The sequence below is a fragment of the Pseudophryne corroboree genome, chromosome 1, assembly GCF_028390025.1.
Source record: "Pseudophryne corroboree isolate aPseCor3 chromosome 1, aPseCor3.hap2, whole genome shotgun sequence".
NCBI classification, from domain to species: Eukaryota; Metazoa; Chordata; class Amphibia; order Anura; family Myobatrachidae; genus Pseudophryne; species Pseudophryne corroboree.
In genome coordinates, this window is record NC_086444.1 from 510,261,673 (window position 1) to 510,468,044 (window position 206,372).

General features: G+C 47.8%; 1 protein-coding gene, 1 non-coding gene and 1 pseudogene across 4 annotated transcripts; all 3 read right to left on the reverse strand.

Annotated features, from left to right (window-relative positions):
• Nucleotides 1-11,221: 11,221 nt before the first annotated feature.
• On the reverse strand, nt 11,222-138,925 carry CFAP95 (cilia and flagella associated protein 95). 3 transcript variants are annotated; one of them, XM_063913898.1, is made up of 6 exons: nt 138,592-138,924; nt 128,817-128,928; nt 66,092-66,213; nt 57,673-57,737; nt 27,541-27,598; nt 11,222-11,599 (listed from the first exon to the last, which is right to left on the reverse strand). In XM_063913898.1, exons 1-6 carry the CDS (start codon nt 138,705-138,707, stop codon nt 11,464-11,466), a joined length of 609 nt encoding a protein of 202 aa, XP_063769968.1. In that variant the 5' UTR covers nt 138,708-138,924; the 3' UTR covers nt 11,222-11,463. The 3 variants fall into 3 exon arrangements, with proteins under 3 accessions (XP_063769968.1, XP_063769967.1, XP_063769969.1); XM_063913897.1 differs by having other exon boundaries at nt 57,673-57,741; nt 138,592-138,922; XM_063913899.1 differs by lacking the exon at nt 27,541-27,598 and having other exon boundaries at nt 57,673-57,741; nt 138,592-138,925.
• A 29,219-nt stretch (nt 138,926-168,144) lies between these two features.
• Nucleotides 168,145-168,216, reverse strand: TRNAQ-UUG (transfer RNA glutamine (anticodon UUG)). Its single transcript has one exon. It is a non-coding gene; the product is annotated as a tRNA-Gln (tRNA).
• Nucleotides 168,217-186,211: 17,995 nt separating this feature from the next.
• On the reverse strand, nt 186,212-186,331 carry LOC134951574 (5S ribosomal RNA; annotated as a pseudogene).
• Nucleotides 186,332-206,372: the final 20,041 nt, after the last annotated feature.

Consider the following 206,372-nt stretch of genomic DNA (forward strand, 5'->3'; position numbering starts at 1 on the left):
GTATGGAGTGTTCTGAAAACAATTTATATACTGTATTTATACATTTAATTATATTTTATTTTAAATCACACATTTCTTAGCAGTCATACACAGGATTAGAACCCATGACCTGTTACAGTACCAGCAGACACTTTACTGATGGAGTTATTTGCTCCTGTACAGGAAGCATGAGAATTCTAACTATATAAAGTTACATGTAATTGTCAGAGAAGTATCTTCATATAGTTAGAATTCTCATATTTCCTATACAGGAGCAAACAGCTTCATCAGTAAGGTGCCGCATCCAGTGTAATAGGTTGTGGTTTCTAATCCTGGGTGTGATACTTGTAAAATGAGTATATTCAGTATAATAAAGAGGGTGTGATTTGTAATGTGCAGGGACCAGTGAGGAAGTCAGCCACTGAAAAAACAGCGACAGCTATCAATTAACTTAATTCAATGATGTCACAGAATGGGAGGAGAGGTGCCCCCCTTCAGAGCAGGAGCCCGGCGGCAGATGACTCTGTTGCCTCCCAGAGTTCTGCCTCTGGTGTATACACAATGCGATGAACGACACACTCTCTGGTACTTGATCTCTCTCCATTTTATCACTCTCCAGTTGATGATGCATCTAGCCCAATGCCTCTGATTTCTGTGTTGTTAACTCTCTGCTAAACAGGAAATGGTGGTAACAGAGCTTTTTGCCAGCATTTTCAATGCATTTTGGCTTTGTACTGCATCTTACTGTAAATAGGCCACTTTATTACATCCACTGCTGTTGTTGCTCTGATTAATGATTGTGCTATTATATGTTACTAAAATGTAATTGCCTGTCATGCAGATCTAAATAATAGCAAATTGTACAACCTGTGTAAGGGTGAAATATGTCTTTCTTAAACCAAAGTATGAGAGAGGGGATAGTGACCTTTATCTGCTCGTGTTACTTACAAGAGGTCAGACATAACATAATCACTGTTTACTCTTATTACATTTTTCAATGTATATCAAATCATGTATTTTTCCACAGGGTCTTATTATCCTCAGCTGCACTTTAACAGAAGCTCTTTATCATGACTTGTACGTCTGGTTTTCCTGTTTTGTCGACAGTCATATTTCTTCTGTCATGCCAGTATGAACATCTGCACTGGCGGAATGGCTTATGGCAAGTTCTGCTCAGCTGTAGAATTCCTGTGGGTATTGTTCAAAGCCGTCTGTACATGTGACTTCTTTGAAAATGCAGTCCTTGGCGCTAGGTGGCGCTAGTTGTGTACATTCTGCTGGTCTCTGCTTATATATAGTTACTGCATGTATTTGTCCCCAGAGCACATCATGATAATAAAATAAGACAGTTCCTCTATATAGTCTAAGCACAAATGGTGTTTCAGTATAGAGCAATCCTATGGATATAAAAGGGGCTAATTAAACCGTAAGTCACCGCTTCTGCATTTGTGCGCAGCATCTCGTAACAGTGCGAAAGTCAGATAAAACAAGATGTGATTTGTGTGTCAGGAGCAAATGAAGTAGTAACCTACAGTAATTCATCACTGTCTAAGAGGACACTGTAATAAATTGCAAGTCATGTCATAGGCTTGCAACTCACTGAGAGTCTATTTGATTGCATGAGCCACAGAGCAATAAATGTTGATGAACATGAATACAGATAACTTCATTAGGTGTGGATCAGCCTTTACGTTTCTATGCATGAGATATTTTCATGGCTCTGTACCCAGAGATGTGAGACAAGAGCTGTTTTCACAGGATTATGGCTAGAAAGGTTATTTAAAAAAAAAAAAAAACTTGAAAATAGGTAGAGCATTTATGAAAGAGAGAGACAGGATAAAACAACTTATGAAGAGGTGCATGTTCTAATTATTAAATATTCAATACAGATAAATAAATATAGTATATATGTATGTGTGTGTATATATATAATATATACTGTATATATATGTTTGTTCTCTGCTGGAGATGCTGGAAGTTGGACTCCTCCGCCGGAAAAAGGGTGTGCGGCTTCGGCAAAAGGGGTGTGACTTTGGGATATTGCCACCATCGTGAGCCACGCCCCCTTTCTCCATCACTGTGGGGGTATGGCCAGTGCTCAGTGAGCTGCTAGCAAGCCCCCTCTGTCTCCTGCGGCCCGCGGGTGGGACAGCGGGACAGTTAAAAAAAAAATAGGACAGTTCGGAGGTATGGTGAGCGTGATGATCTGTGCCTTTTCTGATTATCCTGCGGCTGGCAGGTTGTAAACTTTTGGGTTTTTTTGCACTGACATTGGATGGGAGGTCATGTGCTGGGACACAGGTCATTTCAGGTATTTACACTGCTTCACACTGCCATTTAGGGTACACATTGCAGAAAGATAGATAGATAGATAGATAGATAGATAGATAGATAGATAGATAGATAGATAGATAGATAGATAGATAGATAGATTGATGTGTCCAGTCAGTGACTCAAAATATAAATAAATAATGATATTTAGAAAAATATGAAAGACCAGGGGGTATATTTACTAAGATTCGTATTTTCCCGTTTGAGGTCAAAGTTCAATCACGAATGACATCGAAAGTGTAAATATGCAACTTTTTGAATTGATTACGACTAATTTACTAAGCTGCCGTATTCTGCATTTTCGGGTTTTCCGATGTCGATGTCATTCTTTTTTTTTTGGCAGTGTTTTACGTGAGTGACTTGTAAAACACTGCCGACTTTAATACAATGAATCTCGGCCGGATCTGAGAGATCCGTGCTGGGCTTCATTGTGCACCTTGTAAAAAAATAAAAAATAAATAAATGTTTAAATGTAAAAAAAAAATTGCGTGGGGTCCCCCCTCCTAAGGCAAACCAGCCTTGGGCTCTTTGAGCCGATCCTGGTTGCAGAAATATGGGGGAAAAATGGACAGGGGTTCCCCCATATTTAAACAACCAGCATCGGGCTCTGCGCCTGGTCCTGGTTCCAAAAATACAGGGGACAAAAAGCGTAGGGGTCCCCCGTATTTTTGAAACCAGCACCGGGCTCCACTAGCTGGACAGATAATGCCACAGCCGGGGGTCACTTTTATACAGTGCCTTGCGGCCGTGGCATCAAATATCCAACTAGTCACCCCTGGCCGGGGTACCCTGGGGGAGTGGGGACCCCTTCAATCAAGGGGTCCCCCCCCAGCCACCCAAGGGCCAGGGGTGAAGCCCGAGGCTGTCCCCCCCATCCAATGGGCTGCGGATGGGGGGCTGATAGCCTTTGTTTAAAGTGAATGATATTGTTTTTAGTAGCAGTACTACAAGGCCCAGCAAGCCTCCCCCGCAAGCTGGTACTTGGAGAACCACAAGTACCAGCATGCGGCGGAAAAATGGGCCCGCTGGTACCTGTAGTACTACTACTAAAAAAATACCCCAATAAAGACAACACACACACACCTTGAAATTATAACTTTAATACATCCATCCACACCTCCATATACACATACTTACCTTATGTTCCCACGCAGGTCGGTCCTCTTCTCCAGTAGAATCCATGGGGTACCTGTTGAAAAAATGATACTCACATAATCCAGTGTTTTAGGCTCCTCGGTAAATCCTTTTGTAATCCACGTACTTGTAAAAAAAAAAAAAACGGATACCCGACCTCGCACTGAAAGGGGACCCATGTTTTCACATGGGTCCCCTTTCCCCGAATGCCTTGAACCCCCTCTGACTTAAGTCCAAGAAGGTTCCATCAGCCAATCAGGGAGCGCCACGTTTGGCACCCTCCTGATCGGCTGTGTGCTCCTGTACTGTCTGACAGGCGGCACACGGCAGTGTTACAATGTAGCGCCTATGCGCTCCATTGTAACCAATGGTGGGAACTTTCAGGTCAGCGGTGAGGTCACTTTCGGTCAACCGCTGACCTGAAAGTTCCCACCATTGGTTACAATGGAGCGCATAGGCGCTACATTGTAACACTGCCGTGTGCCGCCTGTCATACAGTACAGGAGCACACAGCCGATCAGGAGGGTGCCACAACGTGGCGCTCCCTGATTGGCTGAAGAAACCCACTTAGACATCAGTCAGAGGGGGTTTCTGGCATTCGGGGAAAGGGGTCCCATGTGAAAACATGGGGCCCCTTTCAGTTCGCGGTCGGATGTCCCGTTTTTTTATTTTTACAAGTACGTGGATTACAAATGTATTATCCGAGGAGCCCTCTACACTGGATTTGGTGAGTAGGATTTTTTCAACAGGTACACCATGGATTCTACTGGAGAAGAGGACCGACCCTCGTGTGAACATAAGGTAAGTATGTGTATATGGTGGTGTGTATGTATGCATTAAAGTTATACTTTCAAGGTGTGTGTGTATTGTCTTTATTGGGGTATTTTTTTAGTAGTAGTACTACAGGAACCAGCGGGCCCATTTTTCCGCCGCATGCTGGTACTTGTGGTTCTCCAAGTACCAGCTTGCGGGGGAGGCTTGCTGGGACTTGTAGTACTGCTACTAAAAACAATATTCATTACTTTGAACAAAGGCTATCAGCCCCCCATCCGCAGCCCATTGGATGGGGGGGACAGCCTCGGGCTTCACCCCTGGCCCTTGGGTGGCTGGGGGGGACCCCTTGATTGAAGGGGTCCCCACTCCCCCAGGGTACCCCGGCCAGGGGTGACTAGTTGGATATTTGATGCCCCGGCCGCAAGGCACTGTATAAAAGTGACCCCCGGCTGTGGCATTATCTGTCCAGCTAGTGGAGCCCGGTGCTGGTTTAAAAAATACGGGGGACCCCTACGCTTTTTGTCCCCCGTATATTTGGAACCAGGACCAGGCGCAGAGCCCGGTGCATGTTGCTTAAATATGGGGGAACCCCTGTCAATTTTTTTCCCATATTTTTGCAACCAGGGCCGGCTCAAAGAGCCCGAGGCTGGTTTGGTTAAGGAGGGGGGACCCCACGCAATTTTTTTTGGAAAAATTATAACATTTCCCACCCCTTCCCACTGATAAACATGCACGGATCTCATGGATCCGTGCATGCCTATACAAACACGGGATAAAAAAGCAGGTGTTTTTTTTTAGCACTTTTTCACGATTTGTATTTTAGCACGCAGTGTTTGGCTATTGTCGGCAGTGTTTGTGTTTTGCACTTTTTAGTAAATGACTGATTTCTACCAAATTGCAGGCGTATTTGACCGATGGTGTATTGATTCGTGATTTTTTCCAAGGACTTCCAAAATATTACGAATGCCCTCATCACTGCCGTGATTTTTGCTTAGTAAATTACCGAGATGACACTTTGAAGAAAAAACGGCATCTCGGTCAAAATCGGGACCTTAGTAAATATACCCCCAGGTGTTTATTGTGTAAACAGCAATTTTTTAATTAGTGTTTATGATTCTAGCTCAACCATTTATGATGCTGAAGGCTGAGTGTGTTCAATTACCCGTGATGTGCATATTTCATAGCGTGACCGCACACCCAGGAGTGGTATATCTATCTTAGAAAATGGTCTTTGTTGTTACAAAATAGTTCTACGTGAGATGATGTAGGGTTACACAGATACAGTATAGAAGAAAATAAAAATCCTGTTCATGTTCTTTGAACAGTTCATCATTGCACCAGTTATCTTTGGTGAGGATTGATGTGCTGCTTTCAGGCTGCGAGTTACGTAGTAATTCTGACATTTCTTTACATTTTTCTTTTGTGCTGCTGTCAGTATGGCAGTGATGTGCTGCTGTCAGTATGGCAGTGATGTGCTGCTGTCAGTATGGCAGTGATGTGCTGCTGTCAGTATGGCAGTGATGTGCTGCTGTCAGTATGGCAGGGATGTGCTGCTGTCAGTAGGGGAGGGATGTGCTGCTGTCAGTAGGGCAGGGATGTGCTGCTGTCAGTAGGGCAGGGATGTGCTGCCGTCAGTAGGGCAGGGATGTGCTGCCGTCAGTAGGGCAGGGATGTGCTGCCGTGAGTAGGGCAGGGATGTGCTGCCGTCAGTAGGGCAGGGATGTGCTGCCGTCAGTAGGGCAGGGATGTGCTGCCGTCAGTAGGGCAGGGATGTGCTGCCGTCAGTAGGGCAGTGATGTGCTGCCGTCAGTAGGGCAGTGATGTGCTGCCGTCAGTAGGGCAGTGATGTGCTACTGTCAGCGAGGTGGCAATGTGCTGTTGGCAGAGAGGCGGTGATGTGCTGCTGTCAGTGAGGCAGTTATATACTGCTGTCAGTGAGGCTGTGATGTGTAGCTGTCAGTGAGGCAGTGATGTGCTGCTTTCAGGATGCACTGTGCTGCTGTCAGTGAGGCGGAGATGCACACTGTCATTGAGGAGGGGATGCGCTGCTGTCATTGAGGCAGGGACGTGTTGCTGTCAGGCTGCGATATGCTGCTGTCATTGAGGTTGGGATGTGCTGCTGTCAGTGAGGCGGAGATGCGCTGCTGTCAGTGAGGTTGGGATGCTCTGCTGTCAGTGAGGCGGGGATGCGCTGCTGTCAGTGAGGGCGTAATGTGCTGCTGTCAGTGAGGGCGTAATGTGCTGCTGTCAGTGAGGCAGGGATGCGCTGCTGTCAGTGAGGGCGTAATGTGCTGCTGTCAGTGAGGCAGGGATGCGCTGCTGTCAGTGAGGCGGGGATGCTCTGCTGTCAGTGAGGCGGTGATGCTCTGCTGTCAGTGAGGCGGGGATGCGTTGCCGTCAGTGATGCAGGGATGTGCTGCCGTCAGTGAGGTAGGGAGCTGCTGTTAGTGAGGCAGGGATGCGCTACTGTCAGTGAGGCGGTGATGCTCTGCTGTCAGTGAGGCGGGGATGCGTTGCCATGAGTGATGCGGGGATGTGCTGCCGTCAGTGAGGCGGGGAGCTGCTGTCAGTGAGGCAGGGATGCTCTGCTGTCAGTGAGGTGGGGATGCGCTGCTGTCATTAAAGCAGGGATGCGCTGTGGGGAGGTTGCCATGTGCTGCTGTCAGTGATGTACTGCTGTCAAGCTGCGATATGCTGCTGTCAGTGAAGCAGGGATGTGCCGCTGTCAGTGATACAGAGATGCATTGCTGTCAGTAAGGTGGGGATGCGCTGCTATCAGTGAGGCGGGATGCTCTGCTGTCAGTGAGGCAGCGATGCTCTGTCAGTGGGGCGGGAATGCGCCGCCATCAGTGAGGCGGGGAAACGCCGCTGTCAGTGAGGCAGGCATGTGCTTTTTCCTGTGAGTAGTGTCTATGTGAATGATGCTAGTGTTTACAGCTGTGGAGTGATACAGCTGTGGCTCTGTGAGGGTTTTTTGTGTCAGTTGGAAGTAGTTCAGTTGAATGATCTTTAGGAAAAAAAGCACTGTCATGTGATCTGGTGTGTCCAATCATGTTAGTGGGATTTCTGTCATTATAACACACCTTTTTTATATAGTCCCTGTCCACAGCCCCCTGACGACCGATCTTGATGATACTTAGCCTAAAACCTGCCTGGGAGAATTACCTACACAATGGAAGAAAAGCACTGCAATTAGGGTTGACAATCCTGGGCCATTTTTTTCAATCCCGGGAATCAAGATTCAAAAATTATCAATCCCAGAATTCCCAGGATTGGTTCCTTTTCATTGTCCTCCCCCTCTCCGCCCTGCCCAGTCCATAATTCTCCCTCATCTAGATGGGAGAAAGGATGGGTCCACCTGCTGCAAGGAGCGAAGAGGAGGTGAGGTGAAGTGTGGTGTGGGCCGGTACAGGCGTTGAGGTCCGGGTGACTGGCCGCGCAGTGTGACCTCTGACTTCATGTCACGATGCGCAGTGCGCACAGTCGGGGGCAGGTGATCAGGTGGACCCAGGCAGTGTCTGACCCTCCCGAGGCCGCTCAACGCTGCCCGGCATTGAAAAAACAAAGGGCCTTCCTAATCCTGAAATCTCCGGGATTGGAAGCCACAATCATGGGATTGAATAAGGGCCAATTTTTGGCAAAAATCCTGGAAACCTGCCGATCCCGATCCCGGGATTGGCCACCATAATCGCAATCAGCTCAGTAACTTCGGAGTTTACCTCCATCAGACAGATTTTTATTTCTAAGATATATGTGTATGTATATGTGTGTGTGTATATATATATATATATATATGAGGTCTAACAATAAAGTTTGCAAACTCATTCCCACCAGAGAATACTGTTGTAATGAAGGGGTGTATTTGTCTGCAACAATGTTTAAGTAGGTAGTACATGTCAATATAAATACTTGTATACTCACTATATGGTCCTGAATTAAAGGTAGAAGCTATTGCATCTGGATTTGCATCTATCGGAGGAGATGCTGGAGCTATAATATGGAAATGTTATACTAAGTGCTCCCTCGTGTACATGCCTGAGCAAGCACTGTCCCTCCTGGAGAGGGTCATGTTGGGAGGTATGCACATGCGTAGTAACAAATAATCACTCAGGTAAGTGAACGTCAGCATTGCGTATTCCTCAGAATCAGGCCTCATTTGTCCTTCTAAGGATATCTCACAATTTCCCAATTGTCACTTCTCCCTTCATGTGATTTGTTTGGAAAGATACAAGTAATCAGCAGTGATGCTGTTTTAGATTACACTGCTAGCATCAGATCTACGGTATATGTGATTGTCATCCTTACAGGCATTTTGATCTGTGTATGTTATAAACGGGTGTGTATTGTGTGACCTGCAGTCATGAGACCGCCGGTTAGCATACCTCCTTTGTGATCCCTGCAGCGGAATTCCGGCACGGGGGGTGAGGGGCACGTGAATGCAACAAGCCCCTTGCGGTCTCGGTGGCGACCGCACTCTATGGATGTCATGGACACCCACGAGTGGGAATAGTCCCTGTTGGTCGACATGCTGTCCTTCGGGATTGTGAGGGTGCGAGATGTAGTGGGAGGTAATGTGGCCGGCGATCTCCTGACCACCAGTCACATAACTACATCCCGTTATAAATAGCTATGTTTTTTTTTCTTTTTATCAACCATGCTTTAAAAAGACCACATAATCCTAGCATAGTTCCCCTTATATGACTTATGAACTGAAGGAAATCATTTCACTAAGCTGATGATACATCCTGAAAATGTTCAACATTAGGAAATCCCACAGTCTGAGAGAGTAAACACTGTCCTGCAACAACCTTATATTTGTTAAAAACAGCATATTTTGTCAGAGGAACAGTGAACGTCAATCAATAGATATACTGCTCTAAGGGCCTTATTCAGGTTGGATTGCAAAATGTGAGATTCTCAATCCGTCCGATTATCGAACCACTGTGCATGCGTAGCAATCGCATTGTGCATGCACAAGGAGAATATCGACAGAAATAGCGTACAGATCATAATCGCAATGCAGCCTCTGTTTGACAGGAAGCCTGCGTTTCTTCGATGTTCCGGTAATTGCTTATGTTTTTGCAATTAGACCGCACATTGCGATGCATTCACAATTTCTGCAATGGACGTTTTTTTCTCTGTTTCTGTGCGGCAACAATTTGATCGCAGGAACTGCTTTTTAGCAACAGCAGCAATCCTTGCTGAATAAAGTCGTAAGGCAATGCATCCTACATGTGCTATAGATATGCATACTGCTACATTTTCTATGTAAAGGGGACACTGTTTGCCCTAGTAATTAAGGAGCACGGCTATACTTATATCACTGCATCACTTCTTCTGTTATCACCATTACAGGATGGAACATAAAGAAAATAATAGTAAACATTTTTTTGCTTCAACTTATCTCTTTGCAGAGTAGGTCAACTGACCCAAATAGGGAAACAGGCTAGTTGCTATTTCAAATATCGAAAATAATAAATCTCATTCTTCCATTTAGGCAACACTGCTTAATTACACTATTCAAATTAAGGTTTGGTTCAAAATCCAGAAGAAACATTTGTCAAAGCATTCAGTGTTTAACCAATCCAAACACATGGTTTTTGGAACATCCCTGGTTTCATTAAGGGGTGAAATGTTTGTGTTTTGTCTATCAATATTATTCCTGCAAGGGTTGGGTAACAGTTGGCACTAATTGTGTGTTATAAGCATTCCACAAGCATACTGGGAATAGATCGTTCCCAGTTAAGTACACTTTGGGCCTAATTCAGACTTGATCGCAGCAGCAAATTTGTTAGCAGTTGGGCAAAACCATGTGCACTGAGGGGGGCATACATCACATGTGCAGAGAGAGTTAATGAACGAGATACCATTCATATCTTTCAGTGTGGAGGCACAAGTGATGAACGATGCGCGGCCCCACGCTCGTTCATCGGTGGTGCCCCGTCGCTTGTGCATGCAGGCCAATATGGACGACCTCGTCCATATTAGCATGCACTGCTATGAAGCCGGGTGACGGGGGAGTGAAGAAACTTCACTCCCCCCGTCACTGCCACCCACCCCCCACCCCCCGCCACCGGGTCGCCCGTATCCCCCGTCGGGCAGCTCGGCGGCGGATTGCGCTGTGTGTAGGGCCTATTAGATTTGGGTGGGGTGTGTTCTAACTGAAATCTAAATTGCAATGTAAAAATAAAGCAGCCAGTATTTACCCTACACAGAAACAAAATAACCCACTCAAATCTAACATGTTATATCAGCCCCCTCTGTAGTGCACATGGGTGGTCATTCCGAGTTGTTTGCTCGCTAGCAGTTTTTAGCAGCCATGCAAACGCTATGCCACCTCCCACTGGGAGTGTATTTTAGCTTAGCAGAAGTGCGAACGAAAGGATTGCAGAGCGGCGGCAAACTTTTTTTGTGCAGCTTTAGAGTAGCTCAATACCTACTCAGCGCTTGCGATCACTTCAGACTGTTCAGCTCCTGTTTTGACGTCACGAACACGCCCTGCATTCACCCAGCCACGCCTGCATTTTTCCTGGCACGCCTGCGTTTTTTCGAACACTCCCTAAAAACGATCAGTTGACACCCAGAAACGCTCTCTTCCTGTCAATCACTCTGCGGCCAGCAGTGCGACTGAAAAGCTTCGCTAGACCTTGTGTGAAACTACATCGTTCATTGTATTAGTACGACGCGCGTGTGCATTGCGCCGCATACGCATGCGCAGAGGTGCCGTTTTTTGCCTGATCGCTGCGCGCGAACGAAAGCAGCTAGCGATCAACTCGGAATGACCACCATGGTTTTGCCCAACTGCTAACAAATTTGCTGCTGCGATCAACTCAGAATTACCCCCACTTATCGTTAAGTATACATTTATTTTTATTCGTTAAGCATACATTTATCGTTACGTATACTTCGTTAAGTATACATTTAATTTTGAGTGTGAACATTTTAATTATGACCTTTTGATTATTCTTTTCTTTCAAATTCTACTGTATTAAGGAACAAAGTATTGTCCTCATTATTTAAATTTATTTGCTTGTGTAATTCATCAAATGTAGGCCTTCCAGTTTTTCCATTCTGTCTCCTCAGAATACTGTACTCCTCTTTAATATAGGCCAAGATTATATGCAATGCTGTTAAAATTTTAGAATGAGATAAAATGACAGATATGCAGATACATGCCAAATTGTATCAGATTTTATCTTCACAGATGTGGTGTAATAGGGCAGGTTGGTTTAAACACCTGATGTTTCATTTTATTATTGCCATATATTCCACTTTCATCTTGCCAGGTATTTCTACCATGTCTCCTGTAGTCTGCTGTGTCTGTAAACTGTGAATGACATTTCTTGTAGGCTGAAGAATAATCTGGAATGTCTGGAATTTTCTGCATTACACAAACAGAAATACACTTATGATTAAACACATAAAATGACATTAAAGTACATTAACAGCTATTGAATAAAATATCAATGAAGTGCTGATTTTACGACAAAGACAATTAAGTTGATAGACAACTTCATATAATTGTACATGGAAATGTATGCTTTTTCCAACACCTCCCCTGATGGCGTAGCGGGAAAGATCTTTTAACGGATTATTTTGTTCAGAAGTAAAATCCAACATCGATGTTACAGCAGAAACATAAATTCAAATTACAGTACAAATTAAGAGTTTGCAAAGAAAGAACAATATTCATATTTTAAAGGCACAATGCTTGCCAATTGGCAAGGTAGTGTGTGAAGCAATGCTTGTTAGTTAAACAGACTTTATGGCTACACAGCTGCTGAGTGGATTGTAGAAAGGACAAGCTTTGTTAACATACCAATGATATCACAAGCATGAGAGGGTAGATGTTTAAACATCTTTATAAAAATAAAAAACTATATAAAATTATTCTCGAAGGTTGGTCTTCTTGGCACATAATCTAGATGGGATACTGTATATGTTATTTAACTTTTTATAGCTGCAAATGGTTGGTACAAGAGCATAACTACTATAGACAGATTCTGAGAAAGACTGTGATGCTCACAGCGTTACCTGAGCCAACCAGTGAGAGGACGAAGAAGCCAACTCATGGAGAACTCTCTGGAGCCACCAATTGAAGACGTATGTTATATGGCAGGGAGTAACATCTGGATGGATCTAATGTCATGTAAAGGGCATTTGGAGGGGAGTGATGGAACAAAATAAGTATGTGGAGGAGTCTGACAGCATATAAGGGGCATGTACAGGAGTCTGATTATATAAGGAGAATGAGGATGTTGGTTAAGGGCACGTGGAGGGGTCTGACAGCATATTATGTACTTGTGGAGATGTCTGAGATGTATGGCAGCACGATTGACATAGTATTTAGCATTACTGGCTCACAGTCCAGAGGATATGAGTTAAATTCCAGACCAAAGCATTATCTGTGTTGTGTTTGTATGTTCTCCCAATGTTTCTGTAGGTTTGCATTGCTGGATTTCTAGTCTTCACAAGGCCCCATGCAACAGCCAGCCTGCTTAAGCTGAGGCTTACTTGGCTGGCTGTTTGCAGGGAACATACCGACCATCAGTCATGATGTTGATCCCAGGCTGCAACGCCGGTCTCAGCGTTGGGATCGCAAATGCAGCAAGGGGGTGTTTATCACCTTCTACTGTATTTGAAGTTTTAGTGGTTCAATGCTGAGTGAGGGACATATATTGTAGGCTCCACTGTGACAGCGACTGATTCGTAGAGACGTGCACCCGGCCATTTTTCAGGTTTTGGTTTTGGTTTTGTTTTTTCCTCATGTTTTATCATAAAAACAGCTACAATCACAAAATGTGGGCCAGTTTTTGTTCCTACAGTATTAACCTCAATAACATTAATTTACACTCATTTCCAGTCTATTTTGAACACCTCACAGCTCACAATATTGTTTTTATCCAGTTTAGGCCAAAATGTTGCACCGAGGAAGCTGGATGACTAAACTAAGTGACAGAAGTGTGTGGCACAAACACCTGGCACATCTAGGAGTGGCACTGCAGTGGCAGACAGGATGGCAGTTTTATAAACTATGCCCAAAAAATGCTCCAAAGAGCACATAATGTAAAGAAATAAGGTGCAAGATGGAATTGTCCTTGGGCCCTTCCACCCACCCTTATGTTGTATTACTTTTTTAGAAGGACTTCCTCCGTTAATAATTACTGTGAGGATGTTGATGATGAGGTGTTAATTGCATCATAATCTTGTACAATAAATTTTATGTCTTCACCGCAAATGAAGAAATTGGAGGAGGTGCCTAGATGACTAACGTTCCTACCTCAACTAAATTTGCCCTCACAAATGGAGCACATGCTTTCATAAACATTGTCAGGATTGGAAAAAAATAATCCCACACCCAAGAGGTGGCTTTTTGGTCTTATGCTCAGGCATCGCAATGGCTTTCTTTTTATCACGGTCAACAACTGCAGCCACTGGTGGCTGACTTACACAAATGACATCATCATCAATATCCTCACTGTCAGATAGTACACACATATCCCCCTCATCCTGTCCCACTTCCACACACGAATCCTCAATTTGTATTATGTCCTCCTCATCAGATTCATCATCACCATCTTTACTTGTACTGCTCCCTATATGTTCAGATGGTTCAGAAATAATGGAAGGAGGTGAAAGAGGCTTCTCTATGAGGACAGTGTGAGAAATGTCAGCTGATGTGGACACCCCTAAATATTCCTCAAGAATGTCTGATGGTTCTGATTCTGAATGTGTAGTTTGTCTTACTGCCTCTGCAGCTAACTTTCCTTTTGATTTTTTTTCTTTACCACTCTGAAATTAAAGGGATTTTACATACCCCGGCCTAAGCCCTCTATTCCCAAAGGGCATCTGCCTTAGCAGATCATGTTGATGGACTTGCATTGGCAATGTCATGACTAGTGGCAGCAGCTTCAGTACTGTTAGTAGCCTCCATTTCTATCAACACAAAGTGGGGTTGACCTTCACCGACTTTGTCGCACAAATTAGTCAGAAATATATAATAAATAATTACACACTGCAGTTGACTTCAATGATAGCATCACACAAATGAGTCAGAAATGTATATAATAATAATTACACACTGCGGTTGAGTTAACCGACAGCGTCGCACAAATGAGTCAGAAATGTATATAATAATAATTACACACTACGGTTGACTTCACTGACAGCGTCGCACAATACGTGTATGAGTAGGAAATACTATACTGCGGTCTGACCGACAGTGTCACAGTACTTATGAAAATAAAATTACAATTTTATAGTACACTGGGGTATAGCACAAGCAAATAAATGTTTTTATTATAATTATCATGTTAGGCTTTTTCTTCTTAGCTTTTATTATTTTATTTTACACTGGGGCAGAGCCCCTGGATGGACGGACAGATCACCCCTTTCAGATACAGCAGACAGGTCACCCCTAGCTGATACAGCACCCCGGAACTGATACAACAGACTGGGCCCCCTGGGACTGATACAGCAGACATGGCACCCCGAGACTGATACAGCAGACAGGGCACCCTTGGACTTATACAGCAGACAGAGTACTCTGGGACTGATACAGCAGACAGAGCACCCCAGGACTGCTACGGCAGACAGGGCACCCCGGGACTGATACAGCAGACAGGGCACCCCGGGACTAATACAGCAGAGCACCCCTTTCAAATACAGCAGAAAGAGCACCCCTTTCAGATACAGCAGACAGAACACCCGCCCCACGCCATGCCAGGCAGACATTGTACTGAGACGGACACGTATGTCCAGTACACTCTCCAATGCCGAAGTGAAGATGGCGCCGATCACCAGCGACTTATATAGAATCCAAAACCCGTGAGAATCTGACAGCGGGATGATGCCGTTTTGCCTCGATGATGTAATCGAGGCAGGCGGGAAAACCCGAGACGGGCTTGGATCCTGACTCAGACTGTAAAGTTCGGGGGGGGTTTCAGTTCTCAAGGAACCAGATCCACTCATCTCTAGGTTTGAGTGTCTGAAATATTTTCTATGAAGTGCCTGGTCCACTCACACCAAAATAGAAACTACTGGCTGCGGTGCCTAAACACACAACACGGTTCCAGGCTGTCAACAACTGAAGAATCTTCCAAGTTCGGGACCCAGCCAAGCCACTGCAAATGCGGGATCATCAGTTTTGCAATATGTAGCCTATAGTCTACAATGTCTGAAGGAGTGGCGGTGCAAGGTTTCTAGGTAACCTACGACAGAGCTACCCAAACTTTGCCATTACAGTCCAGGTTTTAAAGATATCCTTGCTTGAGGAGAGGTGACTTAATTTGTACCTTAGTCAATTGATTTAACCATCTGGACTGTAATGGCCAATTGATATAACCATTTGGACTGATATGCTTAAAACCTGGACTATTATGGCGAAGTTTAAGAAACTCTGCCATAGGCAAAGCTTCATACTGCCACCCCTAATTCCCCAATACACTATTTCAAAGCATTTACATAAAACCACACTTTTGTGTTTACCAAAGTCTTTAACAACAGGGTGAGCTATTTGTTATATGCACATCTGTAAATATAATACACTTTGTTGCAGAATCAGAGCACCCAATCACCTTCACCCCCATCAAACCCAAATACCAATTCCTCCCACACTCAGAATCTGTTAACTTCTCACAACCAACATCCATTAACTCATTCCTCTCTAAGAATCTATCACTTTACCCTCCGAGCACCAGTTAACACATTCATTTATACTATCAGAACCCTTTAATGTCCCCCTCCAGCAAGAACCCATTTATCCATTTACCACATCACCTGTCAACCCAATCCCCTAAAGAATGAATTAATCAATTCACACAATCAGCACCCACTAACAAGTCTGTCCAGCCTGTCAGCACTCATCACCTATTAATCAATTGACACACTCAGCACTAATGAACTTGTTCTTCTCAAATACAATATCCATTTCATCCACACAGTACCTATTAATCTATTTACCCCAGCACCCATTAAATGCCCTCTCACAGCACCCAGATACCTCCATTCACATCACCTAATAATTTATTCACCCCCAGCACTCATTAACACCCCCTCCCCCAGCACCTATTAATACAGAGGGTCTGCTGCACTTGGCTGATAACACTGATGGTCAGAGGAGCAAGTTGCAGCCAGTATAAATAAATCAATTAATAATAGGTGGAGCTGCCATGGCAGGAGCTGTCACAAGCAATAAGCAAAATATGGATGTCAGAGACATTCTTCATTTTTTTCAAAGGCAGACTCAGAGGGCCTACACCTCATGTACTAGAACCTTTAGGCAGTCTGAAGCTGCCTAATGGAAGTGTCTGCCCTGGGATAATCCTGCCTAATGGAAGTGCCAATGCTACTCATTCTGTAGCAAAAACATGGGACTGTATCAGATATCTCCAATAGCATATATTCAGGGGCTCCTGCCTTAGTATTTGTGGGTGTCCCACAAATATATGGTAATGCAGCAGGAGGTGTCTGGTATAAGTAGACGCTTCCTGCTTGCATTAGTGATCCAAGCAGCTTCCGAGGATGCAGCATCAGATCACCTGTGACACCATCAGCCGGCTGCGTGACCCACGGTACTTTACGTTATGCGATTTAGATCCAACAGGATCTGAATTAGGCCCACCATGTTGACTAGAGAAAGCCCACAAAACTGTCCTGACACATCTGCCTCACTCCCCCGCCTCTCCCTCACCTCACCCAAACGCTGACTACTTGTCTACATTTCTTGCCTGGACTGCTGCCTCTGCATTATGGTTACGCTTTATGTCATTCAAATGTTTGAAAAGTCAGTTGGGATATAGACAGGAAAAAACAGACTCCCAACCGACTTTTCAAACATTTGAATTCCACCCTTTGAGTCTGAAACCTGCCACTACCTGCCATGATTACCTGTGTGATTTCTGAATTCTTATTGTTACATTCCGTTCTGTTCTGGACCGTGCTCAAGCGTCATACTCTCATCTGCTATCTGCAATCTAACCTGGTACATCTTGGTAAAATGACATCCAGCTCATTCATCTGTTCATAATATTCGGTTTCTGCAATTCTAGCAAATTATACTCCAGAGCTGCTGCCTTGTCATATTTGCTGCTGTACATACATGCTCCATTATACAATGATTCTATACATGCATGTCTGTTTGTTTTATGTTTATTTTAATTTCAAGTGTTTCTGCAAATCAAGTCACTGTGAATCCCCAAAACGTATTGTCTGTTATCCAGAACACCCAAGTGGCATCCCCTGTGCTGTCCTTAGGATATTTATTGTAGGAATCACACGTTTCCTTGCTCCATTTTGTGAAGTCTGTTCTGGTATACTTCAGGGGTTATTCAAAACAGCCACTCCCCTTAAAATCCCCGCTAACACCTCCAAATGGCCACTTCCTGTCAATCACTCTGCAGCAAAGTTCTCAGTGTGAGCGGGACTGCAGCAGCACTCTTGCAGATGTGCACTGTGATCTCAGCAGATTGGGAGCATATGTATATCTGGCACTGCACTACTGGGGGCATATGTGTATCTGGCACTATTGGGGGCAAATGTGTATCTGGCACTGAACTACTGGGGGCATATGTGTACCTGCACTACTGGGGGCGTATGTGTATCTGGCACTGCACTACTGGGGTCATTATGTGCATCTGGCAGTATTGGGGGCATATGTGTATCTGACACTATTGGGGCAAATGTGTATCTGGCACTGAACTACTGGGGGCATATGTGTATCTGGTACTACAGGGGGCGTATGTGTATCTGGCACTGCACTGCTGGGGTCATTATGTGTATCTGGCAGTATTGGGGGCATAGGTGTATCTGGTACTATTGGGGCAAATGTGTATCTGGCACTGAACTACTGGTAATTGTGTGTGTGTAGAGGGTGGTGACTATATATATATATATATATATATATAGTTTGATATCATAATATAAAGTTGCGAGGCCACAGCTATTTTCCCTGGAGCGTGCACACCTTTGGCACGCGCACTGATTAAAAATTTCTCGCTCGGGGTACTAGTAGGCCTTGAGCCGGCCCTGCACTGGCACATGATGCCTAATCCAAGTTGAATGCAATTTACGTGTATGTCAGTGTACGAATACGTGAGAATTCTTCCATTTTACAACCAACACCTTTCATATATCACTTTAAAAAAAAAAAATGGAAATCCTAATTTTTGATCTATTGTAAGCCACATCTCCATATATGGGCACTAATGCAGCACTGCCTAGTCTGAGACTGATTGTCACAGCAGGAGGGGTACCAGCTTAACAATTATGGAGCTGATAAATGGTGCAAGGCAACACACATTTAGAGAAAGTTGTAAAGCTGACTGGTGTAGTCCCTAATGAAACTATTAAGCTGCATTCACACCGCAAACGCCGGGTCCTACCCGGTAAGACAAACGTGTACTTACCGGGTGGGATCCGGCATTTGCGCTCCGTTGCAGGCTTCCCGACCCGGCAATATACCGGGTCGGTTGCCATGACAACGGAGGCCGCAGCAGCAGCAGGGGTGGAGGCGGCGTCGGGAGATGAGCTCATCTCCAGCGCCGCCTCTCCCTATCTTGTGAATGGGAACCGTGTCGCATCGACACGGCTCCCATTCACACCGCACCTGACCCGGTAATCAACCCGGGTAAAACCCTTCTTTTTTACCGGGTTGATTTACCGGGTCAGGCGACCCGCTAAATCGCCCAGTGTGCTTTCACATCGCACACTGACCCGGTTCGACACGGCAATATGCCGTGTCGGTACCGGGTTATTTGTGCGATGTGAAAGGGGTATTAGTGAGAAAATGCTCAAACCCCATTAGAAATCCTTTGTCAATGGGAGTCACTGATAGCAAAAGTGAAACTATTTAATGATTATCTGAGGACAAGGTGATTGCTTTCTCTATCTGGCAGGAGACATGTACTAACACTTCTCTAGTTGTAAGCTTCCTTATTTATAATGACCATACCCAGCATATATAGTGAGGGACGTATCTGAAAACTGGGTCTGCAATAAAGAAGCTGTAATCCATAGTAACCAATTAGTTTAGTTATTTACAGTGCTTTTTGTGGAGGTACTCAGAGCTGCGCTATACCAGCACTTTTTCCTCCTATTTTTTAATTCTTGTAATTTTATAGTACTTTATATGTAGTTATGTTTTTCCTAAATGTTCTATATATGTTTTCAACTATGCACAGCACCCTGCACATTTACTGCACTCTCACATTATGGCCCAATTGTATTAAACCTTAACAAGAGCTAAAGTGGAGACGGATAAAGAGTGATAAATAACCAGCCAACCAGCTTCTGTCATTTTTCAAAGGCAGCCTGTGACATGACAGTGAGGCAGCTGGTACTTTATCACTCTTTATCACTTTATGGGTCTCCACTTTATGAGTCAGATGCAACATCGCTTGGAAAGTGATAAAATGGAGAGTGAAAAAGTACCAGCCAATCAGTTCCTGACTGACATTTTTTAAGCACAGCCTGTGATATTGCAGTTAGGAGCTGATTGGCTGGTCTTTCTCCTTCGTCCTAGAGGATGCTGGGGACTCCAAAAGGACCATGGGGTATAGACGGGATCCGCAGGAGACATGGGCATTTTAAGACTTTAATAGGCGTGAACTAGCTCCTCCCTCTATGCCCCTCCTCCAGACCTCAGTTAGATTCTGTGCCCAGAGGAGACTGGTCACACACTAGGGGAGCTCTACAGAGTTTCTCTAAAAATACTTTTGTTAGGTTTTTTTATTTTCAGGGAGCACTGCTGGCAACAGGGACTGAGGGGAGAGAAGCAGACCTACTTCTGTAAGTTGAAAGGCTCTGCTTCTTAGGCTACTGGACACCATTAGCTCCAGAGGGTCTGATCACTTGGGTCACCTAGCTGCTCGTTCCCGGAGCCGCGCGCCGTCCCCCTCACAGAGCCAGAAGTAAGAAGACAGGTGAGTAACCGAAGCAAAGAAGACTTCAGTGAAGGCGGCAGAAGCAGTGGCGTAACTACTGCCCCCGCAGTCCTCGCGGTGGCTTGGGGGCGAGGGGCTGCGGGGGCGCCACTGACTTAGAACAGATTGACATGTGGACGAGCGTCCGCATGTCAATCTGCGGTCTCCTTCCCTCCGCTGCTGTGTTGGAGGGACACGGAGGGCACCGCGCGCGCCTCTCCAGTGTCCCTCCTGGCTCTCCGGCCGGTCTAATAAAGGAAGTGCCGTTCGTGAGCTCTGATTGGCTCACGAACCGGCACTTCCTTTATTAGACCCGCAGGAGAGCCAGGAAGGACACGGGAGAGGCGCGCGCTGTGCCCTCCGTGTCCCTCCAACACAAAGGAGCGGCGGGGGGGGGGAATAGGGGAGCAGGCACTGTGGGGGAATATCTGGCACTGAGGGCATGTACCTGGCGGCACTGTGGGGGAATATCTGGCACTGGGGGCATATACCTGGCACTGTGGGGCAATATCTGGCACTGGGGGGAGCAGGCACTGAGGGGGCTTATGTGGCACTGTGGGGGAATATCTGGCACTGGGGGCATATACCTGGCACTGTGGGGGAAGATTTGGCACTGGGGGGAGCAGGCACTGAGGGGGCTTATGTGGCACTGTGGGGGAATATCTGGCACTGGGGGCATATACCTGGCACTGTGGGGGAATATCTGGCACTGGGGGGAGCAGGCACTGTGGGGTAATATCTGGCACTGGGGGGAGCAGGCACTGAGGGGGCTTATGTGGCACTGTGGGGGAATATCTGGCACTGGGGGCATATACCTGGCACTGTGGGGGAATATCTGGCACTGGGGGCATATACCTGGCACTGTGGGGGAATATCTGGCACTGGGGGGAGCAGGCACTGAGGGGGCATATGTGGCACTGTGGGGGAATATCTGGCACTGGGGGCATATACCTGGCACTGTGGGGGAATATCTGGCACTGGGGGGAGCAGGCACTGAGGGGGCATATGTGGCACTGTGGGGGAATATCTGGCACTGGGGGCAAATACCTAACACTGTGGGGGAATATCTGGCATTGGGGGGAGCAGGCACTGAGGGGGCATATGTGGCACTGTGGGGGAATATCTGGCACTGGGGGCATATACCTGGCACTGTGGGGGAATATCTGGCACTGGGGGCATATGTGGCACTGGGGGGGGGGTATATTTGGCACTGGGGGCATGTACCTGGCACTGTGGGGGAATATCTGGCACTGGGGGCATATGTGGCACTGGGGGCACGGCCCTACCAACAAGCACTACCCCCTAGCAACGAGCATGACACCCAGTGCATGAAACCCCTGGCAACGAGCATGACACCCTGAGCATGAAAATCCCTGGCACCGTGCATGGAACCAAGAGCATGAAACCCCTGGCAACGAGCAGGTAATTTAAAAGTAATTAGAAGCCTTACTGTAGAACTTAATGTGTAATGGGCATTACGGTGTGTGGCATAATGTATCACGGACATTGCGGTGTGTGTCATAATGTGTCAGGCATTACGGTGTGTTGTATACTATATCACGATCATTGTGGTATGTGGTATAATGTCTCAGGGTCATTGCGGTGTGTGTCATAATGTGTCACAGACATTGTATGTGCTATAATGTATCAGGGGCATTGCAGTGTGTAGCATAATGTATAACGGGCATTGCGATTCCTGTCATAATGTGTCACAGGCATTACGGTGTGTGGCATAATGTGTCGGGGGCATTACGGTGTGTGCATATTGTGTCATGGGCATTATTGTGTGTGGCATAATGTCTAAGGGCCATTGCAGTATGTGGCATAATGTATACTGGGCATTACTATAAGGAGGAAAAATGACAAATAATGTAAGGGGCATGAATCAGGATTATTTTTCTTTCCTGTGGTGGCTAACGTCTGGGCGTGCAGGTTGCAAAACTGGGGTATAAGGTAGTCTTTTCCTGCAATGACGCGCCCCTTTATGCGAATCCACGCCCATTTCAATGAAGCCACACCCCTTTTTGGCGGCGCGCGCCTATTTGTCCCTTTCCTACTGCCAATTATGGGGGGGGGGGGGGCGCCGAAGAATTTTTTGGCTTGGGGGAGAAAAATTTCTAGTTACGCCACTGGGCAGAAGACCTCAGTCTTCCTGAGGTACCGCGCAGCGGTCGCGCTGCGCGCCATTGCTCCCACACACATAGGCCAGGCATGGGTGCAGGGCGCAGGGGGGGCGCCCTGGGCAGCAATAAAAACCTCATTATGTGTAACTGGCATGTATGTGGAGTACGGAGGCACTATCAGAGGACCCCCGCCAGTGTAAAAAATTGCGGGACGGAAGCGTGCCATGTAGGGGGCGGGGCTTCGTCCTCCAGCTCTAACCAGCGCCATTTTATCTCCACAGCTTGCTGCAGAGACGCTGCTCCTGGCCCTTCACTGCTGGCACAAGTAACAGGGTGATAAAAACGAGGGGGGGGGGGCACTAAAATTGGTGTTGGTTATTATTATTATTAATATATAACAGCGCTTATAGGTCTGGGGCATTGTTTCATTCTTCAGACCGGTGGGGTGCTGGGTGTGAGCTGGCAATCTTCCTCTCTGTCTCTCTGAAAGGCCTTACTGTGGGTCTGTCCCCTTTAGCCCAGTGTGTTTGGGGGTGTCGGTACGCGTGTGTCGGCATGTCTGAGGCTGAATGCTTTTCCCAGGAGGAGGCTCGTGTGGGGGCTGACCAGAATGAGGGAGTGACCCCGTCGGCACCGGGGCCTGGGAAACTCCGGACAAACGGTGGCAGATTCCCAGGAGAATTGCTATGGCATACCCGTTTCCTTCTCAGGATAGGGTTAGGTGGGAGTCAACACCCACGGTGGACAAAGCTCTATCACGCTTGTCCAAGGAGGTGGCGCTACCGTCCCCTGAGATGGCGGCCCTTAAGGATCCGGCTGATCGTAGGCAGGAAGCTACCCTGAGATCTATTTATGTCACGACAGGTACGCTGCTCAGGCCGGCCGTGGCAGCGGCATGGGTGAGTAACGCTATTGAAGAGTGGGCAGATACATTGTCAGCTGAAATGGACACCCTGGATAGAGATAGAGTGCTGTTGACACTGGGTCATATCAGGGATGCTGCAGTCTATCTAAAGGAGACTGCGAGGGATATTGGCCTCTTGGGATCAAGGGCCAATGCCATGGCGGTCTCGGCTAGGAGGGCGTTGTGGACTCATCAATGGAATGGTGATGCTGATTCTAAGAAGGCTATGCAGGCTCTGCCCTATAAGGGTGGAGTTTTGTTTGGTGAAGGCCTCGCGGACCTGGTTTCTACAGCTACCGCGGGTAAGTCCTCTTTTCTGCCTTTTGTCCCTCCACAGCAAAAGAAAACGCCTCAATACCAGATGCAGTCCTTTCGGTCGCAAAAATTCCAGAAAGGATGTGGGTCATCCTTCCTTGCGGCAAGAGGTAAGGGAAAAGGAAAAAGATCGCCGGCTGTGGCAGGCTCCCAGGAGCAGAAGTCCTCCCCGGCTTCTGCCAAATTCACCGCATGACGCTGGGGCTCCCCTACGGGAGTCCGCACCGGTGGGGGCACGTCTTCAGCTCTTCAGTCGGGTCTGGGTTCTCTCGAGCCTGGATCCTTGGGTACTGAAAATTGTGTCCCAAGGATACAAACCGGAGTTTCAAGACGTGCCTCCACACCGATTTTCAAATCGGCCTTGCCAGCTTCTCTTCCGGAAAGAGAGGTAGTGTGTGCGTCAATACAAAAGCTGTGTCAGCAGCAAGTCATTGTCACGGTACCTCCGTTACAACAGGGGACAGGGTTCTATTCAACCCTGTTCGTGGTCCCGAAGCCGGATGGCTCGGTCAGACCGATTCTGAACTTAAAATCCCTCAACCTGTATTTAAAAAGATTCAAATTCAAGATGGAATCTCTCCGAGCTGTGATCTCCAGTCTGGGGTAGGGGGGGGGGGGGGAGATTTTATGGTGTCAGTCGACATAAAGGATGCATACCTACATGTCCCCATATATCCTCATCAAGCGTTCCTGAGGTTCGCTGTTCAGGATTGTCACTACCAATTTCAGACCTTTCCGTTTAGTCTTTCCACGGCCCCGAGGATTTTCACCAAAGTAATGGCGGAAATGATGGTACTCCTGCGCAAGCAAGGGGTCACAATTATCCCATACTTGGACAATCTCCTGATAAAGGCGAGGTCAAGTGAGCAGATACTAAAAAGCGTTGCTCTCTCCCTGAAGGTGCTGCAACAACATAGTTGGCTCCTAAATTTACCAAAGTCGCAGTGGATTCCGACAACACGGCTGTTGTTTTTGGGCATGATTCTGGACACGGAACGGCAGAGGATCTTTCTCCCGTTGGAAAAGGCTCAGGAACTCCAGAACATGGTCAAGGAACTTCTGAAACCGCCAAGAGTGTCGATTCATCACTGCACTCGAGTGCTGGGGAAAATGGTGGCGGCCTACGAGGCCATTCCGTTTGTCAGAGTCCATGCAAGAACTTTTCAGTGGGACCTGCTGGACAAGTGGGCCGGGTCCCATCTGCACATGCACCGGAAGATAAGCCTGTCCCCCGGGGCCAGGGTTTCTCTCCTGTGGTGGCTCCAGAGCTCTCACCTTCTAGAGGGTCGCAGGTTCGGGATCCAGGATTGGGTTCTGGTGACCACGGACGCGAGTCTCCGAGGTTGGGGAGCGGTCACACAGGGACAGAATTTCCAGGGAAAATGGTCAAGCCAGGAAGCCTGTCTGCACATAAACGTGCTGGAGTTAAGGGCCATCTACAACGGCCTTCGGCAAGCGGAACAGCTTCATCGCGGCCTGCCCGTCCTGATTCAGACGGACAACATTACAGCCGTGGCGCACGTAAACCGCCAGGGCGGAACAAGGAGCAGAGCAGCAATGGCGGAGGCCGCCAAGATTCTTCGCTGGGCGGAAAAGCATGCAAGCACTCTGTCAGCGGTCTTCATTCCAGGAGTGGACAACTGGGAAGCAGACTTCCTCAGCAGACACGATCTCCATCCCGGAGAGTGGGGTCTTCATCAAGAGGTCTTTGCAGAAGTGACAAGTCGTTGGGGACTTCCTCAAATAGACATGATGGCGTCTCGCCTCAACAAGAAGCTTCAGACATATTGTTTCAGGTCGAGGGACCCTCAAGCAATAGCAGTGGACGCACTGGTGACACCGTGGGTGTTTCAGTCGGTCTATGTGTTCCCTCCACTTCCACTCATCCCAAAGGTGATAAGGATCATAAGAAGAACAAGGGTTCAGGCGATACTCGTTGTTACAGATTGGCCACGGAGGGCCTGGTATCCAGATCTTCAGGAATTGCTCACAGGAGATCCCTGGCCTCTTCCTCTAAGAGAGGACCTGTTACAGCAGGGGCCGTGCGTGTTCCAGGACTTACCGCGGTTGCGTTTGACGGCATGGCGGTTGAACGCCAAATCCTAGCCAGAAAGGGTATTCCCGGGGAAGTCATCCCAACTCTACTTAAAGCTAGAAAGGAGGTAACGGCGAAGCATTACCACCGTATTTGGAGAAAATGTGTGTCTTGGTGTGAATCCAAGAAGGCTCCTACGGAAGAATTTCAGCTGGGGCGTTTTCTCCACTTTTTGCAAGCAGGTGTGGATGCGGGCCTGAAGTTAGGCTCCATTAAAGTGCAGGTTTCGGCCTTATCAATTTTCTTTCAAAGGGAATTGGCCTCACTTCCAGAAGTTCAGACTTTTGTGAAGGGTGTGCAGCACATCCAACCTCCCTTTGTGCCCCCAGTCGCACCATGGGACCTTAACGTTGTGTTGCGTTTCCTTACGTCACATTGGTTTGAACCTTTACAAAAGGTTGAGTTGAAATTTCTCACTTGGAAAGTGGTCATGCTGTTGGCCTTGGCGTCCGCAAGGCGGGTATCCGAGTTGGCGGCGTTGTCTCACAAAAGCCCCTATCTGATTTTCCATGAGGATAGAGCGGAATTGAGAACTCGTCAACAGTTTCTGCCTAAGGTGGTTTCGTCATTTCACATGAACCAACCTATTGTGGTGCCTGTGGCTACTGAAGCCTTGGCGGATTCCAAGTCTCTGGATGTGGTCAGAGCTTTGAAAATGTATGTAGCCAGAACGGCTCGTGTTAGATAAACAGAGGCGCTGTTTGTCCTGTATGCGGCCAACAAGGTTGGCGCTCCTGCTTCTTAGCAGATTATTGCACGCTGGATCTGTAATATGATTCAGCAGGCTCATTCTACGGCTGGATTGCCGGTACCAAAATCGGTGAAAGCCCATTCCACTAGGAAGGTGGGCTCATCTTGGGCGGCTGCCTGAGGCTTCTCGGCAAAACAGCTTTGCCGAGCGGCTACTTGGTCGGGGTCAAACATTTTTGCTAAATTCTACAAGTTTGATACCCTGGCTAATGAGGACCTCATGTTTGCTCAATCGGTGCTGCAGAGTCATCCACACTCTCCCGCCCAGTCTGGAGCTTTGGTATAAACCCCATGGTCCTTTTGGAGTCCCCAGCATCCTCTAGGACGAAGGAGAAAATAGGATTTTAATACCTACCGGTAAATCCTTTTCTCTTGGTCCGTAGAGGATGCTGGGCGCCCGTCCCAGTGCGTACTGTGTCTGCAGTACTTGTAAATAGTTATTGCTTATGTTACACGAAGGTTGTGTTTTGGTAAGGGTCAGCCTGTTGCTGATCTCTTTGGTTCACGCTGTTAACTGGTTTTAGTCAAATGCCATGTTGTACGGTGTGTTGTGGTGAGCTGGTATGTATCTCACCATTAGTTTAACAAAATCCTTTTCCTCGAAATGTCTCCTCTGGGCACAGTTCCTATAACTGAGGTCTGGAGGAGGGGCATAGAGGGAGGAGCCAGTTCACGCCCATTAAAGTCTAAAAGTGCCCATGTCTCCTGCGGATCCCGTCTATACCCCATGGTCCTTTTGGAGTCCCCAGCATACTCTACGGACTAAAAGAAAAGGATTTACCGGTAGGTATTAAAATCCTATTTTTTCACTCTCTATTTTATCACTTTCCAAGCGATGATGCATCTAGCCCTATCTCTTGAGGTAAATGTATGAAGCAGTGATAAGAGTGGAGAAGTGAGCCAGTGGAGAAGTTGCCCATGGCAACCAATCAGCTGCTCTGTATAATTTTATAGTATGCAGATTATAAATGTCACTTTAATGCTGATTGGTTGCCATGGGCAACTTCTCCACTGGTTCATTTCTCCACTCTTATCACTGCTTCATACATTTACCCAGTTAAGGCTCAATACATTTGGGCCTATATGTCTCTAATAAATTGTTAGTCCCTGTTAGTAACACCACGCAGAAATCTACCTTCCTCATTCTATATTTTACTTGTAGAAAAGAACAGCCTATTGAAAACATAATTACATAAACAAAAGTACAGTACTTACAGAAGGTGTATACTGGTAATGGAGTTTGTAGTCAATAGTATATGTTGTACCATCAAGCCTGAAAGAAAAAATTAGTGTACTGAAGTAGTCTTGTTAACACAAATTCATTCATTCTTACTTTCCTGCCGTTCTGGTGGAAATTGTGCAATGTGACTGGAATTATGTAAAGGCCTATAGAGATTGGTCATCTCATCTATTTGTATGTGCTGCATAAATAAGCATTATCCATTAACACAGACAAATAAACTACTACAGTATTACACAAAAACATTTGCTTAGACAGTGAAGTTACTTGTTCCTTAGAAAGACATATAGTAAACCTTCTAAAGAGAACAGGTGGAAAAACTATTTATTTATACCCCTTTTTTAAGTTCTTCCCACCCCCCCCACCCCCCATTTTCTTGCGAAACAAATAGGATCTGGGATAAGAAAAAAGGCTGATAGGGGTGGTTATTACGCCTGCCTCAGGCAGCATCGGGAATACTTGAATACCTCAGGTGTATGTGTGCGTGTGTCAATTAGCCAAGGAAAATTATCGCTGTTACATGAATATCTCCCTAAGGGTCACAAAAGCTGTGTCACCCCAACTGGTGACCTGAACCTACAGTATGTCCCAGTAACAAACAATAAAACCATGGGCCTAATTCAGATCTGATCGCTGCTGTGCATTTTCGCACAGCGGGTGATCAGATCCGAACTGCACATGCGTATGCACCGCACTGCAGCGGCGCATCGCACGGCTGCAACGGGCATCGGCACCCTGCTATGGGATGGGGTGAAAAATCCATTAGCACGGGCGATTGCAAGGAGATTGACAGGAGGAGGCCGTTTGTGGATGGCAACTGCCCGTTTTCTGGGAGTGTCAGAGAAAATGCAGACGGGATCAAGCGTTTTCAGGGAGGGTGTCTGACATCAAATCTGGTCCTGATCAGCCTGCTGTGATCGCAGCAGCTGAGTAAGTCCTGGGCTGCGCAGAGACTGCACAAAATCAGTTTGTGCAGCTCTGCTACACATGCGAACACACACTTGCACCACACCCCCTGTAGGTGGCGACTATCTGATTGCAGGGCTGCAAAAATCGCTGCCCAGCGATAGATCTGAATTACCCCCCATGTTCTAATAACCCATACTGTTGGACAGGAAACCTACAGGAATGCTGCTCAGTCTGTTAAAGGAGCTCTCACAAAACTAACAGTCCAGTCCTGCTTTTTCCATGAAAAACCAATAAGCCACACACCCTAACTGCAACACAAGTGTGACAATTAACTTAAGACAGCTATGCAAAACGCTATTCTTTATTAAATACTTTTGTAACTTTTTTTAATGTAACATATTCCTTTTTATTTTTTAAACAAGATACCTCATAACATCTTTTTGTTTTGATTTCCCATCTTGTACGCTGTGTTTCTGTCATTTCTGCAACTCTTTCCTGTCCTATTGTGGCTGTCTCCTAGCAACTTGGATGCTGGCTGCTAAGTGCAGCAGCTCACCTGTTTGGAATGCCTTGTTACCTGACTCCAGCCTGATTACTCCTGTGATTGGTCTGTCTCCCTTTTATTAGGGATTTTGGTCAGTTCCTCCTGGCTGGTGATATTGCCTAATTCCTGTACCTAGTGAGCTCGTCACATGTTTGCTGTACCCTGTTCAATTCCCAGTCTGCCTTGTCTGTTCCTGTGTCCTGTTGCCATGCCATTGTGTACCATACTTGCCTACCTGACCCTCTCCATGAGGGAGAAAATGCTCTGTTCCTGGACTTTCCAGGTAATGTATGATTGCCATCACCTGTGGTGAAACACCTTTCTTATCAATTAACTAGCTCACCACAGGTGATAGCAATCATACATTACCAGGAAAGTCCAGGAACAGAGCATTTTCTCCCTCATGGAGAGGGTCAGGTAGGCAAGTATGTTGTGTACCTGTATCCTTGTATCCTGCCTCAGTCCTCAGTGTGCTGTCCTTGCCAGTCCTGCACCTGTGCCCAGCTGGATTCTGCCCTGTACCTGCTATCCTGTGTCCATTCCTGGTGTGTCCTTGTCTGCTGTGGCCCTCCAGTTAATCTCATATCTGATCCTGATCCATGTCCAGGCTCCTGCCAAGTCTCTGTTAATATACTCTGCCAGCTCTGGTTCTGTGTGTCCATGGTTACCAAGTCACAAGACTGCAGCATTTCCAGTACACCTGAACCTGTACTCAAGTTACAGCTAAGTCACTGTGTGTTATTGCAGACTGCGGCCTAGTCATACAGTTCATCCAGCAAGTCTCTTTCTGCAGCTAGGTTCATGCTGTCAGCACTCTGCTTCCAATCACAATATACACCAGCACCTGATTGTTTCCAGCAGTTAACCATCACCTGACTATGGGGGTCATTCTGACCCGATCGCACGCTGCAGTTTATCGCAGCGGTGCGATCGGGTCAGAACTGCGCATGCCCTACGGCCGAAGGCCGTTGCTGCGCTACGATCGCCACTGCCTGATTGACAGGCAGAGGTGGTCGCTGGACAGGGGGGGCGGAACGGCAGTGTTTGGCCGCCGTTTCGTGGGCGCGGTCCGGACAATACAGGCGTGGCCGGACCATGCGGGGGCCGGTCTGCAGCAGCTGCGTGACATCACACGCAGCCGCTGCGGGCCAGGGAGCGACGAGTAGCTCCTGGCCAGCACGCTAAAGCTGCGCTGGCCTGGAGCTACTCCTAAAGTGCAAACGCATCGCCGCTGTGCGATGCTTTTGCACTTCTGCGGGGGTAGGGGGGGGGCGGCACTGACATGCGGGGCGGGATAGCCCTGTGCGGGGCGTACCCCCGCATGTCTATGGACATGATCGTAGCCCTGCAAAATTTTGCAGGGCCACGATCAACTCGGAATGACCCCCTATGTCAACCTACAACTAACCTCATTGCTTCAGTTACCATTGTGCTTTTGTGAATCCTGCACTCCTAGTTCAGCAGTCTGCATGTAGTGCTAAGTCTACCTACAATTAATTCCTGCTTTGCCACATATCCAGTAATTATCAAGTCCTGCTGTCTTCAGTTACACCAACATACTCTGCACAACCTAACCAGAGTCTGTTTTCTGTTAACCCCAGCCTTGCCGAGTCATCCTGCTGCTACACTCCAGATTATTACCTTGTGGTCTCCAGCCTATTGTGTGAGCACCTACTGCTAGGCGCACTTCTAGTTTCTGGAAGTGTCTCCAGAGAGCAAAGTGTAGACATTTTATCTTGAACTGAGCTGGTAGGACAACCTAGGTGCAAAACCAAAGCGCTTCGGGTCTTGCATCCAGTACATTTGATACATTAAGTCCACTGTATCTGTTGGTGACTCTTTAAATTTGGTATTTGGTGAAACCTCCTTTTGCACTAATTCATCTGTTGATCAATCTCATATTAATTCCTCTTTTACAGAACTGCTTCAGCTACAATTATTGCACTGTTGTGTCTAATTCATGTTTGTACGCAAATGCATACGTAGCTGCGTTTCTAGGTTATGGAACTGCTAATCACTGCAATTGAAGCTGCTGGCCAGGAAAGAAGATAAACCTCCTCCGGCGCCATCACAAAGTCCTCATACGCAGCACCGACGTGATAATGAGGAACATCGACTCCTAGGGTTGGCATATGGCTACGCAGACTGGCTGCAGCAATAGCGACACTGTTTATCTACATACATGATTGCAGCTGAAGGCAGATACATACATATATATTGGCAGATGCTCAATTAGCTTAGTGATATCTTTCAGGTGCTTGAAAGGGAGGGGTTTTTCGAAGCAGGAAAAAAATAAGAATTTACTTACCGATAATTCTATTTCTCGTAGTCCGTAGTGGATGCTGGGGACTCCGTCAGGACCATGGGGAATAGCGGCTCCGCAGGAGACAGGGCACAAAAGTAAAAGCTTTAGGATCAGGTGGTGTGCACTGGCTCCTCCCCCTATGACCCTCCTCCAAGCCTCAGTTAGGATACTGTGCCCGGACGAGCGTACACAATAAGGAAGGATTTTGAATCCCGGGTAAGACTCATACCAGCCACACCAATCACACTGTACAACCTGTGATCTGAACCCAGTTAACAGCATGATAACAGCGGAGCCTCTGAAAAGATGGCTCAGAAAAAATAATAACCCGATTTTTGTAACAATAACTATGTACAAGTATTGCAGACAATCCGCACTTGGGATGGGCGCCCAGCATCCACTACGGACTACGAGAAATAGAATTATCGGTAAGTAAATTCTTATTTTCTCTGACGTCCTAAGTGGATGCTGGGGACTCCGTCAGGACCATGGGGATTATACCAAAGCTCCCAAACGGGCGGGAGAGTGCGGATGACTCTGCAGCACCGAGTGAGAGAACTCCAGGTCCTCCTCAGCCAGGGTGTGCCCCTGACCAAGTAGCAGCTCGGCAAAGTTGTAAAGCCGAGACCCCTCGGGCAGCCGCCCAAGATGAGCCCACCTTCCTTGTGGAATGGGCATTTACATATTTTGGCTGTGGCAGGCATGCCACAGAATGTGCAAGCTGAATTGTACTACACATCCAACTAGCAATCGTCTGCTTAGAAGCAAGAGCACCCAGTTTGTTGGGTGCATACAGGATAACAGCAAGTCAGTTTTCCTGACTCCAGCCGTCCTGGAAACCTATATTTTCAGGGCCCTGACAACATCTAGCAACTTGGAGTCCTCCAAGTCCCTAGTAGCCGCAGGTACCACAATAAGCTGGTTCAGGTGAAACGCTGACACCACCTTAGGGAGAAAATGGGGACGAGTCCGCAGCTCTGCCCTGTCCGAATGGACAATCAGATATGGGCTTTTGTGAGACAAAGCCGCCAATTCTGACACTCGCCTGGCCGAGGCCAGGGCCAACATCGTGGTCACTTTCCATGTGAGATATTTCAAATCCACAGATTTGAGCGGTTTAAACCAATGTGATTTGAGGAATCCCAGAACTACGTTGAGATCCCACAGTGCCACTGGAGGCACAAAAGGGGGTTGTATATGCAGTACTCCCTTGACAAACTTCTGGATTTCAGGAACTGAAGCCAATTCTTTCTGGAAGAAAATCGACAGGGCCGAAATTTGAACCTTAATGGACCCCAATTTGAGGCCCATAGACACTCCTGTTTGCAGGAAATGCAGGAATCGACCGAGTTGAAATTTCTTCGTGGGGCCTTCCTGGCCTTACACCACGCAACATATTTTCGCCACATGTGGTGATAATGTTGTGCGGTCACCTCCTTCCTGGCTTTGACCAGGGTAAGAATGACCTCTTCCGGAATGCCTTTTTCCCTTAGGATCCGGCGTTCAACCGCCATGCCGTCAAACGCAGCCGCGGTAAGTCTTGGAACAGACATGGTACTTGCTGAAGCAAGTCCCTTCTTAGCGGCAGAGGCCATGAGTCCTCTGTGAGCATCTCTTGAAGTTCCGGGTACCAAGTCTTTCTTGGCCAATCCGGAGCCACGAGTATAGTTCTTACTCCTCTACGTCTTATAATTCTCAGTACCTTAGGTATGAGAAGCAGAGGAGGGAACACATACACCGACTGGTACACCCACGGTGTTACCAGAACGTCCACAGCTATTGCCTGAGGGTCTCTTGACCTGGCGCAATACCTGTCCAGTTTTTTGTTCAGGCGGGACGCCATCATGTCCACCTTTGGTCTTTCCCAACGGTTCACAATCATGTGGAAGACTTCCCGATGAAGTCCCCACTCTCCCGGGTGGAGGTCGTGCTGAGGAAGTCTGCTTCCCAGTTGTCCACTCCCGGAATGAACACTGCTGACAGTGCTATCACATGATTTTCCGCCCAGCGAAGAATCCTTGCAGTTTCTGCCATTGTCCTCCTGCTTCTTGTGCCGCCCTGTCTGTTTACGTGGGCGACTGCCGTGATGTTGTCCCACTGGATCAATACCGGCTGACCTTGAAGCAGAGGTCTTGCTAAGCTTAGAGCATTGTAAATTGCTCTTAGCTCCAGTATATTTATGTGGAGAGAAGTCTCCAGACTTGATCACACTCCCTGGAAATTTTTTCCTTGTGTGACTGCTCCCCAGCCTTTCAGGCTGGCATCCGTGGTCACCAGGACCCAGTCCTGAATGCCGAATCTGTGGCCCTTTAGTAGATGAGCACTCTGCAGCCACCACAGAAGAGACACCCTTGTCCTTGGAGACAGGGTTATCCGCTGATGCATCTGAAGATGCGATCCGGACCATTTTCCCAGCAGATCCCACTGAAAAGTTCTTGCGTGGAATCTGCCGAATGGAATCGCTTCGTAAGAAGCCACCATTTTTCCCCGGACCCTTGTGCATTGATGCACTGACACTTGGCCTGGTTTTAGGAGGTTCCTGACTAGCTAGGATAACTCCCTGGCTTTCTCCTCCGGGAGAAACACCTTTTTCTGGACTGTGTCCAGAATCATCCCTAGGAACAGCAGACGTGTCGTCGGAGACAGCTGCGATTTTGGAATATTTAGAATCCACCCGTGCTGTCGTAGAACTACTTGAGATAGTGCTACTCCGACCTCCAACTGTTCTCTGGACCTTGCCCTTATCAGGAGATCGTCCAAGTAAGGGATAATTAAGACGCCTTTTCTTTGAAGAAGAATCATCATTTCGGCCATTACCTTGGTAAAGACCCGGGGTGCCGTGGACAATCCAAACGGCAGCGTCTGAAACTGATAGTGACAGTTTTGTACCACGAACCTGAGGTACCCTTGGTGAGAAGGGCAAATTGGGACATGGAGGTAAGCATCCTTGATGTCCAGGGACACCATATAGTCCCCTTCTTCCTGGTTCGCTATCACTGCTCTGAGTGACTCCATCTTGATTTGAACCTTTGTATGTAAGTGTTCAAATATTTCAGATTTAGAATAGGTCTCACCGAGCCGTCTGGCTTCAGTACCACAATATAGTGTGGAAAAATACCCCTTTCCTTGTTGTAGGAGGGGTACTTTGATTATCACCTGCTGGGAATACAGCTTGTGAATTGTTTCCAATACTGCCTCCCTGTCGGAGGGAGACGTTGGTAAAGCAAACTTCAGGAACCTGCGAGGGGGAGACGTCTCGAATTTCCAATCTGTACCCCTGGGATACTACTTGTAGGATCCAGGGGTCCACTTGCGAGTAAGCCCACTGCGTGCTGAAACTCTTGAGACGACCCCCCACCGCACCTGTTTGTACGGCCCCAGCGTCATGCTGAGGACTTGGCAGAAGCGGTGGAAGGCTTCTGTTCCTGGGAATGGGCTGCCTGCTGCAGTCTTCTTCCCTTATGGGGACGAAAGGACTGAGGCTGAAAAGACGATGTCTTTTTCTGCTGAGATGTGACTTGGGGTAAAAAGGTGGATTTTCCAGCTGTTGCCGTGGCCACCAGATCCGATGGACCGACCCCAAATAACTCCTCCCCTTTATACGGCAATACTTCCATGTGCCGTTTGGAATCTGCATCACCTGACCACTGTCGTGTCCATAAACATCTTCTGGCAGATATGGACATCGCACTTACTCTTGATGCCAGAGTGCAAATATCCCTCTGTGCATCTCGCATATATAGAAATGCATCCTTTAAATGCTCTATAGTCAATAAAATACTGTCCCTGTCAAGGGTATCAATATTTCCAGTCAGGGAATCCGACCAAGCCACCCCAGCGCTGCCCATCCAGGCTGAGGCGATCGCTGGTCGCAGTATAACACCAGTATGTGTGTATATACTTTTTAGGATATTTTCCAGCCTCCTATCAGTTGGCTCCTTGAGGGCGGCCGTATCTGGAGACGGTAACGCCACTTGTTTTGATAAGCGTGTGAGCGCCTTATCCACCCTAAGGGGTGTTTCCCAACGTGCCATAACTTCTGGCGGGAAAGGGTATACCGCCAATAATTTTCTATCGGGGGAAACCCACGCATCATCACACACTTCATTTAATTTATCTGATTCAGGAAAAACCACATGTAGTTTTTTCACACTCCACATAATACCCTTTTTTGTGGTACTTGTAGTATCAGAAATATGTAACATCTCCTTCCTTGCCCTTAACAAGTAACGTGTGGCCCTAAAGGAAAATACGTTTGTTTCTTCACCGTCGACACTGGAGTCAGTGTCCGTGTCTGTGTCGACCGACTGAGGTAAAAGGACGTTTTAACGCCCCTGACGGTGTTTGAGACGCCTGGACAGGTACTAATTGGTTTGCCGGCCGTCTCATGTCGTCAACCGACCTTGCAGCGTGTTGACATTATCACGTAATTCCTTAAATAAGCCATCCATTCCGGTGTCGACTCCCTAGAGAGTGACATCACCATTACAGGCAATTGCTCCGCCTCCTCACCAACATCGTCCTCATACATGTCGACACACACGTACCGACACACAGCACACACACAGGGAATGCTCTGATAGAGGACAGGACCCCACTAGCCCTTTGGGGAGACAGAGGGAGAGTTTGCCAGCACACACCAAAAACGCTATAATTATACAGGGACAACCTTTATATAAGTGTTTTTCCCTTATAGCATTTTAATATATATATATACATATCGCCAAATAAGTGCCCCCCCTCTCTGTTTTAACCCTGTTTCTGTAGTGCAGTGCAGGGGAGAGCCTGGGAGCCTTCCCACCAGCATTTCTGTGAGGGAAAATGGCGCTGTGTGCTGAGGAGAATAGGCCACGCCCCCTTTTTGGCGGGCTTCTTCTCCCGTTTTTCTGAGACCTGGCAGGGGTTAAATACATCCATATAGCCCCCAGGGGCTATATGTGATGTATTTTTAGCCAGAATAAGGTACTATCATTGCTGCCCAGGGCGCCCCCCCCAGCGCCCTGCACCCTCAGTGACCGCTGCTATGAAGTGTGCTGACAACAATGGCGCACAGCTGCAGTGCTGTGCGCTACCTTATGAAGACTGAAAAGTCTTCTGCCGCCGGTTTCTGGACCTCTTCACTTTTCGGCATCTGCAAGGGGGTCGGCGGCGCGGCTCCGGGACGAACCCCAGGGTGAGACCTGTGTTCCGACTCCCTCTGGAGCTAATGGTGTCCAGTAGCCTAAGAAGCCAATCCATCCTGCACGCAGGTGAGTTCACTTCTCTCCCCTAAGTCCCTCGATGCAGTGAGCCTGTTGCCAGCAGGACTCACTGAAAATAAAAAAACCTAACAAAACTTTTACTCTAAGCAGCTCTTTAGGAGAGCCACCTAGATTGCACCCTTCTCGGCCGGGCACAAAAATCTAACTGAGGCTTGGAGGAGGGTCATAGGGGGAGGAGCCAGTGCACACCACCTGATCCTAAAGCTTTTACTTTTGTGCCCTGTCTCCTGCGGAGCCGCTATTCCCCATGGTCCTGATGGAGTCCCCAGCATCCACTTAGGACGTCAGAGAAAATAGGATTTTGGTACTTACCGGTAAATCCTTTTCTCCTAGTCCGTAGAGGATGCTGGGGACTCCAAAAGGACCATGGGGTATAGACGGGATCCACAGGAACTTGGGCACACTGAAAAGACTTAAGACTGGGTGTGAACTGGCTCCTCCCCCTATGCCCCTCCTCCAGACCTCAGTTATAGGAACTGTGCCCAGGAGAGACGGACATTTCGAGGAAAGGATTTTTGTATAAACTAAGGGCTACAAACATACCAGCCCACACCACAACCATACCGTACAACCGGAGTAACAGTAAACCAGATAACAGTATGATAAAACAACAGCAACAAGCTGAAACCAGAAATACACAACCCGTGTATAAACTAAGTGAACCGACAAGAGAACACTGCAAGAAACAGTCCGCACTGGGATGGGCGCCCAGCATCCTCTACGGACTAGGAGAAAAGGATTTACCGGTAAGTACCAAAATCCTATTTTCTCTTACGTCCTAGAGGATGCTGGGGACTCCAAAAGGACCATGGGGTTTATACCAAAGCTCCAGACCGGACGGGAGAGTGCGGACGACTCTGCAGCACCGACTGAGCAAACGCAAGGTCCTCATCAGCCAGGGTATCAAACTTATAGAACTTGGCAAAAGTGTTTGACCCTGACCAAGTAGCCACTCGGCAGAGCTGTAAAGCCGAGACGCCTCGGGCAGCCGCCCAAGACGAGCCCACCTTCCTGGTAGAATGGGCTTTCACCGACTTCGGCACCGGTAATCCGGCCGAAGAATGAGCCTGCTGAATCGTACAACAAATCCAGCGTGCAATAGTCTGTTTTGAAGCAGGATGACCAATCTTGTTGGAAGCGTACAGGACAAACAGTGCCTCAGTTTTCCTGGCAACTGCCGTACGGGCGACGTAGATCTTCAACGCCCTCACTACATCCAGAGACCTGGGAACTGTCCCAGCATCCCTGGCCACCGGTACCACAATAGGCTGATTAATGTGAAACGAGGAGACCACCTTTGGTAAAAATTGTTGACGAGTCCTCAATTCTGCTCTATCCGAATGAAAGACCAAGTATGGGCTTTTATGAGATAAGGCCGCCAACTCAGACACCCGCCTGGCAGAAGCCAGTGCCAACAACATGACTACCTTCCAGGTGAGAAACTTCAACTCAACCTTACGCAAAGGCTCAAACCAGGAAGACATGAGAAACTGTAAAACCACGTCCAGATCCCATGGGGCCACAGGAGGCACAAACGGAGGATTGATATGCAAAACTCCTTTCACGAACGTCTGAACCTCTGGGAGGGCAGCCAGTTCTCTTTGAAAGAAAATAGACAATGCCGAAATCTGCACCTTGATGGAGCCCAACTTCAGGCCTGCATCCACACCAGCCTGCAAAAAGTGAAGAAAACGCCCCAAATTAAATTCTTCCGCAGGAGCCTTCTTAAACTCACACCAGGAAACATACTTCTTCCAAATACGGTGATAATGCTTCGCCGTAACCTCCTTCTTAGCCCTGAGGAGAGTAGGTATGACCTCTCCTGGAATACCTTTACGAGCTAAGATCTGGCGCTCAACTTCCATGCCGTCAAACGCAGCCGCGGTAAGTCTGGAAACACGCATGGACCCTGCAACAACAGGTCCTCTCTTAGAGGAAGCGGCCAAGGATCCTCCACTAGTAATTCCTGAAGATCCGGATACCAGGCCCTTCTTGGCCAATCTGGAACTACGAGAATCGCCTGAACCCTTGCTCGCCGAATGATCCCCAGTACCTTTGGAATGAGAGGAAGTGGAGGGAACACATACACCGACTTGAACACCCACGGAGACACCAGGGAATCCACCGCACTGGCTTGGGGGTCCCTTGACCTGGAACAATACCTCGGAAGCTTCTTGTTGAGACGAGACGCCATCATGTCTATCAGAGGGAGTCCCCAACGCTTTGTCACTTCTGCAAACACCTCTTGATGAAGAGCCCACTCTCCCGGATGGAGATCGTGTCTGCTGAGGAAGTCTGTTTTCCAGTTGTCTATTCCCGGAAGGAAAACTGCTGACAGGTTGCTCAGGTGTTGTTCCGCCCAGCGAAGGATTCTTGTGGCCTCCGCCATTGCCGCTCTGCTCCTTGTGCCGCCTTGACGGTTGATATGTGCCACCGCTATGATGTTGTCTGACTGTACCAGGACAGGTCGACCCTGAAGAAGGCTTCTTGCCTGTAGCAGGCCGTTGTAAATGGCTTTTAACTCGAGAACATTTATGTGGAGACCCGCTTCCTCGAACGACCATCTCCCTTGGAAGTTCTTGCCTTGGGTGACTGCACCCCAGCCCCGGAGACTCGCATCCGTCGTCAGAAGTACCCAATCCAGGATACCGAACCGGCGTCCCTCTAGGAGGTGAGACCCTTGTAGCCACCACAGGAGGGAAATTCTGGCTCTGGGAGATAGACTTATCATCCGGTGCATGTGCAGGTGAGACCCGGACCATTTGCTCAGCAAGTCCCACTGAAACACCCGGGCATGAAACCTGCCAAACGGAATGGCTTCGTACGTCGCCACCATCTTCCCCAGAACGCGCGTACATTGATGGATGGACACAGTCTTCGGCTTCAGAAGTTCCCTGACCAACAACTGCAGTTCTAGAGCCTTTTCTTGTGGAAGAAAAACTCTCTGTAACTCCGTGTCGAGAATCATGCCCAGAAAAGACAGCCGGCTGGTTGGAATCAACTGAGATTTTGGTAAATTTAGCACCCAACCGTGCTGACTAAGCACCGACAGCACCAAATCCACACTCCTTAGCAACCTTTCCTTGGACCTTGCCTTTATCAGGAGATCGTCCAAGTACGGGATAATTGAAACCCCCTGCTTGCGAAGGAGAACCATCATTTCTGCCATGACCTTGGTGAACACTCTCGGGGCCGTGGAAAGGCCAAACGGCAATGTTTGAAATTGGTAATGAGAGTCCTGTATCGCAAACCTGAGGAAGGCCTGATGCGAAGGAAATATCGGGACGTGTAAGTAGGCATCCTTTATGTCGACTGACGCCATACAATCCCCCCCTTCTAGGCTGGAAATCACAGCTCGAAGAGATTCCATATTGAACTTGAAAACTTGCGGGCAGTGATCGGAGGTCCGGCCCAGCGTCTCCTTCTGCCGCGTGTAGGAGAGAAAGATGGCGCCGTGAGCCGCACGCTAAGCTCCGCCCCTTCCCGGCGGGCTTTAGCGCGCCCAATTTGAAAATGCCGACGGGGGCCGAGGAATGGTGCCGAGGCACCGACAGTGCTTCTGCCGGCTACCCGGACCCCAGTGACCTGCTGCCCAGGGCGCCCCCCCCCCCAGCGCCCTGCACCCTGTGAGTGCCATCAGTGATGTGTGTGGGAGCATGGAGCGCAGCGTCACCGCTGCGTTGTACCTGGTCACCGAAGTCTTCTGCCGTCCTGAAGTCTTCTGATCTTCTCATACTCACCCGACTTCTTTCTTCTGGCTTCTGTGAGGGGGTGACGGCGTGGCTCCGGGAACAAGCAGCTAGTCGCACCAAGTGATCGAACCCTCTGGAGCTGATGGTGTCCAGTAGCCGAGAAGCAGAACCCTGAAACGAAGAAGAAGTAGGTCCTGCTCCTCTCCCCTCACTCCCATGCTGCAGGGAGCCTGTAGCCAGCAGGTCTCCCTGAAAATAAAAAACTAACAAAAAGTATTTTCCAGAGAAATTCAGTAGAGCTCCCCTGTGAGTGTCCAGTCAGTCCTGGGCACAAAGTCTAACTGAGGTCTGGAGGAGGGGCATAGGGGGAGGAGCCAGTTCACACCCAGTCTTAAGTCTTTTCAGTGTGCCCAAGCTCCTGCGGATCCCGTCTATACCGCATGGTCCTTTTGGAGTCCCCAGCATCCTCTAGGACGTAAGAGAAAACACATTTTGTTTCCCCCAGCACCCTGAGTAATAGCAGTAACCAGATTTAAATCCCATACAATATCCTAGAATTCAGAGATCTTGGTTACATATATCTGTGCAAATGTATGTATAAGCCCCCAAGTGGCGTCAAGGCCATTCCTGTATATATTGGGGGTCCCTAGCGCTATATCTAGGTGCAGGGCGTGGCACCCCAAAAATCAGCACATACATGCCTCGGAAATAGCCATGATACACCTGTATTTTTGCCACCACTCCCACTTTAACTCCCCAAAACAGTCTCTTCCTGTCAATCATTCTGTGCATAACATGTCAGTGCAACCACAAACGTACCTTGACATATGCTCAGTGTGATCGTGGCACATGTGCAGTCTGCTAATAATCGCTCCATTGCAAAAACATTGGAACTGTGCACAAACATGAATTAGGAACTGTGTTCCCTGATAGTCACTTAGAATCAGGACTCCAAACTGCAAAACTTGCACTTCAAGCATTCAGGTGTAGTATTTACATCCAGGATTATCGTGCTGCATTAACCATTCCATTGTTTTTGTTTTGTGGAACTTTCTTTTCCAAATGCAAACTATCATTTTCTGCAAACATACTGTTTCTCCTGTCCAGAGAACATCCGACCAGCAGCTTACTAGATCAGCTTACTATTGTCATGGTGCTTTTTCGGGTGTGGTATGTTAGGTAGATTAGATTTAGGTCGACAGTGTCTAGGTCGACCACTATTGGTCGACAGTAAGTAGGTCGACATTGTTTGTAGGTCGACAGGGACTCTAGGTCGACATGTACTAGGTCGACATGAGAAAAGGTCAACATGAGTTTTTTTACTTTTTTTGGTGTCGTTTCTCCGTACAGTGAACAGGGAACCCTAATTAGTGCACCATGGGGGTCATTCCGAGTTGATCGTTCGCTGCCGATTTTTGCTGCACTGCGATCAGGTCTCTACTGCGCATGCGTATGCACCACAATGCGCACGCGCATCGTACGGGTACAATGCAGATCGTAGCTGAGCTATGGATTTAATGAACAGCCGATCGCAAGAAGATTGACAGAAGAGGGCATTTTTGGGTGTCAACTGACCGTTTTCTGGGAGTGGTAGGGAAAACGCAGGCGTGTCCGGGCGTTTGGAGGGCGGGTGTTTGACGTCAATTCCAGCACCAAAAAGACTGAAGTGATCGCAAGGGCTGAGTAAGTTCAGACCTACTCTGAAACTGCACAAAATGTTTTTGCAGAACTCGGCTGCACAGACGTTCACATACTTGCAAAGCGAAAATATACCCCCCCCTTCCCCCCGTGGGCGGCAACTATGCGTTTGCATGGCTGCTAAAAACAGCTAGCGAGCTATCAACTCGGAATGAGGGCCCATGTACCCTCACATGGCTCTCTTTGCTTGCCATGCTTTGGCAAGGTGCCTCGCTCCGCTACCGATGCACTCGGCACAGGTTACCGTTTCCAACTGTAGTCCATGTGGATCGTAAAGTATGAAAAAGTAAAAAAAATGGAAAAAAAGTGAAAAACTCATGTCGACCTTTTGTCATGTCGACCTAGAGTCCCTGTCGACCTAGAAACCATGTCTACTTACTTACTGTCAACCAATAGTGGTCAACCTAGACAGTGTCAACCTACTTACTGTCGTCCTAAAGACCGGATCACGCTTTTTCTGTGTTTTTATTAACATAGAGCCTTGAAACTTACATTATACAGTGCAGGAGAAGGCTGCAGCGTATCCGCATGATAGATCTACACTGTCTAGTTAGTGAGTCAATAGGTTGACACCATGTAGTCGACAAGCATTAGGTCGACAGGTACAAAAGGTCGACAGGATCAAAGGGTTAGAGGGAGAATATAATAGTGTGCCGAGCGTGGCGAGCGAAGCGAGCCCGCAAGGGGCTGCGTTCCGCTCGCCACCCCTGTCGGGATTGTGTGGTCGGGATTCCGGCGTCGGTATTTCGACCGCCGGGTTTCCGGCCGGCGGCATTTAGTACTGATCCCGACATGGCAATTGTTGACACACAAATGGTTGATCCCATGTTTTGTTTTTTGTTTTCATGTTTTGACATTTGCTTGATTTACTATCCACATGGACTACGGCTGGGAATAGTAACCTTGCCCGAAGCGTGGCGAGCAAAGCGACCCTGCGATGGTCTACGTTTCTACTGACAGTGGTCACAGAACATGAAATATACAAAATGTCTCAACCATTTCTGTGTCGATCTAAAAATATAGATTTTTCGGACATGACAGATCATCCAGGATGTCCGTCCGATGCAATATTTTGAAGTTGCAAGTTGGCTGCGACTGACCGATGGACAGTTCCCCTGATCCTTCACTGGGGAAGGAAGGGGAAATGTCTCCTACTCAGGAGAAAAACCCACATATTGTATGCCCATACACTGCGAGATATCTCATAGTGTATGCCCATGATATCTGATGGGTGTGAGGCTGTCAAATAAAATGTCTGTCAGTCTGACAAGCATTTTTTTCTGAATGTGCATACCCAGATTGAGCATTAACTTAATGGTGCGTAGGCAGGGGCATTTAAAGAGAGGAGGAACCCATGTGCAGACTCCAGGTGGGCCCCCTCTTTTCCACGGTGCAGGTCTCCAGAAACACGGTGCACATTCATGGTCCGAGACAAATTTCCTACTGCGCATGCGCAGTGGCCATTTTTGGAGTGATTTTTGCCGCTGCTGCAATGCCCGTGGCGCGATTTTGAAAAGGTAAGTATTAAAACAACATGGGTGCAGTGTGTGCGGTATGGGCCCAGGGACCCATGTGCACCCATGATTAGAAACACCAATGTGTGCAGGGACTTGTTAAAGATGTGACTAAAGGGCCCTACACATTTAGTGATTCGCCGACGGCGGATACGGCCGACCTGGTGGTGATGGTGGGGGGGGGTGGGGGGGGGAGTGAAGTTTCTTCACTCCCCCCGTCACCCGGCTCCATAGAAGTGCAGGCAAATATGGACAAGATCATCCATATTGGCCTGCATGCACAAGCGACGGGGCACCAGCGTTGAACGTGCACGGGGCTGCGCATCGTTCATAGCTGGTGCCTCCACATTCAAAGATATGAACGGTATCTCGTTCATTAATGAATGAGATCGTTCATATCTTTGAGTATTATCGCCCAGTGTGTAGGGCCTATTACACTATTTCAGTCTATGGAGTATTAGTGTGTTTTAGATGACATTAGAAGACTTGGATTATAGAACACCTATTAGCGAATTACAAATAGTGATGTTAATACAAGAAAAAAATCTGTACATGTCACTTTTAGTATTTTGCTATTGTGTTTGCTAAAAATAAAAAGGCAATCAAACATAACCATTTCCCTTTTATTCTACTCACAATACCCACTTTATTACATTTGTTTAGTCTACCCATCTAATGCTGTTTACTTGTAGCAATTATAATGTCTATATGACAACAGCAATTGTGCATTTAAAAAGTCTTCAATTAATCTGTTTCATCTACTGTTTTCTTTCTCTGTGTGATTCATTTTCTATAATAAGCTGTTTAGTTGAGCAATAAGCACAGACATATAATTTAGTTTCATTGTGATTATTTATGCAGTTACTTGATGGAGTTTAAATATTACCATCATACTTCATAATATATGCAATGATAATTTATTTTACTGTTTTGTATATACAACCAATGAACGGAGAATGAATTATACTGACAAACTAAAAGCATTAGCAGGTTTAGATCATCAGTTTTGACTGGTTCAGGCAACATGAGTCTTTTTGGCTGTTTTGGATCTACAAGTCCCAGCATGACCTGCCAACAATCAACTGCCATGATATGCTGGGATTTGTAGTCCTATGCTGCTTGCTACTCTAAGGGGTATATGCAATTGCGGTCGAATTCCCGAAATTGTCGAATCTCGGGTCATTTTCGCCCAAAAAAAAAATTCGCCTATGCAATTCAGTGCTTTCCGACCAAAAAACGGACTTTCAAAATTCGACTTTTTGAAATTCGAATTTTTGCAAATTCGACTTTTCTGCAATGAAACAAGTGCTGCAATTCGACAAAAGCATATTCAATTCAAGTTTGGAAATTCGACAGCAGTACTTTTAGACAGCAAATTCGTCATTTTCAATCCGCCACACTTTGGAGGGTGAAAACAATAAAAAAAAATTTAAACATGTTTTTTTTGGTGTTTTTTTTTTTAGGAATAGCATATCTATTTATATTAGAAGGGATTAGGTATTTTTTTTAATTTTTTTGGAGGCACAAATATTATTTATATATTTTTTAAAATATTATTTTTTTTTTATTTTTTTTTATTGCTGGAACGGTAAAATCTTTAAAAAAAATGGCGTGGGGTCCCCCCTTCAAAGCATAACCAGCCTCGGGCTCTTCGAGCTGGTCCTGGTTCTAAAAATGCGGGGGGGAAAAATGACAGGGGATCCCCCGTATTTTTAAAACCAGCACCGGGCTCTGCGCCTGGTGCTGGTGCCAAAAATACGGGGGACAAAACGAGCAGGGGTCCCCCGTATTTTTCAAACCAGCATCGGGCTCCACTAGCTGGACAGATAATGCCACAGCCGGGGGTCACTTTTATGCCGTGCCCTGCATTAAATATCCAACTAGTCACCCCTGGCCGGGGTACCCTGGGGGAGTGGGGACCCCTTCAATCAAGGGATCCCCCCCCCCCAGCCACCAAAGGGCCAGGGGTGAAGCCCGAGGCTGTCGTCCCCCCATCCAATGGGCTGCGGATGGGGGGGCTGATAGCCTTTTGTGATAATGAAAAGAATATTGTTTTTTCCAGCAGTACTACAAGTCCCAGCAAGCCTCCCCCGCAAGCTGGTACTTGGAGAACCACAAGTACCAGCATGCGGGAGAAAAACGGGCCCGCTGGTACCTGTAGTACTACTGGGAAAAAAATACCCAAATAAAAACAGGACACACACACCGTGACAGTAAAACTTTATTTCATACGTCGACACACACATACTTACCTATGTTCACACGCCGACATCGGTCCTCTTCTCCATGTAGAATCCACGGATACCTGAAAATAAAAGATCAATATACTCACCTCAGCCATGGTCCAGAGATACATCCACGTACTTGGCAAAAAAAGAAAACGAACACACGGGCCACCGGACTGAAAGGGGTCCCATGCTGACACATGAGACCCCTTTCCACGAATGAGACCTGTCAGTGACAGCTGTCACACAAAGGTCTCTAAAGCCAATCAGGAAGCGCAACTTCGTTGCGCTCACCTGATTGGCTGTGCGCTGTCTGAACTCAGACAGCGCATCGCACAGCCCCGTCCATTATATTCAATGGTGGGAACTTAGCGGCTAGCGGTGAGGTCACCCGCCGGTCAGCGGCTGACCGCGGGTAACCCCACCGCTGACGGCAAAGTTCCCACCATTGAAGCTAATGGAGCGGCTTTGCGATGCGCTGTCACAGCACAGACAGCGCACAGCCAATCAGGTGAGCGCCACAGAAGTAGCGCTTCCTGATTGGCTGAAGGGACTTCAGTGACAGGAGTCACGTGATGTCCCGGCATTCGGGAGAAAGGGGTCTGATGTGAAAGCATGGGACCCCTTTCAGTCCGGCATGGAGCGGGTGTTCGGTTTGTTTTTTTAACAAGTACGTGGATTTATATCTGGACGTGGATGTACCTCTGGACGCTGGAAGGTGAGTATAATTTTTTCACAGGTACCCTCGGATCGTCGGAGACCGTGGCAGTCGGCGTGTCAACATAGGTAAGTATGTGTGTGTCGGTAGTGTGTAATAAAGTTTTACTATCAAGGTGTCTGTGTACTGTTTTTATTTGGGTATTTTTTTCCAGTAGTACTACAGGTACCAGCGGGCCCGTTTTTCTCCCGCATGCTGGTACTTGTGGTTCTCCAAGTACCAGCTTGCGGGGGAGGCTTGCTGGGACTTGTAGTACTACTGGAAAAAACAATATCTTTTTATTATCACAAAAGACTATCAGCCCCCCCATCCGCAGCCCATTGGATGGGGGGGGACAGCCTCGGGCTTCACCCCTGGCCCTTGGGTGGCTGGGGGGGGGACCCCTTGATTGTAGGGGTCCCCACTCCCCCAGGGTACCCCGGCCAGGGGTGACTAGTTGGGTAGTTAATGCCACGGCCGCAGGGCACGGCATAAAAGTGACCCCCGGCTGTGGCATTATCTGTCCAGCTAGTGGAGCCCGATGCTGGTGTTAAAAATACGGGGGACCCCTACTCTTTTTGGCCCCCGTATTTTTGGCACCAGCACCAGGCGCAGAGCCCGGTGCTGGTTTTAAAAATACGGGGGATCCCTGCCCAATTTTTCCCCGCATTTTTAGAACCAAGACCAGCTCGAAGAGCCCGAGGCTGGTTATGCTTTGGAGGGGGGACCCCACGCCATTTTTTTTTCCGGGTTTTTCCCGTTTTTCCCCGTTTTTTTAAATCGCGGCAAAATCCGCCAAATCGGCCGATTTTCGCCCGCGGGTCTGTCGAATCCGTTTTGCATTGAATATGGTGAATTCCAGCAGCCACCTGCCGGAATTCACCTGTCGAATTGTGTCGAATTTAAAAACGGCGATAATTTGCCGCGATTCGCCGTGAATTGCATATACCCCCAAGTCTAATATTACAATATAAGCTATCTTATATCAAAGAGCTACAAATACAAATGTTTGATGAGCCTATCAGAGTTGCAGATAGTTTAGAAAAAAAGTTGTGATGACGCGGAATCCTAAGCACATCAAACTCAGTCATACCGCTTTCAGATCGCAAATGCCGGATCCCACCCGGTAAGAGAAACGTGTCCTTACCGGGTGGGATCCGGCATTTGCTCTCCTTTGCTGGCTTTCCAACCCGGCAATATACTGGGTCGGTTGCCATAGCAGCGGGGGGCGCAGCAGCAGCAGCAGGGGCGGGGGTGGCGCTGGGAGATGAGCTCATCTCCTGCGCCGCCTCTCCCTATGCTGTGAATGGGAACCGTGTCGCATCGACGCGGCTCCCATTCACACTGCACCTGACCCGGTATTCAACCCGGGTATAATCCTTCTTTTATACCGGGTTGAATTACCGGGTCAGACGACCCGCTAATTCTCGGAAAGTGCTTTCACATCGCACACTGACCCGTGTCGACACGGCAATATGCCGTGTCGATACCGGGTTATTTGTGCGATGTGAATGGGGTACTGTCAGTAATAACAGACTCTTCAGCACAAAATAAAGCTTATAACTGGGGACAAGGTTACATAGAAAATATAAACAGAATTCAAATCTGTAAAGTTCTGTCAATGAATAGGTTTATGCAACATATCATGTAGTTATGGATGTTAGTATGTTTTTATAGAATTCACCCTTTATTTCAAGTTAGGTGGTCCAAAAAAGTATCCAAATATTAAATAATCAACTCTGGCAACATGGGTGGAACATTTATATATCATCTGGAACTGACCAGAGATCTGGTAGCAGAAGCAGATCTATCATCTTTACTGTCTATATCACTGAATTCAATGTTCTATAGAACAAAATGAAATCCCCACTTGTGTGTTGAAGGGAGCAGCAGTCACCCATCCAGCACCGAGGGTATAGCTGCAGTCATCAAGCCAACACTTGCACAGTCAAGGTCACTCACCATCCTCAGGACGGATATAAAGGTCCAAAAGAAGGTATCTTCCTCTCTCTTCTCTGACTGTTGTGTGTGATGATGTCACATTGCGAAACGTCATCACGTCTGACATTCGCAAAGAGCGCAGAGAGAGGACTCCAGTGTGTTGCCTTCTTCGGCCTCACTGACTAAGGGTCAGACTTGGATGCCAGAGGGGATATCGTTGTTGTCATGGCTAAAAAGGGTGATTTATCAGAGTTGCAAAAACGGATAATCAGTTTTCGGGCAATGGGTGGCAGTATTTCTGAAACAGTGCAGTTTGTGATGTGCTGCTGTGGTGAACGTGTATCGTGACTGGACAAATGGCACCATTGCAAATAACCGACTTGGAAACTGCGGAACACCACGTGCCGCTGATGTGAGAGTTGAAAATTGGCTACAAAGATGTGTGAGCACTGACCGACGCGCTAGAGTGGAGCAGTTCACCATCAAAATGAACCTGGAGGCTACCTGACATGTGTTTAAAACTACAGTTAAGCCTTTCTAGCTGTATCCTGTGCTGCATTCGTACTCTATTAGCTGGTGATCATAATAATGCGACTGGACCATGTATGAGAATAGACAGGAGTAATAGGGGAGATGTAATAAGCCTCGGAGAGAGATAAAGTAGCAGTCAATCAGCACCTAACTGCTATGTTGCAGTCATGCTCCAAAGCTTAGTACATCTGACCTCTAGGTGAGATTGAGTCCATATACCATATATGTTCATTTTTCGTAAGGAAGGGGGTCACCAAAGGAAATTTTCACTATGGGCTCTGCATGATCTAGAACCGGCCCTGGTGATGTTTCTCACTCATTCAGTGTTTTTAATGTCCCCACTGAGAACAATGGAGAAGGAACAGTCCCAGGAGAAGAGGAAGCTGCCCACATCACCTGCCTGCTCAGCTAAGCAGTGGGAGTACAACGCAAAGGTGGGGGTGCTGCCTATAAAGCAAGGGAATGTGAAGCCTAGGGCACTCTTTTGACCGTAAACTGTAATCTTAAATCTGAAAGCCCATCCCCTCCCAATGTATTCATTCTAGGATCAGAAATGGGAAAGGCAGAGCCGGCCTTAGCTATAGGCAGGCTAGGCATTTGCCTAGGGCATCCAAGCATGTCTAGGGGCATCCAAGCATGTCCCTGCAGTATCTCATGCTGGGAGGGACAGTCTGCAAACTAACTGTGACTTTCCAAATGTATTCAATCAGTACTTGTATACACTGCTGTTTACATTTATAAAAATAAATGCACACTGTGCCTTAAACTTCCTCTGACATGCTTGAATGCCCCTGACTTGTGAGACCTCAGACAGACAGCAGAAGCCTGGTAACTGTAATTCCTGGACCTGTGACATTTTCACTGACTATATAAGGTTATTACTGGATGGCTTCTTATGATACCACATGTGTATTTGGAAGACTGCTTCACATAAACCTGACATCACCTATACTGCTTGTACACATGGGGGAGGGGGACCCTGCTATCCTGTGTCCCTTATCCCTGTGCAAACCCCAGGTGTCTGCAGGGACATAACATGGACAGTGTTCTCCCCACACTTTATTTCTTAGTCAGTCCATGCCGTAAATTCCCCTGCCAGGATGGCACACCCTGTGAGGTCACATCCCTTGTATGGGTGCCCCTTTAACGGGTGTGAGCGCAAGCACGCACCCACTCTGCTACCCCCATCTCACAAAACGCAGTCATGGATCCAGGGAGCTGCATGGGCGCACACACTGTCTGCAAGCACGCCAGCAAGCAAAAGTCAGTTATATAAAAAAAGCTACTAGCATTACTAAAGTGGGGCATATGTGTAAGGTGCATTGCTATGTGGCATTATGTGTATTATGGGCATCACTGTGTGCCATTATGCAGGGTTGATCTGGCCCACAGTGTACCCCCCCCCCCCCGGTGGGCCCCACTGCCTAAGTGCGGCTGGGTCAGATGCAGAACCAGCGGCGATGCTAGGGGGCACCAGACAAAATTTTGCCTAGGGCATCAAATTGGCTAGGGCCGGCTCTGGGGAAAGGGAAAGTATATTATATCTAATGTGGACATAATGGAGAACCAACTTGCAGAGGTAGAAAAACCCTTCCAGTCAAAGGGTTATACAAAAAAACGTGGTGGATAGAGATCTTACAACATTTACCAAGAATATGGTATACACATCTAGAGTGGTCCCTGAAGACGAGGGATTAATTATGAATGTTCAATGCGATACACAAATAAACACCACCACTAAAGCCATTAAAAAGCATTGGCAGCTCATGTAGCTAGATGCAGCATTCAAGAAATTGTTTCAGCAACTACCATTGATAAATATCAAGAGTGGCCAGAACCTGAGAGACCTGCTGATGACAACAAACTGTAAATTTCCTGATATGACTCCTAAACTTGGGGGGTCATTCCGAGTTGTTCGCTCGCAAGCGGATTTTAGCAGATTTGCTCATGCTAAGCCGCCGCCTACTGGGAGTGAATCTTAGCATCTTAAAATTGCGAACGATGTATTCGCAATATTGCGATTACACACCTCGTAGCAGTTTCTGAGTAGCTTCAGACTTACTCGGCATCTGCGATCAGTTCAGTGCTTGTCGTTCCTGGTTTGACGTCACAAACACACCCAGCGTTCGCCCAGACACTCCCCCGTTTCTCCGGCCACTCCTGCGTTTTTTCCGGAAACGGTAGCGTTTTTTCCCACACGCCCATAAAACGGCCTGTTTCCGCCCAGTAACACCCATTTCCTGTCAATCACATTACGATCGCCAGAACGATGAAAAAGCCGTGAGTAAAAATCCTAACTGCATAGCAAATTTACTTGGCGCAGTCGCAGTGCGGACATTGCGCATGCGCATTAAGCGGAAAATCGCTGCGATGCGAAGATTTTTACCGAGCGAACAACTCGGAATGACCCCCTTGGTTGATTGACATGAGAGTGGGCAGTATTTTCTGCAAGAAATACACTACATGATCGGAGACAGTTTCCTTAACCCAAAAAGATTCAGATTCGCGCAGAGTTACCTGTACTATGGACCACGTTGTATATATACTGAAATGTCCAAGCAGACTGACGTATGTGGGCAAAACCATTAGTACATTTTGCAAGAGAATAACCCAAGATAGGACGTCTGCTTGTCTATATGAAGCAGACAACTGATGAACCAGTTTTTAAACACTTTATGGATACCAAACCTCCACTTTACGGTATATGATTTTCAATTGGGTAGGCCCTTGGACAGGTGTGGTGATAGAGGTCTGGTACTTTTAAAGAAAGTAGCAAAGTGGTTTCAGTTTTTGCAAACTGTGATCCCCTGTAGAATGAAAGATGATAATCCTTTTAATATGCTTTGGGAAAAGGGAATGATCTGGACATATTTTAACTTTTTCAATCTACGTAATAATGATCTTTTGTTCATTTTTCTAATATATATACTGTAGACACACAAATGTCCTATAAAAATGTTGTACTTTTTATCATTATTATGTTAACTGTTGTTAATGTTTACGTATTTTTTGTTTCTGTTGTTTAAGCGTATTATGTATTATTATTATTTCTGTATGGGTATTTGACTACCTATGTTTACATACTTGTCCGGTGGTGGTTCAGACATTATTGTGGATATACACTGCTCAAAAAAATAACGGGAACACTAAACTAACACATCCTAGATCTGATTGAATGAAATATTCTTATTAAATACTTTGTTCTTTACATAGTTGAATGTGCTGACAACAAAATTACACAAAAATTATCAATGGAAATCAAATTTATTAACCCATGGAGGTCTGGATTTGGAGTCACCCTCAAAATTAAAGTGGAAAAACACACTACAGGCTGATCCAACTTTGATGTAATGTCATTAAAACAAGTCAAAATGAGGCTCAGTAGTGTCTGTGGCCTCCACGTGCCTGTATGACCTCCCTACAACCCACACAAGTGGCTCAGGTAGTGCAGCTCATCCAGGATGGCACATCAATGCGAGCTGTGGCAAGAAGGTTTGCTGTGTCTGTCAGCGTAGTGTCCAGAGCATGGAGGTGCTACCAGGAGACAGGCCAGTACATCAGGAGACGTGGAGGAGGCCGTAGGAGGGCAACAACCCAGCAGTAGGACCGCTACCTCCGCCTTTGTGCAAGGAGGAACAGGAGGAGCACTTCCAGAGCCCTGCAAAATTACCTCCAGCAAGCTACAAATGTGCATGTGTCTACTCAAACGATCAGAAACAGACTCCATGAGGGTGGTATGAGGGCCCGACGTCCACAGGTGGGGGTTGTGCTTACAGCCCAACACCGTGCAGGACGTTTGGCATTTGCCAGAAAACACTAAGATTGGCAAATTCGCCACTGGCTCTTCACAGATGAAAGCAGGTTCTCACTGAGCACATGTGACAGATGTGACAGAGTCTGGAGACGCCAAGGAGAACGTTCTGCTGCCTGCAACATCCTCCAGCATGACCGGTTTGGCAGTGGGTCAGTAATGGTGTGGGGTGGCATTTCTTTGGGGGGCCGCACAGCCTTCCATGTGCTCGCCAAAGGTAGCCTGACTGCCATTAGGTACCGAGATGAGATCCTCAGACCCCTTGTGAGACCATATGCTGGTGCAGTTGGCCCTGGGTTCCTCCTAATGCAAGACAATGCTAGACCTCATGTGGCTGGAGTGTGTCAGCAGTTCCTGCAAGACGAAGGCATTGATGCTATGGACTGGCCTGCCCGTTCCCCAGACCTGAATCCAATTGAGCACATCTGGGACATCATGTCTCGCTCCATCCACCAATGCCACGTTGCACCACAGACTGTCCAGGAGTTGGCGGATGCTTTAGTCCAGGTCTGGGAGATGATCCCTCAGGAGACCATCCGCCACCTCATCAGGAGCATGCCCAGGCGTTGTAGGGAGGTCATACAGGCACGAGGAGGCCACAGACACTACTGAGCCTCATTTTGACTTGTTTTAAGGACATTACATCAAAGTTGGATCAGCCTGTAGTGTGTTTTTCCACTTTAATTTTGAGGGTGACTCCAAATCCAGACCTCCATGGGTTAATAAATTTGATTTCCATTGATAATTTTTGTGTGATTTTGTTGTCAGCACATTCAACTATGTAAAGAACAAAGTATTTAATAAGAATATTTCATTCATTCAGATCTAGGATGTGTTATTTTAGTGTTCCCTTTATTTTTTTGAGCAGTGTAATTACGCTTCTTTAGTAAACTGATTATTTTGACTCTATGGGATAGATTTATTATCTTGGATCAAAGGTTTTAAAACTGCAATAGAAATAAATGTTAAGCCAGCCATGTTTAGCATTTGCGCCTTATTCCCAGGGACATATCTACGGTGCATGCATGAATCACCGGGAAAATGGCAGTCACACCATTTTCCCAGTGATTTATTTCACCAGTGCCGGCCGCCACAGGACTCTGGAGGGGTAGTATAATGATATGGGTGCAGGGGGTGCAGTGTGGGCCCCCCTGGACCAACTATACATACGCCAATGCCTGAGGGGCATATCAGTGTTGGTTGGTTGGGATGGGAGGACAGTAGGCTGAAGTTTTGCTTAGGGTGCCAAGGAACCTTTCGCACCAGCCCTGGGTGTGCCATATCAGATTTGCACTGCCCGCTGCTCGTGTGTGACATTTCTCTCCTAAAAACATCACTCTAATCAATGATGCTCCGGTCACAGTGGTAGCAGAGGAATGATGCAGCAGATATAGTGGCCTTGGAGAGTGGAGCCTGGAGCATGCTTCATCACCTACAGCAGTGGCAGTATACTGTACTTACCCAAATCTGGAGTGGAGAGCGGTGCCGCAGTGCTAACAGCAAATACCATATATCACTGGGGTGAATAACTACACACAGCCGGACTGCTGATTTGAAGCATCTACATTGGATCCTGTGTAAACTGCATTGAGCTCATGCAAGTATTCACACTATTATAGGACTTGTAGTTCCACAGACTATTTCAACATTTGTGTGAAGTGCTCACATTTTATTATCTTATTGAACTTGAACTGACATTTTATTCACATTCAGTATATATTTTATTACAGTGTAAGATAAATTAATTTACTATAAGGGCTGTTTTTACATACTGTATGCATACTGGAAAAAAATTTTTTAGTGATTAGAAAATATAAATAATTTTAGCATGTATGTGGCTGACCAATCCGTAAATATCGATAGGTCGGGCATGCCGGTTCATCCAGCATGCTCCTCAGATGCGATATGTTGTAAGTGTCCAGTCATCCGCATCGGGCAGTGTATGATTGACATTCCCCTGTTCCTTCACATGGGAAGAAGTGGGGAAATAACTCCTCCTGGGGGACAGAGCACCGATATCACGTGACATGCACTGTTAGAGATCTCACAGTATATGTCCCGGATATTGGCAGTGGCAGATAAAATGCCTGTTGGAGTATGCCTGGCATTAGTATTTATGCAGCCACTAGGTGATAGTCAGCCTCACTCACTGGACTGTTGGACTACCTGGAGGTCATGATCAAGGTCCTATGGGGACCAAACTGTCTGCTATCTTATTCATTGGTATCAATTGAATATCTGCATGTGGTGAATAAAAATGAGTTTTTATTACTTAAAGTGAAGTATGGTGAGTGCCCTCTATTTTCAAATTTACATAATATTTTTAAGTGTGAGATTAATATATTCAATGGTTGCCATTTACTGATTAAACATATACCCAATGAGAAATTACAATAATGTATACATACATGTGTACACAGGGAGCGCTAAATATTCATAATTATCTAATTTATTTAGACAATAAAAAATAGAATGTCAATGCACAATTTAATAATAATAAGATATATCAATTAAAAAATTAAAAACCATATCAAATGGACATCTCTCGTGGAAATAAACAACTCAGTTGCTGGTGTTAAAGGGTCCAGATTCGGCTATTTAGCCAATAATTACTGAGCAAGTCCAGAATCCTAGTGTATCGTTAATGTCACCAGCAAGTAGCTTTTAACTGTTAAAAGATGTACTGTAGCAGTCCAATGCCACTTAAATTTAAGCTCACCGCTGTTGGAAGTGTTTCCAAACTCCCATCTATTGCTGTTCAGCGGTGTCCCCAGCGGTGAGCTTAAATTTAAGTGGCATTGGACTGTTTTAATATTTTCTGATCTGTGATACTGTATGCTACTCAGTTATGGCAAGCATACTACCTTGCAATACTCTCTACTACTGAGTTGTGCCCGGCACACTATTCTCTAATTATACCACATGCACAATATTCCATTATGGGATATCTGGACAGGCCCACTTCAGGGCTATGTTTAAAAGAATCTTTTCTCCCATAGCAATGAGTGCCCAGCTGCCACTCAGCAGTACTAACAAGGACTGAGTGGTGGGGCTATTAATATAACTGGGTCAGAAGAAGGTAGTAATATAACAAGTGGTAATAATATATTGATTATGGGAAGTTAATATGCTTTATGCTCAGTTTTATGATTGAGGCTCCATGTTGGCCAGGTCCCCAATTGATGTAGAATGGCAAAATTAATATAATATTGAAAGGAATATAAACAATGTTTAGGTTGGTTGGACCTGAATGCAATTTATATGTCAAATATCATAAAGGAGAAATCAGGCAACAGATATCCATGATACAGGTTATCATACATAGTTTAAAAAACAAAAACATAAAAAAATAACATGCAGCCTGCAAGCCACCCTGGTGCTGCAAGACTAATAGGCTTTACACATTACACATTAATGAACGAGATATCGTTCATATCTTTCAGTGTGGAGGCACCAGCGATGAATGACGCGCGGCCCCGCGCTGGTTCATCGCTGGTGCCCCGTCGGCTGTGCATGCAGGCCAATATGGACGATCTCGTCCATATTTGTCTGCACTTGTATGGAGCCGTGTGACGGGGGGAGTGAAGAAACTTCACTCCCCCCGTCACTGCCCCCCGCCGCCGGGTCGACCGGCGGCCGTATCCGCCGTCGGGCAGCTCGGCGGCGGATCGGTCAATGTGTAGGGCCCTTAATTCTACAATGTAAAAAGAAAAAGAATCAATGTGCTGTCAATAAGCAGCTCGTAGGGAGTGTCAGCCCCAAATGTGCAAATAGCAAAAAATCTATACAAAGGATAATGTTGGATGGATACTATTATGGTTAAGAAAGGATATTAAATAGGAAAACGTATGAAGATAAAATAAATTATGATAAAATATTATTACAGAATTATGTGTCAATTTCTAAATAAGAGAAATTCTTGGACATGCAAGTATATGAATTGCAAATGGATGTATATAATTCTTGAATGTTCATGATAAAAAGCAACAACTTTTGTGTTGATGCATTCAAAAACATAAAAGATATTGGCCATTAACTGCAATGCTACATTATATTTGCAATTTTAACGAACTGCACACAACGCAATTGCGCATGTGCGAAAATGTTTGAAAACTGCTACATCAAATGTGAAAGCAAAGTGTACACACAAAGTTGCTGTTGCAATCGGGACAGATGGTACCAGTTATGGGGCAGAAAAGTGATGGGCGTTCCTAGGTGGTGACTGGGAGGTGGCTAGGAGTGAACAAAAAAAAAATGTCCATATCACATGCCTGTTATGGAAATGTGGCGGACATGTCGCACAGCCATGGGATGCCATAGGTTGGGTGATGGGTGCGCCAATGGTGGCATGTACAGAATCACAAGCAGTATTGCAGCATGCAGAGATGAAGAAAGTGGGGGCCTCAGTCATAGCACACTCAGAGGCACAATTGTACACCATGGGAAGGGCTGTTACTAGCATTTGCATATAATCAAAGCTGCAACTCCTGCAACAAATGACCGAGGGGATACAGCAGCGTCCATCTCTGAATCAGACACACTGTGTTCTTTAGGATGTGATACGGGATACCGGTGGTCGGGTTGCCGGCGGTCACATAACTGACACCGGCATCACGGCCATGAGAATGCAGACAGGGGATGGGGTGATCATTTTATCCCTCCCCTGCCCCCACCCTAACCCACCTGGGGTGGTGGCTAGGGCTAAGATAGTGGGGGTGGTGGCTTGGGCTAATAATCAGAGGGTGGCAACTAGGGCTAAGACTCTGAGGAGTGGCGGCTACGGCTTACCCCCCCTCTAATGTCTAACCCTAACCTACCCACCCAGGTTCTAACCCAAACAGGGAGCCCAATACTTACCCTCGGGATGTCGGTGTTCCGGCGCTGGGATTCCGAGTGGTGTCAGGATTTCGGCGTCGGTGACATGACCGCCAGAATCTCCAGTGCTAGGATGCTAACCACATCCCGTTCTTTATACTTACATTTTCCTATGATCTTCAGTATGGTGCGGCAACACAGCTCTGAATCCAGTCGCTGGAAGCCCAGTCTGCCTGCAAAGAATGCATTACATAAATTACACAAAGCAAGCGTTACATTAGAAACATGGTGCAACAAATAAGAGCTGTGACAGGTATTGTTCTGCTCAATGGAATCTCTGAGCTTTATACTCTCTTTGCATGTAATAATTTGTATATACTAAATCTAGAGGGACTGTAGTTGGCTCACACACAAAATCACTTGGCACTCAGAGCCTGATTCTGATTTTTAATTAGAGGAAAAAAGGCTAGATGTAACATGTGCAAAGTAATTTAGATTTGAGAGAGGTGTGTCCATACAGAAATCTAAATTGCAGTGTAAAAATAAAGCTGGCTGACATTTGTGGGGTACATGCAAAAGCAGCCAGTATTTACCCTGCACAGAATAAAAATTGCATGTATTTGCTCTGCTTGCATTGCAGCATGGTTTGTTCCAGATATAAAATGACTTGCATTTTTTTTGCTTTACCTCCAAATCAGAATCAGGCCCTGAGTACACCCTCTTTGATATGTCTCCAAGTTGACCGCCATCTAAGCAGCAATCTGCATTTAAAGCAAGATGAGTGTACAGACCGTCTGAGTGTGAACTAACAGATTGCTCAAGCCAAAAGGGTCCTTACCAGATGAGTAGCATAGTATGTAATACCAAAAAGGTCACAGAGCCAAGCAGGCATAAGCTACAACTAATGATCATACATTAAATGCAACTAGAAAGGTAAACAAGAAAACACATGTGTTGGCTAAGATATACAGCAGTCAAACTAAATAATCAAACGGTGAATTCCTACTTTATTTACTTATTTTAATAATCACTGAGACAGATTATGAAAAAACATATTTTCTTGTCTTCTAGTCCATAACTACACAATATTGTGCTGGCCTATGTGCTGATTTCATTGTTGGCTAGGGCAGTTATGTGATTAGGACAAACATGAGATAGCCATATTGATGGAACTCTGGATTTGTGGGGTGCCATAATGCATTTTAACCACACAAGTGGACATAAATTTCAAGAAACCCGGGACCAATGAGAACTTTTTCAATGATCCAGTCAAGTATCTTACACCATCTAGTCAATCAGGTGTGCCGAGATGGACAGGGTGATTATGTACCCTGAAAAGCCTAGGTCTGCCAAAGAGGCTCAGCTCAACATGATGAGGCCACCACAGAGCAGCAGAATAGTGTGCATTGGGGGTAATTCAGAGTTGATCACAGTAGCAAATTTGTTAGAAGTTGGGCAAAACCATGTGCACTGCAGGTGGAGACGATAGAACATGTGTAGAGAGAGTTAGATGTGGGTGGGTTATTTTGTTTCTGTATAGGGTAAATACTGGCTGCTTTTTTTTTACACTGCAATTTAGATTTCAGATTGAACACACCCCACCCAAATCTAACTCTCTCTCTGCACATGTTATATCTGCCCCCCCCTGCAGTGCACATGGTTTTGCCCAACTGCTAACAAATGTGCTGCTGCGATCAACTCTGAATTAGGCTCATTACGCGGGCACACATCTGAGCCATGATTCCCTATGCTGCCCATGCTGAACCAGCGAACAGCGATCAAAAATACAGATCGATGGACAACAATGATCAGTGATCTGTTGGGGAATCTGCAAAATACAGCATGTTCAAAATCCCTGACTTGCCGATCCCGATTGTTCGTAATCGGCGGTGAAAGGAATCACAGGGACAGCTGATCTTCGGATCAGCTGTCTCCACACATGAGCAATGTTTAACTGCTATGGTGATATTTTATACACCACTGCTACTTGCAGCGAGTTGGATACTTTTTTTAAATAAAGTAATTTTTATTCAAAAGTATGGAGATTGAGTTACAGACATTGCACATCAACGGCACATCTCATATATCAAATATATCACATCCTCATTTATGAGATAGGTTTACAACAGTGGAGTATTAGACTGTGTCCATGAGGAAATGAGCAGAAAGCATACAGTTAATCGGCACTTTTGAGCCTGCAACATCCGCAACCAATATATAAATCCCCATATCTTTTTTTTTTTTTGGGGGGGGGGGGGATTTTCGCCCTTAAACTACCCCAAAAAAAAACAGAGGGTACATAAAAAAGAAGAAAAAAAAAAAGAAATAAGAAACATAGAAACATATTGAAGAGTAATCATCTAGATCAGGACCGTATCAGTCGTGTACGTAATTAGGCGAACCCGCAGAGCTCAGCTGGCAACCATCCAGACATACATCCTTAAACAGTAAATCAGTGGCACAATAGCTCTTCGATATCCATTATGATTGAGGGACCAGGTGGGAGTGGGGAGACTCCAGCCAACGAGACCAGACTCTTTCAAATTTGGCTGAAGCGTTTTGTTTCATGTAAATATATCTTTCCTTGAATATTGTATCATTAACTAAGGTCTTGAGCGCAGAAACTAAAGGGCCACTAGGGGCCATCTAGAGCCTCGCAATGCAAACCTTAGCCAAGGCACATACATTGCGAGCATATAGATCCTCCGGACCAGTCTCAGAAGTAGAGCATCCTATCCCCAAAATACAGAATTGTGGGGTAAGCAGTCCGCCAGTCACTCCCGTACTCTCCAGCATTGACCTAACCCCCGACCAGAACACCCGCAGTCTTGGGCAGTCCCACACCAGATGCCAAAATGTTCCCATATCCGCCTCGCACTTAGGGCAGAGGCCAGATCTGCCAGTCCCAAAAGAGGCTAGTCTAGCTGGAGTCATATATGTTCTATGTAGAATGAAGAATTGGATTTGTTGATATCTGAGGGACTTGGTGACTGTAGCAGGGTATTCCAGAGCAAGGGCCCAGTCCTCCTCACCCATCAGACCTATATCCTCCTCCCATTTTCCACGGAGACGTGTCAGAGGGTCCGTATGGAGTTTGGTGAGAAGATATCCATACGCAAGGGAAACCATCTTAGTTCGACCCATTGTAGTAACAAAGGTCTTGATGGGAAATGGGAGGATTCGTGGGGGGGACTCTGCAAACTGGGACCGGAGGGCATGTCGAAGTTGAAGGTATCTGAAAAAATAGGAGTTGGGTAAATCAAACTCATCCTTTAGTTGCTGAAAGGATTTGAATACATTATTTAGATAGAGTTGGGAAATAGAGACCACAGATCTAGGGGCCCACACCTCCCGTCCCTCAAGCGCATGCAATTCAGGAAGCCAGTCAGAGTACCAAAGGGGGGTGTCTGGGTCCAGGTCGTCGTACCCTAAGAGGTCTCTCAGGGCCCGCCATATCTTTAAGGCCTGAAAGACAATAGGGGGGAGAAACCGGGCCATGCTCCCGCTCAGCAGCACCTGCATAGGAGAGAGGTGAGGAAAATAGCAGCGAATGAACTCACACTGCAAAGAATCATCACCAGAATCCCGCACCCATACACTAATATGGGTCAGCTGAGCAGCGTAGTAATACATCTGGAAATTAGGCAAAGCTAGGCCGCCATCAGAGCGCTGCCTTGTGAGGGTATTTAATTGTATCCTAGGTCGTTTGTTAGCCCAAACAAGTGAGGACAGAACACTATTCAATTTCCTATAGAATGTTGGATAGATATATACAGGGGACTGGAGAATAATGTATAAAAGTTTGGGCAGTATGATCATTTTAATGAGATTAACCCTGCCAGACACTGTCAGTGGAAGCTTACACCAGGTTTTAGATTTGCACATGATCTGCTGCATGGTCGGGTCCAGGTTCAGAGGGATGAAATCAGAAGGGTCATTAGTTATTTGGATTCCGAGGTATTTAAATTGTGTTGTCCAACATAATGGTAGGGAGATTTTGGGAACAGTAGGAGGGGGGCCTATGACTGGCATAATGTAAGATTTAGACCAGTTGATCTGAAGACCTGAGTGAGCACCAAAGTCCTCAATCACACGCAGCAGGATGGGCATGGACCTGGCGTAGTCTTGCAAAAATAACAACATGTCGTCGGCATAAAGTGCTATCCTATCCTCGCGTGAGCCCGTGCAAATTCCCACAATATCTGGGTGCGATCGTACCAAACAGGCCAAGGGCTCGACGGCCAAAGCAAACAGTGCGGGGGATAAGGGACAGCCCTGCCTGGTACCTCGGGACAATTGAAAGGAGGGGGATACATAGCCATTCACCAAGATCCTGGCACTCGGATGTTGATACAGTAATTTAGTCCATCTGATAAAGTTGGGCCCAAAGCCCATATAAGACATCACCTCCCATAAATAAGCCCATTCAATACTATCAAAGGCCTTGGCCGCGTCCAGCGAGACCACAGCCGAGTCAGAAGGGAAGTCATGTGGGAGTTGTAAAATGGTATACAGTCTACGTAGATTAATAGACGTGGACTTCCCTGGCATGAAGCCAGTCTGGTCCGGATGAACGAGGGAGGTGATCACTGTGTTAAGTCGTACTGCCAATATCTTTGCCAGGATCTTAGCGTCGGTGGGAATTAGGGATATCGGCCTATAGGAGTCCGGAGACCTGGGGTCCTTACCGGGCTTTGGAATCACTATTATAATTGCCTCTGACATAGAGGGGGGAAGTTCATTACTGGTAAATATATCTAGGTATAAGGCATGGAGCCTGGGCCCGAAAAAATCAATATGAGTTTTGTATACCTCTGAGGGAATTCCGTCGCACCCCGGGGCCTTGCCATTGGGGGACACACCAATAGCCGCAGTCACCTCCGCGAGCGTCAAGGGCGCCTCCAGTCCCTCACGGGCCGCAGAGGAGAGCGCGGGCAGCGGAATACCCCCCAAATAGCAGGAGAGATCTATAGTGGAGCATGTCAACTGTGAGCTATAAACCTTGGTGTAATAGGATCGGAATAACTGCGCAATGTCCGGCGTGGTGTCAACAAAGGACCCATCCCCATCGGACATTTGAGTAATCACAGTCCCAGGACGATCCTGATGTATCAGCCGGGCCAGGAGGCCACCCGTCCTATCAGCCTGCATATAAATATTAGTGGCCCTAAAGAGGAGGGACCGTGAGTTTTTATCAGACAGGTGGGCAAGCCAAGCCGACTGGGCCACCAGCCAACGTGCTTTCGTCGTGGGGGTACCATCTAGCAAATATTGGGACTCCAAATCTCTGGCGTCACTCTCCAGGGCCTTTTCCCTTTCTCTAGAGGACACTTTATGAGCTGCTATGCGTCCTATATAAGAGCCCCTCAAAAAAGCCTTGAATGAATCCCATACCATAGTTCCCGGGGCAGACCCTGTGTTGTCGCTAAAGTAACCCTCCCACTGAGTCTCCAGATCACTGCAGTCACCCAGCTGAGTCAGCCAAGAAGGGTGCAGCTTCCAATAAGAGTGCCCCTTCTGACTCTTTACAGCAAGAGTCATCAGCAAAGGGGAGTGGTCAGAGACCCCACGGGCCTCATAGCGGACGTCAGCGATCACAGGGACAAGGGCGGGGGACACCAGTACTAGGTCTATTCTAGAAAAGGAGCCATATGTGCTGGAGAAACAGGAGAACTGACGGACCGCAGGGTGGCGAAGCCTCCACACATCTACCCACTGTAAATTATTCAAGAAATCAGCAAATTTGGTAGAACCACTACCCACCATCGCATCATTCGGAGAATGCCATCTGTCCAGAGACACATCTAGTATATTATTAAAGTCGCCCAGACATATCACCGGGGTGGTAGGGGAGGAAGCTATAAAAGATGCAGCTTGCTGCAATACAGCGTATATGAAAAAGGAGGGGGGACATACACTGCTAAAATGTAATAGGGCTGGGAACTCAGTTTGCATTCCAGAAATACAAATCTGCCATACGTGTCAGTTTTGACTGATATTAACTCAAATTGCACCGTTTTTTTAATCAGAACAGACACACCCCTGGAGAAGGAGGAATGAGAGGCATGGTAAGCCCATCCCACCCAGGCCCGTCTTAGAGATAACAACCGATTTCCCTCCAAGTGGGTCTCGCTGAGGCATGCAATATCCGGGTCATATTTCCTAATCATATTTAGAACCAAAGAACGTTTGATTTTGTTATTTAGACCCCGGACATTCCATGCCAAAAATTTCAGGTTAATCATGACCCCAGGTATACTCTATGTGCCACACGGATAGACATCTCACAATATATATCCTAGAATCAACACCATTAGCCATAGCAACATATATCTCATAGAAGCTCTGCGTTGTAAGCCATAACACACGGTATGTCAAACATCCTAGATTCAGAAAAAACATAGATATGAAAAATAACAAACTAAAGAAAGAAAAACAAAAACAACAACAACAACAAGAGGAGCCGCAACTAGCAGCTTCCCAATCATCCTTTCCCTCCCCGTATACCACCCCGAACTCTGGCATACTTATATCCCAAACAGCCAACCCCAACTACCAAATGCTAAGAAGGCCCAGATTCTCAACTTAACCTAAACCTCCTTAACCAATAGCACTTGAACGTGAAAAGTCTTGATCCACCAATGCAAAGGGGGGGGCTCCCCGAATTGTGGTCGTCTCCTCCGGTAGTCAAGATCCCAGCATCTTCAGCGCAGGGAATCAGTCCGGAGCCAGCTGGCGAGCACCCGGCGCATATCTGTCCAGCCACTGGGCCGCCTCTCTAGGAGAATTAAAGAACTTGGTCTCCCCATCCGCCACTACCCGGAGCCGAGAGGGAAACAGCATGGAATATGAGAGGTTGAGGTCCCGCAGACGTCGTTTAATAGGCATAAACTGGGCTCTGTCCTTCTGGACGTCCGCGGCAAAGTCCGGGAAGGCCGACACTCTGACTCCGTTATGGACCAACGGGCCCTTCGTACGGCCAAGGCGGAGGACCGAGTCACGATCCTTATAGTGCAGGAATTTGGCGATGAAGGTGCGAGGAGGGGCACCAGGAGGTAGCGGCCGAGATGGTATCCTATGTGCGCGCTCCACCGTAAATTGGGCCGTAAAGGACCCAGCGCCATATATCTCTTTGAGCCAGGATTCGAGGAATTCCTCCGGCTGCGAGCCCTCCTCTCTCTCAGGCAGACCCACAAATCGTACATTGTTTCTGCGCAGTCGACCCTCCATGTCTAGGAGCTTGGTTTGGAGAGATGAGACCTGCTGGGTCACTGCGGACACGGATTGCTTAAGGGGGCCACACACATCCTCCAAGTTGGAGACACGCGTCTCCGCCTCACCCACTCTCTCACGGATACGCTGAACATCTTGTCGGAGTAAGGAGAGGTCGCACTGCACCTTTTCCATCTTATCGGAGAGACGCTGCTCACTGCCGGCTATAGCCTCCAACACCTGCTGAATAGACGGCGCCTCCGCTGCCGTTGGGGAGTTGGCAGTAGACGCAGAAGGGGAGCTTGAGTGTGTTGGAGAGGCACCCTGAGGTGGAGCTGATGATCCCCTGGGGTTGGGTTGCCTAACAAATCTCTCCAGTTTGGCCGCGGCCGCACTCTGGCCGTTCCTAACCATACTGACAGAGAGCGGTCACACACACCTCCGGGTAAGGTTGCAGTATAGAAGTGCAATTAGAGGACAGCAGGCAATTTGCTCTTAAAGCCGGGAAGCAACCGTGGCGGATCTTTGGGTCAAAATATCAATGGATAAGAGCACAGGCTTTGTGTAAAGGTAGAAAATAATATATATGATATTGATGTTGTTGAGGGGAGAATGTCCTGCAGCAAATTCCAGGTAGAGGCAGGGTATTGGTGTGTAATACACTGTGTGCTATTAGTGCACCACTATAGTGCAATGAGTTCCAAGGTGCATGCAGTCCTTGCAGGGTAGACAGGGAGAGCTGTGTGCTGAGGCTGTCTATGGAACTGCACCTAAAATGGCCCCCGGGTTTTCAGGCACTTTTCCCCTTCCCTGGAGTACCTGTGCCTTATTGTCCAGCCAGCCGTCCCAGGTCCCCTTCAGCCAGGTACAGGAGGGCTATCAGTGTCCCCTGCAGTGTGTCCAGCGCCAGACAGTGCCGCCCGCCCGTCCGTCCGTCAATGAGGCCCCGGAAGCCGCGCGGCCGGGAGCGCCAAACTCGAGGCCGGGGATCCGGAGGAGTCACAGGCCGCAATGCCGGGAATCGTCTGCCGCGGTCAGCCAGCACCCAGAGATCCCGGGCAAAGGTGCCCGCCGCTGCCCGGAGGTGAGGAGGGACCAGCACTGGGGGGTAGACAGTCCGGAGGGACTCAGGATGGGTGCAGGAGTTATTAGATCGGGGAGCTCCCGGGATCCGCTGCCTACTCCTTCACCGCCGTGGCCACGCCCCAGCGAGTTGGATACTTAATTATTGGGGGACACCTGGCCTCCGATAATTAACATGATGAATAGGCTTCTAAGATAACTAAATGTAATTCAGAGAAACCACTAAACAACTGTATTAAGATCATTTACTTCAATAGTTTTCTGTAAAAGAATCAAAATAAAATGTACCGTTCAACATTGAGTGTATCAATGTTATCCTCATTGACCATTTTTTTGGGGACATCTCTGAGTTCATAGTCATTTTTTAGATAAATCTGGGACAACTGCTCCTCAGTTGTAGTATTCCAGTCCTAAATAAATAGAACCGTATGAAAAAAGGTTAATTACTGTTAACCCTTAAATTTATATATTATACGTATTATATTTAAGAAAGCTACAAGAAATAATCTAGAAAAACATACATATACTGTACATGTTAATTAGAAGCTCAAAAGAAATCTCAACACCATATTTTCATAGTTACTAAAAAGTAAGACCACCATTTTACATTTATTTGCATAACCAATGTAGTAATCTATGCATTATATTTTTGTGGATTATTAGATCTACACTAAAAAGGTCTACAGTCAATAGGTCTACCACAAATGGTCTACATGCATTAGGTCGACAGGGTCAAAAGGTCGACTTGGAATAGACTGACAGTACAAAAGGTTGACAGGGTCAAAAAGGTCAACAGGGTAAAAATTTCAACATGGAAATGATTGACATAAAAAATGGTAGACACATTTTTTTGTTTGTTTTTCAGGTGTTTTGGCACTTTTCTGCCACAAACAAGCACCATTAGTGTACTGTATCCTGTCGCATGGCACATGAGCTTCGGGCAAAGTGCCTCGCTGCGCTCATCAGGATACTATTCAATGTGGATAATAAAGTATGAATAAGCTGAAAAAAAGGAAAATAATAAAAAAAAACTTGTGTCAACCGTATGTGTGTTGACCACTGTCATGTCGACTTTTTGACCCTGTCGACCTTTTAAACTGAATACCTTTTACATGTTGACCTTTTGACCCTGTTGACCTAATGCATGTTGACCATTAGTGGTCTACCTATTGCCTGTAGACATTTTTAGTGTAGATTTATAGACCGGATACCCAGTAATACAGTGGGTATAAATGCCTCTCTCATTTTGTCTTTTCCCCTCTTTCCCACCTCTTCAATCTCTCCCTCTTATCAGACACTGTCCCCTCTGCATTCAAGCATGCCCTTGTCTCCCCTAGTCTTAAAAAACCCACCCTTGATCCTGGAACTCTCTCTAATTACCGCCCCATCTCTTACCTCCCCTTTGCCTCCAAATTTCTTGAGCAGATTGTCTAAAACCACCTTACCGTTTTACTCTCCTCCCAATCCCTGCCTGACCCATTTTATATTTTAGTCATGCTTTCATACTCACCATTCCATAGAAACTGCCCTCACTGAAATCAGCAATGACCTTCTTGCTGCCAAATTCAATGGCCACTACTCTCTGCTCATTCTTCTTGACCTCTCTGCTGCTTTTGATACTGTGTCCCACCCTCTCCTCCAGCAAAAACTTCACTCCATTGAGCTTTATGATACTACCCTCTCCTGACTGTCCTTCTATCTCTCTGACCATTCTTTCTCCATCTCCTCTCATGACTCCACCCCAACCCCAATGCCCCCCCCCCCCCCGTCCCCCATACACACACACTTCCTCTACAAGTTGGTGTCCCCCATGCTTCGGTTCTTGGACCTCTCCTATTCTCCCTTTATATATACTATTTAGGTGAGCTCATCAGCACCTTTGGTCTCCAATATCATCTCTATGCTGATCATACTCTCTCCTCACTCGTATCTCCAACTGCCTGTCTGCTATTTCCTCCTTGATGTCCCAGCACTTTCTTAAACTTAACATGTCAAAAACTGAACTTATAATCTTCCCACCCTCCCGAATAACATAGCACAATTTCATTATCCATTGACAGCAACCAGCATCTCCTCTAGCCCACAAATGCAAAATCTTGGAGTTATTCTTGACTCCTCCATCTACTTCAAACCACACATTCAGTACCTTTTGCAGTCCTGCCATGTCCATCTCAAAAATATCTCCAGGGTCAGATCCTTTCTCATCCTGGATGCAACTAAGTCCCTTATCCACTCACTGGTCACCTCCAGACTAGACTTCTGTAACCTCCTCTTATCTGGCCTCTCTGTCTCCCACCTCATTCCACTCCAATCTGTTCTCAATGCTGCTGTCCAGCTCATCTTTTTCTCCAGACATACTACAGCTGACTCCCTTCTCCTAAAAGCCCTACACTGGCTCCCCTTCCCCTTTAGAACGCAATTCAAACTTATCACACTTACTACAAAGTCCTCACCCAATCCTCTCCTATTTACATCTCTGACCTTATCTCCCTTCACACTCCTGCCCGCGCACTTTGCACCACAATTGATGTCGTTGTCTCTCCTGCCAACTGATTACTTCCTCCCACTCCTGCCTCCAAGATTTTGACTGTGCTGCTCCCTACCACTGGAACTCTCTCCCGCTCCCTGTCAAACTCTCCAACTCTCTACAAAATTTCAAACTCTTTTTACCCTGTAAGCTCTCAATAGCAGGGCCCTCTTCCCTCATGTGCTTTTCCTTCCCTCACTTATACCATCATTTCATCCCTATGCCTACAAAGGCACCTATCCCTTGGGTTCTGACACCCTGCTGCTTATTTGGGTATTATGACTGCTGATGCAGCAATGCTTGTAAAACATCTCCATAACCTGCAATTTTCTGTACTGTAAAGGGCCCCATACACTTCGTCTGTCATGTCGTATAAGATTTCGTCCAACCTCCCGGCAGCCTCCCCGCTGGTAAGATAGTATTAGATATATCGTATGCAGGTTTTTTTGCATACGGTGAATCTTTTACTATCCTATCTATTTACTGCGGGATCCGACATATCACGAGTGCAGCACTCGTGATGTCGGATCTAGGGGGATCCGATCCGATGCTCACGGGAACGTGCATCGGATTGGATCGGGGGAAAAGCACCCTGAAAATGCCCGATTTCACCCAATATATCGGGCCGAATGCCCGAATTGGGCTGAAATCGGGCATTATTGGCCTAGTGTATGGGGCCCTTAAGTCACATTTTGTTAGTGTTTGTACTTATTTACTTTCTATAGTGCTGTTACCCCTTGTGGCGCCATATAATGGACAATAATGGTGACAATAATAGTTTCTATTTATATTGAGCAACATGAGATTATCATGTACAACATACAGATGTGTCCACTTACATCTTTGCTATTTTGCTCAATTTGGCACAACATGCATAACACGGCTAAGCTGTTTTCAATGAGTAGGGAGTGGATGTATTTTAAATTTTTTGTTTGCCATAATAGAATATGTATAAAGTAACATATTGTAGCTGCACAGACTTTCACTTGCTCTCTTACTATATTGTTACTGGAGCCCGGGAAATTAGCTCAGGTAGTAGCATTGTGGTCAGTGCTTTTTTGTTCTGTTGCAAAGTCAGGGTCTACCAGCAACAAACTCCAAGTTTAAACATAAATTAGGTTTTAATTAGTATCATTTTTCTACAACACTGCATTTAAACAAAATAAAAACCTGAGCTCCGATATGGGGGGTAATTCAGACCTGATCGCTGCTGTGCGTTTTTGCACAGCGGGTGATCAGATATCAACTGCGCATGTGTATGCACTACAATGTGTCGGACGACTGCATTGGGCATTGGTGTCTAGCGACGGGATGGTGCGAAAAAAGCGATCACACGAGCGATCGCAAGGTGATTGACAGGAAGTGGCCGTTTGTGGGTGGCAACTGACCGGTATACAGGAGTGTCCGGAGAAACGCAGGAGGGACCAGGCGTTTTGAGGGAGGGTGTCTGACGTCAGTTCCGGCCCCGATCAGCATGAAACAAACGCAGAGGCTGAGTAAGCCCTGGGCAGTACAGAGACTGCACAAACTGATGTTTGTGCAGGTCTCCTACAAAAGTGAACGCACACCTACACACACCATATACCCTCCCCCTGTAGGCGGCGACTGTCTGATCTCAGGGCAGCTGCGATCAGTTCTGAATTACCGCCACGGAGTGCTGACTCACTTCTGTAACCCCCACTATCAAATGGGCAACTAAGGCACTAAGCGGAATATTTATAAAAGTTTTGAGAGAGATAAGGTACCAACCAATTAGCTGCTGTAATTTTTCAAATATAACCTGTAACATTGCAGATAGGAGCTGGTTGACTGGTACCGTACTTTATCTCACTCCACTTTATCTTCTGGTGTGGGTCGTTGGGTCGAATCAACTTAGGTTGACAATCATTGGGTCGACCATGGAAGGTCGACATGCATTAGGTCGACAGGGGCAATATGTCGACATGGTCATTAGGCCGACAGGTCAAAAGGTCGACATGGGTTTTTGGACTTTTTTTGGTGTTGTTTTCTTCATAAAGTGATGGGGAACCCCAATTAGTGCACCGTATCCCCTCGCATGGCTCGCTTTGCTCGCCATGCTTCGGGCAAGGTGCCTCACTCCGCTACCGCTGCGCTCAGCACAGGTTACCGTTCCCAATTGTAGTCCATGTGTATCGTCAAGTATGAAAAAGTCCAAAAAATGAAGAAGAAAAAAAGTGATAAACTCATGTCGACCCTTTGACCTGTCAATCTAGCACATGTCGACCTAATGACCATGTTGACCTAATGCACGTCGACCTTCAGTGGTCGACCTAATGACTGTCGACCTAAGCTGTGTCGACCTAACGACCGTATCCCTTATCTCCTGCCAAACTTTGATAAATCTCCCCCTTACTATTTTATTACAGTCCTTATTTCTATATAGATTCTCTCATAGGCTCTCATTTAGCGGTTTATGTTCTGTTATCTCAGAAGTTCCTTTTGCTGGTCACACATTGACCTGACACTATATCCTCAACTCAGCTCAAATAGCTTTAGTTCTTGTGTGGGAGGTTTCTGTACTCCAATGTCTAAACAAGCGGCCAACTAATGCCACCTGGCCTGTTATTACCAAAATCTATAAATTATAAATGCATATACAAATTAGGTGACTAGTTATAACTTATTTGGAAGCTGGCTACACCTTCAGGCATCCCCACACTGAAAAGAAGTTAAGCATACAACATGCACTTACTTACATACAGTGCCATGAAACTTGTTGTCTAGGACATCCCTAGTCCATGTGGTTTGCATTAGAACCGTTTTATATCGCAACCACATTGATCAACCTGTGGCCCAGCACTTCAAACAGGGCAATTACTCTTCCTTGAGTCCAGTTGGATTTATAAATAGAATACCATTACTCTATGTGTTTGAAGGACAATGTTTGAAAATAATGGTGCAATATCTTCAATTGTTCTTCACTTCTCTGGCATCTGGTTATGATTATTTAAGTGTGTTATACTAGTATCATAACATGTGGTATATCAGTTCACTGTGCCCTTAATGATAGCTAGTGTACATGTGTATTTTTTGTATATTGATCCCTTTTCCTTTTCTTCCTCTCTTTTGCATCTATACTGTACTTTGGTGTTTTAGTTCTCTTTTCTTTTCACTGTATTTTATGTTTACTTTGTAATTTTTCATATACTTTCCTGCATTTACATTCCACTTGGTGGAGCGGATCGTTGGCAATGCCTAGGTAACATACCTCCCAACTCAGTGGCAAGCGCAGGATTTGCATGGGGGGGTTTCCAGAACTGGGTGGAGCCAATCACGGGGGTGGGGACTGAGGTGACACAGTATATGCTGGGTCCATAAAACTAGTGTGTCTGTGTGTGTATATATATATATATATATATATATATATATGTGATAGCAAAAGAATGCCGCGCCACTTGTGGTACTACAATTCCCAAACAGTTCAATGAACACTCCCAGTTATTTGGGCGTCAGCTGTCCCCTAAAGAAACGGCAATGGTAGGTTGCCGCAAAAGAGAGATCGGGATACCAGATAGGGGTTCTAAGCGACCTAAGGTGTTTCTATATGACCAAATAAATTATGTCAATATATTAAATATATATATATAAAATTTATTTATAAAAAATTAGTTTAAAAAAATTATATATTTTTTATTCTTGTTTCACAACACTATAAAGTATAGTAAATAATACAAAATACAGTATCAATAAGTATAATACAATAAAAATTCAGTTTCTCTAAGAGATGACTGTTTTTAAAAAAAAAAGGGGGAAATGGATATGAGAAAACGATCTCAAATAAAGTGCAAATATATATACACACACACACACACACACACACATATCTACACATATACATATATATATATATATATATATATATATAGCATATTAAACATGCATATATATATATACATACATACAGTACACGTATATATACACATGTATATATATCATATGTGTGTGTGTATTTATATGTATGTATATACATGTGCATATATATATATATATATATATATGTATGCACATCAGTGGCGTGCGGTGAGGTCAGTGGCTGGTGAGGCACTGCAGCCATAATGTCTGCCGAATCCTGCCAATGACCCCTACCGCCACTGCCGCCAATGACCGCTGCCTGCCTGCTCATTATACTTGTGATAAATTGTACATTTTCATCGAAAAAAAAATAATAATTAGTGTTTGGGACTGGGAAGGGAGTGGAAGGAGGACATGAATGCAATTTTGTTGCCCAGGGCTTCCATTAACTTAATAGCACCGTGGATGCGGCGCTATTAAGTTAATGAAAGTCCTGGACAACAAAATAGCCAGCAGTGGGTGACAGGTAGAGGGTGACGCCAGAGAGAGGGTGACGGCAGTGGGTGACAGGGAGTGGGTGACACCAGGGAGAGGATGCCAGGAATAGCGTGACACCAGGGAGAGGGTCGCCAGGGAGAGGGTGACAGCAGTGAGTGATGCCAGGGAGATGGTGACAGCAGTGGGTGATGCCAGGGAGAGGGTGACGGGGAGGGTGATGCCAGGGAGGGGGTGACAGCAGGGAGAGGGTGATGGGGAGGGTGACGCCAGAGAGAGGGTGACAGCAGTGGATGACGCCGGGGGAAAGGGTGGTGGTAGTGGGTGACAGGGAGAGGGTGACAGCAGTGGGTGATGCCAGGGAGGTGATGGGGAGGGTGATGCCAGGGAGAGGGTGATGCCAGAGAGAGGGTGACAGCAGTGGGTGATGCCAGGGAGAGGGTGACGGGGAGGGTGACGCCAAAGAGAGGGTGACAGCAGTGGGTGATGCCAGGGAGAGGGTGACGGTGAGGGTGACGCCAAAGAGAGGGTGACAGCAGTGGGTGATGCCAGGGAGAGGGTGGCAGCAGTGGGTGATGCCAGGGAGAGGGTGACGCCAAAGAGAGGGTGACAGCAGTGGGTGATGCCAGGGAGAGGGTGACGGGGAGGGTGATGCCAAAGAGAGGGTGACAGCAGTGGGTGATGCCACGGAGAGAGTGACGGGGAGGGTGATGCCAGGGAGGGGGTGACAGCAGGGAGAGGGTGATGGGGAGGGTGACACCAAAGAGAGGGTGACAGCAGTGGGTGATGCCAGGGAGTGGGTGATGCCAGGGAGAGGGTGACAGCAGTGGATGACGCCGGGGGAAAGGGTGGCGGTAGTGGGTGACAGGGAGAGGGTGATGCCAGGGAAAGGGTGGGGGGGTGGTAGGGGGAGGAGGGGGTGGGGGCAGAGGAGTGTGTAATGGAGTGTGGTTACCAGGAGTACCGCGTGTCCACACTATCTGACCCCAGGGACTCACTACCACCTCGGCTGTAGTGTCTGTAGCAGCTCCTCCTAGTAAGCATGAATGGAGCACAGGTAGCGGAGTTACAGCGGGATGCAGCCCACCTCATCACCGGAGACCAGCAGGAGCAGTCAGGACGTCTACACTCCCGGGCACCACAGCAGTATGTCATCCACGTCGGAGTCCCGATGCATGAGGCAGCGGGCGGCAGATGCAGGAAGTCACAGCAGCAGGATAGACGCCACCGGCACCGTCCGCGTCCCCTGCAGATTTGAGGTCCCAGCATATTGCAGGGTAGTAGGCCACACCCTCCCCGGCTCCGCAATCTACACTGCCACTAGAGGTAGGGGAGGGGAGGGGTCACCACGTCCTCCTCAGCCAGGTGACAACCACAGATTTAATGAATGATGTCTCCCTTGCCCGATTGGCTCCTCCTTCACTTTTATAGTCCTTTCTGCAGCGGACAAGGGAGACATCATTCATTAAATTTATAGCCAAACCGAGTTCCTGGTCCTCAAGATCGAGGTTACCGAGCCGGGGGACAGAGCATCACAGGAGGGGGAGGCGGAAGTCTGCGCATGGCGGACATGCAGGTGTATCCAGGCGCCGGGGTAATGGATGACGTGGAGGAGAGGGAGGTGAGCACACTTATGCCGCATCTTATGGGTGATTGGACCAGCGGATCCAGCCCTGGATCCGCTGTCCAATCACATCTGCCCCTGTCAAAGCGGCACTTATACTAGTGCCGCTTTGACGAGTTTTTTCAATGGGCTTTTACAGCCCAGTGCTTGGCCCCGCCCCCCGCTTGATTCTCATTCCCATTCCCAACAGGCGGCACTGTTATCAGTGCCTCCTAAACTCTTTTTATGTCTCACAATGATTACAATAATATAACGAAGATACTTATGACACAGAATATGTGTTATAAGTATCCTCCTTGTATTATGTTCTCATTAATGACAGGGGAGGCACTTCCTCCCCTGACTGCACGTCCCTGATGCGCATGGATATATACTGTATGTACTATAATTAAAATAAAGTAAACTTTTATTAAGCACTTACAAGTGGCACCAGAAAGACAGCAGGCTGCAGAGGACGCTAGACAGTCATTAATAATACTCATGCAGCAAAAAAAAAGAAAAAAAATATATATTTTTTTTTTTTGGTGGAGGGGGGTTTCTGGGTGCTCGGAAACCCCCCTGGGTGCTCGGAAACCCCCCTGGGTGCGCCACTGCAACTGTCCCGATTTTGGCGGGACAGTCCCGTTTTTCACGGTCTGTCCCGCTGTCCCACCCATGGGTCGCAGTGTCCAGCGGGTCGGGGGGCAGTTGGGAGATCCCTCCCTGTCACTCGCTGCTCTGTGGAGAGCAGCAGTGAATAGATGCTGGGCGCACGCGCACAGCGTCTATTCACGGCAGAGAGGGACAGGGGGCATGACCAGCAGCTCTCGCAGCGCTGTTCATGACCCCATAATGACGAAAACGGGGGCGTGGCTTGCGATCGCGGCACTGCTTGCGAGGTCACGCCCCTTTCCGTTAGGTCACGCCCTCTAAAATGGGCGCGCCTTCCTGTCCCTCCACCGCTGAGATCAAAGTTGGGAGGTATGAGGTAATGTAGACCCTGGGGAAGGTCCTGCATCATCACCTGTCTTTCTGCATATCCTTCTCTTTCAGTGATGGTAGTATGTAAGGTGGTTTTGTAAAAAAAAAAAATAGAATGCCTTGACGTTCTGAGACATCTGTTATCTTTAAATAGATTTTCTTACACCTGGAGTGCAACTTCTGTTTTCCATCTGTATCCCTAAATATATATTTTCCTTCAGGTATAAATTTTACAGTACATTACTTAGAAAAGGATGAGTTTCAAATGACAATATGCACATTTTAAAAGATTATAAAATTGAGTACTAAAATCAAATTGATTTGGTGTGAAGGTAATTTCCTGCCCAAAGTGATTGCTCAAATTGACAGTTTATTTCATTCTAATAGAGTTATTCATTCAGAACAATATACTAAGAACTCTAATTTAAAGAGGTTTGTTATTTATGCCTAAGGCTAACTGGTAATGGATGAAAGAGAGCATGTGCGATAAAGGGAAGTTAATCATTAAAAACACAATTTTAAGATCTTATTAAAACTGTTTTAATAGATAGCAAAGCAGTAGCATAATCACAAACCATTATTTCCTCCGAGTATCTATCTATCTATTTATTCTAATCAGCACAATATTTCAAACGACTGTAGATTTGTCAGCTGGCAGGTTGCAGCACGTGTACTCTTACTGGCACTGGGGACATACATACTGCTAGTGAAAGGTACTTTCAGACATCTTCCCATACCCCCAATTACATACTTAATGAAAACACTCACACGCAAACACATATACAGCCATCAAAGCAGCCGATGACAGTCACAGTCACACATATTACTTGAAGTAAACGCGTGCAGTGCCACCTTATCCTTACACTAAGATATTTGGAAGTGTGAATAACAGAGAATGTAGGCACCAAACACATTAAAAACAAAATAATAATATTTGAAGCAAATATAGAACAGAGAAAAGAACTTAGCCACATCCAAACACATTAGGGCAGAAAACCACATTCTGATGGAAGTCACATAGATGTGGGACCAACATCAAGGCAAGGTGCAGTATAATGTGGGAGCCCATCTGGAAACTACACTGGTAATAGAATCTGTAATGGGTCATGTAGTTAATGGATGGGGGGGGGAACGACACACCATGCAACTCAAACGTGAAAAGCAACAAACAAACAATGGTAATTAAGCATCAAAAGGAAGGGACAGCAAAAATGCTATAACAATAAAGCTATGCATACTTGAGGAGTGAACATGTGGAATAAGTAAACACTATGGATCAGGACAGATATTAGTACTGCAAGGGGTCCACATCTCAAGTAAGGACAGAAAAGGAAAAAAAAAAAAAAAAGAAAAAGATACAAAGTACAGTGGGAGAGACCTCAGGTGGTTGGGGTGGCTTTCAATATGTTTTTTTCTTACTTTTCTTGACCATTTTCCAGCTCCCATCTGCCTAGCCAGGAAGGTGGGATCATCAATGGTTGATGGAAGGAAGGTGTAGTGCAATCTCACAAAAGGATTCAGGTCTACCAATTCATGTCTACCAATTGAGGAGAAGTAGCCTGTCCTGATAAAGCATGCGTATGATGAAAGGCAATACCAATAAAATTTGATGTTATAGCATCACAGTTCACCACGCACTAGTTTGAGAAGCTAGATTTACACAAAACTTCTTTTGTCACCATGAAGTAGTGAAGTCTAAAAATAATAATGTCCCTTGGTTTCTCAGACTTGAAGTCACGAAGCCAATGAGCTCTATCAAAAAAGATCACTGTGTAGATTTACACAGAACTTCTTCTGTCACCATGAAGTAGTGAAGTCTAGAAAATAAGAATTTACTCGGCGGTAATTCTATTTCTCGTAGTCCGTAGTGGATGCTGGGTACTCCGTAAGGACCATGGGGAATAGACGGGCTCCGCAGGAGACTGGGCACTCTTAAAAGAAAGATTAGGTACTATATCTGGTGTGCACTGGCTCCTCCCTCTATGCCCCTCCTCCAGACCTCAGTTAGGGAAACTGTGCCCGGAAGAGCTGACATTACTAGGAAAGGATTTGGAATCCAGGGTAAGACTCATACCAGCCACACCAATCACACCGTACAACTTGTGATAACTATACCCAGTTAACAGTATGAACAACAACTGAGCCTCATTCAACAGATGGCTCATAACAATAACCCTATAGTTAAGCAATAACTATATACAAGTATTGCAGAAAGTCCGCACTTGGGACGGGCTCCCAGCATCCACTACGGACTACGAGAAATAGAATTACCGGTGAGTAAATTCTTATTTTCTCTGATGTCCTAGTGGATGCTGGGTACTCCGTAAGGACCATGGGGATTATACCAAAGCTCCCAAACGGGCGGGAGAGTGCGGATGACTCTGCAGCACCGAATGAGCAAACTCAAGGTCCTCCTCAGCCAGGGTATCAAACTTGTAGAATTTTGCAAAAGTGTTTGATCCCGACCAAGTAGCAGCTCGGCAAAGTTGTAAAGCCGAGACCCCTCGGGCAGCCGCCCAAGAAGAGCCCACCTTCCTCGTGGAATGGGCTTTTACTGATTTAGGATGCGGCAGTCCAGCCGCAGAATGTGAAAGTTGAATCGTGCTACAGATCCAGCGAGCAATAGTCTGCTTTGAAGCAGGAGCACCCAGCTTGTTGGGTGCATGCAGGATAAACAGCGAGTCAGTTTTTCTGACTCTAGCCGTCCTGGAAACATAGATTTTCAGGGCCCGGATTACGTCCAGCAACTTGGAATCCTCCAAGTCCCGAGTAGCCGCAGGCACCACAATAGGTTGGTTCAAATGAAACGCTGATACCACCTTTGGGAGAAATTGGGGACGAGTCCTCAATTCTGCCCTGTCCATATGGAAAATCAGATATGGGCTTTTACAGAACAAAGCCGCCAATTCTGACACACGCCTAGCTGAGGCCAAGGCCAACAGCATGACTACCTTCCACGTGAGATACTTCAACTCCACGGTCTGAAGTGGCTCAAACCAATGTGATTTTAGGAAATCCAACACTACGTTGAGATCCCAAGGTGCCACTGGAGGCACAAAAGGGGGCTGAATATGCAGCACTCCCTTAACAAACGTCTGAACTTCAGGCAGTGAAGCCAGTTCTTTTTGAAAGAAAATAGACAGGGCCGAAATCTCGACTTTAATGGATCCCAATTTTAGGCCCATAGTCACTCCTGACTGTAGGAAGTGCAGAAATTGACCCAGCTGAAATTCCTCTGTTGGGGCCTTCCTGGCCTCACACCAAGCAACATATTTTCGCCATATGCGGTGATAATGTTTTGCTGTCACATCCTTCCTAGCTTTTATCAGCTTAGGAATGACTTCAACTGGAATGCCCTTTTCCATTAGGATCCGGCGTTCAACCGCCATGCCGTCAAACGCAGCCGCGGTAAGTCTTGGAACAGACAGGGCCCCTGCTGTAGCAGGTCCTGTCGGAGCGGCAGAGGCCAAGGGTCCTCTGAGATCATTTCTTGTAGTTCCGGGTACCAAGTTCTTCTTGGCCAATCCGGAACGATGAGTATAGTTCTTACTCCTCTCTTTCTTATTATCCTCAGTACCTTTGGTATGAGAGGAAGAGGAGGGAACACATAAACCGACTGGTACACCCACGGTGTCACTAGAGCGTCCACAGCTATCGCCTGAGGGTCCCTTGACCTGGCGCAATATCTTTTTAGCTTTTTGTTGAGGCGGGACGCCATCATGTCCACCTGTGGCCTTTTCCAACGATTTACAATCAGCTGGAAGACTTCTGGATGAAGTCCCCACTCTCCCGGGTGGAGGTCATGCCTGCTGAGGAAGTCTGCTTCCCAGTTGTCCACTCCCGGAATGAACACCGCTGACAGTGCTAGCACGTGATTCTCCGCCCATCGGAGAATCCTTGTGGCTTCTGCCATCGCCATCCTGCTTCTTGTGCCGCCCTGTCGGTTTACATGGGCGACCGCCGTGATGTTGTCTGACTGAATCAGCACCGGTTGGTTTTGAAGCAGGGGTTCTGCTTGACTTAGGGCATTGTAAATGGCCCTTAGTTCCAGAATATTTATGTGTAGGGAAGTCTCCTGACTCGACCACTGTCCTTGGAAGTTTCTTCCCTGAGTGACTGCCCCCCAACCTCGGAGGCTTGCATCCGTGGTCACCAGGACCCAGTCCTGAATGCCGAATCTGCGGCCCTCGAGAAGATGAGCACTCTGCAGCCACCACAGCAGAGACACCCTGGCCCTCGGGGACAGGGTGATCAACCGATGCATCTGAAGATGCGATCCGGACCACTTGTCTAACAGATCTCACTGAAAGATCCTTGCATGGAACCTGCCGAAGGGAATTGCTTCGTAAGAAGCTACCATCTTTCCCAGGACTCGCGTGCAGTGATGCACCGACACCTGTTTTGGTTTCAGGAGGTCCCTGACCAGAGTTGACAATTCCTGGGCCTTCTCCTCCGGGAGAAACACCGTCTTCTGTTCTGTGTCCAGAATCATGCCCAAGAACAGCAGACGCGTCGTAGGAATCAGCTGCGACTTTGGGATATTCAGAATCCAGCCGTGCTGTTGTAGCACTTCCCGAGATAGTGCTACTCCGACTAACAACTGCTCCTTGGACCTTGCCTTTATAAGGAGATCGTCCAAGTACGGGATAATTATAACTCCCTTCTTTCGAAGGAGTATCATCATTTCGGCCATTACCTTGGTAAATACCCTCGGTGCCGTGGACAGACCAAACGGCAACGTCTGGAATTGGTAATGACAGTCCTGTATCACAAACCTGAGGTACTCCTGGTGAGGTGGGTAAATGGGGACATGTAGGTAAGCATCCTTGATGTCCAGTGACACCATAAAATCCCCCTCTTCCAGGCTTGCAATAACCGCCCTAAGCGATTCCATTTTGAACTTGAACTTCCTTATATAAGTGTTCAAGGATTTCAAATTTAGAATGGGTCTCACCGAACCGTCTGGTTTCGGTACCACAAACATTGTGGAATAGTAACCCCGTCCCTGTTGAAGGAGGGGAACTTTGATTATCACCTGCTGAAGGTACAGCTTGTGAATTGCCGCCAGTACTACCTCCCTTTCCTTGGGAGCAGCTGGTAAGGCTGATTTGAGGTAACGGCGAGGGGGAGACGCCTCGAACTCCAGCTTGTATCCCTGAGATACCACTTGTAGAACCCAGAGATCCACCTGTGAGCGAACCCACTGGTCGCTGAAGTTCCGGAGACGGGCCCCCACCGCACCTGGCTCCACCTGTGGAGCCCCAGCGTCATACGGTGGACTTAGTGGAAGCAGGGGAGGATTTTTGTTCCTGGGAACTGGCTGTCTGATGCAACTTTTTCCCTCTACCCCTGCCTCTGGGCAGAAAGGACGCGCCTCTGACACGCTTGCCTTTCTGAGGCGGAAAGGACTGTACTTGATAATACGGTGCTTTCTTAGGCTGTGAGGGAACCTGAGGTAAAAAAGTCGACTTCCCAGCTGTTGCTGTGGATACGAGGTCCGAGAGACCGTCCCCAAACAATTCCTCACCCTTATACGGCAAAACCTCCATGTGCCTTTTAGAATCAGCATCACCTGTCCACTGCCGAGTCCATAATACTCTCCTGGCAGAAATGGACATTGCATTAATTCTAGATGCCAGCCGGCAAATGTCCCTCTGTGCATCTCTTATATATAAGACTACGTCTTTAATATGCTCTATGGTTAGCAAAATAGTATCCCTGTCAAGGGAATCAATGTTATCTGACAGGGTATCAGACCAAGCAGCTGCAGCACTACACATCCATGCTGAAGCAATTGCAGGTCTCAGTATAGTACCTCAGTGTGTATACACAGACTTCAGGATAGCCTCCTGCTTTCTATCTGCAGGCTCCTTTAAGGCGGCCGTATCCTGAGACGGCAGTGCCACCTTTTTTGATAAGCGTGTGAGCGCCTTGTCCACCCTAGGGGATGTTTCCCAACGCAACCTGTCCGTTGGCGGGAAAGGGTACGCCATTAGTAACCTCTTAGAAATCACTAATTTCTTATCTGGGGAACACCACGCTTCTTCACACAATTCATTTAACTCATCAGATGGGGGGAAAGTCACTGGCTGCTTTTTCTCCCCAAACATAATACCCTTTTTAGTGGTAACCGGGTTAATGTCAGAAATGTGCAACACATTTGTCATTGCCGTAATCATGCATCGGATGGCCCTTGTGGACTGTACCTTTGTCTCATCCTCGTCTACACTGGAGTCAGACTCCGTGTCGACATCTGTGTCTGCCATCTGAGGTAGCAGGCGTTTTTGAGCCCCTGATGGCCTCTGAGACGCCTGGGCAGGCGCGGGCTTAGATGCCGGCTGTCCCAAAGCTGTTACGTCATCGAACCTTTTATGCAAGGAGTTGACACGGTCGGTTAATACCTTCCACATATCCATCCACTCTGGTGTCGGCCCCGCAGGGGGCGACATCACACTTATCGGCTCCTGCTCCGCCTCCACGTAAGCGTCCTCATCAAACATGTCGACACAGCCGTACCGACACACCGCACACACACACAGGGAATGCTCTGACTGAGGACAGGACCCCACAAAGTCCTTTGGGGAGACAGAGAGAGAGTATGCCAGCAAACACCAGAGCGCTATATAACAGAGGGATTTACACTAACACAAAGTGAATTTTGCCCCAATAGCTGCTTATATCAACTTATTGCGCCTAAATTTATGTGCCCCCCCTCTCTTTTTTACCCTTCTCGTAGTGTATACTGCAGGGGAGAGCCTGGGGAGCGTCCTTCCAGCGGAGCTGTGAAGAGAAAATGGCGCTGGTGTGCTGAGGGAGATAGCCCCGCCCCCTCCGCGGCGGGCTTCTCCCGCTTTTTTAATAATATTAATGGCGGGGGATTAGGCACATATACAGTTTATAACTGTATTATGAGCACTTTTGCCAAAAAGGTATACATATTGCAGCCCAGGGCGCCCCCCCCCCCCCCCCCAGCGCCCTGCACCCACCAGTGACCGGAGCGTGTGGTGTGCTGTGGGAGCAATGGCGCACAGCTGCAGTGCTGTGCGCTACCTTATTGAAGACCGGAGTCTTCAGCTGCCGATTTTCTCCTGGTTCTTCCGTCTTCTGGCTCTGCAAGGGGGACGGCGGCGCGGCTCCGGGAACGGACGATCGAGGTCGGGCCCTGTGTTCGATCCCTCTGGAGCTAATGGTGTCCAGTAGCCTTAGAAGCACAAGCTAGCTGCAAGCAGGTAGGTTTGCTTCTCTCCCCTCAGTCCCTCGTAGCAGTGAGTCTGTTGCCAGCAGATCTCACTGAAAATAAAAAACCTAACAAATACTTTCTTTTCTAGTAAGCTCAGTAGAGCCCACTAGGTGCATCCAGCTCTGGCCGGGCACAGATTCAAACTGAGGTCTGGAGGAGGAGCATAGAGGGAGGAGCCAGTGCACACCAGATATAGTACCTAATCTTTCTTTTAAGAGTGCCCAGTCTCCTGCGGAGCCCGTCTATTCCCCATGGTCCTTACGGAGTACCCAGCATCCACTAGGACGTCAGAGAAATAATGTCCCTTGGTTTCTCATACCTGAAGTTGTGAAGCCGAAGAGTTCTATCAAAAAGGATCACTACGTCCGGAGCATGGTCAAAAAGCTCATTAAAGATCTTTGTCAGTGCATCAATTACGCCTGAGTAAGAATATCCTCCAGAATGCCCCAAACTCTTAGAAAATTGCTACATCCTGTGTGGTACAGATCATCCAGTTGTGTCTAGAGCTCTCTAAAGTCTTTTTTAGTTGTTGAGTTGATGATGCTTGGATTTTAGTATACATATCTAATAACATCTTCTTATTCTCTCCCAGGGAAGTCACTCTGTCTACGATTTAATTGACATCAGCCAACAACGGGTCAACATGAAATTTAACTACCCCCTAGAACTAGAGATGAGCGGGTTCGGTTCCTCGGAATCCGAACCCGCCCGAACTTCAGTTTTTTTTACACGGGTCCGAGCGACTCGGATCTTCCCGCCTTGCTCGGTTAACCCGAGCGCGCCTGAACGTCATCATCACGCTGTCGGATTCTCACGAGGCTCGGATTCTATCGCGAGACTCGGATTCTATATAAGGAGCCGCGCGTCGCCGCCATTTTCACACGTGCATTGAGATTCATAGGGAGAGGACGTGGCTGGCGTCCGCTCCGTTTATAGAGATTCGAGAAGAGAGTGAGACAGAGAGAGACACAGTAGTAATTTTGGGGAGCATTAGGAGGAGTACTACTACTACTAGTACTTGCTGAAGTGATAGAGATAGTGTGACTGTATTATCTGACTTGTGGGGGAGACACTGACAGTGGGGAGCAGTTAGAGTCTGAGAGCAGGACTCAGGAGTACATATAACGTACAGTGCACACTTTTGCTGCCAGAGTGCCAGCCACACTGCCATTGTTTGTGACCACACTGACCACCAGTATAATATATATTGTGATTGTCTGCTTAGGACTCAGGAGTACTACTTGCAAGTTGCTGATAGTGTGACCAGTGACCTGACCACCAGTTTAATAATCACCACCAGTTTATGAGTTTAATATATATATATATATATATATATATATATATATAATTGTATATAATTATAAGGGCACGGTCGTGCCCTTATATTAAGGCTGAATCGAACAAACGGAATTCTCCCATAGGGAACTTCTGAGATGGGGGCATGGTGTTTGAGGGGCTACACCTCAAAACTGATTGGACGTACCGAGCTGAAATTTGGCATGGACGTGTAGAATCGTCACCCGCTGGTGCATGCCAAATTTCAGGGCAAAATAATAAAAAATGAGGAATTGAGAGTAAGCTAAAGTTCCAACTGTCAGTTTTTTTCTGCCACTCCCTCTGTGGCTTTTTGACATGGTTTTCCTATAGAGTGAATGAGGATTTTTTTGGGAAGGCATAACTCAGGATAGAGGACAAATTAAGACTTGGGGTTTGTTTTATTAGATAGAGTATGTCCCAGTGTAGTGCCTTTTGGGGTTGTGGTTTTTCAAAAAGTTATAGTTTTTTTTTAATTAAGTAAAATATGCCCCATTATAAAGATAGGGCTTTTCAATTTGTTGCGCCTGCGCAGTGGCCGCCAGCAGGGGGTGAACATAGATGAGCTTGTCAAGTTGTGCACGAGGAGAGCGCGGGAAGCAGTGTCTCGTGCATGACGAGGACAGCTGCAGGCGGCGGGAGGACGAGAAGGAGGGAGCCTCTACAAGACCCGGAGGAGATCGCGGGACGTGAGCGACGGAGGGAGCCTTACTGGGGGAGGAGAACGACGGAGCAGAAGCCGGGTCCCCTTCAGGAGTGTCAGCGGGAGGAGATAGCCGCAGCTCGGAGGAAGCCGGGCCCACTTAACTCAGCGGGAGCGTCGGCAGGATGTATGCCATCCTTTCTTATTTTTCTTATACTTCTCCCGCCCTGTTGTGTCCGCCCGCCCGGCCGTGTCCGCCCGCCCGGCCGCCCTGCTGTGTCCGTCCCCCGCCTGCCCGCCCGGCCGTGTCCGCCCGGCCTGCTGTGTCCGTCCTCCGATGCTGTGCCCGCCCTGCTGTGCCCGGCCGCCCGCCCGCCCTGCTGTGTCCGCCCGGCCTGCTGTGTCCATCCGGCCTGCCGTGTCCGTCCTCCGCCCTCCCTGCTGTCTACGCCCATCCCCCCCCGCCCTCCCTGCTGTCTACGCCCATCCCCCCCCGCCCTCCCTGCTGTCTACGCCCATCCCCCCCCCGCCCTCCCTGCTGTCTACGCCCATCCCCCCCCCGCCCTCCCTGCTGTCTACGCCCATCCCCCCCCGCCCTCCCTGCTGTCTACGCCCATCCCCCCCCCGCCCTCCCTGCTGTCTACGCCCATCCCCCCCCGCCCTCCCTGCTGTCTACACCCATCCCCCCCCGCCCTCCCTGCTGTCTACGCCCATCCCCCCCCGCCCTCCCTGCTGTCTACGCCCATCCCCCCCCCCGCCCTCCCTGCTGTCTACGCCCATCCCCCCCGCCCTCCCTGCTGTCTACGCCCATCCCCCCCCGCCCTCCCTGCTGTCTACGCCCATCCCCCCCGCCCTCCCTGCTGTCTACGCCCATCCCCCCCCGCCCTCCCTGCTGTCTACGCCCATCCCCCCCCCGCCCTCCCTGCTGTCTACGCCCATCCCCCCCCCCGCCCTCCCTGCTGTCTACGCCCATCCCCCCCCGCCCTCCCTGCTGTCTACGCCCATCCCCCCCGCCCTCCCTGCTGTCTACGCCCATCCCCCCCGCCCTCCCTGCTGTCTACGCCCATCCCCCCCCGCCCTCCCTGCTGTCTACGCCCATCCCCCCCCGCCCTCCCTGCTGTCTACGCCCATCCCCCCCCGCCCTCCCTGCTGTCTACGCCCATCCCCCCCCGCCCTCCCTGCTGTCTACGCCCATCCCCCCCCGCCCTCCTTGCTGTCTACGCCCATCCCCCCCGCCCTCCCTGCTGTCTACGCCCATCCCCCCCCGCCCTCCCTGCTGTCTACGCCCATCCCCCCCCGCCCTCCTTGCTGTCTACGCCCATCCCCCCCGCCCTCCCTGCTGTCTACGCCCATCCCCCCCCGCCCTCCCTGCTGTCTACGCCCATCCCCCCCACCCGCCCTGCTGTCTACGCCCATCCCCCCCCGCCCTCCCTGCTGTCTACGCCCATCCCCCCCCGCCCTCCCTGCTGTCTACGCCCATCCCCCCGCCCTCCCTGCTGTCTACGCCCATCCCCCCCGCCCTCCCTGCTGTCTACGCCCATCCCCCCCGCCCTCCCTGCTGTCTACGCCCATCCCCCCCGCCCTCCCTGCTGTCTACGCCCATCCCCCCCCGCCCTCCCTGCTGTCTACGCCCATCCCCCCCCGCCCTCCCTGCTGTCTACGCCCATCCCCCCCCGCCCTCCCTGCTGTCTACGCCCATCCCCCCCCCGCCCTCCCTGCTGTCTACGCCCATCCCCCCCCCGCCCTCCCTGCTGTGTACGCCCACCCCCCCGCCCCTCCCTGCTGTGTACGCCCACCCCCCCGCCCTCCCTGCTGTGTACGCCCACCCCCCCCGCCCTCCCTGCTGTGTCCGCCCACCCCCCCGCCCTCCCTGCTGTGTACGCCCACCCCCCCGCCCTCCCTGCTGTGTACTCCCACCCCCCGCCCTCCCTGCTGTGTACTCCCACCCCCCCGCCCTCCCTGCTGTGTACGCCCCCCCCCGCCCACCCTGCTGTGTCCGCCCATCCCCCCCGCCCTCCCCTGCTGTGTCCGCCCATCTCCCCCCGCCCTCCCTGCTGTGTCTGCCCATCTCCCCCCCGCCCTCCCTGCTGTGTCCGCCCATCCCCCCGCCCTCCCTGCTGTGTACGCCCACCCCCCCCCGCCCTCCCTGCTGTGTCCGCCCACACCCCCCCGCCTCCCTGCTGTGTCCGCCCCACCCCCCCGCCCTCCCTGCTGTGTCCGCCCATCCCCCCCGCCCTCCCTGCTGTGTCCGCCCATCCCCCCCCGCCCTCCCTGCTGTGTCCGCCCATCCCCCCCGCCCTCCTGCTGTGTACGCCCATCCCCCCCGCCCTCCCTGCTGTGTACGCCCATCCCCCCCCGCCCTCCCTGCTGTGTACGTCACCCCCCCCCGCCCTCCCTGCTGTGTACGTCCACCCCCCCCCCCCCGCCCTCCCTGCTGTGTCCGTCCATCCCCCCCCGCCCTCCCTGCTGTGTCCGTCCATCCCCCCCCCCCGCCCTCCCTGCTGTGTCCGTCCATCCCCCCCCCCGCCCTCCCTGCTGTGTCCGTCCACACCCCCCCGCCTTCCCTGCTGTGTCCGTCCACCCCCCCCCGCCCTCCCTGCTGTGTCGTCCATCCCCCCCGCCCTCCCTGCTGTGTCCGTCCATATCCCTGCTGTGTCTGTCCATCCCCCCCCCCGCCCCTCCCTGCTGTGTCCGTCCATCCCCGCCCTCCCTGCTGTGTCCGTCCGACCCCCCCCCCCGCCCTCCCTGCTGTGTCCGTCCATCCCCCCGCCCTCCCTGCTGTGTCCGTCCATCCCCCCCCGCCCTCCCTGCTGTGTCCGTCCATATCCCTGCTGTGTCCGTCCACCCCCCCGCCCTCCCTGCTGTATCCGTCCATCCCCCCCCGCTTCCCTGCTGTGTCCGTCCATCCCCCCCCGCCCTCCCTGCTGTGTCCGTCCATCCCCCCCCCGCCCTCCCTGCTGTGTCCGTCCATCCCCCCCCCGCCCTCCCTGCTGTGTCCGTCCATCCCCCCCGCCCTCCCTGGCTGTGTCCGTCCATCCCCCCCCCGCCCTCCCTGCTGTTTCCGTCCACCCCCCCCCCGGCCCTGTCACCCTGCTGTGTCCGTCCATCCCCCCCGCCCTCCCTGCTGTGTCCGTCCATCCCCCCCGCCCTCCCTGCTGTGTCCGTCCATCCCCCCCCGCCCTCCCTGCTGTGTCCGTCCATCCCCCCCCGCCCTCCCTGCTGTGTCCGTCCATCCCCCCCCGCCCTCCCTGCTGTGTCCGTCCATCCCCGCCCTCCCTGCTGTGTCCGTCCATCCCCCCCCGCCCTCCCTGCTGTGTCCGTCCATCCCCCCCGCCCTCCCTGCTGTGTCCGTCCACCCCCCCCGCTCTCCCTGCTGTGTCCGTCCATCCTCCCCCGCCCTCCCTGCTGTGTCCGTCCATCCTCCCCCGCCCTCCCTGCTGTGTCCGTCCATCCTCCCCCGCCCTCCCTGCTGTGTCCGTCCATCCCCCCCGCCCTCCCTGCTGTGTCCGTCATCCCCCCCCCCGCCCTCCCTGCTGTGTCCGCCCATCCCCCCGCCCTCCCTGCTGTGTCCGTCCATCCCCCCCCGCCCTCCCTGCCGTGTCCGTCCATCCCCCCCCTGCCCTCCCTGCTGTGTCCGTCCATCCCCCCCGCCCTCCCTGCTGTGTCCGTCCATCCCCCCCTGCCCTCCCATCCCCCCCCGCCCTCCCTGCTGTGTCCGTCCATCCCCCCCGCCGCCCTCCCTGCTGTGTCCGTCCATCCCCCCCGCCGCCCTCCCTGCTGTGTCCGTCCATCCCCCCCGCCGCCCTCCCTGCTGTGTCCGTCCATCCCCCCCGCCCTCCCTGCTGTGTCCGTCCGTCCATCCCTCCCCGCCGTCCCCAGACGCATCACCTGACACTCACACGGACCTGACACACACGCACACATTCACACGCAGCGCCTGACACACACAGACGCGCAGCGCCTGACACACACAGACGCGCAGCGCCTGACACACACAGACGCGCAGCGCCTGACACACACAGACGCGCAGCGCCTGACACACACAGACGCGCAGCGCCTGACACACACAGACGCGCAGCGCCTGACACACACAGACGCGCAGCGCCTGACACACACAGACTCGCAGCGCCTGACACACACAGATGCGCAGCGCCTGACACACACAGACGCAGCACCTGACACACACACACACGCAGCACCTGACACACACACGCAGCACCTGACACACACACGCAGCACCTGACACACACACGCAGCACCTGACACATGCACTCACACGCAGCACCTGACATACTCACACGCAGCACCTTACACACACACACACATGCAGCACCTGACACACACACGCAGCACCTGACACACGCAGACATGCAGCACCTGACACACGCAGACACGCAGCACCTGACACACGCAGACACGCAGCACTTGACATGCAGCACCTGACACACACACACGCAGCACCTGACACACACACACACACACACACAGCACCTGACATTCAGACATGCAGCGCCTGACACATACACACACGCAGACATGCAGCGCCTGACATGCAGCACCTGACAGACACACACACAGACATGCAGCACCTGACACACACACACACAAATATGCAGCACTTGACACACCCACACACATACAGACATGCAGCACCTGACACACACACACACAGGCAGCACCTGACACACACACACAGACGCAGCACATGACACTCACACGGACCTGACACACGCACACACTCACACGCAGCACCTGACACACACACACAGACGTGCAGCGCCTGACACACACAGACGCGCAGCGCCTGACACACACAGGCACGCAGCACCTGACACACACACCACAGACGCGCAGCACCTGACACACACAGACGCGCAGCGCCTGACACACACACACAGACGCGCAGCGCCTGACACACAGACGCGCAGCGCCTGACACACACAGACGCGCAGCGCCTGACAGACACAGACATGCAGCGCCTGACACACGCAGCGCCTGACAGACACGCGCACTCACACGCAGCACCTGACAGACACGCGCACACGCACTCACACGCAGCACCTGACAGACATGCGCACACGCACTCACACGCAGCGCCTGACAGACACGCGCACTCACACGCAGCGCCTGACACACACGCGCACTCACAGGCAGCGCCTGACACGCACACACACTCACACGCAGCGCCTAACACACTCACACGCAGCGCCTGACACGCACATACTAGTGATGAGTGGGTTCGGTTCGTCGGAATCCGGACCCCCCGAACTTCACCCCTTTTACACGAGGCAGGTTCGAACCTTCCCGCCTTGCTCGGCTAACCCAAGCGCGCCCGAACGTCATCATCCCGCTGTCGGATTCTCACGAGATTCGGATGTCTGCATTCGTGGAAAGGGGTCCCATGTGTAAACATGGGACCCCTTTCAGTCCGTCTGGTCCGGTGTGTTCGGTTTGTTGTTTTGCCAAGTACGTGGATTTAATCTGGAACTGGATCAGGTGAGTATAATTATCTTTTATTTTCAGGTACCCGTGGATTCTACTTGGAGAAGAGGACCGACTGCTTCGTGTCAACATAGGTAAGTATGTGTGTGTCGGCAGGTGTGAAATAAAGTTATACTTTCACGGTGTCTGTGTCCTGTTTTTATTTGGGGTATTTTTTTTCCAGTAGAACTACAGGTACCAGCGGGCCCGTTTTTCTCCCGCATGCTGGTACTTGTGGTTCTCAAAGTACCAGCTTGCGGGGGAGGCTTGCTGGGACTTGTAGTACTACTGGAAAAAACAATATTCTTTCAATTTTCTCAAGGCTATCAGCCTCCCATCCGCAGCCCTTGGATGGGGGGGACAGCCTCGGGCTTCACCCTTGGCCCTTGGGTGGCTGGGGGGACGGACCCCTTGATTGAAGGGGTCCCCACTCCCCCAGGGTACCCCGGCCAGGGGTGACTAGTTGGATATTTAATGCCACGGCCGCAGGGCACTGTATAAAAGTGACCCCCGGCTGTGGCATTATCTGTCCAGCTAGTGGAGCCCGATGCTGGTGTAAAAAATACGGGGGTCCCCTACTCTTTTTGTCCCCCGTATCTTTTGCACCAGCACCAGGCGCAGAGCCCGGTGCTGGTTTTAAAAATACGGGGGATCCCCTGTCCGTTTTTCCCCCAGATTTTTAGAACCAGGACCGGCTCGAAGAGCCCGAGGCTGGTTATGCTTTGGAGGGGGGACCCCACGCAATTTTTTTTTCCGGGTTTTTTACATTCCATTTAAAAAAATAATCTTTTAAAAAATATATAAATAATACTTGTGCCTCCAAAAAAGACAAACCAAGTACCTAATCCCTTCTAATATAGATATGCTATTACCAAAAAAAAAACAACTTTTATTTATTAGATTCCGCCTGCAAAGTGTGACGGATTGAAAATGACGAATTTACTGTTTAAAAGCACTGTTGTCGAATTTACAAACTTCAATTGAATATACTTTTGTCGAATTGCTGCATTTGTACCATTGCAGAAAAGTCGAATTTGTCAAATGACGAATTTTAAAAAGTCGAATTCTGAAAGCCTGTAAGAATAGGCCCCGCCCCCTTCTTCACATCAGCCGTCCCCTTCTACCCCTGTACCTTGCTCTCTCCTGTCTGTGTTCTCTCCCGTCTGTAGGACTAGGCCCCGCCCCCTTCTTACCCTCCAGTGACTGCTCTCTCCTGACAAGTGGACCAGGCCTGCCCCCTACACGCTGCTGGTGTCTTCATTGTTACTTGGTCTGGAGCTCCGTTGGGGAGAGAACTCACGTGAGCTCATTAAGAATGAGGAACTGGGATGTGCACCTGACACACACGCACACACGCAGCACCTGACACACACACACGCACACACGCAGCACCTGACACACACGCAGACACGCAGCACCTGACACACACACACACACACACGCAGCACCTGACACACACACACAGCACCTGACACACACACGCAGCACCTGACACACACACACACGCAGCACCTGACACACAGACACGCAGCACCTGACACACACACACGCAGACATGCAGCGCCTGACACACACATGCAGCACCTGACAGACACGCACACACAAAGACACGCAGCACCTGACACACACGCAGCATTTGACACACACACGCAGACACGCAGCACCTGACACACAGACATGCAGCGCCTGACACACGCAGACATGCAGCACCTGGCATACACATGCAGCACCTGAAAGACACACACACACACACACACACACAGACATGCAGCACCTGACACACACAGACATGCAGCACCTGACACACCCACACACATACAGACATGCAGCACCTGACACACACACAGGCAGCACCTGACACATATATACATGTGGCATTTAACGCACGCACGCACAGCACCTGACACACAATCATATACACACGCAGCACCTGCTACTCACACATATATACATATGCAGCACCTGCACTCCCACATACATGAACAGCACCTAACACACACATATATACATGCAGCACCTGACACACACATACACGCGCAGCACCTGACAGTCGCACACATGCAGATGCGACACCTGACACAAACACATACACTCTCAACACCTGACACCCACGTGGCAGCTGACGCATACAAATGAAGCCCCTGAGATACACACACATACACGTGCAGCACCTGAGACACACACACACACACACATGTATGTACACGCGCGGCTCCAGGCACACACATACGTACGTACACGCGCGGCACCTGACACACACACACACACACACGTACATACACGTGTGGCACCTGACACACACACACGTATGCACACGCGTGGCTCCTGACACACATACACACATGTACGTACACGCGCGGCTCCTGACACACACACATACACATATATGTACGTACACGCGCGGTTCCTGACACCCACACACATGGACATGCGCGGCTCCTGGCACACACACACGTACACGTGCGGCACCTGACACATACACGCGTGTACGTACACACATGCACAGCACCTGACATACACATGTAGGTACGCGCCACCTGACACACACACACGTACACGCACGACACCTGACACACGTACGTACACGCACGGCACCTGACACACACGTACGTGCACGCACGGCACCTGACGCACACGTACATACTAGTGATGAGTGGGTTCGGTTCGTCGGAATCCGAACCCCCCGAACTTCACCCATTTTACACGGGTCCGAGGCAGGTTCGAACCTTCCCGCCTCGCTCGGCTAACCCGAGCGCGCCCGAACGTTGTCATCCCGCTGTCGGATTCTCGCGAGATTCGGATGTCTGCATTCGTGGACATGGGACCCCTTTCAGTCCGTCTGGTCCGTGTGTTCGGTTTGTTGTTTTGCCAAGTACGTGGATTTAATCTGGAACCTGGATCAGGTGAGTATAATTTATCTTTTATTTTCAGTTACCCGTGGATTCTACTTGGAGAAGAGGACCGACTGCTTCATGTCAACATAGGTAAGTATGTGTGTGTCGGCAGGTGTGAAATAAAGTTATACTTTCACGGTGTCTGTGTCCTGTTTTTATTTGGGTATTTTTTTCCCAGTAGAACTACAGGTACCAGCGGGCCCGTTTTTCTCCAGCATGCTGGTACTTGTGGTTCTCAAAGTACCCGCTTGCGGGGGAGGCTTGCTGGGACTTGTAGTACTACTGGGAAAAACAATATTCTTTCAATTTTCTCAAGGCTATCAGCCTCCCATCCGCAGCCCTTTTATGGGGGGGACAGCCTCGGGCTTCACCCCTGGCCCTTGGGTGGCTGGGGGGGGGGACCCCTTGATTGAAGGGGTCCCCACTCCCCCAGGGTACCCGGGCCAGGGGTGACTAGTTGGATATTTAATGCCACGGCCGCAGGGCACTGTATAAAAGTGACCCCCGGCTGTGGCATTATCTGTCCAGCTAGTGGAGCCCGATGCTGGTGTAAAAAATAAGGAGGACCCCTACTCTTTTTGTCCCCCGTATTTTTTGCACCAGGCGCAGAGCCTGGTGCTGGTTTTAAAAATACGTGGGATCCCCTGTCCGTTTTCCCCCCGGATTTTTAGAACCAGGACCGGCTCGAAGAGCCCGAGGCTGGTTATGCTTTAAGGGGGGACTCCACGCAATTTTTTTTACGGGTTTTTCACATTCCATTTAAAAAATAATAATAATCTTTTAAAAAATATATAAATAATACTTGTGCCTCCAAAAAAGACAAACTAAGTACCTAATCCCTTCTAATATAAATAGATATGATATTACCAAAAAAGAAAACTGCAAAAAAAACATGTTTTTACATTTTTTTATTAGATTCCGCCAGCAAAGTGTGGCGGATTGAAAATGACGAATTTACTGTTTAAAAGCACTGTTGTCGAATTTACAAACTTCAATTGAATATACTTTTGTCGAATTGCCGCATTTGTACCATTGCAGAAAAGTCGAATTTGTCAAATGTCGAATTTTTAAAAAAATCGAATTTTGAAAGCCTGTAAGAATAGGCCCCGCCCCCTTCTTCACATCAGCCGTCCCCTTGTACCCCTGTACCTTGCTCTCTCCTGTCTGTGCTCTCTCCCGTCTGTAGGACTAGGCCCCGCCCCCTTCTTACCCTCCAGTGACTGCTCTCTCCTGACAAGTGGACCAGGCATGCCCCTACACGCTGCTGGTGTCTTCATTGTTACTTGGTCTGGAGCTCCGTTGGGAAGAGAACTCACGTGAGCTCATTAAGAATGAGGAACTGGGATGCTTTAATTTTATTGTGAGTAGTGTAGTGTGGTGATGTAGTATGTTGTATGGGGGGTATAGTGTAATTATGAAGTGCAGCATATGGGAGGGCTATAGCATAGTGATGTAGTGTGGCATATGGGGGGTGGTAGCGCATAGGCGTGCGTACAGGGGGTGCCTGGTGCGCACAGGCACTCCCTAATGTCCAGCATCGCTGCACGCCACGCTTGCTGTAGCACAGTGATCACTGAGTGTGTGATCGGTGGAGCCTAGCCTGCAGCTCATTTCCGTACCTCCCACCACCGATGCGCCCGCCCCCCCTCTGCCTGCTGCTAATACTATGCTGAGTGCATTAGTTGGCGGCCTCACTGGGGGGACTGGCGTCACCTTGCAATGTGACTTGGTGATGTCCGCCCATGCTCTCCTCCCGCCCACCTGTGCTTTCCTCCCGCTGCGGTCTCTCAGTCCTAGTGTGCCGCGGCCGCCACACCACTGGGGACTGGGAGCCGCCGGCAGACACATTCTGCTGAGACTTACTTGTCAGTGCGGGTTCCGGACGGCAGGCGGCGGGTGGGAGGGCAGACGGGGAGCAGGTGTCACAAGGAGTGTGTGGGTAACTAATTCACAATACTTCCGCTCAACGTGGCACTGCTGGTCCTTCATCTCCCATGTCTCTTCACCAGGTGGCGGGCGGCCCGGAAATTAAGTGATGTGTTGTGCAGCAGTCAGTGTGAAGTGACTGTGAGTAACACTGGTGGTGCTGATGATGCTGCTGCAGAATCGGGAAGCAATTAATTCATAAATATAATGTACTCTATCAATGTATTATACATACATAAACATGGACATACGTGTATTTGTGTATACATGTATATACATGAGTGTGTGTGTGTGTGTGTGTGTGTGTGTGTGTGTGTGTGTGTGTATATATATATATATATATGACTTGGGGTTTGTTTTATTAGATAGAGCATGTCCCAGTGAAGTGCCTTTTGGGGTTGTGGTTTTTCAGAAAGTTACAGGTTTTTTTTAATTAAGAGAAATATGCCCCATTAGAGATCGGGCATTTCAATTTGTTGCGCCTGCACAGTGGCCGCCAGCAGGGGGTGTATTAGAGTGCCTTCACTTGAGAGCCGCAATATGGCCGCCTTCTCCCCGGTTATTCTGTAAATAGGAAAATAACCTCACAGGTTCACATAGGGCAGAGTTGCCACCACTAGTGCAGGGCTGTAACGTACAGTACTAAGGAAAAGCCATATACTAAAGCGGCACAGTGACCTCACCCCTCTCAGAGACACCAGGGCGCAGCACACTGTACGGGGTACACTTGGTACACACACCTGTTAGCTCAGGGCAGCACTATAGGACCCTCCTGGAATGCTGTGCTGGAGGCGTGTAGTGATCAGGGCACTGGGAGACTGGCTGGCTGGTCTCCGTCTCTGCTGCCTATAGAACTTCCACCTCTGTTATATATCAGGGCTGCTCTCCTGTGTGTTCTCTTCCTCTCCTACTTCACACTGGAACTAGCCGCCCAGAGAACGAGAGGGCAGCGGCTGACATCAGAGAGGGTGCAGCAATCTGTGTGGGCAGAGCCCCTCACAGCAAGGTGTCCTTTTGCTGTGCCCCATGTAATCACTGTGATCCATACAGACTCTCACCCTGGTAAGCTCTCTATTTATTATTTATTTTTGTACACTGCAGCATGCTCGAGGGAAGGGAGCAGGCACCCCCCCACCCCACCGCCACTACTCCTCCGCCAGCATCACTGCCGAGCCGGTCAGTGTTCCGGTGGCAATGAGCAGTAGGCAGCCACCAGCAACAACAGCCAGGAAGCTGTTACTCCCGGCAGCAGTAGCGTCAAGCTGCAATTCAGCCAGCGGCACGAAGATCCGGGAGACAGTGGCAGCACAGGGAAGCAGTACCCCCTCCAATCGCAGCACCAACCTGGAGACTGAGGCAGCAACCCACCCCCAGCAGCAGCACCACCCTGATGATAGGTAAGATGCATTTTGGTGTCACAAGAAGGTGGCCGGAGTAGTGGCTGGCTGTGGTCACACCCCGGGCAAAAGTGATAGTGATTTCAGTGTTCCCTTGCGCGGGGATTGGATGTGTAGATGTATGAAGGCTATGTTTGTATAGATGTGAGCGGCAGTGTGCGGATGTATGAGAGCGGCAATGTACAGCTGTATGAGTGCGATGGTGTGCGGCTGTAAGAGTGCGATGGTGTGCGGCTGTAAGAGTGCAATGGTGTGCGGCTGTAAGAGTGCAATGGTGTGCGGCTGTAAGAGTGCAATGGTGTGCGGCTGTAAGAGTGCGGCAGTGTGCGGCTGTAAGAGTGCGGCAGTGTGCGGATGTATGAGAGCGGGGTTGTACGGATGTATGAGAGCGGCAGTGTATGGATGTATGAGAGCAGCAGTGTACAGTTGTGTGAGAGCGGCAGTGTATGGATGGCAGCATCATGGGGAGGGATGTCAGAATGCTGTTATAGGGTTCCTAATACAAAATGGAATCCGTATAGTGGGCGGGGCTGCACCATGGCACCACGTTGGGCTTGATGGGCAGGTAGTGCGGCAAGCACACCCAAATTGGCGTCTGACGTCGCCCGCAGTCCACACTGTTGTGAGGAGTCAGAGTTAATTTTGACTGTGTAGTGTACTCACAGAGGACCTACCGCCCGTCCCCTCCTCGCATCTGAGCAGCAGGTCAGTCTCTTATTTTCTTTTTAATCAGGAGAGGCCGAGTGAACTCTGAGCAGGGGGGCAGAGCTACATGGGACCCAGAGGGGCTGCTGTGCTGTCAGAGAGGAAGAGAGAGATGAAGCTACTGCAGATCCCCAGCTGATTGTGAGGTGCCGGGTTGAAGGGTGATGTGATCACCCTTCTCCCTCGCTGCAGCTGGGGACCGCATCTAGGCTTCCTCCATCGAGTGCATGCGGCGCAGCAGTGGGCGGCGTGTAATGAGTTTGTCTGACTCATTATACTGCTGCCTGTTGTGGACACCTCCGTCCGTACGGACTGGTGTACATGCCCAGCACAGAGGTGACAGTGTTGGTAGAAGTGCTGCCCAGCTCTGACCCTGCAGGCCTCCCTGATCTGGCTGCTGCTGCTGTGGCCTGAAACCCCTGCCGATCCCCTCCATAGACTTCCGCCTGGCCAGCGCTGAGGTACTAGGGGTAGCCCAGCTGCGGGAAGGGTATGTCTCTGGCTTTCTCTCCGGCAGGGGAAGGTGACAGCGGCGGAGGAAGTGCTGCCCACCTCAGACACTACAGGCCTCCCCGATCCAGCTGCGGCCACAGCTGATGCTGCCAGAACCCCCTGCTGGTCTCCTTTGTTGACTGCCGCATGGCCAGTGCTGAAGTACTGGGGGTAAGCCAGCTACGGGAAGAGTGTCTCTGCCTCTGGCTCTCTCTCTCTGGCAGGGGAAGGAAGGGCTGATTCTCTGGCACAACAGGGAGGGCTGGGCTGCAGGAACACAGCACTGGAAGAAACAGGAGGCCGAACTCATGACCAAAAAGTGAGCAGTGCAGTGATCAGCCCCCTAGTCTTTCCCTCTCTCTGGGTGCAGAGCTGTATTCTACAGAGAGAGCTGGGATGGGAAGAAGGGGAACGGCACTTGACATACACATACACGCGCAACCTGACACACACATACACGTGCGGCACCTGACACACACACACGTAGCATCAGACACAATAAAATAAACATGCAGCACCTGACCCACACATACACGCGCAACACCTGACACACACACATATACACGTGCGGCACCTGACACACACGTAGCATCAGACACAATTAAATAAACATGCAGCACCTGACACATGCATATACACGCAGCACCTGACACATACATATACACGCACACCATCAGACACACACATACACATGCAGCACCTTACTCACACACACATAGACACGTGTAGTACCTGACGCACACACATGTACACGTGCAGCACCTGACGCACACTCATGTACACACGCAGCACCTGATGCACACTCATGTACACGCGCAGCACCTAATGCACACTCATGTACACACGCAGCACCCGACGCACACTCATGTACACGCGCAGCACCTAATGCACACTCATGTACACGCGCAGCACCTGATGCACACATGTACACGCGCAGCACCTGACACAGACATACGTATTCATGCACAGCACCAGACCTACCCTTGTACACACGCGGAGCACCTGATACTCACACACATATACACCCGCAACACCTGACACACATACACGTGCGGCAGCTGACGCATACACACGCACCATCAGACACACTCGTATATACACGCAGCACCTGACACACATACACACACACACAGGAGCTGATACACAGGCAGCACCTGACACACACACACATATACACGCGCAGCACCTGACACCACGCACTCACACGTACAAGCAATGCATTTCACGCCTACCTCCAGCCTCAGTCACAGGCTGCTGCCGCCTACCCCTCTCCCTGCATCAGCTGCAAAGGCAGCAAAATATTTTGACCAAAGTCTAAAGGCCCATACACATTAAACGATGTCGCTCTGTGAGCGACATCATCTAATGTTTCCCCCGGCCGGCCGGCGGCCAACTGTACACGCTGAGCGATATGACCGCTCATATCGCTCAGTGACGTCACGCCCCCGCCAGCCCTGCATGAAGGTCGTGGACGACAGTCCACATCCTTCATGCATGACCTACCGACAGCGACGATTGTTGCCGACCCGCGGGGCCGCGCATCGTTCGTCGCTGGCGGCATACACACTTAACGATAAAACGAGCGACATCGCTCAAAGAGGGGGAAAATGAGCGACGTTGCTCATTAAATCGTTAAGTGTGTATGGACCTTAAACAATTCGGTTTGGTTAATAAAATAATTTTGCACAGAACAGTGATGTTATACGAACATTTTCATTAAACATTTAAAAAATCAAATGTTTATTCTTACAGTGAAATTTTACATTTCTGAATAAAAAGAATAAATTTAAAAAAAGCGATGAAATTCCATAGACAAAAAACCTTACGGTTTCACATGTCCCATTAAGGCTTCTTAGACATGATCGAAATTTCAGAAACCTGTTGTAACTCTTCCACTCAAACTCCAAAAAGCAATGAAATTCCGATCATTAAGGCTGACGCCTTAATGGACGTGTTCCTTGCGCAATACAGATATGGTATGCCATCACAGCCTGTGGGTAAGTGCAGATTCAGCACTCTCACAGAGTGAGATTGCTGTCACTCACACAATGGTGGAGCTGCTAATTCACAGATTTGTGTGCTCATTGGAATACACACATGCAGTCTATGCAACTGAAGGTCTGAGCGGAAGACAAAGCTGCTCAGATGAGGTAAGAGTGTTGTTGATTGGAGGGAGGAGAGCGGTGTGGATGGGGGAACAGAAGTGTGTGGATAGAGTTGAACACTAAGCAGCACTGATGGGGGGGACAAAGAAACACAGGGGGTAATTCAGACCGCAGCAGCAGCAATCGCAGTCTGAATTAGTTTGTGAGGTGCGCACGTGCAATGGCCGCACTGTGCGTGCGTACCCCAGGAGCCCAGTGAGATGCTATCAGCATCTCACTGGCTGCGATCACCCTGCCTGATTGATAGGCAGAGGTGGTTGCGGGGAAGGAGGGGGGCGTGCAAACAGCGTTAGCATGCCATTGGCAGGGCATGGTCTGCACAACGGAGGCGTTTCCAGACCACTGGGGGGTGGGCTGTAGCGGTTATCCCCCTGCCAAGAGCACATGATCCACGAAATTTACCTTCAGAATGTCAGCTACATGAATGGGGTAAGAGTGGTGTGGATAGGGGGTAGATTAAGCAGCAAGTATGGGAAGGGAGACAGAGCGGTGCAGATGGGTTGAAAACACTGGCATGGATGGGTAGAAAACTGGTGCAGATGGGAGAGAAAATAGTGTGCCATGTACTGAAGGAGGCAGAGTGACGTTGAAGAAGGAAACACTGAGCAGCACAGAGAAGGAAACGGTGGTACAGACAAGGCACAGGTGGGGAAAGACAGATGGTGCAGATAAGTTAGTACAGACTAGCACAGATGGGAGAACACAGCAGTAGGGATTGGGGAAGACAGGGCAGCATGGGGGTGTATACGGGAAGTAAGTGTAGATGCATAGACCGTAGATAGGGTATTATAGTTTTAGCAATTAACCAAGATGTTTGAGGGAGCTAAATGTGTATACTATGTGAGATGGATGTATGGAGTCAGAAGGATGTTGTAACAAGGTGGGATGGTTGTGGTGACCGAATGGGATGGTTGTGGGCACTGTGTGGGATGGGAGCACCACAAAACTGCTCAGACCTTCAGTTGCATAGACTGCATGTGTGTATTCCAATGAGCACACAAATCTGTGAATTAGCAGCTCCACCATTGTGTGAGTGACAGCAATCTCACTCTGTGAGAGTGCTGAATCTGCACTTACCCACAGGCTGTGATGGCATACCATATCTGTATTGCGCAAGGAACACGTCCATTAAGGCGTCAGCCTTAATGATCGGAATTTCATTGCTTTTTGGAGTTTGAGTGGAAGAGTTACAACAGGTTTCTGAAATTTCGATCATGTCTAAGAAGCCTTAATGGGACATGTGAAACCGTAAGGTTTTTTGTCTATGGATATATATATAATATTGTATACCACCTAGCACCTACCCGTGTTTTTTTTTCTTTTTCTTTCTTCTTTATACATACTACTATAGTAGCTTACTGTAGCAGTCTGCGGTGCTGCTGAGCTGACAGTGTCCAGCAGGTCCGTCATCAGTCATTACATAATAAATATATATACCTGTCCGGCTGCAGTACTAGTGATATTATATAATTATATATATATATATATATATTGATTTCATCTCATTATCATCCAGTCTATATTATCAGCAGACACAGTACGGTAGTCCACGGCTGTAGCTACCTCTGTGTCGGCACTCGGCAGTCCATCCATAATTGTATACCACCTACCCGTGGTTTTTTTTTTTCTTTCTTCTTTATACATACTACTATAGTAGCTTACTGTAGCAGTCTGCGGTGCTGCTGAGCTGACAGTGTCCAGCAGGTCCGTCATCAGTCATTACATAATAAATATATATACCTGTCCGGCTGCAGTACTAGTGATATTATATATACATATATATTGATTTCATCTCATTATCATCCAGTCTATATTATCAGCAGACACAGTACGTTAGTCCACGGCTGTAGCTACCTCTGTGTCGGCACTCGGCAGTCCATCCATAATTGTATACCACCTACCCGTGGTTTTTTTTTTTTTCTTTCTTCTTTATACATACTACTATAGTAGCTTACTGTAGCAGTCTGCGGTGCTGCTGAGCTGACAGTGTCCAGCAGGTCCGTCATCAATCATTACATAATAAATATATATACCTGTCCGGCTGCAGTACTAGTGATATTATATATACATATATATTGATTTCATCTCATTATCATCCAGTCTATATTATCAGCAGACACAGTACGGTAGTCCACGGCTGTAGCTACCTCTGTGTCGGCACTCGGCAGTCCATCCATAATTGTATACCACCTACCCGTGGTTTTTTTTTTCTTTCTTCTTTATACATACTACTATAGTAGCTTACTGTAGCAGTCTGCGGTGCTGCTGAGCTGACAGTGTCCAGCAGGTCCGTCATCAGTCATTACATAATAAATATATATACCTGTCCGGCTGCAGTACTAGTGATATTATATATACATATATATTGATTTCATCTCATTATCATCCAGTCTATATTATCAGCAGACACAGTACGGTAGTCCACGGCTGTAGCTACCTCTGTGTCGGCACTCGGCAGTCCATCCATAATTGTATACCACCTACCCGTGGTTTTTTTTTTTCTTTCTTCTTTATACATACTACTATAGTAGCTTACTGTAGCAGTCTGCGGTGCTGCTGAGCTGACAGTGTCCAGCAGGTCCGTCATCAGTCATTACATAATAAATATATATACCTGTCCGGCTGCAGTACTAGTGATATTATATATACATATATATTGATTTCATCTCATTATCATCCAGTCTATATTATCAGCAGACACAGTACGGTAGTCCACGGCTGTAGCTACCTCTGTGTCGGCACTCGGCAGTCCATCCATAATTGTATACCACCTACCCGTGGTTTTTTTTTTTCTTTCTTCTTTATACATACTACTATAGTAGCTTACTGTAGCAGTCTGCGGTGCTGCTGAGCTGACAGTGTCCAGCAGGTCCGTCATCAGTCATTACATAATAAATATATATACCTGTCCGGCTGCAGTACTAGTGATATTATATATACATATATATTGATTTCATCTCATTATCATCCAGTCTATATTATCAGCAGACACAGTACGGTAGTCCACGGCTGTAGCTACCTCTGTGTCGGCACTCGGCAGTCCATCCATAAATGTATACCACCTACCCGTGGTTTTTTTTTTTCTTTCTTCTTTATACATACTACTATAGTAGCTTACTGTAGCAGTCTGTGGTGCTGCTGAGCTGACAGTGTCCAGCAGGTCCATCATCAGTCATTACATAATAAATATATATACCTGTCCGGCTGCAGTACTAGTGATATTATATATACATATATATTGATTTCATCTCATTATCATCCAGTCTATATTATCAGCAGACACAGTACGGTAGTCCACGGCTGTAGCTACCTCTGTGTCGGCACTCGGCAGTCCATCCATAATTGTATACCACCTACCCGTGGTTTTTTTTTTCTTTCTTCTTTATACATACTACTATAGTAGCTTACTGTAGCAGTCTGCGGTGCTGCTGAGCTGACAGTGTCCAGCAGGTCCGTCATCAGTCATTACATAATAAATATATATACCTGTCCGGCTGCAGTACTAGTGACATTATATATACATATATATTGATTTCATCTCATTATCATCCAGTCTATATTATCAGCAGACACAGTACGGTAGTCCACGGCTGTAGCTACCTCTGTGTCGGCACTCGGCAGTCCATCCATAATTGTATACCACCTACCCGTGGTTTTTTTCTTTTCTTTCTTCTTTATACATACTACTATAGTAGCTTACTGTAGCAGTCTGCGGTGCTGCTGCGCTGACAGTGTCCAGCAGGTCCGTCATCAGTCATTACATAATAAATATATATACCTGTCCGGCTGCAGTACTAGTGATATTATATATACATATATATTGATTTCATCTCATTATCATCCAGTCTATATTATCAGCAGACACAGTACGGTAGTCCACGGCTGTAGCTACCTCTGTGTCGGCACTCGGCAGTCCATCCATAATTGTATACCACCTACCCGTGGTTTTTTTCTTTTCTTTCTTCTTTATACATACTACTATAGTAGCTTACTGTAGCAGTCTGCGGTGCTGCTGAGCTGACAGTGTCCAGCAGGTCCGTCATCAGTCATTACATAATAAATATATATACCTGTCCGGCTGCAGTACTAGTGATATTATATATACATATATATTGATTTCATCTCATTATCATCCAGTCTATATTAGCAGCAGACACAGTACGGTAGTCCACGGCTGTAGCTACCTCTGTGTCGGCACTCGGCAGTCCATCCATAATTGTATACCACCTACCCGTGGTTTTTTTTTTTCTTTCTTCTTTATACATACTACTGTAGTAGCTTACTGTAGCAGTCTGCGGTGCTGCTGAGCTGACAGTGTCCAGCAGGTCCGTCATCAGTCATTACATAATAAATATATATACCTGTCCGGCTGCAGTACTAGTGATATTATATATACATATATATTGATTTCATCTCATTATCATCCAGTCTATATTATCAGCAGACACAGTACGGTAGTCCACGGCTGTAGCTACCTCTGTGTCGGCACTCGGCAGTCCATCCATAATTGTATACCACCTACCCGTGGTTTTTTTTTCTTTCTTCTTTATACATACTACTATAGTAGCTTACTGTAGCAGTCTGCGGTGCTGCTGAGCTGACAGTGTCCAGCAGGTCCGTCATCAGTCATTACATAATAAATATATATACCTGTCCGGCTGCAGTACTAGTGATATTATATATACATATATATTGATTTCATCTCATTATCATCCAGTCTATATTATCAGCAGACACAGTACGGTAGTCCACGGCTGTAGCTACCTCTGTGTCGGCACTCGGCAGTCCATCCATAATTGTATACCACCTACCCGTGGTTTTTTTTTTTCTTTCTTCTTTATACATACTACTATAGTAGCTTACTGTAGCAGTCTGCGGTGCTGCTGAGCTGACAGTGTCCAGCAGGTCCGTCATCAGTCATTACATAATAAATATATATACCTGTCCGGCTGCAGTACTAGTGATATTATATATACATATATATTGATTTCATCTCATTATCATCCAGTCTATATTATCAGCAGACACAGTACGGTAGTCCACGGCTGTAGCTACCTCTGTGTCGGCACTCGGCAGTCCATCCATAATTGTATACCACCTACCCGTGGTTTTTTTTTTTCTTTCTTCTTTATACATACTACTATAGTAGCTTACTGTAGCAGTCTGCGGTGCTGCTGAGCTGACAGTGTCCAGCAGGTCCGTCATCAGTCATTACATAATAAATATATATACCTGTCCGGCTGCAGTACTAGTGATATTATATATACATATATATTGATTTCATCTCATTATCATCCAGTCTATATTATCAGCAGACACAGTACGGTAGTCCACGGCTGTAGCTACCTCTGTGTCGGCACTCGGCAGTCCATCCATAAATGTATACCACCTACCCGTGGTTTTTTTTTTTCTTTCTTCTTTATACATACTACTATAGTAGCTTACTGTAGCAGTCTGTGGTGCTGCTGAGCTGACAGTGTCAAGCAGGTCCATCATCAGTCATTACATAATAAATATATATACCTGTCCGGCTGCAGTACTAGTGATATTATATATACATATATATTGATTTCATCTCATTATCATCCAGTCTATATTATCAGCAGACACAGTACGGTAGTCCACGGCTGTAGCTACCTCTGTGTCGGCACTCGGCAGTCCATCCATAATTGTATACCACCTACCCGTGGTTTTTCTTTTTCTTTCTTCTTTATACATACTACTATAGTAGCTTACTGTAGCAGTCTGCGGTGCTGCTGAGCTGACAGTGTCCAGCAGGTCCGTCATCAGTCATTACATAATAAATATATATACCTGTCCGGCTGCAGTACTAGTGACATTATATATACATATATATTGATTTCATCTCATTATCATCCAGTCTATATTATCAGCAGACACAGTACGGTAGTCCACGGCTGTAGCTACCTCTGTGTCGGCACTCGGCAGTCCATCCATAATTGTATACCACCTACCCGTGGTTTTTTTCTTTTCTTTCTTCTTTATACATACTACTATAGTAGCTTACTGTAGCAGTCTGCGGTGCTGCTGCGCTGACAGTGTCCAGCAGGTCCGTCATCAGTCATTACATAATAAATATATATACCTGTCCGGCTGCAGTACTAGTGATATTATATATACATATATATTGATTTCATCTCATTATCATCCAGTCTATATTATCAGCAGACACAGTACGGTAGTCCACGGCTGTAGCTACCTCTGTGTCGGCACTCGGCAGTCCATCCATAATTGTATACCACCTACCCGTGGTTTTTTTCTTTTCTTTCTTCTTTATACATACTACTATAGTAGCTTACTGTAGCAGTCTGCGGTGCTGCTGAGCTGACAGTGTCCAGCAGGTCCGTCATCAGTCATTACATAATAAATATATATACCTGTCCGGCTGCAGTACTAGTGATATTATATATACATATATATTGATTTCATCTCATTATCATCCAGTCTATATTAGCAGCAGACACAGTACGGTAGTCCACGGCTGTAGCTACCTCTGTGTCGGCACTCGGCAGTCCATCCATAATTGTATACCACCTACCCGTGGTTTTTTTTTTTTCTTTCTTCTTTATACATACTACTATAGTAGCTTACTGTAGCAGTCTGCGGTGCTGCTGAGCTGACAGTGTCCAGCAGGTCCGTCATCAGTCATTACATAATAAATATATATACCTGTCCGGCTGCAGTACTAGTGATATTATATATACATATATATTGATTTCATCTCATTATCATCCAGTCTATATTATCAGCAGACACAGTACGTTAGTCCACGGCTGTAGCTACCTCTGTGTCGGCACTCGGCAGTCCATCCATAATTGTATACCACCTACCCGTGGTTTTTTTTTTCTTTCTTCTTTATACATACTACTATAGTAGCTTACTGTAGCAGTCTGCGGTGCTGCTGAGCTGACAGTGTCCAGCAGGTCCGTCATCAGTCATTACATAATAAATATATATACCTGTCCGGCTGCAGTACTAGTGATATTATATATACATATATATTGATTTCATCTCATTATCATCCAGTCTATATTAGCAGCAGACACAGTACGGTAGTCCACGGCTGTAGCTACCTCTGTGTCGGCACTCGGCAGTCCATCCATAAGTATACTAGTATCCATCCATCTCCATTGTTTACCTGAGGTGCCTTTTAGTTGTGCCTATTAAAATATGGAGAACAAAAATGTTGAGGTTCCAAAATTAGGGAAAGATCAAGATCCACTTCCACCTCGTGCTGAAGCTGCTGCCACTAGTCATGGCCGAGACGATGAAATGCCAGCAACGTCGTCTGCCAAGGCCGATGCCCAATGTCATAGTACAGAGCATGTCAAATCCAAAACACCAAATATCAGTAAAAAAAGGACTCCAAAACCTAAAATAAAATTGTCGGAGGAGAAGCGTAAACTTGCCAATATGCCATTTACCACACGGAGTGGCAAGGAACGGCTGAGGCCCTGGCCTATGTTCATGGCTAGTGGTTCAGCTTCACATGAGGATGGAAGCACTCAGCCTCTCGCTAGAAAAATGAAAAGACTCAAGATGGCAAAAGCAGTAGCACCGCAAAGAACTGTGCGTTCTTCGAAATCCCAAATCCACAAGGAGAGTCCGACTCCAATTGTGTCGGTTGCGATGCCTGACCTTCCCAACACTGGACGTGAAGAGCATGCGCCTTCCACCATTTGCACGCCCCCTGCAAGTGCTGGAAGGAGCACCCGCAGTCCAGTTCCTGATAGTCAGATTGAAGATGTCAGTGTTGAAGTACACCAGGATGAGGAGGATATGGGTGTTGCTGGCGCTGGGGAGGAAATTGACCAGGAGGATTCTGATGGTGAGGTGGTTTGTTTAAGTCAGGCACCCGGGGAGACACCTGTTGTCCGTGGGAGGAATATGGCCATTGACATGCCTGGTGAAAATACCAAAAAAATCAGCTCTTCGGTGTGGAAGTATTTCAACAGAAATGCGGACAACAGGTGTCAAGCCGTGTGTTGCCTTTGTCAAGCTGTAATAAGTAGGGGTAAGGACGTTAACCACCTCGGAACATCCTCCCTTATACGTCACCTGCAGCGCATTCATAATAAGTCAGTGACAAGTTCAAAAACTTTGGGTGACAGCGGAAGCAGTCCACTGACCAGTAAATCCCTTCCTCTTGTAACCAAGCTCACGCAAACCACCCCACCAACTCCCTCAGTGTCAATTTCCTCCTTACCCAGGAATGCCAATAGTCCTGCAGGCCATGTCACTGGCAATTCTGACGAGTCCTCTCCTGCCTGGGATTCCTCCGATGCATCCTTGAGTGTAATGCCTACTGCTGCTGGCGCTGCTGTTGTTGCTGCTGGGAGTCGATCGTCATCCCAGAGGGGAAGTCGTAAGCCCACTTGTACTACTTCCAGTAAGCAATTGACTGTCCAACAGTCCTTTGCGAGGAAGATGAAATATCACAGCAGTCATCCTGCTGCAAAGCGGATAACTGAGGCCTTGACAACTATGTTGGTGTTAGACGTGCGTCCGGTATCCGCCGTTAGTTCACAGGGAACTAGACAATTTCTTGAGGTAGTGTGCCCCCGTTACCAAATACCATCTAGGTTCCACTTCTCTAGGCAGGCGATACCGAGAATGTACACGGACGTCAGAAAAAGACTCACCAGTGTCCTAAAAAATGCAGTTGTACCCAATGTCCACTTAACCACGGACATGTGGACAAGTGGAGCAGGGCAGGGTCAGGACTATATGACTGTGACAGCCCACTGGGTAGATGTATGGACTCCCGCCGCAAGAACAGCAGCGGCGGCACCAGTAGCAGCATCTCGCAAACGCCAACTCTTTCCTAGGCAGGCTACGCTTTGTATCACCGCTTTCCAGAATACGCACACAGCTGAAAACCTCTTACGGCAACTGAGGAAGATCATCGCGGAATGGCTTACCCCAATTGGACTCTCCTGTGGATTTGTGGCATCGGACAACGCCAGCAATATTGTGTGTGCATTAAATCTGGGCAAATTCCAGCACGTCCCATGTTTTGCACATACCTTGAATTTGGTGGTGCAGAATTTTTTAAAAAACGACAGGGGTGTGCAAGAGATGCTGTCGGTGGCCAGAAGAATTGCGGGACACTTTCGGCGTACAGGCACCACGTACAGAAGACTGGAGCACCACCAAAAACAACTGAACCTGCCCTGCCATCATCTGAAGCAAGAAGTGGTAACGAGGTGGAATTCAACCCTCTATATGCTTCAGAGGTTGGAGGAGCAGCAAAAGGCCATTCAAGCCTATACAATTCAGCACGATATAGGAGGTGGAATGCACCTGTCTCAAGCGCAGTGGAGAATGATTTCAACATTGTGCAAGGTTCTGATGCCCTTTGAACTTGCCACACGTGAAGTCAGTTCAGACACTGCCAGCCTGAGTCAGGTCATTCCCCTCATCAGGCTTTTGCAGAAGAAGCTGGAGACATTGAAGGAGGAGCTAACACGGAGCGATTCCGCTAGGCATGTGGGACTTGTGGATGGAGCCCTTAATTCGCTTAACAAGGATTCACGGGTGGTCAATCTGTTGAAATCAGAGCACTACATTTTGGCCACCATGCTCGATCCTAGATTTAAAGCCTACCTTGGATCTCTCTTTCCGGCAGACACAAGTCTGCTGGGGTTCAAAGACCTGCTGGTGAGAAAATTGTCAAGTCAAGCGGAACGCGATTTGTCAACATCTCCTCCTTCACATTCTCCCGCAACTGGGGGTGCGAGGAAAAGGCTCAGAATTCCGAGCCCACCCGCTGGCGGTGATGCAGGGCAGTCTGGAGCGACTGCTGATGCTGACATCTGGTCCGGACTGAAGGACCTGACAACGATTACGGACATGTCGTCTACTGTCACTGCATATGATTCTCTCACCATTGAAAGAATGGTGGAGGATTATATGAGTGACCGCATCCAAGTAGGCACGTCACACAGTCCGTACTTATACTGGCAGGAAAAAGAGGCAATTTGGAGGCCCTTGCACAAACTGGCTTTATTCTACCTAAGTTGCCCTCCCACAAGTGTGTACTCCGAAAGAGTGTTTAGTGCCGCCGCTCACCTTGTCAGCAATCGGCGTACGAGGTTACATCCAGAAAATGTGGAGAAGATGATGTTCATTAAAATGAATTATAATCAATTCCTCCGTGGAGACATTGACCAGCAGCAATTGCCTCCACAAAGTACACAGGGAGCTGAGATGGTGGATTCCAGTGGGGACGAATTGATAATCTGTGAGGAGGGGGATGTACACGGTGATATATCGGAGGATGATGATGAGGTGGACATCTTGCCTCTGTAGAGCCAGTTTGTGCAAGGAGAGATTAATTGCTTCTTTTTTGGTGGGGGTCCAAACCAACCCGTCATTTCAGTCACAGTCATGTGGCAGACCCTGTCACTGAAATGATGGGATGGTTAAAGTGTGCATGTCCTGTTTATACAACATAAGGGTGGGTGGGAGGGCCCAAGGACAATTCCATCTTGCACCTCTTTTTTCTTTAATTTTTCTTTGCGTCATGTGCTGTTTGGGGAGTATTTTTTGGAAGGGCCATCCTGCGTGACACTGCAGTGCCACTCCTAGATGGGCCCGGTGTTTGTGTCGGCCACTAGGGTCGCTTATCTTACTCACACAGCTACCTCATTGCGCCTCTTTTTTTTCTTTGCGTCATGTGCTGTTTGGGGAGGGTTTTTTGGAAGGGCCATCCTGCGTGACACTGCAGTGCCACTCCTAGATGGGCCCGGTGTTTGTGTCGGCCACTAGGGTCGCTTATCTTACTCACACAGCTACCTCATTGCGCCTCTTTTTTTCTTTGCGTCATGTGCTGTTTGGGGAGGGTTTTTTGGAAGGGCCATCCTGCGTGACACTGCAGTGCCACTCCTAGATGGGCCCGGTGTTTGTGTCGGCCACTAGGGTCGCTTATCTTACTCACACAGCTACCTCATTGCGCCTCTTTTTTTCTTTGCGTCATGTGCTGTTTGGGGAGGGTTTTTTGGAAGGGACATCCTGCGTGACACTGCAGTGCCACTCCTAGATGGGCCCGGTGTTTGTGTCGGCCACTAGGGTCGCTTATCTTACTCACACAGCTACCTCATTGCGCCTCTTTTTTTCTTTGCGTCATGTGCTGTTTGGGGAGGGTTTTTTGGAAGGGCCATCCTGCGTGACACTGCAGTGCCACTCCTAGATGGGCCCGGTGTTTGTGTCGGCCACTAGGGTCGCTTATCTTACTCACACAGCTACCTCATTGCGCCTCTTTTTTTCTTTGCGTCATGTGCTGTTTGGGGAGGGTTTTTTGGAAGGGACATCCTGCGTGACACTGCAGTGCCACTCCTAGATGGGCCCGGTGTTTGTGTCGGCCACTAGGGTCGCTTATCTTACTCACACAGCTACCTCATTGCGCCTCTTTTTTTCTTTGCGTCATGTGCTGTTTGGGGAGGGTTTTTTGGAAGGGACATCCTGCGTGACACTGCAGTGCCACTCCTAGATGGGCCAGGTGTTTGTGTCGGCCACTAGGGTCGCTTATCTTACTCACACAGCTACCTCATTGCGCCTCTTTTTTTCTTTGCGTCATGTGCTGTTTGGGGAGTATTTTTTGGAAGGGCCATCCTGCGTGACACTGCAGTGACACTCCTAGATGGGCCCGGTGTTTGTGTCGGCCACTAGGGTCGCTTATCTTACTCACACAGCTACCTCATTGCGCCTCTTTTTTTCTTTGCGTCATGTGCTGTTTGGGGAGGGTTTTTTGGAAGGGACATCCTGCGTGACACTGCAGTGCCACTCCTAGATGGGCCCGGTGTTTGTGTCGGCCACTAGGGTCGCTTATCTTACTCACACAGCTACCTCATTGCGCCTCTTTTTTTCTTTGCGTCATGTGCTGTTTGGGGAGGGTTTTTTGGAAGGGACATCCTGCGTGACACTGCAGTGCCACTCCTAGATGGGCCCGGTGTTTGTGTCGGCCACTAGGGTCGCTTATCTTACTCACACAGCTACCTCATTGCGCTTCTTTTTTTCTTTACGTCATGTGCTGTTTGGGGAGGGTTTTTTGGAAGGGACATCCTGCGTGACACTGCAGTGCCACTCCTAGATGGGCCCGGTGTTTGTGTCGGCCACTAGGGTCGCTTATCTTACTCACACAGCTACCTCATTGCGCCTCTTTTTTTCTTTGCGTCATGTGCTGTTTGGGGAGGGTTTTTTGGAAGGGACATCCTGCGTGACACTGCAGTGCCACTCCTAGATGGGCCCGGTGTTTGTGTCGGCCACTAGGGTCGCTTATCTTACTCACACAGCTACCTCATTGCGCCTCTTTTTTTCTTTGCGTCATGTGTTGTTTGGGGAGGGTTTTTTGGAAGGGACATCCTGCGTGACACTGCAGTGCCACTCCTAGATGGGCCAGGTGTTTGTGTCGGCCACTAGGGTCGCTTATCTTACTCACACAGCTACCTCATTGCGCCTCTTTTTTTCTTTGCGTCATGTGCTGTTTGGGGAGGGTTTTTTGGAAGGGCCATCCTGCGTGACACTGCAGTGCCACTCCTAGATGGGCCAGGTGTTTGTGTCGGCCACTAGGGTCGCTTATCTTACTCACACAGCTACCTCATTGCGCCTCTTTTTTTCTTTGCGTCATGTGCTGTTTGGGGAGGGTTTTTTGGAAGGGCCATCCTGCGTGACACTGCAGTGCCACTCCTAGATGGGCCAGGTGTTTGTGTCGGCCACTAGGGTCGCTTAGCTTAGTCATCCAGCGACCTCGGTGCAAATTTTAGGACTAAAAATAATATTGTGAGGTGTGAGGTATTCAGAATAGACTGAAAATGAGTGGAAATTATGGTTTTTGAGGTTAATAATACTTTGGGATCAAAATGACCCCCAAATTCTATGATTTAAGCTGTTTTTTAGTGTTTTTTGAAAAAAACACCCGAATCCAAAACACACCCGAATCCGACAAAAAAAATTCGGTGAGGTTTTGCCAAAACGCGGTCGAACCCAAAGCACGGCCGCGGAACCGAACCCAAAACCAAAACACAAAACCCGAAAAATTTCAAGTGCACATCTCTACCTAGAACCTGTCTTCAAGAAACTGAAAGTTCTGTGCTGTACTGATGGTTTTTAAGTATCTTATGATTTCTAGGTATTCTCCATGGTCTACAGTTTGAAAAGTAAAGATTGTGGCATGAATAGGGAAGGAGTCTGTATAATTTTGTGAATCCATGTGTGTAGCCAACAGAGTATTGTCTTAAACAGTGAAATATGATGAGCTTGTGATATTGGGAATATTGGTCCTAATGTTTCATGGGCTCTTTCTTATGTGAAAGTTTCTTCTTTATCTTCATCAGAAGCATCTCTGCACAGTAAACGGTACTGGACCATCATCCAGACAACACAGCTGTGCTTACAGGAAGATATCTAACAAAAAATGTCAGGTATATATATACATGGCAAAGAAAGAATAATATAATATGGTACGTTATCTGGTCGAATGGTCAACAGTAACCATGGCAACGTTCAAACTGTCAACAGGCATCTGGTCGACAGGTATACAATGTCAGCATGTAAAATGTCGACATTCTGAGGATGACGATGGCTAGAGCTAGGCTGTGGGCAGGGGGAGTTAGGGTTAGGTACTAGGTGAGGTCCACCGGAAGTCACTGCCAGAACACTGCTGGGACCCAGGATGCTGAAGTCGCTGGAACCCCCGGGAGAATTTATGAGACCACTAGACCACCAGGGTATCTGGTCTATAGGTCGACATGCATTAGGTTGACCACTATTGGTCGACATGCATTAGGTCGACATGGTCTACAGGTCGACATGATCTACAGGTCGACATGGACAAGGTCGACTTTGAAAAAGGTTGACATGAGTTTTTCACATTTGTTTTAATTTTTGGAACTTTTTCATACTTTACGATCCACGTGGACTACAATTGGGAACGGTAACCTGTGTCAAGCCCAGCAATAGCGGAGCAAGGCACCTTGCCCGAAGCACGGCAAGCAAAGCAAGCCATGCGAGGGTACATGGTGCACTAAATAAGAATTTACTTACCGATAATTCTATTTCTCGTAGTCCGTAGTGGATGCTGGGAACTCCGTAAGGACCATGGGGAATAGCGGCTCCGCAGGAGACTGGGCACAAAAGTAAAGCTTTAGGACTACCTGGTGTGCACTGGCTCCTCCCCCTATGACCCTCCTCCAAGCCTCAGTTAGGATACTGTGCCCGGACGAGCGTACACAATAAGGAAGGATTTTGAATCCCGGGTAAGACTCATACCAGCCACACCAATCACACCGTACAACCTGTGATCTGAACCCAGTTAACAGCATGATAACAGAGGAGCCTCTGAAAAGATGGCTCACAACAATAATAACCCGATTTTTGTAACAATAACTATGTACAAGTATTGCAGACAATCCGCACTTGGGATGGGCGCCCAGCATCCACTACGGACTATGAGAAATAGAATTATCGGTAAGTAAATTCTTATTTTCTCTGACGTCCTAGTGGATGCTGGGAACTCCGTAAGGACCATGGGGATTATACCAAAGCTCCCAAACGGGCGGGAGAGTGCGGATGACTCTGCAGCACCGAATGAGAGAACTCCAGGTCCTCCTCAGCCAGGGTATCAAATTTGTAGAATTTAGCAAACGTGTTTGCCCCTGACCAAGTAGCTGCTCTGCAAAGTTGTAAAGCCGAGACCCCTCGGGCAGCCGCCCAAGATGAGCCCACCTTCCTTGTGGAATGGGCTTTTACAGATTTTGGCTGTGGCAGGCCTGCCACAGAATGTGCAAGCTGAATTGTACTACAAATCCAACGAGCAATAGTCTGCTTAGAAGCAGGAGCACCCAGCTTGTTGGGTGCATACAGGATAAACAGCGAGTCAGATTTTCTGACTCCAGCCGTCCTGGAAACATATATTTTCAGGGCCCTGACTACGTCCAGCAACTTGGAGTCCTCCAAGTCCCTAGTAGCCGCAGGTACCACAATAGGCTGGTTCAAGTGAAACGCTGAAACCACCTTAGGGAGAAATTGAGGACGAGTCCTCAATTCTGCCCTGTCCGTATGAAAAATTAGGTAAGGGCTTTTATAGGATAAAGCCGCCAATTCTGAGACACGCCTGGCTGAAGCCAGGGCTAACAGCATTACCACTTTCCATGTGAGATATTTTAAGTCCACAGTGGTGAGTGGTTCAAACCAATGTGATTTTAGGAACCCCAAAACTACATTGAGATCCCAAGGTGCCACTGGAGGCACAAAAGGAGGCTGTATATGCAGTACCCCCTTGACAAACGTCTGAACTTCAGGAACTGAAGCCAGTTCTTTCTGGAAGAAAATCGACAGGGCCGAAATTTGAACCTTAATGGACCCTAATTTTAGGCCCATAGACAGTCCTGTTTGCAGGAAATGCAGGAAACGACCCAGTTGAAATTCCTCTGTAGGGGCCTTCCTGGCCTCGCACCACGCAACATATTTACGCCAAATACGGTGATAATGCTGTATGGTTACATCCTTCCTGGCTTTGATCAGGGTAGGGATGACTTCATCCGGAATGCCTTTTTCCTTCAGGATCCGGCGTTCAACCGCCATGCCGTCAAACGCATGGCGGTTGAACGCCGGTAAGTCTTGGAACAGACAGGGTCCCTGCTGGAGCAGGTCCCTTCTTAGAGGTAGAGGCCACGGGTCCTCTGTGAGCATCTCTTGAAGTTCCGGGTACCAAGTCCTTCTTGGCTAATCCGGAGCCACGAGTATAGTCCTTACTCCTCTCCTTCTTATGATTCTCAGTACCTTTGGTATGAGAGGCAGAGGAGGGAACACATACACTGACTGGTACACCCACGGTGTTACCAGAGCGTCCACAGCTATTGCCTGAGGGTCCCTTGACCTGGCGCAATACCTGTCTAGTTTTTTGTTGAGGCGGGACGCCATCATGTCCACCTTTTGGTTTTTCCCAACGGTTCACAATCATGTGGAAGACTTCTGGGTGAAGTCCCCACTCTCCCGGGTGGAGGTCGTGTCTGCTGAGGAAGTCTGCTTCCCAGTTGTCCACTCCCGGAATGAACACTGCTGACAGTGCTATCACATGATTTTCCGCCCAGCGAAGAATCCTTGCAACTTCTGCCATTGCCCTCCTGCTTCTTGTGCCGCCCTGTTTGTTTACGTGGGCGACTGCCGTGATGTTGTCTGACTGGATCAGCACCGGCTGACCTTGAAGCAGAGGTCTTGCTAGGCTTAGAGCATTGTAGATGGCCCTTAGCTCCAGGATATTTATGTGAAGTGATGTCTCCAGGCTTGACCACAAGCCCTGGAAATTTCTTCCCTGTGTGACTGCTCCCCAGCCTCTCAGGCTGGCATCCGTGGTCACCAGGACCCAGTCCTGAATGCCGAATCTGCGGCCCTCTAGAAGATGAGCACTCTGCAACCACCACAGGAGAGACACCCTTGTCCTTGGTGACAAGATTATCCGCTGATGCATCTGAAGATGCGACCCGGACCATTTGTCTAGCAGATCCCACTGGAAGGTTCTTGCGTGGAATCTGCCGAATGGGATTGCTTCGTAAGAAGCCACCATCTTTCCCAGGACCCTTGTGCATTGATGCACTGAGACTTGGCCTGGTTTTAGGAGATTTCTGACTAGTTCGGATAACTCCCTGGCTTTCTCCTCCGGGAGAAACACCTTTTTCTGGACTGTGTCCAGGATCATCCCTAGGAATAGAAGTCGTGTCGTCGGGATCAGCTGCGATTTTGGAATATTGAGAATCCAACCGTGCTGGCGCAGCACTATCTGAGATAGTGCTACCCCGACTTCCAACTGTTCCCTGGATCTTGCCCTTATCAGGAGATCGTCCAAGTAAGGGATAACTAAAACTCCCTTCCTTCGAAGGAGTATCATCATTTCGGCCATTACCTTGGTAAAGACCCGGGGTGCCGTGGACAATCCAAACGGCAGCGTCTGAAACTGATAGTGACATTTCTGTACCACAAACCTGAGGTACCCTTGGTGAGAAGGGAAAATGGGGACATGTAGGTAAGCATCTTTGATGTCCAGAGACACCATATAGTCCCCTTCTTCCAGGTTTGCAATCACTGCTCTGAGTGACTCCATCTTGAATTTGAACCTTTGTATGTAAGTGTTCAAGGATTTTAGGTTTAAAATTGGTCTCACCGAGCCATCCGGCTTCGGTACCACAAATAGTGTGGAATAGTACCCCTTTCCCTGTTGTAGGAGGGGTACCTTGATTATCACCTGCTGGGAATACAGCTTGTGAATGGCTTCCAATACTGCCTCCCTGTCTGAGGGAGACGTCGGTAAAGCAGACTTTAGAAAACGGCGAGGGGGAGACGTCTCGAATTCCAATTTGTACCCCTGAGATACCACCTGAAGGATCCAGGGGTCCACTTGTGAGTGGGCCCACTGCGCACTGAACTTCTTGAGACGGGCCCCCACCGTGCCTGAGTCCGCTTGTAAAGCCCCAGCGTCATGCTGAGGACTTTGCGGAGGCGGGAGAGGGCTTTTGTTCCTGGGAACTGGCTGTTTGTTGCAGCCTTTTTCCTCTCCCTCTGCCACGGGGCAGAAATGAGGCGCCTTTTGCCCGCTTGCCCTTATGGGGCCGAAAGGACTGCGCCTGATAATATGGCGTCTTCTTAGGTTGAGAAGCTACCTGGGGTAAAAATGTGGATTTTCCAGCAGTTGCCGTGGCTACCAGGTCTGATAGACCTACCCCAAATAACTCCTCCCCCTTATAAGGCAATACTTCCATGTGCCTTTTAGAATCCGCATCACCTGACCACTGCCGCGTCCATAAACCTCTTCTTGCAGAAATGGACAGCGCGCTAACTCTTGATGCCAGTCGGCAAATATCCCTCTGTGCATCACGCATATATAGAAATGCATCCTTCAAATGCTCTATCGTCAGTAATATACTGTCCCTATCTAGGGTATCAATATTTTCAGTCAGGGAATCCGACCACGCCAGGCCCGCACTGCACATCCAGGCTGAGGCGATTGCTGGTCGCAGTATAACACCCGTGCGAGTGTATATACACATTTTAGGATATTCTCCAGCTTTCTATCGGCAGGTTCCTTTAGGGCGGCCGTATCAGGAGAGGGTAGTGCTACCTGTTTAGACAAGCGTGTGAGTGCTTTATCCACCCTAGGGGGTGTTTCCCAACGTGCCCTATCCTCTGGCGGGAAAGGGTACGATGCCAATAACCTTTTAGGAATTATCAGTTTTTTATCGGGGGAAACCCACGCCTCATCACACACTTCATTTAATTCCTCGGATACAGGAAAAACTACAGGCAGTTTTTTCTCACCAAACATAATACCCTTTTTAGTGGTACTTGTATTATCAGAGATATGCAATACATTTTTCATTGCTTCAATCATGTAACGTGTGGCCCTAGTGGAAGTCACGTTTGTCTCCTCATCATCGACACTGGAGTCAGTATCCGTGTCTGTGTCTGCCATTTGAGGTAACGGGCGTTTTAAAGCCCCTGATGGCGTTTGAGACCCCTGGACAGGCACAAGCTGAGTAGCCGGCTGTCTCATGTCGTCAACTGTCTGTCATAAAGAGCTGACACTGTCACGCAATTCCTTCCATAAGCTCATCCACTCAGGTGTCGACTCCCTAGGGGGTGACAACCCTATAATAGGCAATTGCTCCGCCTCCATCTCATTTTCCTCCTCAAACATGTCGACACAATCGTACCGACACACCGCACACACACAGGGAATGCTCTGATAGAGGACAGGACCCCACTAGCCCTTTGGGGAGACAGAGGGAGAGTATGCCAGCACACACCAGAGCGCTATATATAGACAGGAATACCACTATAAAATGTGCTTTTCCCTTTATAGCTGCTGTTAGTATTAAAACTGCGCCAAATTAGTGCCCCCCTCTCTTTTTTACCCTTTTCTGTAGTGCAGGACTGCAGGGGAGAGTCAGGGAGACGTCCTTCCAGCGGAGCTGTGATGGAAAATGGCGCCTGTGTGCTGAGGAGATAGGCTCCGCCCCCTTCTCGGCGGCCTTTTCTCCCGCTTTTTGGTGAGTTTTGGCAGGGGTTAAAATACATCCATATAGCCCTGGGGGTTATATGTGGTGTATTTATGCCAGCTAAGGTGTTTACATTGCTGCTCAGGGCGCCCCCCCCTAGCGCCCTGCACCCTCAGTGACCGAAGTGTGATGTGTGCCTGAGTAACAATGGCGCACAGCTGCAGTGCTGTGCGCTACCTTGTTGAAGACTGATGTCATCTGCCGCCGATTTTTCCGGACCTCTTCTTGCTTCTGGCTCTGTAAGGGGGCCGGCGGCGCGGCTCTGGGACCGAGCTCCGAGGCTGGGCCTGTGTTCGGTCCCTCTGGAGCTAATGGTGTCCAGTAGCCTAAGAAGCCCAAGCTGGCTGCAAGCAGGCAGGTTCGCTTCTTCTCCCCTTAGTCCCTCGATGCAGTGAGCCTGTTGCCAGCAGGTCTCAATGAAAATAAAAAACCTAAAACTAAACTTTCACTAAGAAGCTCAGGAGAGCCCCTAGTGTGCACCCTTCTCGGCCGGGCACAAAAATCTAACAGAGGCTTGGAGGAGGGTCATAGGGGGAGGAGCCAGTGCACACCAGGTAGTCCTAAAGCTTTACTTTTGTGCCCAGTCTCCTGCGGAGCCGCTATTCCCCATGGTCCTTACGGAGTTCCCAGCATCCACTAGGACGTCAGAGAAATTGGGGTTCCCCCCGTCACTTTGCTAAGGAAACGACACCAAAAAAACATAAAAACCCCATGTCGACCATGTCCATGTCAACCTAATGACCATGTCGACCTATTTCAGGTGTCGACATAGTCACTGTCGATCAATAGTGGTCGACCTAGTGACTGTCGACTCTATGATCCACACCCACCACCAGGGGCACTTAGTCAACAGTTCATCATGTCAAAATATCATCACGGTATACATGATGAATGTCAACATGGTCACTTTCGACTGCCTGCATCTCAACAGTTTAACCCTGTTGACAAGTTATACCACACCTCATATAGCCCTAGTGAATCCCAAAAGGATCCTGTCACTGAGTGCCAGACGGGAACCAGGGAGGCAATACACTGTATTATCAAATTCATGGGTCACGGATCCTACTAGAAACAGGGTAAAGCTGGTGTACTAGCTCAGTCAATAATATCGAAAACATTCACAATACAATACACAGTAAGTGGTGAAAAAAACTGTTTGCTTTAATAAATTAGTTGTATTCACTTTATTTAGTGACTGGTATACTTCAAGGGATTTTAAATAAAAAAAAATTATGTACAGTACATACAGTATGTCCTCACTCACAAAAGCAAAGGTGTTAATTTTCCAAAGCAATGCAACAAGAGTTGCAGAGGTGAACCCAATGAAACTATGGGTAGGCAGGACGGTATGTCACCACGCCATAGTGGAGGAATAGTGATAATGATTTGGCAATTTTAAGTTTCCAATCAGCCTTAGAAATATGAAGAACATTATATTGCTGCATACACATCACAGCGTTTTGCTAAATATTTACAATAATGTATACATTTTGAACACCTTCAATCTGGGCACGTGTAATTGTTACATACTGTAAGTCACCTCTCCGCCTTAATGGAACAAATCAAAAACAAAGAGTGGAGCTGAGCGATCAGAATTCTTGACATAAAGTATTAGTGCACCCTCTAGTGTCCACAATGATCTGCTAGGGGAAAAAAATCTCTTCTTTTTACAAAGTACTCACATATTCTAGAGCACTGTGTAGAAGGGACATATTTTGATTGTAAACACAGAAAAAAAGGAAGAAACAGTATTCCAATATGGGGAACTCATAGGACTGATTGTGCACTTTTAATGCGTATAAATAGTTTTATTGTTTTGTTGATATAGTAGGTCTCCTAAGAAAGATAACATTTTACTGTTATTGTTACATATTTAAAACATTGTTGTTATTATTAAAAGCTTCCAAAATATTGTATAGTTGTGTTTAGAAATGAAATAGTGTTAAGATGATAACGTGATAATACGAATAAAAATGATAGAATAAACCGAAAAGAACACACTGGTCTCACGTCTATTTTATCAATTCTCTGTATGTACAGAATCAATGGTAGTATTGGCTAAATATTATTGGTATTAATAGGTCTTGTCGTGTCAACAACTACTGTTCCCTGAGTAATATTAGTCAGCACCGTATTTATATATTATAGATGTACATTCAATAATTAGTACCTTTATATTGTGATCTATTTGTATCACATTATCATGGTGCTATTAAGACACTTGTTAGAGGTCTCAGTCTCACTCTGTAGACTGTATTATGATACATGTATCTACGGGGTGGGATTGGAATGCTGGCAGTTGGGATCCCGGAGATCAGAATACATACCCCAGCATCCCAGCCCCCAGAATGCCAGCAGCGGGGCGAGAGCTAGAAAACGTCTTGTGGGCTCGCTGCGCTCGCCACCCTATGGGTGTCGTGGACACCCACGAGTGGGAATAGCTTTGGCGCAGCTACCGATATTACCGGCGTCGGTATTCTGACCGCCGGGATAGTAACTACATCCCGTATCTACATACAATGTTGCATCATTGATACAAAGTTTTATTCTCTACAGTGTATCACAGGGCTTTCCTCTTATGCTGTAATACTCTACTAACCCGGAATAACCCTTAAAACGTCCATACTTATTCAAGTCATATGTAAATTATACACTGCAGTAATTAGGTCAGAATCACAATCTTGACCGCAAGAACTGGGATCACAATCACAAAGATTGAGTATTGTGCTCCTGATACATGTGTTGATCTTAATAAATACCGGTATATTTCAACATATCCTTTCGGTCAACATATCCTTTACGACAAGACCTACTAATACCAAGAATATTTAGCCAATACTACCATTGATTCTGTACATACAGAGAATTGATAAAATAGACGTGAGACCAGTGTGTTCTTTTATGTTTATTCTATCATTTTTATTTGTATTATCACTTTATCACCTTAATAACACTATTTCATTTCTAAACACAACTATACAATACTTTGCAAGCTTTTAATAATAAAAATGTTTTAAACATATAACAATAAAAGTTAAATTGTATCTTTCTTAGGTGACCTACTGTATCAACCAAATACAATTATTTGTTTGCATTAAGGGGGTCATTCCGAGTTGATCGCTCGCTAGTTAGTTTTAGCAGCCGTGCAAACACTATGCCGCCGCCCACTGGGTAGTGTATTTTAGCTTAGCAGAAGTGCGAACGCATGTGCAGCCGAGCTCTGCAAAAACAGTTTGTGCAGTTTCAGAGTAGCTCTGAACCTACTCAGCGCTTGCGATCACTTTAGTCTATTAGTGCCCAGATTTGACGTCACACACCCGCCCAGCGAACGCCCAGCCACACCTGCATTTTTTCAGACACGTTTTCGTTTTTGCAAGCACTCCCTGAAAACGGTCAGTTGACACCCAGTAACGTCCCCTTCCTGTCAATCTTTTTGCGGCCGCCAGTGCGAAGGAAAACTTAGCTAGAACCTGAGCACAACCACAAAGAGCTTTGTACCCGTACGTCGCGCGTGCGCATTGCGGGGCATATGCATGCGCAGAAATGCCATTTTTTCACTTGATCGCTGCGCTACGAAAATCAGCACAATCAGTCCTATGAGTTCCACATATTGGAATACTGTTTCTTCCTTTTTTCTGTGATACGATTTGTATATTCCAGAGAGCACCTCCTCCAAGAAATAATTAGAAATTAACAGGCTATTTCTTTCTCTTTTCTTGTAATATATAACAACTGGGAATGGAAAAGGCTGATTGAGATTATTTGTAATATTTGGTCTGTGTGGACTACCCTCTACATTATGGATATTTTGATTAGAACACAGGAACATGACTTGAAATGAAACATGTGAAGACCTTAGAGAGATTACAATCACAGAATGACAACACAAATATCAATCAACCTTAAGACTCCTACTTAAACACATATCTTCAGGTGCATACACACTAGGCGATAATAGTAAACAACGTCATTCCTTTTGCCCTTTCTGAGCGAAGTCATTTACTATATTGGCCAGTGTGTATGTGCGTCGTTAATGATCCTGGCTGTCGGCCGTGCATGCAGCTCAATTTGGACTGTTGTCCAAAAGCTGCATGCACAGCCCGGCCACAGCCTGACTTCACTGAGCGATATCGTTGTCATATCGCTCAGTATGTATGCACCGCCACCGACCGCCCCGGCAGGGAAGGGATACACTAGGTGATGTCGCTCATAGATTACATCGCCTAGTGTGTATCCACCTTTTCCCACTTTTCATGACACATGTACAGTATAACAAGTGAAAATGGTTTATTGTATTTACAACTGCATTTCCCTGTTGAGGTGTGGTTTTAGAAATGTCTTGTATTTAGCCTATCTGCATGTTTTTGTGTATTCTATTGTAATGTATGATTACATTTCCAAAACAGGGCCGAGATCAACTATGCTGAATGTTGAAAACACACCTAAAATATACTACTAAATCAACCTCTACAAATTTATATCAAACTATGGCCCTCATTCCGAATTGTTCGCTCGCAAGCTGCTTTTAGCAGCATTGCACACGCTAAGCCGCCGCCTACTGGGAGTGAATCTTAGCTTAGCAAAATTGCGGACGAAAGATTCGCAATATTGCGAAAAGACTTCTCTGTGCAGTTTCTGAGTAGCTCGAGACTTACTCTTCCAGTGCGATCAGTTCAGTGCTTGTCGTTCCTGGTTTGACGTCACAAACACACCCAGCGTTCGCCCAGACACTCCTCCGTTTCTCCAGCCACTCCCGCGTTTTTCCCAGAAACGGTAGCGTTTTTTCACACACACCCATAAAACGGCCAGTTTCCGCCCAGAAACACCCACTTCCTGTCAATCACATTACGATCACCAGAACGAAGAAAAAACCTCGTAATGAGTAAAATACCAAACTTCATAGCAAATTTACTTGGCGCAGTCGCAGTGCGAACATTGCGCATGCGCAATTAGCGGAAAATCGTGGCGATGCAAAGAAAATTACCGAGCAAACAACTCGGAATGACCACCTATATTAATAAGTGTTTAATCCCAAGAAGGAAAGGGGACGTGACGTTTTTTCACATCACAAAATCCACCATAAGCTTAGTAATTTGAGGCTCCATATAAATTAAAATATTTATAGGTACCTATTCCTGTTGGTTTATGTGCATGGTAGAATCATTTCAAAAGAGAATCCTAAACTAAACAATCCAAATTTGAATATTTATTAATACCAAGTTCTCTCCATATAATTAGCTTTTCCTAAATTAATCTAAAAAAACATTAATTAATCATATGTTCCCATGAACACCAAAAGAATACTAAACATGACAGAATAAAAAAAATGATTGAGAGAATGGCTAAATCAAAAACTGTAAGAGGAGAACTTTAATTAGGAAGGGGAAGCATGTAGCAAGGGACAAGCAAGTGTTCTGGTGGGATGTAGTCATGTGAATGGCGGTCATGATCCCGCCGGCCACTATACTGACGCCGGGATGCCGATCTCTGGCCAGCCCGACTGTCAGCGTGCCGACTAACAGGGACTATTCCACGACACCCATATGGGTAAATTTACTAAGATGGGCGTTCTATTTAAGATGGGATGTTGCCCATAGCACCAATCAGATTCCAGGTATTATCTTCTAGAAGGTGCTAGATAAATGAGAAGTAGAATCTGATTGATTGGTTGCTATGGGCAACATCCCATCTTAAATAGAACTCCCATCTTAGTAAATTTACCCCCATAGAGTGGGAATAGAAGTGAGCCACCAAGCCTGCTGCATTGCGAGCACAGTGATCCCTGATGCCATTCTGGCCGCTGGGATCCTGGGTTCGGTATGGTGACCTCCGGTATCCAAAACCCCGGTCTCCTGATGCCCACCCGTTCTGGCAGACTCAGAGACACCAAGTAATTGCACTATGTAAAACTTTCAGGTTTTCTAAATAACTATTGCACATCAGAGTTTAAAGTAACCATAAGGGTACTAAGATTTTTTTATGTCTACTGTTGCCATATCAACGCATTTCCTGTTTAATAAGAAATCATTACTATTCAAGTGCACTACTTTACAAAATAAAGTCTGACACTCAGGAACAATTAATATCTAAATAAGATTAATAACTGGTAAATGAATAATTGTGGTAAATACAAAACACGCCTGGTTTAGCAATCAACTCCTCGCTCAGAGCACATAGAACAGCATCCTGGGAGAAATATACCCGACCTTCCAGGCTTTACCAGACACGGGGTTATTTAGAGATGAACGTAGATGGCTGCATATGCAGCCAGATCTGCGTTCATTGCTGCACATGCTGGGGGGCAAGCTCGCTCAGCATGTGTGAGGCCGACCTCCGATTAGTCCACAATTATATTGTGGACGCATGGATGCGGACGCAGTGTGTAAGGTCTGTGGTAAGTGCGCATACCCAAAACTAAGCATTATCTTGTAATTGTCCCGCTCTAATGTACACAATATAGCTATACTGAGAGAACTTACCTGCCATTGGTGGTCATTCCGAGTTGTTCGCTCGGTTATTTTCTTCGCATCGCAGCGATTTTCCGCTAACTGCGCATGCGCAATGTTCGCACTGCGACTGCGCCAAGTAAAATTGCTACGCAGTTAGGTATTTTACTCACGGCATTACGAGGTTTTTTCTTCGTTCTGGTGATCGTAATGTGATTGACAGGAAGTGGGTGTTTCTGGGCGGAAACAGGCCGTTTTATGGGAGTGTTTGAAAAAACGCTACAGTTTCTGGGAAAAACGCGGGAGTGGCTGGAGAAACGGAGGAGTGTCTGGGCGAACGCTGGGTGTGTTTGTGACGTCAAACCAGGAACGACAAGCACTGAACTGATCGCACTGGAAGAGTAAGTCTCGAGCTACTCAGAAACTGCACAGAGAAGTCTTTTCGCAATATTGCGAATCTTTCGTTCGCTATTTTGATAAGCTAAGATTCACTCCCAGTAGGCGGCGGCTTAGCATGTGCAAAGCTGCTAAAAGCAGCTTGCGAGCGAACAACTCGGAATGAGGGCCATTGTCAAAGCATCTCCAGTAGGTGATCTGACATATAGCTATTTTTATATTATTTGTTTGAGAGAGACAGATTTTCTTTGCTTTCTTTTTAATAGTATTGGGTGGGGGGAATCCGTGATAAGTTCACAGATCTATGTGTTTTATCTACCCGATTTGCGAAAACGGGCTAATAATGAGGTCCCAAAAAAAAAATAATCCCTACTGGATAGCCCCGGTGGTCAATTAGCCCACGGTAAATTACCGTGGGTAATTGAATTCCCCTTATGTTCGTAAAAATATAGATGTTTCCAATAGAAACATAGCATGGTTTTTAATGTGCTGGGACTTTTTCTTTAAGATATGTTATTGTTTTTTTTTTATAACCTGACTAATGGTCACAGGGGCGTTTGTTCATACCATGTGCCTGAAGGTGAAATATAGGGTGGCGCCGCCCTCCCCAGTAACCGTTGGCACATGCACAGTAGCAGAGCTGAGGAAGCAAAGCAGGAAGTAATGTGATCACATTACATCTCAGTGACTGCCAGGATGTGCTCCGATCAGAACCCCTGTACTGGCGGCTCACCAATGGTACACATGGGGCATAAAGATTCCTTATTGCTGCAAACTGCAGCGATAAGGAATCTTTATTTTAGGGGGTTGGCCACAAATAATAATAAATAGAGCCCTAAAAGTTTTATATTAACAATTAGCACGCACATTGTACTTCATTATCCCCCAGTGGGAAAAAGTAAACACATTGCCCCCCAGTGGGGGGAAACAAAAAATACATTGTCCCCAAGCTAAAACTAAAAATCACATTGTGCCCCAGTTTTGCACTACTTAGCTCAGAGGTTCAGAGTCTAATGACGTTTAGGGGCTCACAAGGGACCATTGCAGGTCAGGGGCAAATACAGAGCCTGAACGGTCAGAGAAGAGCAAGACATGGGGTTAGAACATTGAGCCAGAAGACGGGCAAGCAGTCAAGGCATACGACAATCAGAATAGCCTGCTCACAAACGGAGTTTATGGCAGGCAGCAGGCAAGACAGTAAACAGGTCATCGTGGTTCAAGTTCAGATTAGGTAGCAGACAGAGGAACATCCTGGAAACAAGCCAAGGTCAGCAAGCCAGAAGGTATTAAAATCCAAAAAACAATCCAGGTCAGTACAGGAATCAGACAATAAGTATGTACAGTACTGGTTTCAGCCCAATCCATGCAGACAAGCAGGATAACCAGTACTTAGGAGTCTATGTATTTACTAAGCCTTGAAGAGAGTACCAACCAATCAGATCATAACTGTCATGTTACAGGCTGTGTTTAAAAAATGACAGTAATGAGGTGATTGGTTGGTACTTTATCTCTCTCAAAGGCTTTGTAAATAGACCCCATGGGGTCATTGCTGTTTATTGCAGGATTGTGACACTCTGATTCCAACATTTATATGATACTGCAGATTTATAAAATCACGGCTTCAGTAGATTATTTTTCTAGATTTCTGTGAGTACAAACTAGACCTCACCTTATTTTAAGTTGCTTAAGTTGAAAAAGTCCTGCTGAGAACTGGAAGAAACATGTTAGCACCTCAGTCATGTTATTCCTGGGAGTAGCCTGAGATCCACCATGCTATTCGGCAGAGACTAATTCTATGTCCTTTTTATACACTGGATGGACTGACTGGATATCTGCAGTTAATCTAGAAACAGTGGTGATCTGCAACTTAACAGGTACCTGTTACAGAGAGGTTAACTATTGCTGAAAGGGTTTTTGTACACTGCTAGTGAACTGGACCTTGAAGTCATGTGCATTTGGCAACCAGCCTTGGACTGCGTGAATGAAGTGCGGTACTCACTGCTAACGTATCCTGACTAATGGTTGGATATACTATCTCCACAAACAGGGAAATTTCCCCAGCATCTGGGAGATTAATTAGTATTTATTTCTGCTGATTAACAATGTAGTCATACCTTCAGTATTATATTCCATTACAGTGTGACATTTAATAACCTGCAGCAAGGTGTTTTGAACTTTTATTAGTTTGATTAGTTAATAGTTCATTTGATTTCTCATCAGCAAATGTCTACTTTGCCATTTTTCTATTTGTTATCTTTATTAGTGTAACTGTTATAGTATCATTTTGGTCTTTTAAATGTTTTTTAATACAGCTTGTTTAGCTCACTTGTATTAATGAATAAAAATGTGCATCTTTGTTAAATCATTTAAGGTGCACAGAGATTGTAACCTGAGAACCTGTAGGACCTACTTATACTGTAGCTGTGAGGAATCATTATAATGTAGCTCTGAGTAAATGTGGACGAGTGGTGTAGAGGTGGGGGCAGGGGTTAATATTAAAGCGCAGCTTACAGAGGAAAGATTAATATTAATATAGAATGGAGGGGTTAATGATGAATGATTTCGAAGTTAATTAGGAAAAACAAAGCAAGGCTTAATGATGACTGAGAATAAAAGGTTGATGATGCATATGTGGTTTGAAGGGTGGGGTAATTTTGATTATAATGATGAAGGGGAGATGATGGTGGTAGTTGATGATGAGGTGGACAGGATAGCAATACTGATGAAAGGGTTCATGCTATGATAAGAGGAGGATGATGGAGGTCAGGCAATGGAATAGAAAAGGTGATTTAGTAAGCGATAATTATGCTGATGAGGGGTTGAATGGCTTTGAGGAGTGATAGGGAGCACAGAGAATTGACTTGAAGATGGGTTAGGTTTGTGAGATGAAGAAGAGGAAATGGAGTTGAAGAGGGTAGTGTCTATAAAATGGGTGAGGAGGGTGTAAAGAGGGTGAGGGTTATATTCATAATCAGCAATTTATTAGTGGATCTCACGCAAACATTTTCTTACATTGTCCATGGCTAATACATGTTTATGCTAGCGTCAAGATTATAATGTATTTACCCGAGTCCTATCCTACGCATAATCTAATATATTGGGGCCCCAGCCCTGTACTATCATTTTTCCATTTTAACTAGGACATCTGGATGATATGTTCACCTGCATATCTTTGTCACAAGACTTTCCAGGGCCTCTACGTTCATCTACATTTTGCTCTGCCTGACCATGTTACAAAGCCACGCTTTTTCAGATACTGTAGGCCAGGTAAATGGCAGAGAAATGACTGAAATCTAAAACTGTCTTATCCCCCAAAGTGGAGCTGCTTAGAAACAACGAAAAAAACCGGGTCAATGAACAAAACAGGTCAATGAATAAAAAAAAATCAATATAAGGCTAAAATTATTAAATCACAAGATACTCACTTTAATATCTGAAGTTCCAAATCTTCTATAGGTAGAGTGACGGAAATTTCCTTTGCATAGAGGAGATTTGTTCACATCGTAATCTTTAGGTTCAGTCTCACGCTCCTCATGCCTAAGGGGGAAAAAATAAGATTTTACTTACCGATAAATCTATTTCTCGTAGTCCGTAGTGGATGCTGGGCCTCCGTCAGGACCATGGGGATTAGCGGCTCCGCAGGAGACAGGGGCACAAAAATAAAGCTTTAGGATCAGGTGGTGTGCACTGGCTCCTCCCCCTATGACCCTCCTCCAAGCCTCAGTTAGGATACTGTGCCCGGACGAGCGTACACAATAAGGAAGGATTTTGAATCCCGGGTAAGACTCATACCAGCCACACCAATCACACCGTACAACTTGTGATCTGAACCCAGTTAACAGTATGACAAAACGTAGGAGCCTCTGAACAGACGGCTCACAACAATAACAACCCGATTTTTTTGTAACAATAACTATGTACAAGTATTGCAGACAATCCGCACTTGGGATGGGCGCCCAGCATCCACTACGGACTACGAGAAATAGATTTATCGGTAAGTAAAATCTTATTTTCTCTGACGTCCTAGTGGATGCTGGGACTCCGTCAGGACCATGGGGATTATACCAAAGCTCCCAAACGGGCGGGAGAGTGCGGATGACTCTGCAGCACCGAATGAGAGAACTCCAGGTCCTCTTTAGCCAGGGTATCAAATTTGTAGAATTTTACAAACGTGTTCTCCCCCGACCACGTAGCTGCTCGGCAGAGTTGTAATGCCGAGACCCCTCGGGCAGCCGCCCAAGATGAGCCCACCTTCCTTGTGGAATGGGCCTTGATAGATTTAGGCTGTGGCAGGCCTGCCACAGAATGTGCAAGTTGAATTGTGCTACAAATCCAACGAGCAATCGTCTGCTTAGAAGCAGGAGCACCCAGCTTGTTGGGTGCATACAGGATAAACAGCGAGTCAGATTTTCTGACTCCAGCCGTCCTTGTGAGGTAAAGGGCGTTTTACAGCCCCTGACGGTGTCTGAGACGCCTGGACAGGTACTAACTGGTTTGCCGGCCGTCTCATGTCGTCAACTGTAACGTGCTGACATTATCACGTAATTCCATAAACAAAGCCATCCATTCCGGTGTCGACTCCCTAGGGGGTGACATCACCATTACCGGCAATTGCTCCGCCTCCACACCAACATCGTCCTCATACATGTCGACACACACGTACCGACACACAGCAGACACACAGGGAATGCTCTTATCGAAGACAGGACCCCACTAGCCCTTTGGGGAGACAGAGGGAGAGTTTGCCAGCACACACCCAAGCGCTATAAATATATAGGAACAACCCTACAGAAGTGTTGTTTCCTTTATAGCAGCTTAATATATCAATATCGCCAAAAAAGTGCCCCCCCTCTCTGTTTTTTTACCCTGTTTCTGTAGTGCAGTGCAGGGGAGAGTCCTGGGAGCCTTCCTCGCAGCGGAGCTGTGCAGGAAAATGGCGCTGTGTGCTGAGGAGATAGGCCCCGCCCCCTATTTCGGCGGGCTCTTCTCCCGGTGTTTGTGAGACCTGGCAGGGGTTAAATACAGGTATTATCATTGCTGCCCAGGGCGCACCCCCCCCAGCGCCCTGCACCCTCAGTGACCGCTGGTGTGAAGTGTGCTGACAACAATGGCGCACAGCTGCAGTGCTGTGCGCTACCTCATGAAGACTGAAAAGTCTTCTGCCGCCGGTTTCTGGACCTCTTCACTTTTCGGCATCTGCAAGGGGGTCGGCGGCGCGGCTCCGGGACCGGACTCCATGGCTGGGCCTGTGTTCGATCCCTCTGGAGCTAATGGTGTCCAGTAGCCTAAGAAGCCAATCCATCCTGCACGCAGGTGAGTTCACTTCTTCTCCCCTAAGTCCCTCGTTGCAGTGAGCCTGTTGCCAGCAGGACTCACTGAAAATAAAAAACCTAATAACTTTTTCTAAGCAGCTCTTTAGGAGAGCCACCTAGATTGCACCCTGCTCGGACGGGCACAAAAACCTAACTGAGGCTTGGAGGAGGGTCATAGGGGGAGGAGCCAGTGCACACCACCTAGTCCTAAAGCTTTTATTTTTGTGCCCCTGTCTCCTGCGGAGCCGCTAATCCCCATGGTCCTGACGGAGGCCCAGCATCCACTAGGACGTCAGAGAAATGATATAATGAGCATTTGTTTTATTTGAAAGTTATCACACTTATGTCATAACAACAAATTTCCCAACAAATGAACACATTTTATCTACAGTTTTTATTATAAATGCTAACAAACAAGATCACCATGAACGCCAGAGGTATGCATACATGAAAGCCTTTAAAGCACAACACTCCACAAGTATTTCAAACACAGAAAATGATTTACTTTAGCACTCGTGTTTGCCTGCTGCTTTGCTACTATTGCTCAGCGGAACTAATTTTACAAAGACAGTAGTGCCATCTAATATTGTGATGTATATTTTATATTGTACACATTGATCACAATATTTCTTTGTATATAATGTAGCAGTTTTTCCTTCAGGGATTAACACAAAAAGATACTTGGGGCTACTATCTTGAGAGCAAGCCACGTAAAGCTGCCCATGGGAAAAGCAGCTGGTCCCTGAGAGATCTACACCTGTAGCCCTGAGCATTTCCCCTGCAACTTTTTGATCACCAAAATGAACCAGACGCTTACAGAAAACTGCAGGTGCTTTAACTAAAAAGGAAAAATGTTCCGGATAAGGGATATACGTGGTATACATAGTGTTCACTCTAGGAGTGAAAAGGAGCAGGGCGCCGGACTCCGGGGGCACATGTGCGCGCGCGCAGAAACGGGGGCGCGACCTCGTAAATTAGGGGGCGTGACCACATCTACGTCATTTTAGGGGGCAGTGCGGCCCACAGACGCTACTATAGAGAGCGTCTGTGGCCGGCGACGTCACTGTTGGGGGCGTGCCCAGCACCTCCGTCGGTGCTGGGCTTCCCCCAGCCCTCTCCCAATGCGTGAATGTATGCCGCGCGCATGCGCGCGGCATCTATACACGCCGGGAGGGCAGGAAGCGGGCGGCTGTTCTAGCAGGGCGCTGCAAAAGGGGCAGGGCGGGTTTTGCCTGCTAAAAAACGGGCAGGGTGCGGCGCCCTGCTAAAACAGCCTAGAGTGAACACTAGTATACACACAGTCTCACCTGTGCCATATCCCGTTAAAATCTCTGCTCTGCTCTGCCTATGCAGAGCGGTCACTTTAAGATGGGTTCTGTTGCATAACTTGGGCAGAGTCAAGTTCCACAGAAGCATGATCGGAACACCAACTTTCAGTGCGTTGAGTGTCAAGCCTCTGGTTTTTCCTTTACTGCTCCTCTCCCTGGGGTTTAGTATGAAATACCTACAATCAAAATTCCGATGGTCAAAATACCGCCAACTGACCGACAGTCAAAATACTGACAAGGTCAATATCCCTACAAGGTCAAAATCCCAACATTTAAATTATTGACAAGGTCAAAATACCGTCATTTAAAATGTTCGACTGGTCAAAAAGTCGACACAAGTTTTTCATTGATTTTTTTTGTGTGTGTATGTCGACATAGGTCGACATGGACATCGTATAAGTGTACTGCGTCCCCTCGCATGGTGAGCGCCTTCGGGCACTATTATATTCCCCCCCCCAGGTCCACCGGGATGTTAAAGTATGAACAAGTCGGTTTCAATAAAAAAAATAATGAAAAACTCATGTTGACTTTTTGACCTGTCGACATTTTAAATGTCAGTGTTTTGACCTTGCCGGTATTTATGTTGGTATTTTGACCTTGTCTGCATTTTGACCTTGCAGGATTTTGATTGTAGGTAAATTGACCACATCCCTCTCCCTGATGTCACATCAAGATCATACATACCTCAGTTTCTTTCCAGGTCAATAAGCTATACAATAGTGAAAACGCAATCCAAATTCATCCAGTAGTTTTTGCATGATGCCGACATAATTCATAAACAGTCCCTAGGAGCATATTTCTATTATATGTATAGATAATACCAACATTGACGTTTAAAGCAGTATGTAGCCATTTATCAAACTTACTTGCTAATGGGCTACATAGTCTAAAAAACAATGATGTATTACACTTAAACAGTTTTCTGTGTCTGAAATACTTGTAGTGTGTTGTGCTTTCAAAGACTTTTATGTTTCTGAATTAATTTACTGTACTTTATTTGTGGACTGTCGGGATGGCAAAGACAGCAAGAGCATGTTCACATCCAGCAATTTTATAGAGAATCTTGCAATCCTGTCACTGGCAATACAAAGGTCTCCTATATACATACTTACCGACAATTTGGCTGCCCCCTCCGGGAGGAGGCAGCCAGGTCGGAGCAGCGGGGGTGTAGAGATGCGTCTTGATGACGCTTACGGGCGGAGTTGGGGGCGTGGCTGCATGATCACGTCATCGTGGCCCCGCCCCCTGTCTAGCAATGCCGTTAATATTGACATTGCAAGACAGGGGGCGGGGCCAGGATGATGCGAATCGCGTCATCTTACTCCCGGACCGCGCACTTTGAAGTGCGCCGCCGGGGGTTATGCAGGTGATGCGGGTGGTGGGCACTCGTCCGGGAGACTTGCCTTTTCTTCCGGGGGGCCGGGAGCGCCACCCGATTTTCGGGAGCCTCCCGGCCATTCCGGAAGAGTAGGCAAGTATGCCTATATAGTGACCAGCCAGCTAGTCCAGTGTCAGTTGTCCTGCCAACAACACACAAACCTTTATTTACACTTCTCCCCAAGCACTAACCAACACAACTGTTGAGATATATAGGGGTGAACTTACTAAAATGGGAGTTGTATTTACAGATGGAGCCTCGCTCATCTAGCCTTCTCTGTTGCACCTAGGTGCACCAAGGTTTATTAGCATAAGCCTTTCATCTATTGTTCTCAGCTGCAATACAATACAGAGAGAACAATACAGCAGGGGATTAAGTCATTGCAGTAGGGGATTAAGTCTGACTGCCCTGGCTCAATTAATCCTATTAAAGGGATAGATGACCAGGCCTCCATCTGTAAATTGGGATGTTGCCCATAGCAACCAATCAGATTCTACTTCTCATTTATCTAGCTAGCACCTTTAAGAAGATAATACCTGGAATATGAATCCCATCTTAAATAGAAATCATATTTTAGTAAATTTACCAAGTAGTGTGTTACTGCCAGTCTCCTTGATGCTGCTGGGGAGGCATAAAACCATTACTAAGATGGCCACCATTTGGCCTTCTACACATGTGCAGTGCCACCCTGACATGTTCCACTTAGCTCCCAGAGACCCTGTCATACCCTGAGATATTGGATACTGCTCCATACAGCTACCACTTGCATATGTACGCTACACTCATACATCACCGGTTGGTGTTCTGTATGTTCCACTCAAATTCTGCTCCATAATCCAGATTGTATATAGCTTTAATATGGTTGTACAAACATGCTACTGCTCAATGGGGGTGATTCAGATCTGATCGTAGAATATAGCACAGCTATGATAATTTACTCTGACATGCGGGGGGATGCCCAGCACAGGGCTAGTTCGCCCCGCATGTCAGGCCCTACCCCCCCCCCCCCCCCACCCCCCAGGTGCTAAAGCATCGCACGGCGGCAATGCTTTTGCACCCGCCAAGTAGCTCCCTACCTGCACAGCCTAGCTGCGCTGGCAGGCGGCTACCTGCAGCGTGCTGGGTTGCATCGGCTGCATGTGACCTCACGCAGCCGTTGTAGCCCACCCCCGCAATGGTCCAGACACACCTGCATTGTCCAGATCACGCCCCACCAATGGCGTTCTAACGCCGTTGGTACGCCCCCTCCCAACCCACGACCGCCTCTGCCTGTCAATTAGGCCGAGGTGATCGTAACAGTGAGATGCTTTCGCTTCTCACTGCACCAGTGAGATGCTTTCACATCTCATAGGGAGCGCACGCGCAGTGTGGCCACTGCACGTGCGCACAAAGCTTAGGGCTTCAGTGTGCGATCGCTGTTGGTGCAGCGATCGGTTCTGAATTAGGCCCAATATTCCATACTACTGGTTAAGTACTGGGCTGTGCGGTGACAATAGATTCCCTGGTGAATATTATTACTTTTCTTACTACTGCCCCCAAATAATGCACACATATTTCAACAACAAGAAATAATTCCACCCACCCATGTCATTCACTTGTGTATACCTGATCTGTGTGGAGGAATGTGTAAATGTTTTATCCAGTATACAGCATGAGCCTGCAGACTCTCTGAATGTTTAACAGTCTCTCCAGTCAAAGACTGTGGCAAACTGCTCTTTTTGTCACACGTCCCTCCATTGGCACAGCCAACTCACACGGAAGGGCATATTTCCAAGAGAAAGCATCAGCATTTTTATGCAGCGTCCTCAGGTCTATGCTCCTTGACAAAGTGGAATAGCTTCAATGTCAAGTAACATTGGGTTATTCTGGATTTGTTTGAAACAAGGGAAGGTTAGAAGTGAGCCGACTGGCAAAGCTCCGAACGAACGGGCAGCAGTGCCCTACCAAGCCAAGGAAGGTCCTTAGCTGAATCGCCTGTTTGGCTTGGGACAGTTCAGTCTGGCCTCCACCCTGTCAACTTGGGTCTTATCCTTCCCACATCCAACTACATATCCCAGATATATTGACGCGCATGGCTAAGGCACACTCCTCAGGATTGGCAGAAAGACATATGCAGTTGTCATAAAAATATGCAACTGCATATGTCTTGTGGGAATTCCGCAGTTTATCCATAGCCCTTTGAAATGTAGCAGGTGCTCCATGTAGCCCAACACTTATTGAAAGAAGCCCTCAGGCATCAGTAAATCACCAGATTTTCCTCATGCTAAGGCCTTATTATATCTACACCCTATCACGGGGACTCTGTAGTTTACTGGTCCAACCACCTCATAAGGTCCCAGCCAGTGTGCAAAGAATTAACTTTTGTAGGTGAGCACAAGAAATACTTTATCACCTGAGTTAAACGAGCAAACCACACTGTCCTTATAGAAAATTACTCTTTCTTATTCTTTACATTCCGATGTGTCAAGTCTTGATAACTTTACTTAATACATTTTAAACAAATGCTAGTATGACTGTGCTGCTATCAATAGATACCATTCGCCCATATCTCAGAACAGTCCGTAGATACCATGCGCTCATACCTCAGAACAGTCCGTAGATACCATGCACCCATACCTCAAAACAGTCCTGATTTAACATAAGAGATTCCCATCCTGATAGTCACAAGTATAACCTTTGTCCCGTTTTTTGTTGGGAAGTATAATTTTCCACAAGCTATAGTGCCACCAAGCACTACTTATATACTAAGTGACCCAAGCATTGATGACCATAGTGTCCAATGTGTATACTTGTATTCAAAGTGGGAGTGCCCCAAATACTATATCAGCAATCATAGTGCCCCCAAACTTTATATAGCAAGATGCAATTCCCCTGAAACATTATACTGCATGTTTACTAAAATATTTGTGGCCATCTTAACAACCATTTCTTAGGGGAGACTTCAACTGTTTGCTATCGGGCGTGAGTGATGCGGGTGCTTATTACTTCTGCTTGTTACCTTCTGAGGTGGCTAGCAGAAATCTGCGAAAAGTCAGGCTCCCCAACTGCTGTTTCAGCAGTGCTCCCAATACTTTGCATGAGTTTAGCTGCTTTATGCATCTAAACCACGTGCATTTGGGTGTGACAAGCGCAATACATAATGGGCAACCAAGGTATGTGCAGAACAACCGAATATCGCCCGTTGTACGGCCATTACTTAGACGCGCACCAAAACAATTGAATCCCTCCTTAATGGTTTTTTTTTTTCTTTAAGATATTCTTCTCCAGTGATTCTGTAACCCATAGACCTGGGCCAGTAAAAGAAATCTTGGGTTGTGGTTCACTCATGTTTTGGTCCCCCCATCCCTACAGGCTGGTGGCCTATCAGCTTATCCCTTCTGTGTCTCTCCAGACCCATCCCAGTGTCTTCAGCACCATTCCCGTGTGTCACTCTCCACCAAAAGTCTGCTTATTGTTGTTTAATTCATGTGAATGACTTCCGTCACAATACAATAGGATGGCCAAATTGTTGGATGTTTGCAAATACCGCAGAGAAAATTTATTTTTCTCTACATTATTTGCATTCAAACATGCTGAGGCTCATTGTAAGTGTCAAATAGCGCTGGTTATAGCACATCTGACATTTACCACCTATTGGGGCAGATGTATTAACCTGGAGAAGGCATAAGGAAGTGATAAACCAGTGATATGTGCAAGGTGATAAAGGCACCACCCAATCAGATCCTAACTGTTAATTTACATATTGGATCTGATTGGCTGGTGCCTTTATCACCTTGCACATATCACTGGTTTATCACTTCCTTATGCCTTCTCCAGGTTAATACATCTGCCCCTTTATTACATCTCCTCCTGAGTCCTTCTGGCGAAGGGGAACTAGACTCAACAGTCCCCTTTGAAAATAAATGGGGGCTCCGATCTGCAGCATTATGGTGTGTACACACGGTGAGATTTTTTCTGACGATTTTGACTATATAGTTAAAATCGTAAGAAAAGTTAGTGCAGATCACAAGGTGAAAGTCACCTTGTGATCCCGATTCGATGCCGATGCGCGGTCGGCATCGCAAGAATAGATAGACTGTGCAGGCAAGTAAATTTTTACTATCTCTATAGAAGAGATAGTCAACATTGACACTTAGCCAAAATCGCACATAGGGGGTCATTCCGACCCGTTCGCACGCAACGGTTTATCGCTGCAGTGCGAACGGGTGCGGAATGCGCATGCGCAGCCGCCGCAGTGCGCGACGTTGCCAGGCGTCAGGGGTCGCCGGGTTATGTCGCGGCTTAAGAAGAAAGCGGTCGCAGGATGGACCGCTAAGAAGATTGACAGGGTGGATCCGGACCGCTTGGAGACGTTTTCGGGGAGTGGTGAGTATAACGCAGGCGTGTCCAGCAGAACGGAGGGCGGAGGAGTGACGTCAAAGCCGAGCCCATCATCGCTGGATCCATCACACAGGGTAAGTAGGTATATGCCTAGTCTTGTTTTGTGTGAATTTTTTTTAGCTTAGCAGGGCTGCACAAGCGATCGCAGCCCTGCTAAGCTACAACACACTCCCCCATAGGCGTGGACTATTGATCGCAGCAGCAGCTAAAAGTTGCTGGCTGTGATCAACTCGGAGTGACCACCATAGTCAGTATCGCAAGCACATAATGAGTGTGCTTGCGATACTGACTATGTGCCAACCTGGCCTGTCGCATAGTGAGAATCGGGCATAGCCCGAATCTCACCATGTGTATGGGCCATTAGTTTGCTTAACAAAGGAGAAATCTTTTTTATTTCCTGTGCTAAGGATTTGTTAAATAGGCTAGCTACTTAAATCAGGACAAAATTACTTTTCGGGGAAATGTAGATTAATACAAATAGGCCTCCATGTGTGCCATACAATAGTATGTCACTTTGTATAGCAACACTCACCAGTTTGCACTAATCACAAAGCTAAACACTGTCTCCCCAGAATCTCAGGTATTTTATACGTATTTAGACTAGTGTTACAATTAGCTATTTTTTTTCCCGATTTTTACTGCAATATGCATGACTGAAAGTTCATGCATTGCTGCCACAAAGTATATTTACATTTATGACCATGTGTTACAGTGTTACACATTAAATGTGCCCATGCTCATACTGTACTCCCGGTTATATTAATGTACAGGCCAATGTGCAGGGACATGCTCTCTGCCTTACCAGCCTGACACCAGGGTGGGCTTATCATAGTGCATGTGGTCTGAGCGCAGGTACAGGGAGCCTTTCCTTTCCAGCTGGGCTCTCTTGAATGAAGAGTCCATCACATACATCGCCATGGCAGCAGGTAAGTTGTTCCCTCTCCACCAGTAGCTCCTTCCCCACACAGCAGCGACTACGTGACCCTCCTAGCGATGCCACACTACATAATCTATGACGCGACGCTCAGGTATCAAACACACACTTCAGTATGCATCCGCTGCGTCTTAAAATAGTGCCATAATGCATCTCCTTAACGCAACCATTATGCGCTATAACCTCAGGGTCCACTAATACAAAGTATAAAAGCCAGCATCCTCAGCACCGGCAGAGCTATATACGCTGCACGTTGGCTTTAGCACAATGTATGCTGCCATGGTAACGCCGACGCTAAACGGCGCACTGCTTGCCGAATCACTCCGCGATGTCACTTTTGTGCTGCTACTGGACATGTTATAGGGTGCTGTACTGCCCTGGCTGGTCACATAGGCTAACAAGTCCTAGTAACATAGTAGGACGCTTTGTTACATAAATCTATTTTCATTCATTGTTCCTGCGCGTCCAACGCGTGCATAGTACCACCGAGTACACTGCTGTTCTCCCAGCAGTCTGCAGCAACATTCTGAAACACCAGTTACACCAAACAGAGGAGTACTGTACGTTTACTAAAGTGTGAGTGTTTTAGAACTAGTGATGTTGCTCATAGCAACCAATTACATTCTACTTAACATTTATCTAGTTACTTCTAGATGATAATAGATAGAATCTGATTGGTTGCTATAGTTAGCATCACCAGTTCTTTAAAAAACTCCCACCTTAGTAAATTTATCCCAGAGAGTGTAAGGCCCATGCACACTGGGCTGAGCTCAAAGTAGCTCACTTTTGGTGTTTTGAGCTACTTTGAGCTCAAACTCGGCCATTGTGTATGGGCGGGCGATGAGTGGTGAGCGCTGATGCACGCTCCCGCATCATTGCTGGCCACCGCTGTCCGTCGGGCTGTTTGTACAGCCGAGTGAAGCACTTTCCACAGTCTCATACCGTGGAAAGTTCTTAACCCCCCCGTGAACATCCCTGGCACAGGGAAAATAGCTCAGTGTGTATGCACTCAGGGCCGGTTCAGGGGCTTTTTGCGGCCCGGTCGGCCATAGGGGGCGTGGCTTAATACAGGGGGCGTGGTCAATTATGCCCCCTGTACAGCAGTAGCGCCGCTGAAATGATGTGCTACGCGTCTAGTTCCCTTCGTGGAGAGGACCTTTGCTGTGCGGTGCGCGATGATGTCAACGCGCACCGCACATCATTACAGAAAAGGTCCTCTCCACGAAGGGAAACTAGACGCGTAGCGTCTAGTTTCCCTTCACAGCGGGCAGCCCACAAAATTTCCCTTCACAGCGGGCAGCGGCAGGCACAGCAGCAGCGGATCTTGCCGTGGTGCGGCGCCCTCCGGAAGTCGGCGCCCCGGGCAAAAGTCCTGCTTGCCCTGGCAAGATCCGCTACTGTATGCACTGAGCTATTTTCTTGCCAGCGATGACATTCAGGGCCAAAACGATTTTTGGCACCCAGGGCAAGTCAGTAATTTGGCGCCGCCCATGTACACACACACTTTGGAAGCATGTCAAAAACACAGTAATAAACAATTGGTAAAGTGACAACCAGCACCGTCAGGGTGCATCCAGCACACATTCCCTAGGAAAGTGGATAGGAACACAAGACACCTAACATGCACCTCAGATACAGTATTGTGGGGGACTCTGGCCAACTGCTGTAGGACTACAAAGCCTAGCATGCCAGTCAGTACCTAGGACCATTTAAAGAGGAGTAGTACCAACTTTCTGGGGAGGGATGATACAAAAAGTGGGTTATCGTGGCTGCAGAGAGGAGTTCCTAGGACTGGCTGGTGTTATATACCTAATATGAGTCATGCAGTCACTGTATCACAATGGGGAAGGGGTTACAATGACTCCGGCTGGCCAATTGCAGTAGGACTACAAAGCCCTGCATGCCAGTTGGGACCTAGGACCACTCTTTTGGAGGCAGCAGCTGTCCTGGCGTATAGAGACCTCACCTCAGTGCCCAGAGTAATTACTGACTGCTGCTGCTTCCTCTCGCCCTGTCCTCATCTGGTGGAGCTGCTGTGCAGGAAGGGGGAGGCGCTAAGGAACAGGGCCAGAGGCAGACATAGTTTAGTGTGAACAACCATAAGTGTTGTAGTTGCCGGGGGTTTACTTTCCCAGGAGTCCACATTCGTGGTACTGAGGAGCTGGGACCTGCAGCGAGGGTTCTGTCTGGGACCTGGCAGTAGGTAGCCCCTTAAGTCTCTGTCCTCTTCTGGTGGAGCTGCATGCGGGAAGGGGGAGGCACTGAGGAACAGGCCTGGGGGCACACATTGCTTACACAGGCACAGGAGTGTATGAGTGGCCATGGACCAGCCCGTGGGAAATGAAAGTGGGCAGCTGGAGATCCATGGTCACCGCCCCTGCCCCATTCATTAGCATTCTAGTTGCTGGGGAGGGGGGAGTTTCCCAAGAGTCCACATTGGTGGTGCTGGGGAGCGGGTATCTGCAGCAAGGGTTCTTGGACCTGGCAGAAGGTAGCCCCTTAGGGCTGAGAGGAAGGAGGGGAGTACCTATCTCTGCACCCTCTCAGATTCTGCACCCGGGGCACATGCCCCCTTAGCCCCCCCCCCCCTAGTTGCGGCCATGGCGATGTTCACGATCATCGCTGTGCATACACGCTGGGCAAAAAGTATGCACATTTAGACATGTGACAAAGATATCTCTGTACTGAAGAAGGTTAGGTACAGATAAGTTGCCCTATGTATTGTGTCAAATCATGTTTTATATTTAACCCACTTTAATAAAATGTGTTTATACCTTTAACAAATACTTCTTCAGTACTGACTTAGGGCAGCATAGTATGTGGGGGACCAAAATTCATCAAGCTCTGATAACTGACAGTTTTCAGAGTTTTTAGGGAACTGACGCCTTCTTCAGGTCTGGATTTCGAAGACTGTTTCATCTGGATCCCTCCAGCCCTCTCTGTATGTATGTCTGAACATGTGTGCAGTAATACTACTGGGTCAAACCTAGCAGTGTAAACTTTCTCAATCTCTGCCACTAATTAGCGCATAAGTAACAGTGATAGGGCTAGTGGGGACAGTTGCTTTTTCGCAGCTCATGGAGAGGCAGAGGGCTTGAGTCTGATTTGGAAGTAAAGCATATGCTAGTAACTGTACACCTGGGCAAAACCATGTTGCGCTGCAGATGGGGCAGATGTGATGTGCAGAGATAGATAGATTTGGGTAGGGTGTGTCCACACTGAAATCTAAATTGCAGTGTAAAAATAAAGCTAAAAACTAGTATTGAAACGGCGCTGGTATAAAGCACAAACACAAACTATCCACTTATATATTTTGCTTTTATTTAAAACAATTATATCTATGAATAATTATATATATAAAAACAAGAACAATTCACCGGCCAGTGAAATAGAATTACAACATGTATAATAACATTAGTGATTTTCTATCCATAAGCTATACTGTACCAGCGCCTTTCAATACTAGTTTTTAGTTTTTTCTTTTGTGTTGGGTTGAGTATACCTACTGAAAGGCAGCAGTTATATAGCTACTAATAGGCACTGTTTTTTTTCCCTTATTTTTATATTAAAAATAAAGCTGTCTAACATTTTCGGGCTACATGCAAAAGCAGCAAGAATTTACCCTACACAGAAAAATCTAAATGTATTTACTCCCCTTGCATGGCAGCATGGTTAGTTCCACAGTTACAAAGTTACTTGCTTTTTTTTACTTTACTTCCAGAGTCTGGCGTCAGCTCAGCTGGCACTGTAGACAGAAATCACCGGTGTGGAAGCCATTTTCCCAGAGATTTGCACATGTGCAGTAGAGAAAGCCATGATCATAGTTCGAGAGCTATGTTCCAATAGACCTTTGAATGCGCAGTAGACTCTGGCACACAGACAGATTCTACTATGCTGCCAGAGAGGAGAGTGTTCGCCCAGGGCCTGCATATGGGCACTCTCCTTTCTTAACCCCTTCAGTGGCAGGTTTTCAATTGAAAAACACACCCTGGGGCGAAGTTTTTAAATTGAAGTGGGAGCAGGGGGGAAGGTGCAGGGGGGCGAGTGATGGGGCAGTGCGAGGTAATCGCCTGCCATTCACCCGCGGGGATCTCTAGCCCCAGCGCCGATTCCCGGCCACCTTGCAGCACCCAAGAATCAGCATAAGCCATTTATGGCATGGTTAATTGTAACATGGGGGGTCATTCCGAGTTGTTCGCTCGCAAGTGAATTTTAGCAGATTTGCTCATGCTAAGCCGCCGCCTACTGGGAGTGAATCTTAGCATCTTAAAATTGCGAACGATGTATTCGCAATATTGCGATTACACACCTCGTAGCAGTTTCTGAGTAGCTTCAGACTTACTCGGCATCTGCGATCATTTCACTGCTTGTCGTTCCTGGTTTGACGTCACAAACACACCCAGCGTTCGCCCAGACACTCCCCCGTTTCTCCAGCCACTCCTGCGTTTTTTCCGGAAACGGTAGCGTTTTTTCCCACACGCCCATAAAACGGCCTGTTTCCGCCCAGTAACACCCATTTCCTGTCTATCACATTACGATCGCCAGAACGATGAAAATGCCGTGAGTAAAATTCCTAAGTGCATAGCAAATTTACTTGGCGCAGTCGCAGTGCGGACATTGCGCATGCGCATTAAGCGGAAAATCGCTGCGATGCGAAGATTTTTACAGAGCGAACAACTCGGAATGACCCCCATGGTTATTTGTAATGGTGTTCCTCTTTGGTTTCTCCTAGCCCCGTCCGCTGGCAGCATCTCTGTGAGAGACGTGAGCGGGTCTCCCTTGACTGGAACGCAAGCTGGAGGTTGCTTAGCAACATCCGCTTGCGCTTACCCAGAAGTGAGGTACCGCGGACATCCGGCAGCTGCGGCAGTGGAAGACGGAGGCGGCGGCAAGACTGTCCAGGTATCAGGTATTTAAATGTCCCTTATGTGTATGCAGGGGCGGATTAACAATGGAGCGGATGGAGCTGCAGCTCCAGGCCCCCCATTGAAAATAGGCCCACAGCCTGCAGCAGTGAAACCCCATAACCGCCGGCATTACAATGAGTCACAGTGACTCACTGTATGTCACAGTCGCCGCCAGCAGTGCACCTCACCCGACGCCAGAGAAGGTACCGTAGTGTCTGTTTACATAGAAATCCCGACTGAAGTGGGAGGAGGGAGGGGGTCGCTCTCCTCTCGAGCACCTCCCCTCCCTAGACTAGTAGCAGTGCTTCTGTCTGTGCTGAGTGACGAGACTGCCCGGCTGCCAGGGTGGAGGAGGAGCCACTCTCGTCTCTACTCACAGCTCCTCCCCCTCCAGACTAAGTGCAGCTGAAGAGGATGGGCAGGACGGATGGGGAGGAGGGGCCTCCCTCAATCTCTCTCCCCTTTCCCACTAGGGCTCAAGGAGCTGGCTGGCCTCGGGGGTAGGATGCCACCTGCCCCCCCTTCCCCCTGGGCCATGCAGTTTAGCTTCCAGACACACAGCAGCGTGGTCAAAGGGGGCGGGGGGTTAGCTGGGGGCGGAGCCATCCGGATCACAGTATAAGGCAATATACCTATGTATATTGCCTTATGCTAATGCCACTACAGCTGCTGCTGACATTAGGGCTGTACAGAGGCTGTGGCTGATAGATACACTGTGCGTGTGTGAATGGTGATTGTACCATTCTGTAGCCTCTCACTGCTGTCACTCTGCTGCTGCTGTTCTCCAGGATTACATGGACAGCTAATACTGTAGCTGGCCACTCCCCTGGGACCAGCCACCAATGCTCTGAGCTCCTTTCCAGGCTAGTCCCTCCCCTATTCTGTCTCCCAACCTCCAGTCTCCTCCCTATTCTGTGCCAGCCCAGTGCCTTCTGATATCTTTTCCCTCCACTGCTTCTATAAGGTGCAGAAACCAGGTCAGTGGATTGTGGGGGAGATAAAGTGTACAAGAAAAAAAGAATCTGCTTATTATATATGTATATACAGAAATATATAATCCCTTCCTCTCCCACTCCATCCCATTCCACACTTTGTTGTTCAACCCCCCGGGATTGGTCGTATCCCCGACAGTCAAAACACCGACACCAGAATCCCGATACTCCGGCATCCCAACTGGGATCACAATCCCGGTGACAACATCCCAAATGACTAACAGCCAGAAAGGTAAGCCAGCGGGGGCATTTGGGGGTTGTTGGGGAGGTTAGGTTTAGGCTGCAGGAAGGGGGGTTAAGTATAGGTATCACCAGGGATGGTTAGGTGCCAGGCTGGGGAGGATTAGGTTTAGACTGTGGGAACAGAGGGTTAGAGTTAGGGGGGCATTGGGGAAAGGTCAGTATACTTAACTTCCCCTGTCTGGATTCTCACCATCGGGATGCCACGGTCGGTAGTCTGACCCCCAGCATTTCAAACCCAACCCCTCCACATATATATATATATATATATATACATATATATACTTTAACATTAGATACTATCACTCTGAGGGGGTTAAACAAGAGCATTAATTATAGATGCTTTCTGTGATGAGATATTTATGTAAATCCTGACCAAGTAGCTTGCTATTTATGTAATATTTATTGTTTATTTTTATTTTTTAGGTTGTGTAATTTTGCGTTAGTGACATATAGTAGGGCAGCAGATTGGTATTCGGTGTGATATATTGTTGGACGGGATGCCGGCGGTCAGAATACAGACAGCGGCATCCCAACCATCAGAATGCATTCAGCCCCCCAGAAAGTACTTTAACCCTCCCCTGCCCCTATCCTAACCCTCCCTTGTGGGTGTCTAACCCTAACCCTCCCTGCTGGTGCCTAACCCTAGCCCCTCCCATCCCCGCTGGCTAAACCTATCCCGCCCCACTTGGTGCCTGATCCTAAACTCCCCTTCTAAGCGCCTAAACCTAACTCTCCCTCCCTGGTACCTAACCATCTCCTTCCCGTCCCTGCACCCATATCCCTAAATCACCTTCTAATGCCTAAACCTAATCCCCCCCCCCCCCTCCGGATATGATCATGCCTCGCTAAAAGTACGTTCAGGATTTTGATGCCGGTATCACGAGCTCCTTCGAGATTTTGATGCCGGCTCTATGTTGCCGTTCGGGATTCCGGCTTTGGTATTTTAGCCGCTGGGATTCCATGCGGCACTATTTTAACTACATCCCGCAGATTGTAACACTGTGAAGTGCAGTGTGTATAATACAATAAGTGTAAACATACTTATTGTATTATGCACACTGCACTTCACAATGTTACTTATACCCCTTTTACACCGCCAGCTAGTAACACGGGTTATTGCACATGAACGTGCATAACCCGTGTTGCTGGCTGGTGTAAAAGGGTCGAGTTGGAATAGTCATGGTTGAGCGACCCGGTATTCCAACTCGTGAAGTTTGCGGGGGTTGAACACGTGTTCAACCCCGCAAACTGTGCAGTTTAAACAGGAGCTGGGTCGATACGACCCGGCTTCCCGTTTACAGTCTATGTGCGGGTGGCATTTGGAGATCATGTGATCTCCAAGCACCGCCCCCGTCGCATCACCAGCAACGTCACCATCCCAGCAATATGCCGGGCTGATGACTCCGGTGGGAAAGGGGACTGACGCGGGTCGCAGCCGGGTAGCACCCGTGTCAGGCTCCCAGCAGCGACCCGCGATTTGCGGTGTAAAAGGGGTATAACTCTCTGAGCAGCTGCATGTGAGTCTAACAGTTAACAGTTATTAGATATGTATAGAGAGGAGGAGCAATGGTGCTGGAACGCACTAGGGAATGTAACACCGGAAGTGCGGGTGAGCATGCGCATTACGGTGGAACGCTTAGGGAGAACGCATGACGTTCCCATAGGATATAGGAAGTACTGGTGAGCATGTGCAGTGTGATGGAATGCACGCTCGGACCCCCGGCTGCCAGGTGTATGATTTGATTAGATTGAGATGGCTTAAGTGGTGTCCTGTGCACAAGTCGCTGTTTTACTGACTTCTGATGCATGGCTGATTAACACTCTGTTGCATGTCTCTAGCGGCCCAGGAGGGGACCAAGGTTGACAAACTAATCTAAGTATACGGATGAGATGGCATTGATTTGCATATTGGTTTTATAGTTGCTATGATAATTATTGGATCTCAGAATCTTGCAGTTTCTTTTACTGGGTGGTGATGAAGACAAGTTGATTCATTAAATATGTAATTTAGTGTAAAGCAACTGTTGGAGAGTGCCCTCTTGATTTAATCTGTTCTGCGGCTGCAATGGCGTTTTTCAGTGAGCATTTTGAAGGCTGTAAATGAAGTAGTGCATCTTTTTTGAGAAACACACACACACACATACACACACACACACACACACACACACACACACACACACACGAAGCACTTATTTTCCAGGCTGTCGGAATCCCAGCGGTCAAGATACTGATGCATTAGGAATCCCGACCGCAGCCCGGAATCCCCACTCGTGGGTTCGACAACAAGGCCCAAAGCGCGGCGAGTCCACGTGCGGATGCGCTGTGCTCGCCTCCAGGATCCCGCCGACTAGGAGGGTGGGGCACACTGATGCATATACTTCTAGGGACACACTCCTTTTCAGTGACCATGACCCCTTTTTTGGTGCGCCACAGTGCTCCCGTTTCATTTTCCATACCCCTACTTCAAAATTCCCATTTTGACAAGCACTGTTAAGTGGTTGAAGGTAGGCACTAGCTATGACCTCCATGCCACACCCATGGCACAGGCCACACCCCTATTTAGACCACCCCCACCGCAGCACTTGTCACACCTCCTACCAAGGCACACAATAGGCCCTTCATAAATTTCAGCTCCAGGCCCATGTGGACCTTAATCTGGCACTGTGTGTATGGTTTGTTATATTGCTGGTGTATCCTGAGTAAGAGGCAGAAGCCTCGATACATGTCGATATTACACCATTATTAAACACTGGTTTGAGAGGAGTCCCGGTGAGTGCCGTGCCATTTTGGGAGGAGTATATATATATATATATATATATATATATATATATACACACATGTACAATATTCAGCGGCACTCAGGGATGCAAAGTACAGTATGACATAACAGGGTAGAGATACAAATACAGATGGGATCCGTTCAGGATGTGGTGGATGTGGAGAGGGGGGTGATTATTTGGATGCAATGGGGGCACTGGGCTGGAGAGGATCTGGTGAGGGTGACCTGCTCAGGGCCAGGGAAATGGATACCTAGCAACAATGCCATAACAAGACATTTTAGTGCTGTGTGCAAGAAACGGCATCAGCACCCCCTCCTCATGTAAAATAGGGGCAGTGCGCGCAGTAGGCGCGCTCAAAAATTATAGGTGCGTGGCTTCATGGGTGTCAGGAATCGGCGGTCAGCTGCGTCTCACCTACCAGCGCGCTGGTGTGCAGGCCTCCGGAGGTCATGGCCCCAGTCGCGGCTGCATGGATGCGCTGACCGCGAGCGTCATCTCCCGTGTCGCTGAGTACCCCTGAGTCTGGTCCTGCGTTTGTGTTCCGCTGTGTGCCGGCATCCGGTCGGTATGGATGCTGCTATGACACCTGCACTCAGCTAATCCCGGCATCTAATCCAGCCCTGTGTTTCCAGCCAGAACACTGCGACCAATCACTGCAGAGCAAGGGGTATAAGTTCCTGTCCGGGGCTCACTCTCATCGCCTTGGACAACGAGTCACATACCCTGTGTCTAGTTCTCCCAGTTCCTGCGTTCCTGTTTCCAGCGTTCCCCTGTGGTTACCTCATTTGTTCCAGTTTCCATTTCTACAGCTCTCCTGTTACTCCGGACTTCAGCTACATCCAGCTTCAAACCCATCAGCAGTAAGAGACTCTCCTCAGGTGTTCTTTCTCATTACTTACCTGTGCACTAATTGTCAGCATACCATCTGTGCAACTCAACAGTATAACATCTACTTGCTTAGAGACTGTCTCCTGCTTTAGCCTAAGTGTGGCTATATGGACTTGTGCTTTACAGAGACTGTGAGTTACTTATATATTCTGGAGTTCTGCTTTCCTAACCATTATCAGTTTGCCCTGTGTTATTCAGAGACTGTGTATTTCCAAATACTACTGGAGTTCTGTTATTTCACCTGCATTCATTATCAAGTTATTTTACGTTCTGCTGCAAGAGACTTTTAAGTTGTTTGGATACAGTTACCTGTCATAGTTTTCCACATTACCAGTTTCCATTGTATTCAGTATTATACCATCTGCTTTGCATTAATAAATATCAGCGCTTATGCGCAGGACTTTTATATTGCCTCCCCGCTTTGCACATAGCACCAACACTGACCCACTAGCGCCCCCGCCGGGGACAGACAAAACCAGAGACCTGACAATGGGGAAGGGGTGTGGCCACAAAATAATACCAATTCATATTACGGTGCACAGTAGTCTCCATTATTCAAATTATGCCTCACAGTAGCACCACTACACCAGGTAGAGCCTTTTTTACACATTACGGCAGACAGCGTCCCCTTTTACACCTTACGGCAGACAGCGTCCCCTTTTTTACACATTACGGCAGAGATAGTCCCCTTTTACACATTACGGTAGACAGCGTCCCCCTTTTTACACATTACGGCAGACACGATAGATAGACAGATAGACAGACAGAACAGATGATACTTACTGTCTCCGCTGGCTCAGGTAGTCAGGCTACTCGTGCAGCTTCTGGCAGATACTGGGCAGGGGAGAAGGAGGAGGAGTGAGGGGGACTCAGGAGCCGCAGCAACGCAATGTAATTGGTGGAGGCGCCGCTACAGCTGTCCCTCTCTTTCCACATAGGCTGGCCGCCGCCGCTGTGATGAGGGAAGCGCATCCCAGCATTCACAGCAGCGGCGGCCAGCCTATGTAGAAGGAGAGGGACAGCTGCAGCGGTGCCTCCACCAATTACATTGTGCTGCTGTGGCTCCGAAGTCCCCGTCCCTCCTCCTTCCCCCCCGTGGCTGCGTCCCTGTGCTCTCCTCCTCTCCTCTTCGGCGGCCCACAGCACACAGCGGCAGGTGGCATGTAATGAGTCAGTTTGACTCATTACATGCCGCTGGCTTTGGGCGCCTTCACAGCGGCGGGCCCCAGTGCAAGGCACCGCTTGCACTGGTGGTAGTTCCGCCACTGGCCCGGAAATCTTCCGGGGTTACCAGCGCTGTCAAGGAGCAATCATACATTGGTGCTATGCTCCATTAAACTAATAACATAAAAGGGGGTGGGGCCAGGTTTGTTTGTTTTTGGTTACTACCTTATAGTGAGTATAAGGTAGTATATATAGGATAGTGTGTGTGTGTGTGTGTATATGTATGTATATCTATACTCGCACTCACCTTGACAAAGTGGCTACGGGCCCCGAAACGGATTTTACAGTGTTTGTTATGTTCTAATACAACAATCGTACACATCATCAAGCCCTGGAGTGCTGCAGCTTTTTCTTCCTTTCTATGCATTTCAGTGACGGAAGGTACCTGGGCAACGTAGCCAAAGATCAGACGTATGTCCTGTTTTGTAATTATGATGCTCAGATGTCCCCTTTCTTTGTCTCTTGTTTTTCCCTGTTCCCTTCATTCTCTTTGTGACTATGTTTATTAATAATTATTGCTCTGTTATATCAAGTCTTGCTCACTTGTTCTTATACTGTTCATTTTTTATTATTCTTATTTAATTATATTATTTTCTATATTGTAATTTGTAATGGCTATATAAATGCTATGCATTGATTAGTTGTCCTATAATTTTAGACACACCCCTGATGAAGTCTTGATATTAGACGAAACACGTTGGCTTATTACTCTGTTTTCTGATGTTATCTCTGAATATTCAATAAGTAAGATTAAGGATACAAGCAGAAGTTTACCTGCACTCTTCCACAAAACATAGGAGATTTGCATCTTGTTGACTATGTAATGTGATGGACACTATGTATGCTTCTGTATCTTTTTTAATAAATTATTAAATGAACAATTTATTCTTATATTTTAACGTTAGATAAAATCATACCGTGTAACTTTCTGAGGTTCTTTTTAATTTCTGGGGTTGACATAATTCTTGGGTGCCCAATTCCTCTATTTCTTACTCTATTCCTATGTTTAGTTTCCTCTAACAGGGAACTTAGTGGAATCAGGCAGCCAGTTGTATTAGTATTCTGTAGTGCTGTTCTGTAGTGAATGTTTATGCATGTTTCCTAAACCCATTGCTGGATTGGATCATATGGGATGAGATGCACCTTGTTCAATATTTTATATATTATAATATAATTATTTATATTAACCATTATGGGCAGGATGTAATAAAGTCCGAGTTAAGCGGCCATGCAGGATGCCAGCCGAACTTTGACTTTTTTTTAAAGCGGCGATCATGTACAAGGCATGGTTTATCATTGTACATGATTGCCCCTTTAAAAAAAAAGTCTATATGTTTTAGCAATTATATTGTCTTGTTTATTCCTTTCAGTCGGAGTTTGTGTATAGCAACTACCAGTATGTGTTTGTTTTGTATCATAATTAATTTTTACAAGGATTCATGAATGCTCTCTGCTAATATATTTATTGTGTTGTAATCACTTCACAGTAAAAAGGGATGTAGTTTACCATTATTTTCTACTTATTATTTTATTAGAAAAATGGCAAAGTACTATAGTAAAACAGTGTGGATTGCATCTCTGGATTACTTCAATCCTGCAGATCCGGTTCTGCTTGTAAATTAGAAGGTGTCACACCCAGGGGTTAAAGTGGGGGGGAACGAGGTGGAACTGAGTTCCACCACCTGTAATGGTAGGGGGAACTAGTTCCACCTCCTCCATTGCCCTGCACAGTAATTCCAACAGAAAAGCCCACCCCATCATCTGCGTCAATCGATGATACAGGCGGCACTAGTGTTGCTGATGAGCTGCAGCCACCTACTCCTTCCTCAGGTCCTGGTGCCTTCATGGTCCTCCTCCAAGAGTTCCACCACCTCACCAGGACCACTTTAAGCCCTGGTCACACCCCAAATTAATCTTTCTATGAACATACATTTCCAGCTTTTTAAGTACTCCTTTATTTGGATAACTCTGGCTGGCTTGAGGGAGGGTAGATGAGAGAGCCATGTTAGCATTAACTGATGTGAGAGTGATTTCCGATTGCATGAGAGGCTTCATCACAGTGTAGCTAATAACACAGGATAGTATTAAGGGAACCGGTCAAAGGCCTAATTCAGAGTTGATCGCAGCAGCAAATTTGTTAGCAGTTGGGCAAAACCATGTGCACTGCAGGGGGGACAGATATAACATGTGCAGAGAGAGTTAGATTTGGGTGGGGTGTATTCAAACTGAAATCTAAATTGCAGTGTAAAAATAAAGCAGCCAGTATTTACCCTGCACAGAAACAAATAACCCACCCAAATCTAACTCTCTCTGCACATGTTATATCTGCCCCCCCTGCAGTGCACATGGTTTTGCCCAACTGCTAACAAATTTGCTGCTGCGATCAACTCTGAATTACCCCCAAAGTCGGCAACAAAGACCCTTGCGGGCTTGCTATGCTCACCACGCAGCAGGCTCAGAGGTTCTATTCCCATTCTATGGGTGGTCGTGGACACCCACAAGTGGGAATAGTCCCTGTTAGTCAGTATGCCAACTGTAGGGCTTTTGATCACTCGGGATGTCAGTGTCGGCATGGTGACCACCAGGATCCCGAGCCGGGATCCCTGGGTCGGTATGCAGACTGCCAGGATCCCCACTGCCGGTCACCCAACCCTACTACTACACATGTGTCCACGCAAGAGGAGCAATAGAGACACGAAAACTTGGACATAAATATGATTGGAAGATATAAGAGCAGAAGAACAGATATGCAGGTATACATAGGCATTTTTATGTCTGTGTAGAAATGTAGAAATCTCTGGGCAATTCCATCAGTAACGCTGGAGGAGTTTTAAAGCTGTAAACTCTATTCATCACACAATTACCACCACTAATGTGAACAAATCATCATAACCCAACAGCCCACAATAAACCGCATATAAAATACTGAATAGCTGAAGTGCTATCTTGTGTGTGTGTGTGTGTGTGTGTGTGTGTGTGTGTGTGTGTGTGTGTTATCCTTGATATAACAACCTAATTTTAGAGTCAGCAACAAAACCACCATTCATGAGACATGTTAAGCCCATACACACTAGACGAGAAAGTAAAATATCACTCAGAAGGGGCATTCTCAGCGATATCTTTTACTATTTCGTTAAGTGTGTACACTCAACATCGTTTATGATGCACGCTCCCATGCATCGTTAATGACTCACTCCCTCATCTGAACAGTCCAGGCAAGGAAGTACTAACGAGGCCATGTTGCAGCTGCAGCATGGCCCCCGCTCCCCCCCGCCGTCGCTTTCTTCACGCCGCCATCGGCAAGTGTGTATACACTTGCCGATGCCAGCACCCCGCCAGGTCCTTGCCGCAGCCAATAGTGCCGGGTACACACATCAGCTAGTGTGTACCCGGCTTTACAGTATGTACTGTATGGGCACACAAAATAATATAAATTCAGTTTCCTGGGAACATCCTGTGGACATATCTACATACATTTTGCAAACCTATGACAATTTGTGCAACCTGGACACATTTAATTTAAAAAAGTAACGGAATCACCATGCTGCGGTAATGGTATCAGCAAGTGGGTAATGCGCATGGTAAAGTGTACTGATTACAATATGTGTGCTACCTACTAATGTAACTAGTGCTACTTATATTTCCTACTATGTTTTCCAAAATATTTAAGGACAAAATTACACAGCTTGGAACATATTAACATGGGTCAATACTTGGAATACTTGTGAATAAAAGTTGAAATATACATTTAAACATAGCTTCAGATAGATAGAAGTTCAAATCAAAAATATCAACTACAAATACTGTAGGTACATTCAGAACAAAATGAAAACTAATCAAGTAGTACATTCATGAAATGTGGCCTTTAATGAGCCTCTGGAACTCACCAGAAATATGTTGAAATTTACTGACAATAATATAAAACGCTCTTCAGGATTTAAAAAAAATGACTCAGCACATGGGGTCTGAATTTGATGTGCTTTGAGCTGCTAATGCTACTGCTTACATGGGAGCAGCAGTGATAGCACTAATATGTTATTGCAGCAGGAGGCATCACGCGTCCTGCTACATTACTGATCCAAGCTGCATCCTAGAATCATCTGTGACACCATTGGCCGGCTTCATGTTCCAACAAAGGGGCTGCACAACCCAGCCATCGCAGACGGAGATCCTGTCCTCGTCAGTCCCCCACAATGGTGGTGACACACCTCCATTTTGGGAAACTGGCCATACCCTTCCCCAAGTGGCAGCAGCTTGTCAATCACTGACAGTCTGTTTCCTACCTATGTCTGACTTTGCAGACCCACATGCGAAGTACGGGTCCAGCATATGTGCAAAGTACCAAACATCTGTACTTTGCAGCATGCGCCTTACCTCCAACCACATCTGAATTAGGCCCATGGTTCATTTCAACCTCTGTAATCATTGACTGAGATCAGCTGTACTAATGGTGGCACCTCCTCTTCAGATCTTTTTCCTGAACAAAGGAACTACCAATAGAAGTGTCCTCATACATTATTGGTGCAGACAGAGCCGGCCCTAACCAATATGATGCCCTAGGCAAGATTTTGGCTGGTGCCCCCTAGCACCACCGCTAGTTCCGCCTCTGACCCTGCACCCCTTTCCCAGCACCATCACCCCCCACCCATAGCAGTCCTTATTTTGTTTTCCTACCCCCTGTAATTTAAATAAGAACAGTGTGCACATTCGGCGTGTTTTTGCTGGCAAGGGGCATGGCCACACAATAGTACCCACAATTCAAATTATGCCTCACAGTAGTGCAACTTTATTCACAATTTATAATGCGATAGTGTCCATAATTCACATTACATCCCACAGTAGTATCACTTTACCTTATATACGTTACTCCTCACAGTAGTGCCCCTCATTCACATAACATAATACTGAATTGCTCCTTATTCACATTACACCACACCATATTGCTCTTTATTCTCATTACACCACACCATATTGCTTATTATTCACATTACACCACACCATATTGCTCTTTATTCACATTAGACCACATAGTAGTGCCCTTTCTATATGTTACACCACACAGTAGAGCACTTTATACACATAATACCGCACAGTAATGCCCCTTACACATGACGCACATTATTAATGTCCTTATAAACATTATGCGCCTTACACATTATGCCAACCCTTATTAATGCCCTTATACACATCATTTCCCTTACACATGTGCTGCACATTATTAGTGCCCTTATATACATAATGACACACATAGTGCCCCCTACACATATGTTACACATTATTAATGCCCTTCTACTCGTAATGACACATATAGTTCCTGGCGTGAGTCAACTGGCAGCTCTAACGTCGGGTGCCTATTTTTTTTATGGAAATGCATCTTATTTGCATTGCTATGTGGCTAGGATGCACAAGCAGCTTCTGCTGATTAAAATGATATGTGGCATGCCTATATACTGTGAGCGACTGTGACTGTATCTGCATATGAAATGCTACACACAGAATATAGGCATGCCACATATCATTTTAATCAGCATAAGAAGCTTGTGCCCCATGGCATACCAGATGCCCTAGGCAATTGCCTAGTTTGCCTATGCCTAAGGCCGGCTCTGGGTGCAGATGTGTCAAAAAGGTCCTCCTCTCAGTGCACCAGGTCCCATGTGACTCTTCTAGCTTCAGGCATGTTTTTTTGCATTTATTTACGTTAAGAATCCATATTAGCAGCAATGTGATGCCACTAGGATGCATCAGGATACTGGTCTGACTAATTTGATATGCAACACTTGTATATCTGTGTGAAACGAAGGCTAAATCTGTATACGAATTGCCATGATGCTATAGCTATAGCAATAGCTCTTTCCATGCATATCAAATTTATCAGTACAGACCTGGTGCATCCTAGTTGCATCGCATTATAATTGAGATATATCTTTGAGGGGAAAAAACACATTAAAGACACCCAGTGCTAGCAGAGTCGCAAGGGACATGGTGGACCACCTGCACCAGGTGTCTCATGGGGATCGGTATGAAATACCTCCAATCAAAATCCCGATGGTCGAAATCCCGACAGCAATTGACCGGCGGACAAAATCCCGACAAGGTCAAAATCCCGACATGGACAAAATACCGACATTTAAAATACCGACAAGGTCAAAATACCGACATGTAAAATGCTGACAGGTTAAAATACCGACATGCATTTTTCATTGGTTTTTGTGTGTATGTCGACATAGGTCGACATGGACACCATATAAGTGTACCGCGTGCCCTCGCATGGCTTGCTGCGGTCGCCATGCTTCGGGCACGGGGCCTTGCTGCGTTCGGCACACTATTATATTCCACCTCCAGGTCCAGTTGTAAATATTGTAACTCCGTTATCTCAAATTACAGACTGGAAAAAAATGATATTATCATCTTCTTTTAAAAATTAGCTTGTATTTAGAAACTTTCATTTAAAACTGAATTTTGGGGAATTATCTCATATTCGAATAAATTGTCATCATTTTTTGCCTTTTTCCATAACAGAATCACCTTTAAGGTTATATGTTTTAATTTAACCATATCATGGAGAGAGAATTATTCATGGCTGTTAAAGTGTTTTATTTCCATTATATCAACCCTGATATTAAGATATTGGGGGTAATTCAGAGTTGATCGCAGCAGCAAATTTGTTAGCAGTTGGGCAAAACCATGTGCACTGCAGGTGGGGCAGATATAACATGTGCAGAGAGAGTTAGATTTGGGTGGGTTAATTTGTTTCTGTGCAGGGTAACCACTGGCTTTATTTTTACACTGCAATTTAGATTTCAGTTTGAACTCACCCCACCCAAATCTAACTCTCTCTGCACATGTGTGGTATGGTATGCCGGCGGTCGGGCTTCCGGCGACCAGCATACCGGCGCCGGGAGCCCGACCGCCGGCTTACCGACAGTGTGGCGAGCGCAAATGAGCCCCTTGCGGGCTCGCTGCGCTCGCCACGCTATTTTATTCTCCCTCCAGGGGGTCGTGGACCCCCACGAGGGAGAATAAGTGTCGGTATGCCGGCTGTCGGGATTCCGGCGCCGGTATACTGTGCGCCGGGATTCCGACAGCCGGCATACTGAAGACCACCCACTACTGGCTGCTTTATTTTTACACTGCAATTTAGATTTCAGTTTGAACACACCCCACCCAAATCTAACTCTCTCTGCACATGTTATACCTGCCCCCCCCCCTGCAGTGCACATGAGGGGGTGTCATTCTGACCCGTTCGCACACAGCGGTTTGTCGCTGCGGTGCGAACGGGTCCGGAATGCGCATGCGCGATGTTGCCCGGGTTACGTTGCGGTTTTGCAAAGAAAGCGGACGCAGAACCGACCGCAAGAAGATTGACAGAAAGAAGGCATACCTGGGCGGATCCGGACCGTTGGCAGCCATTTTCGGGGAGCGGAGAAGAAAACACAGGCGTGTCCAGGAGAACGGAGGGTGGATGTCTGACGTCAAAGCCGGCTCCAGCATCGCAGAGATCATCGCACAGGGTAAGTATGTCCAGGGCTACTCTATTTTTTTAGCTTAGCAGGGCTGCACAAGCGATTGCAGCCCTGCTAAGCTAAAATACACTCCCCCATAGGCGTGGACTAGTTGATCGCAAAAAGTTGCTGGCTGCGATCAACTCGGAATGACCACCCTGGTTTTGCCCAACTGCTAACAAATTTACTGCTGCGATCGACTCTGAATTAGGCCCGTTTATATGATAATTTAATCAAACACCCATATTCTCATTGCTTTATATGCCAGTGAATGAAAGCCTGCGCATAATACTGTTTTCATTCAGTCAACAGTGATAGTTTAAAGAGCTCTAATATAAAGTACTAGATCACAAATCAAAATAATTTCCCTCTATTAGCAAAATTGATCACTTCAAGTATTAATAAAGCCAACATCTTGTACCTGTGTTCACCTTTATGTTTTAGTCTCTATGCCCATATTTTCACGGAAATGCCCCTCTACAGTATTAACCAGCTGCATCCCAAAGCCAATAGATCTACGGATCATAGCTACACAAATGGAAAACATCAGTTTAATATAAAATACAGGGATTGCATATGAATATTTTAATTCTTTAAAACTATTTTATATTTACTGCAAAAGGATTCTGGTGAGCTTCATAATGTCATTTATATTAAACTACTGAAATTGACATATCAGGTATTAGTCATTGACAGAGTATGGCCACGGACCTCAGCTGAACACCCGGTTGTTAATTCCAATGTGAGGTTTCGGATATTTTAAAAGTAGATTTTTAATGTTACACTCTGTAATTGCCATGATACAATTATGGACTTTTGTCATCCAAAGTCCTAGGGTTGATCCTTTCACACAGAGAAAGTACCTGGGTTGAGCCGGCATGCCCCAGCAAATTCCAGGGTCTATATGCTTGCCCCGGCATTTTCATCTCCTGTGTGAAAGCGGGTACTGAGCTGGGACAGGGATCCAAAAGCCAGGTAATAGCTAGGTACAAGACCCGGCTTGATGAAATAAAATTATCATTGTGTTAGTATTTCACAATTCTCATAAACAACTTATGTGTTTTGCGTATATTGACCTTTCATTCCATAATAGTCATCTTTAAGTCTGTGTGATCGGAAAGACCACATGGAGGCGCCACCCCAAAGGGGATGCAGCCACCAGCACTGATGACGGGAAGGTGTGCGCACAAGGTGTCTGATACCACTTACACTAGGCCAGAGCCAAATTAAGAGGGGTTGTCACGGGGGCGTGGCCTGGCTAGCATAGAGGAAGGTCGGGTCTCTGCTGAGCTCCGGCTGGCACTGTATCAAAACCCACTTTTTGACCAGATTTGGAGGCCCGCCGACAAGGGACTAGTCCCCTAAGCCCCACCACTACACCCAGCACCTGGAGGAAGAAGCTGCGGAATCGGGGGGGCCCTGCGTTGCCCCCTGCGGATTGCGGCCTACCTCCACCCCAGAAGCCGGGGCCTCGATTTTGGAGCTGTGCCGGCGTTTCCTGGGACCCGGTTCGGCGACCCTGCAGACTCTCCCACCCACCTGAAAGGCTCTCCCTGGCACTGGGGGACTCACCCACCGGGCGCTGATCCTCGCAGGAGACCAGGGACCGGACGATCGGCGGGAGGTAAGGGCCGAGAAGTGTCTGGCTGGCAGCCGGCGGCCATCTTGCGGTTGGCGCCGCCCGGCCTCTAGACTTTACCTGGCCGATTCCCGACCTCTCCAGGCGCCTGCCCTTCCTCCCCCGTCTCACACAACACTGCAAGCAAGATCTAGCAAGATCTCTTCCCCCGCTGGCGGGGATCGACGACTGGGAGTCCTCCGGTGGACCTAACTCTCACTGATAAGCGGCGGCCATCTTGGGACTGGCAAAGCACCCATCAAACTCCCTGACTGGTGCTGGCTGTAACTAAGGCTCCCTCTTGTGGCGAATACTGGTATAGTCAACTCAGCCACTATACTTATATCTCTATAACCCTGCCTGTTCTCCTATCTCCTGAAGCCAGCACCTACTCCAGAGAAAGGCCGACGGAATAGCTCTAGCGGCTGCGTGCGGCGATTATCATACCCCGCACCCAACACTCAGACCCGTAGCTCCATCCCCCCTCTCCTGCGACCTCAATCAATCACTGGCTCTGTGCCCCTCCTGAGACTGAAGGGATCTCCTCCACCCCTGCCACCCACCTCGAAGCCCCTATACGCTCTCTTGGGAGGTGCCGGCTTGGACCACCCTCAACCTCCGGCTCTCTGCAACCCGCTCCAGCGGCGGCCGCTTGGTGAGTCTCTGGGACCGTGGTCCCTTCTGCCTCCATCCACCTAAACTCCACCGAGGCCTCCACTGGCACCCACCTGGGAGCCGCTTTCACATCACCCTGCGGTCCTCTCCCCCGCCGGGTCCCCGCCCCAGGGCTGCCCCGATCGCCGGCTGGTCCGTGCCCGGGACGCGTCCCTGTGGTCCCCGAGCGGTGGAGATAGTCTCCGGGATCCCCTCTCCTGCGACTTCGGACTCACACTCTCCAGTCCGGGCCGGGGTGCCCTCCCTCTGCTCTCGTGGTCCTCCCTGGGCGGACTCCATCTGCCGGGCTCGGCTGATGACCACACCGTAATGTCTCCTTAAGGCCCCCGAGTCACCTTCCCTGGCCCTGAGCCTCATAGCGGGAGCGCCACCCCCATTCCTCACCCTACTTTCCACCTACCCCCCTACGCCCCCAAGATGACCAGGGGTAACAAAAAATACCAGGGGTCCGACCTCACACCATTTCTGACCAAAAAAGGCACCCCAGCCACGAACAGGCCTGACAATCCCGGCCCCTCTCAGGCCCCCTCCGAATCGGAGGCCGAAGATGACGATCTCACGCCCCTCACCCGTAAGGACTTCCTCTCCCTCCTTAAGGAGATGCGGGACATTAAGTCCTCAGTCCAAGCTCTACACTCCCTGAAATCCGATATAGCCGACATCGGCTCCAGAACTGACCAACTCGAAAGAAGAGTCGAAGAGGTGGTAACGTTCCAGCAAACAGCAGAGACCGAGTTGCATCAACTCCGTCAGGATGTTGCCCACCTCCGGGAGGAGAACGAGGACCAAGACAATAGAGCAAGGAGAAATAATATGAGGATTCGGGGTATCCCTGAGGAGGTCGAGGCATCTCATCTTGAACTCTACCTTAAACGCCTTTTCGCACACCTATCGCCCGACACCCCCGAGGAACATCTCCTCCTGGACCGAGCCCACCGGGCCTTGCGGCCGCGCTCCCAGGACTCTTCTCAGCCCAGAGATGTCATTCTCCGAATGCACTACTTCACTGCAAAGGAGGCCGTTATGAGGGAGGCCCGACGGCTGGGATCTGTGACTTTCCAAAACACCCCACTCCAGATTTTTCAGGATTTATCCCCGCTAACCTTAGCTAAACGCAGGGACTTCAAACCCATCACTTCCCTGCTCTCCCGTCACAACGTGAAGTACCGTTGGGGTTTCCCTTTCCGGATCTTAGTGTGGCACCAAGGGAAGCTCCTCACAGCTAGAGACCAACCTGAGGCCCAAACACTCCTCTCCAAACTGGGCATCCCCGTTCCTGACCAAGATGTCCACTCTCCACGCCTCCCACCACGGACACAGCGAGATTCACTTCGGTCTCCTCGTTCTGAGTGGTTCACGGTGCCGTCCTCCGGGGCCTCCCAGGCCCCACCTCCAGTGCCCTGAGAACTCTCACCTCTCTACGCTACAGCACCCTACATTGAATTGGGACGATCACTTCTGGTCGTACCCCCCCACCTGAAGTGCTACATTACCTTAGGTTCTTAGTGACCTTACCTCCTGACCCCTCGGTTGCTTCACAATAATATTGTTGTTATCCTCTATTGAAATGTTACATCGTTTGGTAGTTTAAATGTCTAACTGCCCACATATTCAAAAGTTACTCTCTTGATATGTTCCCATGCAGATACTTGACCCACTCTTTCCCCTCCTCCCCCTCCTCCTATTCTCCGCCCCTTGGGGCGGGCGCTCCGGCTATCATCTCTTCCTGTCTTCTCTCCAGCTCTCTCCCTCAGGTACCCCCAGGGGAGGCTTGCCTCCTGTCTTTCCCCGAGCGGCTCGTGACCCGCGATCGGGGCCCCATGCCGCGCCCCCACAGGGCCCCGGGCCCTACCGCTGACCTAGGTGCTTCCCCAACGCCTAGTATTCCTTCCCCTTGTCAGCTTTACCGGTCCTGGCCTCCTCCGCCAGACGACCAACCACCCCCCCACCCCCTCCGGTCCTCTTCCCCTACCACCCCTCCTCTGACCACACTCTCTCTCATTTCATATATCTTCGATCTGTCTCCCCCTCCCCCTTCTCCACCCCCAACCACTCCCGCCCTTTCAAATCCGACCACCTCACTGCTGCCTGCCCATGGGTCTCCGGGTACTCTCCCATAATGTGAAGGGCTTGAACAGCCCTCAAAAGAGAGGCAAGCTATTTGCCTCCCTTAAACACCATAGAGGCGATTTGATTTTCCTACAGGAAACTCACTTCGTGCACGAATCTCACCCTACCCTGCAATGTAAACCATTTCCCGTTTCCTTTCATGCCTGCGATCACCTAGCCAAAAAACGTGGAGTAGCGATCTTAATTGCCCGCCACCTGTCTTTTGAACTCCTAGACTCTCATGCTGACAAAGACGGCCGATTCCTTGTCCTAGTGGGTAAACTCAACAATAATATATGCACCCTGGTTAATGTTTACGCCCCTAATCAGCGACAGGAACGGTTTTTTACAAGGATAGATAATCTCCTCACTCGAGTCCGACAGGGCGACCTTATACTTGCAGGTGACTTCAACTCCGTTCTCAATCCACAGCTAGACCGCTCTACCTTTCCCCCTACTCCTTCCCCGTCAGACTCCCTTCGCTCTAGATCCCTCCTCCGACTCATGCGATCCCAACTTCTCTACGACTCCTGGAGGATAAAAGACCCCTCTGCCCGCGACTACACCTTCTACTCTGCCCCGCATAACTCCTACTCCCGCATTGATATGGTCCTGCTCAGTCATGATCTTGCTTTGAACCTCCGCGATGCCCATATCCACCCACTGATCTGGTCCGACCACGCCCCCATCTCCTGCGACCTCGCAGGTCTGGCTTCCCGTCCTCGCCCTATGACATGGCGCCTCAACGATTCCCTCCTACACAACCCTGAGACAAAGTCCCATCTCCAAGACAAAATCTCTGATTATTTCACCTTAAATGACTCCCCCGATATTTCTAGACCCACCCTCTGGCTGGCGCACAAGGCTGTCCTTCGAGGACACCTCATCAGCCTAGCCTCAAAAGCTAAAAAGCAATCCCTTTCCCAATACAACAGGCTCTCCATTACACTCCATGCACTTGAGACCCAACACAAGGCGTCTTCCGACCAGGCGGTCTTGTCCGAACTTCGCACCATTAAAGCGGAACTCGATCTTCTTCTTACTACACGGGTGGCCAAGCGCCTTAAGTGGCTTCGCCAGTCCTTTTATGAGAAGGGTGACAAGGCGGACAGGATCCTGGCGGCTCGACTCCGCTCCACAAGAGCCAAAACCAACATTGTCACTATCAGAAACTCTCTCAACCAACTTATTCAGGACCCCACAGCCATTAGAGCTGCCTTCCAATCCTACTACACCGACCTATACAACCTTCCGCCCCCTCCACCGGGCTCTTCCCCCCAACCTCGATCCGACCTTATCTCCCACTTTCTCTCTGCTTCTAAACTACCCAGACTACCCCCGGACGCCTTGGACCTTCTCAACGGTGAGATTACGGTGGAAGAAATCACCCAGACTATACTCATGCAAAAAACCGGCAAATCTCCGGGCCCAGATGGGTTCACCGCTCTCTACTACAAGAAATTCTCTGCCCTTCTCTCCCCCCACCTACACTCTCTCTTCAACGGGATTGTCCAAGGCGACCCTTTTCCCCCTGAGATGCTAGAGGCTAGAATTGTGGTGATCCCCAAAGAAGGCAAGGACCCCCTTAATTGCGCAAGCTATCGCCCCATATCCCTCCTGAACCTAGACCTGAAAATCTTCGCTAAGATCCTGGCCAACCGTCTTAACCCATACCTCCCTTCCCTTGTTCACTACGACCAAGTAGGCTTTATCCCGGGCCGCCAGGCAAGAGACAACACCAGACGTGCCATTGACCTTATACATATCTCTAATTCCAGGAGATGCCCCACGATCATGCTTTCCTTAGATGCCGAAAAAGCATTTGACCGGATCTCCTGGGACTTCTTGAGACCCACCTTGGAGGCCTATGGCTTGTCCGGTGGCTTCCTCACCAGCATCCTAGCATTATACTCCACCCCCTCGGCCACCGTCCTTATCAATGGTACCCCATCCGCCCCACTTAGCATCTCCAATGGCACACGTCAGGGCTGCCCCCTCTCCCCCCTAATATTTGCCCTTATTATAGAACCCCTTGCCTCTCAAATTAGAACACATCCAGATATACACGGAATAAAGGTAGGCCCCACAGATCCCAAAATCTCCCTCTTCGCAGATGACATCCTACTCTCCCTGACCCAGCCCCTTATTTCACTCCCAAACCTATTCTCGGTTCTACAAGCCTATAGCCTCATCTCAGGCTACAAGATCAACTACTCCAAATCTGAGGCCATGATGCTACATATCCCCCAACACCAGGCGGAGTCCCTTCGCACCAATTTTAAATTTAAATGGCAACCCTCAAAGATAAAATACCTAGGGATATACCTAACCCCGCGTTACGACTCCCTCTTCCGGGAAAACTTCCCACCCCTTCTTACCAACACACTAGCCGACCTGACCTCTTGGAACAGTCTCTTCATCTCGTGGCTGGGCAGGATCATAGCAGTTAAAATGACCATAATCCCCAAATGGCTCTACCTTTTCCAGACTCTCCCTGTGGCGGTCCCGGCCCCCTTCCTCCGCAATATCCAACGAGCCCTTGTGCGCTTTATTTGGAACCACAGACCTCCCCGCATTGCTGCCAACACCCTGAAAAGAGCAACCTCCATGGGAGGCAGAGGACTTCCCGATGTCAAATTATACTACCTCGCCTCCCACTTATCCCACATTGTCACTTCCTACGCTCCTCCAGGATCGGTTTCTTGGCTGGACATCGAAGCAGCCTTCATTGGCATCCCAGATCTGACCCCCCTATGGGGACTCCCCTCTGCCTCTCGACCCCCAACCTCTAAACTTCTTCCCACCATCAAATTCAACCTCAAAACCTGGGACACCCTCTCTCTGAAGTGGGGTCTCACTACTACACCCTCACCCTTAACCCCCATCTGGCAGAACCCCATGTTTCCCTCCGGACTCTCAGCTACGAGATCCCGGACGTGGATAACTCTGGGCCTTAAATTCCCAATCGACTTTGCCGATCGAGGCCAATGGCTGTCCCTCCCGGACCTCCAGCAGAAAACCCCCTCACAGCCACTCAACCCCTTTCAATTCTTACAAATACGCCACTTTTTAACCTCCCTCCCTTCCACCGCCTTACTCCGTGCCCTTACTCCCTTTGAATCCCTATGTGTCAACTCCCACTCCTCCAAAGGCACAATCTCCCAACTTTACTCTCTCCTACTGGATTTTTCCCTGCCCCTATCCCGGCCCCATGAACTTGCATGGGAACGGGACCTCGGGCCCCCACCTGAAACTCAGGATTGGGAGGACATGAGACTAGGGATTGCTAAAAGCTCTATTGCCACCGCCTTTAAGGAAACGGCCTACAAAGTTTATTACCGCTGGTACTATACCCCCGACCGTCTTAACAAATTTTTCCCGTCCTCCTCTCCAGCCTGCTGGAGGAACTGTGGGGAGAGAGGTACTATGCTCCACATATGGTGGACCTGCCCGGTTATCGTCCCCTTCTGGGATCTGGTCCACTCCCTCCTCAACTCACTTCTAGAATCCCCTGTAATGAAAGACCCTTGGGTCTCCTTACTGTGTTATCCCCCCCCACTCCTCAATAAATTCTCCCAAAAGCTGACCTCACACATTCTAGCCGCAGCTAAATCACTGATCGCCCTCAACTGGAAGAACCCCTTACCACCCTCCCTACTATCCCTCAAAGCTAAAATCTGGCACATCGCCTCAATGGAAAAGATAACCTATTACCTCCACGACCGGGGCCACGTCTTCGAGCAGGTCTGGGCTCCCTGGCTCGCCGCTGAACGTGGTTAGCCGGCTCCCTCCACCTGCTCCAGCTCCTCCCGTAGACCCATGGGCACCCACTTACTTCTCCCTTTGACATTCCTCCTTATCTCATCTCCTATCTTTCTCAATTATCTCTTCCTCCTATTACCCTCTCTGTCCGTGTCTCTTCTCCGTTTCCTCCCCCCCCTATTATGACCGTCCTGTTCTCAAGACTTATATTATGCATGGTTACAAATGTGGTTATTTCCCCCCCCCCCCCCCTGTTTCTCTTCTCCCCCCCCCCCCCCGATTCCCATGTTTGAACTTGATTGTTTTTCCCATACCAATTAACCCTGTTACTCACTGGAAAACTGTGGTCTATTTTGGACACTGGCTATGTTGGCCATATGTCCCTTGTACTCCTAGAATGCCTTCTTTATGTACCTGACCACGCAAAAATAAAGAATTTCAAAAAAAAAAAGAGGGGTTGTCACAGTGACGCTAAAGCTAATTCCCCCCGGCTCACCACTGCATCTGTTGAGCAATAGTGCTGGGGCCCTGATTCCTGGTTGGGGCAGACTGTTTATACACTGCTCAAAAAAATAAAGGGAACACTAAAATAACACATCCTAGATCTGAATGAATGAAATATTCTTATTAAATACTTTGTTCTTTACATAGTTGAATGTGCTGACAACAAAATCACACAAAAATAATCAATGGAAATCAAATTTATTAACCCATGGAGGTCTGGATTTGGAGTCACCCTCAAAATTAAAGTGTAAAAACACACTACAGGCTGATCCAGCTTTGATGTAATGTCCTTAAAACAAGTCAAAATGAGGCTCAGTAGTGTGTGTGGCCTCCACGTGCCTGTATGACCTCCCTACAACCCACACAAGTGGCTCAGGTAGTGCAGCTCATCCAGGATGGCACATCAATGCGAGCTGTGGCAAGAAGGTTTGCTGTGTCTGTCAGCGTAGTGTCCAGAGCATGGAGGCGCTACCAGGAGACAGGCCAGTACATCAGGAGACGTGGAGGAGGCCGTAGGAGGGCAACAACCCAGCAGCAGGACCGCTACCTCCGCCTTTGTGCAAGGAGGAACAGGAGGAGCACTGCCAGAGCCCTGAAAAGTGACCTCCAGCAAGCCACAAATGTGCATGTGTCTACTCAAACGATCAGAAACAGACTCCATGAGGGTGGTATGAGGGCCCGACGCCCACAGGTGGGGGTTGTGCTTACAGCCCAACACCGTGCAGGACGTTTGGCATTTGCCAGAGAACACCAAGATTAGCAAATTCGCCACTGGCGCCCTGTGCTCTTCACAGATTAAAGCAGGTTCTCACTGAGCACTGTGACAGACGTGACAGAGTCTGGAGACGCCAAGGAGAACGTTCTGCTGCCTGCAACATCCTCCAGCATGACCGGTTTGGCAGTGGGTCAGTAATGGTGTGGGGTGGCATTTCTTTGGGGAGCCGCACAGCCCTCCATGTGCTCGCCAGAGGTAGCCTGACTGCCATTAGGTACCAAGATGAGATCCTCAGACCCCTTGTGAGACCATATGCTGGTGCAGTTGGCCCTGGGTTCCTCCTAATGCAAGACAATGCTAGACCTCATGTGGCTGGAGTGTGTCAGCAGTTCCTGCAAGATGAAGGCATTGATGCTATGGACTGGCCCGCTCGTTCCCTAGACCTGAATCCAATTGAGCACATCTGGGACATCATGTCTCGCTCCATCCACCAATGCCACGTTGCACCACAGACTGTCCAGGAGTGGACGGATGCTTTAGCCCAGGTCTGGGAGGAGAACCCTCAGGAGACCATCCGCCACCTCATCAGGAGCATGCCCAGGCATTGTAAGGAGGTCATACAGGCACGAGGAGGCCACAGACACTACTGAGCCTCATTTTGACTTGTTTTAAGGACATTACATCAAAGTTGGATCAGCCTGTAGTGTGTTTTTCCACTTTCATTTTGAGGGTGACTCCAAATCCAGACCTCCATGGGTTAATAAATTTGATTTCCATTGATAATTTTTGTGTGATTTTGTTGTCAGCACATTCAACTATGTAAAGAACAAAGTATTTAATAAGAATATTTCATTCATTCAGATCTAGGATGTGTTATTTTAGTGTTCCCTTTATTTTTTTGAGCAGTGTATTTTGTTAAGTAGAACCTAAAGTGATGATCAGTAGCGGCACTTATATACCTTATAATCAGTAACGCCACCTTATAATTGATGTTGGGACAGTATGACTGATATGAGGTAAAGTTTAATGGCCATGAGGGGAAGCAGTGGTCTACCTGCTCTGGCCTGGTGGGAAATTAGAATGAAATAGAGAACATTACACATGTGAGATATCTTGTTACCTTACTTATTGAACCACCCTTGGATATTACCCAGAGCTGCAGTTTTATGATAGGTTGAATTTGATGGACTTGTGTCTTTTCGAAGCTTAATAATTCTGCAACTATGTAACAGTAATTAGAATGAGATAAAATATATATTAAACTGAGCTATGGCCAATAATGCTCATATCTGGGCAAACTAATTACACTACTGATGTCAAAATAAATATGGTTTGAAGTAACCCACAACTATCAGCATCACTGACTGGTATGCATTTTTTCCACAAGCATTCCTATTACTTATACTTGATTTCCCAAAGTTGTCATAATCAGAAATTATACTAACTACTTTAGCTGCCTGCATTTCATTTTTACTTTTTCAGATAAGTTAAAAGAAACGCGCAGGTTCCACCGAGATTCGAACTCAGATTGCTGGATTCAAAGTCCAGAGTGCTAACCATTACACCATGGAACCACTTATGCTTACGAAACAGATGTCATTATTAGCATGTACTATTTTCATCTAATTATATATTTGGATACATGACTCATTAATAGGTGGAATATGACAGTCAAATGTCAAACCATTAGACATAGTTTAATAAGCTGTAATTTTACCTCTTTTTTCATGCAGTTAATATTTGGTCTCACTACAAAATCACCCTATATAGCTCTATTTAGTTGTCTATTACGAACGATAGTGTACCACAGGTGGTAGAGCAAATTCTTCTTAGTAATATAAGATATGGGGTTTTACTTAGTAATCAGCAGATTTACAAGCAGCATGTTTCTTTTATATAAGCTTTAAACCCCACTTCAAAACCACTGATAAACTGCCGACTGATAATAAAGGGTAATTCTGTAGGTTTGGTCTAGGTGCTTAAGATGGCGGAGGTGTTTTCCTCTGCTGTACGCTCCAGTTCCTGTCTGCATAGCCACATCTCCACATCACCCAAGAACCGGTAACTGTGCCCTGCCCCTGACCCATTATGACCCCAGATAATTCTCCAAAAATGCCATCCCACTGGAGCCTACAGTGGCCCCTGCCACCATCTTGGGATTGTGGAATGGCTGGGCCCTCTGCCATGCATCCCTCTCAGCCTTTCTCTGCATTGGACTGCCGGCTGTGGTGACAAGGTTCTAGTGACACAGTGCCTGCTGCTGCAACTCTTCCACTGCTGCAACTTTTCCTCCCGAGTTCCATCATGGCTGTCTGCGGAATCTTGGATGCTAATGTACAGTCAAACTGCTGCTGTCCTCAGCTGCTAAAGTTCCTAGGTGCCCCACCACTGCCCGTGGATTAGATCTGCCTCTCCTTTGCTGACACTGGGCCACCTGAGACTTATTTTGCAGCTCTCCCAGCCATCTTTAGGATCCCTCCCCAGTGCAGCTGCCTCTCCCTGCAAACCCTGTGTGGGGTAAGACTATTCATCTCCTAGGGACTGTGTTTTATTTCACTGGAGTGCACTCTACCCTTCTACGACATTCAGTTGCTGGAGATCCTGCCGATTGTATTCTGTGGGCCTGGGCTGTGTGTTTTATATCTGCTTATGGTTTTGGTCTGCCTCTCCCTCACCATGACACCTTAAGAGCTCAGTAATTTCCCTTGAGTGTCTCAGGATCCTCTCTCCCCCTTGGCCTCTCCCCACAGAGTCCTTACCTGACCTCTTTGCACTCCTGCTGTATTTTCTCCTGTATTGTTCTGTACCTATACTCAACATACAAATGTCTGACACTAAATCCAAAAAGCAGATGGGAGATGCAGGGCTGTTTCTAGCCAATTTGGCTCCCAGTGCGAGATTTCAAAATGCGCCCGCCCCCCATTGACATTAAAAAAATGCACCCCCCATAGATATAAAAAAAAAATGGGCATGGTCTCCTTAAAATGGGCGTGGCCTCATCTGATCTCATCATCACGGCCACCACAGGAAAAAAAAAAGTCCCCATTTTACACAGTACAGCAGGCAAGAGTCCCCATTTTACATATTACAGCAGGCAAGTGTCCCCATTTTACACATTGCGCCAGGCACGTGTCCCCATTTTACACATTGCGGCAGGCACATGTCCCCATTTTACACATTACGCAGGCAAGAATCCCCATTTTACACATTACGGCAGGCAAGAGTCCACATTTTTCACAGTATGGCAGGCAAGAGTCCCCATTTTATACAGTATGGAAGGCAAGTGTCCCCATTTTATACAGTATGGCAGGCAAGAGTCCCTATTTTACACAGTACGGCAGGCAAGAGTCCCCATTTTATTCAGTACGGCAAGCAAGTGTCAAGTGGGGGGGAAGGAAAGGAGAGGGAGGGGGGGAGAGAGACTACTTACATATGAAGAGGATCTTCCCGCTCTTCCCGCCTCTCCTTCCTCGCGCCAGCCGCCGCCTCCTTCTAGCTTTGCTCACCCTCCTCTTGTCATCGGTACTCCTGCTCGGGGGGCGGAGCTTCGCGGAATGACGCGATCGCATCGTGACGTCAAGACGCAACCGCGTCATTCCACAAAACTCCGCCCCCCAAGCAGGAGTACTCGGGAAGAGGGAGGAGGGGGAAACAAGTACCCGCAAAGTGCCACGGCGGGCACCCCGTGCGGTTGCACGGCTGCCCGCCGCAAGAAACGGCACTGGGGAGATGACATTGGTGAGAGGTCCTCTCAAGTCCGGGATCCTCCCTCTCCTGTTTTGACTCCTGATGTTACTCTTAACTTCTTGCACCTTCCACAAAGGGGACTTCTTAACACTTTGATCACTCATCAAGGAATTTTCTCTGACGTCCTAGTGGATGCTGGGACTCCGTCAGGACCATGGGGATTAGCGGCTCCGCAGGAGACAGGGCACAAAAATAAAGCTTTAGGATCAGGTGGTGTGCACTGGCTCCTCCCCCTATGACCCTCCTCCAAGCCTCAGTTAGGTTTTTGTGCCCGTCCGAAGGGTGCAATCTAGGTGGCTCTCCTAAAGAGCTGCTTAGAAAAAGTTTTTAGGTTTTTTATTTTCAGTGAGTCCTGCTGGCAACAGGCTCACTGCATCGAGGGACTTAGGGGAGAGAAGTGAACTCACCTGCGTGCAGGATGGATTGGCTTCTTAGGCTACTGGACACCATTAGCTCCAGAGGGATCGAACACAGGCCCAGCCATGGAGTCCGGTCCCGGAGCCGCGCCGCCGACCCCCCTTGCAGATGCCGAAGATTGAAGAGGTCCAGAAACAGGCGGCAGAAGACTTTTCAGTCTTCATGAGGTAGCGCACAGCACTGCAGCTGTGCGCCATTGTTGTCAGCACACTTCACACAGCGGTCACTGAGGGTGCAGGGCGCTGGGGGGGGCGCCCTGGGCAGCAATGTATAATACCTTTTTTATGGCTAAAAATACATCACATATAGCCCTTGAGGCTATATGGATGTATTTAACCCCTGCCAGATCTCACAAACTCCGGGAGAAGAGCCCGCCGAAATAGGGGGCGGGGCTTGTTCTCCTCAGCACACAGCGCCATTTTCCTGCTCAGCTCCGCTGTGAGGAAGGCTCCCAGGACTCTCCCCTGCACTGCACTACAGAAACAGGGTAAAACAGAGAGGGGGGGCACTTTTTTGCGATATTACTATATTTAAGCTGCTATAAGGATACAACACTTATATAGGGTTGTTCCCATATATATTATAGCGCTTGGGTGTGTGCTGGCAAACTCTCCCTCTGTCTCCCCAAAGGGCTAGTGGGGTCCTGTCTTCAATAGAGCATTCCCTGTGTGTCTGCTGTGTGTCGGTACGTGTGTGTCGACATGTATGAGGACGATGTTGGTGTGGAGGCAGAGCAATTGCCGGTAATGGTGATGTCACCCCCCAGGGAGTCGACACCGGAATGGATGGCTTTGTTTATGGAATTACGTGATAATGTCAGCACATTACAAAAATCAGTTGACGACATGAGACGGCCGGCAAACCAGTTAGTACCTGCCCAGGCGTCTCAGACACCGTCAGGGGCTGTAAAACGTCCTTTACCTCAGTCGGTCGACACAGACCCAGACACGGACACTGAATCTAGTGTCGACGGTGAAGAAACAAACGTATTTTCCAGTAGGGCCACACGTTATATGATCACGGCAATGAAGGAGACTTTACATATCTCTGATACTGCAAGTACCACAAAAAGGGGTATTATGTGGGGTGTGAAAAAACTACCTGTAGTTTTTCCTGAATCAGAGGAATTGAATGATGTATGTGATGAAGCGTGGGTTAACCCAGATAGAAAAGTGCTAATTTCAAAAAAGTTATTGGCATTATACCCTTTCCCGCCAGAGGTTAGGGCGCGCTGGGAAACACCCCCTAGGGTGGATAAGGCGCTCACACGCTTATCAAAACAAGTGGCGTTACCGTCTCCTGATACGGCCGCCCTCAAGGATCCAGCTGATAGGAGGCTGGAAACTACACTAAAAAGTATATACACACATACTGGTGTTATACTGCGACCAGCCATCGCCTCAGCCTGGATGTGCAGTGCTGGGGTGGTCTGGTCGGATTCCCTGACTGAAAATATTGATACCCTGGATAGGGACAGTATTTTATTGACTTTAGAGCAATTAAAGGATGCTTTTCTTTATATGCAAGATGCTCAGAGGGATATTTGCACTCTGGCATCGAGAGTAAGTGCGATGTCCATATCTGCCAGAAGAAGTTTATGGACGCGACAGTGGTCAGGTGATGCGGATTCCAAACGGCATATGGAAGTATTGCCGTATAAAGGGGAGGAATTATTTGGCGTCGGTCTATCGGATCTGGTGGCCACGGCAACTGCCGGAAAATCCACCTTTTTACCTCAGACCCCCTCCCAACAGAAAAAGACACCGTCTTTTCAGCCGCAGTCCTTTCGGTCCTATAAGAACAAGCGGGCAAAAGGACAGTCATATCTGCCCCGAGGCAGAGGAAAGGGTAAGAGAGGGCAGCAAGCAGCTCCTTCCCAGGAACAGAAGCCCGCCCCGGGTTCTGCAAAGCCCTCAGCATGACGCTGGGGCTTTACAAGCGGACTCAGGAGCGGTGGGGGGTCGACTCAAGAATTTCAGCGCGCAGTGGGCTTGCTCACAGGTGGACCCCTGGATCCTGCAGGTAGTATCTCAGGGTTACAGGTTGGAATTCGAGAAGTCTCCCCCTCGCCGGTTCCTAAAGTCTGCTTTGCCAACGTCTCCCTCAGACAGGGCGACGGTATTGGAAGCCATTCACAAGCTGTTTTCTCAGCAGGTGATAGTCAAGGTACCCCTCCTACAACAGGGAAAGGGGTATTACTCCACACTATTTGTGGTACCGAAGCCGGACAGCTCGGTAAGACCTATTCTAAATCTGAAATCTTTGAACCTGTACATACAAAAATTCAAGTTCAAGATGGAGTCACTCAGAGCAGTGATAGCGAATCTGGAAGAAGGGGACTTTATGGTGTCCCTGGACATAAAAGTTGCTTACCTGCATGTCCCAATTTGCCCTTCACATCAAGGGTACCTCAGGTTCGTGGTGCAAAACTGTCATTATCAGTTTCAGACGCTGCCGTTTGGATTGTCCACGGCACCTCGGGTCTTTACCAAGGTAATGGCCGAAATGATGATTCTTCTGCGAAGAAGAGGCGTATTAATTATCCCTTACTTGGACGATCTCCTGATAAGGGCAAGGTCCAGAGAACAGCTGGAGGACGGAGTAGCACTAACCCAAGTAGTGCTGCAACAACACGGGTGGATTCTGAATTTTCCAAAATCTCAGTTGACCCCGACAACACGTCTGCTGTTCCTGGGAATGATTCTGGACACGGTTCAGAAAAAGGTGTTTCTTCCGGAGGAGAAAGCCAAGGAGTTATCCGAACTTGTCAGGAACCTCCTAAAACCAGGAAAAGTGTCTGTGCATCAATGCACAAGAGTCCTGGGAAAGATGGTGGCTTCTTACGAAGCGATTCCATTCGGCAGATTCCACGCACGAACTTTTCAGTGGGATCTGCTGGACAAATGGTCCGGATCGCATCTGCAGATGCAGCAGCGGATAACCTTATCGCCACGGACAAGGGTGTCTCTTCTGTGGTGGTTGCAGAGTGCTCATCTGTTAGAGGGCCGCAGATTCGGCATACAGGACTGGGTCCTGGTGACCACGGATGCCAGTCTGAGAGGCTGGAGAGCGGTCACACAGGGAAAAAACTTCCAGGGAGTATGGTCAAACCTGGAGATGTCTCTTCACATAAATATACTGGAGCTAAGAGCGATTTACAATGCTCTAAGCCTGGCAAAACCCCTGCTTCAGGGTCAGCCGGTGTTGATCCAGTCGGACAACATCACGGCAGTCGCCCACGTAAACAGACAGGGCGGCACAAGAAGCAGGAGAGCAATGGCAGAAGCTGCATGGATTCTTCGCTGGGCGGAAGATCATGTGATAGCACTGTCAGCAGTGTTCATTCCGGGAGTGGACAACTGGGAAGCAGACTTCCTCAGCAGACACGATCTACACCCGGGAGAGTGGGGACTTCATCCAGAAGTTTTCCACATGATTGTGAACCGTTGGGAAAAACCAAAGGTGGATATGATGGCGTCTCGCCTCAACAAAAAACTGGACAGGTATTGCGCCAGGTCAAGAGACCCTCAGGCAATAGCTGTGGACGCTCTGGTAACACCGTGGGTGTTCCAGTCAGTGTATGCGTTTCCTCCTCTGCCTCTCATACCAAAAGTACTGAGAATTATACGGCAAAGGGGAGTAAGAACGATACTCGTGGCTCCGGATTGGCCAAGAAGAACTTGGTACCCGGAACTTCAGGAGATGCTCACGGAAGATCCGTGGCCTCTACCTCTAAGACGGGACCTGCTTCAGCAGGGACCGTGTCTATTCCAAGACTTACCGCGGCTGCGTTTGACGGCATGGCGGTTGAACGCCGAATTCTAAGGGAAAAAGGCATTCCGGAAGAGGTCATTCCTACACTGGTAAAAGCCAGGAAGGAGGTGACTGCACAACATTATCACCGCATTTGGAGAAAATATGTTGCGTGGTGTGAGGCCAGGAAGGCCCCCACGGAGGAATTTCAACTGGGTCGATTCCTACATTTCCTGCAAACAGGATTGTCTATGGGCCTCAAATTGGGGTCCATTAAGGTTCAAATTTCGGCCCTGTCGATTTTCTTCCAGAAAGAATTGGCTTCAGTTCCTGAAGTCCAGACTTTTGTGAAAGGAGTACTACATATACAGCCCCCGGTTGTGCCCCCAGTGGCTCCGTGGGACCTTAATGTAGTTTTGGATTTTCTCAAATCACATTGGTTTGAGCCACTCAAATCGGTAGATTTGAAATATCTTACGTGGAAAGTAACCATGCTACTGGCCCTGGCTTCGGCCAGGAGAGTATCAGAATTGGCGGCTTTATCGTATAAAAGCCCATATCTGATTTTCCATTCGGACAGGGCAGAACTGCGGACGCGTCCTCAGTTTCTGCCTAAGGTGGTGTCAGCGTTTCACCTGAACCAGCCTATTGTGGTGCCTGCGGCTACTAGCGATTTGGAGGATTCCAAGTTGCTGGACGTTGTCCGGGCATTGAAAATATATATTTCAAGGACGGCTGGAGTCAGAAAATCTGACTCGCTGTTTATACTGTATGCACCCAACAAGCTGGGTGCTCCTGCTTCTAAGCAGATGATTGCTCGTTGGATTTGTAGCACAATTCAACTTGCACATTCTGTGGCAGGCCTGCCACAGCCTAAATCTGTCAAGGCCCATTCCACAAGGAAGGTGGGCTCATCCTGGGCGGCTGCCCGAGGGGTCTCGGCATTACAACTCTGCCGAGCAGCTACGTGGTCGGGGGAGAACACGTTTGTAAAATTCTACAAATTTGATACCCTGGCTAAAGAGGACCTGGAGTTCTCTCATTCGGTGCTGCAGAGTCATCCGCACTCTCCCGCCCGTTTGGGAGCTTTGGTATAATCCCCATGGTCCTGATGGAGTCCCAGCATCCACTAGGACGTCAGAGAAAATAAGATTTTACTTACCGATAAATCTATTTCTCGTAGTCCGTAGTGGATGCTGGGCGCCCATCCCAAGTGCGGATTGTCTGCAATACTTGTACATAGTTATTGTTACAAAAAAATCGGGTTGTTGTGAGCCGTCTGTTCAGAGGCTTCTACGTTTATCATACTGTTAACTGGGTTCAGATCACAGGTTGTACGGTGTGATTGGTGTGGCTGGTATGAGTCTTACCCGGGATTCAAGATCCTTCCTTATTGTGTACGCTCGTCCGGGCACAGTATCCTAACTGAGGCTTGGAGGAGGGTCATAGGGGGAGGAGCCAGTGCACACCACCTGATCCTAAAGCTTTATTTTTGTGCCCTGTCTCCTGCGGAGCCGCTAATCCCCATGGTCCTGACGGAGTCCCAGCATCCACTACGGACTACGAGAAATAGATTTATCGGTAAGTAAAATCTTATTTAAAGTTATTTTCAGAAACCAAGCTGGACAAAGCTCTACCTTCCATCAAATCTGACATTTCCTCCCTGGCCACTAGAACCTCTAAACTACAGTAGTTTCCTATCAGGATTCTCTGCCGAAGGACTTATATCATATTATCTACAAGCTCTCTGAGTTTCATATTAAACATGAGGTCCTAGAGAACCGTGAATAGTGCATTAATTTCTAAATCTATAATGTTCTGGAATCCATCACTCTGGGCATTCTGGACTCCTTGCAAGCACTCTTATTCAAGCCTGGTCTCAGACCTCGGTTCTTGCTCCTATTCTTCTGATTTCTGTCATATGTCGGTGGCCTCCTAATGTGATTTAGCTCCTGTATATGCTACAAATCTTTTGTTATCTTCCTCTTGGGAGCTCTTTTATGTCGTCGTCCCCCCTTTTTTTTTCTCTCCTAATGGCATATTAATATGTTGTTTCTATTTGTCTTTCAGTTATATTGCCTTCATAATGCTTACCTTTTTACATTTTTTTAATGCTTTCCCCTTTCTAACTCAATATTTTCCCATTTTATGCTAAATTTCCACTAATTTAATATGTTCCCCTTTTATTTTGTTTGAGAGAGGCTTGGAGTGTATTCACAAGAGACTTCTTCTGAACCCACCACTATCTTTGCCAACCCTGCCCCCTCCATACCTGTATGGGTAGATCCATTGGCGTATTTATAATGGGTACAGTGTGTGCAGTGCACATGGCCCCACAACAGCAGCTGCACTGTTGGTTTTGCGCAAGCGCAGTATAGAAATCGCTGGGTAAAATGGCCGGCATGCAAGGTATTTCTACATGGTACTCTTTTTTGCCAACCAAGGCACCCCTCTCTTCAGTCATCCAGTCAGTCTAAAAATAATGATGTTGCTATTATGGTGATCAACAAATTACCCTTTGTCCAACAGTCAGTCACTTTAGATTCAGACAGGTCAAATATCATCTTAACTGGCAAGTCGGGGTACTTGCAAATGACTACTGCCAACGTTTATGCCCCCAATACAGGTCAGACATATTTATTTAATTCCTTTTTCTCCACACTGTCTAACGTAGGATCAGATATCTTCTATTAGGCGAGGACTTTAATGCTGTCCTTGATCAAAGCCTAGATATGTACTCTATATCTACTCTATCTGTTCTTGATCCTGCCATATCACTAGATCCGTCAACAAATATACATGAAAATCAGGACTATTGGACAGCTGGCATGTTCTCAACCCTACCGCAAGAGACTGTCTTTTCTCCCCTGCAATGCACATACTTCTATGCTGTACTTTGGCCTTTACACACCTGATGGACTCTTCTATTGTAACCAACCCCTGTTCAGACCAATTCTGTATCACCTCTTCATTAAGCCTTTTGGACACTCTGGCCTTTATGCCCTCCTGGAGTCTGAATTAAACCCTCCTTAAAATTCCTCAATTTCAATGAAAATCAATTACTTCTCTCTGAACATTTATGGCTCCAGCTGTACTCTTCTCACCTGGGACGCCCATAAGTTGGTTATCCGCATCATCATCATCAGTTACGCCTCCAATAGGAACAGAGAACAAAAGCTTAAGCTAGCTGAGCTGACCTAGAAAGTACAATGCCTGGACAGGACTCCCAAACACAATCCCACTAGAAAACATTATAGCAACTTACTCTTGACCAGGGCTAAACTCAATGCTGTTCTCTCAGAAGAAAACAGAAGAAAACTCTTTGCTGGCTTAGCCAATGCTTTTATGGAAAAAGTAATAAGCTGTATACCATGCTTGTGAACAGAATAAAATCATGTAAAGTTGCACCTGCAATATCCTATATAAATAACAATACTGGGATTCGCCAGTATAATCTGTCCCCCCAAAAAATGTATTTAAAGTGTATTATGATGTCCATACAATCTTTTAGTGCAAGCCCCATTCGCAGAAATTTCTCTTCTCACCCTAAGAACTAAGGGCCTAATTCAAACCTGATTGCAGCAGAAATATTATTCTCTAATGGGCAACACCATGTGCACTGCAGGAGGGGCAAATATAACATGTGCAGAGAGAGTTAGATTTGGGTGGGGTGTGTTCAAACTGAAATCTAAATTGCAGTGTAAAAATAAAGCAGCCAGTATTTACCCTGCACAGAAACAATATAACCCTCCCAAATCTAACTCTCTCTGCACATGTTATATCTCCCCCCCCCCCCCCCCCTGCAGTGCACATGGTTTTGCCCATTAGAGAACATTTTTGCTGCTGCGATCAGGTCTGAATTAGGCCCTATATATCTTTCTGCGGTCTGCTCTCTTGAACTATTTACCTCCATCAAGCTTGGGCTCCCTATCTCAGATGAGGAAACCCTCAATGCCTTTAACATGCCTCTAAAGCACCGGGACCTGGAGGTTTTCCTATTTCTTATTATTAAGCCTTTCACCCCTCATGGCAGCTGCTGTAACTGGACTGCTGCAGGTATCACTTGTTTCTGACATATCAACTGTAAGTTCATTCCACAATCTTTTGAGGACATCCAGGTGCGCTACTCTAAGCCCCATTCCAATATTTACCAGTACCTCTAGATTTGCACTTTTGTGTCATGCGCACTCTCATCTATTCTCTCTCGACTCTCATCATTATTTGATTGGCTCTGCATATATAACCCTAATCATAAAGGTACCATTTCCCACTTATACCACACTGTTTTGACCTCCCCTGACCTTCCGACTTTCTCACATTAAACCATCTGGAAGTCAGACCTGGGCACTCCCCTTGGAAAGGACCTTTGATCCATTATCCACTCTAATATCTCCAAAAGCTCTATTAGTGTAGCCATTAAGGAAAATACCCAGAAAGTACTCCCCAGATGGTACTTAGTCCCTGAACACCTATATCAAATCCTAATCTCTCTAACCTGTTTTAAAGACAGTTCAGCCACAAGTGTTAGTTTTTCATATTTGGTGGTCATTTCCAAAAATCTCTCCCCCATATTGGGCTATGGTTTAACTCATCAACTCTGTGGCGGCCCTTGATGTCTTCCTCTCACTAGTAAAACTTCTGTTATGTGCCACAGTCCATCAGATAGCAAAGAGTACTAGCAAGATGATCCTGCTAATTTCCTGTGCCTCTAAATATCAAGTTGCATACCATTAGAAAAAGCCTGATGATGATGAGCTCTCACGCCTTGGCCAAGACCTCCTGTGCACAATGAATGGTCTGGGCTTCACACAGGTCGTTCCCTCTGCCACACATAAAAGTGGTCACACTCTCGACCTTGTCTTTCAGATTGGATTAGAAGTCACTGACCTAAAAATAAACCCAGTCATCTGGTCAGACCACTACTCCCTCTGGTTCTCAGTTGCAACCCCTCAAATAAGATCTCTGCCCGTGGAGTTGACCAGGTATCGTCCAAGGAGGGGTATGACTCCCCAGGCTCTTGCAGCAAATCTGGATCTCTCTGCTATACTGGGTGCCTGTGAAGATCCCTGTTCCCTAGTCCGTTATTATAATAGGGATGTTATGGCTGCAATTGATTTTATCTTTAGAATGTGAAATCCAGGCGCAGCATTTAAATTAGAAATTAGAGAAAGAAAAAGAAAAAAGACAAAATATAGGGAAATACCAGACTGAATAATAATAGTGCATTTATTTACCACAAAAATTGAATTAAAAATCTTTAAGAACACAATAAATCATATATGGAATCTATTTCCCATGTTAGTCCATCTGAGTATAAATAGATCCACACAGTCACAGCCTAATCGGCTTAAAATGTCCTGGGACCTGAATTCCTTGGCCACAAGGGCTTCCAATATATAAAACAGTGTTCTTTATGGATAAAAAAGTGGTGTGCTTTAAAACGTCACACTAAGGTCCCATCATTTGTATCTATGGCAATAAAAATAGGACCATATAAACCCGATATGTTGACAGAGTTATTCCGGATCGTAGTAGGTACTATTTAATTTCCTGTTAGCAAGACGTATTACAGGTGTACCTTCTATCGTTTACTCCGTCTGCCGGCTCCCCGCCTCCGTCTCCGTTCAGACTCCCTCCTCGATCATCTGGCCAGCCGCCGCCTCCCAGAGCCTCAGTGCTCCTTCGTCCTGCACTGCCGGTGGGCTGTGGAACGCACCACTCTGGCTTCCGGTTTCGCGGTCCGTGGCTTCCGGGGGTGTGAGCGGGGTGTGAGCGATCAGCGTTCACTCGGGTGATTAACTCTGGATGCAGCTCCAACGCGTTTCCCCCCCTCAGGGGCTTCGATCCCTGACGAAGCCCCTGAGGGGGGGAAACGCGTTGGAGCTGCATCCAGAGTTAATCACCCGAGTGAACGCTGATCGCTCACACCCCGCTCACACCCCCGGAAGCCACGGACCGCGAAACCGGAAGCCAGAGTGGTGCGTTCCACAGCCCACCGGCAGTGCAGGACGAAGGAGCACTGAGGCTCTGGGAGGCGGCGGCTGGCCAGATGATCGAGGAGGGAGTCTGAACGGAGACGGAGGCGGGGAGCCGGCAGACGGAGTAAACGATAGAAGGTACACCTGTAATACGTCTTGCTAACAGGAAATTAAATAGTACCTACTACGATCCGGAATAACTCTGTCAACATATCGGGTTTATATGGTCCTATTTTTATTGCCATAGATACAAATGATGGGACCTTAGTGTGACGTTTTAAAGCACACCACTTTTTTATCCATAAAGAACACTGTTTTATATATTGGAAGCCCTTGTGGCCAAGGAATTCAGGTCCCAGGACATTTTAAGCCGATTAGGCTGTGACTGTGTGGATCTATTTATACTCAGATGGACTAACATGGGAAATAGATTCCATATATGATTTATTGTGTTCTTAAAGATTTTTAATTCAATTTTTGTGGTAAATAAATGCGCTATTATTATTCAGTCTGGTATTTCCCTATATTTTGTCTTTTTTCTTTTTCTTTCTCTAATTTCTAATTTAAATGCTGCGCCTGGATTTCACATTCTAAAGCTACAACCATTAAGGGTAACGGTTTGTCCTACGGCTGCAAATTTAAAAATCTAAACCCTATTCCCGTAAGGAGTTTGCGCAGATAATATTTCCTTTATTTTGAATTGATTTTATCGCCCCTGTGCGTTTAAGACCTCGTAAACCACAACGTCAAGCTCCATGGTTCGACAACAGTGTTAGTGAGCTCAAGAAAAGGGGGCGTAGACTGGAAAGACAATGGAGGAAGACTAACCTAGTGGATGACAAAATAAAACTAATAAAGCATAACGAAGAATATCAATCGACAATCACTCGTAAGAAGGCACAGTTCCTGTCAAATGAGATCACAGCAGCAAACAATAGGCCAGCTCAGCTTTTCCGCACAGTGGAGATGCTTTGCAAGCCAGCATGCCTGCAGACTGATGAGACCCTCTCCCAGGCAAGATGCAACGAGTTTGCAAACTTCTTTGCAGATAAAATATCCACCATCCGGGCTGGAATCTCCACAGTGCCATCAAAGGAGTGCCAAACTACAAAGCCTGCCAATATAAGCTACCTGCCTTCATGGACCAGCTTTGACCCAGTGGATGTAAAGGACACTGCTGAAATTGCTCGAATTTTGCGTCCCACCACCTGTGATCTGGACCCAGCCTCAACCAAGCTTCTAATAGGTTGTATGGATATAATTGGTCCTGTCTTTACAAAAATTGTTCAATGCTCTTTGCAGACAGGCATTTTTCCTGGACCCCTAAAGGAAGCAATTGTTAGACCACTTCTTAAAAAACCTAATTTAGATCCCGACTGCATGACCAACTACAGACCGGTATCAAACCTTCCTTTCCTAGGAAAGGTTATTGAGAAAGTCGTTGCAAATCAACTGGAAACCCGCCTGACAACCCATGATATTTATGATCCATTTCAATCAGGATTCAGGAGGAGACATAGCACTGAAACAGCCCTGGTGTGTGTGTTAAATGATCTTCTGATGGCAAAAGACAGAGGTGACTGTTCAATATTAATCCTTCTGGATCTCTCGGCAGCATTTGATACCGTGGACCATGGGCTTCTGATTGAGCGACTGATACATTTTTGTGGTCTGGATGGCACAGTCCTAAGCTGGTTCAAATCATTTCTCACAGGCAGGTCACAGAGAGTATCATCTGGATTATACTCATCACCACCAGTGCCATTGCCATGTGGTGTCCCACAAGGTTCTATACTATCCCCCATGCTTTTTGCAGTATACATGCTCCCATTGGGCGAAATAATCAGGCGCCATGGCCTGGTCTACCACTGCTATGCAGATGATACACAACTGTACTTGTCCTTTGCTCCGGGCACTGATAACCCAATAGCAGCACTAAATGGCTGTCTAGCTGAACTACAGGAGTGGATGAGCGCCAGTTGGCTGCGACTGAACCCGGATAAAACAGAGGTCCTTTTGATACGACCGCAACATCAAAGGACAAGACTGCAGCATAGCCAACCAACTGGACTTACACTGGGGGATTCAGAATTACAGACCAGTGATCGTGTGCGGAATCTTGGCGTTGTCCTGGATGGTGGCTTGACACTTAAACATCAGATATCAGCCACAATCAAATCCTCATTCTTTCACCTGAGGAACATAGCCAGAATCAAGCACTTAATTCCCTCAGATGACATGCCAAAAGTCATACATGCATTTGTATCATCTCGTTTAGACTACTGTAATGCCCTCTACCTTGGTCTACCAGCAAAAGAATTGCAACGCTTACAGCTGGTGCAAAACACAGCTGCCAGGCTATTAACCAACCAGCCCCGTTCTAGCCACATAACACCCATCCTCTACTCCCTTCACTGGCTGCCTGTAAGATGGCGGATCATCTTCAAGATTGGCTTACTGAGTTTCAAAGCATTACATGACCAAGGCCCAAGGTACCTGAAACAGCTTCTGACCCCATACTGCCCCACTCGATTACTGCGATCTGTAGATGAAGGACTTTTAGCAGTACCTAGAATCTACCGTAATTCATCTGGGGGTCGAGCTTTTAGTCATGCGGCTCCGACTCTATGGAACTCACTTCCCCGCACAGTGCGAGAGGCCCCAACTATAGAATCCTTCAAAAGTAGACTCAAGACTTTTCTGTTTACTAAAGCATTTTCATAGTGTCCCTTTTAGTATCTTCATGCTTCTGTATTTTATGAAAATGTACTTCATTATTTTCTGTACTATATTATGCTATGTATCTGTTAAGCGCCTTGAGTCCTATTGGAGAAAGAGCGCTATATAAATAAAATTATTATTATTATTATTATTACTCCCTCCCACTAGGAACTCTTGAACAGGACATGATTTATAGCACAGATGGAATATTTCATTAGCCTCTGAATCAACACAGTGGAGAAGTTGCATTCGGTTTGGTCCGCCTGGTACTTATATCGCAATAAAGCTTTCCCTGGTCTCACCTGACAGGTCAATTTTACTCCCATAACCTCAATCATCTCCACTCCCCACCTGAGCTCACTTCAGCCGCCCCCCCCCCCATTTCCCATCCCACCATTCCTCTCTCCCTCTTTTCTTTTTCTACCACTGTAGCAGCACTAAATCAGGTGAGAGCTAAGGTGGAAACCATTTCAAGATCAGACATATTGGGGGGTATTCAATTGTTTGAAAAGTCAGTTGGGTGTCTGTTTTTTCCTATCTAATAGACAGGAAAAAACAGACACCCAACCGACTTTTCAAACATTTGAATTCCCCCCATTGAAGAAAACATCATATATGTCTAAAAACTATCGCCTACACTGAATTTGCAGATATTCAACATCTGACATGGTGATTTCCAAAACAGTCAACACTTCATAGCCCATAATCCACAGTGACAGATCTTAAAAGCTTGAAACATTTGAGAGTCATGTCTTTCTACATGAGGTAAGAATATATGGCACTGGGTGGTACGTAAAGATATCACTGGATTCACACTTCTAATATCCAAGTCAAACTTGGTGTATATTACAAATGTCTAGGATGTACTACATGTAGATACCTGTACATGATTTTAATCCCCACAGATATGCAGATATGCCATCAAATTCCCATTGATATGCCCGAGTAACCCATGCTGTATGCATGATTCAGTGCCCCTGTGGCCTTTGTTATATTGGAAAAACAATCAGGCCCTTCAGGGATAGGATGGCTCTCCATCGTTTGGCCATCAGGGGAGCTCTTGGTGGAAAGGTAATAGATCAGCCAGTAGCTATACATTTTGCTGAAGCTAGACATTCTTTAGAATTCTTAAAATACATCATCATTGATCAAGTACAGGATGACCTTCGGCGAGGAAAAACTTCTAGAGAGAGACGCAGTGGACACACTGGTTTGACACTGAGAGGCCCAGAGGACCTAAAGGATCATCTTATATTTAATGAATTTTTATAATTAGGTATTACTGCATTAGTGCCTACTTTTTGGGCTACAAGACATTATAGAATACACTCAGACTTAGGGGGAAATTTACTAAAGTTCAATTTTATTTGTTTTAAAATTAATGGAAATTGATTAAAATTGATCTCAGTCAATTTGCTAATAGGTAAAAAAAATTATACATTTTTAAATATTAGTAAATGTGTGTTTTGGCCCTGGAAGTACAACATCTAGTTTGATCAATTTTCATCGGTTTTAAATTGATCAAAAACGACCTTTAGTAAATTCCCCCATAGAGTTTATATTCTTTTATTGTTGCAAAGATTTTACTTACATTGGGATGCCATTAGTTTTGTGGCACCACAACTGGAAGCTGCCATGAACATTGTGGTATCTCCAGCTGTATGTCTAGTGAGCAGTTAGAATTTTGGGTTCAGTGAAAAAGTAACGCAAATACCGGATTGCCATGGACACAAGTTTTTCATTCGGCATGCTCTGCAACAATATTTTCTTTGTGGGTGCTATTTAAGGCAAAAAAGTTTGTTATGCATTTTGTTGTAACTGTAACCTGATGACGGAGTAAATTCGAAACATTGAAATACAGAATTGGGTCCATGTTTCAATTGTGAGTCCGCTTGAGTGCTGCCTGTTCCTGGTATATATCCTGCAGTACCTCCCAGTATTGTAAGACTATTCGTGGAGTGCCCCCCCTTTCTGTGTATATATACATATATATATATATATATATATATATATATATATACATACATGTATATACTGTGTGTGTGTGTGTATATATATATATTTATTTATAAAAAAAAAAATATATATATATATATACATACATACATACATACATACATACATAAAAGGAAAACATACATAAAAGGAAAACAAAGGAAAAAAGACAGCACTCAAAGCCTATAAATAAGTAGTCAACTATAAGTGGTGCAAGGCAGCAGTACAAATAAGAACACTCACTTTTCCAGCACATTGGAAAAAGCAAACAAGCCAGCACTCATGGTTCTGATGAAAGGTAAAGAAAAGTTTAATCCTTGTCAAAACGGCATGATGATATAGCCCGACACAGCCCGACAGCTGTTTCAACCTGTTTCCGGTTTTCTTCAGGGGCTAAGAGCACTGTGAGCAGAGCAGGAATAAATACATAAATTGGCGCCAAACTTACAAACATAGTTACGCTGTGGGAGGTGGTGGAGGCGGGACGAGCCCTGTATGTTGCTCGCCCATCTCTCCAGCTCCGTTGCGTCATCATCAGGGTAAACTAACCCGGCGCCCTGCTTAGCAACGGCTCTGGTGCGCTGTGCGCTAAGTGGTGAGTCATCAGCACAGCCATTCTGATCCCGCATAGAAAGTGAGACGGGGAAAGTAGGACCCATAAGGGCACAGAAAGAACTGTGTCATGAACAACATGCAAAGTGATTTATAGGTGCCACTAAACAAAAGACAGTGCACAATGGGGGAAGTGATGCTGGAGTCCATGTACAGTTAGGTAGCAAATAAACATCATAAAAACTAGAAAGCGTTAGCATAAGTGTCAATAGGGCCAGACACATGGAGGTCACATGATGAACCAAAACTGCAGTGACAAAAAACAGTATATGGTGACGTGACAAAATAGGACTATGCCAAAAGCACACCCAGAAGGTAGCCCAAAACCAGCAGGGTCAGAGTGATCAATATACAGCACCCAGTATTCCCAGGCAGTCCCCAAAACTGGTACTGACTGGGCCCAACACTGCTTAGTTTCCAAGATCAGACGGAATTGGATGTCGTCTAGTGTGGTTTGGCTGTAGAAATCACATTTTCAACCGATTTATGTCAATGGAGGTTTTTCCCTTCCATGGCCTGTGCTTGTTGCTATGTGATACTAGCAAAGAAATTATCACTGTGATAAAGTGACGGGAATGTGTCTGCCACAGAATATATATATATATATATATATATATATAAAAGCATAATATCTCTCTGAAGACAGTTCTAATAAACCCGAAATGTTAGAATGACTATTACGGTCTAAGAGGGATATGTACTAAGCAGTTGCTCAGAGACCAGACTAACACTGCTGATCCACTAAAGGTTCTCACCTAAGTCTGCTACACCTGAGTATCTAGATTTCACTTTCAAGTAGTCGACCCATGAGGATTGAAAATATGTATGTGAGTGCGCTATCAACGGCAGCCTGTACAGGGTACAGGATACATTTTATGATGGAACATGTTGCCACCATGTTTTGACTCTTAAAGGTGTGAATCATAAGTGCCTTTTGTAACACAGGGTATTGACTCAACCCTCAGGTGCCAGCTCACCCATTGTTGTATATATATATATATATATATATATATATAAAATCAACCAAAGAAAAGGCGGCACTCGGAGACTGTGAAATAATCATATATTGGTGCAAAAAGCAATCATCAACATTTCGGGGACCAGTTCCAGGTCCCCGAAACGTTGATGATTGCTTTTTGCACCAATATATGATTATTTCACAGTCTCCGAGTGCCGCCTTTTCTTTGGTTGAAATATTTCAGGGGGCACCAGCAAAGCCCTCTGCGGAGGAGGGCACCGGAGCAGGACTGTCACGATCCGGGTATCTGGACGCCATTACTTACCCTTCAGATGCCTCCTAAGGCGGGCTCAGCGTTCCAGGACCAGATTCCGCTGTTCCTGAGTTTCCACATGCAGAGTGTCAGAGTGGTGTTTTCATCAGCCGCGGCCTCCGCTGTGCCCGCGTGGTTAAATGTGCATCTATCAGCCTGGCGTCTCCTGTCTCCGGTGGCCGGCGCCGCCATTACTGTTTCCCAGACCACATGGATTACAAACCAAACTTCCCTCCAAGTGTCTGCATGGGCGCAGCCATCTTGGATTCTGTCATCTGATCATTTCCACCAATCTGCTGTTTGTATTGTTGATTTGCATAATTGCCTAGCCAACCCCTTCCTTGCTGCAGGTATAAGTAAGCTGTGCCTGAGCAAGGAAGGCGTCAGTGCTTTGGTTGTCAAACCTAGTTCCTGTTTGTCTCTCTTCTATGATTGTCTTCCAGGTTCCAGCTCCTGTCTCAAGACTTCCACCATAGAGACCCGCACCAGCATTCCACCTGCGGTGTAGCCTGACTCTCCAATCCATTGTGGATTCATCTGTTTCCAGCTACAACACTACCTGCTTCCAGCCTCAGCTTCCAGCAGAATACAGCTTCCCTTAAAGGGCCGGTGTCCTTTCTACACTTTACCACTCTCCACCGGAATTATTATTTCTCCGCTCTCAAGTTCTACATTTCAGTTCACATTTCATCGCTCCCAAAGTTCATTTATTATTTAACTGGTTCCAGCCAGTATCCACTCCGTGCTAACAACAGTCTGGTTCCAGCCAGTATCCACAGCAGCTGTTTTACCTTCAGCAACCCAGCTCTTCCTGGAACACCAGCTGGTACAATCCTGGGTTATCTCCATTGCTACAGCCGGGCCTGGTAAGGACTTTCCATCTAGAAGATCATAAGAACTATCTCACACTACCAGTGCCCTGTGGCTCCTGCCATGCTGTAGTACTCAGGAACTGTATTTATTCTTTGCTGACTTTTACGTTTTCCTTTATTGCTGCTGTGATGCGGAGTTGTCATAATAAACATCATTGACTTTTATCTAAGTTGTCGTGGTCACGCCTTCGGGCAGTTATTATTCATGTTACTTACATGTCCAGGGGTCTGATACAACCTCCCAGGTTCCGGTACATCTCAGCCCCTACAACTGAGGCTGCCTCCCGTCAGCTCAGGCCCTCAGTTGTGACAGTAAGCACTGACCTAATGAATCCAGCCGGAGACCAGGATCAAGCGGCCAGGCCGATGCAAGAACTGGCAGCCCGACTAGAACATCAGGAGGCTGCACAGGGCCACATCATCCGCTGTCTCCAGGATCTCTCTACTCGGCTGGATGGGATTCAGACCACTCTCCGTGGATCAGGCGCGTCTGGTGCGTCAACCACAGTGACTCCAGCTATAACCCCACCCACCTTACCCATTCCTGCTCCACGTCTTCATCTTCCAACGCCAGCAAAATTTGACGGATCTCCAAGATTCTGCAGGGGATTTCTCAACCAGTGTGAGATTCAGTTTGAGCTACAACCTGGCAATTTCCCCAGTGACCGTACAAAAATTGCCTACATTATTTCTCTTCTCAGTGGCTCAGCCCTCGATTGGGCATCACCGTTATGGGAGAGGTCCGACACCCTGCTATCTTCTTACACTGCATTCGTGTCAACATTCAGGCGCATCTTCGACGAGCCAGGCCGGGTAACTTCAGCTTCGTCTGAGATTCTCCGTTTACGCCAGGGATCACGTACTGTAGGACAATATCTTATACAGTTCCAGATCCTGGCATCCGAACTGGCATGGAACGACGAGGCCCTGTATGCTGCATTCTGGCATGGTTTATCCGAGCGTATTAAAGATGAGTTAGCTACCAGAGACTTACCCTCCAAGTTAGATGAGTTAATCTCACTTTGTACGAAAGTTGACTTACGTTTCAGAGAGAGAGCAACTGAGCGTGGAAGATCATCTGCTCCAAAATCTTCTGCTCCTCCTCCTCGCCAACTGTCACCAACTAAAGATGAACCCATGCAAATTGGCCGTTCCCGTTTAACTCCTGCTGAGCGCCGAAGACGTCTCTCCGAGTTTCTCTGTTTGTACTGTGCAGCTCCGTCTCACACCATTAATGCCTGTCCCAAACGTCCGGGAAACTCCAAATCCTAGCTCGCCAAGGAGAGGGCCGGCTAGGAGTAATGATCTCCTCTCCATCTCCTCAAGATTGTAACCTCCCAGTCTCGCTTCAAGTTGCTCAACGTTATCAGAACGTCATTGCCCTCCTGGATTCCGGAGCAGCTGGGAACTTTATTACCGAAGCCTATGTTAAACGGTGGTCCCTACCCACCGAGAGACTTCCTTCGTCCTTTTCCTTAACTGCTGTGGATGGCAGTAAAATTTTTGATACAGTTATTTCTCTAAGGACTCTACCAGTTCGTCTGAGAGTGGGAGTTCTTCATTCCGAACTTATTTCACTTTTAGTGATTCCAAGAGCCACACATCCTGTGGTCCTGGGCCTTCCATGGCTCCGTCTTCACAATCCTACAATTGATTGGACGACTACGCAAATCCTGGCATGGGGTTCCTCCTGTACTAAGACATGTTTGTTTAAAGTGTTGCCTGTCTGTTCCTCCTCCCCCAGGTCGTCTGATGTTCCACCTCCTCCATATCAAGATTTCACGGATGTGTTCAGTAAAGCTTCTGCTGATATCCTTCCCCCTCATAGAGAATGGGACTGCCCGATTGATCTCGTTCCAGGGAAGGTTCCACCTCGAGGCCGAACTTATCCGTTGTCTCTCCCCGAGACGCATTCTATGGAGGAATACATAAAAGAGAACCTAGCAAAGGGGTTCATTCGACCTTCTTCTTCTCCAGCCGGCGCAGGCTTCTTTTTTGTAAAGAAGAAAGATGGTGGTCTGCGGCCGTGCATCGACTACAGAGGTTTGAACGACATTACCATCAAGAACCGCTATCCTTTACCCCTGATTACTGAGCTCTTTGACAGAGTTAGCGGAGCTACCATCTTTACAAAGCTGGACCTGAGAGGTGCATACAATCTCATCCGGATCCGTGAGGGTGACGAGTGGAAGACCGCATTTAACACCCGTGACGGACATTATGAGTACCTCGTCATGCCCTTCGGATTGAGCAATGCTCCAGCTGTCTTCCAGCATTTCGTCAATGAGATCTTCAGAGACATTCTATACCGTCATGTCGTGGTCTATCTAGATGATATCCTCATTTTTGCCAACAATTTAGAGGAACATCGTTTCTGGGTAAAGGAGGTTCTGTCCCGTCTCCGTGTCAATCATCTCTACTGCAAATTAGAGAAATGCGTCTTTGAAGTCAAGTCCATTCCGTTTCTAGGGTACATTGTGTCCGGTTCCGGACTAGAGATGGATCCTGAGAAACTACAAGCAATCCAGAATTGGCCAGTACCCTTAACCCTCAAAGGGGTCCAGAGGTTCTTAGGGTTCGCCAATTATTACCGAAAGTTTATACGAGACTTTTCCACCATTGTGGCGCCTATTACTGCTTTCACCAAGAAGGGTGCTAACCCGTCCAAGTGGTCTGAAGAAGCCATGCAAGCTTTTCATCTTTTAAAACAGAGGTTCATCTCTGCACCTGTCCTGAAACAGCCTGACGTCGACTCTCCTTTCATCTTAGAGGTGGATGCCTCCTCCGTTGGAGTAGGAGCGGTGTTATCTCAGAGGGCTAAAGATGGTCATTTACATCCTTGCAGTTTCTTCTCACGGAAGTTCTCCCCAGCGGAGCGCAACTATGCCATTGGCGACCAGGAGTTGCTAGCCATCAAGCTCGCTCTAGAGGAGTGGAGATATCTGTTGGAGGGAGCTTCTCATTCAATCACCATCCTTACAGACCACAAGAACCTTCTATATCTAAAAGGCGCACAATGTCTCAACCCTCGTCAGGCCAGATGGGCACTTTTCTTTTCCAGGTTCGACTTTAAACTCCAGTTCTGTCCGGGCTCTCAGAATCGCAAGGCCGATGCCCTTTCCCGCTCATGGGAGCAAGAAAATGAGTCAGAGTCTTCAGACAAGCATCCTATTATAAATCCGTTGGCATTCTCCACGGTAGGGATGGACTCTACGCCCCCATCAGGGAAAAGTTTTGTGAAGCCGACACTAAGGAAGAAGCTCATGCATTGGGCCCATGCTTCCCGTTTTGCCGGACATACAGGTATCCAAAAAACCCTGGAGTTTATCTCTAGGTCCTATTGGTGGCCAACTCTGAAAAAGGACGTTTTGGAGTTTATTGCATCTTGCCCAAAGTGTGCTCAACATAAAGTATCCCGCCAGTCGCCTGCGGGGCAACTGGTTCCACTATCTGTTCCCCGTCGACCATGGACCCATTTGTCGATGGATTTTATTACAGATTTGCCCATGTGCAACAAGTTCAATACCATCTGGGTGGTAGTTGACCGGTTCACCAAGATGGCACACTTCATTCCTCTCACCGGTCTTCCGTCAGCTTCCAAGTTGGCTCAAGTATTCATACAAGAGATCTTCCGACTCCACGGTCTTCCAGAAGAAATTATCTCAGATCGAGGAGTTCAATTCACAGCCAAATTCTGGCGAAGTTTATGTCAAGTCCTCCAAGTCAAGTTAAAGTTTTCCACGGCTTACCATCCTCAGACCAATGGTCAAACTGAGAGGGTGAATCAGGACTTGGAGGCCTTCCTCCGCATCTATGTGTCCTCCTCTCAAGATGACTGGGTTCAATTACTTCCCTGGGCCGAGTTCTGTCATAACAACCAGTATCATTCTTCATCTTCTTCAACACCATTCTTCACCAACTTTGGATTCCACCCTAAAGTCCCTGAGTTCCAACCGCTTCCAGCAACTTCTGTTCCCGCAGTGGATATCACCTTGCATCAGTTTGCCAATATCTGGAAGAGCGTACGATCAGCTCTGCTCAAGGCATCGTTCAGGTACAAGAAGTTTGCGGATAAGAAGCGTCGAGCAGTTCCTGCTCTCAAGGTGGGTGATCGGGTATGGTTATCCACGAAGAATTTGAGGTTAAGAGTTCCCAGTATGAAGTTTGCACCTCGCTACATCGGTCCTTTTAAAATTGATCAAGTCATCAATCCTGTTGCTTACAGACTCCAGTTACCTCCCTTCTTAAAAATACCCAGGACATTCCATGTTTCCCTGTTGAAACCGCTAATCTTGAATCGGTTTCATTCCTCACTTCCACCAACTCCGAAAGTCCAAACTCAACGAGGCGTTGAGTATGAAGTGGCCAAGATCCTGGACTCACGTCACCGTTACGGTCAACTTCAGTATCTCATTGACTGGAAGGGCTATGGTCCTGAAGAACGCTCTTGGACCAATGCCTCTGACGTCCATGCTCCTGCCTTGGTCCGAAATTTCCACGCAAAGTTTCCTTTAAAGCCTAAGAAGTGTCCTGGGGCCACTCCTAAAGGGGGGGGTGCTGTCACGATCCGGGTATCTGGACGCCATTACTTACCCTTCAGATGCCTCCTAAGGCGGGCTCAGCGTTCCAGGACCAGATTCCGCTGTTCCTGAGTTTCCACATGCAGAGTGTCAGAGTGGTGTTTTCATCAGCCGCGGCCTCCGCTGTGCCCGCGTGGTTAAATGTGCATCTATCAGCCTGGCGTCTCCTGTCTCCGGTGGCCGGCGCCGCCATTACTGTTTCCCAGACCACATGGATTACAAACCAAACTTCCCTCCAAGTGTCTGCATGGGCGCAGCCATCTTGGATTCTGTCATCTGATCATTTCCACCAATCTGCTGTTTGTATTGTTGATTTGCATAATTGCCTAGCCAACCCCTTCCTTGCTGCAGGTATAAGTAAGCTGTGCCTGAGCAAGGAAGGCGTCAGTGCTTTGGTTGTCAAACCTAGTTCCTGTTTGTCTCTCTTCTATGATTGTCTTCCAGGTTCCAGCTCCTGTCTCAAGACTTCCACCATAGAGACCCGCACCAGCATTCCACCTGCGGTGTAGCCTGACTCTCCAATCCATTGTGGATTCATCTGTTTCCAGCTACAACACTACCTGCTTCCAGCCTCAGCTTCCAGCAGAATACAGCTTCCCTTAAAGGGCCGGTGTCCTTTCTACACTTTACCACTCTCCACCGGAATTATTATTTCTCCGCTCTCAAGTTCTACATTTCAGTTCACATTTCATCGCTCCCAAAGTTCATTTATTATTTAACTGGTTCCAGCCAGTATCCACTCCGTGCTAACAACAGTCTGGTTCCAGCCAGTATCCACAGCAGCTGTTTTACCTTCAGCAACCCAGCTCTTCCTGGAACACCAGCTGGTACAATCCTGGGTTATCTCCATTGCTACAGCCGGGCCTGGTAAGGACTTTCCATCTAGAAGATCATAAGAACTATCTCACACTACCAGTGCCCTGTGGCTCCTGCCATGCTGTAGTACTCAGGAACTGTATTTATTCTTTGCTGACTTTTACGTTTTCCTTTATTGCTGCTGTGATGCGGAGTTGTCATAATAAACATCATTGACTTTTATCTAAGTTGTCGTGGTCACGCCTTCGGGCAGTTATTATTCATGTTACTTACATGTCCAGGGGTCTGATACAACCTCCCAGGTTCCGGTACATCTCAGCCCCTACAACTGAGGCTGCCTCCCGTCAGCTCAGGCCCTCAGTTGTGACAAGGACATATCCCGCAGTGGATACTGGGAGTGCCGGGGCAGCAAGGTGTCTATATATATATATATATATATAATAGTGATGTGCACCGGAAATTTTTCGCGTTTTGGATTCGGTTCCGCGGCCGTGTTTTGGCAAAACCTCCCTGAAAATTTTTTGTTGGATTCGGGTGTGTTTTGGATTTGGGTGTTTTTTTACAAAAAACCCTCAAAAACAGCTTAAATCATAGAATTTGGGGGTCATTTTGATCCCATAGTATTATTAACCTCAATAACCATAATTTCCATTCATTTTCAGTCTATTCTGAATACCTCACACCTCACAATATTATTTTTAGTCCTAAAATTTGCACCAAGGTCGCTGGATGACTAAGCTAAGCGACCCAAGTGGCCGACATAAACACCTGGCCCATCTAGGAGTGGCACTGCAGTGTCAGACAGGATGGCAGATTTAAAAAATAGTCCCCAAACAGCACATGATGCAAAGAAAAAAAGAGGTGCACCAAGGTCGCTGGATAGCTAAGCTAAGCGACCCAAGTGGCTGACACAAACACCTGGCCCATCTAGGATTGGCACTGCAGTGTCAGACAGGATGGCAGATTTAAAAAATAGTCCCCAAACAGCACATGATGCAAAAAAAAAAAGAGGTGCACCAAGGTCGCTGGATGGCTAAGCTAAGCATCACAAGTGGCCAACACAAACACCTGGCCCATCTAGGAGTGGCACTGCAGTGTCAGGCAGGATGGCACTTCAAAAAAATAGTCCCCAAACAGCACATGATGCAAAGAAAAATGAAAGAAAAAAGAGGCGCAAGATGGAATTGTCCTTGGGCCCTCCCACCCACCCTTATGTTGTATAAACAGGACATGCACACTTTAACGAACCCATCATTTCAGCGACAGGGTCTGCCACACGACTGTGACTGAAATGACTGGTTGGTTTGGGCCCCCACCAAAAAAGAAGCAATCAATCTCTCCTTGCACAAACTGGCTCTACAGAGGCAAGATGTCCACCTCCTCCTCATCGTCCGATTCCTCACCCCTTTCACTGTGTACATCCCCCTCCTCACAGATTATTAATTCGACCCCACTGGAATCCACCATCTCAGGTCCCTGTGTACTTTCTGGAGGCAATTGCTGGTGAATGTCTCCACCGAGGAATTGATTATAATTCATTTTGATGAACATCATCTTCTCCACATTTTCTGGAAGTAACCTCGTACGCCGATTGCTGACAAGGTGAGCGGCTGCACTAAACACTCTTTCGGAGTACACACTGGAGGAGGGGCAACTTAGGTAAAATAAAGCCAGTTTGTGCAAGGGCCTCCAAATTGCCTCTTTTTCCTGCCAGTATACGTACGGACTGTCTGACGTGCCTACTTGGATGCGGTCACTCATATAATCCTCCACCATTCTTTCAATGGTGACAGAATCATATGCAGTGACAGTAGACGACATGTCAGTAATCGTTGGCATGTCCTTCAGTCCGGACCAGATGTCAGCACTCGCTCCAGACTGCCCTGCATCACCGCCAGCGGGTGGGCCCGGAATTCTTAGCCTTTTCCTCGTAGCCCCAGTTGCGGGAGAATGTGAAGGAGGAGCTGTTGACGGGTCACGTTCCGCTTGACTTGACAATTTTCTCACCAGCAGGTCTTTGAACCTCTGCAGACTTGTGTCTGCCGGAAAGAGAGATACAGCGTAGGTTTTAAATCTAGGATCGAGCACGGTGGCCAAAATGTAGTGCTCTGATTTCAACAGATTGACCACCCGTGAATCCTGGTTAAGCGAATTAAGGGCTCCATCCACAAGTCCCACATGCCTAGCGGAATCGCTCTGTTTTAGCTCCTCCTTCAATGTCTCCAGCTTCTTCTGCAAAAGCCTGATGAGGGGAATGACCTGACTCAGGCTGGCAGTGTCTGAATTGACTTCACGTGTGGCAAGTTCAAAGGGTTGCAGAACCTTGCACAACGTTGAAATCATTCTCCACTGCGCTTGAGTCAGGTGCGTTCCCCCTCCTTTGCCTATATCGTAGGCAGATGTATAGGCTTGAATGGCCTTTTGCTGCTCCTCCATCCCCTGAAGCATATAGAGGGTTGAATTCCACCTCGTTACCACCTCTTGCTTCAGATGATGGCAGGGCAGGTTTAGGACTGTTTGATGGTGCTCCAGTCTTCGGCACGCGGTGGCTGAATGCCGAAAGTGGCCCGCAATTCTTCGGGCCACCGACAGCATCTCTTGCACGCCCCTGTCGTTTTTTAAATAATTCTGCACCACCAAATTCAATGTATGTGCAAAACATGGGACGTGCTGGAATTTACCCAGATGTAATGCACGCACAATATTGGTGGCGTTGTCCTATGTCACAAATCCCCAGGAGAGTCAAATTGGGGTAAGCCATTCTGCGATGATCTTCCTCAGTTTCCGTAATAGGTTGTCAGCTGTGTGCCTCTTATGGAAAGCGGTGATACAAAGCGTAGCCTGCCTAGGAACGAGTTGGCGTTTGCGAGATGCTGCTACTGGTGCCGCCGCTGCTGTTCTTGCTGCGGGAGGCAATACATCTACCCAGTGGGCTGTCACAGTCATATAATCCTGAGTCTGCCCTGCTCCACTTGTCCACATGTCCATGGTTAAGTGGACACTGGGTACAACTGCATTTTTTAGGACACTGGTGACTCTTTTACTGACGTCTGTGTACATTTTCGATATCGCCTGCCTAGAGAAATGGAACCTAGATGGTATTTGGTACCGGAGACACAGTACCTCAATCAAGTCTCTAGTTGCCTGTGAATTAACGGTGGATACCGGAAACACGTTTCTCACCACCCAGGCTGCCAAGGCCTGAGTTATCCGCTTTGCAGCAGGATGACTGCTGTGATATTTCATCTTCCTCGCAAAGGACTATTGGACATTCAATTGCTTACTGGAAGTAGTACAAGTGGTCTTCCGACTTCCCCTCTGGGATGACGATCGACTCCCAGCAGCAACAACAGCAGCGCCAGCAGCAGTAGGCGTTACACTCAAGGATGCATCGGTGGAATCCCAGGCAGGAGAGGACTCGTCAGACTTGACAGTGACATGGCCTGCAGGACTATTGGCTTTCCTGTCTAAGGAGGAAATTAACACTGAGGGAGTTGGTGGTGTGGTTTGCAGGGGCTTGGTTACAAGAGGAAGGGATTTAGTGATCAGTGGACTGCTTCCGCTGTCATCCAAAGTTTTTGAACTTGTCACTGACTTCTGATGAATGCGGTCCAGGTGACGTATAAGGGAGGATGTTCCTAGGTGGTTAACGTCCTTACCCCTACTTATTACAGCTTGACAAAGGCAACACACGGCTTGACACCAGTTGTCCGCATTTCTGTTGAAATAATTCCACACCGAAGAGGTGATTTTTTTTGTATTTTGACCAGGCATGTCAATGGCCATATTCGTCCCACGGACAACAGGTTTCTCCCCGGGTGCCTGACTTAAACAAACCACCTCACCATCAGAATCCTCCTTGTCAATTTCCTCCCCAGCGCCAGCAACACCCATATCCTCATCCTGGTGTACTTCAACACTGACATCTTCAATTTCACTATCAGGAACTGGACTGCGGTTGCTCCTTCCAGCACTTGCAGGGGGCGTGCAAATGGTGGAAGGCGCAACATCTTCCCGTCCAGTGTTGGGAAGGTCAGGCATCGCAACCGACACAATTGAACTCTCCTTGGGGATTTGTGATTTAGAAGAACGCACAGTTCTTTGCTGTGCTTTTGCCATCTTAACTCTTCTAAGTTTTCTAGCAGGAGGATGAGTGCTTCCATCCTCAGGTGAAGCTGAACCACTAGCCTTGAACATAGGCCAGGGCCTCAGCCGTTCCTTGCCACTCCGTGTCGTAAATGGCACATTGGCAAGTTTACGCTTCTCCTCAGATGATTTTGATTTAGATTTTTGGGTCATTTTACTGAGCTTTATTTTTTTGGATTTTACATGCTCTCTACTATGACATTGTGCATCGGCCTTGGCAGACGACGTTGATGGCATTTTATCGTCTCGGCCATGACTAGTGGCAGCAGCTTCAGCACGAGGTGGAAGTGGATCTTGATCTTTCCCTATTTTACCCTCCACATTTTTGTTCTGCATTTTTTAATGTGTGGAATTATATGCCAGTAATAGATCAACGTATAATACTGGTGGTCACTGGTCAGCAAAACTCTGCACTGTACTCCTCCTATATAATACTGCTGGTCCCCAGTCCCCACAATAAAGCAGTGTGAGCACAGATATATGCAGCACACTGAGCACAGATATGGAACGTTTTTCAGGCAGACAACGTATACTGGTGGTCACTGGTCAGCAAAACTCTGCACTGTACTCCTCCTATAAAATACTGCTGGTCCCCAGTCCCCACAATAAAGCAGTGTGAGCACAGATATATGCAGCACACTGAGCACAGATATGGAGCGTTTTTCAGGCAGACAACGTATAATACTGGTGGTCACTGGTCAGCAAAACTCTGCACTGTACTCCTCCTATATAATACTGCTGGTCCCAGTCCCCACAATAAAGCAGTGTGAGCACAGATATATGCAGCACACTGAGCACAGATATGGAGCATTTTTCAGGCAGACAACGTATACTGGTGGTCACTGGTCAGCAAAACTCTGCACTGTACTCCTCCTATATAATACTGCTGGTCCCCAGTCCCCACAATAAAGCAGTGTGAGGTGTGAGCACAGATATATGCAGCACACTGAGCACAGATATGGAGCGTTTTTTAGGCAGACAACGTATACTGGTGGTCACTGGTCAGCAAAACTCTGCACTGTACTCCTCCTATAAAATACTGCTGGTCCCCAGTCCCCACAATAAAGCAGTGTGAGCACAGATATATGCAGCACACTGAGCACAGATATGGAGCGTTTTTCAGGCAGACAACGTATACTGGTGGTCACTGGTCAGCAAAACTCTGCACTGTACTCCTCCTATATAATACTGCTGGTCCCCAGTCCCCACAATAAAGCAGTGTGAGCACAGATATATGCAGCACACTGAGCACAGATATGGAGCGTTTTTCAGGCAGACAACGTATACTGGTGGTCACTGGTCAGCAAAACTCTGCACTGTACTCCTCCTATAATACTGCTGATCCCCAGAATAAAGATATTTGCACTGCAGCCCCCTGAAACAAAGTGAGAGGACGCCAGCCACGTCCTCTCACTATCATTTCCAATGCACAAGTGAAAAATGGCGGCCACGCGCGGCTTTATATAGAATCCGAATCTCGCGAGAATCCGACAGCGGGATGATGACTTTCGGGCGTGCTCGGGTTAACCGTGCAAGGCGGGAAGATTCGAATCTGCCTCGGAACCGTGTAAAAAGGGTGAAGTTCGGGGGGGGGTTCGGATTCCGACGAACCGAACCCGCTCATCACTAATATATAATATATATATATATATATGAAATGCTTTTTAGGGAGCGCCTAGATGTAAAGTTTTTTTAACCTCTCTCTCTCTCTCTCTCAACATAATATCTCTCTGAAGACAGTTCTAATAAAGCTGAAATGTTAGAATGACTATTATGGTCTAAGGGTGACATGATGTACTAAGCAGTGATAAAAGTGGAGAAGTGAGCCAGTGGAGAAGTTGCCCATGGCAACCAATCAGCTGCTCTGTAAACTTTTATAGTATGCAAATTAAAAATGTTATGTCACTGCTGATTGGTTGCTATGGGCAACTTCTCCACTGGCTCACTTCTCCACTCTTATCACTCCTTAGTACATCTGCCCCTAATTGTGCTATCTTCGCTACTACAAGTCTGGAGAGTGCTGCTATATACAGTATGTTTGAATATGACTTCTATTGATAGTGGGCACTGCGGCAATTGTATGCTCATAAGATGAGCGTTATCCCATTCAGGCTTTCAATCACTTGTATATAAAGCAATGAAAATATAGGCATTTGATTAAATTCCCTCAATAACAGGGTTAATATAGTGAAAATAAGGCGATTTAAATATTTCTCTCGCCATGATATGGTTAAATGAAAACATACAACAGTAAAGTTGATTCCATTACCAAAAAAGGTAAAAAAAATATTTATTCAGATTTTGAGATATTTCGCGGGAGGGGGCATGGACAGATAGAGCACCATAGATGGATGCAGGGGCGGATTGGGACGCCGGGACTCCAGGCCACTTCCTGGTTGGCTGTCCCCGCTGTCCGCACACTGTCCGGCATTCACCCCTCCACTGGCTGGCTGCCGTGATCGGAGCTGAGCTCTGATCAGGCAGAGTTTAGAAACGGCACCCTCATCACTGATGCAGCAGCTCTGTGGCTGGCTGGGCTGTGTGCAGCACTAGCCCTGTCCTCTGCATGACATCACAGAGGGGGCGGGGCCAGCACTCGGCACTGCTGCTGCAGTGTGATGTGAGAGAGGCAGGAAGAGCCCAAGTAAAGGCCCATACACACTTGACGATGTCGCTCTGTGAGCGACATCGTCTAACGTCTCCCCCTCCCTGGCCGGCCGGTCGGCGGCCGCCTGTACGCACTGAGCGATATGACCGCTCATATCGCTCAGTGACGTCACGCCCCCGCCAGCCCTGCATGAAGGTCGTGGACGACAGTCCACATCCTTCATGCATGCCCTACCGACAGCGACGATCGTTGCCGACCCACGGGGCCGCGCATCGGTCGTCGCTGGCGGCATACACACTTAACGATATAATGAGCGACGTCGCTCAAGGAGGGGGAAAATGAGCGACGTCGCTCATTATATCGTTAAGTGTGTATGGACCTTAAGAGAGAGAAGAGAGATGCAGTAAACATAAAGGAAGGTATGAGAGAGAGAGAGAGAGAGAGAGAGAGAATATGGAATGTGGGCAAAGAATGAGGAGAGGAAAAGAGTAAGGCACATTAGACAGTAAAGGGGTGATCAAAGTACTGTATGTTAGAGAGAAAAGAAATACTCATTCTGCGTGAGAGAATAGAAATGAAGGTGAGATACAGTAGAGAAAAGAAAGAAAGATGAAAGAAATTAGAATAAAGTATAAAAACTAATGGGAAAGGTGAGGCTTCAGAGAGCAAAGATAGTAAAGAAAAGGGGGGCACAGGGACTTGTGTGCGTTATGATAAAGAGGGATGTGGGACCCACGTGTGGTGTGATATAGAGGACGGGGACCTGCACACAGTGTGGTATATAGGGATGGTGATCTGCGTGCAATATGATATAGAGGGACGAGGACCTGTGACGGTGTGATATAGAGGGACAGGGACCTGCTTGTGATATGATATAGTGGGTATGTGCGGTATGATACAGAAGGACGGCTACCTTCTCGTGATATGATATAGAGGGATGGGGACCTGCACATGATGTGATATTGAGGGACGACGACATGCGTGCAATGTGATATAGAGGGACGGGGACCCACGTGCAGTCTGATATTGAGGGACAGGGACCCATGCACAGTGTGATATTGAGGGATTGGGACCTGCGTGTGGTGTGATATTGAGGGACAGGGACCCGCACAGGCTGTGATATGGAGGGACGGCTACCTGTGTGCGATATGATATAGAGGGATATGGACCAGTGCACAGTGTAAAATAGAGTTACGGAAACCAGCAAACGGTGTAATAATAGGATTTTGGTTACCTAACGGTAAATCCTTTTCTCGTAGTCCGTAGAGGATGCTGGGGTCCACATTAGTACCATGGGGTATAGATGGGTCCACCAGGAGCCATTGGCACTTTAAGAGTTTGAGAGTGTGGGCTCTCTCCTCCCTCTATGCCCCTCCTACCAGACTCAGTCTAGAATCTGTGCCCGAGGAGACGGACATCTTCGAGAGAAGGATTTAACACAGATAGTGGTGAGATTCATACCAGCTCACACATACAAGGCACATCAAGCTAACTTAGCCTGAAAACTCATCAACCGCTGAAAACATTACTTACCAAGTAACAATGCAGTACTTAACTAAAAACAAAGTTGTACTGAACCAGATAACAATTGCAGGAAAACGAAGCGCTGGGCGGGCGCCCAGCATCCTCTACGGACTACGAGAAAAGGATTTACTGGTAGGTAACCAAAATACTATTTTCTCTTACATCCTAGAGGATGCTGGGGTCCACATTAGTACCATGGGGATGTACCAAAGCTCCTAGAACGGGAGGGAGAGCGCGGAGGCTCCTGCAAAACTGATTGACTGAACTTCAGATCATCAGAGGCCAAACTGTCAAACTTGTAGAACTTTGCAATCTGTTCAACCCAGACCAAGTTGCAGCTCGGCAAAGTTGTAACGCTGAGACACCCCGGGCAGCCGCCCAGGAAGATCCCACCTTGCGAATAGAGTGAGCCTTGACAGATGTAGGACACGGCAAGCCTGCCGTAGAATACGCCTGCTGGATAGTAAACCTGATCCAGCGAGAGATCGTCTGCTTAGAAGCAGGACACCCAATTTTCTTGGGATCACACAGGACAAACAGAGAGTCCGATTTCCTGTGACGAGCAGTCCTCTTCACATAGATTTTCAGAGCCCTTACAACATCTAAGGACATCCAAGGTCAGCAGTCAGTGGCACCACAATAGGTTGGTTGATATGAAATGCCGACACAACCTTCGGAAGAAACTGCTGACGTGTCCGGAGCTCAGCTCTATCTTCGTGGAAGATCAAGTATGGGCTTTTACAGGACAAAGCCCCCATCTCCGACACACGTCTAGCAGAAGCTAAAGCCAACAACATGACAGCCTTCCACGTAAGAAACTTGACCTCAACCTCCTGTAGAGGCTCGAACCAGTCCGATTGGAGGAACTGCAACACCACGTTAAGGTCCCAAGGCGCCGTAGGCGGCACAAAGGGAGGTTAGATGTGCAGAACTCCCTTCAAAAAGGTCTGAACCTCAGGGAGGGCAGCCAATTGTCTTTGGAAGAAAATGGATAGGGCCGAAATCTGGACCTTCACAGATCCCAACCTCAGGCCCATATCCACACCAGCTTGTAGGAAGAGGAGAAACTGTCTCAGTTGAAACTCCACCGCAGGAAATTTCTTGGACTCGCACCAAGATACATATTTTTCCAAATTCGATGGTAATGTTTAGACGTTACTCCTTTCCTAGCCTGTATCAGGGTAGGAATAACCTTGTTCGGAATGCTCTTCCGAGCTAGTATCAGGCGTTCAACCTCCATGCCGTCAAACATAGCCACGGTAAGTCTTGATAGGCGAACGGCCCCTGCTGCAGCAGGTCCTCCCAAAGAGAAAGAGGCCTCGGCTCTTGCAGTAGATCCAGAAGATCCGCGTACCAAGCCCTTCCTGGCCAGTCCGGAGCAATGAGGATCGCTTGAACCCTTGTTTCCTTTCTGGGAATGATCCTTGACACGGAGGTGCAAAGGGTATTTCTCCCAGAGGAAAAGGTGTTGGTGATTCAAACGATGGTCCGGCATGTCATGAAGCCAGCCCGGGTGTCAGTTCATCAGTGCATTCACTTCTGGGGAAGATGGTGTCCTCTCACGAGGCTCTGCAGTATGGGAGGTTTCACGCTCGGTCCTTCCAACTGGATCTCCTGGACAAGTGGTCGGGATCCCATCTACACATGCACCAGAGAATACGTCTGTCGCAGGGCGGACACTGCTCCCCCCCTCAGTCCCTCGATGCAGGGAGGCTGTTGCCAGCAGCCTCCCTGTAAAATAATAAACTCTAAACTTTACTAAAGAAACTCTGGAGAGCTCCCCTAGCTGTGACCAGGTCCTCCGGGTACATTTTCTAAACTGAGTCTGGTAGGAGGGGCATAGAGGGAGGAGCCAGCCCACACTCTCAAACTCTTAAAGTGCCAATGGCTCCTGGTGGACCCGTGTATACCCCATGGTACTAATGTGGACCCCAGCATCCTCTAGGACGTAAGAGAAATACAGGGATATGGACCTGCTTGTGTGTAATATAGAGAGAGGGAGACCTGCGTGTGGTGTACTATAGAGGTATGGGGACCTGCAGGTGGTGTAATATAGAGGGATAGGGACCTGCGTGTGGTTAATATACTATGAATATACAGTATGAAAGAGTTGAAAGAAAAATATAAGACTTGAAGAAGCAACAAATAAAAAGAGAAGTGGAGACAGTAAAGGATGAAGAGTTAAACGGGATGTGCTGCTGTCAGTGAGGTGGGGATGTGCTGCTGTCAGTGAGGTGGGGATGTGCTGTTGTCAGTGAGGCGGGGATGTGCTGCTGTCAGTGAGGTGAGGATGTGCTGCTGTCAGTGAGGCGGGGATGTGCTGCTGTCAGTGAGGCGGGGATGTGCCGCTGTCAGTGAGGCGGGGATGTGCCGCTGTCAGTGAGGTGGGGATGTGCTGCTGTCAGTGAGGCGGGGATGTGCTGCTGTCAGTAAGGCAGGGATGTGCTGCTTTCAGTGAGGCGGGGATGTGCTGCTGTCAGTGAGGCAGGTATGTGCCGCTGTCAGTGAGGTGGTTATGTGCTGCTGTCAGTGAGGCGGGGATGTGCTACTGTCAGTGAGGTGGTTGTGTGCTGCTGACAGTGAGACGGAGATGTGCTGCTGTCAGTGAGGTGGGGATGTGCTGCTGTCAGTGAGGAGGGAATGTGCTGCTGTCAGTGAGGCGGGGATGTGCTGCTGTCAGTGAGGCGGGGATGTGCTGCTGTCAGTGAGGTGGTTATGTGCTGCTGTCAGTGAGGCGGGGATGTGCTGCTGTCAGTGAGGTGGTTATGTGCTGCTGTCAGTGAGGCGGGGATGTGCTACTGTCAGTGAGGTGGTTGTGTGCTGCTGACAGTGAGACGGAGATGTGCTGCTGTCAGTGAGGTGGAGATGTGCTGCTGTCAGTGAGGCGGGAATGTGCTGCTGTCAGTGAGGCGGGGATGTGTTGCTGTCAGTGAGGCGGGGATGTGCTGCTGTCAGTGAGGTGGGGATGTGCTGCTGTCAGTGAGGCGGGAATGTGCTGCTGTCAGTGAGGCGGGGATGTGTTGCTGTCAGTGAGGCGGGGATGTGCTGCTGTCAGTGAGGCGGGGATGTGTTGCAGTCAATGAGGCGGGGATGTGCTGCTGTCAGTGAGGAGGGGATGTGCTGCTGTCAGTGAAGCAGGGATGTGCTGCAGTCAGTGAGGCGGGGATGCGTCGCTGTCAGTGAGGCGGGGATGCGTCGCTGTCAGTGAGGTGGGGATGCGCTGCTGTCAGTGAGGCGGGGATGCGCCGTTGTCAGTGAGGCAGGTATGTGCCGCTGTCAGTGAGGTGGGGATGTGCTGCTGTCAGTGAGGATGGGATGTGCCGCTGCCAGTGACGTAGGTATGTGCCGCTGTCAGTGACGTAGGTATGTGCCGCTGTCAGTAAGGCAGGGATGTGCTGCTGTCAGTGAGGCGGGGATGTGCCGCTGTCAGCGAGGCAGGCATGTGCCGCTGTCAGTGAGGCGGGGATGTGCTGCTGTCAGTGAGGCGGGGATGTGCTGCTGTCAGTGAGGAGGTAATGTCTCTGTGAATCATATTATAATAATTATTATTATAATTATACTATACACTTTGGATTTTGTGTCTCCATAGGTGGTATTACATAATTATAATTGTGTTAAATACTATTATGAGATTGTTCACCAAATGATGTGCCTGCTACAATGCCAGTTCAGGCTTTTTTATACTTTTAAAAAAGCTTTTTTGCACTTTAATATATGTTTTTGTACTTGTTGTTATGTATTCAGTGGGTCCCATGGCGTCACTTCCAGGATGGCAGAACAAGCATTCTGTTCCCCCATGGGGATAGGTTTGTTGGTTCTGCCACCTGGAAGTGGAATCGCAACAATCCAGCGTGTTTATGAGGTTGTTCAGGTGCAAGTGAGCACACTTCTTTTAATTTTAGGGCTATTTAAGCTATGTTTTGAAAGGGCATAGTATGGCAGACCCTTGAAGAAGGTGGTAGCACACCGAAACAGCTGATGGGAGAGGATCTGGCTGTGTGTGTCTGCCATAGCCTATGCCTTGATATTGATTCTCAATTTATATTGCTGATAAGAATACATTGAAAATGACTTGATTTGATGTCTTTGCATGCCCACAAGTAAATGTTGTGAATACACTTGGATGCAGAATCTGGAGTGCTTGTCTCTGCTTGCTCATTGGCCATTCTTGGAGCTGAGGAAGTACCTGTTTGTTCACTCATGACCCTGCACACAATTATTTATAAGAACTGTATGCGATTTATTCTCTATATCTATGGGTTGGGTATGATATAGCAGCGGCCGGGATGCCGGCCATCTGTATACCGTCGGCGGGATCTCATGCGCCAGTATGTCAGCAGCGTGGCGAGCGCAGAGTCCCTTGTGGGCTCGGTGGCTCACTGCGCTCGTCACAGGTTCTATGCCCACTCTATGGGTGTCGTGGACACCCACAAGTGGGATGGAATAGCCCCTTTTAGCCGGCATTGTCAGCAATCGGGATTTCGGCGTCAGTATCATGACTGCCGGGATCCCGACCACCAGCAAAGTAACTACATCCCATATATGTATATATTTGTACATATACAGTATATAAATATTCATGTCACTGTTGTAGTATTTATATAGCAAGCACCACTATGGTATAGTATACAGCATTATGGGCCTGATTCTGTGTCTCACCAGTGGCGATGTTGCATGCAGTAGAGAAATG

Coding starts and splice junctions, on each gene's coding strand:
- CFAP95 (XM_063913897.1), bottom strand. CDS start 138,707: ATGGCGATGTATGTGATGGACTCTTCATTCAAGAGAGCCCAGCTGGAA. Junction 66,214..128,816: donor TTGGAACTTCAGATATTAAA/GTGAGTATCTTG, acceptor CTATTTATTTAG/GACTGGAATACTACAACTGA. Junction 27,599..57,672: donor ACTGAAGATCATAGGAAAAT/GTAAGTATAAAG, acceptor TTTTTCTTTCAG/GCTTGATGGTACAACATATA.